Consider the following 284,982-nt stretch of genomic DNA (forward strand, 5'->3'; position numbering starts at 1 on the left):
ATGGAGTGCAATTTTACAGAACTCACACCAGACTGTTGTTTTTTATATGTATGCATTACATAAGGCATGCTGTTTCCTAGAAGAATTGGGAAGTTAGGCCCCAGTATTGATCCTAGTCTACGAACAGGTATGAAATCCTCCTAGGCAGCAATGGTGAGTTTTCAGGAGACTGCAGACTTGTGTCATCTTTCTTGTTCAACCACAAGGGTTCCTTGGAACTCAGTCACTACCCAGAAATGAAACATCGCTTCGCTAGACTTGCGTGTAACGTTTCAACCCATGCTGTAGCTCTTCTTCTGCAAGACCACCAGAAAGGGGTATATGTAGGGGCGTACTGCACAACAGCTCATTTTTCTCCATTTCTGTTCCATGATACAGCGTGACCTTTAGCAAATTCTCTATCGGACCTATGTATCAAATGCTACCTTTAAATTGTATTTTTACGGTAAACATTGGTTCTGGCATTGAACAAAATTGATAAGGAACTTCTGAGGATCCCTAGAACATTCTGCCTAAAAAAATGCTTAATATAGCATCAAACAGCAAAGAAGCAATTTGTTACCTGGAGGGTTTGTTGTGGTTTTTTTTTGGTTTGCTTTGCTTTTTCTTTTCTTAGAGACTAATAACCAGTACATTCCATTGAGAAATACAGTTCCTAAGTGTGTATCCAAGATTTTTTTTTCCACATAAACTGAATTTAAAATAATAAAAATTAAAATAAAATAAAATAAAATAAAATAAAATAAAATAAAATAAAATAAAATAAAATAAAATAAAATAAAATAATCTTTTTAGGATTTTGCAAAGAGCTCTAAAAATACGTCAGGATTAGGAAGACCTTTACTTAAGCCCTAATGCTACTGTAAACTAAAGCCAAAAGTCAGCACTGGTAAATGACTACAACAGCTTTCAAAAATGCCTAGTTGATGAAAATATTTGTCTTGTAGTTTCCCCACATCCCACTAGACCCCATGTCTCCAATCCTCAGTAGCTTCAACAACACAATTATGCATCACTAATAAACGCATATAATATTAAAAATGAAAGGGCAGAAGAAAATGAAATGCATTTCTTTTAAAACAGTGCTGTTGTACTGAGCGCATTGGTGCAAATTCTTTATCATTATTATTATTATTATTATTATTATTATTATTATATATTTAGCCTGGTGCAAACTACGCTGAATGGTGCCCTGAAGTCCTGAGGAAACCAGTTGCATTTGTTTTGGTGTTTGTGCCCGTTTTGCTGCTGATTACAGGGGTCTTGATTGCATCTGCAGAGGGCACGTTATGCCTGTGCTTTCTGTAATATCCATCCACAGACTAATTAGAGAGCACCTGAAGCAGACAATGTCAGTGAATAGTAACACATGACAATTAATTAGTTATCATTTATTGTAGCCATTTGTTTTCTGTTTAAATGTCTAATGACTACAAATATTTAGCAATTCTTATACAAGTAAATCCTGGTTATCATTTTTAATTTAGATAGTATGCTCAGTTGCTGCCTTTTGCTTTTGCTTGCGGAGTAGGAACTTTCGTGTTATGTGGCAAATTTCCTCGGAACACTTTGTATGAAATCGCTGAGACACAAAGTCAACTGTTAAATACTCTAAATGGGAAGGCACCATTCCTTCAACAACGAATATGGATACATGACCTACTTCTAAGAGGACCAGAGACACTCTTCCTATACATCCATTGTGTGTGCATTTATAACTGTATTTACTAAATGGGCAAGTAGGAGACAGATGCTTCATCGTGCCACACCCCTTTAATTAATCCTTAATCATTGACTTACATTTATCGAATGTCCCTCAAGTGTTATTTTTTCCACAACATTTGCCCTACAGTATATTTCACATGTGCTGTTCGTTTTATGACTTCAGAGAGGATGTGGTTATGGTTTGACAGAAAGGAAGCTTTGCTGTAGATGGGAAGATAAAGCTCAAAGTACCTACGCTGCCTTTTGAACACTTTTTTTTTTTTTTTTAAAAAAAAAAAAAAGAAACTTAACTGCCTTCCTTATTGTGTCTCTTTCTTGGACGGGTGCTCAGCTCATAGGGCAGGCATCCCATGTCCCAGGAGAGGATCATTCTTGGCCCAGCCATGAATAACTGTGTGCTCCTGGAGGAACAGCTAATAAAAAAATCCCAGCAGAAGAGAAGGACTTCACCCTCCAACTTTAAAGTGCGCTTCTTTGTCTTAACCAAATCTAAGCTGGCTTACTATGAACATCGCCATGGGGTATGTCAGCCATTTTCTTTGTCATAATAGAATAATGGAGGGAAGGATTAACTCTTTCTTAAACTTTATTAACTTTACATTTCTGGGTTTTATTTTAGCACCACTCACCGAAATTTTTAGAGTGGTCAAATGGGTCCTTACAAGCCTCTGGTCAGTGAGCATTTGGTGCATATGGGGGAATAAGACTAACTTGTTACCTTATAGAAAGTATATAATTTTGTCGTAGGAATTTAGCATGATCTGTTAAAATCGATTTGTTTGACAGCTGCATGAGCCTGTGCCTGGCTGCCTGCATGGGTACGGGAGTGACCTCCAGTGGGGCATTGCAGAGACTAAACGTGTATGTTAGCCACAACTAGCCACACATCTTTGCTCTCCTTCTTTTCTTTAGGGCAACAGACTGGTGGTTGGTAGACTAGTCTTACAATTCAGAACAAATTCAGCTGCCATTCAGGTCTACTCTTCCAAGTTAGCTTCAAAAGGGATGTGATGATAAGATCCATGCTCAGACTAGGCCTTGTTTCCCCAGACTTGCATTCCCTAATTTGCAAAATACAAAGAAAATTAAAAGTCAATCTGTGCCCCACATTGTGCTAAGTGTTCTAGTGAAGAGAGGATTATTTCCCTCTTCTGTTTAGCTGGATGTTTGCTGAGCCTCATCACGGTTGTAAATAATATTGCTTGTTTTCTTCTCAGTCACTTAACATGCTGTTAATACATTATGTTTACGCGCTATTATTGTACACAGACCAGTGCTGGGGATCTTGTTGTCTTGCTATCTAGTGTTGGCACCTTCAGATCATCTGATCTGATCTTGTTTAGAAAAAGAAAATTAAGTTAAAACTGAACCCAGCAAGAAAAGCAAGGTATAATGTGTCCTTGTATGGTGTCATTCCCCCGTTGAAATTGTATACCAGCTTCAAGGCTTAACAGTCATTTTTACTTGTAAGCTATTTCTCTGAAATGTGCTCAACAAAAAGTTTTCTTGCTTTTATTTTATAGCCAGTGTTATTCTTACCTTCATATTTAAATAGGAAAATATTTATTGCTGCCCAGTGTGTCTGTATTTAGTTTGAGAGTCTATTTGACTGCTATCCAAGCCATCTTTCAGATGTCATTATTTTAAGATTTTAAATTCTATTATAACTATTCAGTTGATTAATCTGGTTAAAATTTTCAAAAGTTTCATCCAAGTGATTCTGCTGTAGGCATTTACAGAAATTTTCAGACCTAGTTTTTTTTTGGTGCTTGCTGAGTCTTGATGGACTTGAGAGGGACTCAACGTACACTTTGCCTAGATAGCTTTGTGGAATCACGCTAGGTGTTTGCTTCTTTAGTCACTTAAATAGTTAGGAAAATCTGACTTGGTGACTTTCAGCAGGGCATATATTTCATATGCAACATGACTGTCTTTGGAAATTTTATCCCCTAGTCTTCCTAAAGGTCAATTCGAAAGGCCACTCGAGAACATCTTAAAATACCTCTGAAGTAACCATTTAAGAAGCTTTCAAAGGCACATTAGTACACTACACATGCAAAATCTGAATGAACACCAAGTGACAGCTGACAAATACCTTTGTACATATGTGTATACATATGCACACGTGAGGTATTTCTGAAAATTTGATCTCCAAAGTCAGACAATAGTGGGCCAAATCTTTAGGTGTGGTAAAATTCCAAAGTACAGTGACATCAAAATGAAGCTATGCAAAGTTGGACCAAATAAGGGTTTGGTATATTATGTACTTTACCTCATATATTATCTATTATAAACATGCACGTGTACATATGTGTAAATATATAAAAACAGACTTTTTTTTTCTGATATGAACTGTCAAAAGCAGGTCATTACATGAATAAGAGGACTTTGTATCAAATGAGGAGAAAAGACTTTGTCCTGTGACATACTCCCGGAACCAATCCTCAGCCTTTTCAGTAATACTGCCAAAAATTAGCCCATCCTGGTCAGGCTTCCTTGTGGTCGGATCATGGCTGTTCTGCAGGGAAAAACTTTGGGTAGGCTATGCAAACACCCTCTTGTTCCATGCTAAGAATGGAGTGAATGCCCAGAAGAGGAGTTCACAGCCCACGAAGGGGAAACTACAATACCTGCCTGACACATGGGCTAGGCCTGTCCCAGTGAGTCAACCAGGACCAGGGAGCATACGCTGAAATCGATGGTCTGTAGTGCTAATCCTCTAGCACAGGTTTGGCTTTGCTCCACGGTGACTCTCTCCGATAATTTGTGGGGCTGACAGGGGTTAGGAGAGGCTGGGGACCATTGCCAACATGCATTGCTCATGGTCCCCTTGCTCTGGGTGCTGGCTGCAGAGATGGGGAGTATCCTCAGGCACACGTGCTGCAAAGGATATATGGGCCCAGCATCTGCCTACACTTTTGATGTATTTTTCAAGGGAAATCTCTGTGGATGTTTGCTATGAGAGGTTTCAAAGAGTTTCGTTAGGAACCCCTTACCAACATGTCTAATGGCCTACTGTACTCGGAGTTCAATACTGTATACACAGTGTCCACTGCTCTAGTCCCCATTCAATCAGTGACAATGTAAATTCAGGTAGAACAATTAGCAAACTTCTAAACAATTTGAGAAGTCCCACTGATTTCAACAGAGCATGTTAAAGTAAAGTATAATCTTATGTATTTAATGCAGGCTTACATGTTTTGTCTGTATTTAACAGGGTTTTACAAACAGACCTTTTCCCTGGATTCGGACACTGTGGGTATAAAAAGATGATTAACAGTGTATTGTAGCAGTCCAAAGCAAGGAAATAACCAAGTTGAAGGGATATAGGAATGATTCTGTAAATGATACCAAAAGCTGTCAAGACAACCGACATCATAAAGGCGAATTTTTGCAATAACTAGGATGGCATTTTTCTGTCGTAACAGCACATAGCTAGACAGAAGGCACTGTTTTCCTCAGGGGCTAAGCATACAATCGCCGTTAATGTTAATGAAAGATATTTACACGTCTCATTAGGAGAATGAGCCCCCAATAACTGACAACAATAAGAAGCTGTGTTTTCTGGAATTCATTAACCAGTACACAATGCAGGGCTGTCTTAACATAAAGCTAAGCTCTGATAACAGGCACATGTATTCAGCCCCCGTCTACTAAAATAAATCAGAAGTGCCTTTATCATGACATGCAAATCAATTCCATGGGCAAAAATTCTTCATTTCCAGGGTCCGATTTTATAGCTACTGTGCAAGTGAGTAAATGAGCACATGGGAGCAATCATTTTATATATTTCAATGAGTTTGATCCTCACCGGAGTACCCAATAATGCAGGCACTTCTGTGGTACTCTCAGGATCCCAGTGCACTTGCATTACTGCAAAAGAAGCAGCCAAGTGAATCCCTTTTGCAGAGGTCTCTAGGACAGAGTTTCAAATGTTCTTACTTAGCCTTAGCAAAAACAAACTAGTGACTTACCCTTATCTCCTTGGCTTAACGGCTTGTGGTCTTTGGTAAATCCTTCAGTTTAGCAGACAGAAGAACAAAGAGAGATCGTGTCTGAAGTGCTAAGCTACTCAGACACCAAAATAGTTTAGCATTTCAGACACTGAGTAGAGGTTCATGAATAATCTTTGGCATATCACATTCCTACCTGGATAAGGACAGAAAGAAGCATGTATCTTTGCCTTTCAAGCTGGCTGTGGTCTAAAAGTGGCACAGATGTCTGAGGCTGGTGCCCCACTGACTGAACAGGCCACTGGCCTCTGGGGTGGTGCCACCCTGGTGCAGCTCCGCCGTTTCTGGGTCGGAGCTGCTCATCTTGGTGTGGCTCGGACCTGTGGGGAGTGCCAGAGCCTGTCTGTACCATGTATGTAACGTGTGTCCCTATGCCACAGTTTTACCTCTTCAAAAATATGGATCCTTGCCCTCTTTAGACATTCTGAGAATTATTTCGGGGCTGGGAAAGTTGCATCTAATACCTGGGAAGTTCAGGCATGTAGCTATTTTTAAACTTCAGATCTTCCCCCATGTGCTATTACTAGTGCAGCTTTTAAAGGCAGCAGTGAAAGGAGCACGTTCTCTCTTCATTTACAGCAGTACTATTCTTCCTATACTGGTCAGATGCTCAAGAGGTCACAGAGCATGAGTCAGCCTTGTCCTGGGCTTTTCCATTCAAATCTTTGATATTCAGACATAAAGGTGACACTTCAGTGTGTCTTGGAATTTGCTTTCAGTCTGTTGTTCCGGGAAAATAAAAGAATAAACTTGACTGAAAAGCCTTTTATCAGAATCCTAAAAAGCTTCAGCTGCTTCTGCTGCATTATCTACACATTGTGTTACTTGCAACAGTCCAGCTACCCATGGTAACAAAAGAAGCTCTTTGTTCCTCTTTCCAGCAGTCCATTTTACCTTGATTATTCTAGAAACCTGACTTGTCTATCTTGCCCTGGAAGGGCTTGTTTTTCTCACCAAGTCTCTAAAGTAAACAGACTAAGACTTTGCTTCTGAAGATCTTGGTTTTGGTGTTCCCGTTAATTACAGTGGCTGTCCATACCATCTCTCGTTGTTTAATATAAGACTTGCTTTGTGTATTCTGGATACCTTAACAGTCACAAAATTATAATCCTCATAGACACTGAATTTAAAGATGTTTCTAAAGTCAACCTCCCATATAAATATGTATCTGAGTAGATAGATCATTCTTCATAACTTGTCTTGTATTTATTAACAAGTCCTGTTTGCTTGCCAGAATTTGCAATACCATCTGTCTTCTGATGCATATCTCCAACTAATTTATTAATAATAAACATATCGCCCACAAAGAAGTCAGGCGTGGCATCTATCTACACCACAGCTGTTTCAACATTGTTGGTTTTTTACGTAAGAAAATCAACATAACCTTAAATAAGATGGAGACAAGGTACAAACCTGTGCCTAATGTTAAATGAATCCGTTAGTACACCTCTGTGAACTTATCATGGATTTTGTAATAGTCATATTATTGGTTGGAGGGCACATCTTAAATTCATTTAGTTGGACTTTGTGCTCGGGGCCAGGCAGTTGCCATCATTAGATCAACACTCGGAGCAGGACCGCTGCCAACACTAGAACAAGTCAGCTATGGCTTTAACTAGCCACTGCTTGAAAACCAGGGACAGAGATTCCACAACTTTGGGCAACCTGTTCCATTATATCTTACCAAATGTTTGTTGTTGTTGTTGTTGTTGTTGTTTTCTGAATATTTAGAAAGAACCAGTCTATTGCAGTTCTTTCATGACTTTCTTCTGCGGCATGATTGACAGTGATGATACTGTCTAGACAAGATCGCTTTAAACGAAATACAGTTTGTTTTACATCTGTTTTCTGTGGTCTTTCTAATTCCATAAATGTGAAGTAGAGTCTGGTAAGAAAAAATAGCTACTTTTTGCCAGAATAACTAATTCGATCTTCCGAAATTTGGATTATAATCATTTCTTCTTGCACTTGCCATGCATACCCGGTTCTGCTCCTACTAGGTCTTTGCCTAGGCATTTATTGGTCTTTAATCTTCCAAGATTTTTTTAAAATTACTTCTGACCAAATGTCAGATACTCCCATCTTCTTTAAATTATGAAGCTCTAATCTTTCTTCTATTGGAAAACATTAACGATGCAGCAAAAATGTTCAACCCTTGTTTTCTTTCATATCTTTAAGAAGGAAGGACTTCTTAATATGAATATACTACAATAGTAACAAGATTTCTTAATCTTTTATTAGATTTCTTTACTGTAGCCATATTTGTTTCCAGCGTCTGCCTTTGCTTTATACTGTAATCAATATTGTAACTGATATTGTTGCAATGCCTGCCTATTGCTTTGTACTCTTTCATCCTTTCCGGACCAATTTTTCATCCTTAAGACCTACACATTTTTAATGAAAAAAGTGGTGCCATTTAGTAGATTTAATTTAGGTTTCCTTCTATCACTGAATCTTTTATTCACTAATATCCACTCCTCCCATCTAGTCAAGCATAGTTTTCAAGAAACGAATGTAATATTCAGCAATTGTTCCATATGCTTTTTGTAACACAAGACTTAATTTCTTTATATTAGAAAGCTCATTTGAAAGCCAAGAATCTTTTTTTTTTTTTTAGTTTCCTTGACAGTGTCATTGATTTTCTTGTCAAACCACTTGTTCTGATAGCAGGGATGCACGCCTTGATAATCATCTGAGACAGGACTGTGATACGAACACTGGAAGTGGCTTTGCATGATATTGAAATAGGAGATCAATGAAAACGCTGGGGTATTGCAAATGTGTGAGGCCCTGTGATGGACACAGAGAAAAAATGATCTTACGTCCAAGCGTGCTTTTCTACCAGATCTTTGTACTTGAAACTTAAATTTACACAGCCCACGAAAATGTACTCTTTGTACCACAGAAGCCTTGCAGACAGGTTATAGTTTCAATTTTCCCCTGCATGCCTTCTGTTTTAGGCTCATGTAATTCTGAAAGCCAGGCACTTCAGGAAGCCTGGAGGAATGAACAGTGAAACAGCCAACTTCTGGCTGCGAGCAATGTCTGAGGTCCAGGTCCGTAGTGTAGCTCCATTGACTTTTCTGTCCATTTTAAATAATTTTTACACTTCTCTGGTTTTAACTGATTTTATTGGAAAAACAATAGTGGATCTGGCCTATAGGACTCTATAAGGATGGGAGGAGTCATTTCTTTACAGCAGTTATTCCCCAGGGACACCGAAAATTTAGCCGAGTAAATTGATAACAGACTGAGATTGTTTGCATGGAACAGGCTTTGGCACAAACAGCATCGGCCTCTGTAAACAAGATTAGAAGCTGAAATTAGTTATTGGGAATGACATCGCGTGGTGAGTGAGCTGATAGCCCACAAACAACGTGTACTGACAGCATGCAGCACAATTATTAAGCTGCACGGTGACATCTCCCTGGCAGATGAAATATTTGCTTTCTGATGTCGGAGCCTGCTGTGATTCGGCTTCTTTACCTGGGTTTGTCCCCACGTCCTGCACTCCAGGGGAGGGTGCAATCAAGGAGATCTTTGCAGGTTCCTGGAAATGCAGCATGGCAAAAAGAAGTTCCTGACTGCAAGTGCTGAAGTCAGCCATGACAGCAACCAAAGCCTGCAGGGGACTTTCCATGGATGAGTTAAAGCAGTGAAGCAAACGCAGCTCTCCAGTTGCCTGTCCCAGGCTCCTACGTGTGCTTCACCATCTCGACTGCTTAGATGCATGCAAGCATCTTAGGCACCGACTGCAGTTGATTTTGTCATTAACATAATTTTACGCACTCTGCATCCAGGTTATGCTCAACTCTAAAACACCTTTCTATTCTTTTGATGTGAAAACAGCTGTAAAACTATTTTTATGTTTTAATTTTAATTCAAGTGGGAGGACAGAATAGTCATAATAGACATATGAATCAAGCAGCTACACTTAGGAATTTAAATATCAAATATAAGAGGGTATCTTGGAGGTATTACAGCATAACACAACAGTCAGAACAGTACAGAAAATTCCCAGTATTACCAATTACCACCTCTTTGTGCTTTTCCTTTGAAACTCTTATTATTCACAGGCAATAAAAAAATCCCTTACAAATTTCTTTTAAAGTCCAATTTGCTTATATTAGGTTTCAAAATTAATTTTAAAATTGTTTAACTTATTTTATAAAACCTCAAACTACTGATGTTCTTTATAAGAGTGAGAACTCACAAAATACTGAACAATGTTAGGGTTCAGGCAAGATCTCTATCAACCAACAGTCAACAGTTCTTTATATCCTAATAATGATAACAAGAGCCCATGCCCCAATGTATAGATAAGGAGTATGAGAAGATAAGGGGTAGGAAGTAATTGCATTAGCAATTACATTAGTAATTACATTAGGACAGTTTTCAAGGAAGTTCAAGTTCAAGCATAATATTTTTGATCCGTGGAAAAATACTTCTCAGGAGAATCACCATTAAAAATAAGTCCATCTTATTGCAGTGATATCTTATGGGTTCCTGGTTACTATGTTCTGTGTTCTTCTCCATTGCTACCTTACAGCCAACACATGGTTATGAGACCCAAATTCTAACTAGTAGAATTTGGGTTTGTATGTTTATAAACGTATAAATGCCTGTTTATATGTGTTGAATGGTTTTAAACTAAGACAGGGGAGATTTAGGTTAGAAATTAGGAGAAAATTTTTCACTCAGAGGGTGGTGAGGCACTGGAACAGGTTGCTGAGAGAGGTTGTGGATGCCCCATCCCTGGAGGCATTCAAGGCCAGGCTAGATGGGGCTCTGGGCAGCCTGCTCGAGGGGTTGGCAACCCTGCCCAGAGCAGGGGGGTTGAAACTAGATGATCTTTAAGGTCCTTTTCAACCCAGGCCATTCTATGATTCTATGGTTTCACCACTACAATCCCACAGTGTAAGAAACCCTCAGATCAGCCTCTGCCTCCATCCAGGTTGTGCATTGAGCCCGGCCAGAGTAGAGGGACCAGGGTGAAGGTGACAAGGCCCAAGCGGGTCATGCCAAGGGCTGAGGCCAGACCCCCCATCTATTTTATCACAAAGATGATTAATTGAGAATGGCTCCTAATCAACACAACAATGAAAGCAGGGAACAAAATTCAGCTCATAGTCTTGCAGACAAAAACCTGGCACTGCTGGAACGGTCATTAAATGCTTTTATTGGCGGAAATGTTTCTGCGGTTTTGCTTACGGGGGACTGGAATTTCCTAGCTCTCTCCACCACAGCTATAAACTTGCCTTCCCCTTCCCACCTGCCGAGGGAAAGCTGCAGCTGGGCCTTTGGTGGGGAGCAGCGGACACGCACAGGGTCACGGGCAGAGCTCGGGGTGGAGGAAAGATGCCCCTATACAGGGGGACCTGCTCCTTTTGGCTGCGAGGGCCTGGCTGGGCAGGGAGGAAGGGATGGGGCAGGCAATGGGGATGGGGATGAAGAAGGGCGATACGGAGAGGGGAGAGCCAACACCAGAGATGTGTGGTGAGGAAAGTCCAGCTGCAGTATGGGCCCTGGGCAGTGACCACTGATCAGGAGTCTGGGGCCACATGAATCCTCATTGCATGCTTTTCCCTTCCTTTACATCCCAAAAGACACAAGTTCTTACACAACTTTTGAATGCAATCTGCTTTGTGAAACACAGCACGCTGCCTTTCTGCCTGCTAGAAGGTGCTGTCTGCTCTCTCCTTCTGTGCTCCTCGAGGTAAAGCTCTGCCCACTCCACCTCCCTGGCACTTGGCCTCCCTCCCTGCCCTCTGCTCCAGCACACGTGACTACTTTTTCTGCCATGGCTCTTTGATAAATACAGTGGGGTTTAGCTCAAATTTCAGCAGCCACCAAGGTTTGTGGCTCCACGGGACCTTAAGCCCCAATGGTTGTCGTAGCACATTTGATGAATTGAGACCACAAATAGCAACAGCGAAGTGTTAGCCAGAAAGTAGCAAATTCCCCAGACTGCATAGCCCCATATCTCACAAAATCTTAGACATTTGTGAAGCTTATGAGTGCAGAACCGCAGTCAGAAAGCATATTCGTGACGCTGCTCTGTGCTCGCTGGCGGCTCGTTGCCCTCCCGCACCCAGCTCCACGTCCCCGCTTCTGCCCGTGCTTGTCTGACCCAGGCTCAGCTCAAACCAGCAGACCAGGAACTGATGTGATTAGTTGTGTTGCCTGGCCAGGCTGCTGTGGCTGGGCAAAAACAGTGCTGGTGGTTGCGTAGGCTTAGCACGTGCTAAATGCCAGGTGGCTCATTCCCCGAGTAAGCACGGTGAGATGCCTGGTTTGTGCTGTGTATGTAAAAATCGCTATAGAATAGTTGTGATTTGAAAATTCCCCCCTTCTTCTATCCCATATTCAGTTGTTCTAAGTTGTATCTAAGACAAATAGGGATCATTGTGATCATTTAGGAGACACAAACTAAAGGTTTTATCAGGGAAAGACTGCTGGAGCTGTGTGGCAAGAGGAGGTGAGATACTGGAGATGAAGACCATGATGCATGGAGCTTGTGATGCACCAAGCTCCACTCAGTGCTGTTAGCTTCCCCTCCCCATTTTGCAGATAATGGCTCAGTAGAAATAAAACAGGACACAGTGATCTGCAGCACACTGTGCTTCTCCTCGTGGGACAGCAATGTACCTCGGTTCTCTCTCCATGCACATTACACAGTAAGACCACTGATGTTTTTTCTGACTGACCAGCTAAAACATCTATTTAATTATACTCCAGGCAGTCTGAAAGCAACAGAGGACTGTCAGCATGTTTTGTCTGGCCCTTTTAGGAACAAGTTTCTGAGGTTTTTGGAGACCATTTTTAAGAGGCTTTTCCTCTTCCCTCCCTTCCAAATAGCCTGGTTGCTTTTGTTAGATTAAAGGGCAGGCAGACATCACAAAAGCAGGGGTATGTTTAGTTTCCAGGCCCGCTTCTGGGTAATGCCTGGTTTGTGAATCATAATTCCTGCTGTTTTTGCTGCTACAAGGCTGTAATTGCTTTCTGTCGGCAAAGTCCCGTCTGTGGAGAGTCTTCCAGGCAATGCAGTGGCTGCGAGACACGGCCTGATGTTACACCTTGACTTGAGATTACGGGGGCTTCTGCTGTGGAAGTTACCCAATTAACAGGAGTTCAGCAGGTGAAGAGAGCTGCAGGACAGCTGTGTAAAGCTCCTTGTGAAGGCTGGACCCTGTCTTTCAGAGAAGAATGGAAATGTATCAACAAAAACCAGTCTGCAGCGAAAGAGCCGAGTCTGTGACCAGCACAGCATTGACTCCTAAAGCCTCAGAGAAGGAACATGTGTGGTTAAGCCCTGGGACTTCAAAGTAATAAGCCAAAAGAGAGTTCTCTGTTAGCAAAATTGAAGCTTTTTGTAGGAAATAAATGGCTTTGTGTCTCATGGCAGGGTAGAAGTCCCAGGGGGAGAACAAATGATAGACTAGGTTGTGCAGAAGAGAGAGAGGAAGCCAAGTCTCAAAGAAAGAAGTGAACAGACAAGAATGAAAGAAAATAGAAGGGAAAATGGGGTGCAGTGAGGCTTTCTAAGACTTGGCAATACTCTTGCTAGCTAATTGGTATTTACATTTAGGGCTGCCTTACAGTCTTGGGTTTATTGAATAAAAAAATCCCATTCCACCTCATAGAGCTACGTAGGCAGATGCCATTGACAAGAGACAGTCCTGGCAGAAAACCCAAAGGTGCTGGTTAAACTGTCGGCAACTACAAAAAAACATACACCAGCAAAGTCCAGCAGGAGCTATGTGCAACCACACCATAATAACTTCCCTCTCTTTCCTCAAGTCCAAGTGCACAACGAAAAAGTACCCAGCCAGTTGTACAAGAATAAAGTTTTAAAACTTTTTTTTTGAAACTTTAGGCCTCTCTGTTTTGAAGTTGGATGGCTCACAGCGGCAAACCTCCCTGCATCTCAGCAGGGCAGAGCTGTGGGGCCACGGCAGTGTGGGGAGCAAGGGGCAGAAGGGAGCCGGAGGGTGAAGGACACAAAGGTTTGGGATGGGACTCCAAGGCAGGGCAAGGAGGCCACCAAAGTACAAGGCAGTCTCTGAAGCTCATGCTCTCTCATGTTGACAGTAACCCGTGTTTGCAAAAACAGAAGGTTTTGCAGCATTCTTTGCGTTCATACATCTCACAGTCTTTCATCATGTTGTCACAAAGCTGGGCTGGGAGCGGATTAGTGTTTCATCCCTACTGAAAACGAATCAAAACAGGAAACCAGTTTGCTTCCGAAGAGCGAACGCGTTTGTAGCGAATCCTTCAGCAGCGTGCACCAGATAGCAAGCATCAGCTTAGCTCCGGCCTGCATCTTCCCCACCCATCTCTCCTGCAAGGGCCTAGTGCCACTTGCCTGGGAGCTACGGGGCGATGGCTCAGTTCGAGGGCAGTGGGGATATCAGGATCCTGTTCCCTTCTTATCCTCCCCTAACTGCCTGCTCTGTTATCTAGCTATCTGGTAGCTGATGAATAATCACGCAGCAGAGGCTGCCAGAAAAAGAGTTTTGTAGGCAATTTTTTGAGGATTTTATTTATTTCAAAATTTCCTGTTATTTTTGTTATCTGAAAACCCAGACAACCCAAAACCAGAGACATGATTTGTTTCTTGGAAAACAGAATCAGTGAAAATGTTATATTTTAGATAAAATGCTTAGTTTTGAAAATCAAAGTACCTAAATGTTTTTTTTGTGTGTGTGTTGTTTTTTTTTTAATACTTATTGTTTTATAGCTTTTCAGTATGAAACAAGTGTTGATAAGCTGAAAGTTTCATGAAAAGAGGTTGGGTTTTTTTGTTGTTGTTGTTAAAAAGGCATCTAATTTTGTTGGGGGGAAAAAATGAATTTCAACCAAAGATTTTGACTGGTTCTCTAAGAATCCATGCACTGACTTGAAATAAATGTATGTGCATATAAATATGTGTATGTGCAATCTATATAGAGGTGCCATATATGAGAATGATTCTTTATACTTTTAAATGTTGTACATTATTAGTTAATCTGCTTCTGCTCCACTGAAATCAGAAATCTCCTGTGGACATCTCAGTCTTGTCTAATTATTCACTTAATCCACAATCACTAGCTTTAACCAAGTGTTTTTATCTGTCTTTCAGAAAAAAAGGACTTTGAAGGGTTCTGTAGAGCTTTCAAGAATTAAATGTGTGGAAATTGTCAAAAGTGACATCATCATCCCCTGTCAATATAAATACCCTTTCCAGGTGAGTCTGTCCACTGACTACATTGATAAGTGATATCATTTCATTTTGAATTTCAATAAAATTCTCCTGCAAAATGCAGTCCCTAATGAACCCAACACTGTATGAATTTGTGTATACAGGGCAATCTGTTCACAGATTCCTTTAGACAATCAGAGTGCTACAACCTTGGTTTGGGGTCTTTAGGAGCAACAGAAGGTGCTGTCACACACTGCCAACAGCAGCCTGACAGGAAAGTTCTTAGCTGGAGCTGGTGGGAAAGCTTGATGGGGGAACCTTGACTGCTCCTTACTCCCTTCCCACACTATAACGCAGCTTCCTTCAGTGAGAATGGATGAGCAAAGGAACAAATGCTCAGACCTACTTGTTCTGGGTATGAATTTTTCAAGCTGTGTCTCCACTGCTTGTAGGAAGAACAAAATAAAGTGAAGGTTGTGGCCAGCACTGATAGCAGTGGACCAGACATGCTGGACAGTGCTGAGCTGAGGTCAGGGGACCTGCTTGTAGCCTGTCTGAATTTTGTCCCAGAGTCAGTTTTGTGGTACTTTGTAAAATGATATTGTCTATTTTCTTCTTAAGTATCTCAGCTGCACCCAACTGTAAATTTTCTGTGGAACTGACGAGTTTGGGGTTGTTTTGTTTTCTTTGTGTGGCTCATCTGGCAAGTGAGCCCCTTGCTGAGTGGCTGAAACTAGTGATTTTATCCAGTTGTGCGTGCTCGTGGCTACATCTTCTGGAGATCCACTTACTGCGGATTTCAAAATCCATCTCAGATTGTCAAAACATTAAACAGGCATATCACTAACATCATCAGGAGTGGCTTTAAACGAGCGGGAATTATTCCTCCTTTCTTTCTATTTTTTTGTAACAGAGGTTATAACTTATCTCTCTGTAGCATGCAAAGCAACTGAGTCACACAGCCGTCTGCGTGTGCCTGCAAGGGCATCAGGCCAAGAGATAGCAAATATTTCCTGTCCTTTAAACAATAATCAGCGTTGCCTCATCTATGCCGCTGGATAAACTTTAAAAAAGAAAAATAAAGCTGCTGTCATGTAGAAATCTCTGTTTAAAGACAGCGGTCAGAGTTTTTCAAAGCTTCTCTGGATCAAAGAGACCAGATCCCGTTTGGATTTAAATTGTTGAGATAAATAATGGAACAAAAATATAGATTATGTGTTATATCACATTTTCTGTTTAAATGTAGTCATCCGATTAAGTTTCTGAGTCATTTTTATTCATGTGATGATTTTACTCCCTGGTTTGAAATTTCACAAATGTTCTGTATTTCTCTTCCATCATTTGTTCATCATTAAGAACAAGCTTTAAAACCAGCATCCTGGCTGCTCATTGTTTGTCTGCTCTCGCTTCTTATTTCCGCGCTATAATCTTCGTGAAAGCTATTAAAAACTGAAGATTGATAGTAATCCAAAAAATCTCCAGGGAGTTGCTTGGGATTTGTACTTACACAAGAAAAGTTAAATTTGGCTCTTAGATTTTAAGTGAACATGCCTTGAAAGAAACTGCTGAGAAACAGATGGCATTTCCCCAGAGGTACTTTAGGAGAATAAACCATGGTCAGCGAGAAATGGGCTGGCTTCTGTGAAAATGAAAATTGCCACATCTCCATTGATTTCACTGGCATTTCTTATCAACATAAAATTGATCTAAAATATTACTCATCTGGAATTCTTCCTTGATCAGGTTTTCTACTCAGTTTTAGAGAAGCAAAAGGCACTGAGGTTATGAGATGTCACTGAACAGGGCTTGTGTACTCCACGTGCGAGCACGTGGAAAAAAACAAATTTTACAAATTTTTAAAAATTACAAATTTTGTAATTTGTTGGCTGCTACCTGTTTCTTTCAGTGATTCCATTGTACCCAGTGTATCTGGGATTGTTTCTAACGGCTGGCTCCCTTCTTTACTCCCCTCTCCAGATCATCCATGATAACTACATACTCTATGTGTTTGCACCCAATCGCGAGAGTCGGCAGAGATGGGTCTCTACACTGAAGGAAGGTAACAAAACCCCTGCACCCACCTAATTGTTGAAGTTACTTAACCCAGAGCAGTTTTCTCAAAAGCTGTAATGCCAAGAAAATGTGCAAGAGGAATTAAGTGTTGCATCTAAACATGCAAAGCAATAATTGGGAGTGCAGCTATGGAATCAAATGTATTTGCAATTTTTGTGCGGGTGTTTTCAGCAACAATAGAAAACTTGGACATGGAATGCTTTTTTAGCCTCTTTCAAGGATAAACTATTAATATGTTACTGTAATTTGAGTTTCTTATGTAGGAAGAGATGAGAAATTACATTAGGCTACTTTTAAAAAATAAATTAATATGTTCTGGGTACATTTCTCAGCTCTGATTAACAGAGTCGTTGTTTATGTGACAACCTTATTACAGAATCATGATTATTAAGAAACATTTTTGTGGGTAGCTTTCATTTCCTGTTCACCTCCTGAATTGCACTGTGGTTCATTAGAATGGTTCTGAAGTGAAGGTACAATACCTAACCACTGCATGCAGAAATGAAGCACAGTACTTGACATAGGGAAGGTGTTGTTTAGGTACATGAAAATTGCATCAGGCTTCCCTTGAAGCTTTCTCCTGCTTTATAAGACAAGCTGCTGTATTGTTCATTCTGAAAACATCGTGCCTGACTGAGATATTATTGAGTTCATGCATTTAGTCTTGCAACCAGTTATTCCCCTTCTGGGAAGAACCTGCTCCAAGTTTTTGATTTATCACCTCCTCTAATTCAACATTTTCAAATAGTCTCTTGAAACACGCCAGCAGATTTTTTTTTTTTTTGTCTTTTTAGGAAATTATTATTGTGGATAGAGATCATGAGCTTCAAACAGAAGGACCTTTAATTGCTCATACAGAGATTCAAGACTGGCATTTACATGCACAAAAAATATTTGGAGTTGGCAAATGCCAGCTTGTACAGCTCCTTCTGAACACCAAGCCAAAGCAGCAGAGTCTGTATCCTATGTATATACATACTGCAGAGCTGTAGTTTTTTATGAGAATCATCAGTACATGGTGTACCAGGTTTTCTTTCTTTTTTGAGACCTTCTTTCTGTGGTTTTGGTGTTTAACAGTTTAAAGAGATAGTCACGTTGGTAGGATTCTGCTCTCGCACAGTACAGAGGTATGAGCTCCATCACAGGTAGGAAGGCTATCCCTTCAGAGTGATGGTGGCATTCACTCCTTTCAGGAGAAAGGAAAATATTAACGGAGAAGGCTGATAATATTCACCCAAGCCTGGTTTGAAAGGAATAAGAAGCTTCTTTAGTGCAGATTATTTCCATTCAGTTTTACATGCCTTTCAGAGATGACATCAATACAAATAAACACAGTTTTTACTCCTCCTTTCTCTTTCTCTATCATTTTCCAGAGACCAGGAACAACAACAGTTTAGTCTCAAAGTATCATCCAGACTTTTGGATAGATGGCAAGTGGAGATGCTGTGCTCAGACAGAGAAGATGGCAGTTGGCTGTATAGAGTATGACCCCACCAGAAATGGTATGGGAATTTTTAAGACCATCCTGACCTTGAAAATATGTATTCCTAAGAAAAAGTAAAGGATTAAATCTACCTTGTACAGAACATCAAAGAATACCATGTTATATCTGCAGCAAGAGATCTTGCTGGCTTCCTGGGACATTCTTTATTCTGGCTTGTCTTTCACTATGTATGATACTCTTTGTTGTGAATTAACATTTTCCTCTGTGGGATGTTTCATGCTGTCTCAGGAATGAGATTGAAAACTAGGAACTTGATCAGCTGTGGTCTGTCAATAAGCTGTTAACAACTTTCTTAAGATATACAGATTCATCCCTGTGTGTCCTATTTTGTCCTAATCATATTTCCTCTGTACTTTCAATGACCAAGTGTAATCTTTACTTTGTCTACTAAAAAAGCCTGTAGGTACTGGCAGATAGGGATGTCAATCTTTCTTTACCCAGGACTTTTTCCCTTGTGTTGGCATGATTCCTTATGTAATATGTACATCAGTTTCAAACACACTGTGTGGCTGAGAGTCACTTGTGTAGGTGCAGGCTGCTGGTACATCTTACTCTAAAAGTCCAAGGCTATTCACTATTTCTGTATGGTTTTGTCCAGATCTGTTTCAAATTACCTTTCTTGATTTCATTTCAGCCTCAAAGAAGCCACTTCCTCCCACTCCTGAAGATAACTGGGTGAGTGCAGTGAGGCACGATAAGCTGTCCTTGGTGTCCTGTGTGCTTAAGTAGGTGAAAATATGTTCATTAATGTTCATCATGGTGCAGTGACCTAGAATATCACCCATGATAATATTCCCTGGGATTTTCTCTTGCCTTTTCCTTTTTTTCTCTCTTTTTCTTCCTGTAAGTTATAAATCAGCAGCATCCCACTGCAGCTAGATTCAGTCCTGCAAAGACAGCTTGGTTTTACAAATAGCTTTCCAATGGTGAGGGAAGCTTCAATGGTTGTTGGTTTTTTTTGTTTGTTTGTTTGTTTTTCAAACTATAGAAAGGGAAACTGGGAAAGGGGGTGGATATGAGAATAGTATTCATATCTGCAAAAGCTGCTGTGGAGAGGAACAGAGTAAATCATTTTGCAAACCCACTTGTGGATTTGGACAAAATCTCATAGGCTTACACAATAAGAAGTGAGAAGTAGGGTCAACCTAAGTCCATCTAGGGAGGTCCTGAAGATTTTATCACTGGAGGCTTTTGATTGGAGTTTAGGAAACATCTGTGACAAACAGATCAGACAGAGGTAATCCTGCCCTGAGCTTCAGAGAAGGAGTAGTTAACTATTTTCTGTGCAAGTGATTTTTTTTTTATGAACTTCACATTATAGAAAACCTCATATTGCTCATGTACCCCACCATGCAGCTGGGGTGCCTTCCTAGCTTTGAGGATTTTGAACCCAGCAGACCGTGTATAGCACACACCAGTGCTGCCAGGGCAATATCATTTTAGACAGCATGCCATTGATGTTTATGAATATGAATATGATGAGCCTTTTTCCTAATTTGTGCAGAAATTGTTGCTAGACACAAAGGAAGCCTTAGTCATGGCCATATACGACTATGAAGCCCAGAACCCGCAGGAGCTGACGTTACAATACAATGAGGAATATTATGTGATTGACAGCTCTGAGGAACATTGGTGGCTGATTCAAGATAAGAACGGGTAATTCCCTTTTCCACAGCCAATTTACAAATCCTTTCTAAATCCAAGTTTTTCATCCATTAACATACATGCTGGCCTCTAGTGTAACTTTCATGAAGTATCTTCTGATATGTAGAAGAAAGAGCAATGGAAGGCTTCTTGCCTTTAATGCTGCTTGTATCCAGGCAGCTGAAGAAAATGGATCCAAAAGTTAATTTTTTGAAGTGCAGTCTAGTTCAGACTGATACTTGCTGTCGAACGTGGAGAAAAAAAAATGTGAAAACTGGAATGCACAGAGCATATTTGTGTGTTCCCTTTGGGGATAACTAACACAAAAAAGAAATTATAGGATCCTGAATGTGAACAGTGATGGAGTCTGTGCATTACTTCTCTTTAATCTCCCCTTGTTTAACCAGTCTGGGGAGGATATCAGTTGTTTCCTTTTCCCAGTAACCCTGCTAAATACATAAAAAACAGCATTTATGTCATGCAAAGAGCAAGACTTCTGGCAGGCAAATCTTTCAGGGCTGACTCCCACAGATGTAGAGAAAATCCTGTCTGTCTAGCACGCTCATGCTGTGTCGCATTTTAACAGGCATGAAGGCTATGTGCCAAGTAGCTACCTGGCAGAAAAATCACCTGAGAATCTGCAAATATATGAGTAAGTTGTGCCTACGTTTGTCTTGTACCTCTAAGCACCCTGCATTTGTTATAGAAGCTACAAACCCCACGTCCCCACCCCGCAATCTGTGCTGGTGCTAGTGCTGGGGCTAGCACAGAGGCTTTTTGGCAAGAACTTTAATAGCCTAGAAGTGCTGACTCGGAGTCCTTTGATGTTTTCAGATGGTACAATAAGAACATCAGCAGAAGCAAAGCAGAAATGCTCCTCAAGGATGAGGTAAGCCCGTGTTACGTGCAGGTCAGATGGGCAGTAATAATTAATTAATGACAACTGAGGAGCGAGGTATGGGACCAGCAGGGATCCGCAGCAGCCGGGTGTGGGCAGCGACCTGTGTCACCCTCCTCCAGGGAAGGAGAGGGTGATGGAAAACACCGTTTCAGAACACCGTGTCAGCTGAAAACTGTGATTTTAGCTTATTGTTTCTGTCTCTGCAGGAGGCTGAAAATGCCAGTAATTCTCAGAAAATCTAACTGGTCTCGTGCTGAAGTATTTTGGGTGAAAGCCAAAAGTATAGGTTGGCGTTTTGTTTAGTTCTGTCTGTGTGTGCGTGCGTGTGAGCATGCATCTTTAATTTTTCAGTAGAGACAGAGTTTTCCACCGAAAATTGTCATGAAAATAAAAAGTATGACCTGCTTGTTCAAATTTTCCACACAAATTCAACCTCAGTTTTTAAATTAGCTCTTTCACTAACAGGAGACTCAAGTAAGATCCTGGATGATAGTATTTTATGAAAATAAAAGCTTTTCTATGCAGTTTAAAAAATCTTTTATCTCCTATATACTCCTATAGGACGTATCCACACATGGTTTAGTGAGCTCATTTTTCCTTTGGGTCCTACCAGAACAGCTTTTCTGTGGCAGCTCTCACCAAGAGAACCAGAAGACCTCTGATTCAAAGCCTCCCAACCCTCACAAGTCCCTCAAAAAATGCGGCCAAGCACACGAGTGATCATCGGCCAGCCTTGCTGTCAAGTGAGAGGGAAGGGCAAGAATGGAGCTTAAAGCATCTCAGGCAGGATGCTGCCTCCAGCACTTGTCTACCTGTGCAAGCAAGGAGGCTGAGGCAAGGCGCACTTGGTGGATCAGCTTTGCACCACATGTTGTGAGTGGTCTTTGTCTGATAAAGCTGATAAAGCTTCTCCCAGCTTTATCAGACAAAAGACATTCACGGCTTGCTGTGTGTCTTCTACCAATATTAGCACAGTGCTGAAATGAAGGAAGTCTGGTTTTAGGTAGATATTTTTATAGATACAGAAATAGATAGAGGGCACATACAAATGGAGGAACTCTACCAGGTAAAACAAAGCAAAACTAATCCAGCAGTTGGGATGCCAGACAAAAAGTATCTTTATGTGCAAACAGAAGAAAACCACGTTTTTTATTATCAGTGTATAGAGCACCACAGCACGTTACATCCAAAATGTTATGTTAAATCTTCTCCTCTGCCATCTGATCCATCACTGCTTGGCCCTGCCCAATCATGGCCTAGGACACATTTCAGCATTCAGATGAGTAGAAGACAATTACAGTGAAAAATTAAAATGGAAAATAGTTTTTTGAGTGCCAGAGTGGAGGAAGCTTGCTTTTCTAAGCATTTATATTTAGATACTGGATGACCAGGGTACCTGAGAAAGCACGGGATCTTGTCCAAGTTTTTCCCAGTTCTGGGAAATTGGTAAATTATCTTTCCTACACTCCCGTATGGATTCTCTGGTGTTGAATAAATCGCACCTTTGTTCTGTAGTTTCTCTCCCTGTGGATAGCACTCAGAGGGGTTTGTGTTTCCACTCGGCTGCCCATTTTCATTGAACTTGCATGAAATTAATATCGCCACTGTTCTGCTAGATAAGGTTGAAAGCCATCAATGGGTTCAAAATTTCTAGAGGAGAGGCTTGGAGGGACAGAGAGACATGCACTCACATGTATCCACCCCCACACATACTAAGCATGATCTGATCACACAATTCTCATTTCCTCAGGAAACTAAGCTAAAAATATGTAGCACCCAAGAAAGACCAACTGAGTGTACCTGCAGGCCCTGGGCAGACACCAGAGCAGTGCATGGAACAGCAACCTCCATCGGTTGGCTGATGGCTCATTTTTTTCCTACATATTTAGCACATCCTCATGTCTGAGCAGTAGAGAGGGCTGAAACAAGCAGAGCTTCCCCCCGGCCCACTTCTTTTTTCCATGATGTCTCTAACCAGTTTTCTCTCCTTTGCTCTTCTTACAGGGTAGGGAAGGTGCCTTCATGGTGAGAGACTCGAGGCAGCCTGGCATGTACACAGTCTCTGTTTTCACCAAAGCATTAAGGTACGGCTGAGCTAAGCAGCTTTTCACATCAATTACATCAATGAAATGGCTTCTGAGAGTGTAATCTCTGTAGTTGTTTTGGCATTATAAAGAGAGAGCAGAAGGCTCATGAAAATGATAGAGAAAAACGCTTCCAAAAAAGGCAGAAGAGTTAGCTGCCTTTTGCAAAACAAAGGGTATTAAAGGCTCCACTTCTCCCTGCATCTAAATAACTGCCTATAAATAGCCCCTTAAACATCACCAGGGTTGTAATTTTGTTGAATTGCCATCCCAACTGAACTGTCTGTAGGATCAAGATAGACTCATTTGAGGTGGAAAATACAAGACTAGTGAAAGGGTTTCTGTCATGGGGCAGAAAGTTTTGTTTCAGAAAGAAGAGGCAGAGAAACTTGGTACTCAACCTGCTCTTATCAGGAAACCTCAGCCTTTCTAGAGATGAGACCATCTACGAGTTACAGGGAGAACATACAAGCACACAGCTTTGTTAGCAATTGCAGCTCACTCCTTGCTCCTCTCCCATTCCTTCTTCGTAAGGAAGGTTCTTTTTACTTGCTCTCTCCTCTTCCATCTATACCCCAAATTCCTGTCTTTTTGTTGCGACCTGTTTTTTCTCAAAGAAAAACTGATCTTTTTCAGCACGGATAACAATCCTGTTATAAAACATTATCACATCAACGAAACAACAGACTTTCCCAAGCGATATTATTTGGCAGAAAAGCATGTGTTTGACTGCATCCCTGAACTCATCAACTATCACCAGCACAATGCAGGAGGTGAGTGAAGGCTGAGGCCAGCCAGGGAAGTTGTTCTACCATGCAGCCAGGTAACTGTTTTGAATGAAGGAAGTCTCTCAAGACCTCCATCCTTACAGTGAAATGTTATCTTGGCACTTGGATGTCAGTAAAAACATCACCTTGACTCAGCTTTCAGCATTACATCTTCATTTTGGTGGTCCTTCTAAGGCTGAGGATGACCAACACAGATGTTGTATGTTATACTGATATACCACAGAGAGCCCTTTCATTCTCTGGAGTCCATGGGAGTGTGTCAGCACTGCCAGAACAAGCTACCTGCTTGAGTTACACTGCAGCGCCTTCTTGCTCAGGAGGTGATAGAGCCCTGGGCCTTGACTTGACACAAAGTCAGGGACGTGGCCAGGATCCATAGCCAAACGTGGGAGGCATCAAAGACTCCTGCCCCTACAGCTCAGGTGTACCAAGGGAAACCCTGGCTTCAAATATACCTACAAATCAAAGGTATTCTTTAGAACTCCTTCAGAGTTAATACAAATTCATATTTGCTGACAGAGCAAAAATGGTAAGTAAATTGAAACTGCTCAGAACTGGCTTCCTTTGAGCAGGCAGGAAATCACACTCTGAATAGAGGTTCAGCTGCCCTCAAGTGGAGCTGAGAACTCAGTACAATAAATCTGCTTCCAGTGTACAGACTCCTTTCTGGGAGGGAGCCACACTTCCCATGACTGTGACAATAACTGGATCCTACCTTTTCCTCTGTTATACAGGCCTTGTCACTCGTTTGCGATATGCAGTCTCTTCTTGGAGGAAAAAGGCCCCAATCACCGCAGGTCTGAGCTATGGTATGGAGCTACTGTCTTGACCATTTGGGAATCCCATTCCTCCCTCATTAGCTGGGTGATCCTGAACATCCCCATTGATACTGATGAATACTTGTGTGACTATCACAACAACAAATAGCTTTCTTCAGATCTTTACATTGCCTATGTTTTCATCCTTGTCATTACCATTGGTGGCCAAATGATCTGATCCTGCAAAGTCAATGTCTTGAGGAAGGTGCTGAGGACCCCAGGGTCTCACTAAAGTCAACATTAGGTACTGAAATTAATGCTGAACAAAGGTGATGGGAGCAGGAGCATAGCATAACTTGACAAAAGCTGAGTCCCTCCCGAAAGATGCCTCCATCTGACTACAGAATTTTACTGGTATTGTTTTTATTGTAATTCCTGTAGACATCACAGAAACTCAAAAACATATTGTTCTTAGTAGTGCACGTATGCACAGTAGATACAATACTCCCTGAAGAACTGGATAGACAAGAAAAATAGGAGAAGAAAAGGAATGTTGTTATTCCTAGTCTTGAACATGAACTGCAACATGGACTAGTCAAATGAGATACCAAAGGGCAGACAGATAATTTGAGGGAGAGCTAGAAACTCTCACTCAGAGTCCTGTCTTAATGTTTAATCCACAAAAGCTTTTTCTTTGACATTTTAACATTAGATCCTTACTCTTTCTTCTTCACAATCAACAGGAAAATTGGTCATTAATCCCTCAGAGCTCACCCGTGTACAGGAAATTGGCAGTGGTCAGTTTGGGGTGGTTTACCTTGGCTACTGGCTGGAGAAAACAAAAGTAGCCATAAAGACCATTCGTGAAGGAGCAATGTCTGAAGAGGATTTTATTGAGGAAGCTAAAGTATTGATGTAAGTAGTAGTTTGACTGGATGATTTTCCATGCAGAAATGTCCTTTGTTAACCACTACCTTTGAAACTGGATTATATTTAATGCAAAACCAGCTTGAAGTTAGATTTGTACATATTTTCTCTTTTCTGCATTCATAGTTCATAGTTGGACTTTGCAGAGTGCAACAGAGTGACAAAAGCGGGTTGTTTATAACAATTTCCGTAAGGACAGATGGGACTGAGCATATTTCAGCCTCTTTTTCCACCTTCCCTCATTGTCCACAGGAAGCTGTCTCATTCCAAACTAGTCCAGCTTTATGGCGTGTGCTTTGAGAACACTCCCATATGCCTGGTGTTTGAGTTCATGGAGCACGGTTGCTTGTCTGACTACCTCAGGAGCCAGCGGGGCACTTTTTCTAAAGAAACCCTTCTGGGGATGTGCCAAGATGTGTGCGAAGGAATGGCTTATCTGGAAGAAAATTCTGTTATCCACAGAGACCTGGTATGTTGCTCCCTGACAGACATTTTCTCCACTCCAGCTGGCCTTGTTCCCTTCCTTAATTTCAGCTTTCATTTTATTTTATTTTCAATAGCTTCAATTACATAGTGGACAATCGAGCTGCCTCATTCACTGCTGCCATTTTGCTAGGGAGCAGGGACTGTGGGTGGCTGTGGATAATCAGAGTCTGTCTCTGCCCCTTCTGGGCAGCAAAGGCAAGCTGGTCAGACTGATGGCTGACCGTGGTCCTGGCAACAGGAGCATGCAGGCTGTAAAACGTGCAGAAAGCATTAGGACTTCAAGTTCTCACCTTTTTTGTATGGTAGGATGTCACTTTGATTCTCCTATTTTTAAGCACTGTCTGCTGTACTGGGCTAAAAGCAGCTAAGTGTCTGTGACAGCCTTTCAGCGCTGACCTTCTGCCTTTGCACCTTCTTTTCTTGCAGGCTGCTCGGAACTGTCTGGTGGGGGAATCCCAAGTGGTCAAAGTGTCTGACTTTGGGATGTCGAGGTAACGCCACCAGGGCTGCACATGGGGGGCTGGCAGGGGGCAGGGGGGTTGCTCAGCATGCTCCCTTCTTTTTCTTTTCCAGGATTGTCCTTGATGATCAGTACACCAGCTCCACGGGCACCAAGTTTCCAGTCAAATGGTCTGCCCCGGAGGTTTTCTCCTACAGCAACTACAGCACCAAATCAGACGTTTGGTCATTTGGTAAGAACCTCTCATCAGAATGGAAATGCACTGAATAAACACCAGCTCAGAAAAAAACAGGGGCTCAGTGCTCAAGTAAAATGCCCTAAACAGTGCATCTTCTGAGTCCCAATGGTGTTTTGCCTGAAAAGCAGCTTAGAAAAGCAAGCCCAAATCAGTGAAGTGAAAGGAAAGAATAGTAAACTGCCTAGACACTTTGACACACCTCAGATACTTCCAATTTTATGTATTATACCTGTACAATGTGATACAATACCAAACAACAATCTCTATTTCATGATGCCATAGAATAAGTGACCAAGAAAATGTTGGAGAGTCACTGACAAGGTTTATAAGGAAGAGAAAGGAAAGAGATTTAGGGACTCCACCTCTCTGCATGTCAGTCCTGGGCACTCAAGCTTCACTCAAACCCTCCGCTTTACAAAGTTTGCTTTGCTGACTCCGTTTGCTTTATGCTGATCTGAAAATATTATTTCAGTGCTGACATTTTCTCACCTAATGTCCTGCTCCCTGATGCATTGTTTTACGATTTGCATCTGTTCTTTGGTCTCCCTTCTGGACTCTGATAGATAAGAAAGCTGTTGTATATTTTTTCCTCAAAATCATTGGCACTGGAGATAACAAAGGCTATTCCCTGGCCTGTTGATCTGGCACTCTGATGTATCTGGCCCATCTCCAGCTAACATGCAAATAATGGCAGTGCGGAATGAAGTGGTGCAGTGTGCGGCGCACAGCACACAGTCAATGGGGTGCCACTCAGCTCTGGGCCTCGCAGTAAATAATGCAGGATTATAACCTTTGCTAGTCTGTGCTCGTGAATTCTGTGCTTCCCTCTCCCTTTACTGGGCTCTGCTGTGCAGTTCGTGCTGGGTGAGGCCGTGCCTTCCCGGGGGGGGGCTGTGAGCAGTGTGGTGAGAGCTGGGTGCTCAGACCCACGCAGCTCCTTCGAGAACCCAACCCAGAGATGCTTCCATTCCTCTTTGGTGTCCCCTGGCATGTGGAGGAGGCTGTCAGCACTTTCCACATAATAACAAGGGGCAAGACTGCCAGCGGAGCTAGCTCTGACACCTCACAGCAAAGTGGCAGTGACGTGGGAAGAGATGCTGCCTCGGTAAGGACGTTCTTCTGCTTCACAAATCAGAAACTGCTGAGCGGTAATTTACATTTAGGGCCCCTGTAAGAGCCAGATGCCTCCAAAAAGTGTGTTCAGCTTGATTTACAGTCCAGCCAAGCTGGGTGAAGATGGCTCACGCCAGTTTCAGGGCTGAATGAAATAGTTGTGAGCTTTGTTTGCACCGGTCAGTCCTCCTTAGTGAGATCTGCAGGCGCCAGTGCTACACATTGCTGGCATTTTTACCTGCCCCTCCAGTGGCATTGCACAAGAGGATTCCTGTTTCATCTCATGGTCTCATGACTGTGAGATGCTTTCTGCTCCATTGCAGTGTGTTCACCTCTTCTGCCAGGCCTGAAGTCCTGCTGTGCTCAGGAGAACAAAATGGGTGTGAGGAATTCCCAGTGCCCAGAATCTGCACCCTGGGGGAGTACAGCTGCTTGGCTTAGTGTTCAGCAGAGCCAGTGTCACTGGTGGGGAGCTGCAATCTCATTGCATCTTCGTATTTGAATAATTAGAAGCTGGAAAGCGGGCATTCCCTAGCAAAGTTGACTGGGGAGCTACACAACTATATTTCAGACCTGTCTATCTGTCTGTTTTCTTACACAGCGTGATCATGGCTTACCAAGACAGTCATATTAGGTGAATGAAGGAATTAAACCTAATAATAACACAAGTAACTTGCATTCATTCCATCTGCCGACCCTCTCTCATCTGATGGGCAACTGCAATGCATTCCACCACCATTTTGTCAGTCTGTCTGTCTTCCACTACACTAGAAAAACATGAGTTTCTGCACTGCTCTGAACAGTAATCATAGGAAATTATTTCAGTGTTTAGGGAAAGGGAAAATATGTGCTGCAATCCTTTGACATTCCACCATGATTGCACATCCACAGCTGCGTTAGGGCGTGATTTTTCAGATGCATGCTCAGAATCTGGGTGAGAATGCTTTTTCAAGTAACAGACACCAACACTGACCTGCAAAGAGCAGGTGGAAGGGTGCTGTGGGTCTGCTGAAGATGTTACCTGCTTCTTTGTGATTGTTCTCATTTGTTTGGTTTAGGAGTGCTGATGTGGGAGGTCTTCAGTGAAGGTAAAATGCCCTACGAGAACCGCACCAATGGAGAAGTGGTGGAAGAAATCAATGCAGGATTTCGGCTCTACAAACCCAAGCTGGCCTCCAAGGCTATTTATGAGGTCATGAGCCACTGCTGGAGCATGGTTAGTATTTCACTGGGAGAGCCCGAGTTCTCACCAGCAAGAGCTCTCTCCCCGTTAGTGTTTAGGAGATGCTCACATGCTAACACAGGATCAAATCCTGGACGTGAGGTACTTTGTATCTTTCATCTGTGTTAGCAATCTGAGTTAAACCCTGGACTCTTTGGTTTTTATTTAAGCTGCTATCTCTATAGAATGTGTTGACTCAACTGAGAAGTCTATGTAGCACACTTCAGTTAATTCAGCAGTTTGCTTCCTAAGAAAGCTACGTATCAGTGAAGCTCAGTTTTAATACGGATGGTAAAAATGACAGCCAACCCATTACAAGGTCTTAGTGTCCTCTAGGGAAAATTCACTGCTAGTAGAAAAGAAACATTGCACAGAAGGAACCTCATTCTTCCATTGGCATTTTCTCTGTAAGAATGGATTTTATTTCTGTAAAAGCTCAGTTTTGTCACAAAGTTTTCCTTTCTAACCTCACCATTCCTCTCAAGCTGACATTAATGTTCTCCCTCTCTCTCCCCTGCTCAGAGGAAAGAAGACCGCCCATCCTTTTCTCTTCTGCTCTATCAGCTGAGTGAAATCTCTGAGTGTGATCTGTAATCATGGCACTGGCCGCTAAGTGAAGCTGAGAGTCCTGAGAGGGCAGATGGCTGGATTTTCCCCACACGAGCATTAACAGGAATCCTCTCACCATAGACACTTGTCGTATGCCTGGGGAGAAGGAGAGGGCAGAGGCCAGTACTTCCAGACAGACAAGATATCCTCAGGTCTTCCAGAGCACAGGCACAGGCTATGGACCGGCCAGGAAAGTGGTTTGCATCTTACAAGCAGAACCAGCAATTGAGCACAGATTCCTGCGCCACACAATCCAGCAAGTGTATTTCTCATGAAGATACAGCCTCAAAAGTAAGAGATCTGGCATTGCTATTCCAGTTCTGTGAACTCCCAAATTAAGGTCTTCCCTGAGGAAGAAGAAAAATCAAAACAAAACAAAACAAAAAACAACCATCTTTGGCTGAGGAGGAACATTTAGACATTTCCATGGCTCTCTAATTCAGAGTGGGCTGGACCTGAAAGCTGTGAACAGGAATAAACCTGGGACACAAGGGAACAAGCTGGATTTAGTGTCTGCATTTTTGATGCTGATATTTCAAGGTGGTTTTGTTCTCCCTTTACATGATCTTCTCTGAAACTGTGGCTTAACAAAAACAGGACTGTGGTATCCCATAAGCTGAAGAGGTGTCTGCATGTTCACCCAAGTTTGTAAGGGAGGAAGAAAAAAAAAGCAGTGTGCTGAAGAGTCTTGAAATTCTCTCAAATTTGTGTAGTGAGTGGGAAAATGGGACTCTCAGATGGGGAAAAAAAGTCAAAGCTGAAAGTTTGTATCCATTTTTTCTTCAGTCTTTCTACATCAGAAAAGAGACCACCAATTTCTTTGAACCACATATGGAGGACTCAGCAGGGCAGAGTGCTGGGTGTCTCTAGCCCAGGAGAAGACAGGATCCCACGATCTGACTGCCTGTGAGAGGCACAGGAACCTACTCCAGAACCAGTGTGTTCGGAGGGAAGGAGCCGGAGGGCGCTGGAAGGGTAGCCCTGAGGAGGAAACATGCAGAGTGTGTGATCAGTGCACCAACGATAATGAGAAGTTTTCGCTTACTTCAAAGAGCAACTGAATCATCACAAGTAGAGAGTTTTCCATCTCTTCTCTGAACAAACCGGTGAATCCTCTAGGGACTGATCAAAGAAAGAAAGGCTTATGCAAACGGACTGCCTGGGTACTTCTCGATGAGTTCCACATTATGTGGTGACAGCGCGGGTACTTCAATTAAAATCTACCTTTTCTCTGCAAGACAGACACTGATTTGACATAACCAACCTCCAAAACAGAAGCATGCGTGTTAGTGTCCTGTAGAATTTGTAAGATCAGGATTTCTGCTAAGCATTAACAATAACTAGGGAAGCCAAGAGGCCTCACAGATGCTATGTGCATATATTCAATATGTATTTTGGATGTTCCTGTGTTTGGGCAAGCTAGGACATGGGTAAACCTTATGTGACAACAGTTTACAAAAAGTCTGAGGTGCAAACTTCCAGCAGCAATTTCTCATGTCGTTACAGAAGTCAAGATCAAAGATGTTTGCCAACAAAAATGGAACAAGGAAATACTGTAATCCTATGATCTCACATATCCTGTGTCAAACTATTTCTTCATAGAAGGAGGTTAAATTTTTGGTACTTTTAGGACCTATGGTTCTAGGGTAGCTTTTAGGAGCCAGAATCTTTTCAGGTTTATGGATACAAGCAAGATATGATTCCTGCCCTATGCATCTTCCCCCTTTGCTTTGTTTCCATGTTATTTTCCTTCTACAAGTATAACCCAGAGTGACTCTCCCAAGCAAGGAGAATCCTAACATTCAGACCAGAGGTTGTCAATCCAAACCAGGGTCAGAGTGCTACCTTCAGGTCAGGACTGCTGCCAAAATCCCTCAGCAGTCTACATGTGGAATATGAACATATACAAAACAGATTTTGATTTCTTGCCTATAGTGAATTTAAGCTAAATTTCTCATTGTCCCTCTCACCCTTTTAGTCTGAATTAGCCTGTTGTCACGTTCCCATGGTGCTAACTTTGGTGTTTAAACGATTAAATTCTCAGTAGCCCTACGCATGTTGAAGTGTACATCTACAGCTAAGTTTGAGGCCAGCTGGCCATAACCCCACTCTCTCCCCCACCCCACTTAGAGGAGCCATACAACCGCAGGATGCTCTGAAACGGTTCTTCCCTGGACACAAACACCCAGCCCATGGCAGGGGTATCCACAGGCTCACAAAGCCCAGCTTCTGGCTTGCTGCCCTTTCCATCCAGGGAGCAACCAGGGATCTGTCAAGACTGAGGAAGTTGCTATTATGTAGCAGCAGTATTGCTCTTCTAAGAAATGCTTTGGAGGCCATATTTATGTTTGATGAAATAAATGTAATATTTATTAGCTAGGGAGCATTGCACAAAATAATATTGTAATGTCTTACGTTTGGTCTTCTTTAGCAGAAATTTCTATGTACACAATATATATTTTTACAAATAATAAAAATACTTTGTCCCAACTGTGGCTTTCACTATATGTCAGCAAAAATGCAAAAAAACACCCTTATGCTTTCATAATCACACACCCTGCCCTTTCATGAAATCCTCCCCACCAAGAAACAAACAGGCTTCTTCTGGCTTTCTGCAATGTCTTCTGTTCCCGGAGCTACGGCCGTGTTCTGGGGTTACGTTACGTGCTGGCTTGGAAAGTATTAGGAAGCCGTGTCCTGGTCCCACTGCTCTGTCCCAGCACGTTCCCAGCCTGCTGCTATGGTGAGCACTGGCACAAGGCTGGTGGGCCTGCCCCCACTGCCAGTCCTCCCATCCTGCAGTGATCTGCACGATAAACGCAAAGCTCGTTCCCTTATTCTGTAATCTAAGACAGCACAGAGCAGAAAATTAAAATAGTGTCACAACATTTGTCGAATTCCCATCACCCTGAGCCTGGCTGATAACAGGAGCAGGTTAAACTGTACAAAAACAAAAAAGAAAGAGTCTACAGCAGTTTTTACTGCCACAGGTTTCTTGAACTGACCTTGTTTCACCCACGGCCTCAGAGCAATATTAGCTGTGAAATCTCCCAGATCTGCAATAATAATGTCCACTTACTGATTTTTTCTGACAAGCAATAAATTGTCAAAAGAGGAATGATGGCTACAAAATGTTCCAGTTAAAGGTGAGATAGAAGAAATGCCACAGAGGAGAATGAGAAGAGCCTACACAGAGAGATGCAGATTTGTTCAGGTATACTCCTGTCTGCTAAAACAAAGACTGATTCTAAGACTGCCGTACTGCTTTGTGGTTTGCAGACCCCAGTGCCTTCACCCATTGCATTCTTTCAACTGATAGCAGCAGATTTAAGGCGTACACCTGGCATCCAAGCTTCCCCGTGGAGCCAACATGTCCCCGTGGGGAGCCTGAGCTCCACGGCAAGCTCAGCCCCAAGCTAGCCTGGACTACAGAGCCACAGCCTCTAAGGAATCGGTAGCGGTCACCCTAACGCAGGAAGGGCCAGATGGCAACCTGCTTGTAGCACAGGCTGATGCTTAGGGAAGGGACACTGCCAAGGCCGCCAAGGAAATGTATCTAGACATAAACCTGGACTTCCAGCAGTCTTGCTTATCCACCAATGTCCTTCAACCAGCAGCAGCAGCAGAAGCTGAGAGGGCTGACAAAAAATGAATGAAGGCCCCATCCAGGGTTTGCATCAGTTACGGCGAGGAGCTGCTGCTCTGCAGGTTGTAAGAGGTCCAGTTTGGATTTCACGCTGCATCTGAAGAGCCGTATCGAAGCCTTACAAAGCAGCGTGGGCAGAAGGACTGGAAACTTGTCCCCGAAGAAACGCCAGATGCCAAAAACGCCAAAAGGAAGCTCTTTGGCATGCAGTGCTGGCTCAGAAAAAGCTCGCAGCTCGGAGCAAAGGCATCGCCTCCTGCCTTCCACCCCTTGCACGCCCAGCCACCCAAGGCTCTGCGTGCATTTTAAGCACAAACCTTTCACCACCACCCCGGCTCAAACCTCCGGGCGGTACCTCGGGGCGGCGGCACCCCCGGCACCCAGCCAGGGGGCCCTGCCTCCCCGGGACCCCCGGCAGCCCCTTCCCCTCCCTACCGCTGCCCCCCCCCAGCGGAGGGGCGCGCAGCCCCCGGGTACCCCCCGGGCACCCCCGCGCACCCCCCGGGCTCCCCCCGCGCACCCCCCTTGCAGCCCGGGGGGGGAGGAGCCGCTCTCCCCGCTCCAGCCCCTTCCCTCGCCGGGGGCCGGGGCTCCCCCCGCCGCCGTGCGGAGGGGCCGGCGGAGAGCCGCGGAAGTGCACTTGCTGCAGCCATTTCCTGCTCTTTGTGCGGGCGGCACGGAGCATCCCGGCGAGCTGCGCCCCCCCCCCTCCCCACCCCTCACCTTGCCCCTTACCCTTCCCTAATCCCCCAGGACCCCCCCTTTGGTCCTTCCCCCCCCCCCCCCCCTCCGAGCGCCAGGTGAGCGGGGCGGGGGTGGGAGCGCTGCGCTGCGCGGGGGCTGCGCGGGGGTTGCGCCGCCGCATCCCTGCAGCTCCGCGGCCCCCGGTCGGGATGGGTTTGGGGATTTTCTTTTTTTGGGGGGGTGTCGCGATGGGGGTGCCAGCCGGCGGGGCAGGTGCTGCCCTCCCCCCCCCCCCCTTTAGGGTGGGAGGCCCTGGCGGGCCGGGATGTGCGAGGATGTATCCCATAATGCTCCGTGCTACCTGCGGCAGGCAGCCCCCCCGCCGTCCTGACGGGCAAGGCGCCGGAGGTGGGGGGGGGGGGGGAGGGGATGACAAAAATCCCCTTCGCCCCTTCTAGGATGGGGGGGGGGAAAGCGCCGAGCCCCCGGCCCGGTGGGCGCTGCAGGCCCCGCGGTGATGGCAGCGCTCCCCGCAGCCCGGTGGCGGCGATGCTGCCCCCACCCCGGGCGGGGGGGGAGGGAAAGGGGGGGAAAAAGGCGATGGAGGGGGGCTGCGGGGCCGGGGGCGGGAGCTGGCCCTAGGGGGGGTCGGGGGGGGGTCCCCAGAGGGTCCCCGGGGGGTCCCCAGTCAGCACCCGCCGGGAGAAGATGGTGCCCAGGGCGAGGAGGGGAGCGGGGGGATGCTGAGCCGGGGGGGCTGCGGTGGGCAGGGGGCCTTGACGGTTATCCAGGGTCGTGTTTTGGGGTCGGTGGGAGCTGGGGGAACGTCCCCCGTCCCCAAAATTCCCCTCCGCCCGGGCGGAGGCCGTGAGCAGGGAGCGTTCCTTTGTAGGCAACTTTCCAGGCGAGGAGGCTGGAAACGCATCCCGCTGGGAGGAAGGGATGGCTCCTGGGGGGGGCAGGGGGGGCTGGATAGGGATGGGGGGAACAAGAGGCACACGCTGGACCCCCCCTCTCTCACCACCACCCCCGTGCTTACTGGGCCTTATTCTGCCGGCTGGGCTGGGGAAGGAAGAGGGTGCCGCTTGGGCGCCCTACGAGGAGGCCGCCAGCGGCACAGCTTGTCCCCCTTCGCCATCTGCCGCTTTCCCCGGGGGGGTTCAGGCCGCCAGGCTCAGACCACAAAGGTTTTGGGGAATTAGGCCGGGCTGCAGCACCCCCAGCACCCCCCCTGCCCCGCACGGGTAGCCAGAGGAGAGCGCGCTCGTGTTTGGCGCGGTGACAGTTGTCAGAGGTTGGGCACCGCGATGGGTGGCCAGCCCGCTATTTTGGTGTCTGTCACAGCCCTGTAATTCTAGGGTAATTCCCTACAAAGGATAATTCCTTTCTCCTTTTCTCTGTACAGCTAATTGCTATTAATGAAGCCCGAGGAATATGGAAAATCTTCCATTTTCTGACCCGGGTCTCTTTAGCAAAGCAGACTATCCTATCATGATACGAACTTTATTAACAAACAGTTATCGTATTTGCATGAAAAGAGGATGATCATATCTGGAAGATCAGTAATTGTCCAACTATTAACAGTGCATTTCTGTATGGTTTAAATTCTCAGTAAGTGCTTTGACTGTCAGCAAAGGAGCTTGCCTGGAAACTGCTCTAAATTTCTCAACTATATTGGAAATGTAGCTTCCTATACCAGCCTTCTGCCCTGACCCTCTTTCTTTGGCAGCAGAAAAATTTGATCAATTTATTCTATAAGAAATAAATTCCAAATGAAATGTTGCTGAGAGACAGAGACGGCATGGATGGCTGGAACTCAGCCGTAATGGGATGGCTGAAAACGTAGAGTGGAGATGCAGACCAACAGCTTCAGGAGTTGGGCACTTTGGCTTCCTTTTTGGATGGGAAGGGTAATTTCACGGTCATTAACGCCTGTGTCTGTGCAGGGCAGGAGCCCAGCTCTGCCAGCCTTGCTCACCCCGGTTGTGTTTATCTGCTTATGCAAAGAAGCTCCTGACTGGCATGGTGTTGAAATTACAAGTGATTCTTAGAGCATGCAAGGAGGGTTTGATGACATGCATCCTAAACCACAGGGGATGTTAATCTTGTGAATTTTAGGCAAGGGTAAAACTAACCTTTTACACCCCAAAGTTACTCTACTTGACTGAAAGTACGTTGTCGGCCAGCAGCGTTTACCTCCTCTTGCTGTGAGGCAACGGGTACCAGAAATGTCCTGCTGTGTGCCTGAGACATCAGTCAGCTGGGCACTTGTAGGGCCAGGATGCTTCCTGACCATGGGTTAAAGGCTTTTTTGGAGTAAGGGGGGAAGCATTATCACAGGGGCAAAAATGAATTACGTGACGTTCCCAGGTTACCCAGGGGCTGGGCATCAGAGCTGGAGACAAATCCCAAATCCCCTGGAGGTGACCAGAAGTTTGCCCTTTTCCTCCATATCACCATCTCCCCATCAAAAGTCGTTTTGCTGCTCCTCTCACCAGAGGCTTGCAGGACGCAGAGTTACTGCCAATCTCCAGTATTCCTGTTGTTTCTTTCCTCCTTTCCTGCCCTTGGTCGCTCCTGCAGCCCCAGCGTGGATGCCTGCTGTAGGAGCAGGTGAGCTGCAAACCCGAAGCAGCCCGTGCCACTTCCCCAGCGCTCTCAGCTGCGCAGCTTCGAAGCCAAGCGCACATGCATGCAACATATTCATTGTGGCCCTGCTTTCAGAAGTCTTCCTTTGTTCGCCCAAGCTGCTCTAACAATAAAGGCTTCTTTGTTCCTCTCGCTGTGAAGAGGATGATACTGCACAGACACTTCTGGGTGAGCATTTCAGCGGGGAAGGTAGGACCTGCCCTGCGACTGTGAGCTCAGGCATCAGGGATGTCCACCCTCACTCCTTCTCAAAGCCTTTCTACGCTCTGTAGGCTGCTCTCACGACAGATTTACCTTAATTTCAGCTACAGAGTGGTGGGGCTGTGCCTGTGGATGCTGTGTGGCTGGCGTGCCTGGGGTTGGCACTTTGGGCAGGTGGGACGGGGAGCACCGAGCATCGCCTGCCCCAGGGGAACCACAGCAACGGGAGGAAGAAGTTTCTGCAGCGGATGGGCAGGAAGTATGGGCAGCTCTCGTTAGCACCGCTGCTCATCAGCAGAAGCTGTAATTAGCCCTTTGGCCATGTCTCTGCTCCCCAGGGTTTCACCAGGGCGGGGCTGGCTCCTGCCAGGCTCACGTTCGGTTCTACCTAAACTCATGTTGCCGGAGGAGCATCAGCCTCTGATCAGTGGCAGGATACGCAGAAGAAAATAGTTTCGAGAGGCAGCTTGTAGCAGCCCAAGAATCCACGCAGGCAGGATATGTTTCCTGTGCGAGAAGGAAAGCCTTACCCCGCAGCCCATGCGTTATGGTAACAGAAAAGCCCCGTTTGGGGCACGCCGCCGTGCTCCACCCCGGGCGGCGCGGCCGCAGCCCCACGTGTGCTGGCACAGGAAGGAAGCGCTGCCGGTGAGCCGCAGGCACAGCTGGCACGGCTCTGCTGGGGTTGGGGGGTAAGGCTTAACGAGGACTTTTTGGTGGGTGCCCCCAGGACCTCCGTAGTCCCCTGGGCTGGAGTCTTGGTCGCTGAATGGAGGGGGTGAGGTTGGATGCAGCAGGGCAGCGCCTGCGCCATGGGGAATTGCTTGAGGCTGCTCCTCTGGGGATGCTCTGGGGTGGGGATCCTGCTCTGCCGGCCCTGGGCCAGTGTCCCCTCCATCGTGTGCTGCCAGCTGCAGGGCTGCCCTCTGCCACGGCTTGCCAAGGGCCTGAGACCCAGAGGAAGTCCCGACTGACCTCACTGTTCCCCTTCGTCTCCTTTGCTTCTGCCACTGCGCTGAAGAAAACATAGAATTGAAACTGGGAGTGCCCGTCACTCCCGGCGATGTTGCAGTGAGGACTCATCTGGTAAACCCACAAAGTTTGGGCAGTTTTTCCACCTGGATCCTGGTTCTTGCACTCTGCTCAGCCGTGGCAAAGCACGGGGTGGGCTGTGGCCAGGGATGATAGCTTGCCAGTGCTCGAGGCTTCCTCTTCTGTTCGTTATTTCTACGTGGTACCTCCCTTCCTGCAGCTGAGTGCCAGACGCGTGGGGCAGGGGCTGTTGGCTTCTTGCAGGTTCGTGCCGTGGCCAGCACCACAGGTCTGCAACGCCGAATTGGGACCCGGATCTCCTGCTCAGAACAGGACAGAGCGGCTGCTTTGGGCAGTTACTGCACCTTGTTACAGGCAGCAACTGGGGCCAAACGGGGTGAAGGGGGGAAAAAAGAAATTTGAGCGAGTAGGGAAGGGGCTGCTTGAGAATTCTTTTCTCCAGATACTTCTTTCGTGGTTCTTCAAGCTCCAAATACAACCAAGCCGGTTCCTCGGCTGCCTGGTGCCCTGGGGAGGCGTTTGGGGAGGTGACGTGGGTTTTACCAGGCTCAGAGATGTTGTTGCAGCTCCTGCGTGCAGGCAGCAGGCCCTCTCCTCACCAACACGAAGCCACCCCAGGGCTGCAGGCTGCCCGCGTCCCCCTTGGCCGTGCTTCTCGCTGCGTGCATGTGTGTCTGTCTGTGGCCATCCCGCAGCCATTGTCCTTCCGTGCTCCCAGTGCTGGAAACGAAAAGCAAACTTGTATTCGGGGAAACAGTGACTCAATTGAAAACAACAACACGAAAAAAGGACCTAGGGGAATTGTAGCAGATTATCAGCTGAACGGGAGCGCCTGCGGAGCTGCTGTTGTGACCAAGGATATGGTGGTGAGCAGGAAGGGACATGGTGTTACTTTTCTATCTGGCACTTGCGCAGGCGTTGCTGGAGCCCTGTGTCCTGCTACGGTGTCTGTGCTTCGGCAAAAAAAGCTGCAGAATTAGATCAAGCTTAGAGAAAAGCCGAGGAGATGATGAACGGATTGGAAAATATACTCAATAACAAGGCAGTCGAGGAGCTTGGCCCGCTTGCCTGAGCAGAAGTGAAGGTTGCAGGGTGTCTGTATGGAAATCGGCGAGTATCTTGATGGGAACTTTGAGCTCTATTGAGCTCTACTGTCTTGCAGATTAAAGTGATAAAACCCGATGGCTCGCATTAGGAACTAGACAGGCTCCAACTGGTAAAAAAAGCGCTCCTCGAAAGAGGGGCGATCTGCTAATCAAACAACACGTCAGTTCTCAAAGCCAGTTCTCTCTACAAATATCTAAATGCAGCTGCGTGTTTTCCGAGAGGACAGGCTCCAGGTCAGCCACGGCTCCTGCACATGGATTAGGCATTAACTGGGGGAGCCCGGTGGCAGTGGTTATACAAGTGCTCAGCCTGGATGACAGCAGCGTCCCTCCGTGCTTGCGCATGCCAAGGTGAAGACCAAAAGAGATCAGGGACAGAGAGGTTGATCCTGCGTTTCAGCTTGTCTGCGTCGGTGCTCGGCACAGGGGTAATCACCAGTGAGCTCTTTCAGAACCGTTTCCCTTTGCTTTTTATTTGTGTGCAGCTGGCACCGTCTCAGGACACCGCCGGTGGCAGCTGCAGGGCAGGCTGGGGCTGGGCAGGGGCCACTGCGTGTCTGGTTAAAGCAAGGAAATTTTTGTTTTTAGCAGCAACTTCTTTTTTATTGCTGCTTGAGCTGCCACAGCCTGGCTGTGCAGAAGCCTGTTCTTTCCAGTTCACCTGTGAAAATGCGCTTCGGAGTTTACAGTTTCCAGCTCTGCTCATGTATGTGGGAAGGTGATCATGTGAGTGTCAGCGCTGGTCATGCTTTTCTAATCACGCTGCTTCAAGAGAGATTTTGGAAAGCACCACTTTGCATTTGGGAGTACAAGCTTTCACTTGAGGCTGCTTAAGCTGCACTGCAGCCCCCAGCTCTTTTGTGTCTCCAGCAGTTTTGCATAGAGTTAAGTAAAGGAGGACATGGGTGGGTGGCTGTGTTCCTCTTATTCTGCATTCCTGCTGTGTTATTGTGTCATGGAAGGAGAGATGACACAGAGATATAGGTTAAATACACAAGAAAAGGAAAACAAGATGAACCAGGATCGTATCCTCTGCGGTGCAAGCTAGTCCTGGTTCCAGTTTTATCCTTTGGTGCTTTCCCACTGAGTCTTCTGCCTGCTGACTGTCTATCACCCTCTCTTTTCCTTTGGATCTAGCGTGGAAACTGAAGAGCCAGAACCATGACCACCCACGTCACGCTAGAGGACGCCCTGTCCAACGTGGACTTGCTGGAGGAGCTGCCCCTGCCCGACCAGCAGCCATGCATCGAGCCGCCCCCTTCCTCCATCATGTACCAGGTACCTCCAGCCCCGGCCGCGGCAGGGCATGCAAAGCGCAGGGGTGCATGCAAAGCACGGGGGCGCGTGGTGCTGTGAGAACGAGCAAAAATTGTTCCTGGTTCGGTGTGTTTAAGGAAATATTCACAACAGATCTAGCCACAAATCTGCTCCCAGAGAGGTTGGTGAAAGGGATCTTTCAGTCTGAGAAAAGATGTAGGGAAGTTGACAATGAGGACAAGAGGGCATGAACCAGTGAGAAGCCAGAGACAAGGTTTGTGATAACAGCAGAGAGTTCTCAGTGATGTTTTATTGTGCATGTATTTTTGTGCTTCCTTTTCATGGTACTGCAAGTGTCCAAGTAGGCCAAAATCAAAGTTCTGCCTGAATTTGGCTGGCCTGTGCTGCCAGCACAGCTGGAGCTGCTGGTGGGGGAGCAGAGGGCATGCAGGGGAGGGCAGTGACCACAATCACTGCTCTGCCTCGAACACCCACAGATTTAGCTGCAGCTGCACCGACCAAGCTTGGCGTGAGCCCAGGGCAAGGCTCAGACCCCTGCTTTTGCATCCACAGCGGGATGCCTCAACTGCTTGGCCACCACACCCTGTCCTACAGCACATACCCGGGGTTAAATTTAATGCGGGGTTACTTTCTCTGTCCTGCCACTCCTATCTTCATGGTTTACCCGTGACCGTGCATAAACGCACCCATACAGGGATTGCCGTGCCATGTAGGCAGGGCTCTGGAATTACAGTATCTCTTTCAGCAGGTCAAGCTGCGGGCTTGTTCAGTAGCATTAGTATCTCTATGGGTTATCAAACCCAAAAGCATTTCTGGGCTGTTCAAATGTCAGCTAACCCTGGAAAATCTTGGTATCAACTTAGCATCTCTCTTCACAAGATAATTTTTATTCTTTGCTGGCTTGTGTCCTGCGAGGGACTGAAGGTCCCGTCTTATGGCACAGCCTCACTCGTGTCTCGTATCACAAGTGTGCATTCAGCTGGGCCTAAAAACCTTGTCTTAACCGGATCTGGAAGTGTTTGCTCAGCTTGGTTCCTCATCACAGACACGTTGGGGTTAGCCCCGTCCCTGCCGCCCAGAGATGCACACGCAGCCCCAGCTTTTGCTTTCACCTCGGTCACATGCGCTGTCCTAGAGGCACTTTGAAAAGCGGCCCTGCGGCCACAGGTCCGTGCTCCCAGCTTTGCCGCTCAGGAAATGGGTTATTGAGGTGAACACGGCTGCTGCAATGCTGATGACATTGCAAGGAGCAGCTCTGGGCGTCTGGGACTCGCGTGCGCTCTGCCCTGCAGCAGATACCATCAGCGCGCCTTGGCGGAGGAAATTGCCCAAGCACAATGCGTGTGAATGGGCGCTCGGTGCCGCGAGGCCAAGGAGCTGCTGTTTCACCCCCCACCTTGCTCTGCACTCTCTCGCTCCCATATCCAGACCCAAAGCAGTAGCTCAGCTTCCCAAACAACTGTTCCTCCCAAAGCATCTGCTTGCAAGAGCAACACTAGCACTGATAATGGCATCTGAACGAGTGCTGATTTTTGTATTTATGTTTTCCAGACATCTCTTTCCCTGCCCTTTCTGCGTGTTTATCCTTTGCTATTCCTGCTGACAGGATGTGGTCTTCCCCTAGCAGTCAGGGGCACCAATGGAAGTTAATGAGGTTGCGTTTGTCTTTGAGTTAACAGACTAAAGTCTTTAGTATAACCGCTAGAGGTTTGCTCACTGGTGTGGCTGCAGTTCCTTATAACTGATCCCCGCTTGGCTTTGCTTGATTTTACAAGGCTTTGTCAGTCTTGATTGCCACATCTTCACACATATAAGCTGCAGGGTCTCTTATAATGAACCCGCGTGGTTCAGATGCATTGCAAGCTGCCTGTACAAATCTACTCCAGCCCTAGAGACGCAGTCATTTCTAGCACCTCAAATTTTTCATAGGCTGACCCTGTGCCCTAGGTGCCCTCGAGCCTGTGCCTGCATAGGGTTCCCTGGATATACTCCCAAAACAATTGGCCAGCGCATGGCATCAGGTGAGAGAACAACCAGCGTGTATGTATTTTAATCCCAATCCCTGTTTCACCCACAGGCTAATTTTGACACAAACTTTGAAGACAGAAACGCCTTTGTGACCGGCATAGCCAGGTACATCGAGCAGGCGACGGTGCACTCCAGCATGGTGAGTCCCCTGGGCACTGCCCCGGCGATGCTGAGCCATGGCGTGTGCCCTGCCCCTACAACACCTCTCTGTATTTCAGAACGAAATGCTGGAGGAAGGCCATGAGTACGCCGTGATGCTTTACACGTGGAGGAGCTGCTCACGAGCCATCCCCCAGGTACCGGGGCCCTTTCCGTACAGGGCTCTGCTCGGAGCACCTGTGTGGTTTTGTCTTGTATGGGTTAGTTTGGGCTGAAGACTGAAGCAGATAGAAAGGTTGAAAAGAGAGGCCACTGAGGGTTCAAATTATCCTCCTCACCCCACCTAAGTCTCAATCACTGACCTCAGCAGCAGGTAGCTACTCCAGAAAAAGCAGGTCCCTGCTGCTGCTCTAGCAGAGGACATCTGCTCTGCACCCTTGTGTATGACAGGGGCAGCTCCATCCCTGACCCTTTTAGCAGTACCTCTCAGCTAAGTCACACTAGCCACAAATGAAGCAACTGTTTGTGGCTGACGCGTTACATATATATATATATATATATATATATATATATATATATATACATTTCCTGGTTTCAGGACCGTTTCCCCAGCTCCCCAAAGCAGCATATTTGAAGTCACTTCACAACCACAGGACCAGCTTGTGTGTCCCATAGCTGCGCAAGGATGCAGCTGAGCACAGCTCTGGTCCCACTCAGTGCTTGGCATAGTGCTGTGTTTTGCTGCTTGGATCCCTATCCACTTCTCTGTCCGAAGATTGGGTAGCCTTTGCTTTAATTAAAGCAGTGCTCTTATTTCCTTTCCAGTGCACCACTGGAATATTTTTCCCTCTCGTGTTGTGGGAAGATGCAGTTTGCTTCAGGCAAAGGCAGTTAGTTTTTGGAAGCTGACAGTAAAAGTATCAGATCTGGTTTATATCACACTTCCTGACACCACTGCATGGTGTGTCTCAACTTCAGTTAAAAATTGCTCCAGTGCCGAGTGGGACTCTTGTGTTGCGTGAAGAAGCAAGATGGCTAGCTGTGATGACAACAGCCGGTGATCTTGAGATGTGGCAGATTTGGGCTCTCCCTGACTTGCATGGAGCACAGTGGGCAGCTGGGGCAGCTTTCTGCATCCCAAACTGGTGCTGGGGCGCTGTCTCTGCTCTCATGGGAGACCTGGCAGGGTCAATGTTGAGCCGGGATGTATGAAGGAGCCCTTCACTACGTCAGAAACATTTCTGGAGTGAATATCCGCCTCCCAGCCAGGTCTCCTCTAAACGCCCTTTTTTACTGCTGCTGTACCCGAAGGTCCTGGATTTAATCATTCTCCTCTACTGCTGGTTCTGTTTCAAATGTTTTTCAGTCCTCTCTTCAACCAGAATCCTGCAGACACCTACAGACATGAGTAAGGTTGCCCATGAGGCCCACGGAGCCATGATTCAGACTCTGGCGCAAAGCTTGTCATCTGCAACATGAGCAGTGCTGGATCGCTGCAAAAGCGCAGGCTGACAATGCAGCCGGCAGATGTAGTGCACATCCATTAACCCTACTGATAAAAGGGTTTGCAGCACTTCCGTGGAGCCGGGAAGAAATATTTCCACATGGCTGACAATGCCCATGTTAGTGGTTCCCCGGGAAAGGTCAAACCTCAGTTCCCCTGGGTTATACTCTGCTGATGGTCTGACGAGATCCAGCCACGGGGAGATTGCCGATGCTGATTAGATTTTTGCTTATCTCCCATTTACATCTGATGCTGCACTGCTGTTGCCTGTGCTGGCCATGCTAGCAGAAGGCAGGCCATGGCTGAGCTGGTGGCAAGACAGAGTTACTTAAATTTAGCTTCCTAGGACTCCGATAAAGGTGACTCACTTCATTGCTGCTGGTCACATCCAAGCCCAGGGATTTTTAATGGGTCTGCAACAGAACCAGAGTTATCCCAGCAGGACTAGAGCAGAGCCATAGCATGGTGCCCTGTGTCCGTGGGACTTTGCAACACAAAATCTAAGATAACTTTATGGTACAACATTCCCACATTGTATAGCAAGTACAGACTTCATTTTTTATGTATTCTACTCCAGACAAGTGCATTGGAAGATTTCATTTCTCAGAGTCAGGATTGTGTCCATTTATTACACATGGAGAGAATTCACATCTGAGAAAAAGCCCTTCCTGCCATCATCTCTTGCCTTGAAAACAAGCTCCCTCTGGAGTCCCTCTGTTGTCCTCAAATGGGGACAGGATTCACTGTGAAACAAGTAGAAGTTGGTGGCTGGTGCAAGTCCACAGCTGTGTTAGAAATGATGCTGATGAAGATGGTTTCTCTTTGCACTGCAGGTGAAATGTAATGAGCAGCCAAACCGAGTGGAGATTTATGAGAAGACAGTGGAAGTCCTGGAGCCAGAAGTCACCAAGCTTATGAAGTTCATGTATTTTCAGGTAAGCAGTCAAGGGGAGTGGTTAAAAATAATTTCATACTTTGGTCTGAGGTTCCTCAGCAGGGCTGGGCTGTGCTGTGCCTGCCCTGATCTCCTGGTGGGTTTCTAACTTGAAGTTATCTGTCCAGAGCCAAATCTGTGCTCTATCCCTTGCTCAGCCCCAAAATCTCATATACAAGCTGGGAATGAACACGCCTCAGTCCTTGAAGTTCATGGAGAACCAGAACTGTGGAGCTGGTGGATGCCACAGGCTCCTGTTTTTTGGGGTGCTAGCTGGTGGATGCAAGGGACGTTCCTGTGCTGACAGCCTGGTGCCAGCATAATTCGCTCTTCGGCTCTTCTCTCTGAAGGAAAGCCATGAGGAGCAGAGGGCTGATGGTGCAGCCAATGTGTTCATCCTGGCCACAGTACCCATCCGATGTCAGAGCACAGAAGCTTGCATTTAGTGGTTGCTGCATTTGAGGCACTTGCGAAGATAACACGCTCAGATCCCTGCAGAGCAGTGACCACGTAGCCAGCAGAGCTGCTCTTTGCTTAAGGGAGCTCTCTACATCACCACCTGCATTTCTAACTGGCTGCAACTGGGCTTCACTGGCACGCTTGGGTCTTATGTCCTATATATTGTAATGCCCCACCTAAAGAACCAAAGCATGACTTGGCAGAACACGCTGCACTCAGGGCAGGCACAGAGGATTCAAGCCCCGCTCCTCCCCTCCAGCACTGAGGACATTTGTCTATAGTGGTCTGAAATGCTGCTTCATTGCATGGTGACAATGGAGGGAGACCCTGGAGCCTCCATCCCCATCAGGACAAGGAAGGAGAGGTGGGTGGAGGTGGTGCTATACGTGTGCAAGCCTCTGCTGTGGTGACCGTGTCCCGCTGCCTTCCAGCGCAAGGCAATCGAGCGGTTCTGCAGCGAGGTGAAGCGCCTGTGCCACGCTGAGCGGAGGAAGGACTTCGTCTCTGAGGCCTATCTCCTCACGCTGGGCAAGTTCATTAACATGTTCGCTGTCCTGGATGAGCTGAAGAACATGAAGTGCAGCGTCAAAAATGACCACTCTGCCTACAAAAGGTGAGGGGTGAGAAGCAGCCGGCGCGGGGACTGGGCTGGGCCGGGTCTGGCAGGGGGAATTGCCTGGCAGAGAGATTGGGCAGATGTAAGGGGGCTGGAGGCTGGGTTTCTGTGCTGTTGTAGGCCCTCTTTGTGAGTTTAGGCAAATGCCTGAGCTCTGTGTTTTGGTTCCTGATTGGTAAAATGGGGAAAGAGCTAAGCTGTGTTGCAGGGGGGCTCTGAGGCTGCAGCCCTGCAGCTGCACGTGAGGTAAGGAAGGTGGGTGGTGAGGGCCTGCGTTGGGTGAGCGCGCCTTGGTGACACTGGATTTCTCCCTTCCAGAGCTGCCCAGTTTCTGCGGAAGATGGCAGACCCCCAGTCCATCCAGGAGTCCCAGAACCTCTCCATGTTCCTGGCAAACCACAACCGCATCACGCAGGCAGGTCCCATTCCTCCGAGCCAGTTAACCTTCCCACGTGTAGGCAGAGGCAATGGTCTCGCCAAGGCTGAGGGCTCTTCAGTCTGGACTGCAGCAATATCTGTATCATTTGTTGGGTCATTTCCACCGACTGTTGTTCTTTGGGTCAGGCTGTATAATTCCTGCAATATTTCTTTCCAGTGGATGGATCATCCTGGGTAGCTTTGGTGGTCTGTTTATGTCAAGACAAGGATAAAGGTCTAAAAGGTGCAAGAAGAGCTCTCGGGGCTTTCTCATAGAAACCCTACCCTTGTTTTGCCCAGGAAATCCATCTAGTCTGTCTCTCCAACTGCATGGGGACTGCAGATCAGACACCAGGGGCCTCCACACCACCGGCTCTATAGCTTCTGCTAATTAGATAAAATATTGTACAGAGACAGCAGACAATCATAAAGTCTGCTTCTGAGGCAGACCCTTTCTTTTCATCTCATTGTGATGCTTGGCTGCTGTGATCAGTCTGAAGGGGAGAGCTGCCCTACAGAAGGAAGGTTGCTCTTTACGGGTGGTACCACGAGGTCGATCTTCTATCTGTGACTTAAGCACACAGGGTGTTTTTTTTTTAAGAAACCTCTTACCATTATGCTCTTCCACTTCTGGAAACATATTCCTGCTTATATTCTTCTGTCCATGTATATTCTTCTGTCCATGTGGATAATGTGGCCCCTATTGCTGTTCCAGTGTCTGCACCAACAACTAGAGGTCATCCCTGGCTACGAGGAACTGCTTGCTGATATTGTCAACATCTGTGTGGATTACTATGAAAACAAGATGTATCTCACGCCCAGTGAAAAACACATGCTTTTAAAGGTGAGAGTTGGTCATATTTATGGGTCTGAGTGTTTGGGCAGTTCCACTTCTGTTTTAGTAAAATGAAATTCCCTTCCAGGACAATGTTTCTCTTCGTTTTCTTTATTTTTAACTCCTTTGGGTTTACATGCATCTCTTCTCTGTTGGCTGAGCCAACATCTTCTGGACACAATGCTTGCTATGAAGTGGGAAAGTTTTCTGCATGCAGCACCAAAGCTGCTTTCCACCTCTGCCTGTTTCCTTTCTGATCTTAGTTACCTTTTGTCTTCTGCTGGGATACCTCCATTCCCCCATTTTCTCCCCATTTATCCCTTCTTTGTAGCTGAACAGACTGAGCATGGATGAGGGTCAGAGATGTCCCACCTTGGTGCTCTGAAGTGGCACCTCTGCTGGGCAGTGCCATGGCTGCCTCCATTCCCACTGTAACTTGGACCTTCTCCTGTCATTTCTTTTCTGGCCTTTCTGGCCTTCTTCCATGTTCCCATATAAAAATCTTCTTTCCTTTCTCCCCTTCCTGTGCTCTTCCCCATCTCCATCTCTGTCTTTTCTGCCAGTTCTTCCCAAGGTTGCCAGCAGCTCTGCCTGCTTGGCACTAAGGTGGTGCCAGCTGGTGGACGAGAGCACCTGGGGTACTCCGCACTCTCCAGAGCTGGAAGGGCTTTTTCTATTGTACATGGCGTGCAGGATCATAATTTTGACCTGGGTAACCTTATAGGATATGCTAAAATCACCACCAACTTTGCAACCCTGAATTTTCTTCTTGGTACCCATTTCCAAGAATAATCAGAAGACAGATCACCATACAGGTTTGGTTTCCTGACTCTAAAGAGCCCCAAATATGAACACGCCAAAGTATCTGCTTATTTTTAGTGTTTGTCCTTACTGTAAGTCAGTTATTACAGTGATTACAGTCACTATTACCCTAAAAACTTCATTACCACGGTATGAGTCAACTGAGGTTCTTTGAAGGACAAAGTTGGTACGTTTAATATCTATAATGATCTGTACCAAAATAAAGGGAAAAAATCAACCCAGGAGAATATTTAAAATGTTTTCAGTTCTCTGGGAGCAAATGTTTGCCTTTTTAGTACAGGTGAAGAAGACTTTTGGGTTGTTGTTATGTGTGAGAGAGGAGGAACAACTGAGAGTCATACATTTTTGCAGAAACATTCCATCATGGGTCCCCTGTCTGCCACACACGTCCTTGCAGATATGTGCACGTTTTATACAGTTTTCTCATGAGTGTCAGTTGGCACAGAAGCCTGAAATGGTCTTTCCTCACGCTAAGCAAGTGAGAACTGTCAGACTTGTACTGCTGACTTCAGGCTATTGAAACCTAGCCTTTCTGTCTCCTCCAGGTGATGGGGTTTGGCCTGTATCTCATGGATGGGAACGTCAGCAACATTTACAAACTGGACGCCAAGAAGAGAATCAACCTTAGCAAAATAGACAAATTCTTCAAGGTCAGTGACCTGTCTGGGTGAGGCTGGAATTTACTACAAACCAATGAATTACGGACCACTATCATTGCACACGCTGCCAACAAAAAAACAAACCACAGGAATCACAGTTCCAAAAAAAAAAACACCCAAAGGGTCAAGAAATTACCTAGACTGAAGGATGAGAAATGGGATTGCTGTGAACATGCATAGGTGGGTGTAGCGTGGGTGAGATGAGCGATGACAGCCCTCCTGCTGAGGGGTGAAGGACGGGGATGGCGCATGGGAAGCCCGTGTTTGTGGATGAGGGAAGGGTGTGCCAGACTGACGCACACTTCTAGCTCTGGGCACATTTTTGAGGCTGGCTTGCAGTCTTCTGAAGACTGCCATGATTTCAGGCCACCAGCAAACCTAGATAGGTTTGCTGAGGTCTGTGTGGGGGATGTTTGCGTGCTCCTTTCCCTCAGTTCACTGCTGAGCTGACATGCTGAGGAACAGGGAACAAAACTGGCCAGCCAACATGTCATTGGCAGCCTTACTTGGTGTGTAACCTGTGCTCCCTGTAGGGCAGAAAAAGCTTCTTGAGGAGATTGTGTTGGCTGCAATTTGCAGGTGCTCATTGAGTTCCTCAAGGGGCTCGTCTGGTGGTTTTGGTGAATCCCTTTGTCTTTTGAGATCTTTTTTTTTGAGGAAAGGTCTGCAGGAGCTGGGTGCTCCCAGTGACACGGTGGGAAGCAGCTGTGCAGCCTCCTTCTGCCCCATTTCCATGTGCAGCTGGGATCAGCCCTGGGCTGGTCCACAGCTGGAGGTCAGGCTGTAGGGAGGATTTGGGATAACACTGTCTGCTTCCTCCCCAAATGCGCTGTGTGTGCAAGCTGTTAGTGGCATATGGAGGGGAGGGCTGAGAGCCCTGATGTCTCCGCTCGATTGCATGGCTCGCATGAGCTCAGCACAGTGCAAGCACCTCCTGCAGCGTTGCAGGGTGAAGTCATTCTTCTCGTCTATTGCTTCTGTGCACAAGGCTGGGTCTAGGAGGCTTTTTGGGTTTGGAGAAGATTAGTTCATGGTGGGATATGGCAAGGGACAAACGTGTTGGTGAGCCTGGATGGCTGATTTCAGGAAAGGCTGATGTACCTGCTGCTGCATCCTCAGCCCGAGTGAGTGGGGACTTGTTTACCTATCTTTGCACCATCTCCTGGAGACAGCTCTGAGAGCAGGGCTCTGACACCTGCGTAGGGAGCTACAGACCGACACCGTAACCTCACAGATGGGCAGATAATGAGATGGTGGAATGCTTCCCAGTCACTGGGGAGATTGCTGAGGACTGCAGCTCTGCAAAGGAGATTTATTTTGCCATTCCTCGGAGTCTTCTGGGTTTTTCCTGGTTCAGCTTTGCTAGTTTTACTGAATCTTTGCCTCAGTTTAAATCCAGCCCTCAGCATTCTGTGTAGAGTTTGGTCATCTTGGTGCGTTCAAACAGATCTGTTGTTCGTTGCAAAGTGTTGTGGGCCATCAGAGAATCGGACTGGTAAAATATCTTCCACTGCATGGAATAACTTCCTCCTTTCCAGCTTTTTTTTCCACTTGCACTTCCAACATCTGCTGTGGTTTCACCTAATCAGTTAAGTACCACTCCAGACTATCAGATCTCAATAAGAAAAGGCCAACTACTCCTTTTACTACATCTGCTTACTGCCTTCTGATTAAATTTCTAGTGGATTGACCAGGAATTTGAGTAGTGAAAATGAACTACCCCTTCATTTAAACCGTTTATGAAAGTGCCACTGGGAATCTCTGATGACAGCATTGCACATCCTCCACACAAGCCAGCCTGAGAAGTTTGATAATAGGACAGTGAATTTACCACCATCTTCCCTGTATTTTGGGGCTAGGCTTTTGTAGCTGGGTGACATTGAAGCTTCTCTTTTTTTGAAGAATTGTAGGTAGCTCTTGGCTGAATGTAATTTGCAGCTGAAAGCTTAGTCCAGCAGGGACCTGTCTGAGCTTGAGGCACATTCACTGCACTTAGAATTTATTTCCCTTCAAAATCCTCCTGAGACGTAAAGGGAGAACAAAGCCGTGTTATATTGCAGACAGACATTGACTGTGTTTTTGTTTTCATGGTGAAATTGTAAGACACATCACTAACAACCACAGTGCCAAAGTAAAATCTGAGTCCCAGGGGAAAGATGCCACATCTCCGGCAGTCCAGGCAGCAGAGCAGCCGGCAGCTCCCCTCCCCAGCATGCTGCCAAAATACCAATGTGCTAGTTTTTGTCCCTCAGTTCTGTTGAAGATTATGGCAGGAGGCAGTAAGTGCTGTTCAAGAATACAATTCTCTCTTTTTGGTATAAAAAGACCTTTTTCTCTCTCAGCCAATGCTGGTTACAGCACTGAACCTTTCGGTATTAACCAAGCCAGTATCAGCAAGCCCAGGGCTCCAGAGCACTCGCAGGGAGTGATCTTACTTGCACACAAAAAAAAAGTGATAGTTTTCAGTTGCTTCCTAGGTGTGAAAAGACCCTGCATCCAGGTTTGCACCTTGCTTTGAACAGTCTGACACTTCCTGTAGCTTCGGAGATGCAGGATGCCACTTCGTAGTCCCTTGTGTCGCCCTAGGGACTCTCCGCCGCGTTTCAACCATCTTTTGTTTTCTTTTCCAGCAGCTGCAGGTGGTTCCTTTATTCGGCGATATGCAGATAGAACTGGCCAGATACATTAAGACCAGTGCTCACTATGAGGAGAACAAATCCAAGTGAGTGCCTGCCATAATGTCTCTTGGCTTTGTGTGTGTCCCGAAAGCCGTGGGAGCTGCCACTCCTCCTCCCCGGCATGCGTGAGGTCTGTGCACGGGTACCTGCGTGTGTCCCCAGGGGGTGCACACCCCAGCGTGCCTGATTCTGCGGTCACCTGTGTGTGCACGTGTGTACCTGTGTGTCCCTGCATGGGGGGACGTCCTCGCCGGCTCCGTGGAACCGTTCCCGTGCGCGCAGGCAGGCGAGCGGGCATGGTGCGCGGTCTGGGGCGGCTGCTGAGTGCTTGGGACGTGTGAGTGTGAGCAGCGTGTTCCTGCTCTGGAGAGATTTTAATCCACAGTTTTCACCCCGAGGACAAAATCCTCCAGAGCGTGAACACAGCGCCAGATCTATCTATGTGGTAGGCAGGGCGTCTCTTCTAGCTCAGGCACTTTCCTGTGTAGAAAGGCAGCGGGAATGAGAATTGAACAGGGTGGGTCAGATGCACTGAAAAGGAATAAATATTGTGGGAAAAAGGCAGAACTGGAGTCTTTCCAGGTGTACTCAGTCGTTGTGGCATGGGGTACGCAGCATGGCTTCACGGTGTGAGTTGGAAGCCAGTTTGTTGCTCCCATCAAGAGAATTTGCAGGTGTCACTTCAGATCACACCACTCGTGTGCGAAGGCCCAGTTGTCTCTGTAGCTTTGTGTGGTGCTCAGTTAGTGTTAGAAGCATCGCTGGTAGGTTTGGACATCCTCAGAATAGCGTTTGCATCTGCACGTAAGCAAAGCCCATCCAAGCTGCGTTGGCTGTAATCACTGATTGCAGCCTGGCTTTCACCAGCGAGTGACCATTCACCTGTGGGACCAGGCTGCGTGGAAGTCAGATTTCTCCATCACCTGCGAGAAGCAGTCTAGCTGAACAGCCACCAGGACAGGAACTAACCAACAGCCTCATCGCTGCGCCTGTTTGCTTTTCCCTTCCCCACGGCGGGTCCTGCTTTCTGCCGCTGTGTGGCTCGCCCGGGAACGCCCTCCCCTGCCCTCCTGAGGGCTGGTTGAAAAGTGCCAATTCATTTTTCACAAGAAATTTGAAACTAGCTTCACAGAATTTCCCAAGCAAAAGGTTTTTGATTATGATTGAAAATTAAAAAAATAAACTAAAATTCTACAAAATGTAAATTTTAAAAATATTTCCAAAAAAAAAAATTGAAAGGGAAGATTATCTAAGAATTGACACCTTTTTATCCCAAACTGTTCAGAAAGCACATTTCAACGAAACATATGTCAGCTGCATTCATTTTCTCATCTCAAAACCAAGGTAGCTCGCAGGCTGTTTACCTGTGCACAATTTAATGTCTGTCTCAAAATCTGTCCACCAGGTCTTTGTGCTGCACCTTACTAACCGATGGTTCTTCCTCACTCACTTGCTTTCCCAGAAAATTGCATGGGGCTTCCAACACTAACTCTGCCAGGGTGGTTCCATATGTTCCCCGTTTCTTACTAATATTGTTTTTGTCACTTTCTTTCCCTCCTTGTCTCCATGAAAATGGAATTAATTGGTGTTTTTCCTGCATGGCGTTTTGTTTCTGCACTGTGGACTAGATTGTATGTGGCAGGGAGGGCTGGGGCAGCCCTGGCCACTCCTGCCAGCCTGCCGATTGTCTGGTGGGGAGCACGGGACATTCAAACGGGTAAGAGTCGAGCGATGGGACTCGATGGTGGGAGGCTGGATTTCACAAGGGATGACATGGTCCAGCACTTCCAGGACTTTCCATCTCCACAAGTATTGGCAACAGGAGCCTCACAGTTAACTGTGGGAATACATTTTCCTGTGTATGTCCATGTCGGCAGCAGGTTTCTCACCTCCCTTTTGTACAGCCAGTCTAGATTGGAGAAGAAGCCTATCTATCTTAAGATGGTCAGTTATTTAGGGGAGAAAAAAGAAGGATCTGAACATCTAAAACCATTGTGATGACGGAGACAGATGTGAGAGTCTCGCTGACAGACGTTTGTTTGCACAAAGCATTTTGATGGAGCCGTTCTGGTTCTATGTCAGTGGGTAATAAAGGTCTGGGAAATGTGAGATGTTAAAATAGAAAGACCTGGTTCTTGCTTATTCTGACCACTTCTTCATATGACTGTGCCACTGGAAGGGGAGAGCTGCCTTCCCTTTAAGACCCCTTTGCACTGTTACAGAGTACGTGTGGCTCAATGCAAATGAAAATCTAGTTCTTTTAATCATCTGCTGCTCACTGTTCACTCCCAGGGTTGCTCAGTAAGCTAATAATGTGAGCCAGAACCAAAAAGAGCAGAAGGGCTGTTTCCATGATGGCCCCTTGCAGGATCTTTCCTTGCAGCAGAAGGGCACGTGACCAGCCCTATGGGACCCAGAAGGATGACCTCTAAGGGGATGATTATCCCTAAGTTTAGCAGAAGGGATGCAGATGGTGATGGGGCTCTGCAGTTTGTCTTTCCCTGAAAGCTTGCCAAACAGCGGCCAGGGAAATAACCACCTCTGCCCGTGGGGGTAGGTGGACCCAACATGGAGAGCAGCCTTCAGGGGAGATGGAGCAGAGGTGTTCTAGCAGAAAGGTGAGGCAAAAATCCCTGCCGTGCTGTTGAGACCATCTCTGGAAGACATCACACACCCCAGGGGTGAGAGAGAAGACAGGCTGCCTTGTAGGTGGCATGTCTAGGGCACGTTGAGGTGAAGAGAGCAGCTGAGCAAAAGGCTTTGTCCCTGGGGGTGTCTGAGAGGAGCCCCATGTCCTCTTCTTGAAGCCGTTGCTTTTTTGCCCAGGTGGACATGCACTCAGAGCAGCATAAGTCCCCAGTACAACATCTGCGAGCAGATGGTGCAGATCCGGGACGACCACATCCGCTTCATCTCGGAGCTCGCTCGCTACAGCAACAGCGAGGTAAGCTCAGGGTGGTCGCTGTAATCCTTAGACAGGCGAGGCTGGGAGGGGACAAGTGTAGCAGTGGTATGGACCTGCTGTGCCAAGGCCATACAACGAGGAGGGGAGAAGGATAGACGTGAAACAAACCACTGTTAAGCAATAAAAAAGCAAGTTATGAAAGGTCCCTGCCCGTGCAATATCATGTGCTCTGCTCCTTGGCTGCAGCTCAGTCAAAATAAGAAGGAGAAATATTTTTACAGCTAATTGTTTATCATCGGCCGTGGGTGGCAGAACGCCCATGTCTTGCAGATGGGTCTTTTCTGTTACACAGAGCTATCGGTCAGGGCTTTGAGGAAAGTTCTCCACAGCAGCTCTGTTGATCGCTGAATGTCAGAGCCCTTTCTGATGCGATTGAGACTGGTTTTTTTTGCAAATGTGGGATCTTCACTTTTAATTTAATGATTTGTTAGTGTTCTTAGCCTTTTTGTTTTGGCATTTTTATGTGCTATTTTGAACTTTGAATCAGTAAAGGCCTCTAGAGGAGTTCAGTGGTATTAGACCATCACAAAGCAACGGGAAGATGGAATGAGAAGGTCAGTTATTTGCTCTGAGGTTACAGGTCAGACTCATTTTTCTGTAGGAAATAAATGGACCACCTGGGTAATAAGAGTCCTGCCAAGTTATACCTCTTTTCCCACGGGATTGTATATGCACAGCACAGTTTTAGCTTGATCATAAGGTCATGGGGAATTCTTTTCAGCTGGGATTTGAGAGAGAGATCTGCTGCTGCTGTTTGGCTGAGCCAAGGCACCGCAGCGAGCTGCTGACTCTAGCCCTGATGTGATGTGATCTTCTCCAGGTTGTCACCGGCTCAGGGCTGGACAGCCAGAAGTCAGATGAAGAGTACAGGGAGCTCTTTGATCTCGCGTTACGGGGGCTGCAGCTGCTGTCCAAGTGGAGTGCCCATGTCATGGAAGTGGTGAGTGCATCAAAGTGTGTAATTTCCTCTTTCTGGGCTAACGTGAATGTTTCAACACAGCACACAGTACTGACTGTGGAAAGGTGAGATTGCTTGCATGCCACCTAACTTTAAGCCTTTGACAAACATGCTAAAATCAGGCAGCTAATCACCCCGAAGTCTCTCTGTACCAAACAGAGAAGCAGAGCTCGTTCATCTCTCCTTAGAGCTGAACTGCCCTTTGCAGGTGCAGGGTGCCCCCAGTGACGTTAGAGGAGGCTGGTGACTTCTCACCTGAACACCTCTGTTAAGTACCGAAAGAAGGGTGATAAGTCTGGGTCTTTAACAAGTAAAACTGTAATTCGAATAATTATGGAAATTCTTAATTTGGAAAGTTTTGACCACACCTTAACACAAGTCCATGGATGTTAAAAGCCCGATATGACTGGCACCTCCCAAATACACAAAACCAATATTCAGTACAGTGATAACACAGCCAGGAAAAAGCATACATTCAGTTCCCAAAGGAGTGTCAAACAACTGTAGTAAAGTCCGGGGAGTGTTTTTCTGGCAGAGCCCTCTTCAATCCCTCCAGCCCTTCTTCTTACTCATTGCAATGTTTACAGTGCATGTTTCCATCTTCCAGTACTCTTGGAAGCTGGTTCATCCCACAGATAAGTTTTGCAACAAGGATTGCCCAGGAACAGCAGAAGAGTATGAAAGAGCCACCCGGTACAACTACACCAGTGAAGAGAAGTTTGCCTTTGTGGAGGTAGGTGCCAACTGCTGCCTCGTTCTGTAGTGCCATAGCAGATAGAGTGGCCTGGCTATCAAGTTTTGTGCACTTTGCCCCAAATTATCTAGGTCACTTGGATAAGTCACAAAGTGCCAGATTTTTAAAAGTATTTCAGAGTATTTGGACTGCAGTTTTCAAAGGTCATCTCTTAGCTGCATCTCGCAGGTGTCCACCAGCAGTGTGGAAGTCTGCTTTTGAAAATCACAGGTTAAATTCTCCCCAGCATTCTAAAATGGAAATAGCAGTCCTTCCTTCATCCAGGTAGTTTGCTTATCAGCCAACAACTGCTGTTACGGATGAGCAGTGAGCAGCATGAGGAGGGGGCAGTGAGCAGAGTGGCTCCCCAATGAATTGTACCTTTTTCTTAACGTTTTCTCTATGCATAAAATATAATTAAGAGTGAGTAAGAACCAGCAAAGACTGTTTTCTCATCCATATTCTGTTCTCATCGGGTCTGTCCAAGGCACACAGCTGGACCCATGTGTGGGGCATGTGCAGTTTCCCAGGACTGGGTATTATTAAAGATATCAAGAGATCAGGAGTGGAAACAGGGTCTGCCAAGGGATGGGGGCCATTTCAAAGAAAGTGGTACTAGAAATGTTCCCCCAGTTTGTGGTGATTCTTAAAGCAAATAACATTAAAAAAAAAAAAAAAAAAACACCTATTCGTTGTACCTAAGTTACTTGAATAGAATTAATTTAGTACCAAGTTATCATAACGGTGGATTTATGGACCTCTCCATAAAAAGGAAAAATGGAAAGTACATCTGTTTTTAATTTTTGCTTCAGGTAATTGCCATGATCAAAGGTCTGCAAGTGTTGATGGGCCGGATGGAGAGTGTCTTTAACCAAGCCATCCGCAACACCATCTATGCGGCCCTGCAGGACTTTGCCCAGGTGACCCTGCGAGAGCCGCTCAGGCAGGCAGTCAGGAAGAAGAAGAACGTCCTGATCAGGTTGGTCTCTCTTGAATGTAATGCAAAGCCAGTGTATGTATTTGTGTAATGCATTTGTACTATATGCATAGGGGCCCTGCAGACATCTTAATATTATACAACCAGCCAACATACCTTGGCCAGCAACTCGTTTCATGGTCAGTTTTGAACATGACTCCCCCCAACACAACTTTGTGTCTCCCCACCTCATATACTCCCCACCCCATATGTGCACAGCAGTCAATATTTTCACCTTGCAGTAAAATCAAGTTTAAGCACTAATTTCCATCTCCCTGCCTATTTCAGTGTTCTGCAAGCAATTCGGAAGACGATTTGTGACTGGGAGGGAGGTCGAGAGCCACCAAATGATCCTTGCCTGAGAGGTGAGAAGGATCCTAAAGGTGGATTTGATATTAAAGTCCCACGAAGAGCAGTAGGACCATCAAGTACGCAGGTATGTAAATCTGTATCTCCTGAGTAAGGAATTAATGGCCTTACAGCCATGTAGGAGTCTCCCATCCCGTGGGTTGGCAGCTGTTTCTGTGGGCTTTTTTAGTAATGTCTTAGAATATTGTAACTCAGTAACATCATAACTTGTAACATCAATAACTCACATGCTATGTGTTAAATGTTGCCTTGATGCCTAGTTTGTTCCCAAAGCCTCCTTTTTTTAGGTTTATGATTATTTCTAGTTCAGAATGATGGTGGCCTATAGGGCTGAGAGAGTAGAGTAGAAGCCAGCCGGGAGAAGTGTTATTTTTTGCTGCAGAGCACCATGGCGGTGTGTGGTGGTATCTCACAGGAGAGCAGTAACTACATGTTAACTTCCTTCCAAAGCTCTACATGGTGCGGACCATGCTGGAGTCCCTCATAGCAGACAAGAGTGGCTCAAAGAAGACTCTGAGGAGCAGCTTGGATGGACCGATAGTCTTGGCCATTGAGGAGTTCCACAAGCAGTCCTTCTTCTTCACCCACCTTCTCAACATCAGTGGTGAGGCTACGGCATGGGGAGGCTTGAAACCAAGTTTTGCACACTTAGACAAGCAAAGTATCTTTGCTCTGTATTCACCTATGCAGAAGATTTTCCTTGATTTTTTCCCAAATGTTCTACTTCTGCCTGGTACAGGCTTGCTTCTAGGTGGTAATCATTATGTGAACGGGAATGAGTCAGCAATAGCAAAAGAGACTTAAATTGTAGTTTAGTTTCTAGGAGTGGAGTTTTCTTTCCATCCTAGCCAAGCTTCTGAGCCACTGGGCGCAGAAGAAATCTTCCAAAGTGATTTTGAGACATTGAAATTTTCTTCCTGGAGCTCTAGAGCAAAAGGAACGATGCCTTCTTTCCTCTTCCATTACAGAGTGCTTGGACAGCACAGACAGAGTCTTTGTTTAAAAGCAGAGGCATCTCAGAAAGCAGTTTCATGCCCCAAACCAGTCCAATATGATGCCACTGGAACCGCCTCTTGTGCTTTTCCCTCTCTGCCATCCCTAGGGAGTAACTTTGGTGCCCTCCCACCGGGGGGATCTCCTCTGTGTTTCAGAAGCGCTGCAGCAGTGCTGCGACCTATCCCAGCTGTGGTTCCGGGAGTTCTTCCTGGAGCTGACCATGGGCCGCCGCATCCAGTTCCCCATCGAAATGTCCATGCCTTGGATCCTCACGGACCATATTCTGGAAACCAAAGAGCCCTCCATGATGGAGTAAGAGATGATGGGCTGTGGTGGGTCTGTGCATTCACTCAGGCTTGCGATTTTGTTTTGGAGAAGGATAGGCTGGTGGTGAGCAGTCTCTTTGACAAGGAAGGAAAAAACCAAACTATTTCTTGCCTTGCTGTCACGTGAGTGTGTACTGTGTGAATAACTCATTAGCAAATGCACACTGGCTGCTTCCTGACACTGGCACTTGCTTATGCATCATAAACCAGCAATTGGCAACTGCTGTATTAGGATCAGCACACAACTCGGTGATAGTCATCTGCATGCAGCAGCCAGACAGCATGTGCAACCAAATGGATGTGGGCCCTGGCTGAAGCACTTAAGCACTTTTTTTTTTTACAAGTGATAAATGATCAGAAGTATTGCTGTTATGCAAGTACAATTATGTTCATAATAATATTCCTCATTAGGAAAGCTTTGTTTACCATTTCATAACCACCATGAGGGCACTCTGTAGAGTGAGCACAGGACAACATTTTTTAACGGCAGAAAGGGAGCAAGTGTTAATTGAACAAGTCACAGTTAGGACACATCCAGGTCTGTTCTTGCTGCTTCCAACAACTCGGACAGAGAGAGTGAGGTGGGGAGATTTGAGGGACTGGAGTGAGTGGAGGTGAAAGGAGTGATGTCAGAAAAAAGCCAGTTCTTGCATCGAGTCGCTGCTGTTTTTGCTGATATTCTCCAAGGCAGGATCTGTCTTCTTGCCCTCAGGTATGTACTGTACCCCTTGGACCTCTATAATGACAGCGCATACTATGCCTTGACCAAGTTCAAAAAGCAGTTCCTGTATGATGAAATTGAAGCTGAAGTAAGTCATTTTCATCTTTATTGTATAGAAGGAACTCACTGGGGTCACATTGCCCTGTTTGACAGCCCAGCCCAGCAGTGCAGTGAAATAGTTGTAGGCATCTCCTGAAAAATATATCCCATGAGAATGAGAAGTTTTCAAAAGATCAGAATATTCTGAGAGCTGACATGCTCTGCTGATTAAGGGCTTCAGCTCAGCAGTGCCCATGGGGACCAGTGGAAGCCAAATGCTGTTAAATACTGGGAGCCTGGAAGAGTCTGTCTGATGGGCAGAAGGTTATGAGGCATCAAAGGAAAATGAGAACCCAGAGGTCCCTGCAAGAGAAGGGTGACTGGGGATGGGGGACTGGGCCCTCTAGGAACATTTAGAAACTATAGGACAGAAACATAACTGCAAATTTCTGCTTATGTTTAGCATGTGAGATCTGCAGTGTGGTTTTTAGATAGTCTGACATACATGAGTGTATTAAATTAGAGCTCTGTATTGCGTTGTATCGATCTTGCACGAGTAGGAAGGAGCTATTCTGTGTTAGTGACACCCTCACGATGTCTTGTTTTTTCTCCCTCAGGTGAATTTGTGCTTTGATCAATTTGTGTACAAGCTGGCAGATCAGATCTTTGCCTATTATAAAGCAATGGCTGGCAGGTAGGAGAACCTGACTGCTGCTGATGAGTGGTGATAGTGCTGCATCCAAGTCACTGTTAACCAAAAGGTTCCCCTCAGGGAGTAGCCGCTGTGGGTAGACATAACAAAACAGATCATCCTTTCCTCACAGAGCGTGCTATCCGTGTCACACCAGTGTAGATGGGAAAAATGAATTAATGGTGGCAAGGCAGACGTGGTTAAAAGTGAAATAAAAATAATTCGTATCGTATGTATCTATTTGAGTACAATTTGTGAGAGCAGCAGCAAAGTAAACCAAGCCTATTGAAGACATGTCCTTGCTTGACACTTGTAGCAGACAGATGAGTGGAAACCTCCCATCTCTAAGAAACAGGGATATGCACTTGTCCTCACCCTAGCAGAGCAGCAGGACTTGTAACAGCCAGAAGGATTCTCACTGTCTTAGGTCACACTTCAGACAGCTGCCTGCCTCCAGCTGGGGAGATAGGCCCTTCGTGACTTTTCCTTCTAACCACTGAAAGAACATGGATGAACTCTAATGAGAGTCCTCCTCTCATGTCCCCAAAGGTGAACCAAGTCTTCAATCTAACTCTGCCAGGAGTTTTGTCTCTAATCACATTTGGCCTTAGAGGAGAGCAATCACCGTCACCAGCAAACTGTTCCTACAGCAGACCTTCAAGGAGGGAGCATACCTGTGGGATAACCCCACTTCCTGGCACTAGTGATATCTTTCAGCACAATCTTTTATCTTTTTGGATGTTTAGCCATAAAAGCCAAGAACGATAGAGGCACGGCAGTCCCCAGGTAACAACTTCTGCTCTGCGATTTAGTTAGTAGTGTGTGGAAATTTTCTTGGCATTCAGAGCAAGTTGAAAAGAAGGGTGAAAACAACTCTGGAAAAGATCCACAGAGTAGCCAATTGTGCAAGTTTCCTTTTTCCTGACACTGTTTTCCTTTTTCAGTGTTTTATTGGACAAACGTTTCCGGGCCGAGTGTAAGAATTACGGGGTGATCATTCCATACCCACCATCCAACCGCTACGAGACACTGCTCAAGCAGAGGCACGTCCAGGTACACTGCAAGCAGTAGATTCTGGTATTCACAGCTCTTGGTCTATCATCCTTTTGTTGGCAGCTGGCATCCTAGTGCTGGGCTCAGTCGAGACCAGTGCTCTAATGTGAATGGTTGAACCTGCTTCTGACACACCACACTCAGGACATGGGGCCGGAGGGGGCAATTAATTAATTAAGTTATTATAATTAAGTTAAACTTCATGTTTCCATCCTTACTTTCCTAAGTAATAGTAAACCCAACAGAGTATTGTACTGTATGTATTGTATGTATTACCATTTTCACATTTAAGCAGCATTGGATATTTGGCTTTAACTTTTGTCTATTAAAAAACAATCAAAACACCAAAACAACTTTTCCCCATCTGTATATAACACACAAATATTTTCTCGTCTTTTCCCAGTTGCTGGGTAGGTCAATCGACCTGAACAGGCTCATAACCCAGCGTATCTCAGCAGCGATGTACAAATCATTAGACCAGGCCATTAGCCGCTTCGAGAGTGAGGACCTGACATCCATAGTGGTAAGAACTGTTCCTGACAGAGAATAAGTATTGAGAATAATACACTGCTATGAATACAGAGTCAGCTGTCTTCTGCCAGAAGTCCCACCTACAGTAGGTTTCAGCCAGACGTGCATTCTCCTTTATGGTGTTGAGTCTCTACTATTTCTACTTATGAAGCCTTAATTGCGTTATTGTTGGACCGTATCTGTGTAAGTCATAAGGTAACAGTCAGCAGTTAAATTTTGCAGACGTTGTAGAATAGAGTCCTGTGATCTGGGAGCGGGAAATCTTGACTGTAATTCCCTCTGTTGGATGCAGGTAACTGAGATCGCTTACGTGTGTACAGGATTTGCTGCCTTTGATACTTTACAGGAACATCACAGTCAAGTAGTGTAAAATTACCAGTTTCCACCTCCGAAGGATTCTGATGTGAAAGCCAGCCAGCACTCAGCGGGGAACAAATTATTTTTTCTGCCTGCAAGTTTAGGAGATACTGGACCAGGAGCCCCTTGAGTAGAAGTGCAATTGGCCTCGGCCACTGAGTTAAATTGATGTCTTTTGCATTTGCTACATCCTCACCTGGGAAGTTGTGTGCAGGGTGTGGATATAGAATCATCCCCTTGGCAATTAAATCAGCTGTTTCTGTTGTCATCTTGGTAACACTTTTGCATCTGCCACTGCTGTATGTGCTGCAGGAGCTGGAGTGGCTGTTGGAAATAAATCGCCTGACTCACAGGTTGCTGTGCAAGCACATGACTTTGGACAGCTTTGATGCCATGTTCCGGGAGGCCAACCACAACGTCTCCGCACCCTACGGGCGCATCACCCTGCATGTCTTCTGGGAGCTCAACTTTGACTTTCTACCCAACTACTGCTACAATGGATCTACCAACAGGTGAGGAGGAAAAGCAGGGCAGGGGGCACCTGGAGACCCTGTGTTTCTTTCCAAAAAGTCACACCTGCCACATAAAATTCACGTGCATTGCAGTGAGGTTTTCATTCCAAATGAAATGCAGCAGCAATAGAAAAAGTTAAAGCCCACCAGCTCCTGCTGGCCTTGAAAGCTCTAGTAACAAATTTGAGCAACAAAGTTGTACAGAGACTGCAAGCAACTGAGGTAGTTTGGTTTAGAGGGCTGTGACTCCACAGCAGAACTGTGGCAGCTTCTCAAAAAAAAAAAAAAAAAGGGCAACACCATCTTTGTAGTGTGTTAAACCAATGTGTTTTACATCCGTGATAGATTGGAGCTCATTCATGTAGCTCAGGTACTGCAGTTCATCCCGGACTGCGCAGTGTCTGCACTGACCGTGGTTAACCAGGCACTGACCGCTTTCCTCCCCGTCTCCCGTGCCCACCACAGGTTTGTGAGGACGGCAATCCCCTTCACACAGGAACCCCAGCGGGACAAACCAGCCAACGTTCAACCCTATTACCTCTATGGATCCAAGGTCAGTAAATGAGCCACAGCAGCCAGCAGGGGTGGATGTTGGAATCCTTTATTTAGGAAGAAAGCAATGCAAGAACTAGTTCATTAACAGTGTGGTGGATGCAAATGTACTGGGTCACATTGCCGTGTGAAACCAAAAAGCCATGCAAGAAGCAGCTTCACTGTGCTTTTTGCTATTGCTTTCCCATATTTTTCTCTGTAACATGCCTGTGTTAGGGGGAACTGACACTGCTCTGTGCTCATTGGTGCCAAGACCAAGTCACATCCATCTAAATGCAGAGAGAGGAGAGCGAGTTGGAGCTCCAGAGCAGTGCTGCTCCCTGAGGAAGGTGTTACTTCAGGAATCCTGTTAGTAGTTCAAAAAGGGAATTACTAAAATACTTCTGTGCAAATGTAGACTACTTAATACTGACAAAAAGCTCTTTTGTCAGGCCATGATTACTGTTTATACAAGCATTATGAGGGCTTGGGGGGTGATGCTAATGGAGAATCACTCAAGCATGAAACTACTGGAGTGGGGTTTATTTCTTGTGTACATTGGTTGATGATTTTGAAGTGAATCTACAGTACTGATGCAGATTAGATAATGACACTACAGTCAGCCTAGCCTGGCTGTTTCCAGAAAGCTGACTTGGTTTCCTTTTAAAAACTGCTTTGTAAATGAGAATATTTTTGTCACTTGACAAAAACCTTTCTCCCTGCGGCTAATATATCCCACTTCATGTTCTGCCCTGGGACAAACAGCCCCTGTGGACACACAGATGCTCGTGTTGGCAAGAGCTGGGGAAGAGCAGCACGAACCAAACTTCTAAGCAGAGCCTCCCTTTTGCTCTCACTGAAGGCCGTGTTGCGGCAAGATGGCCCTCCTGTCATCGCTGTTCTTGTAGGGGAAGAAGCAGCGGGGGGAACTATATGGGCTCTCCCTCATGAAACTGGAGCTCCTCATTAGCACAGTGGTCATGGGCACTTCCAGAAGCTCTTCTTTCAGTCCGTCGCTCGAGGGACCATCCAGCGAGCTGCTGCCTTCGCCCACTTCTTCTGAGCTGCCATCAGGCTCCTTCAGCCTGGAAGCCCCGCGGCACCGTGCCGACCAGAACTGCAGGCAGCCGTAGGCCAAGAGGGCTATGAAGCAGAGCAGCAGCAGGCTGCTCACCATCCACATGGAGGTGGTGGGCTCGTGCTTCGAGCCGCCGAAAAGCAGGGGGGGTTGGTCCAGGGTGTGGAACGTGGTGCAGTGGTTGCTGGAGGGGTAGGAGTTCTTGCACGTGATGCAGAGGACGTAGATGGTAGAGGGCGTGAGTCGGTGGAGGACGAGGGAGCTGAGGGAGTGGGGAACTCGCTCCTCACGGTGGAAGTTTTGGCGTAAATAGCCGGCGAAGACGCTGTTCCAGTTGGGGCGGTACATGACGTGGTAGTAATTCTCCGGACAAGGGTTGTTTGTGGCCCAGGAGACTGTGGCACTGGTGTAAGTGATGTTGTGCACTTCGATGTTCATTGTGCCCCTGAAACCAGAAGCAGGGAGAGGCTGAGTTCCCCAACGCGTGTACGGGCTTAAAGGCCACTGACATCAGTGAAGTTTTTCCGCCAGCTTTATTGGCCCTTGTATTGGACTCATATGGGCTTCAGGAGAATTACCCTTGCTTTTTGTAAATGACTAGAATGTACAGCCTATCAGATAAGTCATGAATGTCTCTGCACTATTTTTTGTTTGCTTTGCAAATATTTGTCACTAAAAAAAAATGCGTTTTGAGAACTGTTAAGCGCCCTAGGTGTTCTCTGATAGACAGAAAGCTTCCTCACAACTGTCTTTAGACTTTTCAGCAAACTTTTAGAAATTGAGTAACTCAGGTGACTGCTTTGAAACCTCCCCATTTTGCTGTAGACTCCTATGCTCACAGGGAGGTTGTGGAAATTAAACTCAACGTGTTGAGGCACCTGCCACACTCAATATTTTCGCTTCTAATCCTGCTGCTTCCATGACTTCCATGCTCATGGCTGTTACTGCCTTTTCTCTCAGTCACCACAACCTCTCTTCCTTGAATGTAGAAAATGTCACATCCCCCTTTGCGGCTGCAAAGAGAAAGCGACTGTAGGAACTGAGCTGCCCAGAATGTAGGAGGGAGCTCTCTCTACTGACAGGAGAGAATTCCTGACAAGCTTAGATTAGATGCTAGATTTTAGGTGGCTAAAATTACCAAATTTGAATTCTGCCAGTGCCCAGACTACTCTATCATCCTGCTGCTTCTTGGAGAAAAAAAAAATTAAAAAAAACCACCTGGGACATAGGGCATACTTTATGCTCTAGTTAGATTTTGTACAAATCTCTTCTTTGCGACTGGTTATCTATATAGAAAGCTTTTTTGCTTCCATTGCCATGGAATAGAAAGGATACTGCAAGTGTGATTAGCATAAACTGATTACTAGGCTAGCTCCAGTTTGCCTTGTGGAGTTTCCAATAGAAATCTTGATTTTTACACCTAAACGTCACATGGAAAAGCTGCATGATTAAATAACCGTTTTAAGCTGTTGCTGCACTTTGCATACCTAACTTGTTGCTTAATAAAGTCTTTCTGTTCCTACAGCATCTCACACTGTGTAATATCAGGATCTGAAGTGTGAGATCTAGAGTCTGGTGAAATATAATATCAGTGTCTTTAAGGAAGCACAAATGTATGAATAGCAATTAAATAGCTCTCCCCCGGATAAAAGACTTCAACCACTAACAAATTACTGTTTAACAGCAGCCACAAAGCGGTACATTGCTCCTTCAGGTCACCGAAGTGCCCTCTGAGCCTTGTCGCAGGGTTCTCTCTCCCAGCCAGCCGAGCACCCCAAGCAGGAGCTGCATGCAATAGAGCTGATTTCTTTTTTCTTTCTTTTCTTCCTCTCCCCCTTAATAGAACTAACTTTCCCTTAATTCACTCCAGAAGCAGCTCATCTTAATGACTGTTTTAAGCATTCTTAGGAGCAGAGCAGGAAAGCACAGCACCTGTCCCTGGGCACTCCCGGCGCCACGGGCAGCAGCTTACCTCCCCTGGCGGGTCCGCAGCGGCCCCTCGGTGCTGGTGAGCAGCGTGGCACCTTCCCCTCTTCCCACCTTCCCCTCTTCCCACCGCCGGGTCCCTCCTGCCTCCTCTAAATCCCTTCCCCGCGTGCTGCCTCGTATTATACCCATCTCGGGCTCCGTCACCTCTCACCATAGCAACCAATAGGAAAGGATGGGCAGGCGTCTTCCAATGATTTGGGAACGTTATCCCTAAAAGCTTTTGCCTGAGAAAAGTGTGTCTCTGAGGCAGAAAAACAAGACAAGTAGTTTTGTTTTCTGTTTGGTTTTGTGTTTTTTTTTTTCTTTCCTCTCCACCTGCAGCCCCGCAGTGAGAACGCTGCAGCCCTGCTCCAGAGCCACTGCCCCCCAGCAGGGCCTGGGGTCAGAGCCACAGTGACACGGGGCATGAAATCCAGCTCCTCGCCTTCTGGTAGGTTATTATTACCTACTGATAGTTTGTCACCGAGGGGCTTTGTTTTTAATGCTATTTCTTGCACATTTGAACTGCTGTTTTAAGCCAAAGCTAGTGAGCAGTAGGTTTTCCGCCCTGATGCTGCAGCAGTACAAGTTCACTTCTTAATTTTAATCCAAGCTGTGTGGTAGGAGCAGCAACTGGATTTTCCAAGACCTTGATCCCTGCTGAACTCCTGTGGGATTAAGACAGGCTCTTCTTCAAATGCCCCTGCCTTACAGGAGACTCGGGGATGTCCCATCAGCGAAGTGAGAGGGCAGGAGGGAGAGAGAAAGTCAGAGCCAGCAGGGTTTGGGGGAGCAGCCTGAGCCTGTGGCCAGGAGGGGACAGGCTGGGGACAGATGTGGCAGCAGGGCTAGTAAGGAGGGGCTCTCAAGAAGTGACGCACTGCTCTCTGAAGCCAAAATGTATTGCAGAGGGAAACTTTTCCAAAAGAAATGTTGATTCTGGGTCTGGAGTAATTAGTTCCACATCCTTACTAAGGTGTTTGCAGTGTTTCAAAGATCTTCCAAAATGGATTAATGAGGAAATGATGCGGACTGGATCAGGAGGGGCTGTTAGAAGCCTGGGCAGTATGTGTGACCCTTGCTTTTCATTGATGCTTTGCAGTTCTGGGTGTTTTGTCCTCCAGACCCTGACATATTTTCTTCTGTCTCTGAGTGAGTTGCAGCTGCCAGAGAGCTGAAAACTGGAATTAAAGATGAAAATAATTATGGGTAGGGATGGAAATGGAAGTGCTCCCAGGTGGCTTCCTGCCTTTTATGTCACTTGGTCCTCCTTGCAGAATCAGGGGGAGACTTCTTAGCTGCTCCCATGCTGTAAGTAAAGTACATCCTTGCCTGCAGGGAGAGAGCTGAGGATGCAAACCCTTGCTTGAAAAGGTGGCATACACCATGTGACGGTATTTTCATAGGAGAAGTGCTTCCCTACTGCAGCTGGGCTGTTGAGCTTATTGATGTTCACAGTCGCTTCAAAATTAAATTTCAGTTGTTCACAAATCACATGTTAACAGGAAGAAAGGAAACCAAGGAAAACAGGAATAGTTGGATTAGGTCAGCAAAGGGTCCTGCTAATCTTTCTCCATGCAGCGATTCACCGCTACCTCAAAGGGAACCACACCAAAGCTTTCAGTGGTGTTGGCATTGCCTGCTCCCAAAGTCAAGCTGGCACCAGTTTACATTGGTGATGAGCTTGAAATTCTCATTTCCCAGGACAAAAACCCACCAAAACCATGCCAGTGCTTTAGCACTGGTGTTCCCTACTACCCAAATAACACCTGCTGGTGTCCCCGGCTGTCCCTGCCTGCCAGCACTCCCTGCAGGATGCAAACCACGGGTGTGCTCAAGTGACCGACAGAAAGTGAGCCATCCTCTGTCATTCAGCCACTTAGAAAATGCAGCAGCTGTTCAAGTGTCCTACAAAGAAGCTGTAAAATCACCAGCAACCCACTTCTTACTGCTCATTAACCACTTAGCTCTGTAAATGCTCTAGATTGGGCTTAATTCATGTATTTTGATGAACGCTTCTGTTTTGGCACTTCTGGGCCCAGGGTCACACCAGAGTCACTGAAGATCACTGCTCCCCCCCGGGGCTGAATTTGCCCCTGCATTTTTAGGAACATGCAGGCAGATGTAACCTGCAGGGCAGTGCGTGCTGCTGGCACTTGTACAAATAGCCACGGCGTGCGAGTGGGATGGAGTGGCTCTATTTTCTGCTGCCAGGGCTGCAGCAGTGGCACAAAGGCGTTACGGGGCTGTGCTTGCTGCAGGTGGTGTTGGCGGCAGGGGCTGCTGAGCCCCTCCAACAGACTGCACGTGCTGTGCTGCCTGTCCTGCCATGGCCAGCAGCTCAATGTAAATCATAGCTCTGTGTGTGTGTGTGAGTAGCAATCGGCAGCCAGCGTAGCAAGGCATTATACTGAGGCACAGAAAATGCGCACAGTTCATACTCCTTCTTTTGTCTCTAAATCTATTTCTCTTTGGCTAGTTCTTTATTTTTTTCCGAGGAGCTTCTGGCACAAGCACTATCATCTGTTCTCTCTCTGTCCAATCTGTTTTATCAGATAAAATTCTCCCTGCCTTCCCTCAGGTGAGCTCAGACAGTTCTGGGTGATAGCCAACAATGAGCTCGAAGATGTGGAAATGACACTGAGTTCTTGTTTCCCTTCGTTTGCTGCTGGCTCTGGTGTTCAGAGCTCTGGGGCATTCCTAACAGCCTCACTAGCTCCCAAAGCAATGTGGGACCTTTCCTACATGCTCCCATGCTTTCCTCTCATGTCCCAAGAGACCTGGGACACCGGGAGCTTTGCCCAATGCTGCAAATCCCAACCTGCCTGCACGCCCAGCCTCCCGGCCCCCAAACCTGCCCGTTTGGCCCCAAACCAAAGGTGGGGCAAACCTCTTTGGTGTCCTCAGTGGCTGTTGTTCCTGTGGACAGCAAAACCTCCCAACAGTCTGTGAGATTGGGGCTTTGCTCCTGCTCTCTGAGGGGGTGGCAGCAGCCACCCAGCACGGGGGAGTGAGCCGTGCTGCACAACCACCTTGTATGTTCAGCTGGTTTGTCTTAAAATACACCCTGGTGTCATTTTTTGCATCCTACAGTCTTTTACCCAAGCTGTGTATCTCACCCTTAAATGGAGTTATATTTTAATTGTTCACAGGGTATTATTATTAGATGCAAGCTTGCTGCTGATGCACTGTGTGGCTCTGCGGAGAGCTCAACAAACCTACCTCATCTCACAGACAGGCGGGGATGAATCATCCTGCTCGTCTGCAGCCAGTGCACATCCCAAAATGATCCTCTCCTCATCAAGCCTATTGCTGGGACCCCCACTTGAAGGAAAATTCAGCTTCAAAGCTGCTCTCCAGCCCCATTATCCCGCTGCTAGGCAGGAGGCTGCATGGCAGCACCAGGCGCTCCCTGCCCGTGCAGCAAAATGTCAGCCCCATTACAGGGAAAATGTGACCGGTTCCTCCACGACCGCGTACCGGTCACATCCCAGCTCAGGGAACATTGCACGTGCGGAGCACCATCTGTGGAGCAGAAAAGGGGCTTCCAGAAGTGCGCATGGATTCACGAGCCCACTGCAATGGGGATATTTATCTCCCCATAGTCTGTGTGTGTTACCTGCAGGGGCTGTGCTGGGGCCGTAGCCGTGACCCTGCGTGGGGGTGCCAGGCCTTGGGCACTTGTTCCGGGCTGGGCGTCACCTGGTGGTTAAACAAGCATGCTTCTCAAAACATATTGCTGTTTTCCACTCGTACCAGCGTGTGTATCTTGTGGCTTCGGATCAAGCTCTAACAGACAGATTTTTACAGTCTTGGTTATCTAAGGATGCGGGTAGAAGCCTAAGCAGGACATTCAAGAGCAGTTCTCTTAACAGGAGTTGGCACTGAAGGAGCTCTGAAAGTAGGCTTCTATCTGCCTAAATCTATTTTAAACTCTGGCCCTTAGTTATTCATGAGACGGGAGAGAAAGTTCATTCACGTTGTGAACGAATGCAAAGCAGAGCCTACAAGGTAGCCTTTCTGTACCTAAAAGTATTGATGCACAGGATAGAGTTAAAGGGTTTTGGTTTTTATCTACCAGGGCCAGGAGGTGAAGTTCTGTTTCACAAAAGGTAGGAAACTCTCTAACTTTGTCTTCTTTCTGCTAGCTATTTCAAAGACTGCCTGTGAATCATAGCAGGTGATACATCCCTGGACCAAAGCAACAGGGCTGTAGCAAAATGAGGAACAATTAATTAATTGATTAAAGCAACTGCCAAGTCTATGAAAGTGCCATCAGTGCATCAGTCAGCAGAAATTCTGTATCTGCAAGCAAAAGAAAACACTTTTCTGGTGCTTAGCAAATGACTCCCGTTTGTAACTCGTTAGGCGTGCGAAGTGTAAGTCCCGAGGAAGTGAGCAAGAAGTGGAGGACGAGCTGGGTCTGCGATGGCTGTGGGATGCCAGCTCCCTGCTGCGTGAGGATGCAGCGCGCCTCCAGCATGCCGTGCTCATGCGAGAAGCACAATCAGCCTTGCACAGCACGCTTGGGATACAATTTAGTTTGTTTCCTTATTTTTGTTTAAGACCTTTCAGTGTACGTGAGCTGGGGGTATCCGTGTTTTGCTGGAAGGGGCACTGCACGCCTGAGTCTTTTCAACCTCATGCTTGGTGCTGTTTACTGAAGCCGTGGTTGTTCCAGATAGCGTGGGGGAGGCTGCAGCCCTTCTCTGCTAGGGCTGAGTCACGGTGCCAACACTTCTCTTGCAGAGCCGGAGCTGAGCATGCAGTGCTTCAGCTAAAACTCATTTTCTTTTTTTTCCTTCTGATCACACGAGTGAATTAATTCCCACTTCTCTTTTCCTTACCCCAAATGGATCCAAAAAATGTTCTAATGACTAAAAATTGCAGTAATTCCCTGCTGCTATCATTCCAACATGGTACTGATAAATTACGCTCCTGGAAATCACCTCCTGTTTTCTGCTGCTGAAGATTTTCTGGGGGCCAGAGCCCCAAGGATGCTCCCTAGACAAGAATCAGATTCTTCCCCATTTGCTCAGTCACACGTGGATGTTTTAAGTACATGTAGGGCTCCACAGGATGCAGAAAGGATCATTTCTGTGTCTCTTCCAACTGCCCTTAGGCTCGGATGCCGGAGTTCCTACTTTTCTTAATATTTTTTATTTGAAGCAAGTGCCAATAGGAGGAAAAAAAAATCTATCTTGTTACCTGTGTATAATGCCTTCAGTTTTAGTACAGAAGAATTTGAGTTTGAAGAGGCAAAGGGCCAGTGAACTGAAATCTTTGACTGGGAATATATGGGAGAGTAAATTACCTGGGAAGTGAAAGCGGTGTTTGTTACACAGCAGGATAATAAACCTTGTGATGTGACAATTTGTTCAGACTCAAATATATTTGACTGCATGGAAAGAAAAGCAATCTCTGCATGCCACAAGAAGTCTTATGATAAATTTCTTACAGGGATTTTTATTTCTCCTGCTTTTCTTAAAAATTATTTCAAGTGTTGGAGCCTAATACTAAGACAAGAGAATTACTTACAGGTCCTGTAAACGCTGTCTAACTGTCATTGTGCTTCTAACTTCTCAGCCTCTCAACATTGCCTACAGTCACATCTACAGCTCCTACCGCAATTTCGTGGGGCCACCTCATTTCAAGACGATCTGCAGGCTTCTTGGCTATCAAGGGATCGCGGTGGTCATGGAGGAGCTGTTGAAGATCGTCAAGAGCCTGGTAATTGTGACCCTAACCCTGGCGATGGAGAAACCCCGATGCCTTGAGAGGGGCAGGTTGGGCAGTCAGCCTGGGCTTTGGGCCTTGGTTCAGGGTGTTCAAATCTGGGTGCCCCTGTGCCCCTTCATCTGCACAGCGACGCTCACGTTAAGGGTGTGATTCCGCTGCTGCAAAGGCATCCCCCTGATTCCCGTGGGATGGTGGAGTCTTCCCACCATCCTGAAATGCTGACTGTGACCAGCCACCCAGATCTGGGGGTACTGGCGCTTGCATTTTGCTCTGCTAAAAGCCACCGAGAGGTGATCAAGGGGATGTGGTGCTCGTCCGCACTGCCCCTCAGCACCACCTGTGTTGCAGCCTAGGAGACCTCCAAGATACACGCTTGTGCTCAGCAGTGGCACAAGAGCCTCTCACAGCTTTTTGATACCCCTGGGGACCTGCAGGGAGGTAGAGAGCAGGACACAAAACTGATGAAAAAGACTTTTAGAAATTTCCCGCTGTAGGTGAGTTCTTATGAATTCAAGCCATATGGCCGTTTCCATCAGACACTCAGGTGGCCAGGAGCTCCATCTGCTTTGTGGTTCCCTCAGAAGAGAGATGTGATCTCCACAGGGAAACGCTCCCTAAGGGTGCTAGCAATACAGAGCATGAACAAGGCAGGATGGAGTATGCAAAAATGTACAATTTTTCAGGTCACGCTTTTCTACCAAAAAAACTGCTTTACTGAAGAGAAGACTTTAACTCATAAATATTTAAATTCTGTTTTGGCTGCAATAATGTCATTTTGAATGTGTCTAGCAAAGCAATGTAGGACTGAAAAATCTCAAGCATATATCCAGTTTCTCTATGGTAAAGTACCGTAGCTATTGACGATGTAATTTGTGTCACTTAGTTGAAAATGCTGTAGCTGGTGTGCGAGATCAGACAGCATTCAGTGCCAAGACAGAGATCTTGCGTTTGGCTAAATTGTGTTTATCACATAATCCTATATAATGTATCTACAGGATGCAGGTATATAATTCCAAATGACAGCAAGCTTTTCTAACTAAGAAATATATTTCACTCTTGTCCAGGTTAGTTCAAAACATCCAATCCGCAGAAACTTGCTCTACGTGCATGTAATTTATTTATTTATTTATTTAAACTCTCAGTATCTAGTGATCATTCATCAGGTGAAAGAGCGTTTCCTGTGCTGTGGAGTTACTCCTCTGGCAGCTCTGGTCAAATGCTCTGTGGGTTAGGAGCATAAGCCCAGCCGGATCCAAGACTGAGCCTTGTTTGGATTTCAGCTGCAAACAATGCAAACACAGCAAGCTGTATTTTGAAGTAGAAAATCCTTGCAACCATGATTTATTCTTTGGGAGGAAGCTGTAAAATCTCCGTGCACTTGGGCTGGATTTTCTATCTGGGTGAAATCCAAACGAAGCAAGTTCTTCTTAGACCCCAGTTTCACCGTTTGTTGTCAGACGTGGCCCTAGCCACAAGCTGCTCTCTTTAAAACCCGTGCCAGGAGAAGCCATCCTTAGAGTTTAATCTCCCTTTGTCTCTGACAGCTGCAAGGCACCATCCTGCAGTACGTGAAGACTCTGATAGAAGTAATGCCCAAGATATGCCGCTTGCCAAGACATGAATACGGCTCTCCAGGTGGGTGCTACAGAGAGATGCATAATCCTTTGAGCAAGAGCTCGCCCACGTGTTTGTGCAGCATTAACTCAGGCACCAACCAGTAATTAAACAAGGATTGGCACCTGGCATGCTGGTGCAGCTTCCAGCCCGGTTTCCCTGGGACAAACCTCCAGCTGTTTTGCTGCTGACGCTGGAACACGTATGGAAAACTTTTCCAGGAAATTTCCTGTTAGAAATTTCTCTTCAAACACACAGGTGATTGATAAGGGAACATCTGCTGGTAGTTTAGCTTTTGTTTTCAGGACTTTTTTTAAAGCTTTTGTTACTGTGGGGTCACTTTTACTTTTTTTTTTCAAAAGCTCTACTTAGTTGATGTGAAGATTTTTTTGCAGCATGGCTGCAGTCTGCAGCTGATCTGGATGGGGAACTGTTATACATGAACCAGCACAAGGACAGCCATTACAGCCTGGAATCTCTTTTTTTTCCTCTGATTAGGAAATCCAAGGCCTTCATGTAAATTACTCCTTATTTCCCAAGGGTTAGTGGAAGCAGGATGAGACCCTGCATGCTAGTTCTCCCCAGCACTGATCTGTCTTATCCATTTAGCAGTCACGGCTTGCAGTTCATGATGTAGGAAACACCAGGCACTGACTGTCCTGTAATCCAAGTCACTGGAGGGGCCTTTGGCTCTCACTTTTCTCACTGTCCTTCCTTGTCTTTTAAGGAATCCTGGAGTTTTTCCACCACCAGCTGAAGGACATCATTGAGTACGCAGAGCTGAAGACTGATGTGTTCCAGAGCCTCAGAGAAGTGGGCAATGCCATTCTCTTCTGCCTCCTTATTGAGCAGGCTTTGGTAAGGCAAATCCCCCTGCACCAACAGACTGTACTTGAATTTGCCAGCTCAAGAGTGTTGGTTCTCTAACAGAAGAGTTTGGGAAAATCACCAGCCTTTTATGTGCTCAGGGTCTCTCTAGGGCTGTGTTGCTGGGGTCCATGGGGATGATTTGCATTGGTGCTGTGTCACTGACATCTGGGATTGCTCAAGGAGAATCTGAATACTGGAAGATTTAATTCTTGGACCCAAAGCTACCCCATGTTTGTCCTTCTGAGAAATAAAAACAACTGGGGCTTATTTCTAGATTGTAAGCTCTTTGGGGCAGGGATTGTTACTATATATATTTATATATATATATACATACTCATACAGAGAGGAGTAGATTTGAGCCCTTTGCTTTTTTTTTTTTAATGATGTTAAGGATAAAGCAATCCAACAGGAAGGAAATCTCAGAGCAGATGATCCTGTGATGTTTCCCATGACTTAGTCTTCACCAAAACTTAGCTAGAGCGATGACCTGATATTTCCCCTTGCACAAGTGTCTTACACCTGCAAAAGACTCTCAGCCTCATAGCTCCTTTTGGACTTGATTGAGCTGGTGTGGGACAAAGGCTGTGGCTGAATGCATGTCAGAGCCAACTGAGGAGTGTTAAACAGGTTTGCATTATCATGCATATTTCATGTCAGAATGGTATTGACAGAGTTTTATCAGGTCTTAGGGATTTTTTTCAGAAGGGTTCTCTAGCACAAAATGGCATTTCCAAGCAAAGCCATACATTTCTGTTCAGAGCAAAACCAGAAGAAAGTTCAAAGATTCCAAGTTTATTCAACCACAGAACACCAGGAAAACTGAAAATCTCTGCATATCCTCAAAAAGGATATGTCTGCCCTTGCCCTCGCATTTTAAGCCCAGCTATAGAGCCTTCTAGTTCCTAATATGGTGCATCACACACATTCAGAGAGCAGCAGTTGTGTAAGATTAAGAAAACCAGAGAGAGAGAGATATCACCTAGCAGCTTGGCTTTATTTAATAGAATGACCAGAGTTGCCAACAGTATCCTGGCAGTTTCTATTCCTTTTGTGGCTTTGTCATTGCTCTTGGCTGTTCTGTGTTGAATTTTATGCTAGATGTACTACATTTGCCTTTTACATCCCATCTTCCAAATTGATATTTAAGGGACACATGGTGGTTTCTTCTAGCAATGTTTCATTTGAGTGCAGAAACATTCCTCCTGTTTTTGCCAGTTCCAGGAGCTGTACGTTGGCAATATAATGGCATTTTAGAATAGCATAAAATAAGGGACACAGTGAGAATTTGGGGGTCCTTTTAGGAAGGCTGCCTATCAAATTCCACATCTGCCTACCTTCCATGCCAGCAAAGTCCTCACCCTCTCTGGTCCTCGTTTTTTCAGCACAGAAATTGATTCAAAATATAAAGCAGTTTTGCATGCAGCAGGCACTGGTTCTTGCTTGCTGGAGGGTTGTCAGATGCTTGGAGCCACTGCGCAACGAGATCTTCCCTCTAATGGAGCCCCTGTGCAGAAGGCACAATTGCTTTTACGGTGCAGTTATCTTCATAGCTGTCAGCCTAATCTAAGGCTGGTGGTATTTGCTGGCAGAGACTGCTCTAGGGAAGATTAGCAGTCTGCTCCATTCTATACCCTTTTTATTGTTTAAATTTGAGGGATGAGGTGTTGCTTGGGACTAAATTTCTAAGAGGAATTCTTACTCTCAGGTAATGGGCCTTAGGGAGAAAATCTCCCATGACTAATTTTAGGACAGATACCAGGTGAATGCAGGCTGCAAAAACAGAAAATACTCTATTTATCAGAGGGAAAGAGCAGTGAAAGAACATTCATCTAGGAAGGAAGAGTGCTTTGCAAACAGAATAACAAAGGTGATGCGCACGCTCTAGTAGCATCAACACCTCTATGCCCAAGGAGGGACCCCGTGCTGTTCCTCTCCCTCCAGCACTGTGTCACAAACTGCACTCGCACAAACACGCTCCCATGCCAGCATCCATGACGCCAGTACAGCCTCCTGCGGCTCCATGCCACTCTGTCCTCTCCCTCTGGGCTGGAAGATGGGGTACCCACCCGCGCATCCCAAGCAGACCCAGCTGAGTCATTCCATCTGGCCCCGAAAATCTTTGCTGCTCTGTCATGACCTCCTCTCGAGTGTGTCTAAATCTCTATGGTAAGCTCAGAACTGAAAGCATGTCCTAGAACTAGAGTTTCACAGGAGCAAACTAATGCCGTGTCATGACGCAACGCCTCTGTGTTGAACAGCTTTGGTTTTCCTTGCTGCTGTTTCCCATTGCAGACTCGTATATGATGTATTGTCAGCCATCGCTCCTCAGTCTCCACCCTCCTACTTCCAGGTTTCTCCTCCTTGTGCATCTATGTTTGGGATTATTTTTTCTCTAGTGCATTGGCATGCATCCTCTCAGGTGGCATCTCATGATGTTATTACTCTCTGGACTTCTGTACTATTCTCCCCAGTGCCTGCACCACTGGGATTTTGGTTGGATAGCACTGGCTGTGAACACCATACAAACAAATAAATAATTTCAGCCAATATATTACGTATCTATTTACAATGGAGCCATGCATCAGTGTATTTTACACGTACACCTCCTAGAATAACTAAGCCAAAGGGTAATTTCCACCTGGGCACACTCAGTAAAAACAAACAGCAGGAAGTCATCAGGGTAAGATAAAACTGAGATCTCTATGGCCTTTATCCCCTCTTACTTCCAGTATTAGTAAGTGGACCAGAAAAAAAAAATGAAGCTCTGGCCTTGCATAGGCATAAGGTGAATTGAGTTATAAAAAGTTCCTAGCTTAATCTGAGAGCTGTTTCTTCCAGTTTTAGTTCATTTAGATTCAAACTGTTGGATTTATTAGTGAGCTGGGTTGGATTTGACTAGGTGCTGTAGATGTGATTGGGTTGTTGTAGTGTTGCCCAGACCCCTGAGCCACACAATCACCCCCTATAGGTATTTTTTTAACTTACTTTATCTTTCTTTCTTCCTGCCTCAGTCCCAGGAAGAAGTTTGTGATTTGCTGCATGCTGCTCCCTTCCAAAATATTTTGCCCAGGGTCTACATCAAAGGTAAGAAGCTCAGAGGGCAGCAGTGGACAGACTCAGAGGTCTCTGTCAAGAGCCCTTTCTCTCCCATTTCTGCCGAGGATCAGTTCTGGCCCTGCTTCCCCCTCTAAGCATATCTACTTAAATAGTGGATACAGCCAAAAGTCAGGTGGAAACAAATGCCAACAGTGCATTTTCTGTAGCCTAGTTACAGGCTGAAACCTTTCTCAGTTTGGGGGTTCCTTTCAGTTTCTAAAGCCATTTTGCAGCCTCTTTGGAGAATGACAGCATGAAATGTCCATCTCAACAGGAGTGATCAGTAACAGGGACATGCTTTTGGACATGTGTGATTAAGCTGCTGCTGAGACTGCGATCGCACATCCTGCCCTTCTCTGCATCACTGGTCCCCTCATTTGCTGTTGGTTTGGCTCATTGATCCAAAGTCTCGTTGGATGGTTGCTGGGGGGCAGCTCTGAGCAAACTCGGCGGAAATTGCGGGTCTCCACTTCCTCCTCTCATTTCACTGTTTGCTGCTCGCTTGACAGAAGGAGAACGCTTGGAGGTGCGCATGAAGCGTCTCGAAGCCAAGTATGCCCCACTTCACCTGGTTCCCTTAATAGAGAGGCTGGGCACTCCGCAGGTAAGGATTTCATTGAAAGGGATGGCTGTTGAAAATTCATAGCAGTCCCCACGTGGCCTGTTTGGCCTTGGGAAAGTGATCCTTTATTTATTTATTTATTCCAAAACGCCAATCGGACAAGAAAATCAGAATCCTTGCCCTAGCGGACACATCAAAGGGAAATTTGTGAGCGGGTCCAGAGATGGTGTGTTGCTGCCTCCGGTCTGGAGAGCTGGCAGGGAGCTGTAACGCAAGTGCCTGAGAAGCCAGCTCTGAATACGGACAGCTTTGAAACCCTCTTTCCTCTCCGTTTTTAAAAAGATGGAGAATTGTTGGGATGGTTCATGGGGAAACATTGCACGACTGTCCCTGGCTTAATCAATTGCCGTCACTTTTGGGGATCCCATTTTAGGACTGCCTTGTGGTATATTTTTAAGCTCATCCCTGTCAAGGAATACATCTGAGAATGGTTTCCCTCCTAGCACGTGCTTAGAGCTTTGGCACATGCTTAAAATTACAGCTCCATTTAAGTGTTGTCTTGAGGTGGGGTCTTAGCTTGGAAAAAAAAAAAATCTACGTTGTGCAGAAATTGAGTACTGCTAAAATTATCGCAGTGGATTGATCAATGTACTGGGCAGGATTTGAGTCGCACTGATACCAGTAGCCAAAATTCCACTGCCTAGTTAGTGGAGTTAATAGGATAAAAGTCATTGTGTTAAATAAATCAACACCCTTTTTCTGTAATCTTCTGCTGAAGGAATGGAACAAATGTTCAGTTGTATGAGGTGATAGATCGAAGGCAGGCAGAAAGTTACTAATTTTTTCTTGTTTTTATGATGGATCAAGGATATTTAGAACTTTGCTTCATTGGAAATCATATGAAACAAAGAAACTGGATGGATAACTGAGAGCTTTGTCTTACTTTGTAGACAGTTCTCTCACTTCCCCATTGGCTTCCTTTCAAAGGAGACACTCGAGAAAAAGAATTCACCTCTGTGTTTTTGTGTCTTTGTGTTGGTCTTTCTCTCTCTCCTTCTTTCCATGCAAAACCATCACTGAACTCTGCTATTAGAGTCCACTTGTTGCTTATCCTTGCCATAGTTATGATGATGAAAACAAAAGGTATTTCATGTCCTGCTAAGAATTAATTTTTCCGTAAACCATTCCCACATTCACCACACAGGTACAGTTGAGTACCAAAACTTTTTGAGCTCAGATGTAAATGAACACAAGAATGACTTTCTATAGGTGCCTCCATAGCTCCTAGCTTGCTCCTGGAAATGCAGTTTTGGACACAGGCCGTATGGGATTTTTCCTGCAGAACGCATAAGTGCCTTATAGCAATTGTCCAGAATCTGAGCAGAAGCTGGCTGCTGCCAAAGGTGTCCCTCTGCACATAATTACTTGCTGTGAAGGGTCTGAGCCAAACGCTGCTGAAGTTAGTGGGGATCTTTCCCAGCAGTCTTTGTAGCTTTGGGTATGGCTCTGGCAAGTTCGCAATTAACAAGCTGTAGAAGAGGTATGGCATAACCGAGTCTGTGCAGCAGCAGGAAAACTGTCAGCAAGTGTGTGGTAAATACTCTGCACTGGAAATCCATAACTGTTTGATGGGTGATTCATAAAGAACCAGGGGGGTCACGGTGGTTTGTTGAAGGAATCATCTCCCTTTTAATGCTGAGTAGATATTTAGCAAGGGATTTTCAAAAGTGCTTCGTCAAATATTTTTTTCATTGGAAGTAATGGGAGTCTTTTTCTTTTGAAAACAGAGGGAATAGTTGAGCCAGCACAGTGGCATCCCTTGACAGTTTATCCTCAGATCACCCTTCCTCTCTTGATCGTAGAAGTCAGTGAAACCCCAGACTGTAAGGCAGATTTGGCAAAAGACTAATAGCTGTCCAGCTGCCTTCTCCACGTTAAATATCTACCAAAATGATAGTAGTGCTGTGTCAAAGATTGGTCTTAGGGAGGTGAATTTTAGAACCAAATTCTGCCTGCAAGTGTGAGTGGTATCACGTTTTTTTTGAAAACTAGATACATCCTTTTCTAGATTGTCATTTCTGAAGAAAGCTTACTAAGATCATTGGACTAGTTCTCTCAAAAATACCTGTTTTATCACTGCATCTTAGCAAACAGCAATGATAAGGTTTAATTTACATGTGAACTGACTTTACTTCTTCTGTGTCCCCATTTTGCCATCACAGACTACTGTGTGCAGACACTAATCTTTATCTGTTATTAGAGTTTGGAGCAGGTAAGGAGAAAGAAAGTATACATACAGCCTTTAGCTATAAAAACACGTTGGATGAAATAAATCCTTACTTGCTGAGAAAATACGTGCCATGAAACCGGGGTGACAATTATTCCTGCGTTTAACAAATCTAGAGATCCCAGACTCAATCTGTCCTCTGCAGAGCAATAGAGCATTCCCCTGATATTTGCAAGTAGTTAAACATTAATTGCTCCAAGGTTTCCAGAACGTCCTTGGAATTGTGGCAAAAGCACGAATGGTAACACTTTCATTTCAATAGCTACCAAACTAAAAATGCTTTAGGTTAATACCAGCATAAACCAATAATCAGGAAAAAGAGTATATGCACATTCAGATTGTATTTTTTTAGTGCAGAAGAAAGAATACCCACATAAACAGAGCAAAAGTAATGCTCGTAATGTGTAGCTGGAACATATACCTGTGCTTTGTACCAGAGGCTCTGAGCCTCCATTGTGATTCTGGTCAGGATAACTGATTTTTTTTATAGGCATTAGGGGGATTGCTGAAAATGGAGCAAATGCTTAAAAGCTACCTGAAGCTCCAGGAAGTGCTCTAGGATAGGCAGGGGGTCAGTAAGTGTCACGCTTGCTCTGCATGCTGCCGCCAAAGCAGTGAGGTAGGTAAAAGGCTCTGCCTGCAGAGACAGAGCCCCGTGGCTGTCACCCATCCAATGGGGTGAGCTGGAGCCTCCACAGCCACCAGCACGACTCTGACAGCACTTGGCTGTCCTATTTCCCATGGTATTTTTGGCCGCACTGCAAGAAGTCAGTAATGGCATGTGGGGCAGCAAAGAGGACATCAGGGCAGTCAGCGAACTCCACACTCCATCCAGTGGAGCCATTCTGGATATGTTCATGTAAATCTGAGTGGGGACGTCACAGAAATTCTATGCACATGGATGCTTCACAGCTGGAAAAAAAAAATTTGACTTTCTTATAAACCACAGGTTTTCCAGTATTAAGGTTCCAGTGGCTCCTCATCTTCCTCAGACCTTTTTAACCCTAACTGCGTAGGAACTCAAGGAAGTTGTAGCTTATCTGTGTTTTAGAGATGATGTGTTTTAGAGATGAACCCTGGGAAGCAAAATGTCTGTGTTCTCTCCTGTTTCATTTTCATAATCTGCAAAAATCATGAAATTAAGCCTGGCAACATTGAGCAGTGCTCATGTAACAGAACAGCATGCTAGCAGAATTAAGGACCGGTATTTCTGATCAGAGTTTGGCCTTCAGGTTTTGTTTTCTGACACACAGTTATTCTAAAAGATACTCAGCTTGCTGAAATATAATTGAGCACAATAGTAAGTCATCTTCTGTTTGACGGTTGAGCTGCTTCTGGTGGGGAGTGCCAGAGGAGCAGCCATCAGAGGTAAGGGTGGATCTTGCACGGGATATGCCAGGGAGACCAGGAATCGTTAAGTCCAGCAGGAGGGTTCATCTGTATTACATTGTCACTTCTGTTTCTTTGGTTCGCCTCCTCCTCAGCAAATAGCTATCGCCCGGGAAGGTGACTTGCTGACCAAGGAGCGGCTGTGCTGCGGGTTGTCCATGTTCGAGGTGATCCTGACGCGAATTAGGAGCTACCTGCAGGACCCGATCTGGCGCGGACCCCCCCCGACAAACGGGGTCATGCACGTGGACGAATGCGTGGAGTTTCACCGCCTCTGGAGCGCGATGCAGTTTGTGTACTGCATCCCCGTGGGCACGAATGAGTTCACTGCAGAGTGAGTGTCCATCGGGCGGCTCTGCCATTAGCACCGCTCATGAGGTAGCGGGGTGAGACAGCCCCGGGGATGCCCTCAGCTGCAGCAGTGGCCTCAGCCAGCAGAGAGGTAGAGGGAGAACATGGGGACCTGAGGACAGGACTTTGTTGTGCATAGACATAAACAGATGCCCAAAAAGCTTCCCATCTGAACAGCTGGGGAGAAGAGCAATACAAAGTGACATGCCCAAGGTAACACGGAGAAGGAAATGGGTAGATGGGTACAACCCAAGTCAGAGGCAAGGTCCTCATCCATCGTACCATGTGATGCACCATGCGCTGGTCCTGATGTAATTCCGCAGGTCTCCTGAGTTCGTTTTCTCTAGGTGTATACCCACTTTCCAGGAATAGGACTGAATCTGATTTTCCCCCACCAAGGAAAGTTCCTGGTATCGTGGTAGGAGAGATCTTACCTAACTCTGTCCTGTCCTCCCCCCCAGGCAGTGCTTTGGAGATGGTCTGAACTGGGCAGGTTGCTCTATCATTGTTCTCCTTGGACAACAACGGCGCTTTGACCTCTTTGACTTCTGCTACCACCTGCTGAAGGTGCAGAGGCAGGATGGGAAGGATGAAATCATAAAAAACGTGGTAAGTTGAAGGGTAGGGTCCCAAAAGACCTGAACCAGCACACATCTCCCTCTCTTTCTCTGTTTTCTGCCTTGCCTTGCTCAAACTCAAAAGTCACAAACTTGCCTGGTGTTAACCTTATTGAAACTGGATACACTTGCCGTCAGATTTCCATCTGCAGTCTCAGCAGAGAGGCCAAGGTTTTAATTGGCTTGATAATCAAATCTTTTTTCTCCCAAAGCTTTTACCTTCTTCCTGGGGTTGGGAAGCTGGAGCAGAGAAGCTGGTATTTCCAGCAACCAGCCTTTGATCTCAGTGGCTTTATCAATAAGCAGTTGGGAGTCCTAACTCTAGGTCGGTTAACATAGGACCACTCACCGACCTTGTTAATTCTCTCTTGAGTCATCGAACCCTATAATGAAGTGAGTCACCGGTCCCTGGGAGGTGCTAAGTGGAACTGTAACGTGTTATAGCTGCTTTGCTTTAGCAGAGGTTTCTCAGCAGCAGAGCAGAGGTACCAATACTTCTAGCTGGTCAGATGACATAGAATTCTCCTCACTGATTGTTTTTCTCCCTCACCATCCCTCCAGCCCTTGAAAAAGATGGCCGACAGGATCAGGAAGTATCAGATCCTGAACAATGAGATTTTTGCCATCCTGAACAAGTACATGAAGTCAGTGGAGACAGACAGTTCCACGGTGGAGCACGTGCGCTGCTTCCAGCCCCCCATCCACCAGTCGCTGGCCACCACCTGCTAGTGTGGACACTACCCCCGTGCACGTTGGGAAGGGAGAAGAGACCGAGCCCAGAACAACTGGGAGGATAAACTTGATGGCATGCGACCTGGCAACAAAGCAAGACCGGGTATGCCTACTACACAAGGACGCATCTTCCCATCTGGCCCTGTTGAGTGCATGTTCTTCTGTACCATCCCTGTGACCAGTTTTACTTGTAGCTTTCAGACTTGGGGGCGGGTGGGAACGGGCGGGCAAAATGTGCTTTTCTTCCATGAAGTGGTCTGTTTTTCCCTGTGATTCGTCCAGTCTAACACAAAACTCTGAAGCCATATTGCAGCCCCAGAGGTGGGGCTCCTGTCAGAACAGCTGCGTGTTTCCGCAGTGCTGGGAGCACGCTCCCGCCGCAGAAGCAATAGGGCAAATCAACCCCACCTGTGATGTGTGCCACCAGCCACGGGGCAGGAAGGTCTGAAGACACACCCTGACTTGCTCTTTTGGGGGAAGAGGGGATGAAGGCAGGATTTTACCTGTGGCAGCACCCTGAGGACCAAGGATCGGCCAGGCCAGGCTGGTCTGCATGCCCCAGGCTGGGGCTAGCTGAGTGCTCTCTGTCGAGTTGTTGGCCTGTCTAGCATCTGCTGAAGGGAGCTTTGGCAGTCAGGATTCAGAACATCAGTGATGATGTAGCTGTCAAATAACTCCTCAGCACTTCAGAAAGCTGGAGGAAATTGAAAACGACCTGGCTTTTTCACTGCTATGGGACATCCACTTATTTTAATTCAAAGGGTTCTCCCCTGAAGACGCATCTTCCATGAAGTAAACGAGGACTATGGAAGAGATTGCATTCATGTGAATATGCTCTTGTCCATGCTAATTTGGGTTAAAAGTGTCACTGATTCTGACAGGAGACAGCTGTAGTTACCTCAAACATACGTGATCTTTGATCTTCAGCTGAGGATGAGAGCTGGAATGTGTATCACAGAATGGCTTGGGTTGGAAGGGACCTTGAAGATCATCTAATTCCAACTCCCCCGCCATGGGCAGGGACACCTCCCACCAGACCAGGTTGCTCCATGCCCCATCCAAGCTGGCCTTGAACACCTGCAGGGATGGGGCATCCACAGCTTCTCTGGGCAATCTGTTCCAGTGCCTCACCACCCTCTGAGTGAAGAATTTCCTCCTAACATCTAATCTAAATCTCCCCTCTTTTAGTTTAAAACCGTTCCCCCTTGTTCTGTCATTATTTGCCCAAGTAAAATTTGTGTATGCTCTGGAATCCTATTTCCCCCTGTTTTAGACAAATTCCTAGTCATTAAATATCTTTCTTGAGAGAATGGTGTATATCAGCAAGGCTTAGTAAACTTTCCATCACTCAGAAATGACAGAAATGGTATTTTTCAGGCTCAAAAGCATTCTGAGGGAGCACTGCAGTCTGTTCCCTTTTCCCACTCAGCTCGTCTAACAGCCCTGAAGTTGTCAAATATTGAGAAAAAATTCAGTAGGAACTTCAAGGAAGAATTTCATAACTCATGGTTTTCCCTGCTCCCTCCCCCAAGTAGCGTCACAGAAGTGATACAAAACCTTGTGCTTGAAGCTAACAGAGATCAGACCACATGCTCCAAGAGAAGATAATGATAGTATCACCACTGGCAATATTTTTTCTCAGCTTTAACCAGATCACAGCAGATAATTGCTGTTACAATATACAGATGTGATAATATATTCTTTTCATGCATCTCATCACGCCATGCAAACTGAATGCTACTACAGATGTTAAAAAGGCAGGGTCTGGGCATGTATTCTCTCAGAGGAAACATACTATTAATTAGTAGAAATGTCCCACATGGAATATTTTGTCTTAGGAAACAACAGCCAGCACTGTATTATTAGCAAGAAGAGACCTTGCTGCGTGGGATGAATTTGTTCTCCCAGACACTCTCCTATTTCCTTGCTAATCAACAAATAACCCACACATGCGAAGCGCTGAACATTTTTACACCTTGAGTCTCCTTTAACTGTTGAGACAAACACTTAAACTGCTGGGAGGAAATAGTGCAGCACAGTAATCTGAAAGTAAAATGAAATCTCAGGAAGTCTGGCTGAATCCTTTAAGTGGCAGGGAAGGACCCAGCCTCAGAAGGTGAGTTGCTTCCCTCGTGTTGTGAGGAGGAGCAGCAGAGCACCCAGGACCTGATAACACTGAGGGACTCTTGCTCCCTATTTACTTTCTCTACTAAGGATGTCAGTTCTGGTTTTCCATTGTGTTCCTACATTTCTACACTGCTGAAACTACTGGAGTGTGTCTACAGATATATATATATTTTTAAAAGGAGGAAGAGAATCAAGCACTTTATTTTTTTGTGGAGAACAAGATACAAGCAAGACAGATTCAACCAAGATCCTATTTTTTGTGACCTAAGTAGCAAGTGCTTGTTATTTTGGTATGAAAGTGTTGCTGAAAAGGTGGCGCAGGTCTCTGGCTCTCAGAGCCATCTCTGAGCACAGCACAAATTGAATATCTTACTACGTCTGACATGTTATGGGACATTGGAGCCTTGGTAGAAACCAGCATGAGCAAGAATACGGAAGGATGAACTGTACCACACGGCCCAGTCTCAACTAGCTAGACAAAATAGGATATCGTAAGTTGAATGTAAGTGTCTGCTTTCATCTGTTCAGGTTTGGAGTGAGTCATGAGATTTTTACCTAAACATCTCTCTTTGTATTCTTCTGCTGTAGCTTTGGCTTGATAATTCTCTGAAAACCTGTAAAACACAGTTGTGTTCTTGAACAAACAGGTAGATGAAATCTATTTTTTGCCCTCATATTCGCTGGCAAAAAGGAACCCCTTCAGATTCTGAGGGATGAAACGTTTTGAGCAAAACATCCAAAGTGCATGAACAAAATGTGAGGTACTTTTGGCCGTAGAGTGGATGCAGATGTTTTTGCCTTGTTGTTCAAGTAGTATGAGATCAGCTAGGAATAATTTTACGGTCTTCATTTCTGAGATTGAACGTTATTGTCCTTTTGTTATCTGAAGGATTCAAATAGTCTTTAGTTTCAGTTTTCTAATCCTCCTTGATTGTATATGAGAGGTTCAGGCTTAGGTCTTCAAAAAACTCAGTGAAGTGTAATTTTTCCCTATTTTTTTTTTTAACGGCATAATTGTTGGTGGAAATAGGGAGCAAATTTGTGACAGTAGGGCTAAATAACAACAGGTTGCCAAAAGATCAGGCATATTCTCCACACCTGAGTCTTTTTTGCCACATTTGGATGTCTTCCTGGCAGATGTACTCTAATCCTCTAGTTTGCAGCCTTTCACAACCTGCAGAACTCTTATTTTTTCCTAGGGAAATGTGGACCCCTCTTTGGATATTTTAAGTCAACTGACTACGGGCTCACTTTTGTTAACCTACATTCTCCTGATTACTCTGAAGTAGTTGCAAACTCCTCGGGGTTTACCAACCACCAGTTAGAGCGTCTACTTCAAAGACAAGTTGTTGACTCGATACAGAAATTGGGGGGGGTAAAGATGTTTTGTGTAATGAATGAAGTCAGACTCGATTGTAACGTTCCCTCCAGCTTTACCATTAGGAAATGTGACTGACTGTTGGCAGTGCAGATGCCTTTCTTGGATGATGTTACACTTGACTTTCAATGATACAACAGAAAGGGGAAGCAAACTAGTTCAAACCCAGCACTTCGGTGGTTTTCCTTTTAAACTGTGACAGCACTTATTAGCATTGAACAAAATGTTAGTCTTTTTTTCCTCCAGCATTACTCCAGTGAGTAGGTTCATGTGTGTTTGAGAATTAAAGGAAAAAGAATTGAAGGTGTAAAAAAAAAAGAATATTCTCAAAATCTCTTGTCAAATGTACCATATTTGTATGAAAAGCTGCTTGAGTTATTTTGTACAATGAGTTTTATTTATGGTGAGGTATATTTACGCTCGTGATCTGATAGTGTTAAATTTTTGATCCATATTTGCTATGCAGCTGAAGATGATATTTTGTTTTTGTATTACTTTTTGCTGTTGTTCTAAAATTCAGCTAACAGGAGCTTCCATCTCCATTAGAAATGCTTCTGCAAGAGTAAAGCATCTGGTACGTAGTGATATGTCCCGTAACACAGCAACCAACAGTGTGTACAACAAATGTGGGATGACTTTTGTGATGAAGAGAAATAAAAATTGGGCTCATTCATGAAATGGGCAAACTTTACCTCGTGGTGTCACTGCCATTTACGATAACTTATTTGAGGAAAGCCTCTGATTGCGCCTAGCAAAAAGAAAGCTAAGAGGGATGATGGTAGCATTTCGTTGCTAAAAATGTCAAGTTTCCTATCAGAAAGTTGATGATTTGAGGAAAACATACTTCTACCATAAAATTTCATTTGAAAACTTTTTTTTTTTGGTGGGGGGATGTATATAATTAATAGCTTTGTTTTGAGTAGGTCCTCTCAAATTCTAAACTGAGGAGCTCAATTCCTCTCACTTCTACAGCCCTACCATCTCAACAGGGGACTTTATATCCCAGGAGGCAATCCTCACTATTTTTTTTTCCACATTTCCATTTGAAAACATTCTTCGGATTGTATTAGAAGCATCCAAGGAGTGGCTGTGGTTCTGTAGTGCAGAAGGAGCAGTGGGGACAGAGGGGAAGAGACCTTTTGGGAGCTGAGGAGGCAGGGTGAAACAACTGATGGGGCTCTGTGGCAGCAGGAATGCCTACGCTTCATCAGCTCCAGGCAAAACGCTGTAACTGATGTTCCCTTTCATAGCTTCTTCCCAAGGTTTCCTTGGGGGAACTGCTTCCTAGCTTAACAGAACTGAAAATGCAATGATTCTTCATGAAAAACTGGAAGTGAACTTCACACCGTGACCAGGCAGCTCTGTTGATCTTTCTGATGTGTTTAAGGGGCACACGATGTGCCTGAAGCTGTGTGTGACATGCTGCCGTGGAGATTATTTGCCTGCTGGTTGAAAGTTGCCCAACGTTTACTAATTTCAAAGTGGTTCTGCAGTGGAGAATGGCAGAAAGCAGGACAGGACGTTCCTCCTGACAGCTTCTGATACTAGGCAAGTTCTTTCTTCCATCAGATTTTTGTTTTGTTTAAACTCAGTAGCTGCTGTCTCATGGGCACCCCAGTGCTAACTCCAGCTCTAAGAGGCGCTGAGCACTCACAGGCTGCACAGCCTCACCTGGAGCCAGACGCACCCCTTGCATTGAGCATCAAGCTCCAAAAGCCTGAATTTTGGACAACAAACCCTAGGGGACCAGTATCAAGAACATATGCCCATATTTTTCTCCTTCCTCATATTTCTAAATATACGTATGTACTCAGATTAACAGCGCTCTGCCACTGAGAAGAATAGTTCATTAATGATTGTTTCACGATTTCAGAAGTGTAACAAAATGACCCTTTCTGTAACCCCTTCTGCAAGCCAGCAGTGCACTTCACATCTAGTTTTGCTCCATTGAGAGTTTTGATGCAAACTGGCAGATTAGAGGTCTGCAAACACGTTCTGCTGACTGCACACCACAGCACCTCACAGCACCCACAGCTGGGATGCCTGCATTGCCCACGGAACATCCACCTCTCCATCTCCAACCCTCCACTCCTGTTCTGCCAGCGTATGTGGCTTATGGGGCCTCAGAGACCTGTATCACTGAACTGATCTGGATAAAAAATAACCCCGCAAGTGAGGCAGGCTGTGTTTTCTGGCATTACAAACCCACATCACTCAGCTTTTGTACAGCGCAGAGCCACAGGTACTTGCGCTGGCACAAGGAGGGCGGCACAAAAAGGGTGCAGACCCATCGTGGGTGGGACAGGCTTGGGAACTCTCCAAGCTGGCATTGTCATTTAAAGTCCTGCGGCATGAAATGACAGCCTCAGCCACTGCAGACACTGTTACCTTGAGATAACCTGAATTAAAAGCTGTCTGCTCAACAAAGTCCAGTCTTTCAAGCCTTGAGCATCCTTTCATGTTGCTGCACTGCAATCATCTGAACACCAGGCAATTCCCTTAGCCCCTACACAATCAGGTCACTGTCAGAAAGAGAAGGATTTACCCTCTCTTTGAAGCAGCAAACTGTTCCTTGGGGCCCTCAAACTACACAAAGCCAGAATATTGCAGCCCTGTTCTGAAAGTTTCCACAGGAACTTGGCCTAGCAGATAACCAAGGGCAAAAGTTTCCATCACCTGTTAGCAGGATACTTCCACCATAATATGTAACACGAGGGAATCGATACCCAGTATTTTTCCATCTTTTTTTTTTTTTTCCAAGCCAGAAGAGATGAGCAGAGAAGAGCAGGGGAAAGAAAAGCCTTTTGATGTTGCTAAAGATATTATTTGCATGCAAAGTTCTCTTGCTCTATCCCCTGGATTCCAGTCAAGTTTTTTAGCCTGGAAACCAGTATTTCAGGAGGAACTGCATTGCTAACAGATGAACCACTATGGAAGACTCCCTGATTTCTGATGAGTTGGGCCTTATTTTTAAGGAAACATCTGATGCGAGTATCAACCAGTGAGGTCATAGCTTGGAGCTGAATTCCCTTAATTACAGCCTTGCCATTAAAATGAGGATGTGAACCAATAACAGAGGCACTGGTTGCACCCCTGCTTTATTACTATCAGTCTGAACTTGCCCTTGACTAAGTGTAGCAGGCAATTCCATGCCAGTCCTGCCTGGCTTTTAAATCCCATATTGCCATATACAGCCTTGCTAAATCCATCAAATGCAACTCCTGTGACTTAGTGAATTTATATACCACACCCCCGCAGCCCCTGCTCCAGAGAGAAAGATGTGACACTCACATCCCACGGCTGATCGCAGCATGGAGTGAAACTTCTCCCACGGTGGGGACAGCTACACACGTTCCTTCCCTGTCTAATAGCATAAGCTCGAGCTGTGGCATCCCCTCCTTTTGCAACTTCTTGGCTGTCACATCTTCTCTTTCCCCAGAGCTCAGAAAAGCTTCTCCTGGAGTTCTTGCCCCTTATCAAATATTTTTGGGGTCAAAGACACACGTATGTGGTCACATTAGCCCAGTTCCCTTAGGAAACCAGGCTACCGAAGGAAGGTAAAGCTATGACCCAAAGCGCCTTTTGCTTTCCGCTGTGCTGCAGTCATTTATGAGGTCACACCATCACCAAAAAGATTTTAAGCCCAGAGCCCTGCCATAAAAATATGCTCCCTCCCTAACTCGTCTAAAGCTCTATGCATAGTGAGGAGCTCTCCTCTGCACAGGTATCAACAACACTCACCCACAAAGGCTTGGGAATGATTTTGGCCACACCTTAACTGGCATAACTAAAGCACCGTGAGGACTCCCAAGCCCTGGGGACACTGGGCAAGGTCCAGCCAAGGGGAGAGACCCACAGTGCAGAGCCAACGGGTGGAGCAGCACGCAGGGGAACACAGGACATGGACGGTGCTCGACCCACTCAGCCATTGCCTCCATTTCTGCCATCAGCTTCACGTTCACACATTGCATGAGTGGCTCATAACCAGCATCAGCAGGTAAAATTATAAATAAAGGCCAAACCCTGCCTTCCCTGTCTAGCTCAGGGTGCCTTTCACACCTGCATAATAAATAACAGCAGCAGAAGTTGCTTTCAAATCACTGATAAATCAACATACATTCAATTTCCAACATAGAAATCACTGCCATGCTGTTTGGATTGATTATCAGGTGCTCCTGTGATGAAGGGCAGGACATGGGATTTGGCCAGTACAATCTTCCTCAGTCACCCTCAGGTTTGTGGCTGATGAACCGACCCAATTAAAACCAAATGACTCACAAAATGCTGCAACATTTGCTGGGGAAAACAGTTGTACAGAGATACGATCAGGTGCTGAGTGAAGGATCCACGTGGTGCCAACAACGCTGCAGCTTGATGGTCTGAGAGCAATTTCTTAGTAACGTGCAGATAATGCATTTTATGGTGAAAAAAAGCAATTTTTCAATCATTAAATACTGCAGATCTTACATTTGATTGCCTCATGAAATATACAGTTTCTACCTAAAAATGCAGGCTTGCTGAAGGAAAACTAAGCAGCTTCTATTGGTTTTACTTATCACTACTGACCTACAGCAAAATCTGGCGATTGGATCCTGCTGCAGTGAAAGGGCTTTCGTATCAGCAGTAGGTTTGTGTACACACGGTCACTGCGCACAAATACGGGAAGGGAGGACGTCAGCAGAGGAGGGTGAGGATGAAGGTAAAGCACATCGGAGTGCAACAGCCTCTGAAATGTTCGCACATCAATATTATCAGCAGGAACAGGGACAGGAAGTTAATGGAGAAGTTAAACTGCCAATCGAATAGCCACAAAGCGATGTAAAATGAGTCCAAGTGATGGAGGAGCCCACACGTGCAGATGGACAACCCCAGGAGTACAGCAGGAGAGCCCCTACCCATCCCAGCGGGGCTGAAGCTGACTCTCTCAGGGCTGGGATTCAGCACAGAGACAGCAAAATCCTAAATCGCAACCACTGCTGGTAAAACTGTGTCCTGCCCTCGTGGCGCTCAGCACCTCACAGCACGACAGTGCCCTTGCCACTGCACGCTCGTCTTTTGTTGGTGTTTGTTTTTCAGATGTGCCTTTGCCGGCAGCCTTTTCTTTGACTCGAAGGTCAGATGAGGGAAAATCTGCCCTGACCTCCAGCAGAGAGCATGGCTTTGCCCAGCGAGCACACGATGCGGGGAACCCTGCACCTGCCACAGAACCTCTGTTAGGATATACCCATCCTCCTTACACCGCAACATGTTTCTCAGCCCCCCAACCTTGCCCTTCAGTCCTAAAAACTGCTGCGCACAGCCATAGGACCAAGTAGGGAACAATCAACACCGAAGCTTGAAGCAGCAGGACGCTTTCTGAAAAGTTCCCTTGCTACCCCAAGACCTCCTGCGACAGCCTTAGTAAGAGCAGCTGTGTTCAACACGGACACCACTCAGGATTTAATTTCTCCTGCCTGCTTGTAATTTGTTCCCCGCTCTCAGCACGCAGAGCACCCACGCCCCGCAGCACCCCAAGACGGGGTCCCCCCACCCCGCATCCCATTCCCCCTCCAACTCCTCCCCATCCCGACCACCCGAGGGGACGACCACGCTCCGGGGGAGAGCCGGCTCCCTCCCGAGCCGCAGCGGGCTGGGGTGCGAGGCTTTTAGGGGCGGTGGCTTGCATGGGAAGAGGCTCCCGGAGCTGCAAGCCGGCCCCGTGCCGGAGGAGGAGCCGGCTCGGGGATGCCAAGAGCCCTGCGGAGGGCAGGACGGAGGAGATGGAGCGGCTGGGGGCGAACGGCAGCTGCAGCAACGGTGGGTGCACCCCGGGGCGGGGGGGGGGGGGGGGGAGCGGGGCGAGACCCGGGGGCTGAGCCCGCTGCGGGCTCACCCCGGCTCTGGGGTTCACTTTTGGGGTTGGGTATTTTTATGGGGCAGGGGGAGCCCGCATAGGACAGAGGAAAGTCCCTTTCTTTACAAGGAGCACAGAGCCCGGGCTGCGAGCACCACGCAGCACCCTGCCAGCCTCCCAGCAGCTGCAGAGAAACCGCGTTCGAGTCTTTTCCCTTCGAGGGTGCCTAACCCGGGAGGTAACGAACCCCGTCCCACCACCCTGTGCCCTGTAGCACGCTGGAGACTTCCACCCAGCTGAGGCAGAATTGGCCCCCGTGTTTCCCTAGGAAACTGTTCCACAATGAAGGATGTTTTTTTCCATTAGAAAAGTGAATCTGTTAGGGAAACTAATTCTAACTAATTCTTTAGAAACTAATTTCTAACTTCCCCTTAGAAAAAAAAAGTTTTTGGATCCAAATCCTGAGCTCTGTGTGCAGGGGACGGGGCTGGAGGCTGCAGAAGATCTGAGGCACTTTGTTGGGTCAAGGAAGAGGTGGGACCCCTACTCAGGGAGCACTGTCAGCAGTTTAGCCATGGCACACCTCCATCTGATGAGAGAGATCCTTGCTCTGTAATCCCAGCGTGTGTTGAGGCAGAAAATCAGTCTTTTAGTAGAAAGAAGCTTTTTATGACACTACGTGGCTGCTTTACTCCAGAAGACCACGGTCACACCGCCTTTACTACACTCAGTTAAGACTGCAGGAGGGAGATGTGCTGGGTGTGGTAGGAACATGAGGGTAGGAGGAAACTCAACAATTTTCCCACCCACACAGCCACACACCTCAGCTGGGGACAGGCTCGGTGCCTTCAGCACGGACAGCAGAGAACTGTGCCTGCTTTCAGCCCTTCCACACCAGCAGGACTTGGTGTGCTTCATGAGCATGCAGCTACCCTGCGAGTAAGTGGAATAAACCCATTGCACAGTAAAGCAATACAGAGAAGAAACTTCGGTCCAGGATGAGCCTGTTGTCCTCATACGAGCAATCACGTGGCTCTGCTCAGTACACAGAACCAGGACAAATTTGCAGTTACAAAATGCTGGCAGTGCTCCATGTTAAACTCAAAGCACTAAGCTGCAGGCAAGCTGGCAGATGCAGGGTTAGGTGACCAGGAAGCACCAAAGCCTTTGGATCAACAAGGTTGAGTGCTGGTAAGGTATAGTTCAAACTCATAATTGTAGAGAAGCTCTGGTATGGATATTCAGAAATTCACATTACATTATTAGAGTGGTCCTCGTGGTCTCCCAGTTCATGGTGTGGGGCTGGCAGGCACATCCAGTGTCAACAAGCTGCTTGAACTGTGCTCCATAAATCTGCCACCAAAAATCCTGCCATTTCCTTGAGAGATTGTAGAGGCATCCTAAGTTTGAGCTGGAGGTGTCAAGAAGCTGGGTATGTGCAGTTATGGTGACAGCATGACAGTCCCAGTGCTAACAGAGGCACACTTGATGGTCACATCAATAACTGTTTTATCTCCATGGTCTCACAGGGTCTCTGCTCACCCTTTCGTGCCTTTCCCACCAAGTTGTGTGCCGGGTGATCAGTGGTGCTGATCCCGCTGGCTCAGTCCATGACAATGGGACTTCGGATACCTCCTGGGTAGCTCGGCTGGAAAGCAATTATGGATTCTACATCGGCTTGGGCCTGGCTATCTTCTCCAGCTTCCTCATTGGAAGCAGCGTCATCCTCAAGAAGAAGGGGCTGCTACGGCTGGTGGAGAAGGGAGGCACCAGGGCAGGTAAGGCTCTTGTGGGGCCAGGAAGGGAAGGTCTGGCTGCTCCCAGAACTGCACGCGTTGTCCAAAGCCCAGCACTCCAAAGGCAACACCTCTTTATCAGCCTTTTATTAGCATTGTAAATAAGACCTTTTGTGAATATATTTTTGTGCATGGGACCCAGAGACTGGTGGTGTGCTGCAGCTGAGGAGCCGCTTTATAAAGCCTTGTGTTGGAAGGGCTCAGCTATAAGCAATATTCCCTGCCTTGCACCACAGACAGCACGATGCACATGCTGTGCACCCCTCAGAAGAACAATACATGCCCACTGCTGCTCTTACATGGAAAAGTGTGGGTCCAGGACAAAGCAGACGGTTGAAAGCTCTTTGAAATGGGCTCTTTTTGCAAAATGCTGCAAATCGTCACCATGCCACAGTCTGGAGCAAAACAGCACAGCTTCATGACCCCACTTTTGCTATAAGAGCAAAATGCATTATAATGATGCATTAGGAGGCTTCGCCACCAAGACACTGAGACAAGAATGCATCCCCATGTGCTTTAATTGTATTAGCAGGAGCCATTTATTCATGCAGGACTACACGCCTGCAATTTGTATAAGCCTTGCTTGTGGTTTTCAGAAGCGATACATCAGAGGTATGTTGCTCAGCATGTTGACTGATAACTTTCTTCTAGCACCAAGGTCTTGGGGTGAGGTGTGTGTTCGTATACATATGTATGGATGGGGAATGGTGGAGCAGCACTGCCTACAGCTGAATTGCACCATGGAGTTGGACACAACCCATCAGCATTGCAAACATTTGCTCTAGCAGCAGCTTAAGTCCTACCTGGCAGGTGACCTACTTACATAACTACAAAATAATGATAACTAAAATACTACTGCTTCCCAGTTCTGGTCCAGAAACAGCTCTTAAGTCATTTTACAGAGGAAGCCGGTATCACTGTCGCCACACGGGGACACAAATACATGAAAATGTAAATGACCATACATTCAACCCATAGGCAAGCAAAGCCACCAGTAGCACCTAAGCCATAGTCCAGTTCCAAGTCTGCTCCCATCCCCATCCCACACGTTAAGCCATCCACATGTAAATGCCAAACTCACATGGGTTTGATTTTCAACATTGTATTCGCACAATGAAATATCAGTGTTGTTTCAGTTCTGCCAAGTTTTCCTCTCCTCCCTCCCCACATCCTCCCTCCCCACATCAGCTTCTCCCACAACAGAGCTAAGCTAGAAAAATGAGAGCAAACCTCTCCCCTTATTTTTCAGCATGTTTTACCAGGATTTTTTTTTTTTACCAGTAATTGATGACAAAAGTCACAGCCAACAAAGAATTCTTCAGAAAAAATAACAGCAATTTCTAAGGAATACCAAAACAATGTTTGAACTTCAGCATCAGTGAACTTGTTGAGAAAACAGAGGATGAATTCTAGCAAAAAAATATTTGTCTCAAACTCTTCTTGTCCACACCTTAATCCTCCCTTTCCCTTTCTTTCCCCTTATCTCAGGGCCAGTATTTCACAGCCACACTATCTGAGCGCATCCCATTTCTCCAATGCAGGTCAAACGGTGCTGTTACTGATGCTCCTGTAAGGCTGGACTTAGCAAACACACAGGCTCTCTGACCCAGTAAAACCAGAGTTCACAATGTTAACAGGCTCAGGCTCCTACCATATCAAACAACAACTTGTAGCTTAAGACCAAAGCTGGGTTAGTTCCAACACAATACGACCATTTTTTCTCGTTTATATGCACATTTTCCTTCATTGAGCTTCAATGCCAGGAATCAGTTGTCATCAGAAACAGTCACAAAGCAACAACTCCACATAAAGACAACCCTGGAATTTCTGACAACTCAGACTGAATCCCTACGACACAACACAACACGCCAAAGGAGCAGAGCACTTTTGGGACAGGATGCCCAGAGCCCTCACCACAATAATGCAGCTACATGAACTACCACAACCTCAGACAAAGCAACCAGCCAGCTTTCTCCTTTCATCTTTCACATAGCCATAACCTCGACTCGAGCTTGATTTAGAAAAACTCATTGCCTTACCTTAGTGCCCATATGCAGGAATCCACAGCAACCAGTGGAGTGCGAGGTGCAGCACAGCAGCTTCCCTGGAGAGCAGCCTTTGGGTGGGGGGCATCCAGTGTGCAGCAGCCCCCTCTGTCCTTCACCCCTCTGCTCCAGAATCCCCTCTCCCAGGGAATGGGGTGGGCAGGTCAGTGGGACATCCAAGGTGAAGCACGACCAGCCTGCAGGACCTCAGCTGGGGTGTTCATTGCTGGACCTGGGGGGCAGAGTCACCATGATGAACCAGTAAGGCTGACCACTGCTGCCAGGACTGAAGGGCAGTGACTGCACCCCAAACTAATAACCTCTGTTGGTTTGGGGCAGTGGATAACCCTCCCTTTGCCATGTAGGATTAAACGGCTGCTTTTATTGTATTGGCATTGTCCTGCCCCAAGTGTCACTTTCTGCTCATCCCTTGACCCAGCGTAACTTCCATGCGGGATAGCATATCTGTAGCTTCTGTCCTTCCAGGACATGTTTTTAGTCACACTTCTTGTAACCTATCCTCTCCAGAGGGCCATTTGTCACCTCTTGCTCTGAAGAATGTTATTGTTAACTTCTGCGTACCTTTGTGCTTTGCTTTCCCAGGAGATGGAGGCCATGGCTACCTGAAGGACTGGCTCTGGTGGGCTGGCTTGTTAACCAGTAAGTAGAAGCTGTTTTCCTGGGTTTGCAGCTTTTCCAGGGTGTCCCTGTGCATCAGGTGTGGAAGGAGTCCAGCATCTGGTGGCACGAGGCCTTATTGCTGGTATTCCCCTGGGCCTCTCAAGACGAGCAGAGGCAGCAGACATCTCAGTATCTCCCTCACCATCCACCAGCCTTGCAGAAGGGCTGCAGTAGGATTTTTTAGCTCAGTTTTACCTCATCAAAAGCATGAAAAGCCAGGTTTTAATAATGCAGCTGGCTGGCACATCTGTGTACCATGCACAGGGCAAACATCTCCTGTTGGTGCCTCAGGTCACCAGAAAAGGTTGTTGCTGCAGCACAGGGGAGGTAAAAAGGTGTTGGTAGCAGCTCCCTTCACAAAGGAAAGTTGTTTTCCCTTAGAACAAGCCTCAAAGCCCTCTTCACACACTGTAACATTAGAGTATTCCTTCAAACCTGAGTCAGAGCTGTGCAGAGAGCAACGGTCTCCCAAGAAGGTTCTTCAGAGCAGTCTTCCTTAGCTCTCACCCCAACAGCAGCTCAAGGGGCCCCACAGGCCGCAGCTCCCAATGTCCTCATCCTCCTTGACAAGGATAGCTCTGCCAAAGGGTGCCTGTGCCCCCGAGGGAACACTTATAGGTGGAGCAGCCTGTGCCCTCCCAGCTCCCAGAGCTGCCCACCCACTCGCTAAAGCCCCTGATGGGCTCTAGCTGTGTGGCTGGGTTTGGGGCCTTAATGAGCTGACAGGGGTTAGCTGTGACTTGGCCCAGCCCTGGCACCACCACCCCAGCCCCTCTGCTTGCATCACTTGCACCAGGGATGTTTTCACCACCATCTGGCCCTGTTTAGAAGCTGCACGAAGCACCCTCGTAAAACCCACTCTCTAGTAGACCTCTTGCTAGTTTGCAAGCCCACAAGAGAAAACACAAAAAGTATATTGTAATTCACTGGTGTTTGTTTTTCTTGTGTTTGTTTTTCTTGTGTTTGTTTAGTGGGTGGAGGGGAAGCTGCCAACTTTGCTGCCTATGCCTTTGCTCCTGCGACTATTGTCACGCCTCTGGGAGCCCTGAGCGTGCTCATAAGGTGATTTACGTGTCCGTGGCCTGCGGTTGGACATCTTTTATTTGCCTGCTTGTCTTTTAAGACAATGACTTGAAATATGCTAATATGGCTTATTCTGCCTAAAGGAAAGATTGTCTTGGTGTTTTCAAAAAAATACAGTAACAGTTGCTGTCTTTTTGGGGATCATTCAGAAAACAATGAATTAAGTAGCATGCCCTTGAGATATTGCATGTGGCTGTGATTAGCAGCTGCACACAATTCCAAGTTAAATTGTTGTAACTATCAGTGTTACTTCTTTCATTATCCTAGCTTTTTAACCATTAAAAGGATATATATAATATATATTTTTTCTTGTAATGAACAGGTCTAAAAATCTGAAAGCGTCAAAAATATTAAGCTTGGTTTTAGCTGTATTTTTTTTTTTTGCCTTCTATTTATTGGGCTTTTAAGGTGCTCTGATACTGTGTTTTCATACTTTTGCCTATTGTCAAAATGGCTCCAAGTACTGAAGGTCTTATAGAAGGACAGTTACTGTAAAATGCATAAGCAAATTGAGAGTTAGGACTGCTGTGGTGTCTTGTCCCGGAGTGTTTCACTTTTATAGAAAACAGCTAGATATTTTTTGCAGACATATTGAGAGTCCCATAATGTTCATGTTTCTCTGGGCTTAATATTTCTGATATCAAGTTAAAATTAACATAGCTCTTTTGTGGTTATTTTTTTTTCTCTCTATTGCAATAGTCCTTGAATTCACTTCTTTGGGCACTAAAATCTTCACAGTGCCCAACAGCTCACAAGTGAATGTGGAAACCCTGAAAATGTCTCTGAGGATATGCTAACACATTCAGTATTTCTTCACCTTGCTGATACGTGAGCCACGATCTGCAGAGCTGCATCTCTGCAAGTTCAGATGCAGTGTGAATGTGTGTTAATATATTGCAATCCAACAAAATTATTACAAATCCGTGTCCTTGTATCATGTCTTTTACATTATTTTAGCTCTAAGGACCTTAAAGCACCAGCAGACCTTGTTTTTCTGTCCTGTGCAGTGCCATCCTGTCTTCGTATTTGCTTGGAGAGCGGCTCAACCTGCTGGGAAAGCTGGGCTGCATGCTGAGCCTTGTGGGCAGCACCATGATGGTGATACATGCCCCAGAGGACGAGGAGGTCACCACTCTGGATGAAATGTTGTCTAAGCTGAAAGAGCCAGGTACACAGGAGGTTGTATTTTCTTTCTCAGGGTTTGGCAGTAGCTACTGCTCAGGGCCCCATGCCTACTACCCAGATTTGAGTTGTTGTTTCTTTCCCCCATTCAGGTTTCCTTGCTTATGCTGCAATCCTCTTGGCTGTGTGCTTCCTCCTGATCTTCTACCTTGCACCCCGCTATGGCCAGAGCAACATCCTCATCTACCTCACCATCTGCTCCGTGATCGGTGCCTTCTCCGTGTCCTCAGTCAAGGGCCTGGGTATTGCCATCAAGGGCTTCTTTGCTGACCAGCCTGTGCTGCAGCACCCACTGACATGGATCTTGGTCATCACGCTGGTAGCGTCCATCACTACCCAAATTAACTACCTCAATAAGTCTCTAGACATTTTTAACACCTCGCTGGTGTTTCCCATCTACTATGTGCTGTTCACCACCATCGTCATCACAACTTCCATTATCCTCTTTAAGGAATGGGTCACCATGACCGTAGTGGACATCATTGGGACAGTTTGTGGCTTCCTCACCATCATTTTGGGAGTTTTTTTACTCCATGCCTTCAAAGACATGGATGTCAGTTTGGGGAATCTGCCACAGATCCTCCAGAACGAGCAGCAGGCACCAGTCACTCGAGATGACAAGAACATCCTGATAGAGGTGGACAACTCCAGCATCGCTCCAGAGGATAAACCTAAAGTATTCATGATTTATACCTAGCACTTTGTATTCAAGGGTTTGAAGGTTGGGTGAAAACTACTCTGAATGGGTTGATGTCAGTATTCCAGAGGCTGTTGAACAATTTAAAAAAGGAACAGCAAAGGCTAAAACCAGCAGTGTCTTATCCACAGTTTGGCAGGGTCAAGCCAAGTCTTTCACTGGGTTTTAGACTGCATCTTTGTCATGGGGTATGCTTAATTGTCACCAGGCTTTAATATGCACAGCCATTGAAAATGAAAATCTTCTTGAAATGAGATGCTCCTGGGACAAAGACCCTCTTCGATGCCCCTTCCCATCTCTTATCGTCGTCAGGGCTAATGCTTGCTCTGCACTCCTTCCCCTGGGTGGCGATACCATTGATGTGTTTATTTCTAGACCCTGATTAATTCATTGATTAGTGTTTTTCTGTTTTTTTTTTTTTTTCCTTTCTAGACACTTGCATGAACTCCAAAATACACAACAGTATCTCAAACGGAGGTGAAGGAAAAGGACGGAAGGATGTACTCCTGCTATTCAGATTCTGCTCATCCATGTTTAATTACTTACTCTGCAAATATGAACTCAGACTATTGGTGAATATTGGCAAAATATGGTGAATTTTGGAATACGTGTTCACCAGCAGGACCCAAGCCATAAAGTGTTTATACAGGCATATGGAAGAGAAATATTTTTACACTTTCGTTTTTGGTGAGGTGCAGGAGTTTCCCTGCAGCACAGTGTTAATTAGTTTTATGTGTTGTGGTTTGCTCTGATTTTTTTTTCCCTTAGGAACCGTAGTGCCTAGGCTGTGTTGATGCTGTTGGTGAAGCTACAGGGCCTGATCCAGACCTCACCTGAGTGAGAGGCAGCCCCTGCTCAGGCTGGAGAGCTCTGGCAGATAAAACGCATATCAGGAGAACACCTTCTGCAGGATTTTTTGGGGGGTCAATGAAAAAATCTTTTCAGCCTGAAAGATCCAACAGGTGTAAATTTTAAGGTTGTTTTTCTTAATAAATATCTTAACCTTGGAGAACCCCCCCCCCCAGCTCTTTGAGAGGTGGTATTTACTGTTGCTTTTCAGCTTTCCTGTGACCTGTCCTGCTATCATTTAAGCTGAAAAGTTGTTTTTGTTTAGAGTGAGGTCTGAGCTGCACCTTAAAAGCCAAACAAGCCTAGGTGGGTGATGTTCTGCAGAGCTGTCGAGCTGCAGTTTATGCTAGAGTGGTCCCATCCACCCCCTCCATCTCTGTGAATCTGATTTAAGTGTTATGTGAACTCCTGCTCTCCGCTCACTTCCAACTTCCCCTCCCCCTCTTGTATTTGTACTAGTTGTGGGGATGAAGGGATGGGAGAAATAACATTTTGAGCTTGGAAGCGGAAAAGAAAAAAAAATATATTGCATTTGAAAGTTTCTCCCATTTTGCTGCTAGGTCCCATAGAACTGGGAGACCATTTTCTCACAGCAGATCCCAAAACAGGAGCAGAAAAACCTAATCCAAGTGTGCCGGGTTTACACAGTCTGGAGGATGCTGCTGACCTGGTTTTAGCTGGTCTGGATGTCACTGAAGAAATGTGACTTGTGGTTAGGGTGGGGAGAAAGATACAAGCTCATTTTAATAACATTTCAGTACTTTTTTTTTTTTTTTTGAAGGTGTAAAGGGAAATAAAGACTTTTTCAAAAACCCTTGAAGGTGGATCTGAGAGATGTTAATGATTTCGCTGATCTTACTGGTATAGCCCCGAAGGATGAACAGGCTAAAGGAAAACTGAGCAAAGCAGATAGAGCATCTTGGGCAGAGTAAACCAGCAGCGCCCTCCTTTGGTCGCAGAAAATAATCTAAGTAATTCACTCTAGCTTTAATTTTAGCATCTTAATTGGTGTAATGCTTTATGCATTTTATTTTAGAAATAGACTGCAGATAGGACTCATTGCTCGCGGTGCCTAGAAATACATTTTAGGAATACTATTCTTCAAGAAATCCTGCCATCTCTGGACAAAAGCCACATTTAAAATGAAGGACTGAAGCGGTGTTAAAAAACATCACAGTGACAGAACATTTGTTAATGACAACTGACAAATTTATTAAAAACTAGGCAAAAGGCACAATGAGTTGCATTCTTCAAGTATTTGCATAGATGCACAGAGAGCATTATTGTAAACCTTTGCTGTGTGGATACAGGAGAAAGTGAGATGTATTTTTGTACGTGTTCTTCCAAGTAACATTGCCTTTAAAAAAATAATCATATTTTTGCATCTTTTACTCCTCCTGCAGTTCCCCTGTTATTATTCATTCATCTGGAACACATGAAAATTTGAAAGGACTTTAAAAATACCTTTTAGTGACTTCAGGATATTCCAGTAACAAAGGTTTCCATCAGGGTTTGGTCATCTCTAGTTGTTCTCTGAGTTGTGTGTGTATGGGGACATTTCTTAGAAGCTTGACCCCATGCTCACATGGAATGCAGTAAAAATATTCTTACTGATTTTTGGTGGTCATTTGATAAAGATCAGGGGCTGTAGCAGAAATATACCGTTGTCTGCAGTTAAAAAAATCCAGTTCTGGTTGAATCTGTACTACAGCAGACACTGTATGCACCCAGCTTAGATAAGATGGCTGGGTCTCCACCTGTGAGCAGTAAACAACAAATCTGGGGGTTTGAATATAGGTTGTTTACATGTAGAATACCCCAACTATAGAAAAAGACATAATATAAAGGTTAGAAAGGTAAAGTCTTTCACCTGACAGCCATTATTTCAGAGAGGAGTAATTTAGGTTGCTTTGTTTTGCAGGCATACAGAAGGTAAGAAAAAGTCCAAAACGATCAAGATAAGGAATAGTCAACTAGAAATTCAAGATACACCCTGTATACTGTTTCCTTGTGAAGAAAGAGGTAGTAAAGTTGCAAAAAATGGTGTGGTTTCAGTCATCCTACAGATATACTGCCACAAATAACTTAATGAGTGCTCAGGCTTTGTCTGTTGCTGTTGGTTCTTCTCCGCTTTCCCTCCCCCCCATCAGTAGAGCTTTGGTAAACAGAACCACCAGAACAACATTTCTTTTTCTTTAAGCCAATAATACAATTTCTCACATGTGCAGCAGCAAGCACACTGTTTGAAGAGTTGTCCATAACAAACTCACACACAACACAATATTATTGCAACCATAGGTCCAGAACTCATTGTGTTCTCCTAGGAAATAAAGGAAAAAAGAGAAAAAAGAAAAAAAAAAAAGGAAAAAATGGCATAACAAAAGGTCTTAATTTAAAATCCTGAAGAAAAAAATGTACAAAAGCCCAAACAATTAGGAGAAAAAATCAAATTCAGAAGGGAGGGTCCTCAGAGTCAGAACCATCAGCTGCTTAAAGTGCACATGGACAGCTCTCTCCATCTGAGTCCTTGAGAAAAATCCTTGGAGTAAATAAGCTGTGCTAAAAAAGCACCATGTGTCATATTAATATTTCTGCTGTCTTACCACCTGGGCAACATTAAGGTAGATTTCTCACTGATATGGGAGCAGACAGCCTGTGCTGAATTACTGCTCAGCACAGACCAAAATCCTGAAAAGACGCATGCAAAAGTGTCTACTGATTATCTGTGGTACCGCATGGTGGAGAGGAGGTTTCAGCACTGCTTTTGCTGTGCTTCCTTCTGGCCATTTGCTCCATGTCTTGGCTGGAGTGTGTCCCTGTCGTACCTTGTTGTGTCCCAATGACACGGATGAGAGTGCATGAGCCACGCTGCTGATGCTGTCAGGTCCTACAGCACCGAGACAAGATGAGCAAGTGCTGGAGGACAGACAGGCTGCGAAGCCCATGCTGAAGATGGTTTTACGGGGAAATAATTAATCCACTCTATTAAAGCTAACCAGAATCCACAGTGACTCAAATGATTTTAACCAGGAATATTCCCATGGTTTGCTCTCTGTTGCGGCCCAGTTTGCCAGCCACTGTAAACTGTGAATAAATTGAAGAAAGTTATCAACAGCTGCCTCCTGGTCTCCCAAGAGGCAATGGTTTCTCTATAGCACCAACATATGCTTCTGCAGCTGCTTGGATGGGCTGAGAAAGCGAACAGGGCTTGTTCCTACATTAAAGCCCATCAAGGCCATCACCTGCAGTGCCTGAAAACACTTAAATAACTGCTAAAACCACCTGAAGCCCGCATTGCCCCATCCCTGCATTGGATATTGCACAATAATATATAAATACTGTATAAACAAGTCATCCCTATATGGAAAAGGCTATTAGCAGATAGGGAGGGGTTCAGCTTGGCGTGTACCGGCTCAGTTCCTGGGCACACTCCTGCCAAGCCTGACTGCAGCTTGTTGAGTCACATAGGAAACAAATGAAACCAAGGGAGAGGAACTGAGAAATCATCTGCGGCCCTTGACTGTGGTTTTTTTTGTTGTTTTTTTTTTTGGGTGACGAAGGCCATCCAGTCCCTTGTGAAGGCTAGAGTCAGCTGGGAACAGACTGGTTCATGGGTGCACACGGAAGCCCGACTGTCCCACTCTCAAGAAGTTTGCTGCTCCAGCTGTCCCAACACTGGTATTCTGGATGAGACAGAAAATAGGGAAAAGAGAGGGGTGAGCACTGATGAAACAGAAAATGCTTTCCTGAGCTGCTGCTACAGCAGGCTGGGGAAGGCTGTCCCCATTCAACACTGCACATTCACCCTAATGGGTCATGTAGGAAACTTTGCTGCTCTCTGCCCATAGCACGATGATGTTCGCGCAGGATTTGTCACTTTAACAGCCGGCCTCAATTATGGTTCAGGCTGGAGGCTGAACCTGTGGTGTGTGGAGTGGAGGTGTTTCGCCTTAAGGGGTCCAGATTGCTGGAGCTGAACTCAGCAGTACAAAGTCCCTTATTAATTGTTCTTATTAAAGACAATTTTGGTAAACATTCCTCAGAGAAAGCATATCAGAGTGGCTGGAGAGTGTCCTGACCCTTAGATGGGTCCTCAAGCCTTGTCTGGACCTTCCTGTGTTGCTGCTCTTCACTAACCATTTTGCATCACACACCTTGACTCCCTCAGTGCTCAGCCCTGCTCACATGAAAACTTTATCTGAGGAAGTGCCCAGGGATGTGGAGAACCGAATCAGTTGTTCCAGAACGTGGCATGGCTGCTTATACTGCCTGCACCGAGCAGTTCTTGCAACCTGATCCCTTTTAGGATCAGTCAATTTTGCTGCAGGATTTAGGATCAGGCATATTGTTTGACACAATAAATGCTCCATAAGTACTAGGTGAAAACAGAGGCCCCTGCAACAAAGCCAAGCGACCCAACAGCCTTTCCACCACCATCCACCGGGGCTGTGCACAGAGGTGTTTTACAGCATGAACGGTGTTACTCCCCCAACAGTCAGACCGCGTCCTGTCAGTGAGGGGCCACGGCCTTGTCGCCACGCTCAGTGCCCACCTGCCCCGCAGGCTGCAGCTGTCCCGGGGTCCTGGGGCGGGCAGGAGGCAGCGGGAGGGCAGGGCCATCCCCGGGCCTTGCTCTGGTTCTGTTCGGGACTGGGTTGGCTGGCAAAGCTCTTTGGGGTGGCTGCGGCCTAGAAACGTCCTACACAAGAAAGAAAGAGTTTTAAGTTGTCAGCCTGGAGAGATACCCAACCTGAAAGCAGAAAGAATGCTTGTATTCACTTCACGGGGCCTGAGCTTCTGAGCATGGCCACAGGTCCTTTGGACCTCTTGGGTTTTTAATTTTTGAGAAGTCAGAGACAGCAGACTGGATATGCAGCTGTCCAGCTTGAGGTCTCTGCTTTGGAGTTAGCACAGTGATAGTACAATCTAATGGCTGCGTGATGCAGAGCAGGAGAAACCTTATAGACCTGGCAGGAGGCCCCACCACACCTCAGCCCGCAGCATCCCTGCCTGAGACAAAGGACTGATGGCAAAACCACGACTACCTCCTGGTGTGCAAAGACCTCTCCCTCTCCGACACAGGGAGGATGTGCAGGGGCTGCTGCTATTGCTTATAATATTTGTGCAGGGGATTAGTGGTTTTCAAGCTGTAGCTTTTCAACTATCAAGTTTCAATGAAGACCAGATGGCCTTAGGCTGCCAGGCAGCTGGCTTCTAACCAAGCACAACCAAACAGGATGACAGGGTTACCTTGCTCTGCCCCTTAAATGAAGCTGTGGGCTGAAAGCACATTATGTTACAGCTACTAAGGGATCCAAAAGTTTTGACCCTTGAATTTTCCAAGCAATTGGGAGAACTATATTCTAGAGCCTTTAAATTAGACACATTGTTGATGCATCTGAAGTTGGAAGTGAGTTTCACATGCATACATTCACTACATGAAGTGAACCTCACATAGAATGTATGGGCATGGCCATACAATGACTGTAAACCCTGCGTACGTACGTTTGCCCATACACAAACACACTCGCAGACCTCCTACATTCAGTTATTTTGTTTGTGCACACAGCTGTCCCTAATAGGATACTCAGAGCATTGTATTTTCCATTTGTCTAATGAATTTCAGCATAAAGCATGCCCCTGGGGAGAAGTTACCCACACAAGAGCTAACTGACTGTTGTTGCTTAGTTTCTGTGCTAAGTCACTGGCTTACAGGTGTTGATTTAATAAACACAGCTGCGTTCACAACTTGGAGGGCACCCAAAAACCCTGCAATCTCCTTAGACTATGTATAAATGCAATGCTTGGTGGCTGCATCGGCTGATGTCTGGGGATTAACTGCTCTCCAAGAACCTTGCCCTGTGACTGCAGGAGGGACAAACCAGGCTAAACACCACCAAGAGCTGGGTCCAAAGAGCTCTTATTAGGACAGCAAGTAAGCGAATCTGGCAGATGATGCAAATGTCTAGGAAGGACACTGACACTAGCAAACAGTGAAATTGATGACTTCCTCTCTATCTTCTAGATCTTGTGGCTCTTCTCCAACCCAGAAATGGCAAGGTTGCTTTTGGAAATCCTAGGACAAATGTCCCGTCTAGTAGGTCTGACATATAAAGAGACTAGGTGCGTTGGAGAGGGAACACAATGGAGACTGTGGGGAACTTGTCAACAAGCAGCTGGGAAGGATACCTATTCCTTATTGATTAGAGTCAGCTTCCTGCTTTTGTTTTAGTTTTCTTTCCTGCCGAAGTGCCGGCTGTTCATAGGAACAATGGAGCTAGAAACAAATCCCATTCAGTAAAATATTTTGGTTTTGTTTTCCTCTATATCCTTTGGAGAGACTGCCTGAGCCAGCCTCCTGCTTTCCCCTGCAACTGAGGCCTTTCTTTCTCTTCTGGGCCTAACGAAATAAAGCTAGTTGGGGAATATTTTGGTAAAATGGGTTTAAGTCAGTCTGAGTGATTTGCAATTTGTTCACAAGAATGTGGGCTCTTTATTAAGCTTAGAACAAAACCACCAGCAAGAGAAGTAAATAAGTACCCCATAGCCTTATAACCCTCAAAGTAACCTTGTGGTTAGGATGCTCCCATAAGACAGGGTCAGTCTGGGTTAAGTCTTACATTTCCTATGCAACATACTAATGGTCCCATTTTTGTTCCTCATCTGAATAAAAATTAATTTGCTCCATGTATTCTTTGTGAAACAAAAAATGTTTCACAATGCTGATACTGACAAAAGGGCTTTCAAAGAATTGTAAACACTTTAAAAGCCAGAGTTTATGGTAACTTAAGTCAAAGAAACATCTTCCAACTGCCCAAGGCTCCAAATATGCATTTGATCTGCAGATTAAAAAATGTTTAGATGACTTTGGTAAAGGAAATACCACCTTGGATCCAGGCTACCTGACTTCTGCTCCAGGTCAGAGGTATCTGGGGACCTGAACTAGTAATTGTCTGTGCTAACAGCCAGCACAGTCGTGGTCAGCTACACAACAAAGCAAGAAGGACCCCCGATTACTGTGTCCCACCCACAACATCAGGGTTAAAGGGGCTTTACTCGGAACAAACCTCCCCATCCAACCACATCTGCAGGATGGCAGCATGACCTCGTACCTGAGAGACGGGTGGCTTGGGGGCAGGAGGTGCTGGCCTGCTCGGGGGTGTCCGCCGGGCGACGTCCTTTGCTGGTGTCGGCTGTGCCACCCCAGCAGGTTTCCCCATGCTGTGGTTGTAGCCGTTGGAGAAGGCAGATGGCTGCTGCATGTTTGTTTGGAGGCAGGGAGGTGGCTGGGGAGGAGGTTTTGATGGGATTTCAGGGAAATCAATCACCTGTGCAGAAGACCCACAAATCTCAGGAGTTAGGTATGTCCACCTCAAATGACCTCTTTACTCTCTGCTATTCTTTTGAGGATCTACTTGAGGTCTTTCAGTCACATAGCAGGAAATATCAGCTGCAACACCTGGGTGTTATATGTGTCTAGTAGGTGTTGATTAGATAGATTAGGACAATTTGGGATATTGTGAGGCAGAAACAGGAAATGAGAGAACAGACTATCTCGGGCATTAGCACTGTAAATAGCTCTTGCAAATCAATCCAGGTTTGTGATTGCTGCAGTTTTGAAAGGGGGGATGTGACAGGAGAGGATCCATCAGGACAGACAAGCGGCCACAGGCCTGGCCAGGTCCCATCTCTGTCCTTGTAAGAAACAGCTGAAGGTAGATGCTATGCTCAGCTCCCACTGACTTTCAGCCATGAGACACATCTGTCTATTTTCCTCATCCTTTGAAAAATCCACCCCTTAACTACAGTACGAAAGGGAACCAAATCCCGCTTTGTAGGGCAGCTGCATGTCCCCTGGGAAGTGGAAGGTGACGTTGCCTCTACCTTTCTCTGCGTCTGAGGGGTTTTCAGCTTGAAGGCAGGGTTCGCATGGCCATTTCCAGAGGCGTCGCTGACAGTCAGAGAAAGAAAAGAATAAGAGTTATTTCCTGGATTTTTCTCCTTTTTCTTTGATGTATTTTGTTATAATTTAACCAGTCGACGAATGAGAAGCAAATACTGACTATACCAACAAATCGATAGTTATACTCCTCACAACCACTGCAATTTCTTTTTTGTACTGACACTGAAAGGGAGCGGATGGAAGCAGACAAGCACCAATCATTTACCTGAACTGCGGGGCCTTCTTTAGAGAACAGATGACAAATTTATTCCAGCATTTCAGATAATACAGCAAAAGCATGATTCCAATGAGAAGGAGAATGGGAGCCAGGATCACCAGAGTTATCACTGCTGCTGAAGAGCCTGGGGGCAAGAAAATACAGTTTGTTAAATGGGAAATCCTCTGCTCCTAATTTAAAACAAGTCTTTCTGAAGTGGCATCACAGTGAGTTGGTCCCACTCACCTTCTGGCATGGGTGGGCCACTGTCCATGCTTCCTCCCCTCCCCTGCTTGTTGCAAAATGGGGGAGCCCATCCCGGGTTGCAGTGGCAGTTCTTGTTGTTGTTGCAGACCTGGGGAGGGAAGACTCAGAGACTCAGTGCAGTGTTTAATTTCATTCTGTGGAACAGCTGCCATTTGCTCCCTGTAACCTTAAGGGCCATATGAGAGGGAGCAGACTGAGAATGAAAGAGTGGGATGGGCCCTGCTCTCTGTCAGGCACATCCTGGGGCCTCCCAAGCTGCCCAAAGGCACACACTGCTGCACACCGCAGTATTTACTGCTCCTCTTCATTGCCTAACTAGACCATGGCGATGGAGAGATGCTGATGTTAAATGTTTTCTGCTAGAAACATTAGCAAAAGCTCTAAAATATTCCCACCACCCTTTTCTTTCCATCCCCTGGGGGAACAACAGAGCAGAGCTTCGGATAAACTGTTCTAAACATGAGTTTTTACTTTTTCCCTTAGTAAGCCTGATCTTTTTGGATTTAGCCTAAACTGGGCCCAGACGATTAAAGCAGAAAGTACATCAAACATGGCATGAAGGTGCAAACTAATAATTAGGAAGCAGAAGTCCAGAGCGAACCTAAGTGTGGTATCAGAACTGAGCCAAACAACAACGCACAGATGAATGGCAGCCCATCCTGCTTCAGCCTGAAACGGAGACAAAAAGGAAGATACCTACTCCATTGCCGTGGCACTTCTTGCTACAGCTTTCAGACTCAAAGATGGTGGATGTGTTCTGGCAGCGCCCCTCAAAGCAAACCTGCAGAGAAAGAATCCCAAAAGTTCAATGCAAGCCCTTCTGGTTGCATACCATATGACTGCCTCATGTTCGTTTGTGATTTGCAGGCTCCCAGACACCCTGGGACACAAATAATACCACAGGCAGAACAACAGGCCATGAAGTTAGCTTTCCCAAGCAAACATTTCATCACTGTCCTAAATCCCAGCTAGCACACATCGGAGAGAGGAGTGGGAGCTCAGAAGTAGATATGTTGGCCATATCCATGTGGCAACTCTGTGGAGGAGCTCTCGGGTGTCTCACCTCAGCAAATTAGTAACCCCCATATTTTGCATTGGCCCAGTCTTCATCTGGCAAAGACTTAAGGTATGGCCTTTGGTGTGCCTTCTTCCACTACTCAGAAACATCTAAGAAATTAATTTCTAACAAACATAATAATCCCCTAAAAAGACATTAGACATCAGAAATGAATGCCTTAAAACCACAAAGCCTTGAACCTCCCCACACCATTACAGGCAGGACTGTACCTACATGATGGCTCCCACATTTTGTTCCTGTCAACACCAAGCCAGGGTCCAGCATCTCCTTGTCTTCTTTCTCAGATCTGTACACGTAGGTCCCTCGACACTTCACCTGCATCCTCTGCAGGGAGATGGTTGTGTCTATGGCTACGGCATTGGACTGCAGGGGTTTGGAAGCATAGCTCTGGCACTGGATCTTCCCACATTTAGCATCTCTGATTTCAAAGGAAAGGCTAAATGATTATTTCTGGCTTTTTGAATGTTTCGCAGGCTTCAGCTCTACACGTAAGTTCAAGCAGCAGTGTTGAGGAATGGCTCAATGACAAAAGAGCAAGCACCAGTGTTTGATGGGTACTGATAGTATCACTTCACTGTCCCCATGGTAGGCCAGCCTCAGAAAAAATCACAGAGAAAACTGAGAAGCTTTTGTCTCGGTAATATGTTAGAAAACTACATTTCAGCTTACAGGATTGAAAATCCCCTGTTCCTGTGCTTCAAAAAAATACCAACTGGATGTTTTAAATGCAAAAGACGGAAAATGGTAAACTTAATGCTTCAGTCATAAGGACTCTAAGCCCTACGAGGAAGCAACCGGTTTCCCAGGGATGTGAGAGGGACTGAAACCAAAGCATGGCTCAATTTAGTCTACTGGCCCATAATTTTGTAATATATGAAAAGATCTTCTCCAGCCAGTAACTGTTCTCTACCTTCTCTCGCACTTCCTGTAGTTGCCGTAGATGTCCTTCCCACAGTTCCCGTAGACGTCTCCGGCAGCATTAACGTTCTCAAAACAAGCATCTGGTGCTGGCCTTGCTCCTGCATGGGAGAAACTCATGTGGCTGGTCTCTGTGGAGCCTGGCAGCCCACCTCACCCTATGCCAACCACCCAGTTGTCCTTTTTCTGTCATGGTTTGAGCATGGGAAATTTTTGCCGCCTCCTCCAAGCAAGCAAGGCAGGAGAGAAGGTTCCTCAGGCTTTGTCACTGATAACATATACGCAAGGTACTACTGCCTTACACAGGGTGAATAACAGCAGGATACTACATAATATTGCCAGCTCAAAGGAAAACATGTTTCACTGCAAGTAGTGTCCTTACCAGGCCCCCACAGCTGCAAGCACTGGTCTTCATACGTGAGGCACATGCCACTGTAGCAATACGCCCTTCCTCCTTCGCAAGAAGCCCCATCAATTTGGTAAGAGTTGGGGGGACAAAATGGTGACTGGCCAGTGCAGTATTCTGGGAGGTCACACAGTCCTGACCGTTCCCTGCAGAGAGTTCCCGGAGACATCAGCTAAAGAGGTACAAAGAGAAAAAATGGAATTATGGTTTGGCTCCTTGCTGGTTTCGTGTTTGCACAATGTCTCTAATGCAGGTAAGAAAAGAAAAAACCTTCATCCTTTCATCCACCTTGTGCTAGGTTTTCTGAGGTCAGCAGTGATCCAAATGACTCTGTAACTTCATTAGCTGTGTAGAATCAAATTGGTGACTGGATCTCTTCCCTCCGCAAGGATGAGATCACGCACAGAAAATAAGGCTGCCAGATCTCAAGGGAATGCTGCTCCATCTCTCTGTACCCAAGGGTGGGATCTGATACACCTAAATGATTTCTGACAGATGCTTGTGTAATCTGTTCTCCAACCCCCCGGTTTGGGAAGTCTGTTTCAGTATTTGCCTGTCATTTCTGCTGGTGACATTTTCCTCATGTGTAACTTACATCTCCCTCGCTCTGAGTTTACCATGGATGCAGAGGAAGGACATACACAATTACACCTAGGAGGTTTATTTAAGTTTCTTTTGAAGGGAGTGAGAGTCCAGACGGATTCCTGGAAAATTATTTTTCCCATGTTCAGGATAGGTCACTACAAGCGTGGAGTTCACATGCAAGCATAAAAATGAGCCGAAGAGAAAAGTTTGCCTGTGTTCATTTTGGAGAGGATTTGGAGACGGACTCTATATTTGGCTGTGTTTGCTCCCATTTCCCCTCTGTTTCACCTTCATGTACCTACCACTGTTATTCTCTCTCCTCTTTTAGAAAAACCCAGAAAGCTCACCTTGCACTGATGACAGCAGCTGCCGTGGGCACATTCGGCACCCAGCTTCAGGGAGCAGTTGTTGGCATTGCAGCAGGGGTTATCGCATTCCTGGAAGATGGCAAGATGCAGCACAGTTTACAAGGCAGATGTTCAAGACAAGAATGGTGTCAGAGCATTGAAGTGTGAGGGTGAGAAGATGAATTATATTCAGTGTCAGCCTTTCTTCCGCAACATGCTCGTGAAACCCAGCATTTGCTGGTTTACACTACTGCATAATCATATCCTCTGTTGAACGGACTGCGTATGATAGGCTATGCTCATTACCTCTGGTGAGTCTGGGCTGCTAGCTTCAGCTCCCTTTTGGCTTACTAGTCAAAGTCTGGGTTTGGAGAAGCAAGATGCAATTCTAAGAGAAGCCTCATCCTTATCAAAAATGGAGCTGTAGTTAAAGTGCACTTAAAGATGCATGAAAATGCGATGTGTAGGAAGATTTATTTATTTTTTTTTAATGAAGCTTTCATCGGCTCTGTTTTATCATGGATTGCACCATCCCTGAGTTCTGGGATGCATCGTACTGCGCACTGTAAATTTAGTTAGATACTTTGATATCTATATGATATGATACTTTTCAACCTTGATAACATTGCATACACATTTACATATAGGACAGGTATGCATATCTCCTGCACAAAGAAATGCTGCTAACATATCACGTAACTGTATTTACCAAGCATGTAATAAAATCATTGTGTCCCAGCTAAGCCCCAAATGGTTGGATCTGAACAACCGTTACCTCCACCTCTCCGCAGTCACACTCCTCCCCCTCTTCCAAGTAGCCGTTTCCACATTTCTTCCCTCCATACATATTTTTGGTGTCTGGCATGTTGGAGAGGCACATCCCTCCACCAGACTGCAGATACTTCTCCAGCTCTTTCCTGTTGCACTGGTTGAATACCCTGGGGAATGGGTGCCTGAATGTAGAAAAACATCATGACAGATCAAAGCAACTGTTCAGAGCACCAAAAACAAGCACATGCCAATGTCTACCTGCATGTGTTCACTGCTCATCTGAACATTTTCCATATTTGGAGGAAATATGTCACATAAAAGAAGGTATTCAGTGGAGACAATTCTGCTAAAAACTGCTGAACCCCAAAGGGGAAGTGCTTGAGGAAACAGGGAATGTGGCTTTAGGTGAATGTGTTCCACTGTCGTTTTTACGTGACTGAAATATGAAAGCTGTTGTCGTTCCTCATCCAAAATGAGCTTTAGAATCCTGGTGGTTTCCAGAGTCATTCTCACTTCCCTTTTCTCTAGAAGCCAGTTATTCTTTCCCTTTCAAACACTGGTTTTCAGCGGCTCACCAAACCCAAGCCATATTCCGGAGACAGCAAGCAACAGATCTGTTTTCATATCTCCTTAGTTGGACACATAATGCAATCACTGTGCCTTTTAATAAAATCAGTTATCAGTTCTTTCCTGAAGTAACACTTTTTCCTCTCTTCACCACATTATAACACTTTATCTTTTCTGGGAGATGCTTTAGAAACCCTGTCAACTCTTTATGCATTTCATGTGCAACACAGCAATGAAACCACCATAAAAGTCTACGTGCCAAGGTGACACACCATGACATGTTCTGGTCACCCCTCATTTCTTTGTGCTTGCTGTCAATAGCCACACAGTTCAGGTTTTGGAGAAGGATGCATGTGTGTGCACTGAACTTGCTTTGGAGTGATGGATCTCTTGGCAGGACACAGGGGGAAGCACAAACTCAGAGATGAAGGCCTGAGACAGTCTCTCAGGACAAAATGTAGGAAAACTTGACTTTATAACGGTGAAGAACATCAAGCAACAGACCCAGCTTCATTCTGGATTTCTAGCTCTTCCTCCCCCCAGACCGCTGCATTTACCAGTGAGACCCTGTAAGCCGGACTCACCCAGTTGCAGAAGCCATGATGCAGCCTCCATCCTCCGCACGGGTAGTACAGCAGCCAGCTGAATCATGATTCATGCCAAAGTTGTGTCCCATCTCATGGGCAATGGTAGCAGCAACACCGATGGCATTATCAGAGTGGTCCTGTGCAAGGTCAAAGAGGCAAGTCAGCATTTCACCTGTGCCTGTCCCATGCACCTCGGGGTCATTTCTCAATGCTACTTGTAGAAAACATCTGCTGAAGGTATTCCTGCCTGTGAGCAGGTGAGCTAGAGGCCTTCAGAGGAAATATTTTATTCCTGGGCTTCAGGAGGCACCTGTTGCACGTATTCAATGCTAGCAAGAAACATCATGTTAGGCATTAACAATGACTTACCATGTTTACTCCTCCTGACTGGAAATCAGAGCACATGGACATCACGGGAGCCAAGCCTACTGTGGTACCTTGGAAGGGCACACCCCTAAAATCAACCCAGAAAGAGCGTGAAATGGCACTGAGGCATCCTGCAGTCCCAAGATTTGTACATGTACTGTGTCTGAATACATTTTCTTTAGTAATATCTTCAGGTACAAAACATTAGACCAGAGGTACAAAGCCTTAGGACCTAAATTTCTTGGACTGTTCCTTTATTTTATGGACCAGCCAATCTTATTTTTCATAATGGTCTAGTGCCAAAAAGTGTCCTCTGCTGAGCTTTGCAGCAAGTACAGAAAAGACTGTTTCTGGATCCTTAATTGGGTACTGATTGTGAATACTTCATTTACCCTAAGACTACTGTTTGCTGGTTTGGGATTCAGGGACATGACAGAGAGCTCAGTGACACCCCTGTGGTGCAGCCCCGCTAGGCTCCTGCCTGGCAAGATGGAAGTCTGCACAGGCCCTGCCAGTGTCTGACGCAGGAGCCCTGTTATTACCGTGCGGGATATCACCGCATCAAGAAGAAATACAGAAATGTTAAAGGAAAAAAAAAAAAAAAAGGAGGAGAGGTATTGTATCTCTGCATTTTGCTCTGCATCACAGCATCCTTCTTTGAATTTGCTGGTCAATGAATTACCATGGGAGAGGCAAGAAGGTCTAAGACTTCCTGCAGATTTTTCTTCTAATGACTTCTGCATTACTGGCCATAGTTACTGGCCCTAATGAGATCGGCAGGATGAGTCACAGATCATCAACTCCCAGCACCACGGCTGCTGTGTCTCAGCAGGGTGAGCTAGGAATGAATGCCTTCTGCAAAGGGTTTAGCTCCCCTTCACAGGTCTCGCTTATGGCTCAGATTTTCTTGAAACGGCACGTGTAGCTGTGACAGATCATGTGCAGCTGCTTGTGATATGCTCATAAAAAAGCTGATGCACACTTTGATGCATGTGCATTGAGATTGCTGCATAGCCGGAGACCTGCACCTTTCCTAAATTCACTGCTCTGGGTGCCATAGCTTAATGCTGGCGGAGCAGCCACTATATAAATCTGCCTCGCTGAATCTTAGAACAATATAATCTTAGGTATTGATTTCCCACCCACGCAACCCACTTTGTGAAACGGGTTATTTCAGAAGAAATAAACCTACGTGATTAGTTGGGCATTATCGTATTTTCTGTACACCCGCTCCTTGCTACTCCAGGCCAGAAAGGACTTCAGGGTGGAGTAGGGATTCTCAGTTACATCGCATTTGTTCCCATGAGTCCAGATCTCCAGCCCCACCAAGGCAATACGGATATTCAGGGACCTGTAAAACTGACAGATACAGGAGGGAAAAGAGAGGACAAAATGAGCACCACTAATTTATTTTATTTCCTTTTAAACCTTGTGTATAAACACTGATCAATGCTACTACAGAAACACATGATCAGAGATGATGTTCTCTCTGGAAATGCACTGTAACTCAGCACCATGTCTCTGCAAAATGAAATGTGTGCCACCCGCAAGGCTAAACTGGGTTGGACTAGAGATGCTAAACATTCATTTTCTTAATGAATGACAGAGATATCATCTAGGAAAAAAAAAAAAAAAAAAGAAAGAAACAAAGACTGAAGACTGACATCATGTTCATCTTTAAATATGTCAAAATTCCTCAAAAAGGAAGGAAATAATCTGCTGCCCACGTCAAGCACAAACAGGACAAGTCTTCCTGGGCAGGGGTGGGCAGGGAGCAGTGGAAGGAGTTTAAGGAGAGAAGGGGAGTACGAAGGCAGTAGATCTGAAAAGCTGTGATGTTAACTTCAACAGCACTGCGTACCACTGCAAAGATGACCTCTGAAGGCCAAGATTTTTGTCAAGATTTCTACAATCTGAAGTGAATACCTTAGTCCCTTGCCAAAAAGCAGTATTTAGGTGTTAATACAGAGATGTATTAAAATAGAGAGATGCTCCTGCTGGCTCCATGTTAAGGAAAGGAGACTCCCCCACCACATCCCCAGTGTCCAGAACCACATGGAAAACAGTCTCCACTCTCCAAGTCACTGGGGAGAACTAGCAAAACATTTCTCTCTCTCTCCCAAGAAGATAGCCTTCCTCTGCCACAATCAGTTCTCATAATTGGCAATCTGAGCTTTGTCTTCCTCAGTTCATGCACACCTGATCTCACCTTATCGACGTAATTAGCTGCCTCCACTAGTTTAAGCCTTGTTGCTTCGATGTTGAAGTGATGCTTCTGAAACTGAATAAAATGAACATGTCAGGCAGCATGAAGAGAACTAGAAAGTGATGAAACATGTTAAAACATGTCACATTATTTTGAGAATTGGAAGGTAACTACCAGATGATGCCCAAATCCTTCCTTCACTGTACATCTCCCATTAAACCCACCTGTACATGCAAATTCAGAATTCATCCCTGGCATCCCACTGCAGGGATGTTTTTCCAGTGGTGGCAGGAACTGAGTGGAGCAACCCGAAGTCATCAAAAATAATTAACATTTTTTTAGGTAGAATATATGGTAACATCCAGGAAGAACTAATTTGCCTATTTAAGCCACACGGTAATTAATGATTTAATTTTAGCGAACAGTGCTTGATTCAAGGAATTAATGTTGCAAAATATTTAGATTTTTATTAAGCAGACTGCAAAAGCTGGGACTTTTCTCCTATCAAGGGAAGCAATAGAGTAAGGGCAGTTCACAGCTACACTGCGAGGGTGCCTACCCCAGCTTGTCTAATGAAATGGTCAACAGCATGTGGCAGTTCCTGGGTATAACGTGTTTTCCCATACTTTCCCTGGCATCCTGCTGCCTTATAGAGGAGACTGAAATGGCTTCTGCCTCTCTGGTTTTGTTCAGAATAAATTATAGCCCAGAGCAGTACGTGGCTTTCACTACTGGAGTTTCATGTTGTAAATTATGAATAGGATCAGCCCGACTCCTGTCTGTGCTGGAGATTAAATGATCAACGAAACACTGCGCAGTTTGCACTGTCAGTAAGTACATCTGGCATGCAATCCAGGCTGGGCACAGGGGAGGGATTGCTGGCTTCAATGGGTCTCTTCCAGCCCTATTCTATCACCTGGAGCCTTTGAAACACCTATTTCTATCTCTGCCAAGAGCTCAAAGCAGAGGGTAATCTTAGTTATCTTCTCTAGAGATGAAATACAGATGCACATCATTGCTAGACACCCCCAGGTGACCCAAGGCTGAAGGCAGTCTCTCCCATCCTTAACCAGGGGCAGCAAAGGGGCTCCCAAATACCCATGAAGATATGGGAGCATTCAGCTCTGGATCACTGGTACCTCGGGAGGCAAAAATTGACCCCCAACCCTTGTCCCAGTCATAACCTGCTGGGCAACAGTGGCTGATGGTGGCAGCAGAGGGGACAGCAGTGACAGAGACTCAGTTCTCCCCAGCTGCAGGCTGCAGGATATTTGGGATGGCAAAGGGAAGCCTGTCTGCTCCAGCTGTGGAACCCGTCCGCAGCGATGCTGCAGGCGGGATGCTCGCCCCATGCCCAGTGCTCAGCTGGTGTAAAACCCATCCCTTTTCTCACCTCCGCGTAATCAGCCACAAGCAGCAGCTCCACGTACTTCATAGTCTGCAGAGTCTCCCGCCTCACCTACAGCAGTGGCAACAAAGGTTATTTCCCCAATATCCCCCAGGAAACCCTTTGCAAAACATATATATGGGCTATTTTTCACCATTAGTTTTTCACTGGCCATTCACCCCACCCCATCAGGGACCTCGAGATGTGATTGATTTAGAGCAACCAACATCACAGGTCAGTTATAGCACGCGTTGATATGTGCGTTCTCAGCCCATCCCAGTTTGTTCATACTGCCTGCACAAATCCACGCAGGAACAGCAACAGCCTGGATTTGTCACCGTGCTCCCAGCACTCACTGAGTTCCCTGCCGGAACCACTATTTGGCAACCAGCTTGCTACGAAGTTCAGATATTCTCTCCCATTTCCCTTTCCAAACTGTGCTCCTGCAGAGCAGCAGGCTCCGCAGGCTGGGAGCCAGGGGGAAATCTGGAGCATCACACAGGGACCCGGTCAGAGCCCTCCTCACCCTGAGGTGGGGTGTTTTCACCCCGGCTGTGAAGTCCCTGAGCCAGCCTTCAGCTGTGACCACGCTGTCCCGGTGGCCGCAGGCTCCTCTCTGCAGCCTCAGGTCACCCAACCTGTAGATAAAGTGCTGGTCTGGGCTGCCAGGGACAGGCTCCACGATGTAGCTGGAGTTGCTGCTCAACACGATGAGTCCTCTGTTGGAGCAGGAACCAGAGAGACAGAAAACCAGTTATTACGGCAGGAAACTGAGCCAAATCCTTCCTCTATTGCTGCGCTCCCAGCTGCCTTGGGGAGGCATTTATCCCTACCAGGCTGGGCAGCTCATTCAAAAGAAGGATGGGAATATTTTGAGTTCAGAAGGGGGAATTCCTGAGCTTGCATATATTAAAAGCTGTTAAAATGGGCTCTGACAATCAGTTGAGGGGCTATAGGAGCATGTGCTGCTGCAAAAAGAACTGATTTTATTTATGTATTTATTTAAAGTACAGCTTTTCCTTTAGTGGCAGTGGAAGTTTTTCAGCTGATCAGAGAAATCTGTCTGCAACAGAACTGGCCTAAAAAAAATGTGAAGGTTTTGTTTTGTTTTTTGTCAATGGGAAAAAACAGTTCATTTTTGCATCCTTTTTTTTTGCAGATTTTGTCTCCTTTCATTTCCCTATCTCACAGTCTCATTGTAGGGAAGAAAAAGAAAAAAAAAAAACAAACACCAATGTGGACAAGTAATGGGTGCCACCATAACCCAGATATTTTCCCATTTTGTTCCATCTCCTGAGAAGACCTATAACAATTTCTAATTAAGAATTTGTTTTTTACTTTTTTCTTCCTTTTTTTTTTTTTTCCCCTCTCACATCAAGTGCCATTTTGGCCACAACCAGGGTCTGTCCCCCAAAAGCCCCACGCCCCACCTCCTCAGGACCGCTCTTTCCAGCTTCCCGTCCCACCCAGTGCAGCATCCCTTTGAAAAGAAAACCTGCTTCACACTGAAGAGAGCAAGCGCCTGACAAAAGAGGTCATAAAAGGGGCAATAAATAATACATGTGACTGCAAAGTGCTTTCCTTGTGAACCAGGATCATATTCAAAGCACTTTCCTAGAGGCACATCTTATAAGCCTTTTTTTTCCATCCCATGACTACTTATGGGAGCAAGTGCAGCCACACAGCTTCAAGGAGAGCAGGGAGCTGTTGTTATGATTTGTCCCACTTTTCCTCCAGTTCTTCCCAAAAAGCCTAAGCCATGAATCAGCTCAGAGCTTCCCTGAGTTCCCAATAATACTCGTGGAGCCCAGCAGCGTCTTAAGCTGGGATGGTCACCTTCTCCTCCAGAGCCTCTGGTTACAGCTGCCTTCAGGTTCAGGGCCTTATCTTGCCTTCTCTCCTCTCCACAGGGCAGCCCCCAAGCAGAGGCTCCATGTGCATATGCAAAAAACCCTGCAATGGCCCAGTTGGCTTTCTGGTATGAAACACTCAGGGCATCAAACACCCTCAGAAGATGGACTGAGGGGTGCAGGAGCTGTTACGTGCGCCCCCAGACATCTGTCTCCTCCAGCTAGAAGGGGACGAGGCAGGCTGGCAGAAGCAGAGCACACCTGTGACTACTTTTGGATGGCTTACTGCAAACCACAGGTGGCCGCACCGCCCTGTTTATTTCCCTGGGCTCTTTGGCCTGCTGTACATCCACTTAAGATTTCTGGGGTTTGCTTTGGCAAGGGCTGCTTCCTGGCTGGGCCAGGTCCCATCAGCCCAGCTCCCAATTACTTCTTGAGAGCAGATGACCGCTAATATCAATAAAGCGCACATGGTATTTTGGAAACAAACTCAGAGCTGGTGTAAATGAACACATACAGACTGTCTTTTTCTGCCAGAGACTCCATTACTACCAAAGCCAAGGTATTAAAGGCGGAACACACAACCCCTGCACCACCCAGGGAGAAAGCAGGGAGCGAGGCGAGGAAGCAGAGCTGACAACACTGGGGGAAGTTTGGACCTGAAGTCTGCCCCAAAACACAAAAACTGGCTGGCTGGGGGAGACTGGGAGAAGGGGCTGGATTTGGTATTAGCACAAGAGCATTGGGCTGGGATGGGGTGAGTCCTGTCCCTGTCTCTGTGAGGGACACAGCCCTGGGTCACTACTGGGAGAGGCCTCTTGCTCCAGAGGACGCCTGAGCTAAAGACGTTTCCCCTGACGTGCTCCCTTTAATGCCCAGAACTCGCTGCTGGGTGGCATTTGATAACAGGCCCGCCTGCCCGGACAGACCCTGAGGCGCGCCGCATGGCGCCGACCCCTGGCACTTACCGCAGGCCCCTGCACGCGCTGAGCGCCACGCTGGAGTGCTCTCTGCCCTGCACTGTCCCATGGTAAAAGCAGTGCTCCTGCAAGGCAGAGGGCAGCAGGGTTGGCAATCCGCTTCGGGGATGGACACGCGCTATGTTTAGGTATCGCTGAGTCCCGTTTGAGTCCCAATACTCCACTAATTGCTCTATTTCCGCTGCATGTGGTGCCTGTCTCCATTACATCCCCAAGGATGCAACTCGGATGGCCTCAGCATGAAGCAGATGTGGAGCTGACTGTAAGGGAGCTGCCTGTCGATTGCAGCTGGCCCCGGGTCAGGCCCTGGAGGACGTGCCTGGGAGGGTGACGCCATGGGCAGCGGGGGAGTCCCCGCCTGGGGGCTCTGGGCGAGACAAAGGCAGCCTCTGGCAGGGACAAGGAGGCTTTGGGGTAGAAACGCCAACATACCCACCCCAGCCCTTCCCCTCGCCCCAGGGCAGCACCAGTAAAGATGATCTCATGGGGATTTTATCTCATATTTTTTACATCGCGACCAATGTGCATCTTTGTGTCTCTGCGGCGGTCAGCCAGCCAAGGGCAGTGTGAGAGCAGTAATTCATGGGGGGCTTAGCTGAAGAGCAGCCAGCTCACTTAGGCTGGTTTTCCCAAGGGCTGCGAACATCCCCAGCACGGGGTGGCAGAATTAAAAGCAAGAGGGTGAGCAGTGGGAGGAATGGACGATTCTCCAGCACTCAGAGGTTAGGGAGCAATGCTGCTGGCTGACCTCGGCAGATAACAGAGCTCAGGCAAAAACAGGAAGGTGTTTTTACCATTGTTCGGTGACGGAGATGCTTTCTCGCTGGAAAACCGCAGGCCAGAAAGCCAGACTGCCCTCCCCTTCAGCTTCCAGCTGTGGGGAGCCTGGCCTGGAAGAAAGGCTCTGGAGGATGATGCTCCCCTGCTGCCCCTGCACGCCGGAGTCTGCACTCACCGTGTGGCTCAGGGGCACGGTCTGAGCTTGTCCCGTCCGGTTGTAATGAGTCTCGGTGTAGCCTGGTGCAAAGAGGTTTCTGCAGATATTGGGGGAAAAAAAGGGGTAGGGGAGGAAGACAGTTAGAGATTTCTTTAGACCTGGATTTATTTTCCTACTTGTGCCAGAACATTTGCCTGACCTCACCACATCCAGCCACATGCAGCCCTCCCAGGAGTTCTGCACTTCTCATGTGGAGCACACCCACTTCCGAAGGGATGTGGCAAGCCATCTTCCTAAGTGCTCTTGCAAGCCATTTATTAAATTAAATTAAAACAATAAAGGAAAGGCTGTCCCTCGGTTCAATCAGGTGCTGAAATGCATTTCTAATAGCCTCAAGTGAGCAAGTTTTTATGCGAAGACTTAAAAAAAAATGAATAAAATTAAATAAAATATCATCCTCCTCCCTTAATGGGTGAAAGTCTCTGTGCAGAATCTCCTTTCTGCTGCAAAGTTCTGCCCCAGATATACTGGAAGGAGACTGAGCACACTGAAGGCCAGCTCAGGACATATCTTGGCACTGGAGCATGGGTGCGAGTTCATAGCTCAAATCCAGACTCTCCAGTGCTCAGATCTGAGTGCAATTATAAACCAATCTGCATCTGCATTTCAACCTCTGACCAGCAGTCGATTCACATCTTTGTTCTAGAAAACTGCTGATTCCCCAATTTGAATTTGATCATGCCATCCTCATATAAACAATATTCTCCCTGTCTTTAACCCAGGATCAGGCCAAAAGTCTATAAAAGGCGCTCCTGTGCACTGAATAGTAAGTGTTTTGACTTGGTTCCAGAGGAAACAGCCTTCCCCTTTTTTTTAAACATCTGCATTTACTAAACAGTGATGTAAAAAAGTACAGTAAGTCAAAATCTGGGCCAAACCAAGAAGGTCACATCCTGTGTCCATCTCAGCCACAGTATAACACAGCTTTAAAACTTTTTTTTTTTTTTTAAACAATGGTCTCATTTCCAAAAAATTGGATCCTAGAACGTGCCCGGTCAATCCAGCACACTCGCACAGCAGCCTCGTGCTGCTGTCCCCCCAGGAGGCACCACCCGTGCTGCAGCACGAGGATGCTGCGTGCCCCGGGCAGCGCGACACCTGCAGCACCCAGCTGCAGCTTGGCCCCTCTGCATCGCTGCTTCAGGCACCACATGAAGGAAAGGAGAAAAAGGTTTTATTTTTTTGTATGGTTTCTTCAGGCTGGGTAAACACGACCTGACAGATCAGTCTGTACGAGAAGCAAAATTGAAGATTTTTTTCCCTTCCTTTTTTTTTTTTTTTTATACGTGGCAATCAGGTCTAATGTGCCTTCAAAGCCTCTGTTTCAATAACGGACTGTGTGTTTGTGATATCAACTGATTAAATTAGTCCTGAGCCTCCGGAAAGAAGCGCCACCTCTTATCAGAGTGTATGAAAGTATGAAAGTGCTTCCCCATCCCGCATCCAAAGGGCAGGACACCTGAACAAGTAATGATGCCTTAGTGTCAACCAAACCCCTGTGCCACTGCTTTACTTGATAGCATTTGATGTCAGGAATACAACAGCTTTTATCTCCACTTTCAGAGTTCACTGTAGCCTAGAAAAGCTCATTTTGTTTCCTTCTGATGTGCTAATTCCCATCACTAGATCTTGTCAGTGATCCAGAAGGCTCAATTGCTGTTTTCTAGCTATCTCCAATCTGCAAGCCGAAGATAAGCCCAGAAGCGCCATCCCACAAAAAAATAACTCCCTTCAGCTCCCTGACTGCAGTAGCTTGCTCAGCATGAGGCTGCAAGAAACAAATGTTTAATCAACAGATTGCATTAACTGGCAGGAAATTGCCTTGAGCAATGTGCTCTGGCAGGTATCTGGTCTCTGTAAGAGACTGTCATCTCGAGAGGAGACATGAAACCGATGTGAATCTGCCTGGTGCTACTGCAGCTAGAATTAGACACCAGCCCATAGATTTCCAGTAGCTGAGGCTTGCACAGCCTACTTTTTCATTCCCAAACAAGCACGCCTGTGTTTTCCTCCTGCTCTCTTATTCTTGGAAAGCATGCACTATGAATAGCTAGTTTTTTCTCTCCTTCAGCGCCATAAAACCGCCCAGCGCTTTGACTCTTGGTGCCCACGACTCATCTGCCCCTCCAGCTCCCACCCAGCCCCACGGCTGAGCCCAGCACACCAGGTTTTTTGGGCAGAGGATGATGGCACCATGCACGCACTGTGTGCACTTCTCTTCCTACCACCAGACAGAGAGGTCGGGGGGGGGGGGAATGATGCTGCTGAGCGGTCTGCCTGCGTGGTTAGATATTTGTGCAGCTGCTGAGCAGTGCCATCTGATGACTTTCAATTCCCTCTCCACCAGCAGACTCCTGTGCTACATCGTAGGTTTCCCACGCAAGACCCAGCTTCTTATTCTGAGCTGAAACAGCCTTGTTTTGAAGGTCTTCCCCCGCTGTAGCACAGGGGAGCCCTGGGGATATTGCAGCACTGCTGAGCAGAGCTATCACAGAGCATTGCACGGTGTGCGGTGGGGAGGGCAGTGAGGAAAGAGGAAAAACAACAGGACATCTTGCAATACTCTCAAGGGGCTACAGCACTTCACAGCCTGTGAAAGTTCATTCCCAGCCCAGCTCACTTCCTCAGCTAGCATCAAGTTTACCACCAAAGTGTAAACAAATAGAAGAGAAACCTTCTTCACAGCTCCAAGTGCACCAGTCATCAGCCCATCAGTTCTTCTTCTCCACGTGTTGTTGGATAAACAGAAGAGACCAGCGAGACACCAGTACCCCCAAAGCCTTAGTAGTAGCCTTTGTCTGCCATCATTTCAGGACAGCGCCACTGCCAGGCTCCCAGGGAGCTCGGCCCTGCAAACACTGTGGGACCCGACTCACTGCTTCCGTAGGAGCACAATGCTTATGCCCTTGATGGAGGAGGAGAGCACAGAAAAATACAGCATGATTTGATCCTTTCTTTCCTGTTACATTATATAGCCCCACGGCCATCTCTGCAACAGCTTTAGATGAAGGTGCAAATGCTCGTAAGGTTTGGATGTGAAAATAACATCACGTAAAGGCTTCAGAGAGCCACACAGCTGACAGACTGCTAGCACAGCATCTTCATAAAAGGCAGCATGGGGCTGGTCATTAGAGGGGTTATCAGCAGAAAGAATGAAGTCAGAGTAAAAATGGTTTTTGGATGGGAGGGCTCTCCTTTGCTAAGCCCTGATCACAGCTGCAGCTGTGTGGGGCTGTTTGAGCACTCGGGGTGCCCTCGAGGAGCCCGCACACCTTCCCAACAGCAATCAGCTTTTGGCAAGATCCGTCGCTCCCCCAGATCCAGCTCGGGCTGCACCCACTGGGTGGAAGAGCCGGCCCTTGGCAGGCCCTGCACTGCAGAAAGCCTCGGGACCCGGCTTCAATGCAAGCAAGGAAGCCAAATGAAGCACGAGTGGCTCAGTGCCATAACGTACAGATGGCTTGAGCCTGTTTCTGCCGATGACCGGCGTGGAGCAGACTTGGCCCTGCTACAGGCTGTCAATGATATCATTGTTGGAAACAAAGCCCCGCTCTCCACGCTGCCGCACGGAGCTGGCAGGCCGGGGCAGCGCCTCTCCGCCTTGCCACATCGAGACGTGGTCACGCTCTTCGCACGCCAGTCGACGGCATTCGGTGGCAGAGGGCATGGGTGTGAACCCAGGTTTCTCAGCAGGCAGCTGCCCCCAGGGGGGACACCCCAGGGCTCCCCAAAACAGCAGGAGGAAAGCTGGGGCTGTTCTCCCACAGCCGTGATTGTGTGAGGGAGTGCGCGTTGCCCAGCTGCTCTGGAGAGCTTCACCCGTGCTGTCCTGGCAAAGGGGAGCAGTTGTGTCTGCCTGTGAAACATCATTTGCTAGCAGAAGCCTCGGAGGAGCTCAGAGCCCTCCCCATCACAAGGGGAGCCATGGGAGGCATGTGTTTTCCCCAGCCAGAAATCACCCACAGGCACTGGCAGCACCCCACCGGCACACTGCTGCACTCACCCATGGGAGCGAGAAGGGTGTTTTTTTTTTTTTTTTAATCATTCAGTCCCACCTGCAACTTTGTTTGGGTTTGTTTTACAGAGGGGCTGGTCTGCATGGACAGCTGCAACTTTTAAAATACCCGTATCTAGGAGACGAACATATTTTTTTGTCCCACCCCACCACCACCCCCCAAAAAAAAAAGTCCACAAGCCTCTTGTAAGAAACATCTACTCCTCATTTTTAAGTCTTGGGACCAAGAAAAGTGAAGCCTGCAGTCTCTGACATTTCTTTCCCTGTCCCTTTCCTCAAATTACAATAAATCTGTCCAGCCTGGCTGCCAGCATCTCGGGGTGGAGGGAACTGGTTCTCCCAAGAAAGTTTTGACATCAGATTTCCATCTACGATTTGTGGTCCCTCTCTGCTGCCTTTCAGCAGGATCCAAGTAGGGTAAGAAGGGGAATTTGACTCCTCACTTCCCAGACCCTTAAACATTCCCCAAAGTCAGAATTTATGATGAGAACCTGAGGTGACCCCATCCCAGACACCACTAAAATGGCACCCCTGACAATGCAAGCAGGCGGCCCTGCTCTCTGTATCCACCCCTAGTGGGAAATCAGGGATTTCACCTCTCTGCAAGTCTCCAGCCAAAACCAAGCACTTCATTAAATCACTGAAATCCAAAGTTTTTTTTCTCTTGGTGCCGATGAGTCTCATCCAGGCAAAGCTTAGAGCTCTTAAGCTCCCTCCCTCAAGAGCCTTTGCTGATGTATCTGAGTTTGTTGTGCAAACTGCAGCAGTTGGAAAGGAAGAAACAGTTTCCCAGCTCTTGAGGTGGGACTAAACTACCTATTTCTCAAGGTCTTGGAAAACATCACAGCCTAGGTATTCTCCATCCCCTTATAATCTACATCTGTGACACTCACCATGTAAATCACGTTACAGGACCCAAGCAAAATTTGTCACATAACCCTCCAGCTCACCAATGGGAACCATAAAACTTGCCTTGAGAGGAAAAAGGAAATAAAATAAATGGGAAATTAGCTGATAATGAGTCAGGGAGCAAAAGATTTAAAGGGTTCCATTTCCTCCTCTCTTCCTCCCTGCCCCACGCAGAAATCACCAAATGTCCCAGGGGAACCAGGAGGCTGAAAAGCAGTTATGGCTTTCCAGCTCCCACCCCTGTTTTTCTGATGACTCCGAGAGACAGCAGAGCAGGATAAACTTGATTTCCCTCCTTTATGTAACCCTTAACCCCCCATGCAGGAAGTCTATTAGACACTGATAGTGTGCAGCTCATCAGTGGAATAATCTCAGATATCCTTCCTGCTTGGGGGTGGGCAGCAACCTCCCCTCTTCCTCATTCAGCTGGGACAAGAGGCACTGGAAATGAGAAAAAGCAGGAAACTGTGACACACAAGTGACATACAGATCTGTTATTGGACTGCTGAGAGCATCAAATAGGGCTGGAGTGATTGTCAGCTACCTGGATGGGGCCAGAAGGGCTTGGACGTGATACTGCTCCTTATCAGATCCAGCTGACCCAAAATAACCATCTGGATCGCTCCCAAGCTCAGGTCAGATGGGCTTTGGACTTTTTGTGCTGTCCTCAGGCAACTGCTGCACATCTCTACCAGCCCTCACCCCCTGCCACCAGCATCCCCTGCGATCACGCTGTCGTGTGGGAGAGCAGCAGCAAGAACACAACTCAAGTACCCAGCCAAAACACACAGCCATGTCCCACAGCTCCCGTGGGATCCACCGCAGGCAGGGACACCCCTGGGGAAGGTGACTTCTCAGGGAACACCCACTGCCCTTCATAGCAAGTCATCCTTCCCCATGTCTGCTCTTCCCCACGGGAGATACGAAGAGGAGGAGGACAGGGAGGAAAGTCTTGTAGATATTTCTCCTGCATTCAGGTGAGAAAAATTCCAGATAGGTTTCTGCTGTGCAAATATCAACTTCCCCCTTCTCTAGAAAGAAAGAGCTCACACCAGGCAGCTCTGCCACATATTCAGACCATCCCAGCATCCCCTCCACACTTGGCTCAAAGCTGCTTTTTATTAAAAAATGTGAATGCCTTTAAAATAGTCTCTTCTGATCCAAGATTTTCAGCTCAGATTCTTCCGTTCCTAAGCCCCAGCCAAATTTAGAACTGTTTTATAGGCATCTCTCCATATATTTGTTGTTTGTGCAGCTTTGAGCTTTCCAATCCTGCAGCTGCACGACATGGTTTTGGGTCATTAAAACAAGCCTAAGTCATTTGGGGGATATACTTTTGTCCTTACTCAGAAATGTTACATGATGTTGTGACCTCTGCTTGGAACCGTGGTGTGGTTCCGCCTTTGTATTAAATGCCTGAACAGGAAATAATGCAATATCATGTTAACAACTAATGTAATAATTGTATTAGATATATGAAGCCCAAACTCAGATGATGCACTGAGTCTTTCAAAATACAGAATTGTGCGCAGTTCTGAAGAAATATATACAATAATGTTTCACCTCTGGTGAACACCATGTCCTTTTCATATAGGATATGAAATTACAGACTTCATGTGAACATTTCTTCCATATACTCAAAACGGCTTGTTTCATTCAAAGCTAGGTTATCCCTACCAAATCCATACAGATGATTGTTTTTCCCCCACCCTTTTCCAAAGCAAGCCCATATCTTCATCACCTTCATCTCTCTTTATGGGCTGGTGAGCAGATGGACATGTAACAAGGTTGCCTAACCCACCAGATTCCCAGAGCTTCTCTATACTGGATCAGTGAAATGACCCAGACCTCTAGGGCTCATTTGAATCCAAAAAGCCCCAAGCACCTTCCTTGCTGTTTTTACACCCACTGCCAAGGGAACTCAAAGCAGAGCAGCTAGCCCTTCAGGTGGCTCCAAAGGGACACTTCCAAATGGGGAACCAACACCTTCTCTCACATTGCCTGGGTGCCTGACAAACCCCCCAGAGAAGAAGCCCCAATCTGTCGCCACTCAGCACCCCAAGCCTCAGCTGTGTTGAGCTGCTGGACACTGGGAGCTACCCCAGGCTGGGCTCCGCACGCTGGAGCGAGGAGAAGCAGTTTTCCTCCCCTTCTTGTACAAGTGTTCTGTGGATGCTGTTGTTATCAGGGCTCCCATGCACTTCATGCTCTTCTGGCTGCCTCATCATTTCTCTCTCAGTCTGAGAGTCTTTAAACTACTTTTGCACCTCTGCAAGTCTGAGAAGCGGTGGCTCTCCAGAGCCTCTCCTAATCACATTCACAGACTTGCACTTTGGGATGGTGCCATCACCTCTCCTGCATGAGGACTTGAGGCCTGGCAAGTCTCCCATGTGAAGTGCTGTTATCAATAAATCACTTGCATTTTCCACAAAAAAAAAAAAAAAAAAAAAAAAAAAAAAAAAAAACTCCAAGCCACTCGCCGTATTTCAGCAGTCCTTGTAAGGGGATTTACCCTGCAGTGGAACTGTGTGCACACCAGCCTGTGTGTATACATCTCAATGAATGAAAATACATTTCAGGAAATAAGCACAATAGAAGCCCTCTATTATTATCATGGTGTTTACCAACACCAGCAACGTGTTTGCCTGCGCTGGAAATAGCACGGCTCCGCTCCCACGAGGCACCTGGAGTTAGGTCACCACACTCCACACAGACTGGTTCTGCAAGGCTCCTTGCTTCTGCCAGGAGTGAATTCGCTTCTGCATGGGTATTGCTGAATATTTTAGACCTGACTGCCCTTTCACTGGGAAGACCACCCCCAGCAGCTCCAGCACATCACCTCCAGGTCCAGCTCAGAGACCATCCCTGATGGAACTGCCATCAGCACCAGCTATTTTTCCTGCGTTAGACTGGACCAAGTTGGCAGAGCTCATGCTGCCTGGTCTCTTCTATCCCTTCTCTATTTTCCCAGCTGAGAGATGCCAAAACACAGAATTTATGGCTGGTTCTGTTTAGCTCCACACAGGTGCACGACTGACTGAGAGATGTGTCCAGGTTTTGCTGCTCCGAACCCCCCAGCAGTTTCTGTAGTCTATTACAGAAAGCACCTCGTAGGATGTATGCTCCTCTCATCAGCCATCAGGCTTCAGTCTCTACTGCGCACATTGCCAAAAAAAATCTGGTTTTCCTCCAAGTCACCCCGAATATTATTTAGATTTATGCACTGCCATCAGAACTAGTAAGATCTTCTGACATCTCGCCCTTTCAGGGGAGAAGCTGAGCCCTGAGCTCTGTGATTGGCATGTCCATACAATACGTTTGAAATACTGCCAGAGTTACTATTCCAAGGCTATTATTCCCTCTACTGGTTCTAGCCGACATACATTTGGTAGTGTTTCCATAGATAAATCTTCAGACCAATTTAAAAATAAAACACCAACAGTGCAAGTGTACTGCTTGGCAAAAGAATCTTATTGCAGCTAAATTTCCAGCTGCTTTTTTACCACTGGAAGCTAATCCACGCACTGGGCAAAGCCTGTGGAGCAAGCCTCAAGCCAAGAATCATTCTACCTCCCTCTGTCTCCTGCAGTTTCACCTGAATTCAATACACATCATGCCCTATGCTATCACACGGCATTGCTGGATCATGCCTGAGAAGAGGCTGCATTTCAGTTAATGCAAAAGCATTTTTTCAGTCTATTTTAGCATGAAGGTCACTAATGGAATAGAAACTGTCAGATCATTTCTCCTAGGAACCAGGGAGCAGCATCTCTTCTGATCACAGCAAATGAAATCCTCATTACTGTCACACTGACTCTAAAGCAGGGAGCCGTTTGGTAAATAGCGAGCTTTGTATCAGCAACATTTTCTGGTTAAAGTAAGAATTATGATGCAAAAACAGCTTTGCAGGCTGCAGGCCAGGTCACTACCTGCTTTTTGCTGACAAAGCTCTGTTGCAGTCAGGGCTGCCTGGCTGATTAACATCAGTGGGTCTCAGACCTGGAATAACCTTGAAATCCCGAAAAGGACTTCCTCATCCTGTCTTTATCAAAACCCTGTTAAGTCAGTGGAGGTTTTCCTGTTGACTTCACTGTAATCCTTATACATTATTTTAGTGAGCACACAGGTCAGAATGCAATGCTCAAGCACACTTACCCATTTTTCTCTAACTCCAAGACGAGCTCCTGGCCTTCTGCCTCTATCTTAACTTCGGCTCGGAATGGATGCTGCGTGCAAAAGAGACAGTGCCTGTTACTCAGAAATCATCATCACTGCAAACATATCCACACACAGCAGGTGCAGAGGTGCAGCTCCAGGGGTGCACTGAGCCCCTCTGTGTGTGCACCACAGTCAGGACCATGTGATGGGACACCCCAATTCACCCCAGAGGTTTACACGTCAAATAGAGGAGCTAGTTAACTAAAGCTTCCTTTGTTGTCACAGCAGAAAAAGGCGTTTTTAGAAGCCTATTTCAGCACAAGAGGAATCATGCCTCTTTCAGAGATTTTCACAAAATTCCTTTACTCCCAGAAAATGTCAGTAAGATGAAGGCTACAGGATCCCTTAGACATCTTCAGGCCCTCGCTGTTTCGGGGAAGGTATTTCACAGCTGCTCCCATATTAGTCCCAGGCTGCAGAGGGACTGGAAACCATGACAGCAGCTTTCTGGTGTGTTCAGGCACGCCAGCCACAGCCCTGGTTTGCAATCCGCATATAGCTCGGCTCCAAGTGAGGACACAGGACAGCTGGCTGTGTTAATGCTGCTATTAGTGTTAATGGAAAGGGTCCCAATTTCTTAGTACAATAGCCAATGTATGACAAAAATTACCATTGAAAAAAAATCATTCAAGGATAGAATACACTTTCGAGGGGCCCAACTAGATGGCCTCTGGAGATCTCTAGGGTTTTACCTCCCTCTCAAAGCAGAACCACTGGCTGAAGGCAGGTTTCTGGATCTGAGTGATTTCACATAAAGGAAATGGATGAATAAACTCCTCAGAAGAGAAATAACCCATCTGATAAAAGACTTCTCTATTCAGCTGAAACCACACCCCAAGAAGTCCTGAAAACTGGTGAGATATGATCAACGATATTATTTCCTTATTCAGTGGTAGTGGGGATTTTGCAGAAGAGACCAACTGAAAGCATGACTTATTTAATAGGATGCTCTGTTAAAAGGTTTGTCAGCCAGAGGCATGCTTGGGTGTCACTTCATGGATTCCAAATTCAATTACAAGCTCCTCTTAAATCAGCTCCCGCTTATATTTGGGGTTTTGTTCATCTGTCCTTTGTTTTTCAGGGCATTGTATCAGGCTCACACAGGTGATGCAGAAGAAGTAAATACATTCAATCCATACAACAATGGCTAATTCCAAGGGGCTGAGCTTTGGTTTACTGACTTACAGGTGCTCAGTATGACCCAGGGTGGGTCTGTTGTTTTGCTAATGTGTAAGCAAGAGAGGCTGCCTTGCCCGTAGCTAGGGCGTCTAAGGGTCTCTATTACTGTAATTACTCAAAGGTTGTGCAAACATTGTTATTACTATTAATGCTTTCCCTTCTCCTTCAATAAATACACTACTTCAGAGTGCATTGATTGCCGTGTAACTGAAACATCCCAGCTGTACATAAGCTTTGCTAACACTCATTTGGGAGCCAACAGGAATTTGCCTGAAACAAACCAAGTGAGACCCCTGAGACACAGCAAATTTATGTAAGGGCAAATGCTGTCCAGATGTATTCATATTGCTATCAATAACAGACAGAAACAAAACTTCCAAGGCTATGTTGCAAGAATATTTTTAAGAGAATTAAGAGCATGAGAAAGTCATTGTAGCTTTTTCTTATATAAAGTTTTGGAAATCTCCATTATATGGTGAGGACAAAGCCCAGAATAACAATGCTTATGGAGAGACACCATAATTTTTCTTTAGAATAATGCTGTAGCTTCCCTTTTCCTGGTTCACCATTTAAACATCACTTGGATTTTCCTTTCCCACTTCATTATGCAACTGATAACTTCTTGAGAGCAACAACACAGATGCTGGGAAATGGAACTGTGGTTTGCGGTTGATTTCAAATCTAGCATCCCAGCAGTTCCCAAAACGGCTGCAGACCACTGACATGCTGCTGAATTGTCATGTGTAAGAGGAGAGGAGCAAGCTCTGCACTGACACAAACGGTGCGCAAGGCACAGGCTGCCAGAGGAGCTGTGGATGCTCCATCCCTGGAGGTGCTCGAGGCCAGGTGGGATGAGGATGGGGATGGGGGCAACCTGGGCTGGAGGGAGGTGTCTCTGCTCGTTTCAGGGGGCTGGAACTGGGCGGGCATTAAGGTCCCTTCCTACCCAAGCCATCCTGTGATTCTCAGACCTGCACCTGAGCAGGGTGTGGGGCTTTGTGTTTGCAGCCACGCACCCCCCAACTGCTCTTCTGCTCCCCGCAGCCCCTCCACAGCTCAGCCGGCAGGACCAAAGCGGGGCTCGCCCTGCCCTCGGCGTTAGTCCCCCCCCCCCCTCGAAACCCCCGGGGGTGTCGGCAAAGCAGGCACAAGCCGGCTCTCAGCCACCCACCTTCTCGCCGCCGGGGCTCCTCGGCGCTTCCCAGCGCGGCACCACCACCACGGGCTGCGGCTCCGAGCCGGCGGCCACCTCTCCTCCTGGGGAAAAACGAGGCGAGTAGCTCACCAGCCCGGCCCCCGAGTCAAAAAACGAGAAATTGGGCCGGGGGGAGCCGGAGGAGACCCCTTCCATCCCATCCCACGCCATGCCATCCTCCCCATCCCATCCCATCCCACCCCACGCCATCCTCCCCATCCCACCCCACCCTCCCCAGGGCTCAGGCAGCAAGATGCACTTGTCCCCCCCCCCCCGGTCCCCCCCGCACTCACGGCGCGGTGGTCGCAGCAGCAGCGAGAGGGCGATGCCGCAGAGCAGCCCCCGGCCCCGCATGGCTCCGGGCAGGAGCGGCTCCGCCGCCGCCCCGCGTATAAAAGCTGCCGGCGCAGCTTTCCCCTCCCACCCCCGGCCCTACAGCCGGCCCTACAGCCCCCTGCCTTGGGAGTGGGGGTGGGGGTGCTGCCGGGTGTCTCCTCCTCCTCCTCTTCCTCCAGCCCGGCTCGGGGATGCGTCTCAGGTACCGGGGGGGGGAGCCCTGGGGTCCGCCGCCGCCAGGCGCTGTGCCAGCACAGAAAGCTGTCGGTCCTCAAAAGAGAGGAGACCCGCTGGGTTAAGCAGGCAAATAGGTTTTAAGCTCCTGGAGGAGCTGTGCTCTGGCACTGTTGGCGTATTTATTGTATTTAGCGGTAACCCAGCCAGCCCCTTCGCGGCTGAACCCGTGTCCCCAGAGGCATCCTAAATCCCTTCTACCCAGGGCAATGCATTGCCACTGGGCAGCTGAAGGGATGCAGGCTGTGATTTATGCTGGCCAGAAGCAAAATCAACTTCATTGCCTCCCTCCCCTTAAGGCAGATGGAGGGACTGGGGGTGAGGAAGGGCTTGGGAGCACCCACAGCTCCCGGGCCCTGTGCTGCCCTTCAGGGATAGCCACTGACTAGTGTGAGGCTCCCAAAGGGGGGTCCCTGTCTTCTCCTGCACCCTTCAGGGCTGCCCCATGGGCTGTGCGCTCCATGCACCATCTCTTTAGGATCTCAGCATTTCAGGGGCAGGAGCCCATTTCCAGGTGACATCAGCGCAGGCTGGGACACAGGGACAGGGACACTGGTGCGAAAGGTGCTGGCAGCCCCCAGCCCTGCCCCGAGGCAGAGTATGAGCAGGTTGACATCGCTTCTGCTGAGGGGAGCGTCTGTGTAGGTGAGCCACCAGGAAAGCGGCATAAGAAATGGGGAGAAATTGCACCTGGCTATATTTCCAAGTGAATTGGTAAATCAGGCCAATAGGAAATTAATAATCCATTTAGAATAAAGGCTGGCCAGATAGCAGTAATGCTTTTGTCTCTTGTCCAGGGGTTTTCATATGCTCTTGAAACCACTGAGCTCTCTTTTATTGAAGGTCTCTGCTTTTTTCTGCAACTGTGCCCACAGGAAATGTGCCTGTTTCTGTCTGCAGACCCCATTTTGGTTTATGGCCATCCTACTTGGCCCCTCTCTCCCCTAGCACTTCACACGCTGAGCTGAGAAACCTCCTCCATCTTGTGAAGGTCAGCATCCTCCCAGTATCGCCCTGGCAGAAGAAAGCTAGGACATCTTGGAGAGTCCTAGAGGGACTCACCAGGGTGCGTGGGCCATAAATGACCTTTTATCGGACCCACAGCCTGGTCACACATTGTCTTCACACAAATCAGGCCCTTTCTCAGAGCAAAAATCCAGGGACCAGATCAGCTCTTTCCTAAATATGTGGAGTATGTTGAACGTAATATTATGAATAAGTAAATACATAACCCAAATTTAGACAGCTATTCTGCTTTCAGCCATGAATTTTCTCTCTACCCTAAGAAGAAAAAAGAAAAAAAAAAAAAAGAAGAACCTTTGAAGAGGAACATCTTTGCTTGCACTGAAAAATTGTCACAAATCTTATCAGTACAACAACTCTTCACAGGAACTACTCCACTTATTTCTCAAAAAGATCAGATCAAAAAAAAAATGCATAGAATGAAATAAAAGGAGCACTATTTGCATTATTTTAAAATGTTACAATACTTGGACCAGTAACTAGCTGTTGGTGATTTCTGTCATCATTCAAGTATCATGAAAATAAAATACATGCAGTGTTTGCATTTGTTATATAGTGATATTTTTATCACTGGGCTTTAGTAATATGAGAATTGATATCTTAATTTATAATCACCAGAAACTCCCTCTATAAAAATATAACCACAGACTGTGCCGTTGCTATAAATAGTTTAATCTATATTTATATGATATATCACTTGCATTGCTCAGACATGGTTGCATGGAAAGATTCGGGATATTCTAGCCCTATTAACAGTGCTCAGAAGCTGTAACGCTACCTGCCTCTGGCACGGGATGACTCAGATCCTGCCCCAGACCATTTCTTCAAAAAGCTCCTGCTGAACTTAATGGGACATTTGCCTGATTCACAGAGCAAGATCAAGCTTTCGGTTATCTGGGAATTACAAAGGCTCAAGCTCATTTCCTCCAGAAACCTGATTTCCTGATTAAAAGTATCAGCTGGGAATTTGGAAGTCTGTTCCTTATCTCTGACATCCCTGTGATCAAGGCAAGGATATAGCTAATAGCTGCAGCCCCCATGCAGCACCCAGAGCAAGGGGCCGTGCGTGCAGTTGTTCAGTACCTTTGGAAATCGGGTGTTTCATTTTCCCCAGGTCAAAGCTGATGAGCATGCTTTTGCAGTGGGGTTTCTGCACTTACTCCACAGTTTAACACTATTATTGTTGGCTGGAAAGCAAAAGATGCTGATTCTCCCCTTATATCCATAGTAATTTAGGAGTAAATTAGGAGTTAACCACTTAGAAGGAAAGAGAGAGGTAGACCCACATTGGAGAGTGCCTGCTAAAGAAACAGATTTATGCAGAGAATGTCTTGGTCATGTATTAGACTGAAAGCTTAGTAATATTTCACTGGAACTCTCGATTCAGAAATGGGAAAAGCTGCTGAATGAACTGCAGTTGAAAGCCTTCTGCTGACACTGGAGGAAATGTTACCAAAAATCAAAGTCTCAGAAAGAGAAGATAGAAGACATTTTGTCCTGCCCAACATTTCAGACACTTGCACCAAAGAAAGAAATTTTATGACTTTGCCTGACTTGGGGGAAATGTGAAATCTTCTGTTTTTCAGAACATTTTTCCTCTTTCAGATCACTTGAAATGATCAAAGGAGAAAGACTGTGGATCTGTGACGGGAACTGGTGATTTAACAGCAAACGTCATTATTTCAGGCCTTAGCACTTGAGGACGTCTTTGGCAGCCCCGGAATCTTCTGTTTAGCTTTGCTTTTCCACCATGCCTGTAGGATAGCGGGAATACTTGGAAGAGCCTTAGAGCAGCTGCCCTGCCAAAGAGGGAGAAGTGCTGTAAGATGATCAGGTACCAGGCAAGGGCTTGTCCCAATGTGCTGTTAGTGAAATACTACCAAAATGCTCCCTACGCTTTTTTTAAAGGGTGGGCCACTGCTGCTACTTTTGCTTCATTCCTACAGCCAAGTGGACCTAATGGTACGAGGTTGTATGTGTTGACACGCTGCATCTCTTTGACTGTATTTGTATATGTAGAGCACTGTGGTCCTCTCCACACTGACTGCAAACTTCTCCAAGCTTGTGTTTTCTCTGAGACTGAATATACAGAAGCAGTTTACTCTCATAAGAAGAGGAACAGGTATAATAACATAAGGGCTTTTAATAACATCCAGTCCATAAAAATGTTCCATAACTTTGGAGCAGAAAGTCATCTCTGCAAAAGAATAGCCACAGGCAGTGGGCACACCAGGAAGCACTACAAAATGTCGAGACTTTGCCAAGGAGGAGGAAAACAAACTTTGGAATATCTGCATCTGATATATATATATATATATATATATATATATATATATCAATTTGAGAAGTGCACAAGGTGATTTTTAGTTTAGATTACGGTAAACAACACAGATGGCTGGGTCCAGTGCTGTAGTTCTACAGACACAGATCCCATGTAACCGATCTGGGACTTCAGCTCTACCTGGAAGGACAGGAAAGATCGGCCCTACATTTTGTTTCAAACTGACATACAGGATGTGTTAATCCTCAGCCTTCTCTTCATATGGATTTTGTGGTATTAAACAGAGCAGATTTCCATTGAGGGTATAATACTATGTTTTCCTAAATGAGCAGCAAAGGTCCCATTAGCAGATGGACCCAGCACAGCAAATGCTGAACCCCTCGACCCATTGAAGCTCATGTACCTCAGCACCAGCTTCACAATTAGCACTGGGTACAACTGAGCAGCTCGGAGGCACTTCCCTTTAAACAGCGCTGGACACCCCATATAGGACAAAGTAAATGTGAATTGTCTGTGGAAGGCAACCATTCTAGATTCTGCACTAGAATATGCACTGCAATATGTCTTACATCCTATTCCGTTGTGTATAAAAAGGAAAAAAGGGAAAGAAGAAAGTTAGATCTAGAGAATAATCCCACCAACAGCTGTTTTATACCCTGAAACATACTTGTTTAGGAATTAGTATATTTGCCCACATGCATTCCTGCAGGCCAGATCAGCTTTCATTGAGAAGATAATTTAGTAACAGACACTTTCTACTATTTATAAGACTTTCTTCTTAATGATTCATCTGCATTACAGATGCAGTAGGAGCTGGGGGCTGCTTACAAACACAGTTGCAATGTAGTGTACGCAGTATTTACCCATGCTTTTAAATGTGCTCTTTAACTACAAAACGCAGTGGTTCTCAAATGATCTTAAGCTTGGAAATGGAACTAAGAGCCCAGAGAAGCATTAAAATGTTGATATAAGACTAAAACGTTAAAACGCAAAGAACCCCAAGGATATCTACTCTGCCTTGATTTAGGCTTACCTTTTGAGGCATATGGAAACTTCATTGGTACCTGCCTTTATCAATAATGCTGTCTTAGTGGATGGATATGGGGGGCCTAAGCGTTAGGTTAGACAGGGCAATCAAGGTCCAGCAGGTCTGGTGTGACAGCCCACACAAGACAGGATGTGCTAGATGAGACATCAGTGTAGCTTCTTCTGAATCTTTGCTTAGAACGCTGCCAGCCCAGCATGAATGTACTTCTCCTGTGTTTTTTAGCTCTTCCCATATTTCTGTGGTATCTGGACTTACATAATTATAAATATAAATACACACACATATATGTATACACTACCGTTAGTTGCAAAAATTGTCTAGAAAATTGATTTGAGCTTGTCATTCTAGGCATGTGCAGTTTAGCTGCACTGTAAGTCTTTGGGTTAGATAAATCACGAATTACACGTCCCCACTCAGTTCATTGTTCATGGCTTAAAATGAAACACTATTGGTACGTTGTTCAGGTGAGTTTATTCAAATGAACAACAGTAAAATAACAGGATTCCCAGAAAGAAACGACCATCCCTTTCATAAAACAGAAAAATAAATGTTAGTAACATTAATTACATATTTTGGTCAAAAACTTTTGAATTTCTTTACTCTTTGAGTACAGTACAGATACTCTCTCTATTAAAAGCCTTTGATATTCTTCAGAGAATTTGGTATTCTATGGAGAATTCCTTACAGTAATAACTACACTCAGGGATCAAGTCACAATCCACTAATGTAAGTCACAGGGCTAGATCCCATCCACTTTCCACTCTCTGGGTGCTACCATACCTCCCCATACCTTCTGGACAATCCATTTTCATTAATGGAACTGGCTACAGACTAAGATATTACTGAAACCAATCTAAATTTTCAGTGCATTATATAACATTCATACCACAAATGCAGAGTAAAGTTAAAAATTAACCAAATTAAACTTAAAACTGTCTTATCAAAGCAAAAATATAAAGCATTGCAGAATCATTCTTGACTTCACTTTCCAGGCCTCATAGTCTTTTACTGTAGTAAGAATTACATTACAGTAATAAAACAGAATTATTTCTCTTGTTAAAACTCCTAAAAGTAATACCTACAAAATTACAGCAAATACCATTAAAATGTCTGTAAACAATAAAAGGCAGTATCCTGATTCAGAGGAGCATTAAAAGGATGTGCTTAAACATATCTCTCCTCAGAAAGTACATTGTCACATGCTTAAAGCTAAGTTCCTGCGTAAGCGATTTCCTGAGCTAGAGTCCAAACAATGCCCTGATGAACCAGGTGAAATTCAGAGGCTTTTACACATCCCCAGATCTTTATGTGACCTCTCAAAATACAAACAGATCATCAAAGTCCTCAAAATGACATGCACAGGTTGCTCAAGCTACATAGGTTTCCCATTGAACACACTCTCTGAAGATGGTACTGAGGAAAAGATTTATTTCCAGTTCTCTATTTCCTTGGCTTATCATTTGTTTTAAAAATTACAGCTCTCGCAACACCTTTTCTTCTTCTTCCTCCTCCTCACTGTCAGTCACATTGATTTGCTGGATGCTGGAAGGAGTAGGTGGGGTGGCTGACAAAACTTTCTCAATTGCTCCAATGTCCAGTTGTGGTATGGGGCTTACACACTCCTCCTCACCGCGGCTGCTGTGACAGGTCACTTCCTCAAGGCTCTCACAGTTGTGTGAGTCCTCATGTACGACTTCCTCTGGGTATTCCCTGAAAGGATAGTCTCTGTCCAGAACCGAAAACTTCATCTCCTGCTTCTGGTACCTGTTTTCATAAAAGCCAAGACATTCTGGCACTGAGCTGGAGAAATTCCCACAGCCAAATGGAGGCCGGCTGAATGGGCACGTGCTGCAATGAAAGAGATTGAAAGCGTCGTTCAGAAATGCAGATTCCCTAGATTTCCATTCAGCTAAGACAATCAGAATGGCACTAATTTTTCTAAGCTAGTCATCTTTTTTTTAATATTAATTAAATAATATACTGGATAAAATAGAATCAGGTAAGCCTGCAATATATTAATGTACATACTCAGAATAGTAAAATGAAGTATCCAAAATCAGTTTGTTACTTCTATGTACCAAAAATTGTGACAGAGCTGGGGTAAAACACTCTTATTTATTCTTTGAATGACCTCTTGTGTGTATTAAGTTGTTATTAAACAAGTGGACTGAGAGAAAATCCTTGTGCCCCGTATGTGGTTGTCAATGTATTTAAAGAAATTACAGTGATTCTACTAATAAATACATAAATAAATTGCAAGAAGTTCCTAAGCCAAACTATAACTGTCTTTGTTGTGTCCTCTTGGAATTTGTATTCTGATGCAAAATGACACACATATAATCTACACGGTGTTAGAGAAATTTAGTGTGAGGACACTGGTACTTTCTGTGCATACTTAGCTTAGGAAATACCCACGGGATATTGCATGTGTTAGCTTGTAAGTTCTTTGATTAAATTATCTTCTCTCATTTACTGCCCAGAGACTGCAAAGACAAACTAGTAAGGACTACTTACTTACGTAAGAATTCTGAAGACATTTCCCACTAGGCTGGATTTCAGAAATACTGGTAGTTATGACAGCTGCAATCCTAGTAGCTGGGAGACATCTCACACACCTACTTTAATTGTATCTGATCATTTTGAAAATATATTTACACTATCTATCTCTACCTAATACTTTTCTGTAGAAATCAGATGTCGTGCATCTTAGGTGCACAAAGTGGAGAGAGGATACTTCTGTTTACTGTGGGCTTGGGAATGCCAATTACTAAATTAGTACCACGGAGCCTTCAGTAACTGGGCATATATTACAAACAGCCCCAGGCCAGCAGGTCCAACCACAGAGGAGCTATAGGAAGGTAAGAGCAGCTCTCCTTCCTGGCACTGCATTCTTGCCTCAAGAACTGAAAGCTCCATCTACTTTCTAAAAGTCGAAGCCCTTTAGCACTTAATCTCGCTGGTATTGAAATGAAGGATTGCATTACCTTGAGGGGAAATAGTAAGGTCCAGGTACAAAGTAAGGGTGATGAAATGAAAATCGAGGAGGTGCTCCAAACAGATGAACTGGCTGCCCAATGGGAGGACTGTCATAGAGATGTGAGTGAGGAAGAGGAGTAGCTTGGGAAAGAGGTACTCCTCTAGGACAAGCAGAAAGCCCTGAGTACTCCTTTGGGAGCTCAATGGTAGAAACGGAAAATCTGCCATGAGCAGTGACTGTGTTACTTGGGTTTCTACTGGAGCTCTCAACAAAAACTGGTGTAAGTCTCTTCAGAGAGCAGGTGGATCCAGAAGATACATCACAAGCTTCTGTCTGAACAGATTCAGCAAAGTGCTGTGTTGCAATTACAGGGTGCAGGGGCAGGGTTGGAGCTGGAACTGCCAATGATGTGGTGCTCGCAAAAGTAGACTGGAAAAGAGTCATTGGACCTGGACGTTGAACAGAAGAAGCTGGCAGACGGATGGCAGAAAGAGCTTCACCTTTAGGAAACAGAGCTGTTATTTATCAGACATGAGTAAAGGAAGAGATGTCACAAACAGTGGCGTAACAAAACCAAAATCACTAGGGCCAAAATCACTTTCTCCAAAACACTTCCTAGCATCACTTCCCTGCAACTCTCAGTCACGCGTCACGGCCTATGTGTGTTCTGACAGGTGGTTTTGGAGTCCACACACTCAAGCTTCCTTCAACAAGAAGAAAAAGGTGAATGAATAACGGATTGGTTGGTGAGTGTTGAGGCTGTGAGGCTAGTGAGGACTGTATCGTGTTCTGGGATAGCCACAGAATGGGGCTGGAGTGTGTGCACTTAGTGCCTGAAGCTCTGAACACCTGCCACATTTACCATCTGAGACGGAATGAGCCAAATTCTTAATAAATCTGCATGGTGCCAAAGCAGCAGTGAGGAGCAGAAGCAGTAATTACAACACACAACTCTCCAATATATTTTCTTACTTGTTTCACCAATGAACGCACCCACCAGCCAATCTCACTGAAACATTTTGCAGATGTACACTTGAGATCATGTTGTATGTTAAAGGCTGCCTTTATACAACAAGATTTCAAAACACATTGCATTAGTGTTTTCAAAAACCACTACCTAGCCCAGGAGTCTAAATTCTGAGTCAACTGGACTTAAATGCTTCTAGATTTTACACTTTGTATTTAAGAGTGATTTGAACCACAATAGGAGAGTAAACTTCAGAATGAAACATAGTAGCATGTGAGGACACCATAATATCATGGAATCTTGGAATCATAGAATATCCGAGTCGGAAGGGACCCACAAGGATCATCAGGTTCAACTCTTGGTCCCCAAAGGACCACCCAAAGGACCACACTAGCATAAGGACACAAAAAATAGCTTATTCAGTCAAATTTACAGAATGATTTGGGAAAGGATCACATCCTAAGTCAGAACTTCACCTGAACAAAGTAAAGTGTTCTCTTTTACATCTCCAAATATCACCATCTAGCATAAACAGGCATTTAGTTTTCTTGTCTCATTAGACTCATTTGAGTCAGTATACTTAAAGAGAAAAGGTCCAGTGCTTGGACCAAAGCTATTTGTTGTGATCCGCTGTCCTTGCAATCAGACAGAGCTCTTTCACCACAAAATGTGAGGGGCTGCAGGTTAGCTATTATATTTGCCTGTGGGCTTTCACGGCACACCCTATTTCACTGCCAATATGGACTGATTATAAAAAGGATCTTTCTAGGTTAAATGCAACTTTAATAGGTAGATTCCTAATTTTAAAAATCATTCAGTATTGAAAACTCACAGACTGGATGTCCAATACTGTTCTGAACAGTGGGGATGACAACAGAGTACCTAGGTGATTGGAAGGGAAGAACGGCAGCTGGATTTGCAGTGATGATAGTCTGAGTGGTGCCGGAAAGTAGACCAGAGACATTCAGCGGAAAACGCTTCCTTTTGCCTGGTCGTGGCTGATAAACCCAACCTGTCAGAGATGAAAAAGATGCAGACACCCCGTTTATGGGATGGTCTCTTTTTTATGTAAAACTACTGTAGCCATAATTCTGAAATATGTAAAGAAAGAAAAAGTAAAAAAAAAAAAAAAAAAAAGAAAGAAAGAAGAGTCCCTAAACTGCTCCAATGGTCAATGGCAAAACTCCATTTGTGCCAGTGAGCTAGCAAATGGGGAATTTTAGCAGAGGTAGAAATAAAATGGACACATTTGGGCACTGTTTTTATGTTACTGAATCAAAAGAGCTTTGTGACACACATAAATACAGAACAGTGGGATGACATGGCACAACTAAGGAAAGCATGCGATGGAGAACACAACACTGCATGATGGGCTTTCAATCCAGAAGAAAACCATGACTGTATTCAAAATGTGGATCTTTCCTGATTTTTTTCCTTACCCCATAAATTTAACATATACCTGCAGGTTACAAGAGACAACTGAACATATGGCCCACCGGGAATCCTGTATAGATTTTGGCAATAAGGAGTACGTTGGCCTCTGACTTACAACACTGATCAAGCACTAGCAGACTTATAAACATACTGTTTTTTACTGAGCAGCTGTTTCTTACACAGGCTAGCAACTCAGGCTAACTCCTAATGCTACCTTAAAGCCCCTCCCCAAACACTTTTTTTTTTTTTTTTTTTTTTTGGAAGGGTGCAAGGAGGGAGTGCTACTCTTCATCTTCTGTGTATTTATGACACATTAATCATGTTTGTCTACCAGCGTTAGCCTTAACAGTGAACTAGCAGGATTATGACATCACAGGGATAAAGGATTATGACACCTGATGTCTCAACAGCTTTCACTGTGTTCAAAATACAAATACTTGTGCTTTGTTTTATTAGCGTCCTTTTAATTAACTGCAGTGCTATGAACAAATGGATTTGGTAAGGGTTCAAATTTTTAATCCTTTTGGCAAAAGGTTGAGGAACAACATATTCCACACTCTTACTTGTGAATCCCCAGTCTAAAAGTTGAAGAATCCCACAGAATGCAGTGCCACTTGTGCTTCCTGTGGCACTTTCCATTTATTGTTTTTAAGGAAGGATACATGTGTCACCACAGACCACCTGGGCAGCTCTTTTTGCATCCGTGTTCAGAATAAACTCTGTACAGAGCATGAGGCTTTTAACCCATGCAGGAGATGCTATAGTTGTGGTGGGCTAAGAATTTAGGAAACTTTAGAGGCTATAAAGGATGCCACATCATTTATGGATACTTTAAGAAAGGAATATACTTTCAGGTACTATAAAGCTGATAGAAGGACTGAGTGCTTGAAATTTTTGTCATGTTTTCCAACTCTACTATTTGCTCTAATAAAAGAAATCAATTTTTCCTCAAATCCTGCACTTCTAAACTATTGAGATAAATAAATAAATGTTTACCAGGAAATTCCTCTCTGTGCCTTTGTTTTATTTTCCGAGCTTCATCATAATAGGGCTGTTTCTGCTCTTCACTCAGTTTGCTCCACTCCAACCCGAGCTGAACACTGATTTCTGCATTATTGGCAGTCGGGTTAGCTTTGGCTAGAGCAGGCCGATGAATCCTAGCCCACACCATAAATGCATTCATTGGACGCTTTACGTGGCCACTTTTGTCCTTGCTAAATGGAGTATCTGGCATTCCTATGCAACAAAATGAGGAAAGAGGATCATCTTCCAGGCAATATATGTGATACAGGTTACACTTAATAATATATCAAGAGGGTATTTGGCAACAGTCAAAAGAATTACTAGAGCTTTGGAACACACAGAACTCAGTGCATGTTTGGAGAGCACTTCCTAGAAAAGTGCAAGGGAGTACCTCTATAACCTCCACTGAAGCACTGCATAAGGAATTATTTACATAGATTTTGTTCTTTAATCTATTTTTAAAAATCTGAAACGTGACTGTTAAAGACAGTTTGGTTTTCACTTGGCTAGACTGTTTTCTGTAACTTATGAATTTATAAATTAAGCACTGTATAGCACAGACATATCACTACAAATTTGTCATCACCACTAGAACTACGTATCCAAAAGCCCTAATGATGCTGGGATGAGATCTAACGGTGGTATGTCTCTGGTTTCTCAGCTGCTGCTGTTCTAGGTTTCTATTTATTTATTTATTTATTTATTCCTCTCTTCTCAGATATGGACACTCATTTGCTAGGTGAATCTGTTTTACCAAATGTTTTACATGACACCCAGATTTAGGTCTTTGTAAACAGGCTGCATTTGAAATGAGCTGGTGACATTACGAACATCCAGACCTTTCACAACTGATCCCTCAGCAAACAACTTCCTCTCTGAAAAAGCCTTAGAAATAGACTGTTGTTCCACATTATCAATGAAGGGCTGAAGTATTCTTATCCTCAGGATTTCACTTAAAGTCATTAATTTCAAAAGTGTCAGAAGTATAAATTTTAAAAGCCTTTTCTTTCCAAAAAGCTTTTAATCCAAATGGTACAAAGTTTGTCACTTAACACGTCCAAATTCTATCAGAGAAGCATATGAATGCTTCATTTTAAGGATCAACAGATGTCTAAACTTAAACTTGCCATCAAAATTCGATGTGATTCTGAAGTTATGAAGGGGTTTAATACAGTCAGGGAGCAAACAGACAAAGCTGTATTGATTCGAGCCAACTACTAGAGCTCTGTTCTCCTGTACATGCACACCCTACCCTGAATTAGGCAGTTTTACAAATAATATATTCAAAGAGGTGGTTCTCTATCTTTTTTTTTTTCACTCTAACGTTATTTTCCCGCTATTTTTTTGTGTTTTCCCATGTGACAACCTGCCAGCTGCGTGCCGCTCGCTGCAACCCTACAAACCTGTTTCTCAATACCTGAGTCGGAGGGCAGCACAGTGAGGGGCACGTTTTTGGTCTCGATTTTCACCGACGGCTCGAGCAACGCCTGCATTTTAAGCGGCACTTGCTCCAGGGGCACTTGGGGCAGGCGGAGCAGCTCGGCGGGCACCGGGCCCTGCAGCTGCAGGCGGCCGGCGGCGGGCAGCGGCCGCAGCACCAGGGGGACCCTCAGCGCCTGGGGCAGCACCCCCGGGGGCTCCCCGCGGGGCTGTGCCGCCGCGATACCGGCACCGGGACCGTGCGGGGAGCCGTGCGGGGAGCCCCCCACGCCCGCCCTCGCCCTGAGGGCTCCCCGCGGCTCCTCCGCGCTGCCCCGCCGCCCATCCCCGCCGCCCCTTCCCCGCCCCGCATCCGCCCGGGGGCCACCGAGAGCCTCCCCCGGGGCTCCCCCCGCGGCCGGGGGGCTCCCCGTCCCGCTCCCCGGCTCCCCGCCGCCCTCAGCAGGGGCCGCGGCTCCCCGCCGGGGCCGCTCGGCGCTGAGGGGGGGCTCCGGGAGCGGCTCCCCGCACTCCCCCCCCAGCCCCCGGGGGCCGGGGCCAAGCCCGGGCTCGCCACCGCCCCCGCCCCGCTCCATGACGCCACTGCCGTTGCCCGCCCGCGGTTGGCCGCCAACGCTCGCCGCGCCCTCGCGCCGCGGCCGCCGGCCAATGGGAGCGCGCCGCTGCCTCCTTCGCCCCGCCCACTCGCGGCTCGCCTCCCACCGCGGTCGCTATGGAGACCGCGTTAGGGGCATAGAGAGGTCCGCCCGGCTGGCTAGAAGGGCCGGGGGAGGGGTGACGGCGGTTCCGGTTCCGCCCCGGCCATGCGGGGGTGCTGGCGGGTGGCGGCGGCGGCCATCAGCGCGGGCAGCGGGCGGGCCGCGGGCCGCGGCTGCTCCCCCATGGCTAAGAGCAAGTTCGAGTACGTGCGGGACTTCGAGGCGGACGACACGTGCCTGCCCAACTGCTGGATAGTGGTCCGCCTCGACGGCCGCAACTTCCACAGGTGCGGGGCAGCCCAGGGCCGAGGCGCTTGTTGCGGGGCGGTTGCCATGGCGACGGGGCGGGGGGGGCTGGGGAGGGGACCCTTGGGTGCTGACACCCCCCCCCCCCCCCCAGGGCCACCCCAGGCTGCTGACAACCCCCCGGGGTGCCGATCCCCACCCCAAGGTGCTGACCCCCCAGGGGCCGGGCTGCCCCCCCCATATCTCATCAGGGTGAGAGGCTGATGGGACAGAGAACGCGTTATCCAGAAAGCATAACACTAGTTCTTGTTACTTCTTTCCTACCTGCAGGGAATTCACCGTTAGTGCTACCCGGATACTACAAATCAATATACATAGAAAATAAATATGGTGAAAATGAGTCGGTTAGCATTTTTGACTAACCTTTTAAAAGGTTCTTATTGTCCCGTTTTTGCTTTGAAGGTTCGCTGAGCAACACGAGTTCAAAAAGCCAAACGACGACCGCGCTCTTCACCTGATGACCAGGTGTGCCCAGACAGTGATGCAGGAGCTGGAGGATATCGCTATCGCTTATGGGCAGAGCGATGAGTACAGTTTTGTTTTCAAAAGGAAAAGTAAATGGTTTAAAAGAAGAGCAAGGTAACAGCTGCTTTGATAAGGAAGTGAAATTGTTTTTAACGTCTCTCTGTAAATCTGCAATTTGTTACCCATCTTTAGATCTGCCTTTATCTATACGCAGAGGCTAGGAGCTGAGTTGTATTTAGGTGTATATTTGGGTGTATGTGCCACAAGTGGTTCTTCGTGCAAACTCTTTGCATGCATTATTTCTGTAGTTTTTAGTGATATGGAGCTTTAAAAAGTTTTGATTAAAACAAGGCTTCTTTTAACAAAGTGTTTCCCTTTCTAAACTCGTTTTTCTTGGCTCCTAGTACTTCTTATTTTCCACAAGACTCTGCCATTGCTGCTCTGTTGTACCGTTATTTAAGAAGTGATGCTGTCCACACTAATTACTGCTATTGATGCTTCAGAAAGTCATGGGTATATATAATCATATTGGCGTATTCCTTTCTTTTTCCTTTGCTTTATGTTTGCAAGCAAGTTCATGACTCACGTGGTCTCGCAGTTTGCCTCCAGTTACGTTTTCTATTGGAAGGATTACTTTAAGGACCAGCAGCTTCTGTACCCGCCGGGATTTGATGGACGAATTGTGCTGTATCCCAGCACCCAAAACTTAAAGGACTACCTCAGCTGGAGACAAGCAGACTGTAAGCATTTCTAGAGAATGGAGATCTGTGCAGTTGAATTGTCTTCCTGAACAGAAACATCCTTATTGCCAGTGTGTCCGCGTATGCGCTTAACGGTTAAAGCACAGTTTGGCAGGGTAATAGTTACAAATAATACTGGGATCCCTGCGTTGGGATTTTGCAGAAATGTTGGGTAAAATCTTGAGTCTTTAGACTAGTACTGTATTGGTGCATGCTGGCAGTGAGTTCATCATAGGAAATAGTAATAGAATTAATTTTTTACACGTTTTTTAAATCAAGATGATCTTAAAGCAATCACAGAATTGAAGGGGCGGGAAGGGACCTCGAAAGATCATTGGGTCCAACCCCCCTGCCAAAGCAGGTTCCTTAGAGCAGGCAGGAGGAGATGTGAATGTTACAATTCAAACCACGTAGCAAAAGTGTTGCATATTTCGTGCTGGAACAGACTGTTGGGTTTCCTCTGTAGGCCTCCATGTATATGTAGTCCCCGTTGTTCAAGTTAATGTAACCTTTCTTATACAGAATTACCCTTCTCCCTCTGCTCTCCCTCTCCCTTTTCAGAAGCATCGTGAATCTGTCTTCCAGTCATTCGCAGAATCATAGAACGGTTTGGGTTGGGAGTATCGTCTAGTGCCATGGGCAGGGACACCTCTCACTAGATCAGGTTGCCCAGGGCCTCATCCAGCCTGGTCTTGAGCGATACCCAGCACATTAAAAATGGATCAGAAAAATCCTGTCTATTTATTCGGTTACAATTCTGGAAATGAAGTTGCTTTTTTTTTTTTTTTCCTCTGAGTATTTGGTAAACACTGTATCTCTTTCTATCTTTCTGTAGGCCATGTTAATAACCTTTATAATACGGTGTTTTGGATGCTCGTACAGCGAAGTGGTTTGACACCAGTGCAAGCACAGGATAGGCTCCAGGTAAAAATCTCTTGAGATCATGTTCTTCCAGGTACAGAGAAAATCATCCAGTTTGCTAAGTTGTCTTGCCTACTCAGCTCTGGCTTTTCTTAGGGTAACCATTTTGCGGATGTAAATTCAACAACTTTTTTAATTCATAAAGATGATAATATAATTAGCAAATAACGCATCTTAACTGGAGTTCTAACAAGACTTTAATTTTTTAATTAGTGAGTTCAGAAATCTTAAAAACCACGTGACCATCTAATATCTATAAGCAAGAAGTAAAACTGGAGGGTTCAGATACTATGGATTTCCAGACCCTCCTGTAGTACTGTCTTATTGTGCAGATTTCAGCAGATTGTTTCTGGTTTTCTCCTGAATTTTGTTGACTCCTTTCAATTCCTCTTGAAAATGTAAAACAGATTTTGGAAAAAAAAAAAAAGGCAACAACCTTTTTTTAATATTCCTGTTTGAAATAATTACTCGAGTTGGAAAGGAAACTGCACCTTGTAATTTAAAGATGAAAAACCTGTTTATCGGTTTGGTTGTTTGTTTGTGTCTTCAACAGTTTTTGTTCTTTTTTAATTTTCTCTCAGGGAACGCTGGCTGGAGATAAGAATGAAATTTTATTTTCTGAATTCAACATCAACTACAACAATGAGCCTTTGATGTATAGAAAAGGAACTGTCTTAATATGGCAGAAGGTAAAAACTGCATTACCACATGCTTCGTGTTCACGTTTTGGCTAGCTAAACTGTAGCCAACAAGCTACGCTGTACGATCACCAAATGGGAAGTAACGCTCTGTGGATGTGTATCTATAAATGTATTTTAAAATTAATCACGTTTTCCATATGATGTAGTGAAAGGTGCCTAATTGCTTTAGAGGTGTTTGACATAACTATAAGCGTAGTATCAAAACTAGCCTCTGAAGTCTGTCTCAGAAATAAGTTATCCCTGTAGAGATATATACGTTGTCATCTGTTCATTCATGTTTTACATACAATTTCACGGGACTGATATATTTGCTAGGTAAATCTCCTTTGTTGAATGAATCGTATGTGGTTAGTTTCTTAGTGTTAGCAGCTTTGAGAATTGAGGGAGTATATTCTGCTTCCTCAAAAATTATATTTTAATGACTGTTGTCCATTTAATATGGTAATCACTGGGGCCTGTGCCAGGCTCTTCACAGGATTGGTTCTCAAGTGTTTTCACTGCAGATGTACTAGAAACTTTCAGTCAAAAAAAAAAAAAAGTAGCTCAGCTCATAGTATCTTTAATACTCTTTTCCTCTTATGTAAAGGAACATAGTAAAGATTGCAGCTCTTATTATTTTTTCTTGGTAATCTGAGACATTTTTGAGGTTTCCCATTTGCTTTAAGTAGCTCCAACTTAAATGTTTTACTTTATTCAAGAATACTTGGAATGAGTTACGTGAACGTGTAGCTAATTTCTTCAAGCCACATGATGATGACGTGCAGTTCTAACTACTCGTGTTAGTCATCAAATTGAGAATAGATTATTTGAAAAGATTCATCATTCAAATGCTATAGCATGCTATAGGGTTGATGGTTATTTCTGCTGTAGCTTTTTTTCTCATCTGTTTGTGAATCCTCTCTGAAACCTTACATGTTTGCTAATGTGTCAACTCTATTTTCAGGTTAATGAAGTCACAACTAAGAAAATAAAACTGCCAAAGGAAACAGAAGAAAAGGAAATGAAAGTGACGCGGACTAGGACTAAAGTTGTTCCCCTGCACTGTGACATTATTGGGGACCAGTTCTGGGAGGAATATCCTGAGATTCTGGCTGAGGATAGTTGATATCTGGCTGAGTATGACTGGTAGTTAATGTTTTGCTCTGCTTGGGTTGTTGGCACCTGAGGAGCACGGACGGTGGCTGGCAGCGTTCGACTTACATTCCTCTTCAGCAACTTCAGCGGAAGCTTTACAGCAGCTTTTAGCACTGTAGTTGCATGAAAAAGAGGCACTGGAATGTTATCTGACATACAAGGATATATCCATTTGGAAAATCCAAAATCATATTATATTTTAAATGTTAAGAACTCGTCATAAATTGATTGTTCCTTGTAAATGCATATTTGTAGAAAAAGCGTATAGAAATGTCAGCTATTTCTATAGCATTTAAATCATGGGGAATTGTACTGAACTGCCAAATGATTAAAAACAAGCAAAATGAAAAAAATGTACATTTGAGCAGTTAAAAGCAGAAGAAAAAAATACTTTTTTCTTTCAGATAAGAGACAGTTGGCATTTAGTATTAAATAATACTTCAGTTGGCATTTAGTATTAAATTTCAAGGCCAGTGTGTTTGGTTGACCTTAGCAACAAATTGTTCAACTACATAATGTCTCATCCTTACAGAAGGGAAAGCCTAGCAGTTTCCCATGACTGATTTTAAAAGCTTTTGTCAAATGTACAGGGTTTTATATTTTTTAAAATATTAAAAACTAGTGATTTATTCTCTGCTGTGTTTATTATTTGACTTTCTCATTGTTTATTATTTGGACTTTCTCATTACTAATATTTTTAGTAGTAATTAGTGAAGGTTTCAAACAGTTAAGCTAATAATAAACCGTACAGACTTGAGTTTTGTTAGGGTATGGACAGACATTGTGCTCTCAGCTTCTGTGGCCTGGGAAGTAATCTGTCTCCTCCTGTGCAGTGGAGTGAAAGATAGCAGCACAGGGTAATTTCTTGGTGCCTTTAAGGAGGATGCCAGCAGTAATTTTTATTATTACTGTTCTCTGGTTTTCTTGGGGATGATACAGATGTAGCAGTCATGACAATACCTCTTAGTTAAAGAAAGGAGGGTGTGTGTTGCTTGCTCTCTGCACAGTTTAGTTCTAGTATAACTTGGTTAATCTCTGTCAAGACAGTTAAATCATACAACCTCTGGGAGCACAAATGCTTCTGCTAATGTAAAGGGACTTGTCCAAATGTAACTAGACTTTGAGGGAGATAACTTATTTCTGAAATAGGTGTTTATACTGAAATACAACTGTAATGATACAAGAATGGTAGTGCTTTAACCGTGCTGGTTTCAAAAACATGGCACTGACATAGCTACAGCTCGCCAGCCAGTTTACTAAGGGAGAGAGAACCAGCAGTTGGGACTGGCCATAAAAATGGAAGGAGAGCATTAAATGTGGCCAAATAAGGTCAGTACTGAGTTACTGTCATGAATCGACTCTCTGCTTTCACCCTTTTCTTACTATGGGAAGAACTTGTACATTTAAGGCAATGTACAAACTTCTTTGAAAAAAACACTATACAGATACTGAAGTAAAATATTACTTCGCAATTTCTTCCTTTTTCTGAGAATGAAGAATAAGTCTGTGGATTCGTGATAGCAGTTTCCTGTCCCCAATGTATACTAATGCTGAGCAATAAGAGAATGTATACCGTTTTTAGCTTGTCGAAGGGCCTGTTTAATTCCTCAGGAAGAGGATATGAGGGAGCGTGTGGTGGTGATTCTGAATGAATCATTGCACGGCAGTCATTTAGCACTGAGAACTTCCTATCTGTTTTTTTTTGTGTGTGCGTGTGTGTTTTGGTCTTACAGCACAACTGTGATTTGCTTGACTTTGATGTGCCATGTCGCTAGCTAGGGCTTGACTTTGGACATGACATACAGAGCAACCGCTCCAGAGGTGGTAGCGTTTGGATTTTGCATTCTGAGCAAAGATGAAAACAACTTTGGCAATAACGATCCTCCTTGAAAAAGCATCATGTAGGGGTTTTTAATCATGTATTATGACTACCTGATACATAAGGAGAGATGTGATAGTACGTGTGTATTAGGTCCTGCTGTCAAGTGTTTTCCATTTAACTCATACAACGATGTGTAGTAAGTAAACATCTAGTTACGTATGGATATAGAGTTTTGAACCAAGATATAGATTGTCTTTACAACTCTGGTCTGGCATTTTTATGACTTTAAATGCTATGGGGGGGAAGAACGTAATGGACTCAAGCACGTGGTATCCTCCTGCATGAAGTTTCTTTGGGGCTGTGAAGAAACAGACGCTTCCTGAGGTTGGGCAGCAAGCTGGGCCTGATGTTATACTGCTGTAACAGGAACCATTAAAGTTATGGGAAGCGGTTATGAAAGACAAAGGGTAGGTGGGGGAATCTGTTGCGGTAAAAACCCCGCAGCGTTAACGTGTCCTGTGGCAAACGGGTCTTGTGCTCTGTGCCACTCAGCGCATTCAAATGAGAATGACCCTGCTCGCTGCAGCGCCGGGACCGCCAGAGGCCTCTGGCGGCTGCAGAGGGCAGCAGCGGCGGCGAGGGAAACCGTTGCTCGCCGCCAGCACCGCTAATTTCTCATTAACTCACCGTTAATTCGCGCCTCCCCGCGCTCCGCCTCCGCGGGCGGTGCTGGGCGGTCTCCCCTCCCGGCGCGGCCCGGCCGGGGCCCTGCTTAGCTTGCGGGGCCGGCGGGCGGCGCTGCGGCGCCCCCTAGCGGCGGGCCGGGCGCCGCCCGCCATGGAGGAAGCCGAGGGGGCCGCGGAGCAGCAGCGGCGCCGCCGGGCGGGGGCCGAGCGCTCGCCGAGCCCCGGCCGCCTGGACGTGAGCTCCAGCCGCTTCGACCCGCTGCTGGCGCTGTACTCGGCCCGCACGCCGCTGCCCTTCCCCGGCGCCCCGTGCTTCAACAACCTCGCCGAGTACGAGAGCTTCCAGCGCGGCCTGCTCCGCCCGCGGGGCCGCCGCCCCGCCGCTGCCGCCGCCGCCGCCGCCCGCCGCGGCCCCTCCGCCCGCTCCGCCCGCCGCGGCCCCGCCGCCGCCGACCCCGAGCGCATCCAGCGGCTCCGCAGCCTCATGGTCAACGCCGGGCCCGAGCAGGAGGCGGCCGCGGGGGGAGCGGCGGCTCGGCGCAGGAGGGCACCGCGCAACGTCCTCACCAGGATGCCCCGTAAGGGCCGGAGGGGGGCTGAGGTGTGGGGGGGTGAGGTTTGGGGGGCTGGGAATGGGGGGGCTGAGGCGTGGGGGGCTGAGGCATGGGCTCCAGGCTGTGGAGGATCTGAGGTATGGGGGTGCCAGGAATGGGGGGCTTGAGGTATAGGGGGGCTGGAGCAAGGGCAGGGGGCCCGGGCTCGGCCACTGGGTGCCAGGGGGTGTGCTGGGGCATGGGGGTACGGAGTGAGGCGGGCGGTGGGGTGACAGCGGAGTGACAGGGTCAGGGAGAGGGACTGAGAGAGCTCGGGGGGAAATGGGGACTGCGGGCTTGGTAAAACGCTGAACGCAGAAACGCTCACTGGAGATGATGCTCGTTTTGTTGTGACATCCTCCTTGGTCATTTGGTTGGTCACATTCATCTTCTTAATGGAAAGGAAGGACGAGAAAGTGTTGTGCTTTCAGAAGTACTGTTCTTAAACCTGGAATCAGATTTCAGCCCACGGAGCTAGTAGTTAAGTGATAACCACAGCGTGAGCCCGCAACACACTGTGCTCTCTCGGCTACTAAATGTGCATCCTGGGGGCATAAATACAGCGCTGGTGTTTCTATTGATGTGATGATAGAGCAGCGGATTGAGGCAGGAGGGAACTGTGATGATAAATTCGTCATCTGTGGGGATGATACAAATTTCGTGTATAGACTTGCATACGCAGTCAGGGAAATAGCCCCTGAACATAAGGGGTGCAACTTGTGGGCCCACACCAAGAAGCAAATGAGATGCAAATTTAGTGCGCTTAATTAAAAATACTGCAGGTTTATTGGAGTCAAAATATCTCTTCCCATCGCCAACATCACCTTAATGCTCTTTATAAAAAGACAAAGCCAAAATGTTCAATTCTGAATGCCTAAAGCAGAACCTTTTTCTTGCTTAGACACCAAAACAACGTATTCCTTTCCAGAGGTGCTGTATGATCCGCAATCTCATCATGTCAGATGAGGGTTTTCCACAAATGCAGAGGCTCTGTTTAAGTAGGATTTTCAAAAGAATTGACCTTAGATATTGATTCAGGATCTTAATATAAAGAATCTGTATTTGGATTACTGTGATTGAAACTGAACAAATGCACTGTAAAAATTAACTGTAGCGGTGGTCTAGTGAGCAGGTTACATGTTTCCATTACGAGCACATATTTAACATCCACACATCTAAGACTAGACAGCGTGGACTTTGAAGAAGACTGGCTCAACTGGCATCTAAAGTGCTGTTCAGCAGTCTGAAGAGTTTATTTTTTTTCAAAACTGTGTGCTTTCCCTGCAACTAGGGGGCCTGTCTGCGTAGCAGGTTGGCTATGTTCGAAGCTTGGATCCTAAGGCAATAGCTGCCTCTGGAGACATGTACGATATGTGTGGTTCGTGCTTTACTGCATCCCAGGGTTGTGCTGCTGTGCTCCCAGGCAGCTGTGACAATGTGTGACTTGTTCCTTAAATTCCGTGTGTCAGAAATGTAAAATGGACTCAAAATTTTGCCCACTGTGAGGAGTTAGCAGTGCCTGTTTGGAGTCAGCTCAGGAGAAGCAATTTCAAATCATCTCGTATTTACCAAGGGGCAAAGAACTCATGCAAGCAGTTACCGCAGAGCAGCTAGAAAGGCCTTTAGTACTGCTCTGAGCTGCTTCAACTGTTCTCGCTTGCTTTGCTCCTGTTCTTTTAACTTTGTCTCTAAATAGAGTCTACCCTGTGGACAGCGACTTGAACTTCATCAGAATTTGGATCTGTATTTTGTCTCTCCTGAGGTACTTGCCCTCTGGTGCACAGCAGTTTTCCAGTAATTCTTCAAAATCCTGCATTAAGCACATACTTATTTCATGCAAGTAAGCATTGGATTTTGAGTATAGAACCAGCTAGGTAACTAATTTCCCTATGGATAGAAAAATTATTAGTTTGGTGAAACTGGAGGCTTCCACAGCAAGGAAGAGTAGAAAAAGGTTGGATTATGCAGGTAGAGCTGTATTACCCAGGTAGAGCTGCAAAGTAGTGTTTTCTGTGAGGTCTAATGGGGTGCTGACAAGCAAAGACATAGTTGTAAATAAAGGTTCTACTTGATTCTACTTTTTTATAAAAGTTGGAGATAAAGTTCTTGTATAAAAGAAACATAGCAATCTAAATCTGAACTCCAAAAATCCTAAATCTAAGTATTTCTACATAACTTTCTTTATGAATGTATTTTGTTGAAGACTGATGGTGTTCTCTTTCTGTTTTAGTCCACGAAGGCAGCCCGCTCGGGGAGCTCCATCGCTGTGTCCGAGATGGCGTAAAAATCAATGTTCATATCCGCACTTTCAAAGGGCTTCGTGGAGTCTGCACAGGGTTTTTGGTTGCATTTGACAAGTTCTGGAATATGGTAATTACTGTTCCAAGCCCTTGGTTTGTAACTGCTACACTGAACATTTGAAATTTGCAACAGGTTTAAACAAATTACATTTTGAGAAGATAAACATGATTTTGTGGTCCGTAAATGCTAGTTTACTCTTGCACTGAGTGCTGGGTTTCAGACTTTTGCTTGGTGTTGAATTGGTATGTCTGGGAGATACCTAGCTGTTTTATAGACTTCAGGAGAGGGTGAAGGAGAAACTTTGGAGTACACAGCAGCTTCAAAGGTTTTATATAAGAACCCAGGAAGGTGATATATGAAGAATATCAGAAGCTTCCAAAAATGTCTCTGCATATTCCAATCTTATAGTGGTAGCCACTTCTCTGATTTCTTTCACCAACAAGTTGCTTGTATGTCACCTTTGCCTGTGTTCTACCATATGAAGATCTTAAAGACAATGGCTGGAACAGCAGCTACTAAAAATTTGTGAGCCTAGGGCTGTGAAACGCTTGGAAATTGGTAGAAAAAATAGAAGGATTTTGCAGGCGAGGCTCGGATTTTCTAAATAACGCAGAATGGATGCTAGGCTTTGCTGTTGCTTTTATACCTCAGTACAACTTAGCTGATATGAAGCCAGCTCCAAATAACAGCTTGTTCCTAGGACAGATTTTCTCTCAGAGCATAATTTCATAATGCTATGGCACAAAGATAGCCTGAAGTCTCTTTGTGTCTTTTTATATTTTTGAACTTTCCATTTCTTTAATCTTCTAGGCCCTGACAGACGTGGATGAGACATACAGGAAACCAGTACTGGGCAAAGCTTTCTATGCAGAACCTCAGCTCACACTAACCCGGGTAGGTAACCATCTGCCGTTTTAATGTTTGGAATATCTCAGTTTTCAAAGTAAAAGGGGAGCATAGGCTGGAAAGCTATATTTATATTTGAAATGTTTTACTTCCTTTTAGTACAGAGGACTCTAAAATTACTTGAACTGAAAAAGAAGTATTCTGACCTTTTTGAAAGTACTTTGGCCATAGTTCACTGTTACAGAAGTTCCACTTTAGAATTCCTAATATGAGATCACAATTGCTGCCACTGCTTAGTACAGCACGCTGATCTTCTATAAGCTCAGCGTGTGGTTTTTGATTTGTCTGTTCTGTACTGTCTGGCTTTATGCTGGAACTATTTTCTGCCCTCTGATAGCCAACATAAGGCCATCCAGTATTTTGTGCCCTAAATAATTTGGTAGAATAGTTGGTTTTTTGTTTTAGTTTTTTTTTTTCACTTGTGATTGATACAGTTCTGCCAGGTGATTTGGCAGTGCATAACTCTGATAGTGACGTTCATGGAGTGACGGTCTTTGTCTCTAGCCAATGGTACTGAATGTCTTGTTTGCTCACTTGACCTTCTAGTCTTGCCACTGTGAAGCCCAAGATTCTTCATGCTGCTCCAAAGCAACACACTCTTTGGGTCCAGCTGCAAAAAAAAAATGTTTACCAAGTTGAAAACTGAAGATATGATAGATTAACTTCTGAACAATGAAGGAAAAAAATGTGGCAGGGCTGTGCCTGTTGCATGGCATAGCTTGGGGCCTTTTGAACATCAGGGAGGCATCACAAAAACTTTTTAACGGTTTCATTGCAAAGGATTTGCTTTTAGATTCCTGCCATTTAAATCTATTTTCTGATAGATCCCACTCTTCCTAAGTTAAAAATAATCCAGTTGTCATTGCTCATCTTAGCCCACTGTCACAGAGACTGGCTTTCCATCCTGTTGTTAGGAAGAGACAGCCTAACCAAGAATCCTTTTCATTTGTCAGCATTTCATAAAAGCTTGCCTGCTGCCAGAGTAAAAGCAGTTTCTCTTCCAGTTTCTGTACTATGTATTCTCAGATTAATGAGTTCATCCCGTGCTTTGGGCCTGCTGCTGCAGCTTTTATTATTTTCCTATTGTTTTTGGCCTGCTCACCTCCCAGAAGTGGCCTCCTTCAGTTTGTTTGGGGAGCATGAAGTGTCATTTTTTCAGCACGCACTCCTTGCTGTTTGAGGCCCCTTATCTTAGGGATTCGTGTCCTGCCTTAGGACACAAGGGTGGGGATCTCTGTACAAACAGTTTGAGAACAGTACAAGAGGTTGGGGGAAAGTGAGCTAACGGAGCAACTTGGTAGCTTTCTGTTGTTCTTGACCAAAGTTAAATGATACAGCATATCAGCATTGCTCCCCAAATTAAATTCCCTGATGTAAAAATGCTTATGCATATACAGGAGATCCATTCGCCTTACGTCATGGCTTGATTTAGCCAAGAAAACATGGTATTTATTCCTGGTAAAGACTCTTCACCAACTGGGTATTTTGAGAACTGATCTGGGATCATACACTCAAATGAAATGCAGAACAAGAGGCTTTTCTTGTTTTATGAATGTGGTCACATACACAAATGTTCCTTTACAGCTGTTTGACAGACTCAAACTGCAGGAGTCCTCAGTAAAGAAGGGAGCTGACTCAAAGACTGTCTCGGGGGAGCTGGCCCTGACAAATGACTCTCAGACGCTCGGATGGAAAGCTGGATCGGGACGAGGGAGAGCAGAAGATGAGCGTGAGAGGCAGAAGCGCTTGGGCAGAGCTGGAGAAAAGAAGACGCCAGGTGACAGTCTGCATCTGGCAGTCAGAGGTGAAGCTGATGTGGGGAGCGGGACTGCTCACACAGAGGGTGCCAGCGCTGGTGGTACCCGCGCAAGAAGCCAGTCACGGAGAAAAAGGAGGCCCAAAGTGGATTATCAACAGGTGTTCACGCGTCACATAAACCAGATTTTTATTCGAGGAGAGAATGTCTTGCTTGTCCATTTAGCACATTAACTTGGCTGAGCCTTCATCAGTGTATTTATTTGATAGCATGAATTGCCGCTGCAGCTCTCGTTACTATTTAGCATTCTTGTTAAGTATCATGGTACTGTGACTGGTTACCCGTTACTGTAACAAGGTAGGGGAAGTGTTTCTAACTGGAGCACCCTGAGCTTATTGCCAAAGCAGCCTCCTTCAATCTATGCTGGGGGTCTCAGGACAAGACCAGCAGCATGCTTTTTTTCTGTGAGATGAGGGAGGTAAACTCAGACCCCACTGCTCCTTAAAAAGTAAAATGAAGCAAAGTCAAGAGGATTGGTGGGGAGTTTTGGTGTACTCAGGTATAGGAGCTAATTGTGGCCTACATTTGAGGAGCTTAAGATTAGTTCTCCACCTGGAATGAACCACAGATGCTGCTTGCCACGTTCTGAGTAATCTCATGAGAAAATAGCTAACGAAACCAGCAGTTTATCTACCACCATTACGTGGATGTCTTCTCTTCCAGACATAATTCTGACAGGCATTTTGAAACGGTCTATAAAAAGGTGGAGTGACATACTACTGATGGCGATTAGCCTCTTCATAGTTAGCTCTGAAAAGCCCTGTGTGATAGAAGACCTCTTCCCTTAATTGGACTGCTCTTTTTCTGTGAACGAGTGTAGGATTTTAACTTGTTTCCAATATCAAAGCTTACGCTTCTATTTGTAATGCCGTGCTTTTGCTGTGCGTCACCAGCAAGCAGCTAACGTAGCTGATCCAGGGACCTCCTTTTATGGAGTTTATCTGTGAATGTTGTACTTTTATCTTTCACCCATTTGGTTCTTATTGTGATAGTGAAGTTTACAAAGACGTAGTTTTTCTTCTCAGATATAAGCGTTCGTGCTGAGCACAGTTGTACTGTATCTAAGCGCCTTTCGAGTTCCCTCTAATGAAACTAGAGGTGCTGTGTCTTCAGCTGTTCTCAGAAAGCAGAAATCTTCACTAGTCTTTCCTATCTGTATGAATGATGCATCACCGAATTCCAGCTGTACTGAGCTTTGGAGGTGTGCCTAAAACTGTTATGAAGTATAAAAGTCAAACTCGCCTCATCAGTGGTTTTATTTTAAGCATCGTTCTTAAGCTGCTGCAGATCAGGTCAGGCTTCTGCAGGCATAAACTGCCTTCCAAGAGCTACGTGGAAAAGTTTGAGGGTACACGAAGCTGTTACATTACCTAGTCTGTTCTCTTGGATGTCAGAGGACACTAGATTTCACACTGCTATTCCTGGATTCATCTCAACCACCTTAGGCTTTGCAGCAGCTCCTGTGTTTAAGATGAAGATGTGAAATTGCCAGGACAGTGGTTAGACAAGACAACTGGTAGAACTTTCTAGTGCTTTATAGCAGGTCTTTTATTGCGTTTTGAGGTTGTAAGTCCTCAAACTAAGTGATTGTATTCTTGAAAGTCGGTATTTCTGTTGCTTCAAGTGCAGCATATTGCTTGCTTCTCATTAGGAATATGTCTGGTGCTTGGGTGAATTACAGAAATCATTTAGCAGGAGTTCCTGGACATGCAGAGCAGCTGTATGCCTCTGGGGGAGCCTGAAACTGTTACGTCAATGTTTCAGATGACATGGGGCTTGGATGACTGATCAGCTCAGCCCCTGAGCTGCAAACCCAAGTTCAGACTGGGACAAAAGTGCCTCAGATTAAAAAGTACTGTAGAGGCAAAAAAAGAATGTTTATGATTTCTTATACATAGTTTCATCGCTGTAATCCCTTCCTACTATGAACTGAAACCAGGCACTGAAAAGATTCTTCCTTTGGATGTTTTTCCTTCCTCTCTTTTCGTGCTGTTCTTGTTTGTATGGTTGTGGTCCACTGTTGTCCCACCTCTCCCCTCCTCTCCCCGCCACCTTTTTCCCTTCTTCTTTCAGTATTTTGTCTCCTCGGGATGTTCCTTTCTAAACTCTGGTTTAGGAAGATTGTTCTTTTATTCACCCTTACTTGTCCTGGTTTTCTGAACCTTTCCTAGTTGGCTTTCTGTGCACTTGACAACTGACCGGAATCCTTCCAGTCCTTGGAAACAAGGACTTTATTTCTGTTCTCATCAGCTTTTATTGCAAATTAATGTTTTTCATCTTTTTTTTTGGTTGTATGTGTGTTGTTTTTTTTTTTTTCCCTGTGCTTTCTGACCGTTTTGGTTTTATTTCAGTTTCTTGGGATGACCATCTTTGCCTCTTCCATTCATGAATGCCAAAGGCTACTGGTTTTGACACCTCTCCTCTTTTGTACTTGACCAAAGGGTGTCATATCTCTCACTCAGGCCTATGTACTATGCCATCCCATTGAATTCTTGCTTTTCTTTACCTCAGATTTCTATTTATCTGTCTATTTTATCCTTCTTCGTGCATTAAATAAGATACAGCTACCTTGAATGTTCTTGCAGCTTTACTGCCCTCTTTCCTTGCCAGCTGATACTTTAGCAAGTTTGCAGTTTCTATAAGTCTCAGTGTTTCCTTTCATCAGAAGGTTTTCCTCTTAAATCTTGCAAGTGTTTGTTGTTTCACACCTACAAGTTAATTTTTTAATTTTTTTTGAAAAATGCTGGTGCTTAGACTTGTGTTTGTGCCTTGATTTTTATATCACAACTGACCGTTCTTCCAAAGTCATCACCTTAGACAACAAACCTGGTTAAGAACTAGACAGTATGTCTGTTGTTTTGTTTTTCCTCTACCTCATTATTAAAGTGTTCATCCTCTTTTCTCATTGTTTTCTTATCTGTGGACTTGGTTAAAATTCTCTCTTCTATTTTAGGTTCAATGGTTTGGTGGTTTTTCTTTTGTTTCCTACTTTCCTGTCCACCTCTCTCAGTATTTCCAAGCTGCTTCCCAAATACAGGCTCTTCTATAACTTCAGATCTTTCAAAGAGTCTTCCTGTACCCTACTTTTTCTGATACCATATCATTTTGAGGCCCATTATCAAAATGCTATTTTATGAACTTTGTCTCTTTGAAACATAGTATTTGATTGTGACTAAGCAAGTGATCCTGTATGTGTGTTGTCACTTGCATGTTTAATACTTCAGATAAAGTTGCTCTTTAAATAAAATTGAATGTGATGTTCTGAAGTGGTCTTCTACCTCACTTAAATATTCATGTAAATGTTTAAAAGAAAAAAAGAAAACAACTTTGTTATTTTTTGTTGTTTCTGGTTATTTCTTGCCATGTTTTCCTTTTCAAAACTCAGCATAAAATCCAGGTTCTTTGTTCAGAAAGCTGCCTGCCTTTGCCATTCCTCTGTTGCTGCAATGTCGCAAAGAAGGTGATGTGAGCAGGAGGCAGTCTTAAGAAACAAAGAGCTGTGTGAGTGAAAAAGCTTTGAGCCGAGCGTAAAGAATACCTCAAAGGATCATTGTGCTGGTTGTATTCTGCTCAGTTCTTATATGACATTTTCAGCCTGATGGTTAGCAGTGATTCCTAAAGCATATTTATTGTGAGGTACCAAATTGCAAGGAGCAAAGTTTTTTGAACTACTTTAGAAGTGTTGTGATAATTTGAGATTTTTTTTGGAATAATTTCTGACATAGCAGACGTGAAACTCGTGAAGTGTTACGATGCCAGCTGCAAAAACGACGTAATGAGATAGTCTTGGAATTAAACTGTGCTGTCAGAGGTATTTCTTGCAGTATCATCACATACCCTGTAATTGCTGACATAGTTCACTAGGGAGCAAAGTCTCATAGTTACTTAAAGAGGGGCTATGTTGTTTGTACAGCGATATAGTTCTAGAGACCTTTTCAGAAAGTCTGAATGGGATTTTCATGGACGGAACCATGGCATAAATACTTGCTATGCTGTGGGGAAGTGGGGAGAACAGTGAAAACCAGGCTGAGAGCTGCGGTGTTACCCTACAGTTACGGGTATCATGACTGGGATTATTTCTTGGGAAACTCTTCTGCACAGGCGTTTCATTTTTATCAAACAATTCTTAAAAGTGGCTGTGGTAAAAGAATAATGCTAAAGGAAGAAAGCTTGTAGAAAGCATGGGTTTTAGTTTCCTCTCTCAACTGACTAGTTCAGCTTGGTAATTGCCTAAAAATTTTCTGATCTAGAGGCAGATACTTAGCATGTTCTTACCACCTGATCACTGAAGTGGTCAAAAACAATTGTTTTCTATCTGCCTCTGGTTCTTCAGTTACTGGATTCATTGTTTCTGATGCAGCTTTCACTTCTGTATCATTTGGAAGCAGGGGCAGGTCCCAGCAGGAGAAGGCTTGGCTGCCCACTTTTTTTTTTACCCCCCCCCCCCGCAAGGAGAGTTACCCAGCCTCATTTTACATCCAGATAGCCTTAGACTATTCCTCATTTTCATACTATTCTCTGTGAGAACAGTGGCAGACTTTTGAAATTGCTTGGTCAGAAAAATTATCTATCTTGGATCTTTTGCAGTAAACTCATTATTCATTTATTTTCTATTCTTTTCCTTCCCAGAGTGCTAGGTTTTCCTAGTTTGCTGTTGCAATCACTCACTTGAGCCAATGAATTGCAATGGGTGAAGAGGTGTTCAGAAAAATAGAAGTAGAGAAAAAATGTCTAATTTTTCTTAATACGACATTCTGTCCAACATGCTGCCTGTGTGCTACCTCTTCTATTGCTCAGTGACTGACTTAAATGAGCCAGGTGGAAACACTGATTTCCTCTGGAGTCTCGAAAGAAAACGGGAAGGCAGGAGGGTCAGGAAACTGTGAAAACACAAGTTTCTGAAGTTATATATATCCAGGTAAACTTTCTGTCTTTGATTAAACAGATCAGAATTAAAACCACCAGCTTAAGCTGAAAGCTCTGCAACTGGATGAAGTTGCCAGGCTCAGTGCTACAGCCGGTCAGTCAGTGCAGCAGCATTGCTGCAGTAGCACTGATGCAGAGATTCCTTCAGCCAGGCAAGCTCTTTTCTGAGAATCTGTTGAGAAATACGTTTGTGTCTGCCTCAAAGCATAACTGCAAAATCCTGTGAATTAATATAAAGATGTTTTCTGTTCTGCCTGCATTGCAAAGTGTAAAATAGAAATGCTAGACTATGCGCCTTCTGCAGCCTGGAACTATTTCGGTTCACACTTTTGCTTCTTCACATTGGCTTAAAAATTGGAAGCTTGTGCTATAGCGATCCTAAGACTGCCTTTGCTGAGACATTACAAAAGGCTAACACGTTCTAGAAGCGATCCTTAAAAATGAAGGGATTACACAATTTGTGGAATTATGTGATACTGACTGATATGGTGACTAAAGGTCATGTTATTGTAATTAAGGTGTTGAATACCAAAATCTTTATTCTCAAGATATTAACAAGGTGCACAGATAGAAATGTATGAAGCTTCCACTGGAAGAAGAGAGGATAAAAAATACTTCCCTTCTAGTGAAGGAAGATGATCTCCCTAGAGTGAGGTAGTTCTTTCAAAGCTGTTTATCCCAGAGTTTCCAGGCTTGCTAGGAGGTGGGCCTAAACAGGCCAAAACCCAAAGTGAGTTAGGCACACACAAAGAACAGAGCTCAAAGAGACGTAGGTCAGTTTGCAAACTTAAGTATAGATGATCTAACTTTATAGTGAAAGCTTCCAGAGAAGCAATTCCAGTTTGTAGTAATCAGGTGTCCACAGCATTATCTCCATGCAAAGCTTTCTTGGTATTATCATCTTCATCCATAAGAAGATGGCAAATACAGTGGTTCATGATGTGTTGTCGTTTTATCTTGTTCCAGTCTTGTTCAAGAAGCTGCAGTGTACTTAGTGGAGAGATCTGAGTAGGTGGATTTTTCTGGATTTTTCATCACAGCTTTTTCTGTGATGTTGTTGACGTATCAGCAGGAAAAAGCATCGTTTGTTACGTGATAGAAATGTGCTGGTTAAAAAGCTTCCTTTTGAAAAGCGTCCTTTGCTGCCATTTATTACCTGTTAGTAGCCTGGGCAGAATTAAAATGAGGCCACTTGGGAAGAGAGATGCAAGGCAGACCGGTGCTCTTCCTCCATATGGGCACTGCAGGATTAATGCACTTGATGATGACTTTTTTTGATAGAATAAATTGTGTGTAGTCTACCATAAATATAATATGTACCTCTCTGTACATTTTCCCAACTACAGGCTTACACAGCATGCTGAAAGTGGGAAAGCAGGCCATGAAACAGGAGGGGAGAGGAATTACTTTACTTGGTGATAACTTCTCAAAATGGGAGGTAGCCTTTGCAATTCCTGTCTGTACGCTTTGGCGTAATTTGGCCAGCACTGGGCTGTTGTGCTCTACAAATAAAGCCGTGAGTATGCAGAGACAATTCTCTAGTGCAGCCGCCGTTCGTTGTGAACATTTCACAGCACATGAACTGTGCCCCAGGAGTCTCTGCCAGACTCCAGCCCTAATAACTGACGTGTTTGATCCTGCCTCTCAAATTTTGCAGAGGAAATCCAGTGGGAGAAAAAACAACTAAGCAAATTTCCTCTTTTGAGGCAGGGATGGTAGGAGGCTTGGTTATCCTTGTTAGCTTTCTGGGGGTGCAGGAGAAAGGACTACTTTAGTGGAGGAATATCAGAGATGGCTTGTCTCATGATGTTTACAAGTCCTTTTAGATGTCACTGTAAGTGCTCTTGCTCTTAGCTGGTAGAAGTGAAGGCCTGTCAGGAAAGGAAAATGGCTTCTGATGTTCCTGGATAACTGTTTTATTAGCTGCTACCTTCACAGTGTACACTTGGATGACTTAGCTGAAGAAAATTAGTACACCTGAGACTTTCAGTCAGTCTTGTATTCGTTTAGAATGAAAAGTAGTTTGATCAGTTTGTGTAAAAACATATCCATCCTTTTTTCCTCTCAAAAGATCAGTGCTCTCCCTCAGGAAAGAAATGAAAGCTGCTCCTGCTCCTTTAGCGATTGCTTCTGATTTCCACTGCTTTAGAGCAAAGTACAGCTGTGTCATTGTATCTTCCGCTTGACAGATCATCCTGAGATGAGAAAATGAAAGAAGCGTTCAAACCCAAATGGGCATTACGAGGGGAGCAGTTGTATTGACCTCTTTCCGAATGCTGCATGCATCCAGTATCGCTGCATGGGTTGAGACTTGCTAACCAATTAGTCATTTATAAAACTTCCTAAGTGAAACACAGAGGAACAGCGTGACCGACCAGACTGATACGAGATTGGAAGTCAGATGCTGACAAATTCCAGTCTCCCTACTGCCACTTGCTCACTCAATGGCCTTGGCAAGTCACTTTCCCTCCCTCTCCCTTACGCTCCAGAGCTGTAATACATCTGAGAGCAATCCTTGCCTGTCTCACGAGGATTTGGGGGAGCAGTGAGTGCTATACAAGTGCTACGTATTGTTATTAAAACTATAATATGTCAGGTAGTGCAGATACATACATCATCTGCCCTCTTCAGGCACTTGACTGTTAGCCTTATGTCGAGGCACACCAAAAATGTGCAGGATATCAGGTATAATGACGCATTTCAGTCTTGAAATTACTTGTGTCTTCAAGGTCAGATTTGGTGACTTTAATATCTGTTTCACAGCTGCAATACCATGTTTCCGTCTAATGGTAATAAATGAGAGTGTAACTCATTTGTAATTCCTTCTCTGTCTTCCTAAATATTTTGTTTCTTAGGAAGCTGATGCTGCTATGAACATATTGAATAATACTGAATTTGCAATATTCTGCTTTCTAGACATAAATGTTTATATTTAAAAGTGCTAAGACTGCATTGCAATAAATAATATCCATGTAACAGTTGGCTTCAGAGCATGTTTTCTAGTGTGTTCTGTCAATACGTTTGTGTCAGTGATGAAGCTGCTGCTGCAGCAGTTAGGACAGATGCCTGGATGCGGAGACCACAAGTCCTGAATGCGAGTGCTGCTATCTAGTCACGATTTGGAGCAAACTGGTTGTCTGTGTGTTCAAAACTGTACTAACGTACCAAATAAGAATATTATTATACCTGTATTTTAGCTATAAAATAAGAATGTCATACCTGTCTTTTAGAGATGCAGACAGGAATTGAACTTCATATTGAAGAAGATAAGACGTGCTGTCCTGATCACGCAAAGGGCTGTTATCCTAGTGTGTGGTCTTCCACCGTGCCATCAGGAGGTGGCTTGCCAGGAATCGGTGAGGTCCAGAGCCAGCATCCAGGCATCTGGTCCAGCGTGAGCATAGCCAGTGGGGAAACCGTCCTCCAGGAACCTGTTTAGTCCCAGGTAAATGTTGCTGATGTGTTTGGATCACAGGTGCTAATTATGTGGATGCAGATTGCCAGAGGTGGAAACATATCTGTGCTCCGGAGTTCAGATATTTTCTAAAAGGAGTAACCCCCAGCGCAACCTGTGAACCGTTTAAAGAAAACAAAATCTACAGTTTAAAGACATGAGTGGCAATACGAGGATGCATGTAATGAGAAGGATCAGACATGGGAGTCACAAAGGTCTGCCGCCCATTGACTTTCATTTGCATTTTAAAATGCTTTACGCTGGGAGTCTGCCCTTTCTTCCACGTGTCTGATAGTTCCCTGATGTCTTACAAGGTGATTTACAGTCAATTTACAGTAGACTCTTGTTCTTTTAGACTACAGTTCGGTCCATTTCATTTACAAGTGCAAAGGGCAGAGTTTTTGTTTGATAACCACGCAGGTGCTTAAGGGTAAGCATGTGTTTGGTACCCTCCTAATTAGAGTCAAAACACCTGATTTGACTACAACAGTTGTACTCCTAAGCTGCTGGTGAAACAAGTTCTGTACTGCCACAGAAATGGTATGTCTTTTTTGTTTGTTTTTGTTGTTTTTTTTGTTTGTTTGTTTTGTTTTGTTTTTGTTACTTGCAGGTGACATCTGAGAGGACTGAAGCAGGCATTTTTCTCATACCTGATGAGACCATTGCTCAAGTTAAGGAAAAATGATAGATGGAGTAGTAAGGCACAGTTAGAAATTCCCCTCCTGAATTTAGCTGCTATTCTGGAATTCCGTAAAGTATATTTACCTGCAGTTCTGATGTCAATTTGTCCCTGTTTTGAAAAAAAAATAAAAGGGGGGGCATTAGACATCCCCCCTAGCTATAAGAAGTTAGGTCTTTTCTGGTGCCACTGAGGCAATTATTTTCCTGATCAAATGTTACCTGAATTCTCTGAATGGTTCTTCTCAACTTCAAGCTGCATCTTTTTGCAGTGAATGATTTATTATCCCAAACAACTAGCTTATTCCCCACAGTTTCTTACCTGCCTTGGAGATCTCTCTCATCTTGGCGTTTATGAGTCTGTCCTGTCATCCTTCATAACATAGGCCACTTCTTAGTTTTGATTATTTGTTTTCCACAGCCTGGCAGTCCTTAAGTCCTTAAATGATCAGAGTGACAAAGGATATGTCAAGAATGAAGTTTTAATAATACAGATAAGTACATTGCTGTTTCACATGTTCAGTTAATGAGTCAGTCTGGGTGGTGCTCAGAGCCTGCTTGAAATCTGAATAAGTATTTGAATATTTAAAACAGATATCATTAGGATTCTGAGTTAATGGAGAGTGGATATAAATTGAAGAGTAAATCATGATACCAGCTGGGTTGGATGTTTTGATAATGCCAGTCTGCCTTGATTCTGCTGAACAGAGGTGTGTTTTTTGTGAAGATTTTGCAAATTCGTACCTTCTCATAAGACTCGTTTCCTTCATAAGCCTGGGCTGTGGCTGCAGCTTTCAGCAGGAGAAGGTAATTGGTGCTTCGATGGCTGCTTTGAGGGAGGGCCTTGCTCCACCTGCCTCTGCCAGTACCTCAACACTTCTCTCCCCTTCCTCACCTCACCTGCTTGACCAGCAGAAGCATTTGAGGTTGGGATCACTTTTAATTTGCTCGCCTCTTTTCCTGTTACCCAGTTTTGCCATTGTACCGTCCCACTTTGCTGCTGGTGTCCTTGCAAACTGCAGCCATGATGGTGCTGCCTTCGAGGCCGTGCAGCTCAGTGGCACTGCTGCCCGAAGCTAGGACATGTGGAGCCAGGGGGAAGGCTGGGCACAGGTACGTAGCCCATAACGGTCTCGTTTTACACTGCACAGGAAACTTACAGGTCTTGCTGCATAATGATTGCTCTGGTATGATACTATTTATGCAATTCCTTTTTAACGGGTAGTTTGGGTTGCTTTTTCTTGACCTGGGAGCTGGTCAGCCAGATCCTCCCTTTGTGATCAGGCAGTGCAGGTGGAGATGTCACAATGGCTCCCTAACAAGCAGAAGATCTGCCAATGTCCCCACCAGAAGGGATTATTAAATAAACCTGGGGCAGGGGGAAGCCTTGCTGTGGGTACAGCAGAGGGAAATGGTCTTTGCCAGCAGGGCTCTCACAGGTCCATCTGCTAAGGGCAGCAGCTGTGTGCCATTTCAGGTGGAGGGGCAGCAGGAGCCCTGTACAGTGTGGAGGATGACCCTGGCTGAAGGAAACGTGGGGAGCTGGAGCTGCGTGGTGGTAGCTGCACTAAGACAGAGCTGGAAACAGGGACCGTTGGGGCTGGGACCCAGGCAGGAGTTAGTGCTGCGTGAGTATCCATGTCGTGTTGTACAATTTATAGACTGAGATCGTGTGGTGTTCATGTGCAAGTGATGCCGTGGAGGAAATACTATAAAGTAATATTCTTTGAGACTATGGATGCTGTGGTGGTGTGCTCACAGACAGCTCTAGCCTAGCCTTGAAGATGAAAACCCACCCCTTTCTTTGTGGGACAATGCTCAAGCACAATAAGTTTTTCCCATCAGAGTACAGTCAATGGAACAATTGTGCAGGGTGTTGTTGATCAGGAAAAGAATGTGGGAGTTTGAGTGGAAAAACTGATGCTATCAGGCTAATGGCATATAGCAGCAGGAAGGATGGCAAACCGGACACCACTCTGCATTAGGTAGAAAGAGTATGAAACACGTGTGGCCACAGAGGCTCGAGTCAGCCACCGTCTGTACTGCAAGCATGGGAAAAGCTGAAACAAAGTAGAAAGTTACTGCTTTTACATTTCAGAGTGGGCTCCTGTTCACCTCCCTGTGCTGTCCGAGTGCTTGCCAGCAGCTGGCAAATGCCGGTGCCTGATATTGCAACGTCGGAGTGAAACCAGGCAGTAGAGCCACGGTGCACCTGACTTGCCCTAAAACCCCCCAAACAGTGCAAAATGGTATAAAGCCCAGTCTTTTCCAGCGTACCTTGTCACTCAGCATGGTGCTTGTACTGTTGTAATGCTTGCATGTTTACAAAACTGCCTTCCTCACGTGATGAGTTTTGTACCTGTAAGATAATGGGCAGTAATTATTTTAGAAGCAGCTGTGTTCTTGTCATTCCTTGTGGAATCAGGATGCTCTGAAGTCACCCCGTCCTTAGCTTGCTGTTTTAATTCAAAACACAGACCCTTGAAAGCAGATTGTACTGTCTCCAACTACTTGAGCCACAGCAAACCTTAGTGCAGCAGAGTGTGAATCACTTGCTGAGAACCATCCTCGAACCTGGCCTCACATCTATTACCGAGTGTAAACTAATGAACAAAGAGCTGCTATTTGTCAGGATATCCAGTGTAAGGGCTTTCAAAGAGTGCTGCAGGCTGACATGGAAATGATACAAGAGGTTGCAGCCCCTGACCTCAATAAAGGCTTCAAAGGAAGCTCCTGAAAAGTTTTGCAGCACAAAAATGAATTTCTCCTGGTACCGTAGCAGCCAGCGCGCTTTAATAGCTAAAACTACATCAAGGCTTCTGCTGACTCGGTGGGAATGACAGCTTTGTTTTGCAGGGAAGTGCTGTTCTGTGATATCTTTTTTGTTCCAAAGAAAAAGGACTTGTGACTTACACGGTGAACACATTAGCTTATGCAAGCAGCGCGACTGCAGCGACCGAGCAGGCAGCGGCAAGGGGAGGAGGAGCTGGGGAGCACAAACCCAGCGTTCCTGCGAGGGACCGGGACAGACTATAACACTGCGATAACACCGCACGCATCAAAGAGATGGGAAATTAGAAACTGATTCACTGAGAGTCTGTCCCTACAGCAGGCGCAGCAGCCAAGTCCTGGGGGCGCCAGATGGAGCCAGGGGGCTGTGCAGCACAGGGAAGAGGGCGCGATACACAGCAGCGCTGGTCAGGGAAGGGACAATGCTGCTGAGCTTATGCTAAAGCCATGCTCTTGCTTGGCTGTAGCTTTGTTTGCTCTCCCTCTCATCAGCTTTCAGCTGCTCCAGCCATTTAGCTGACGGATGGCAGGGTTGTGCTCCACTGCACACCAGGTCGGTTGCTTGTAGGCAGCTGATTTTGCCTGGAGCAGCAGCTCCCTGTCAGGCTGCACGTCCGTACGGTGGCAGAGCCGCTCTCTGCCTGGGCACTGGACCATGCCCCGCTGCAGCTCAGGAGCTGGACAGCAGGCCCGAGGCCAGGAACCGTCACTGCAGAACTACTGGCTCTTGGCAAGAGAGGCAAGCAGGGGCAGATCAGCTGGCCAAAGCAGTTTGTCTCTTAATTAAATTGAAAACAGGCATCATGGCTCACCTCCAGCCTGCAGCCAGCCCCAGAGTGCAGACACAGGCCACAGGCAGCTGACCCTCACTGCCCCAAGCACACAGGGAAGGGGCTGTGCCCAGTGAGGCCAGCAGGCAGCTCCCCATCCATGATGTTTCTGCAAACCATTCATTGTCTGCAGGCGCTTCAGGCACTTCCCATACAGCCAAAAGGTGACAAGCAGCTGGTTTGGCCCTTCCCTGCAGCCCAAAGACAGCATCCATGGGACAAAGCTCAAGTACCACTGCCTTGTGGCAGCTCGCCCTCTGCTTGGTGCTGTTAATGAGCTTGGAGTCCAGGTGACAGGGAAGAGAAGCACCGCCGTGACAGGCGTACATATTGGGAGAAGAATGCAGAATGACCCAGCACCACGTAGGAGAATTCCTGCACTTTGAACTGGGCTGGAGAAAAGACCCAAGGCTAGCCTAGGAAGCTCAAAGTGGAGACAGATGCTTCTTCCTCTCCTTTCAACACCTTGTTGGGACATGGGAGGTTGTGGTCCACTGGCCAGAAGGGCAAGGGACAATGGGTGACAGAGGCTAGTGCACAGCGACCTATGAAGGAACTTAATTTCCATGTTTTCAGGAATTTAACCCTTAGTGTTCTCTCATCCTGGGATTTGGTTGCAAGTCAAAACAGGAAAGATTTTGGTAATCTCATACTATCACCAACAGTTTGTTAGAAGACTAATTGCCAAGTAGCTTATGCATGTGGGACCATTAGTAATTCTGTAGCTATGCAAATTAAAACAGTGATGTATGATTTATAGCTTTAATAATGTTCTGAAGGCTCTTAAATTTTAATCACTTGCAACATCCTTTTTAATATTCAATTACTTTATTAACTAATTAGGTCACTTGCTGAAAAAGCACATAAGGCTCGTGCTATTTTAATATCAGCTGAACATCACAAAATACCTTTGAAATGGTGTAAATGGTTTATTTATTTTAAATAGATCATTAAGATGCTATAATTAATAAATCAATTACAGGAAAAGACAATAAATTGATAGATGCCAAACCACAATAGTGGCTTCTCTGCTTTCTTTCTAAATGGTCACAGGGATGCTGAACTTGATGAGCATACCTTCCTAGATAATTTGTATTCAGCTGAAGGGATAAGGTTCAAGATATGCTTGGTTCATTATAGATGCTTTTTGTATCAATTTAGCTTTCTGATTGATAAAAGCTCCACAAATGACCTTGAAAAGTAAAAGTATTTAAAAGGACAGCCCTCCATTACAGTTTGCTCTTTTGTCTGTCTCAAAAAAGATAAAGCTGTAACATCTTAGTCCTGCTAATTTGGGGGTGAAAGGTAGAGCTCTGGAGGGAGGGAAGTTGGGTTGCTAATCAGTGACCTACCTGCTGTGCTGCAAACGGTTGAGGAGTCCAATCCTCAGGAGAAACCAGAGTTTTGCTGGCTGGATTTGCTTCTTTGCCATGTCGAGAGCAGGGCAGGGAGTACGTTTTGACAAGGTGTTAGGGAAAAAAAGAAATCTTTCATCTGTAGACAATAGAAAAAAAACAGCCTAGCCTGCCCAGGGATGCTGTCAATCCAGCACAGGTTCTCAAAAACCTCCAAAGGCTCTTGTGTGCCTCAGCTGCCAGACTCCCCGCACTCCCATGGCAGAGGGGTGGTACAGGTGAGGGTCCCAAACAGGGAGGATGAATTGGAAAGTGGGACATGGGTGCCTCCAAATAATTAGCCTTACAATCTGCAACCACCCTGGGCAAAACCAGCCCAAGCTCCTTGGCTTCTCCATTTCTGCAGGCAGTGGAATTACGTCACCTCAACGTTTTTCTAAGGAAGGAAACTACCTCAGTCCCCCAACACCCCAAATAAAAAAGAGACTCACCTCTGTCCCAAGGAGCCTGCAGACTGGTAATTTAACAGCTGACAGTCACTCCTAGCAGTACCGTGGCTTAAGATGAAATTGTAACTTTTCTCTAAGGAGAACTCCACCTCATTAACATTTTGCATCAAAAATAATTATTGCTACTTCAAGAGGCTCCTATTCAGCGTGATTACCCTTTGAAAAGAAGACAATACTAGACCAACCGGGGCTGGATTGTGTCTGTGCAGAAAGGACACGGCTGCTTAAAGTAATGCTACATCGACCTCACGTATTATGGGAGCTCCCCCAGGAAATGAAGGCGCAGACTACTACAAAAATAAGATACCAAGTGTTGCTACAGTTTGGGACAACATCTCAGAACAAGTGCAGATACAATCCTTAAGGGTTCAGACATTTATGCAGTCAAGTGAGGTCACTGTCATTGTTTTTAAGAGTGTTTATTTCACCAGTCCTTTTGTACAACACAGCTCACGGGGTAGTCTAAGTTCCCTTACATGCCCCAGTTCTCTGTCAAATAGGTGCATTTTTATCACATTCATGTAACTTCTCCCGAGTCATTTGTTCACATGCTCGATTCCTGTGCCTATCAAATCATTTCTATACGAAAAAAAACCAACACATCCTCTTTTGTCAAACCAAAAAAGAGTAGATGGTAAATGGTCAACTGTGCCTCAGACTCAATTGGTACCAGGAGAAACAGGGGGAGAAATAGGGATGCAAAAGGCGGCAGAAAGCAGCCACAAGACTTTGGGATTTCAGCCCTCTCGCCACAAGGCTGCAGCCCTCGCCTCTGCCACGAACCCGCTGGTACCAAAGAGCAACTGTTAACCTCCCCGGCTCGATTCAACACGACAGTGACACTTCACAGCACATTGCATCCAATCTCATTTGAAGCTGACAAAGATTCTTTCTGTTTTATATCTATTGGTTTATTAATGGACTACAGCCTCTTAAGCAGATGCATATTCATTAGATAGCCAGCTGTTAGGAGGTTCCCAGATGTCGAAAGTAGCTCTGTCTTGGAATGCATTCTTTTTTTCCTTCTCATGAAACAAAGTAATTGCAGCTCTATTAAAGAACCAGTTAATTACTGAACCAGTACCTTATGGCTCATGATAAAAAAATCTGTAAATTTGTGACAAGATATTTTTGAAAGACAGAGATGAACTACACCATACACATGGAACACTTACATAAACAGAGAGACCTGGATTATGCCATGTAAATTTTGTGCCTTTTACATTTTCCACATTCAGCAGAATTTCATACTGCTTATCCTCCCTTATTTGACTACAGGACCTAGAATCACATCACAAAAGAGAGACATTTCAGTTTTTAAAGGCTGTTTTACCCAAAGAAGCAAACTCCTGCAGCATCTGGCTAGGTAAAATTGGAACCATATCGCTGAACAAGCTGTACAGATTGACTTCCAAATTCCACAGGCCACTCTTTTCAGTCTCACAACATTAACAGGGTTCACCTCGCTGTCTTTGCGACTTAGCGTTTCTATTTCTTCCCTTTAGCTCTAAACGCAGCTCCAAGAAGGCAGGTCTTAGAAGTGCAGCTAAAACAATATCCATCCTCCCCACCAAAACCTCCAGGAAGCCATTCTCCCACTGAGCTGTTTAAAATGTTAGGTCAGCTCCAAATTCAAGTGCTTTGGGGAAAAAGGTTCACAGAGATTCTGTGTTTCTGGCTGATGTGAAGGAGCTGCACAGCTGCTTGCTCCACCTCATCGGACAGCTACAGCCTCCAAGGAGCAGGCAGCACAGAGCTGCTTTGTCCCCACGAAGAAGCTGTGCTTCAGTTACCTCTAATAGGAAAAAAAAGAGGGCAACTCCCGTTCCTCTGCTCTGGGTAGAGCTCCTGGGTGGAATAATTGGAAGCAGACAGGTATTCACTATTTGGTTTCCAACTCTCTCATTCTTTTTGCCAGTCAAATCTGTCAGCAAGTACCCAGAGCTGTACAATAAGCCATTTTTCAGCGTGCTGACATTTCTGAGTACTAACTGAAAAAAAGTTTCCCTTCCAGTTAAATTAAATATTTTGCTTAAAACAAAGATTTTCAATGTGCAGTCAAACCCAATGGGTTTGCCTGAAACAATTCTGAATTTTAGTCAGTGATGGCTTTGAAGAATACTGGGTGGGTGGGGGAGAAAAAATTACATCTCCATTAAAAGCTTTAAGCAGAACCAAGAGAAGATACTATAAAACGTCACATGCTATAAAAGTGTTTACAGTTATGAACAAACGAACACAAAGGCAATTTTGTAGAGTGACTACTGGAGCAAAGGCCTCGGAGAATAAAAGTGTCTTTAGATATTTGTTATCCTGTTAGAGTTGGTATCACCTTGAGTATACAATGCCTGCCTGCATTATGTAAACACTTCATTGATAAATCCCTCCCCCACCTCCCTGAAGCAGTGTCAGACTGTTTCTTAGCTGACAGATATAGCTGAAACAGATGCTGCTATAAATACCCTTGTTTAGCTGTTTTGAATATAGTTTCTTTTGTAGAACATAGTGGATGCTCTAATCATCACTGAACCTGCACCTGTGCTGGAGTTTGTCACACCTTTCACATATCAGGATTGATTTTTTTTTTTTAAAAGGATTCCAAAAACGTACACAGGAGATGGATTCTGATGACCCTAACCACAGACATCTTTTACCAAGGATTTCCCTAATTTTAACTGAACTTTAAAAAAGTTTACCATCTCAGAAGCTACAGAATGCAGAAGTTCACCTCTTACTACCAAACACAGTCAGTCCCCTCCATTTACTCCCTGTAAGCACCAAGCTCCGATGACAGGTTGCTGCTTTGCAGCTTGGTGCGAGAAGGCCATGCAGCTATGCTGGCAGTGGTCACAGGACTTCCAAGGCTGCCTTCAATCTGTTCTTAAACCTTGAGCACTTTGGACTCTATCACAGCATCAGCACGCATATTTTAGAACATGTGGAGTTCAACTTCTGAATAGTCTGGGCGGGAGAGAGCAAGGAAGTTAGATTCTTGCCCAGCACCCCTGGGAGAAAGCCAAACGTCCATATGGAGCACACGACGCAGTCACGCGCTGCATACCACAGCCACACCTAGGCTGCTGCAAGGTTCCCAGTTACAGCTGGACCTGGCTTTAAAAAAAAATGATGAAAGGAGTTATACTAACTAACATAACAGCGTGATTTAGGTTATGTTGAAGTCATACTGGGGAGGAGTTGATGAATGGGTGATCTGTCACCATTCACACAGCAGCTCATTTGTACTTTCACCTGAAAAGATAACATTAAGAATTGAAATTATTTTGCTCATACCTGAAATATTGAGAGAAACATTTTATAATATCCATCTTAAACATGCTCAATATTGTTTGCTTAACGATCACAATCCATTTGAATCTAAGGACATAAACCATATCCTGCTAAGTGCTACTACCTATGCTCTATGTCCTTTACTGTAACTGGTGGAGAATGGAATGAAGCTCCCTTGCAAAAGGCTCTCCTCACTGCAGGTATAAATCACATGGGGATGCACCTGACCCATTTTCTCAAGGGATCTTTCCGCATTATCTTTTCTTATATCTATTTTGGTTTAAAGGGCTTCCTTCCCATCCACCTGAAGACAATCAAAATGGATGAGGAACTTTTTTCACATTGCTTTGATGATTAGGATACTGACCCATATGAAGAACAACGAATGGTTAGGGCAGGGAATCAGTTCAGTACTACAGTTGGTCTATAAGCCCATATTCCATTAACTAAGACATCTTTGACAGACACAAAAATCCACTCTGAACTGACCAACTGTTTTCCACTGGAGTTATTCTAATCCCTGACAAATGCTTCATTATAATTTATTGATTAGAAGAAAATCACTGGATCCTCTGAAGAGATCTGAGCAACCTAAACAGAGAATTTCTAAACTCAAAGCCAACTGTTTAACCAGTTAACTTAACTTCAAAGGACAGTATAATGAATGGGCTCACCCGGCTCATCTGAAAATCTGCTAAATACTACTCAAACATTGCACCCCTTAAGCAACACTAACTACAGGGTTAATTTTCCTTGCCACCCACCTACCCTCCAGAACTAGCTTTCTTCCCACCACAGTTTTGCATATATCGAACCAGTTTGAATCTTCCCATCTGTTAGAATGAGAGGTTTTGAAGATGGTTCTTCCAGAGAAGTTTAAGGTTTCAGCACAGGAACCAGAGCCATCTCTCCTACTCAGCTGTTAAAGCCTGCCTTGATTACTTTGATGTAACAACACTTGAAAGCTCCTATTCTTTGAAACTAATTTAAACACATTGAATTGTTGAAAGATTAAAAACCGCAGTCAGCTAATTACACTCACTCTCATCTCTTATTCAGCAAATGAATCACTTTTCATTACCACTTAGCTGAAGTACATGAATTTCTGCCTAATTAGAAATGTTGTAGATGGAGCATTAGCAAGGCTGGAGCGGGTCAGGATATCTTGCCTGCTTCATTTTTAATTCCTAACAGTAGAGCCAGATAGGAAAGGCTTCAGATAAGAAGTCATTAAACAATTTTAAATTATTTATAAAAATTACTTTGCCCAAATTATAATTATTTTTTTTCCCAAATGCTCTCATAAACGTCAAATGGAATGAAAGGCAAAGCAGCCCAACATTGATTTTAATGAACATTTTAATGTTATGTATAACAGAACATTATGAATACAATGAAAACAAAGTTTTATCAATTTAATAATAAAAAAAATCCAACATAAGAAAAGGGAGGCAATAAGTTTCATACCTATAGTATAGTGCTTATTCTTACCAATATTCCCAATTTGTGAATACAACAATGTCTTTGTATTCCAGATTCTAGAATCATGATTCATGTGGACTTAGATGCAGAATTACAGAAGGAAAAACAAAAACCCCCCAAAATCTTAATCCATTCTTTTGTTTTCACTAAGTCAGTAAAATCTTTGACTGCTACAGGTTTCCTTTATTAATATATATATTTTACTCCTCTATTGGATTCCACAGCTGCTAAATGCCATATTTACACAAAAGAATCACCAAGGGTTGTATGAAAGCTAAGATTCAATGCTGTTGGATTAGGTCGGGTTATAGATTTACATAACATGGTGTAATCTGCCTTGTTATTTTTGTAATGATGCAAAAAATAAACATTTTTGCTTTCTGACTGCTGCTGACACTGTAAACCAGTGGCTCCATAGCTGGTGGTAAAAAGGATGCTAGCTGCCACTGTAAAAACTGCAAGAAAGTGCATTTTCTGGAGTTGTATAAAAGGAAACCTTCCAGCAGTCTCAGATAAATCTTCTCCCAGACCTGCACTGGATATCAGTTATAACAGAGGCATGTAAAGCCCCAAAAATCTATTGATCACCAAATTGCTGAGAGACGATGTTTACCATAAAAATTTGGGTAATATAGCAGTGCGACTGGAACATTAGCAAAAGTATATATACATTCCAGGTTCCTTTGAATTAGCCATAATCACATATGTAAGCCATTTTTTGGACAAAAATATATATTCTTATAAAAAACTGATTATAGTACTTGAGTGACTTCAATTGTGGACTCAGAGTGGTAGTAAAAGGAATGATCCAATTATGACAAAGCGATCAGGGAGAGGGGGAAAAGAAAGTCAAGCTCTTCAAGAAAAAAGAAAAGTATAAAATTAGATTCAAACATTTTTACCCAACCCCCATTCCAGTCTTCCATCAAGTCCCGAAGTTAAAATTGGTTCTTCTACCTAGGAAAGGCTTTGATGGTCTCAATACAAATTATTTTGCAAAATCTAATACATTCCTTAGAAGAACCTTTCATCTCTCCAGAATTTGAACACTAGTTATTTCAACATTTAGAAAATAGCTTTTGGTTCTTTATGTAGATACTTTAACTGCTAAAGAAAAAAAAAAGTAGTATTGATCAGTGTTTTCCATCCCTTCCCCAGCTATATTTGTGCAGCTAAAAATCCTTCATTCAGTCTGCCCATTTATTTTTAATTTATTTATTTTTACAATCTTTATTTGCTAAAATTGGCAAAGTTTGCAAAGGCATCTTGCTTGGGTTGAACAGTCCCAGTAGTCATAGAGGTCATAGAGATATTGGGTACTCCCATTCCTATTGTGCCCGTCAAACCCATTCCTGTAGCTGGCAATCCCATGTTCATGTTTATCCCCATCATTCCCTGGTTCATCATAGGCGTGGGTCCCATGGAGGTCATCCCCATCGTACCTGACATCACACTCTGCATTCCCATCCCCACAGGAACAGACCCTCCCATCAGTGGGCTTGTCTGGGGTCGTACAGGCATCATGTTAGGTTGAGGACTAAGGTTCACAGCTGCAAAGTTTTGAGTCATGACATTCATAGGTTGTTGCATATCTGCAAAAGGAGAATAAGAATTCAAAAACAGTAAAGCAGATTCTGTTTGAAGGCCCTATTTATTTTAATTAACTTATGCAATCACTGCCGTGAATATATGATGGCCCAGAATGTAGCTATTTCGTTCGTTTCCGTATTTTCTATGTGAGGACTCAGAAAACATTTAAAAACAATTTTTAAATAGCGTTTGGTAGCAATACATGCTGCTATGCATATTCTAGAGAACTTCTAGAGATAAGGAAGCCTGAAATCAAGATACGCCAACAGTGTAAACTCTGCAGTAAAGGCATGCAGTTACTAGCCTCCTAGCTTGTCAGGCTCTGTTTAGAGAATACCATTTTGTGTCAGAAGCATCACAGTAGTTTAAGAAACAATTATGACAACGTATGAAAATAATTAGCAGAATACTTCATCTCAAGGACAGCTTACTAAATCCCTAGAGAGCTCAGTGTGCAAAGCAAAACGGTGCACCAACAGTAACTCACTTTGTTGCTGCATCATGGTATTAAGCGATGGCTGCTGGGGTTTGGAAGGCTGCATCCCAGGTACTAAATTGTCCAAACTGATATTTACACTGGGATCTGACCAAGTTGAAGGTAGAGTTTTGCTTGCGTTCTTCTGGACCATCTCTGTGCTTGCATTATAAAGAGGGTTAGGCTTCGGCATCAAAGTGTTCACGCTCTGCAGAGGCTAGAAAAGAAGTTGTTGGGATACACTGAAACAATTTACTAATAGGCTTCAGGACTAAACAACAGGTATTTATTTTTCCACAGAAGACAAGAAGGAGACACTGAAATTGCTTTGTTTCTAGACGTGAATTTCAGCTCTTCCAAAGCAGTGCTCCCATTTGCTGTTACACCATTAGAATGGGTTGAAGTAGTATCAAGATGCCCTAATCCCTATTTAGTATGACAGTGATAACCTGTAGTCAAGTTCTCAACTCAGACATACTGATTTTTAACTCCTAATACCAAATCAACCTGCTATGGTTTCCAAAAAATCAGTGACTCTCCATGTAAGCAGTCAACTCCAGATTTTGAGAATACAGGCTAGTCCTCACCTCCATCCCCTTGAGACTGGAAACCTGTAGCATTCGGTGGATGATGGCTTTAAGGTTTAAAACATCAACCTTCTTCCCCAGAAAAACTGCAACACTTAATACAGCAATGAAGACCATCTCAGAGAGGACTGGCATATAAAAAGAGGCTTTTCAAGAACTTTTCTAGAACTTCTAATATATTTTCTTTTCAGGAGACCAGTCTATCATTTTCAGACACAACATTAAGGAGAAAGCAAAAGATTAGGAAATCGTACAAACAGCTGCATACCTGTGACCTTGACATGGGTAAACCGATGCCTACAGCATTGGAGCTCATCATAGAGAAATTCATACTTTGTGAAGAGGTCATAGTTGTCTGAGAGGGGCCCATCAAATCAAAAAGATCTGCAGAATTTGAAGCAGTTGGAGCCTGGCCAGAAGCTGGCTGCGAGCTACTGAAGAGCTCTATAGCTGGCTGCTGTGCCACGTTGCTGAAGAGCTCTCCAGATGAAGCACTAGGACAAGGAGAAGCTTGGTTGAAGGCACTCCAGTCACCAAAGTCTCCATTTCCACTTGTTGCTGTACCTGAAGGGAACAGTGCAAGAGGAAGGAAGACGGAAGAAAAGGTAGAAGGCTTAGAGAAAGGCACTAAACAAGTCCCATATTCCATGAACTGAAACAAATGAGAGCTGATCTGTGTCTGTCCAGATTAACATCTGCAGGTAGAACCTCCATCTGGACATCACTCCCTCTCATGAATATTCCAACAATTTTAACAAGGTAGCAAAGGAAATATGAAAACACCCCTACACAGAAAGAATGATATTTGATAACATGTCACCTGTAGATACGAAACAAGTAGGGACAGGTTTTCTTTAGACAAAATTTGAAAGAAAGATAACTTCAGAGTAGAATGTAGGCAACAAGCAAAACCAAACGTAGAACTTGATGAAATTTATCACCTTCTTAGCTCGGAGCCCTGGTCCTTGCTGAGAGAACTGCTGTCAGGAACGAGCCACTTGATGAAGCAAATTCCATCATGATAAAATACAAAACCAACTATTTCTAAATTTGCTATATACAATCAGTAACTCTTCATATAAAAAATGTTGAGGGGAATAAAAGCTTTGAAAGCAAGTTACCAGGGAATTCTTATTTGAGGTGATAGTCCCATCCCATGAAGTGCTCATGCAAAACACATCAAGTTTTCAAGATGTCCCTTGATTTAAAACAGAAATTGAATTCAATTTTGGATCTAATACATCTCTCAGGAAAAGTTTTGTTGAACTCGTAGGTCGTCACTAACACTGTTTCATTTCAACATGCCAGGGTTTTTGCAGACAAGTGTTTTAATAAAAAGCAATTCACAGTAAGATGCAGAGAGAGATATGAAGTGTCTAACAGTATAGCTTGTTTATACACAACCACAAGGGTACCGATTTCAGGATCACACATGTCCATACACAAACCAGTGAACTGAGAATATTTCATAACCTTTGAGTCAAATGGAAGTAGATGTTATCTCCCTTAAAAAATGCTTTTTTAACTTAAAAAGAAAAGAATTACTTCAGAGCAGCGATAGGGGAATAAGAGATTAAAACAGCATCCACAGGAGATGCTAAAAATAAAGCAATGCCATTTAAGCTGCTCTCATTCCTACATCATGAATCTTGTTCCAAGTTTGGGCCATTGTACAGGTCAGCTTTTTGATTATGTCACTGATATTCTTGTGATACTTGAGCTAAGTCACAAGCAATGTCATTGCCATATGAAGTGAACGAGTTCTAATGAACAGTAAATCATCCTCTGAATTTCTTTAGATGAGCTAATAAAAATTCGAGCACGTAAAGCTGGAGCAGATGAATCCAGTGTCAGCTTCCACTTCCTAACCCATACGATGCCCAGCTCTTTAACGGCCACCCATAGCAATTGTCTGCAACTACATTCTACCTACTCAAAACATAATAGCAATAAATTACATGGAATGTGAAAGACCATCAATATACACGTTCAGCCCTTAATCATCTTTATCTTCATCAATGCATTAGAATTTAAAGAATGGTAGGAGAGTGAATCTGTTCACAAAATCTAAGTATTGCCAACAATATCATTGCACAAGTGGACCCATATTCATTAGCTTAGGGCCTTGCTAGAACATTTGCTTTGATCTCCCTCACAAACATGGGCTATATTAGAATATTTCAATTAGTATTGCATATTAAAAATTAAAACCTACTTTAAATATTCCTCCTAGAAGAAGCACACTCAGCATTTACTTATCTACGTTCAGACCTGTGCAATGAGCACCAATAATGGAAGTGGGGATAAAACGTATACGGCTTTGCCCCTTCAGTAGAACTTCAAAGATGATTAATCAAGAAGAAAAAGATTTCTACAGGGGCTTAGGCTGTTCAGGAATGATTAATCATTTTACAGGACTACTTGTCCCTTGCATAATGGTGATTGGAATAGATTAATCATGTTAATGCAGATAAAGGATTGTATCAATTTAGGCTGTATTAACACACAAATTATTTGCATAGTAGGCGGCTTTGTGTTTGCAAAACAGCTTGGTTTTGAGTGAGAAAGCCTGTGAAAAAATTACAGCAGTTCTTTCCTGCTAAGTAAATTAAAGGTATATTATTAATACACGTCCAGTACATTTTCTTAACATAGCACATGTGAAAAAAGTGACAAACTATAAATATGCTGACTAAAAGCTGTCTCACAGGTAGATCTGCTGATCTTTCCACACTCTAGATGTATTCCTGCATTCTCACTGAGATCACCCAGCTACAAAAACACCAACACTGTCCAAGTTAACTTCACAAAAAATAGCCAACTTCCCTCCCTCTGTGTTCATTTGCAGCACTGTTCTGCCTGGGTAGCACTGGAGGCTCCAAAAACACTTGACCAAAAAGAAGTTGATTGCTTTAGGTGGCTTCCTAGCATTTATTTTTTCCACAGTCCAGCTTTAAGAGAAATTCTGTGCATGTTGTTTTTCAAACAGTGGCTGTGTGTACCTAGTAACTTGTCTGTTTGCATGCAAAATGACTGCACCGAGCCAGCTGCCTGGGCACAGGAAAACTCTAAAGTGCGGGGCATACAGCCAGGCAAGGGCAAAACTGAGTGCTGTCCTAATGAGCATTACTAAAAACCTTGCTCTTCTGATTGGCACGGACTTGTTCACCTCGGACTTCAGCAAGATCCACACTTTTTTTTTTTAAAATAGGTTTCTCTTAAAAGGGAAATGAAAATAAACTGTTACTTCGCCATGATAAAAGTGTTAGTCAGCTTCATCCCACAAATGCATATAGGCATCAGTCAATGACATTATACTGTGTACACGGGGCACACACCTTGACAGAATTCCCCTCCAATGTATTAGGTTTTCCAGTAGTAACCCAGACAGCATTGAAGACTGGAAGTAGCTTGTCACAGCCTTCCCTCATTACGCAATCTGACAAGGCCAACATAATTAAGCTTGTAATTGTTTAGAGATGCACACTTTCTTTTTTTAAATCTTAGGAGACAGATGGAAGCTGAGGGTATCTCATTTTTCTAGCACAAGTGAGCTCCTATTTTCCATTGAACATGATTGTCTTTTGTTTTTGTTCAACTTACCCATTTAATTTACTGTTCTGCCTGTCTTGAAAGTTCTTAAGACCAATATGAACTCTGTACATATTTAGAAACTATAAAAAACAGCGTTAAGACCTTCTGTGTACTTTTCAGTTCACAGTCAGCATTACCACAATCAAGCAAAGCAGACTATCAAGCACCTCATCCAAGTCCTTCCCCCCAGGCCCAAGCAGCTAGTAGGTTCTTTCCTTAATTATCTACCCGTGTCTGAAAAGCTTGCAAACTGTTAGTTGAAGTATTAGAAAAATGACTAGTTTTTACTGCAAATAGTTGAATAATCTCACACAAAGCACTGGGAAGACTATGATGATTAATAATCCGAATAGTCCTATCACTACAGCCAATTTTCCAGTCATTTTGGAAACACAGATACCATCATATTGAAACATTCATCACTGTAGAAGGCCAGTTAAGACAGCTCTGCCCACTATTAGAGAAGTGGGGTGTGCTGGGCTCTACGATGCTTAGTGAGCACTTCAGCCAGCATTTAGACCCACACTTGTTTCAGGTTTTACTTAGTCACATTTTGTTTCAGTTAGTTCCAAAATTAGATTTGGAGCTTTGCTCTAAGTTTTATTATGTGCTTTTAAATAAACAGGGGTGTATTTGGAACCCCTAACACATTTTTCTGAAACAGAGTTGACAAAGAGTTTTAGGCCCATGAGACAAGTGCTAAGTGCTGTGCTAGACAACGGATCTCTTCCTTACTCAATATCAACACTTGTATCCAGTTAAACAAACAGGGTTTGCCTTGGAAAGAGAAATGACTTTCAATAACGCCACGTGGCATCTCTTCCCCTCTCTCTGCCCTTAAACAGCATTTCAATCTGTAAATTAATCCTACCTTGCGATGATGGGAAACTTGCTGTAGCAGCAGCTGAACTAAAATCAGCAAATCCTCCAAATGGGTCAGTTGATCCACCTAGAAACAGAAGGAAGCCGAATACTGTTAAAGGACTCTACAAAGAACCATTGCAATAAATGTATGCAGAATTTATGAAGAAAAGCTGTCCTGTATTTAGCAGGATGGATTTATTGATTCTGCTCCATAAGTCCACAATGGTTTTCCTGTTCATCACCATACTATATTTATACAAGCCTGAGCAACAATAAACTGGATTATTTCCAGCTACACTGCAGATTTTGCAGTTTTGTTTTCTTAAGATCCGAGTTCTTGATATCTCTAAAAATAAATTTAAAAAGAATAAAAAGGTTAGAAAGGGTTCTCCTAACGAGGGATGCTGCTAGTCTGACAGTTTGTGAAAATAAAACTTTGGAAGTTTTTATATATAAAGCCAAACATTCTCACCACAAAAAGAGTTAATTTATTATGCTTACTATGAAAAATTAAATATCATCTTATATTTATTTTTATGTTACTTAAAGCATGAATGATTTTGCAGTAATCTTGAATTGGAATCTCAAGGACGTGGCTTGTGTTTGTGATTGCTTTTTTTTTTTTTTTTTTTTTTAAGATCTTTGTGTCCTTTCTACAGCAGGAACATTAAGTTTTCCTACCAGACATCTGTATACAGCAAATAAGTTATCAACTTCTGAATGTAGCATGTTTTTTCACAAAAAAACCACAGCCAAGATATAGAAACAGAAGATTTAAGAATCATATACTAGAAAGCTTTTTTCCTTTAAATAAACGAGAAATATTTTACAACAAATCTGTCAATTATCCTCACTATTGCTTTTAACTAGCTACTCCACAGACCCCAGAAAGCTAAGAAATTGACCTTATTTGTTTGTCCTCAAAGATTTCACCTCCAAACAGTCCTACCCTTAGAAGAAGCTGCAGCAGTTCAATTATTTTGCTTTTAGTGTTATGCGTACATTATATAGGTTACATCACAGCTGCTTAGCCTGCAGTGCTTAGAAACTAGCCAGGTGGGACTGGAACATCTGTGCTGCACTCAAACACCACCAGGGACAGCTTCCAACATCTGGTGCCATTTCTGAATTGTCTTATCGCTGCAAGACATTCTGCCCCATCTGCTACTCTCAACTGGGTTAATTAAACTAGAACCATCTCCTTTTTAATAAATGGCTAGCAGTAATAAAAGGAGCCATCCACTTTCTAATACATGCATACTTGTATTTCTTTTTAATGTTATTTTACTGTAGACATTGCTAGGAAGGCGACTGTTCTTCCAAGGGGAAGTATCTCTTCCTGCAGCATATGGTATAGAACAAGAGAAGGGAATGCAAGGACAGTCTTTAAATTTTCAGAAATATAGCACTACTAAAACCATTTCACCACCTTTTCAAAAGGGAGAAGATTACAAAGTTAAAAAATTTCTTCAACACAAATTCTGAAGTGATGTAATAAGCACCTTTCATCCATTAATACAGAAGTTTTATACTGAATGCAAATTATGAATGAAAAGGGGAGGATAAGCCAGTGAAATATCAGGCTAAAAACGTGCTCTGATGAACCCACAGTTTTGTCTACTGCAATGAACGTTTTCAAGTAATTTTTCCACCACACGTTCTGAACTCTGAGATGGACACAGTAATGGTTTGAAGGTTTATAAGCAGAGATACCACACTCAAATTCTATCGGACCACATCCTAAAACAGAAACAAGCTCTCATGCGACACTTACTATCCCCCCCCCTTGGTTATTTGTCAAAGCATCTAGTGATAATTTCATTTTAAAAACAACTAGGTTCAAACCCAAAATAACACCTTAACTTTCTCAGTCAAGTCAATTTTTTCTCCACCTCTGTTGCATGTTTTCAAATGAAACTGACTTCCAGAGGAAGATAGCAAAGCTTAAGCTGAATGCATCAACTCTGGACAAAAAAAAAGGTATCGCCGGCTAAAATTAAAGAACCTAGTCTCCAGTAACACCAAAAAAAATACTTCCAGCAGGTCTATTCATACATTCTACAACTCCCCGGATTGCTCCTTCATGACATCTCCCCTTATGTACAAATTGTGTTGCTTCAGTAACGTGTAAACCCCCAAGCTTCACCAACTTTCTTCCAGATCTCTGCACCTAAAAATACAAAGATAAGCAAATTCTGAGTTCCCTGAATTCACATGACTTCCCTGCCAACTCCTTCACAGGCTAGATCAAAGGCTGTGTGTGACCTCTTCCCTGTGTCTTGCTTGACACCGGGAATGTTCCCACACCCTGTGCTGCAAGGAACAGTGGTCATAACAAGTGACCTGCACGTGAAGGACAGTGCTAATCTTCTCAACATGAGCTATCCTCAAAGATTCCCATGTGAGAGCTGTCACTATGAATGAACCCATTCCATCTGCCTTCCCAGGTCAGAAGAGAGGTTATTTAGCAGGACCAGCTGGTAATACGCCTCTTCTCAACACCATTTGTAAATGCTGCTTTGGGAAAAAAAGAAAAAAAAATCAAAAAGGCAAAAAAAGGGCTTGCTACAGAGAACCAAACTGATGAAAGATTCAAATGTGCTGTAATGTCAAAGCACTTTACCTATGGTTTGAAACATGGAAAGGCTCAATTCGAACTGAAAATGTCTGTTCTTAACACAATTTTTTTTATATATAAAAAGATACAGACTTATGTATATAAACAAAGTAAAACCAAAACAGCTCCCTTCTCTTTTTCCAGTCAAGAGGACAAAGGCCTTAAAATCTGGGTAATGAAATTTCAAGTATTGATTAGGCGTAGTGGTTGTGATCCAGGATCTTAAAATTCCACTGAATTGTTGTAAATCCTAAGTACATGAACACCTCTGTATATAAAGTTACACACAATTTTACATTTTCTTTAAAATGAAGGTGAAGCTGACTATCTGTGGTGCCCAAGACATATACAGACTTCTACAAATAATATGATTATGATGCAATTTCCAATAACAGAATTTGTTTCTTTGCAATGGAGAACAGTTATATGAAAGGTTTCTACATATATATAAAAACACGTGAACATTTAATTCTCTATTCAAATTGATCTTTAAACAAAAATTCTGTTCACTGTTTACTCTAAATGTTAGGCCATAAATGCATGGAAGTCCCTTTTCTCTTCCATGCTAGTCGTAATCAAAACTTAGTATTAGAAGAACCTGTAAGCACAATAAAAACCTAAAACTTTGCAGACTTGTAATAAGCAAAACAACCGAACTCCCGAATCCCCGTTTCAATCCTGTATACAATGCACTGATATTTAACATACTCTGAAAAAGAAACTGCAATTTGAGAGCGTAAGAGTAAGTCCATATGAGCATTAATGGACTTGAATTCAACTGCACATTTAGAGTCTGAAGGGACATGTTTCACAACGAACAGGTTTACTTTTAGGTAGCTATTTCATCCATTTCTAGCTGTCCAGCCTTTGAATTGCACTATGAGAAATGCTTAAATGTGAATTGATTGCACTTGCCTTTAGAGTTAATTATAATTAATTGCATTACAAACAGCTTCTGACTGATCTGGTAGTTAATCTTTGTCCTGCTAACTTTTATTAATCCCATGCAATAACATTTACAATACCTTGCTGCAAAAGGTTCTAGGCAGCTCTAAATTTTTGAGTATTACTTTCCCAGCTTATCTATTCCTCTTCATCTGTGGAACATCAAACAAGTTTATCCTCAAAACTGGTCCATCAGAATATACATTAAGACAACAAAAAAAATGCACTAACCTGTTGAGGCTGGCTGGCTTACTCCATCAAACAACAGATCAACCAGGTCATTAGAAGACTTGCTGCCAGAGGGTACAGAAGCCTGAAGAAGAAATCACACAGTTAATCTTTTGTACCCCCAATTCTTTTTGAACAAAAAGCTAGTTGATGCTTCCTTTAGAGGTTCCTGCTGTTTGAACTGCAAATTCATTTCTGTCATGTGAAGAATCAAAAAACAGAACTGGACAGAACCATCATTTGTTCAAAAATAAGACTTCTGCCTTTAAAGAACAGCAGCAGAGTGAAATATTGATGTTTGCAGAACTCCTTTTACATCGACTGACATTAAAAGCAAGTCAGAGGAAGAAGAGTTGCACTTTATCTGTTCCACTATGATTAAGAATCAATCCCTCCTCATAAAGAGCAAGGAAATTAAAAGTAGGACAAAATACTCCATGTGACCATGGGTTCCCTTAAACTCCACTATGGTATCTATACAGATGCATGAGGAAAACCAGGGCCCTGTTTGATGAATGTAAGCGTAACACAGCAGAACTTCCTGTGAAAGTTACTGAGTCAGATCTGACATTAAGTCATGCTGAACAGACAGCTCAAGTTCACACCAGTTCAGAAAGTAAGACAACTGTGCTCTCACAAGCAATTTGGTATGACCCTGTTAAAGTGTTAGCTGTATTACCTACAACAACTTAGAGAAGAACCTAAAAGATATGTAATTTTAAAATATTGCAAGTGAAATACACAGTTCAAAGTGCAGCTGTTTGTGATGATGTTGGTTGATTTTGAAATAGACTAAAAACCAAAACACAAAATCATTTCAGATGAGTGCTTTGTAGAGATGGAAGGTTTGTCTCTGAAGCTAGTCACTGAAACCTAGCTAAATTACAGATCAAATACTAAACAGCTGGTTTCACCGCCTTTGAAAACCGCACGTGCCTATTTTTGATAGAATGGTTCCCTTGAATGCTGTGTAACAAAAATTCGATTTCTAAACTAAGTTGTTTCAGTGTTTAGAAGAACACAGTTTCCAAAGTCATATTTTATTTCACTCTCCTGTCATCTCACCTTTGCCGTAGGCTGTGCAGTATGAGATGCAACATTCTGTTCTGGACTTGCTTTATCCCCTGTATAATGCGCTGCCGCTCCCAGGTCAATGGTTTTCGAAGGATTTGCTGTACGTTTGTGTATGGTGGTGGTAGCCTGTGTAATATGAATATGTTTGGTTGTCACAGTCTCCTCTTCATCTTTAAATTCAGCTTTGGGAGATTTACCTCTTCGTGATTTTTCCTCATCACTGTCACTAGAAGAACAGAAGTGATAAAATACCATTCACAATGGATTTCCCAGTTACTTAAGCAGACAGTTGACTTAAGCCACAGGAGTTTTGATTACTGCAATTCCTTGTAGTGATGCTTCATAATGAACAAAATAAAATACTTCCTACGTTTGAGAAAGCTAATGTTTTATCCTTACGTTACACATCTTAAAGAGCGTATAGCACTGCACCTATAGTACATAAGAGAAGCAGATATTTTGTTACATCTTAACTGCAAGGCCACAGCAGAGGTTAAGAGGAAATCACGGTTTAAATCCAGCACGCTTAATTACCTTCTGACAGGAACTCCCACACACATTATGTAACACTTCAGCAACAAAAAGTTTAGTTGGCAAGTCTGCTCATTACTTACCCCAACAGCCAGAAAGCAGTGCACAAGATACAGGTATTATCTTTCAGATTTCAAGAACACCATTCCTATTTAAACTTATTTCCCTTTCCAGATAAATGGGCTTTTATTTTCTTCAGAATGTTTATGGAAAAAAATGTTCACAGAATTATGCACTAAAATGATACTATTCATTTTCCATAGAACACATTTATTCTCAAAATGTAAAAGAATAAGAGTATCACCATTTCAGGTGAAAACTTTTTAGATGTCACTGTGCAATATCTGTTTAATCTGTTATGTTTTCTACTCTTACAATTCAAGCCTTTCACAAGCAAACCAATTGCTCCTTCAACAAGTCATGTTGCTTGTAATCATCAGGATAAGATTTGTACACAAAGGTGAAAATTGCTGTAGAGAAAGCTTAAATATATTGAAAAGTATTTTGAAATAGTAATTCCCTTAGCAACACAGTTGAAAGTAGAAGGTTTTTATATTTTAATAATGCATTAGAATACAAAAACTGCAAAATTTAAGAAAGGCTGTCCCTTTGTCAGTGGGAATATGACAGTAACTGCAATATACTCTGGAGGGTAGCCTTTGTTCTCCGTTAACAATAGTGTGCTTTTCGGAATACACTGTAGGCATCTTACTTCCTTTATGCGTACTTCCTTTTCACCGCTGGGGATGGCTCAATTCATTACCATTAGGCAAAGTAAATGCTCAGCATTTTTAAAATCATATCTTCAGGCCAACCGAGTAACTACTGGAATTTGCTTGAACCAGCCTTATACAGACAAGTGAACTCAAACAGCATCACCTAAGCTCACATTTCCAAGGCACTTCAACCTCGGCTTGCAACAGCAGGCTACTGCTCTTCCAGTTCTGGATTTCTGCACATATGCTATGTGCAAAATAAATAAGATGGGACACTAACCTCATTTTTCAATTATGACATCAGGATTTAATACAAGCCTCCAAACAAGGCTGGTTTTAATGTTAGTACACATCACCTATACTCCTCCAAGGCGTTCAGAATCAACGTTGCCTTTGAAACGTGTTGAACACATCTAAGATCAGGACATCACAACTGAGTCTATTACAGCCTGCTGCAATGTAATTCTCGTCATCACTACAGAGTCTGCCTAGTCCACACACACATTCTGTAGGTTGACAAGTGATTGATAACTAAAGTCTGATCAACGTAAGAATGGAAAGGGGAGAGTCTTTAGTGATCTTATTTTGTGTCTGCTAAGACACACTAAGCGTCTAAAAGCTTTGGAGAAAAGAAATTAAATATATATATGCCAGAATGCAGGCCAAACATTACAATACTCAGTTTTCTACAACAACTTGTACCACTAAAAAACAGATCTTGTGAGACAGTTTTGAAGTGTTCCTTAACCTTCACATTAACAGCAAGCAAACATTACAGATTAATGTTCCCTTGAAGTGTTTACCATGCTCAGAATAGTAAAATTACAGTGCTTTAACTGAGAATTGCAGAATTAAGTCAAAAATAAAAGTTATAGCTTGCACTGTACCAAGTAATTAAGAGAGCTACAAACAAAGTACATCGTTGCAACTTCCAGAAACCAAAGAAATACACAGACTAGTTTACTCCATTTAGCTACGCGAACAGCACTTTCACCAAAATCTTCTATAAACTCAAGCCAGCTATATCACAAGTTAAGTTCTTAGCTAGTTCAAGCACTTTTTTTCTTCTTCCATGGAAACTGCCAGCTTTGCAAGCAGTCAGAAAGCCAGAAGTTAGGCCAAGTATTTCTAGTGAGTATGTTGGAGGTAAAGGTTGTGCCATCTGAATTCCAGTAACCATCCTGAAGATGTGCAAGTCAGATTCATTTTCTGTGCTTCAAGACCTTTATTGGTTTTACAGTGCTAAAGAAAATGATTTATAAAGCTATTAAGCTAGAAACAACAGAACATAAAAACAGCACATTTGCCAGATGAACAAGTCCCACCATTCAGTCACCCTTCCTAGGGAAAAGACTGCAAAAAGGACCGTCTGAAACGCTGGAAGGTGCAAGGCTTTTATCTCCACAAGTCATTCAGAAATAAAGCAAAAGTAGCAAGATTAAAAAGTTTACTGCACATTGTCTACATGAACTGTGGACAGTAAGCTGTACAGGCATTACGGCACATTTCAAAGGTAGGTACAGAAAAGTACACAGCGATACATCATGGTTAAGTCTGAAATTGTGTACTTCTGATCCCTTCTTCTTTGTAGTCTATTGATAGTAAAATCTAAGAGGGAACCCAGATGCGTGCAAAGAATACCAGTTTCATTAGTTATTAATATCCCAGTAAAAAGGCCATACTGCCTTTTTCTTGGAAATGCTACCACTGTCGTTATTTTTATTTTCCTACAAAATTGCTGAAGTTTTGTAACATATACGTATGTACGTCTGCGTATATAAATGCACAAAAATTTGAACATATTCCTGTTAAAAATACCTCTAAATTCTCAGCGTAAATTTGAATTAAGATGTCTCCCAAAAGGGGATTATTTCAATATACTTAAGCACTTCCTCTGCAGCAATTTCAGACTCTTAAGCACAAATTTGAACTCCAGATAATAAAATTCAATGCACCTGTTGAAGAGTGATGCTTTTAAAGCTCTTTCTGCAGGCAAACCAGGGTAGGTTTTTCTTCTTACTTCAAAACCTTTAGTGGCCATACGTAAAATACAAGTTTCTTAAGAAGGTTCAATTTTTTATTTATTTTTTTTAATGTATTTCAGTAAGTCACCTGCAGTCTGTTCTTCCTGAGATGGGCTCAGGGAAGATGTATGATGTCAAGACAGATCTAAGGAAATTATTATTTATTTTTTATCTCCTCCTTTAGCACTTGAGCATTCAGGGTAACTGTAGCATTAAATGACAGCTTCAGGTACACTGGCTCAAGGAAGACCACTGAAATGCTGAGACAAGCAAAGATTAAGAAACTTCAGCCAAATTCCCTGCTTTGCCAGCAGGCATCTAAGCTAGGGGCTATAACGGAAGGCAGCCAACAGCAGTTAACTATCAACAGAGCTATGTGATTCCCAGAGGCCAGCAAGAGCTTCGTAAGAGAAGCAAGTATTGACCCCACACACGTTTCCACATGAAGAATGGCAGCAGATTGTAACTAATAATCAGCGGTGTCAAGGAGCTTTATAACAACAATTTCACAGAATAAATCCATGTTAAAATGACTCTAATACCTGCACCTTTCTGGAGAGTCCTCTCTATCTTTCCTTCGGAACTTGCTGATGGTATCATCGATCGTGCTTCCAATTTTGTCGCTTAGCTCACCTAACTTATCACTGAACGGAAACGCAGGTTTTTTATCCCATTCTTCATCCCACTTTGACTTGGGCTCAGGATCATATCTTTCACCTGTGTAAGGCATTAAGATAAAAAATACTAAAGGTAACAGCAAATAAATGCCCATAGTGTTTTCTGAATCACTCCCAAGCCTCCCTCCCCTGCAAACACAAAGCTCACAGGTTTTCAAAGGAAACTGAAAGCTCCCATAGTGCTGAATCAACACTATTACAGCAAGGCACAGCATGTAATGCCAATCATTAAGTGGCAGGAATGCAGAATCAAAGACTTTTGTTTATGACAGCCACACAACCTTAATGCACTACACAGCACATCAGAATACTGTAGGATTCTGCCAGAAAGGCACAAGAAGTACAATCAACGCCGGCTACAAATAAGCAGCTCATCAGAAATGGGGCATGCCAGCTTTGTAACAGTCATTTAACACATGATATTTCATTCTCGGCTAACCTGTGTGTTCAGAGGTAAAACAAACATTTATACATTGAGACTCATGAACAGATAAAAGCATAGTACCAAAATATTGAAAGACAAGCATGAAATGCGTGATAGCTTTGCTCTTTCTTTTCCATGCTCAGTGTACAAATAAAAGCTTCTTTTAAAAGGAAGAAGCAGTAAAGCAACCCACCTTTTCAGCCACTGAATATCCTGAACATCTTTACTGAACACTTACAGACATCATTCATTCTTTTTCTATTCCAGTAATCAAGACCTCCACACTGAGAGCTTGCAAACAGCTGATGGTTTTACTTAGAATCAGTACATTTGCTGTACAATCAAATTAAGGTTTTTTTTTTGTAAAGACTAAAGCTTGGGCTTAAACATACTCAAACAACCTAAGTTTAATTTAAAAGAAAAAACAGCACTTAATTCTAACAAAGACTTAACTATCAGAACCACATCATGCTTTAATAACTAGCATTGTGATCTTACATTAGACCTTCAGCTGAGAATATAGGTATACAAAACTGTATAGCTCAGTTTCTAGACAACACTAAGATGTAAGCATTTTTATATTTTGGACCATCGCACCCATGCAACAAGGGTGTTTTTTTTGTTGTTGTTTTTACTATTGAAAAATGTAAAAACACTAATAAGATTTTATTACTTAAGCTGGGTAAAACTGAACAGTAGAAAGAAAGGTGAGAAATTTAATACTTCAAATTACATAAAAATTATATTGCATCTCAGGTTATGTTCAAAATGTATTCAATTAAGCCATTTGAAACAAAAAGAAAATGATGATTCCAGCACTACAAGGTGCAGAATTTGAGATGTACTAGGATGTATTTTCTTATCAAAGAGATAAATGCAGATCTCCAATGATATCTTGTTTAGATCCATAACAGACTGACAAACTTTTTCTACGTTGAGTGCTTGTTAAAAAACAGCCGGATACTCAGTGGGATCTCTATCATTGGAGAAGGAGAAATAGTTAGAAATATACTACTGTTAAATTTTGCAGGAGAGTGAAATGGCCTTATTTCAGGTATGTCAGGTTCTTCAGCATTTTAATGGAGATTCCACTAAAAGGTTCTTGTGTGATATGAATTTTAAAATGAGGACTTAAAACTAAGAACTCCATATTTTCATCAGGACAAAAAGAATTAAGGAGAACTGTGGAAATACAAGCATTTTCTATTTAAGTAACTATAATTTTTTAGCTTAGAAGTCTGACCTGGGAAAGGAAGTTTGTTTTGTGCTGCTGGGAAGATTTTTAAGAACTTCACTCAACAAATGAGGGAAAAATTAAAAATCCTTTACCACAAAAGTGAAATATACAACAAAGGACAGAGAGCCCTTTGAATTCAGAAACTTGAATGATAACTTAAGAACATATGGAGAAAAATCTACCCTGCATATGGGGATGGATCACGACTCTGTAAAGAGTAAGTCAAAAGAAAAGCTCAGAGAAAGAACAGAGGGGCACGTACTAAAAAGTACAGATGAAGTGACTCATAAGAATTTCCTAAAGAGAGAGAATCGGTAGAGTTCGAAGCAAGTAGGCAAAAACCTGTAACAATATAATAAAGACGTATCCTGCCATGGAGATGGAGATTTCTATCTACTCTGCATACGAGGAAAAGGGAGAATAGAGGAACATGGGGAAGTAACCTGCCAAAAGCAGGAGAGAGTAAGCCTTTAATTTTCTAAGGCTCAAAGTGAAGAAGAGGGAAAAACATGCACAGAACTGAAGAGTTGCAGGTGAAGTCTAAGTCATACACAGTTCCTACTCAGATCTCATCCTACAGCCTTCTCTCAAAGCAGTTACTGATTCTAGCAAACCAGAGCTTTGTGCCATTGAGACCTGGGGAAACATCCCTTATTAAGAGAACCCAAGGATCCACTTGGGCCAAAGAAAACGCAAACATTTCGGGACTGATAGCTGGATCATGGATGACATACTGGGATATATCAACATAAAAGCAGGTTCAAGCTCAGATCCCTGCTACAAATAATTAAAAATGTTTGTAAGTATTTGTTTTACAGGTAAGTTTAGAAATAGCTTTCTGGTGTTAACTATGACCCCTTCACCAGCAGCTATAGTTCTCTAGGATTTAGGGGTGAGCACTATGCACCAAGTTTCCAGCCTGCATACAGGTTTGCTGTACAACATCTAGCCACGAGCTTAGGAGGGCTATATAAAGTAAATTCAGTATTACCTCTGGGAACCCTCCTCTGAAAAGCACATGGGACCTACACTGCTATTCAAAAAAGGTTTTAAAAACACAAGCCAAGACAGTGACAACTGTATTGATAAACTGCTGATATATAAGCTCCACCACATATTTAAAGTCAGACATGACAGACATCAGAATCCACAGATACCTTTCAAATACTCAAACAGTATGACATGGGAAACCAGAAAGTCTAATGGGACATAGTATTTACACTGTTTCACCCAAACAGTATTACTGCCCCCCAAAGCCCTAACCCAAATTAAGCAGTGATTCTAAAGGAGGTTGGCAGGCATAGGTGGATCAATATTCTTGTGCTGTGGGAGGTGGAAAGATAACTTTTTTTTTTAATTACAGAAAGACTAAGAAACCCTGACTTACAAGGGCATCTATTTATCTAGTTCTGCTACAGCAGCATGCATTTCTCAGGGAGGCTCTGCCTAAGGGTAAAAACAGAATAGCTAACTTCTGGCTAAACCAGTGCATCAATGTCACTTGTGTTTTTAGTTAATTCACCTGAAAGCCCACCCACATACTGAGAAGTCTGCCAAAGGAAAAAAGATTTTTGAAGTACTTCATTTACATATATATGGGGGGAGGGAAAGAAATACAAGCTTTATTTGATAATAATATCAACACTGACAGTTAAAGAAATATAAAGAAGAAACATCTAAAGGAGCATCTTAGAAATTTGTTAGTAGTTATCTGGTTTTCTGCATATCTAAGCTACACTGAGAGTCTAGGTTGTCAATTCTTGACCAACAAAGCCCAGTTAGTACTCACTGTATCTGAACCCTCCGACACTGTCTGAAGAAACACCAATGTATTTGTCTTTGTTCTTCTTTGCTTTCTTCCTTTCTTCCCGAAGTCGATCGTCATCTTGAGCAAATTCAACCATTTCTTTAACCTTCTGGCGTATATTTATACCCTGGTCTTTGCCATTTTCATCTGTATAGATAATGCAGGATAAAGAGTATGAGGGGGGACAGGAGCAGAAACAGGAGAAGAAAATAAATCAGAGGCAGCAATACCGAGCATCACAAACTGGTAAGAAAACTTCAGTTAGGAACAGAGCAATCAAAGTGAAAGACCTTATAGGGGTACCAAGGTCCACTGTTTCTGTTTTAAAGGGGCCAAATATTTTGTTTTAACACCAATTTTTACCCCTAGACAAGTGACAGTTTTCAATGAATGGTGTATTTAGAAAACATCTAACTGCTGTTGAAGCATTGAAAAGCTCAAAGACTGAGATAGAGATTATATCCTCCACTGAATATTTTAACCCTCCCGAACATAAGCCTTTTTGGTACAGCTTTTACAACTTTAATTGCATGAACTCACTCTTACTGCAAAACTGAATTTTTGAAAAAGTGCTTTCAGTTGGGATGTACTACAAGCTAAGCGTGCTCCTTTCCCAGCCTTTTTCACATTCAAAACACACACTGGCCTTGCTGCCTTTGCACTGTAAATATTATTTGGTGGGAGGAAAAAAACTCAGCTTCAAACAGATGTGTGTGTTTTGGAGCTCTAACCTTTTCTTCCCATATGATTAAAGCTATTCCTTTACGAACACCACAGGGGACCAGTCTCTAGTGCATATTTTAATATAAACCCGAACACTCATGTTGTGTTGGTTCTGTTGTTATTAGCCAGTCTTTTCTGCAAGTTCTTGTCTTCACTAATTAATACTCTAGGGTCCCACGTCTTGGATTCTGCACTCTTCACACAACTGGCAACAGTCACATTCCAATTAGACTGGGGAAGCTTCTAAGCTGGTTCAGGTGACTGACAACTCCAACTACTGTTTTAATTTGCTTATAAGATTTTTCTATTGCTCACCTACAAAGTGGTAATTTTCCAGGGATCGCAAATCATAAATGTGTTCTCTGGCACTTGTAACAACACGCTCTGATCCATTCCTTATGAGGTAAGCTAGGAGCAGCAAAGACTATAAAAATACAAAGCACCTTATGATTGCATGAACAAAAGCTCTACCTTTTTTTAAAAAAGCAATAGAAAACCAAACCCGCCCCCACACCCCCAAATTAAGTAATAAGACTCTCCCCTCTTAAATAAATGCTTATTATATGGGTTCACCTATGAAAAATCCCGCCCCCCCCCCAATGCTCTTCAGGATATCAGAACTGCATTTTGTAAACTACAATTTGTTGTTACCAAATGACAAGTAGTTGCCTTCATCAGCTACTAATTGTTTTAAAACACAGCAGCAGAAGCTTAAGAGAACAAATTAACCCTGTGAAATGACACATTTTCTTTTGCCTCTCTTGTTCACAATTTCCATCAGTTTTCACCAAAAAGCAACTCCTATGAAAGCAAGAAGTCTTATGCAGGTTGCAATGGATATATAAGACTGCATTTCAGGACAAATATAAGCAAGTTACAAGATAAATGAAGTTTAAATAGTACTTTAATTGCGGTTTTTTAAATTTAGGATTTCTATCTGGAAAAAAAAAAATGCACTTTATCCAAAGTAGTGCCTTTTTACAGCTAAAACTATCATTATATTTCAACCTATCACAACCTGATAAGCAATTCCACACAGTCTTTATAACATTAAGTAGTTATGTGCGATAGCATTAAATATTAATTTATATTGTACTTCAGGGAAAACAATTACTATGAATACAAAACATCAAGCACCTGTGAAAAGCACAAGCCATGCCTTAGAATTAATTCTGTCTTGTTACAACTTTGGCATCAACAAAATAAGCTATTCTAATACATCAATTCTAAAAAATGAGGTTATATTTGCATAATTCAGTGAGCATTGAACACCACTTTAAGTGCAGCGTGATTATCTTAAGCAAAAAGTTTCCATACCATGCTAATTAACCAAAGACAAGAAAAATGCAAATGATTTTCAGTTTTACTTCCAAAATGCAAGCAGGACATAACACGCTCATATGATAAGATCTGCAAGAAAATTTGGTCCACTCAAAGCAAAACCACAATTTTTAGAATCAGTATTTGTCATAAAATTAAGATTAGTTTCTGATCTTATTTCAGCTATTCTTAAGCTCCTTCAAAAACTGTCATCTACTTCTCTTGGAGCACTATAACAGCACATTTGGGTAGATTAAAAACGCAAATGCTACTCCAGTATGAAAATATCAACAAAATATAATTGCTCTATTAAGCAGCATCTGAGAACGTTTCTAAAATCAGATATGTTTTTCCTTATACACTACTTGAAAGACATCTTTGATTTCAGTAACATCATTAAGGAAGGAGTCAGGAAAGAAATTATAGGTTGCTAGTGGAATAGGTGATACAGCAGTATCTAAACAAGACACTGTATCAGAACATTACGCTAGCATCAAGCGTTACATCCTTTGTAGACCAATACAAAGTCCTGCACACTTCTAAGTTCACGTAAATACACACCTTATAAACTCTCCTCCAGTTCTTTTTATTGTCTTTCAGCATTCGAGTCCAAAGCATGTTCATAAGTTCTGGAAACTGTTCGTACATAAATGTAGCCCTACAAAAATTAAACAAAAGGAGTAAAGAAATTTTATTCTCAGTGGCTTGCCATAATAGCTTGTTAAGACCAGGGGCTGACAGTAGATGGCAGGCTTGATCTAAACCCATTCAAGTTTGACAGCATTACAAGCAAAAAAACCATCCCTGTTTGTTACTCATATAGAAGTAATTTACGTACCATCACTACAAAAGAAAAATACTCTGAAGAGAGTCTGAAGCAATTTTCTAAAGAAAAATACCTTAACAACCACAGCAACTGGTCAAACATGACTTCCAAACTCATTTTGGCAGAAAAAAATACAAAAAAGGAGAATGACCTGTTATTTAGAACATCACAAAAAAAAAGCAGCATGAAAATAAACACCCTAAAAAAGTCAGATATGTTGAATGAATTACGAGGCTACATACATAGATAAAGAATTTCAAAAATACTTCGATTACATTTTCTGCTTGACAGTTTCCAATATATTATGAGGTATTTAAAAAAAGGATTTTTTTTTAAAAAGACTTTATTTACAGCAACTTTTCCAGCATTATCAGTCAGCATAACGCAGAGCTGATTTAGCAGCAAATTTCACATTCCTCTATAAAACGTACCTTTCTTTCTTTATCACTGACTCAATTTATGACTTACTTGGCAATCTCTCCCATGAGTTGCCCCGAAGGTCCCCACGGATCATCATTGGTTGCTTCTCGAACCTTAGACTCTATTTCTGAATAATTCATAACCACATTGGTGCTGCAAAGGAAGAAAAAAATTAACACACACAAAGATTAGCATCAAAACTGAGAAATACATGAAAACTTAATAATGACACTAGTGGGTACCTTAATGAGATACCTCTACAGGGTGGGAAAGAAAACATCTTTAGTGCAGAAGTTACCCTGAGGACACTATACAACACATTTATGTTATCTTTAAGGTTTTTAATATTCCATTAGTCTTCAAGAATACAGATGAGAAACTATGGATTACATTACAGCTAGATTCAGTCCCGTAAAAATGGCTTTTGGTCAAATTAAAATCGAAACGGAACTACCATAGTCAAAGCTGAGAGCTTCCCTGACTAGAGACGGTTCACTTGCAGCTTTGTACGATGTGTTTATTTGCAAGAAGCTTTCTAACTCAGCCAACAGAAGGCTTTTTGAATGATGAACACTACGAGACACTCAAAAATATCAGTACCAAACAGGTGTTATTAAAAATACTACCGCTAAAGAAACCAACAACACAGCACCCCACGCTTCAGAAGACTACAGTAAGGAAAATAAAATTCACTATAAAGTCTGTTTTCTAGCTTAAAGTTATTCCAGGGAAAATAAAGGAAGAAGGTCTGCAGAGCACCGTGTTATGACTAAAGCAATGCAAATACTACAAGGAGTTCAAGCAACCCCTATGAGTTCACAAAAATATATTTTTAAAAACTGCTTCCTGTTTCTAAATGTAAGTTATATTACAATTTTGAATTACAATTGTGTTATTCTTTTTTTTTAATGAATCTAAGATTTTAAGTGGTAACATTCAGCTATGATCCCAGCGACATCCCCTGTGCCCCTAAAAGTGTCCAAATATATTCAATAACACAGTGACTTTCCCTATATGTTGAAATGAGCAAGCAGGCCCCATGCATTTGCCTAAAATGTCACTCATACAGAGAATATTTGAGAAACAGCATTCTAACTATGGGATAATCTATCATCATAAGTGAATCCTTATTCACACGTATTTAGCACTGCGAAACAACATGATAGTAATGAAGCTTCCAAAAGGAAACCTAGTAGCTTCTGTTTTTCTTGCATCCTTTGCAGTGTATCTGAAGTAAGCTACGAATTACATTTACACCTATTGAATCAAAATTTTAAGATTTAGTTCATTGTTTAAGCATATCATGCAACTGGTTTCAGAAGCTAAAAATGCTGCAAGATGACTGCTCAATATGCAGACTATCCTCTAAAGTCAAATTGATTAACCATAGCAGGAATAAAATGATTTTAAAATATTATGTTGAGAAGGTGTTCATTACTTAAGAACTCCTGCGAACCTGAAGGGACTAGAAGAAAAAAAATGAAGATGCTTAACAGTCATCCCTCTGTCCTTGGAGGAGTTGGCCCATTGAATTTTATTTGGCATAAAGATAACCAAGGTTTGGAACATTTGGAACAGGGAGCAGAAACAAGAATGAGATCCCCTAAGTCCAAAAGGGGACACAGAAGGTAATTGTTAAAACAGAATAAAATTCCTGGACTCAATCTTGGATTCTCAGCATGAGAATTCCTGCTGTCAGATTCTGATGTATGATTTTATTCAACTTCGTGTCTAAAGAGAATGTAAGCTACATGACTGAATAAATAATCAGCAAGCTAACAGAACCCATCTATACTTAAAAAAGCATGCAGGAAAACAGCAGTAGGTATGGACAGCAACAATTAGGGGTTTTACAAATTTATTTATGGTAAACATGCCTCAAGCTTCTGGTTTTGACATTTTCTTTACCATCCACACAAACGTGAACTAATATCACCTTTATTTCCCATACGCATGGGACTTTAAACAGATTTAAAAAAAAACAAAGCAACACAACACAAAGCCACAGGCTTCAGAGCTGCGTGGCTTTCAGCACACTGGTTCCCTTGTCCAAAGCGAGGAAAGGCAGCGAGCTGAATGGAAAGGTTCTGTTTGTTTTTATAACCCCTCCTCAAGCGCTTGTTTGAGACTTGATGGGGAGCTGGGGGTGGGTGGGAGAGCATAAAGTTAAGCATTTCCTTCATTTTGTAGAGTAAAGCATTAAGACTGGAAAAACGCATGAAAGATGCAAACTTACTGTAAAAATCAAAAGCCAGTATTAGCTATGGAAGTGCTCGGTGTCGCACGGCTAAAGCGGCATCAGGGTTTAGAGGGGGAATGGAAGGGGAAATTAAGTAATGCCAAAAAAAGAAAAAAGTGCAGTTAAAACCGACTAAATAGGGAAATAAACTCCTAAAACCATTCTGCAGTGAAGTTATTGTTCTCAGCAACTAGGAGAAAGCTTTTTTATAAATGTCACGATGAGATGTAAGAGGCACAAAGCATTCCAAAACAAAGCATCTTTAAGCCGCGTTTAATTCAGCAACAAATGTAAACTTCAAGAAGAAAAAAAAAAGTTGTATAGTTTGGCATCGTTCCAGGTCACTTAAAAATAACCACTTCTAAAAAGGTGGAAATATAGTTTTATTCTTCCTTTCCCATGTTTTCTATGGCCCTCATTCCATGCCCTACCCATGATTCCTGTGACCTCTGCAACAAAAAAATAATTTATGTCCAGATGTGAAGGGAAAAAGTGACTAGCTTGATTGCCAAGACTTCCTGTGATTGATATAAATTTAATATCCGAGGACACTTTCAGACACCAGGGGGGGCTCGCTGATTAGTTTATACTGGGCAGCTTCCAGGGAATCGTGCCGGATTGCATGGACCCAGCCTGCTTCACAACCAGATGGATGGATACACAACAGGCAGAAGCGACAGGAGCATCCTGGCAGTCAGTGTTTCAAACACGGCTACACTCGGATTTACCCCAAAGTGTTAATTGAGACACAAGTGGGCTCTTGTACCAAGCACATTTACAAAACTTTTCATGTGGACAAAGATATTGACTGCATGAAGTGGATTTTGGAAGTTACATCCAAAATAAAGACCACCAAATAAGCAAGTGGGTTGACTTTAACTTTACAAGCTGTTGTACGTTCTTTTCTGCTGGTATGCTATATTTAAGTCTAAACTATGTATTTAATTATTATGCTCGTGTGTTATATTTAAATCTAAGCCACAGAGTGGTGTCAGATAATTTTTACTCTTTATTATACCACTTTTATTTCAGTGCTGTTTCTTACAAAAAGAGTTCAAAAAAACCAGGAGTACTGTCACATCTCTATGAAACAGTAAGTGTGGTGATGGCAAGCAAAGCGTTAGTTGTAAAATTTCTTACATGAGAATGATCAACTTTAAAGGTTTACATCTACAAATGATTACAACAGTGAATAGGTAGCACAAGTCTGAGACTGAAGGCCTCCACAGGAATAAACGCACAATGCCAGGGAAAAGCCAGTGGTAAGAGCTATAAATTTTTGATCATCTGACTGCATCAGAGAGTAAGACACACACTTCTTCAAAGAAACAGACAAATATAGTTGGAAGTTTTGCATGTGTTTTATACACTTTTAACATACTTTAAAACTGAATAGACATACCATAGATAAAACATTAAAAAAAGATACTTTGCACGAGTTTTGCCTGCATTTTCCAAAGGAAAGAAAACTCTCAAAGGATTCAAAAGCTTGCTAAATGACTCCAAATTTTGTTTTAAGTTACACTGTGAGATTTGTAAATAGAGATAAAGCTGTCATCTCCTGATCCAGGTCTACCCTATAGTACGCTAAAAACAGGGAAAAAAAGCAAGGAGAGAAGAAAGGGATGTGAGGTTCGAGACAAAGTTTTGCACATACTTCGAATGTATAATTTGAGATAAAAATAATGCTTAGTTGATGGTAAGCTGACAAGCAAGAAGAACAAGAAATTCTGTACCAAACCTCATAAAACTGAGGAGAATGGAGAAACTAATGAAGTCCATCAAAAATAACTATTAAGTATCTGCCACTTCAACCTTTACACTCGCAAGGGTCTGAAAAGCACTTCAGCTTTTAGTCCTAAGACAATAAATATACTACAGGCCTGAGATTATCCTCTGAGCAATAGTTGTTGACATGTGTAAATGAAATATAGCTTGGGGACGCCCTGCTCGAACATAAAGAGCAGAGGGACACTGCCCAGGATGACGGACAAAAGGCATAGTGTAAGGGGGTCTCCCCCTCCTGTATCAGTGAATAAGGAACATAACCCATGATATGGCCACAAACTCCGGTAAGTGTTTAAGTGTATCCGCAGAAAACTTTATTTATGCTTGATTTCAACATACTCCAGTATAAAGCTCCAGTAGCTGTATTTGGTACTCTGTGAAGGCTTCCCACGTCACATAGTAATACAGGAAACAAATCGACGAATGCTCAGAAGGACAGTATTGCAAGGAGGACATGCACTCTACCCTTAGTAAGGTATCAGCACTTCTTCAGTGTTTTTCCATGAAATGCCACAAAATAAATGCTAAAAGAACCCAACGTTTTCTTTTTCCACACTAAGAGAAAAAAATCTCTCTATCACCAGGAAAGCAAAATCATTATTTTTAAGACAGAAATACAAATCAAAACATTATGAATTAAAGATTTGTTCCAAAGTAGAGTTCTTTCCTTGTTCAGATCCGCAAGGTGTTTGTTCTCTACAGATGCATGTGCTGTAACTGAAGACAGCTCAGTTAGGTGAGACTGTATCTGTACAGTATTTTGTAAGTGATGCTAACTATGCTGTTCCTAGTAACAGCTTCTGATTGGAAATTTTGTTGTGCCTGAAATTGTTATTCCATATCCATACTTGCTGGTTCCACACCAAAAAGACTGTCTCTCTCTGTTTCATACCCCTTGAATGACGAATACTTTGTAAACATATATGTGGAAACATGAGGCTCTGAACACAGTCAGTAATAAGAAGTAGAGGAAGCCTCAGGAGTGGGGACGAATTCAAGCCTGAGAAATTAGATGCAGAGAAACAAAACTGTTTTCTCATCTAAACTACACTTTAAAATCAACCACGAAACCATAACGCTAACCCTCAAGATAACAAATATTTTATAACAATGCTGTATATACACTTCCAGCAAATCTTGCTAAAGAAAAAAGGCACTACGATTTTGGTCTTCATTCACTTGATTCAACATCTCAGTTAGGTGGTTACATGCAAAAAGCTCAGTACCCACAGACTTCCCAAAAGGGCTCCATACAGTTAGATATTTCCATCCCCAGCATTTCCCGTATCTTCCAGACTTTTTTTTTTCCATGGTCGGTGTCATTCTGTTCCCTCATCACCCTGCCAATACATTCAAGTGCACGAAATCACAGCTCATAAAGGAAGCTTACAGTTCCCTGCTAGATTCTGGAAGTTACGTTCTTTTGAACAAGCTAATCGCGTTCCTCAGGATAGGAGTAGATAGCTATATCTTGCAAAATTTCAGAGCTCCAAATGACACGTAAATTAAAGTTTAACATTCCATGCTCAAGGAGCATCAGCCTTAAACACGCAGGAATCTTTAAATAGCATTTGCATAGGAAACCTGTAATAGAGAAAACAAGGAGCACCATGAGAAAAGCAGCTATTTATATATCACATGTAATGAAGGAACAGTATATCCATCCATTTAGAGTGGAACTTACTTTAATACATATTAAGGAATCAGAAAGCCTAACAGATCTTAGTCAATGTTTCTGTCTCAAACTTAAAAGCCTTGAATATGCCCTGAGGCGAGAGTCAGACCACTCCATTAAGAGCTCCATTAGGATTACAGTTGCTATTGATGTGGGTGGTGTCACTGAGGACAAGTACAATTCTGGACATCAGATCCACAGAAGATTTGTGAAATGCCATGTCTAATCTCATGAAAACTAAGATAAACAGAAGTCACAGAAAGGGTATATTACAACAGTTTCTTTATAGTGATGATAAAGGTATTGGATTGGACAGGGTAAGGCTAATTAGAAACACTTCTCAAACCTCTGGGAAGCTGCCCACTGTGCTGAGGGACCGAGCAGCAGGAACAAGAAACCTGGTTACACAGTTAAATTTTTTTTTCAATGTATATTTCAAACCAATTACAATATCATGTATACATGGGACTCCTATGTGCATAATATTATGCCTTTAACTATTACTCCAAGGACATCACTGGATTATGCACCTTCTGTTTTCCTTTTTTTTAATTTTACAACTGGGAACACTAAAATACTAAAAGCTGAGATGAGAAACTTTCTCCATTTTACCACCATTAACAGTTTCCAGTGAGACACCATTCTGCAAATATGTGTTTAAAGCCCAAACATGGAAGAAAAAGATTCCTGCATTACACACAGATATGCCTATCATACATACAGTTTGAACACTAATGCTATTCAAATAAACAGCAACACTAAAGAACCTACATCTTTTAAAGAAAAATTTGTCTCTTCGATGGGGGAAAGGGTCTGGACGAACACAGGGCAACAGAAGCTGTTGCTGTACAGCACTGCCTAGCGTGGTAACAAAGTCTTGCAAGAAACAAGTTTTAACCTTGAATTATTCCAGTGCCAAACCAAACACCACATAATTTGTTCTTTAAATAACCGTGTGTTTAGCAGGATTATCCTTTTAATAGGCAGTCTCACGCAGTAACTCAGTATTTCTGTAATTTTGTTAGCAGCTTCTTTATTTTTAAGAAGTCTTCTGCAGGTCTCCTGTAACTTCTCTAGTGAGTAAAGCACAGTGAACTTCAAGTTCGGTCCACAACAGAACAGCTAGGCTACGGACTCTGACTACAATTTCCTCACCTCACTTGGTGACATAGCAAAGGAGAATATTACAGTAACAGTTTCTGAAATCTACATTCCCAAACCCAGTAAGAATACATTTGAACAGCTCTATGCTATCCTTCTTGGATAGAAAAAGAAGGAGACTGCACTACCTAATCAAAAAGGATGTCATCTGAAAATTAAATAGTTAAGAAATCCTTAAATTACAGTAAGAAAGTTTGCTTTGAATCTGATTCATTGTGTACATGTTTGTTCTTAATAAATGACCCAGCTGTGTTATTTCCATCTAAATATTGCTACGATTTTTATGGTGTGGTACATAAGAACAGGAGTACTTTCTCATCCGGATGGTTTATTACAAGCACGGTGGCGATTTCAACTTAAGCCTCTGAACAAAGCCAGCAGTAACTCATGTCTGGAGACCGAGCTGATGCTCTGCTCCTGCAGTTGAAGTGCTGCCTTTGTCTTCAGCAGCTTATTTCCTTCTAACCTGTTGGGCTGTCCGTTCCACGTTCAGCTGAAAGACTAGCGGTCTTCCACTATAAGACCAGACAAGGACCCACTGGTTACTGTTCATCTAATTTAAGATACTTATTTTGGCAACACTACCCAAACAGAAGAGCAATTTATTTTCAGATTTCCCATGGAACTGTACAGGGGCTGAAAACTTAAGGCAAATATATATGTTTAAATACTATTATATATGTTTATAACATTGCTTAGCTTTTAGGTGCTTCAGACAGCAGCATCCATATTTGATTTTTTTTTAAAAAAAGGATGCACTATAAAAGTAATATGAGCAAAGTGAGCATTAAATTAAGCATTTGGAGAAGAGATGAGGCAGATCCCTAGTAATATTTTCACAATACTCGGTTACCTTGTAGAGCCCCATCCACAGGCACAGAGGTATTTAAGAGGCAGCCTTTGGAGGGAAGGGAACATACCATCTTATCCCCATCCAGTCTTCATCTGTGAGTCATGCATCTAAACTATTTTTAGCATCTAGATTAAAAGGTTCCTGTACAGTAAAAGTAGAAATACATGAAAAGCTTTTTGATAACGTTAAAAAATTATTTTGGTATTAAGTGATCCATTCTTGAAGTGTGTTCTGAAGTTAACTTCAACTACTGAGAATACACAGCAAAATAAAAATGCTACACATCTCATCTGAGTCTAGGATAAGTCTTCCCCACACCCAGATGTTAGAACCTTGGCATTTATTAAATTGTGAATTAGTTTCCAGAAGCATTTTTATTTGTCAATTAAAAAATATTATTGAATACTTATCCATCTGGGCACGAAACATTTTTTTTTAGTATTACCAATTCAGATGTTCTACTAAGTGATCCTCACAGCACTGCCTCCCAAACCACTAGGGGCCAGCACACCATGCAGCAAACACCCCGTAAAAGGGCAGATCACATCAACTACATTTCTACTAGCATCTCTTCCACCAAACTCTGACGAATTAAAGTTGATTGCTGATCCAAACTTGGGTTTCAAGAAACTTGAAGCAGTTACGGCCAACTCAAGCAGAAAGATGCATTTCAGCACCAGAGTTCATGTGCTTTGACCTGTTCACTATGTCCCTGCTTCAGAAAGCTCAATATGCACAGGCAGAGGACAAAGCTAAGACATTTCCACCTCTTTTCCAACACAGCATAATGGACATCCGGGAATTTATGTACCTAGTGCTACTAGCAATTATTCAGAGAAAAAGATACTAAACACCCTCAAAATAAAGATGGCACTGCCCTTCCCCTCAGTGAATCTGGATAGTAGATCTCAGCCAGCATCTGTCTCTGCTTGGTGAAGAAGAACTAAAAAACATGCAATGAACTCAACGCATTTTCATTTTGCTCCTGTCAGTAATGTCACTTTTGTTATAAAACACGCAGCTTAGATTTAGAGTCTTACAGATGAAACATATGGATAACAAATATGAAGGCAGCAGTCCACATTCAAAGAAGAAACAGATGGGCACCCATCTGCTAAAATGCCTGGTGAAATACCTCAGGTTACACAGAGGTAACAGCTCGACATTAGATGATACTTGACCATTTAAGTTACTTTTTAAGCCACCCCTCTGAAGCATTCCAAATACGACACCAGACAATTCAGTACATGAATACTGGATATTATTACAGACCTTCAATGCTCTTTCTGACCAATGATACCATCTTCATTACACTACAGTAGGATCTAAAATAGATTTCCAGCTTTTCAAGTTAAGTTTCATAATTTATGTGGCAGATGTGCAAGGCAAACTGCACAGAAAGAGATAAGCCAAGAAAAACATCCTGATGGCCACAAGTGAATTACGACTTGTGGGAGGAAGGAACTATAAAGCTATTTCCTGTGCCTTACAACTTCTAATCACAAAAGCCTACCAAGTAAACAAGATAACCCAAAATCCACCACACATACACACTTCCAAAAAAAAGACAGTGACTTTAAGAATTAAATTGAATCCTGTTAGAGAACTCGGAAGCGACCATCACACATTGCTGAAGCGCCCTGCAGAAGGTACCCAATTACAGCTTGCTGTATTCTTAATGTTTCGGGGTTTGGTTTTTTTTTTTTTAAACAGATGTTGGGAACATGAGGCAACCAAGTACGTGGTAGTTTTAAAGCGTACTTGTAAAGTCTCCCCAGAGCCTTTTCTTCTCCAGGCTGAACAGCCCCAGCTCCCTCAGCCTGTCTCCACAGGAGAGGTGCTCCAGCCCCTGAGCATCCTTGTGGCCCTCCTCTGGACTCACTCTAATAAATCCAGAAGCTCTCCAAGGATTATCAAGTTGTAGTTACATTCAAAAAGCAGCAACAGTAAGCCTTGTAACTTCAACCCACTCGTGTACCTCAGACTTCCTCTGCTTGACCCTAACAAACTTGAGTGATCTTCGGATGGAGGAGAAAGAAGGGAAAAAGAGTAAAACCAAAACTCTGCCAATAACTTCTTATGACACCCCCGCAATGTCTTTAAGTAGAGGTCATTACACAACCATTTGCCTCCTACTTCCAAAAAAATTCTTAATTTTCAGTGTCAAAAGAGCTGTGTGCCATTACTGTTTTAATATGACCCCCAAAAGATAAAACTTTTGATAAGCCCAACTTCACCTCTAAAGCTTCTGCAATTCTGAGCTATTCACAACTGCTCACGTGAAACGTGTTCAAAGAATTCGTATTAGGGTCCTCTGACACCATAAAGAATGCGTGGCAGTTGTTAGCTTACAGTAACCAAAGTGGTCAAGGAAAACTCTTGCATCTAGACGTACTTGAGATATATTAGCTTAAGAGTTAGAGTCAAAAGTTTTCACTCTGAAAAGCAGGAAATACTGCCTGGTAATTACTACACCTCTGAACGGTGCAGAGCTATTTAGTGTTGCCAATCACACTGACTTCTAAATAATCCAAGCCCTCCTTATTCAAATAACTAAATTTGGTTTGAGTATCTGTCAACTTACAGAATATTTGGTGTGGACAGAAGAATACACATGCAATAATGCAGACTTGAATATTGCCAAAAGACAGCCCCACTCCCCCCACAGGACCATGCTTAACGAACCTCGTAGTTTCAGATATTCCCTTCGTTGCAGGCTGAGTACCATTAAAATACTGCCCTAATTCCAAAATTTATTGCAAATTAAGCATTACTCCAAACACAAGCTAGGCGTTCCACTAGGGAGGGCCAATTAAAATTTAAACAGTGCCATTAAAGCTTCTAACACAGACTGATCATTCTCTGCTGCTATATATAATCACTTTAGCACTGCAACACCACATGCACCCCTGTATTTTTGCCATACGAACCTAAGCCAAAGCAAGCACCTGTTGAATGCTCTTCTCAGCTCAGCTCCCCTGGCAAGGAGCAGGTGAGCTTGCCAGACCTGAGCCCAGCTCTGAGAGCACTCCCCTTGCTGCCTCCAGCCTGCCCCAGAGCCCTAACTGCTACCAACTCCTCTCCCTGCCCTTTAGGCAATCAGAGAAAGGAGTCAGGATCTGACAAGAGCATCCCAACTGCACATAAACCACACATTGCCAACTCACTCCGCTTTTACAACGCTGGTTACACTGTCCCTAACACCCAGACTAGATCTGAAGGGCTTGCAGTTCCCTTCTGCCATCATCTATAGAGCTATGATGCCGTATAGCTTTCTACTTCACCTGTGATGCAGCAAAGTATTAGTGTCATATTAGAAAGCCTGAGACACGCATCTCACAACCTGGAAGCATGGTCTGAGCAGGTGGTAAAGCAACTGAACAAGAACACCTGCAACTAGTGTTTTAACACAGCCTTGTGTCCTGGAAGATGTCTTAAGACAGGCAGAAGCTGCACTGCACTTTCTGGACTGGAAGACAGGGAAGGAGGCGGCAACAGTTTATACAAAGTTATCAAATTACAGGCTAATAAGCAGTTTTCCTTCAATTATTCATGTCTTTCAGTGAAATTTGCTATGCAGGACATATTCAGTAGCACAGGAAGACATTAGTCTCAACTGTCTCGATCTTTGTTTCTCTAAAATGACTCACATTATCATTTACTGATCTTATTTCTAAAACAGTCCTGAATTACTTCTATAGTTGCTGGTGTTTGCAGAAAAAACAACAATAAACAAACCTCAACATCCAATTCCAGACCTTTTTTGATGAAAATAAAACCAGGAACTGAATGCGTATGTCACTACAAAATTGCTTATCAGCTTCTCTTCTCAAAACCGGTTCCTTACAGTCTGTTGCTTACTCACCACTTGAGGCTGAAAGCAAGAATTGTGCCGTGAAGTGGAGCGCTACAGGAACTGCCACACTCAATAGCTCAATGTAGCTGCAGCATTTCCTTTCACATCCAATACTGAAATCCAATCCCAAACAGACCATTACATTTGTCAGAGAATTTAAGGATGATGCCGACCTGAAGTAAGACTACATGGAGTACATCCGGATCCAAGAACTTTTTTTCTTGACTCCACTACAGGCAGAGGAACACAATCAAGGCCATTTACACTCGCATTTCAGTGTCTCCAAGAGCACCTCCGTTTTCCTACGAAGGAAGCTGTTAAAAACCTAAGCCTTTCCCCTGCACCTCATCTTGCTAATATGTAAGAACAAGAAATTCAACATCTTAAAAACTACAGTGGAATTAAGACTTCAGCGTCTCCCAGTGAGTACTTCACACTTCTTTAACCTAAGCAGGGCTGTGCAAGGGCAACCTGGTCAGTATCCTAATCCCCGAGACTGTCAAAAGATGCCCATTATAAACGTGTAAAAATGTAGAGCAAATACGCAGTAATAGTTCCGCAGAATACACTGCCTGCCTCCAACAGTTTATAGCTAGCAGGAAAACCCCATTAATTTTTGCCCCTATGCTTTCTTCTTCTTCCAGTCCTCCTTCTGCACCTAACAGCCCTAAAGGCTTTCTCAGACTTGCGTCCAATTTGCTTTGAATTCAGTTGAATGCCTCTTTGCAAACTTGCTCACGTGCCTCCAGTTGTGGTTTTACATGGGAACGATCAGCAGCTCTGCACTTCGTTTTTCCTCAAGTGGACAACGTTTCAGCTTCCTGAAGCACATTTTTGCTATTCATTATTTCCTTGATCCTTCTCTTTAGCAATGCTGTTTCTTTTGCAGCATCTTTGAGAAGCGGTAACCATTCCTCTTTGAGCCACCTACGCAATTTTTGTTATCTCCATATCAGCTGCAAGGACTCCATTCTTAGGAACGCCCTTGAAAGCTGTGTTGTTTTTTTTTTTGAAACAGAATAAAAGTTGGTAGAAACTACTCTTCCATTAAGAAAAATACACAAAATTTATGTTTTAATTATTCTTTTGCTCATGAAGAGACTTAAGTAAATTATAATCATTATTGCAGAGTGGCTCTGTTAGTAATATCATGAGCCAGAACTAACGTGTCTCAGGATCGAGTCCAGGGTTAGTGCTTTTGTCTTTCCAACTAGCTGATTGATAAGCCAGCCGCCAATCACCTAAATATGCACCATTCTCAATATAAGACATCCTTGCTCTGCACTCACACCTTTAGTACCAAAATTTCAGTTTCACAGGAGCTCTGACTGGCTGACACAGCTTGTTAATTTGATCTGGAAAAGTTTTCTTCAGCATGTTGTTCATTCACTGAATATTTTGTGCTTGGCCTGGAACAGAGTCCTGCTAACCCACACAGTTTTAAGATGGGACACAGACAAAATGACTTATCCAAAAATTTCTGAAAGGCAAACAGTCGAGGTTCACCACCTTATTCTTCAGTCTCCTGAACTCTATTAGGAGACAAATACCCTTCGCATCAGATGTCCACCTCTTACCTTACATTCATAAGAACGAATTTTTCCCTTCACCAGCTTGAGGCCCCCCTCTTACGGAATTAAGCCAGTTGGCATCTCCTGATCAGGTTAATTTAGCATAATTATAACAAGTCTTGCTGACAACCAGAGCTGGCAATCAGCAGTTTCCCCAGAATTTCCCCTCTAATATCTTATTACATGGAGCAAGCACGTCACATATAGCCAAAAGCACATCAGAATAGTTCAACTGACACGAGAATTATAGGTGAGGCTCACAGCACACAAAACACTAACAAGATACTAGAGAAGGGCTGCACAACGCACCTGTCACTCATGCTTCTTCCACTGGCAGAAACGCTGAAATGATTTTTTCCAAAACCTGAGTGTTGGGACATACTGGGCTGTCGTATCTCAAGTAAAAGGGAACTGAGAAGATATTCTAACTGATCTCCGTTTCAGTGCTCCATAAAGACAGCTCTTACCACTCCAGGGAGCCAAGTCAGGCTCTGAGAACGGCTGAGGCTGGATGGGAGCTCACAACCCCGCAGGCCAGCCATCCCACCCAGGCAGGGCCAGCAGGAGCGGGTTTCCCAGGGCCTTCTCCTCTCAGGTTCTGAAATCCACCAAGGATGGAGACTCCATACTCTCTTTATGACACCTGCTCCATCCAGGATTTGGCAACCCTCACAGTAAAAAAAAAAAATTAAAAAAAAAGCATTTTCTTGCACATAGGAATTTCACTTGTTTTAGTTTGTGCCCACTGCCTCTTATCCTGTCAGGTTTTATGATTATTTTCTGTGTCTTGCAGGATTCTATAGCTTGGCACCTACTTTATTTTGCCATTCCATTTTCCTGTGAAGGTAGGTTACAAAGTAGAAAACCTTCTGCTATTGCCTTAAGCAGCTGGACAAAGGAACTTAACCCATAAGGAAACAGTGGCTAATAGTTAACCGCTGAGTGCCCTTCTACAGCTATTCCCAGCGGGATATCCAAAATGAAATGGGCAGCGGCCGTGAGAACACACCGCTCAGAATAAGTGAAATATTACGAAGTCAGTGTTCTAGTATTAACATTCAGTATTTCATTAAAATTTTCAAATTAGCATCTCGCATTACATAAAAAGGGAAGCTTGGCAAACTAAAATCCCACAAATTGACAAACACGCATTTTTACCCAAAACAAATGTTCTTTTGTGGAATGAGTCTGGCAAATTACAGAAAAATTAACTTTCAAAATGCCAAGCCATGCCTATTTGTGGAGGATAATAGTGTTTCCTCTCCTTTCATAGGTATCATTTGTTAAACTGATTCCTCCAGGAGATCAAATAACTCTTACATCCTAAAAAGGTAACAAGAGCCGTTTCATTTGTCTCGAAGCCCCAGTTTCTATTTCCTGTCCACATCCAGATGATAACTTCAAATTAAACAAACTACTTGCAACAAACCAATTTCACTATGGTTCAATACAGGAACAATTTATTTAACTCACTAATAGTAAAACTACTACAATTTTATGATCTTGTATCTGCAGTTACACACTTAAGTTACAGTTACTTTAATTAACAAAAACCCGACACTGGCAGTTTAAAGGCTAAGAGAACCCACTTTCTAATTAGAAATCTATTAGCACTAAGTTTTCAAGCTGTCTCAAGGAACACAAACATCAGTTTGGTAGCAAGGAGATAGAAGTTATATCACAGCAGTCACCTCATTTAGGCAATAAACACCTTTGAAGGGAGGGCATTTCCCCACCTCTCTTTGCATGACCATATGGACGAACAGTTAAAATAATTAAATAATCACCAAAGAGGAATAATTAGAGTTGATACCTTAATGACCGCTGTCACTTTTACTGATGGATGTATATTAACAAGCATGACGTTTATTTTTCAGAAGCAAGCAACTATGCAGAGCAACTCCTATAAAGCCATCTAGGACTACCAAAAGCCTTTTTCTTCTCTTTACATTCAAAATAGACTTAAAGAAACCTTCAAGAGAATTGTCTCATAGAACACACAACATACTCCTCCCAGGGATCACAAAGGGACGTATTGATGTATTTCTTCACTTAACACAAAGTTATGGCTTGAGAAGAAACAGATTAGGCTGTATGTACATAGAATGCTTCTGAACAGCTGGAACGTGGGGACAGCAACCAACAAGAAAGACATTTATTGTTGTGAGTGCGGACCAAGCAAACAAGAGCCACGCTCCCCAACTCCCAGTGGGTCTCATTATTACTACAACAGATTTTTAAAATGCAGGTCAGTCTCATTAAACAAGTTGAATAGACACTAATATTTCTAATTGTATCCCAAATGAGCCAGGTAATATCTATTAAGTGTGCAGGCAATATTTAACCGGTTCGGATAGGACACCAAGTGGAAGAGAGGAGGGGAGTGTACAACAGCTTTGAGGTAGTTCCCTCAGAACACACAAATACACACTAAAGTTGCTGATGTTGTCACTTTAGTTTAATTTTAAAAGGCAAATCAAACATCCAAAAAGATGCGATTTAAACTAACAGTCTACAAATAACACCACTCTTACCACTCTGTAGTAACAAATATATTAGAAATACCAGTGGCATATAATTAGCTACACTTTAAACTCATAATGAAAGCATCTCTCTTGCATGAAGATCTTCCAGCTGGAATGATCCGAAGCAGGACCATACAAGACATCTGTCTACTTCAGTTCATATCCTCTCTCACAAACTGGGGCCTGAGAGCAAAGCCAAACCACGACGCACATCCCCCAGCACAGCAGCAACGCAAACTTGGGAAGGTTAGGTCAGGAGCTTGAAGTAGTGATACACAACATAGATCAGCAACCCTAGGAAATTTCAACCTAGAACTTAAGTGTCATCTTTTGGAGCAGTTTTGTGGGTAACAAACCACTAATAGCTCAGTTTCCAACATTTTTTGAATAAAGTTACCTGAAAGTGCATTACCACCAAAAAAGGTCCCAGCCTATCTTCCTGTCCTTTCCCCTATCAACACGAGCACTTGTAGTGCCACAGGCAGCTGCTTATGCAGCACCCTGCCAAACCAGTTACTAACCATAAAAGGTGGTGGTTTTGTGTCTGTGGGTTTTTTAGCTCTATCAGCAAGTTAATATAAGCAAATGCTGAACTACGACAGCAGCGTACAGAACGCAAGGACTAGAAACGGCCAGGTCTAAAAGTGGGACACACTTTTAGTGGAAGAAAAACCCCACCTGCCTGGGGAATTGCATCCTAAGGGTGTAGCTCAAGCACTAAGCCTGTACCTTGTCCTCCTTCACCTCTAGCCACGCATTCTTACCCAAATACCATTCCTTCCTTTACACCAGTACAAATATTTGTGTGACCATGGAGTTAGCTATACCAGGGAACCGATCCAGTGGAGAATTAAGTCGGCAAAACCAACTGGTTAGCCTGGAAAATATATTCTCTGATCAAGCAGAAAGCGTGCTAGTGCCAGCAGCCCGCGGCAGACAGAAGGCTGTGAAACCTCTTTTACCATCAGCCTACGCTTACACTGTGAAACTACAACCTAAGATTTCATGGCTTATACCGCGTTTTCATAATTTGCTGTAGTGCTGACAGTCTTGGAGACATCAGGGCAAGCACAAGGGGAGTTGAACACACTCAGCCACGTGTTCCTATGCCCTCTGCTTACACTGCTTTTAACTGTTTTGTCTTCCCTCCCACCTCAATACTGCTTCTTCAGATGTGCCACACAAACATTTGTATGGCAAACGAGTCTAGGGAACTCATCTAACTTCGAAACAACCTACACAGTCCTTCTGGGAGAGAGAAAGTTTCTAATCAGATCCGTTTCTCTAACCAGTTCACTGCACAGCAACCCAAACTACTATACTTACATGGCACAAGATGCAGAAGTAAATAAGTAATGAATATTTTTTCCTAACACCTACAAAAATAAAAAGTATTCAGGAAACCACAGACTACACAGCTTTCTGGAAAGTGAACCACCAACCTGTAACAGCTTCATATAACCACAGCTGAACAACACATGTAGGTTAAGAAATAAACCACACCCAAGCTTGAATTGGGTCTTATTTTTCAGAGAGGCAGAACAAAGGGTCTGTTCTGTCAAGAACAAGTTAGGTTCCCCTACACCATTACTCTTTCTGAAGAGACTACAGAAGAAAGTCTTGGCTATATTCCAGCTGTCTATTCCAAATGGAACAGGTAAGAAAAAGGCTCATGCTCCAAACTGAGCATGCTACCAGTGCTTGTCTATAACTGGACCTATGTCAGGAAGACCAGGCACACTGTAAGAGCTGGAAAAGAGACTAATTAAAGGGAGTAACTGTGCTCCTTTTTCCCAAAGTCAACGAGCCTCAGTTTAGGCTCTCTACCTTCCTCTCTCCACCTTTTTCTTTTAAAATGCTTTCTTAACATTAGTTCAGAACACACAGCGGTAATTTGGAAGTTGAAGTTCCACATCAAGTGCATGTAAATACTTGAAACATACTGAAAGCAACAGGTCACGTTAGAGATGAGTTTTCCAGTTTCAAATGGGACATCTTGTACCATGACTTGTGGACAAGCTGTATCCCAAACTTAAGAATGAACCATTGAGGGAAATCCCAAGAATTCCACAAAGAAGCATGCGTTCAGTCCTTAAGAACACCACACTGCCTTGCAGGCTGGTAGTTCAGGACACAACGTTTCACTCCTTCTCCAGCATCTCGTCTTTCTGTTTTTACTGAACCATACCATTCTCACATAAATACAGAAATTTATTTAAAACTTGAAATAAAGGGACACATATGTGAGATACAAGAATCAGATCAAAATTTCAAGATTGCCTTTTAGGCCCGCTGCAATGCTGACCTTACACCCTCTGATAGGCAAGCCTGATGAAAGAAGGCTGTGGTGTGTTCCACATTTACACCGTGCTTTGGAAGTATCCTGGATAAAAATAAATACGCAAATCAAAAACATTTTATAATATACTAACTGGCAACATGACCGAGAGATGTTAGCACAGAACTGAGCTGAGCACCTCGATCCTTTTGACTGTAATTGCACAGTGAGGTAGGTAGGGCTTTACCTTTGACTAGCTTAACTTGCTTACCAAGCAGAAGCTTAGTTTTATTTCTGGAAAGACGATGCAAAATTATGTTTTAAAAATACTGAAAGTACACAGAAGTTCTCAAGCACGTACACACCATTTAGATTCCCTAAAAGCACGGAAGACCAACCCCTCACCGAGCATCAGGTAACACAACACTAAGGGCTGTTACCTTCTACAGGGTGTGGAAGGGCAAGGCGACATTTGAACAACGGCCTCGCTTTAAGGAGCAGGTTGACGAAACCCATATATTCGATCACAGTTACCTTCCGCTAACTCTCAGTATACACTTCAGCTTGTAATACTTGCTTACTTTTGATTACTCCACTAATTGAATATTCAAGCAGAATGACATACCTATGTACATGAGATAACGGAGCACGCCACTTGCAGAGATGCTTATCACCAATGCTAAATTACATGGCCCAAAGACTACAACTATTTTTATTCCTTGTTTGTAAAAAGCAGTAACGGTTTTTGTAAATTTTTAAAGGAAGGAGGAAAGCCCTAAGAACGAAGTGCTATGACAACCACTTGGCAGGCACTGATGCAGAGCCAGAAGATATTAAACACGATCTTCCTTTGCATTCCCAAGACTTCTCTCTCTGGTAACCGGGCAGAGGACAAGTCCTTATGGGGCTGGAGATAATAATCATCACCTTGCTTGCAATAATGACACTAAATGCTGTTCTTAAAGCAGTTATCAGCAGGACATCTCTTAAGCAGCAATAGGAGGATAACTCATGCAGGGAGGGTTAACTGTCCCTTACATAAAACAAGGGAAGCGTTCACTGCTCTCAAGACCTTGCTTATGCAAACCAAAATAATTCTCAAGTATAAAGAAAACTAAATGATCCTGGAACTGGAGCAAGGGAGTTTACAGGAAGGTCAGCCAGCAATGGACTAGTGTTAGACAATTATTTACCCTTGCACTGGCTATATCATATGACAGATCATTTACCATAATACCTGCTATTACTAAACCAGCCAACGGTACTTGATTACAGGAGAGCTCAATAGTCTGTGTGGACAAATCCACGGACCATAAGAAAATTACCTGTAAACAAGAACAATTACAGGCACATTGGAAAAAAAAAGGAATGTAGTTAGGCAAGAGGATTTAACCCTCCCCAAACTGAAAACAAGTAGGATCCTACTTACGTATTGGTCAAACACGATCATACTACAAATTTGACTGTAGGGTAACTTACCGCTATTTATTCACCTACCAAACTAATAAAGTATAATGCAGACATAACATGAGCCAGCAGACAGCAGCATGAGACTGGGACTCAACAAATCAAGAGTTTATACCATTATCAACTCACTGTTAGTTTGGCACAACTACCCTTTTAGTTTTCCTTATCTGTGAAGCAGGAGTAATCCAGAAACCTCTACTCCTCAGCTGAAGCACAATGCCTAATTTATTTGCACTACTTTAGGTTACAACAGCTAAGAACTGCAATGAATACCAAAGCAGTAATTCACTCTATTTTACCAAGATTTTGCCCTTGTTTTTACTACTTGTACAATTAACAGCACTAAGGAAAACACTCTGTTCGTTAACTAGCAGAACTTTTCCCCTAGTCTGCTGTTTTGGAGCTGATGACAGCAGCTCCTTCAGCCCTTCCTTTTCCACTTGCGTTAAAGATCCTTGCATAGATGTAACATCAGAACAAGTAGCAGAGGTCCCTAGTGCCTACCTCTACAAATTCAAGGGTTATAAATGCTTCAAGTATTTAGTATCTGTACAAACATTACAATTAGTCCTAAACAAGTTCTAAGCAAGACAATTTACCCCCCATTTAAAGACAGTTTACAATATTATACTTGGGCAATTTGTCAGGCTTGCAAAATGTATGAAAACATAGCTCTGTAACACTTCCACTCCCACTCCACAACAGGAGGGAGTGCCAACACCAACACGTTCCTGCTCTGCCACTAGCAAGGTGTGGCTAAGAGCAGTAACTGCAAAGCAGTTAGGACTCAACTATGGGGACAAACAACTGAACTAGAAGAGGGAGATGGAAAAAAATAAAATCAGAAGGATGGCAGCTATCATGTTCCTAACACTGGCAAGAAATTCACAGACTTTCCTTAAATATATATCCAAGAAGCTCAAAAACCTCAGTGACAACATTCTCACCTTCCTTAAATTCCAGTGAACATCTGGATTATACAGATCTATCACCTTCACCAAATTTTTATTTAGACTGTTTCTCACCTTTTGATGTGTGGAAGGTGCTTAAAATGAGCTCTCATTCTAGGGTCATGCATTTAACAAAAGCTTAGAACAGTAAAGAAATTTCAGAGAAAGTGGCTGTTGCTTGTGTCACGATGTGATTTTACAATCTAATCTCAAGGGACAAAAGGTTTTTCATCCTGCTTACTGCATGTCCTACCTGTCTGTGACAGAAACTAGTTAGAAAAAAATCTTAAGTTACAATCACATCTCTACTAATAGAGGTACATTATTTCTATGAGAAGTCCATTTCCCCAGGTCTTCCTTTCTAACCTCTTTAAAAGTGGGAGTGAAGTTTCCCTTTCTCCACTCACAGGGAAGAAAAAGGAATTCAAGGAAGTTAGAGACAAACACGGTGGCCTATCTTTCAAACCTGGCCCCACGGTGAAGCTAAGACCTTTCTGCTCCTGCCAAGCTAAAAAATTGTTTTGAAAGGGTTCCTTAATATTCCTTGATTTCTTAAAAAAATTCCACGGAGCTTTCTTTGTAAAACTCCCCTAGAAATTTTACCAGGACCACGAAACACAGCACATACTTGTCTAACAAGATTAAAAAAGGAAGTTGCCAAGTTGCATAATACTCAGTATTTCCATATCCAGGACTTCAGAATTAGATCTCAGTGACTGCAGCTCCCTTTGACAATACAGCTATTTACACACACTAGGGAGATACCTGGTCAGGCCTTTGCTGGTTGGATTACCAGAGCACTGATGTGCTTACACCAATCAAAACATAACTTTTCCAGTGTAAGCTGCTTCTACACAGTACCAGCCAGGCCACGGGTCCTAAGCCTCACACAGCTCACAAGCAGTTCCTATATAAGACTTACCCCAAGTTGCATCACAGCCACAGCGCTGTTTCAGAGCTGTTTCAGGAGGTAACCTGAACCCAGTGCCATAGGAGCAGCAGAACATCCAGGGGTAACGTTATCCATCAGAGATAGAGCTGCAAAACCCATCACGCAACAGAGCAGCAGGGTAGCTGGTGGCCAGCATACTTCCCACACGCAAAATATTCTTAGAGCTCACGCTCCTACCAGCTATGTGAAGTATGTGATGTGTGTTTCTGTGCTCTGCCATATTAAGATGTTGGTATGCAGCTTATTAGGTCAGAAAAAACTGGCTGCCTTCTGCATACAGCGTTCAGGCTACAATGGCTGCACATTTCTACCGCAAACAGCAAAAGTCTGTGACACCACAGAATCCATCAAACTCTACTACATGACCTCAGCAGTGACTCAGACTGCTACCTGACTCACTAATTTTACATCAAGCACCACCCTGGACTTTTATTGAGCCATCAGAAACCTGTCATTTTAATTGAGCTTACAGTTACAGAGGGAGCGAATTGGTCATGGACGGCTGCATTTGTGCAGTTTGCTTTCCAGTTCAGCTTTGATCTACTGGGGAGAAAACTCATACAAGTGAACACTTAAAAAAAAGTGAAAAATTGCCTTTAAAGTTAATTTATTCACATAATAACGTGTAACACAGCTTATTCTAGAGGAAGTAAAGTTTAGATCTGCACCATCTAAACTGCAAGCTAACCAGACAAACTCAATCTAACCCCACACGCTTGAAGAATTCCTGAAAAATTCCACATTATAATACCTGGGAAGAAACTGGAGAGTGGAAAAAGGCTGGCATTTATTTAGAATAAAACTTAGGACAAGCAAGTTTTACCAGGCACAGAGAAGCTTTATTAGTTATTTGGTTTAAGCCTCAAACTTCTTCACAACACCCAATTGGAAATGAAGCATTACTGCTTGATCATAGCTAATCAAGCCACATAAAACTGAAGAGGGTGGACTTATACTAGAAACTAAGAACCGTGACACTGCAAACAGGAGAACAAGACTCAAAGCATCTTGTCACATCTTAGAACGGTAAATCTAATGCTCTATCATAGTCTAACTTTCAAATAATAGGACCACCATTCAATATCAAAAATAACTGCCTTATGCACAAGAGGATGCAGATCCACACTTTTACGCTTTCAGGAAACACTACAAGGAAAGTAACGAAGGTAATTCTAGGTTCTAATTTTTAGGTTTAAAGCTATCAAGAAGTTTAATAGTTTATTTAACAAAAAAATACTTTCAAATGGTAAAGTAGGAAGCAGACATTGTCAATAATTAATAGTAGCTTAACTGTGCATCATGGCTTACTGAACTTTCAGACACTGAAAAATGTTTCATATGTGTCCTCCACCTTGAGATCTCTGATCTAAGCAAGCTCTCAGCCACCTAAAGACCAAGTAAAGCTAAGAGACAGACAAGCAAGTTGAAATACTAAGATGATACACATCAGCTGAATGTGGAATCAAGGTGTAGAGCTAACATGCCCCGCAAAGACAGTGGTTTGCGGCAGCAAAATTTCAGGCTATTTGCCCGTTTTTCAAAAAAAAAACCCATATAATCATATTCCTTTTTTAAGGAAAGAGACATTCTAGTTAAAGTTCAGTATGTTCCTGCCACAGCATCAGCAGTTATTTATGAGGCGGACAGCATTACTTAGCCTCTCTCTGTAAAGAATTTTGTAAGTTGTGGCCTTAAGACAGAAGACATTATGACAAATCTGCACTGCACACAATGGGACTATTGATTTTGATGTCTCTAAATACTGTTTACTCTCCAGGCACTGTACTTCCCTCCTCCCTCCCCCCCCTTTTAAATACACAATCTGTTTTATTTGAATAATGTTATTCCCTGAAATTGAAGTTTATTCAAAAAACATTTTATCTGAGATATTCACTTCCTACACTTGGTTTGAAAATTGAATGTCTTTTCCAGTACAGATTTTGATGCACAATTCGACTTAATAACTTACAAAATATGCTTAGAAGTAAATGTTTTAGTTACAGTGACAGTGTTACCAATGCCACACTGATCATTAATACTACACAAATAAAAGTACACAGTCAAAATTTAACGTTCCCTGGAAGCGTCCTTTTAAATCCTGGAACTCAAGATGGGCCTATTTGGGTTCTCCTATCTACACAATGTCACATTATTACAGTCACCATTCTACTTTAGCAACAGCTAACTTTTTTGGCAGGAAGCTGATAACAGGAGAAAAAAAAAAAAAGAAGTAAGCCACCTCCTCAAGAGAAGTCCTGGCCTGGAAAAGCCTCAGTCTGGTACACAGCATCCTAAGCTAAACACCTGATTATCACGAATAAGCTGCCATTTCTCTTCAGTTTGCTGCCTTTAAGGTTTTTATAGAAAGCAGGTCAGTTTAAGAACTCTTTGGAGAAACAGAAGTTTAAGAAGTTCAGAACAGAACCTCAATTTTGAAAGACTTACCCTTTGACCTCTAAGGCTAGACACAATTATTAGAGCACACAATCTCCTCCTATATACACTAATTTATGACCTTCAGCAAGTTATTCCTCTAAGAAGTTCACAATTCATGGAAAAGTGCTCCAAGTTTGACCCTAAAAACATATTACTTAAGTAGACAAAATCTAATCTTTATTAAATCCTCCACTATAGTATTTTTTTTCCTCATGCCAGAATTTAAGGAGTAGCAGAGAAACACAGCGGTAACGTCACGCTCTCTAACAGCAACGCCGTGATCACAGTAACCACCACAACAGCCAAGTCTGAAGGCGGCTCTAATCCAGGAAATAAACTTGCAAATACCCGAGCAATTTCAAAGTTTAAGGGCTGGGGCAGACCATTGCTCTCCTCTACCCCACTCCACCTCTAAAACCAGGGGTGGCGAATCAATGGCGACCGCAGTACGGACGTGTCCTTTGGAAGGAGGAAAGCGACTGGGAGAGACGTGGCAGCTCTGGGAGCACTCTGAAAACCTCCTGCTGCCGTACAGGTGGTTGGCTCCTTGCAGCCCTCCTTCCTCTGGACGTGACCCGTCCGTTTCTTGGAAGGGGCCCAGGCAGGAGCCCATCCACCCGAGCCAGCCCCCACGGGCTCCCCAACCCCCTGGCAGAGAAGGGGGCACCCCTAGATGCGACGCAGCCCGCAGGGAGCCTGCTGGGCCCTGCCGAGGGCCAGGCACAGCGGGAAGGCCCCCAGCTGCCCAGGGAGCGGCCCCCGCCCGGTTTGAGGGGCCGAGGCCGGGCCGGGGGGGGGGGGGGGCAGGCAGCGGGCTGCTACCCGGGGCCCCAGGCACGGGCCGAGGCGAGCAGGGGGCGGCCGGGAGGGCGCCACCTCAGCGGGGGAGGCGCCGCGGCCATGTTGGGAGGCGGCCGGGGGCAGCGCGGGCCCCGCTGAGGGGCCACGACCGAGCCTCCCCCCCCGCCCCCCGCTTTCCCCCCTCCCGGGCCCGCCGTACTCACGCCTTGTCCACCAGCTCCCGCACTTTCCACATGTTGAGCATGGCGCCCACCGCCCGGGCACCTCCTCGGCCTCGCTGCCCTCCTCCTCCGCCGCCGCCGCCGCCGGCCCCAGGAGGCTCCGCTCAGCCGCGCTCCGGGCAGCCCCCGCCGCCGAGCCAGGCCCGCTCCGGCTCGCAGCCGCCTCTGGAGCCCGGGGACGCGGCGCCGCTCCCGGAAATGGAGGGCCCGGCGGTGGCGCTGCCTGCCGGGAGCTGTAGTCTTCCCATCGGGGTGCGGTGTGAGAGGGAGGTCCGGCTGCTCCGCAAAGCCTGCTGGAGGTTTTAGTCTCTTTAGGAGCTTGGGCTTTGCGCGCAAGGGTTTTGGGGAGTTGTAGTCCCGCTGGTTGTCCCTCAGGAGGTTGTTGGTATCGCCTCAGGTCGCCTTCTCACCTCAGCTCGCCTCCAAGTGCCGTACGCTTTGTCACACGCTGTGGTGGAACCGAGGGTTTGTGCCCTCCTCGGCTTGTGGTGCAGCCACAGCCCTGTTCCGACCCAGCCTTAAAACCACCACAGCACCTAACCTGTGGTTAGCTCCTTGCCCCACCGCCTTCTCCCTCATAAGAGGGAGATTGCACTGTGCGGACAGCTGGCCGAACCATCAAACGCAGCCATGAGTCACGCCTGACTGGAATATGGCGCTGTTGTAAGGAGTTCGTTGAAGGGCAGCATTCCATCTTTACAACTGTTTGTTTACTGGTCATGGTTTACAGCCTGATGTGGATGTTGCCCAGACATCCAGGACGCCCCCTGAGGGGCGTCTGTAAGAGGTTCTGTAAGAGGTGTGACACAGCAAAGCGGGCAAAAGGGTGAGGTACAGGCACCGGCTGGGGCACAGCACCGCCAGGAACATTGTCCCCACTGCTCCAGCAAGACCAAGCCAATTGACAAAAAGCCAGGGGAAAGAATCATAGACATTAAAGCTGCCACAGGAGGATATTACCTGATTTAATATACTTCTCACTAAGCATTGCAAGATCATCTTCAAATATTGTCTGTGCACGGTGTTGAACAGGAATTGCAGCTCCTTGAGTGTCATCAAAACAGTGAATTCAGTCAAGTGATTTTATAATAATCAGGATTGACAGACAGTTTTGTTACATACATTTACTGTTGTTCCCTATCAGCTTGTTTTCAATGTGAGTTTTGAATGAGCAGTCATGAAGAAAGATTTTTTTCTCAGGAGAGGTGGAAGTCTGTTGGCTAGTTCTTTGCAAGTCACAAGACACAAAGAGAGTGCCTGGGTATCATGGTTAGTCCATAACATATTCTTGATGTATCTTTCTTGTTTGTGTGCTTGTGTTATAAATGAATGTGTTTTGCCTCAGGACAACGTATATTTGTAAACTTTTACCTAAAGGCAACATGTATCTGTAAACGTTTGCCTTTTGATTGTTTGGTTAGAGTGACCACAAAAGGCATGAGAAAGACCGGTTGCAATTTACTGGTCAAGTAACAGTCACCTCTTTTTATAGTTGGTATTTCTTTGAACTAATCAGGAAAGCTAAACAGCTGATCACCTGCCCATTTTCTGATATCCCACTATCTCTTTTTACCAAGGTACTTTCCCAGCTTCTGTCTTCTGAAAATCTCAGTGAAAGCTCAGGGAAATCTGTTTGAATAAACATCCCAAATCGATCATCAGATCCAGTCTGCACAATAACAGTGAGTGCTATATGTTTATGTAAATAATGTATGAACAGGTGAATGTCGGTGGATTAGTCCCCAGGTATATCTTTGCCATTTTCATCTTCTTGTGTCTATGGGACTTAGTTCTGGAGTATTCATCTTAAAACTTTCATTTAGGAGCACTGGATGTACTTTGCTTTTATGAATTTAACTGATTACTTTCTGAATCCTCTTAGATTAGTTTACCCAACACCTTGTAGCAATAACATTCCGTATTAAACTGTTTTGTGTTTTGTGTTGTATGAAAAAATACTTCCTCTTATGTGCTTTAAACCATCTGTTTTAAAGTATTACTAGTCCAAACATCATGGGAAATGGTGTATAATAATTTTGTGTTACTCCTTTCAATGTCAGTTGTGAATTTAGAAATCTTTAGATTTCTTACTACATTGTTTTCTTTACTATGCCTAAGACTTGTGGTATACTTATTTTCTCCTTGTTCAGAAGTTGTGCCATAGCTTTGGAATTCTACTCTATCTTTTTCAAACATGAAGGGAGGAACAAGCACTGCATACAGTATTGAAGACACGGAATGGCCTACTTATGTTTTATGTTTTTTTCTTGGTTCCCTTCATAAGAGTTCTTAACACTGTCTGCCTTTTTGAATGTCACTGAACACTGAACTGGTATTTTAATCTGCAGCACATCTATCATCTGTCTGTGGTTGTTGTTTAACTGAACTCAGCACCAGTTTTGCTGTCCGCACTGCTACGTGCCCTTCCATCATGGACTGGGAAGAGGGTGATCCTTAATTTCATATTGTAACACCTGGCAAAGCAAGCTAAGGGAGGACTCCTGTTCTTTGTTATCCGCCCTTCATTTTTTCTGTAATTAAACTGAGGATGTTGGTCTTGGGATTAGGAAAAAACATTTATGATTTCTGTTTAAAGAAGTAATATAAAGTATTGCAATTGGAGCTTGCAAAAGCACGGCCTTTCTGATTTGCTAGAAATGATGTTATTTTTAAATTTGGCTTCAGTCCATATTGGATCAAAACCAAATTTCTAAATACATTTCTGATGAACTGCAAGTTCCCCAGATTCTGCTGCGGTGCTCTGAAATTGATGTTCTTGTCAGTGCAGTGGTTTCCTTGAGCAGCTGCAAGCAGCTTCCAGAGTTCTACGTGCTGGAACAGGCCTGCCAACTCATGATGGGCTGCAAGAGGCAGCTTTCAGGGTCCAGACTCTAGCCACACCTGAAGGTGCACATTACCCAACATCAGACAACCTCTTCCTCCCTTTTTCTCATCAGGGTTGACATTTAGACTGAAACAGGAGTCAGAAGGCCATCGGGATTTGGTTGATTTATGTGTTTGTTTTTTATAAATCTTTGTTTCCGTGAGAAAAAAAAAATGCAACCTGGTCTAATCATACATTTTAGAAAAAGAGAAGAGTAAGGAGGAGGTATTTTAGATTCAGGCAAAGGAGAATAATAGTACATGCAGAAGAGAGAATGAAGCTGGAATTTAACGGCAGTTAAGATGAAGGTGCAGATCTTTTAAGCATTACTAGCTATGTCTGGATGCAGTAATGGGGCAAGGAGAGACGACTGGCATTTATTGTCAATTTTAGGGTATAGTAAAAAGCAGGTCTTTATGTAAGATTGAATACAACATGACTGACAGTAATTTTGCCATCCCCATTCTGTCAGCTACTGATAAAGTGCATGAGCATATGTATAATTTCTGAATGATGTGAAGACACTTTCTGATGCATAAGTAGTTTCTTTAAAAGAGAGATCTGATCGGTGTAGATCGAGGGTAATGCAGTTTCAAAGCAATGTAATATTCAGCATAACAGGTAGTAGTTGTAGCATATATCATGTAGAGGAAATGTACTTTATTATAATTTGAGCCATCAATTACAGGAGAAGCAGTTAGAGAAATTGAACTAATTTGAACACTGCAATAGAGTTTGCACCTGGCTATTCCAGAAGTTAATATGGGCCATTTGGTGCACAAAAAGTCGTGCACATTCTAAATGCCTGGAGAGCAATATTGGTTTTAATTTCAACCATATTAATGCACAGCAGAGATATGTCCAAGTCAGTGATTAATTTACAATTAAACCGAGGAAAAAAAAAAAAATAAATAAAGAAAAAAGAAGAAGGAATGTCAAGAAAAAACACATTGGGGCTGGGAAAGGAGGCAGTGGCAGAGACCAACTTTTCATTTGAAGCAGTATTTGTTTTCATGATTTCATAAAGATCCACTTTTTACCCACTTATACATCTGAAGTCTGAATTTCATAAAGTATATTTGTTTTAAGTATTAGTCAGTAGGGCAGAAGTAACACTGAACTAACATTCCCTGTTTGTAGTCTGGTTAGTGTACCAGACATTTCTGAACAATTGCAGCCTCTCCAAATCCAGATTTCTGCCTTTCTGTAACACATCCCATACACACAAACATGTCATGTTACAAACAGAAGATCACTACACGGGCTGTTACAGAGTAGTTCTGCCTCTGGTAAAAAGTGTCAAAATCCTCCAGTCACTGCTGTGGTCTGAAAATTGCCTGTAAAGCTTCTACCACTCAGTACCTGAGCTCATATCACATTCAAGGACAAGGGGAGAGTCTTGGGGTGCAGGCAGAAACAGGGGATATTGGCAGTGAATTCTCCCTGTGGAAAGCATGGGGAGGGTAATAAGGAGAATCGGGTAGCGATGTATGCTGTTCCAACCATATCCCTCCTGACATTGCCCTCTTTCTGCCTACCGGTGGTACATCCATTTACCAACAGCACTTGCATGCCCAGGACCTATCTGATTCACCATAAAGGAATATAATCACAGAATCACAGAATCACAGAATCGTCTAGGTTGGAAGAGACCTCCAAGATCATCTAGTCCAACCTCTGCCCTAACACTAACAAGTCCTCCACTAAACCATATCACTAAGGGCTACATCTAAACGTCTTTTAAAGACCTCCAGGGATGGCGACTCAAACACTTCCCTGGGCAGCCCATTCCAATGCCTAACAACCCTTTCGGTAAAGAAGTTCTTCCTAATATCCAACCTAAACCTCCCCTGGCACAACTTTAGCCCATTCCCCCTCGTCCTGTCACCAGGCACGTGGGAGAATAGACCAACCCCCACCTCTCTACAGCCTCCTTTAAGGTACCTATAGAGAGCGATGAGGTCTCCCCTGAGCCTCCTCTTCTCCAGGCTAAACAACCCCAGCTCCCTCAGCCGCTCCTCGTAAGACTTGTTCTCCAGACCCCTCACCAGCTTCGTTGCCCTTCTCTGGACACTCTCGAGCACCTCCATGTCCTTCTCGTAGCGAGGGGCACAAAACTGAACACAGTACTCAAGGTGCGGCCTCACCAGAGCCGAGTACAGGGGGACAATCACCAAATAATGGAGGTAGCAAACTTCAGTTTTCAAGAAGTGAAAAAAATCCTATTTTAAGGTTTAGAGCTGTCTACAACTGCTCATGTTGTGCTTGTGGAATAGTGAGAGTGCAAGGCAGAGGTAGTGACTTGTCTCAGAAGCTGGGAGGACAACTCTGCCACTCTGACAGTTTCTTCTGCCAAGATAACACTGGCATTTTTTTGCAGAAAGTCCCTGCAGGGAGGCTGTATCGAATGTTAGCATCAGTCGGAGTTCATCCTAGTCCTGCCTTATTTCCTAGCCTGCAGAAATGAAGGTTGATGCCATACTGTGGCCACATGGATTTCACCCAGTTTCCTCACAGTCTTTTGAAAGAGTTGAACCGTTTCGCTTAGATGAGGCAGAGGTGGTTAGTTCTGAAAGGCAATTACATAGTTATGCAAAATTCTTACAAGTTTCCTGAAAGCAGGTGGCAGAATGAGGGACACCTTATTATTACTGCTCCTGGAACAGGAATGCAAGCTGAGCTCAGCCCTTGATAGAAAGCATTTAAGGTCACGGTTCTCTTCTCAGTGTTCTCCATTGCCCAGCAAGCACCAAATTCTTGCTTTTCCTGTACCCATGGCATTCGTGATGTTACTGTCTGTTGTGGATTCTCTGATGTCTAGAAAGAGGTGAATTCCTGTTGCCAAAATATTACCATTTAATTGTTAAACAAACCAACAGAGAGAGAAATGTCCCCAGGGAAGCAGTCATCATCAGTTCCACTTGTTTACAGAGCTACTTGGGACTTTTTGGTTTCCTATTTTCTCCCACATTAGCAGCGTGGGCATGGCTCAGAATTAGGAAGAAAATGTGGAGCTTGAGGATTTCCAACTGATGGCTGATAATAGATGTTCTGAGCTTTCCCTCATGACAGTGATATGACATTACTCAACACTTTTCCTGGGGAGGCTTTGGAGCTGTATTTTGAATATATGTTCCCACTGTAGGAAGTGTGAAATATGGGGGAAAATGCTCTGACTGATGTCCTGATGTTATGATGTCACAGCTATTTCTGTCATGCCCCTAAAAACTTCCTTTAAGTGACTGTGGTACTTTCCAAGGACGATTTAGGAGTTTGTTTTTGAGAGCTGGTCCTGATAATATAATTCTCTTCCATCATATGAATCACACATTATCTTAATTCTTCTTACAGAAACTCATCTCCAGATTCCTCAGTCTTTTGTTTTAGCTCCAGTTTATGCTGAGAATCTTCATCCTGCTAGTATTTGTTACGCAGCTGTTCCAGTAAGTTCTTTTTGTTCACTGACAACAATCCAGCTCACTCTGGAATTTAAACTGCACAGGAGGAGGAGAAAAAGACAGGCAACTGTCTGCTTTTTGTAACAGTCAGCCCTTGACAGGTTTGTCTTGGTTAGCAGCCTGCATTTCATGTTCCAAAATTCCTGTGACAGTGGCCAGAGTTAGAAAACTGGTAGCAGAACAGGGCTGAACCAGAAGCACATGCCAGACTGGTGAGGTCAGAATTCTTGGGTATGGCTGCAGCCAGTAAATGTTCCCGTTTGTTACGTTGTCAGTTTGACCCTAATTCAAGTCACTCAGCTCTGTGCCAGATCCCAAGCCAGAATGGTCTTGTTTGCCTGATTTCCTAAGGATACAAAGCTTATGAGATCTTGCTATGTATTTGTGTCCCTCAGTCCCCTTGCAATTACTGTTGGGCGTAACAGCCAACCTGAAACAAATGAGATAGATGGGTGGCAGGCTTAAGGATATGAAGTTATGTTTTGTGAAAATGAACAGATGTATAGAGAGATACCATATGAATGCCCCTCTTCAGGGAAAGGCTGTAGTAGGAGTTCAGTTAGATAGCTAGGAATCCCCTTGGAGAGCACTGTGACCAGTGTTCCTGCTTCTGAGCGAGTCTGTTAATTCTTGGAGAATCCAATCACAGGACACAAAACTGTAGGAAGACAAAGTTCCTGCATTGCTTGCTGAAAGCCTTGTTTCTCCTTGGTCTGGCTACTCTCATATGTAATGCCCAATATCATAAATGTTTTACACGTCTTATCAGATGAAGCCCTACTATGGCTTTTCATGAGATGTGAACTATGAGGGGACAAAGTTGTCATTTTTCCCTCTTGACACTAGCAAACAGCCCTTAAACAGGTAAAAGGAATGTCGTATCAAAATGATCTTCAACTCAGGGTCCAGGGCAACTGCTGTTTGATAAGCTGGTAAGACACAGTCAATTAAATCATTGCAACTTTTTCTCTTAAAGGTCATACATTTTCATGGGTTGAAATTAACAAACAATAGGAAGATACAAAAATGATGTTTTAAGAGCCAAAATTAGTCATATTTTTATTTGGCTGGAAATGAAAACTGCCATGGCAACACTTTACAAGACAGTCCTCGAATTACTTTTTCAGAATTAGCTGGACTTGGATCGAAACACAGTAGATGGAGACATTTTCACAGGCTGGCAGACTGGGACTCTCCAGCCTGGAATTATCCAGCCAGTTTTAGACAGAGAAACTGGCTTTCTATCTCAAAGTCGGAGACAATGCTTTAATTTTTAAAAAATTTTTTTTTTCCTTTTGCCTCCACTTTTTTTTTTTTTTTAATTAGATCATGTTTCAAAGAAAAGAATGAAGGGAAGTGCTGCTGGTTTTTCTGTTAAAAACAAACAAACAACAACAACAACAAAAAACAAGTTGTCTAATGAGCTTCTTTTCTCTTAGTTAACATATTTATATGCATAACCATTTATATGCATCATTTATATGCATCACCAGGAAAATAATGCAAATGCAAGTCCTGTAACAAAGAATTCCCACCTGAGTAACTTTTATAATGGGGTGGAAATGGTGTGTTAGCAACTTTTTCTTCCATGCTTCCTCATCCTTCTTTTCTATATCAGTTGCTTGCTTGGAATGCAGTTGTTTTGGTTTGTGGTGTTTTACAGAAATAAAGCTTTAAAATCTGCTGTTAACTCTTGGTATTTTACAAAAGCAAACCACAAGCACCATCACCAGCAAAAAAGCTACTGAGATTTTAATGAGTTAAAAGGTAAGCTGAAAGAGCAAAATCAATCTCAGATGTGAAACTGATGAGTTTTGGTGCCTAGGTTGAGAGGAATGTCAGAGGAAAAAAATACTATAAATTAACAGCAGGTATTTCATGTGACATCTACAAGAAGCAGACCTCATCCTCTGGGATTTAAGTGGACATATTCTTGCAGCATTGAGTAACCTTATCCCACAGTCATTTACAACAGCTTCTTTCTCAGAACTATTTGGTCCTGGATGTCATTAGGTAAAAGACTGTGAATTAAACGGATTGATCATCTCCAGTTCCAAAGTTCTTCAGTGCAGTTCTTGACAATCCATTCAATATTGAATTTACCAGGACTGGGTCCTCCAGTTCTTAGATCCTGAAAAAGAAACCGAGAGCTACCATCTAGTCTTTCTCTGATCTCAAAGACAGCTTTGGGAACAGAGTGATGCTCATTTCCAACTGCCTGTCTCCTTCTGGAATAATTGCCAGATGGATCTAAAATTTTGCCTTGTGTGCAGTACTGCCCAGTAAACCAAGTGTATTGCACAAGACCGTAATGCAGAGGCCTCGTTAATTTTGTACCAGTTGTTATACTGCTTTCTTCATTTTCAATAGTTTCAATTCCTGTCTTGTTCCCATTGGTGTGGCTTTATTTACTGGCTCCCCCTGTGTCATGAACTTAATCCCTAACTTCAGATGAAGGCTGAAGGCTGAGTTCAGAGAGAAAATATTAGTAGCCCTTCAGCTTTGAGGTGCTTGTTTGTTAGAGTTCATCAGTTTGGGGACTGTTTGCTGTTTAGGAAGACAGAAACAGAGAAAAAGAATACAAATGCTGCTAGCCTGAACAAAAGGTTCTGCTATTGGGAAGGGAAGAGAAAAACAAACTAACAAAAAACCCCACCACACAACAAAGACAGAGGTAAGAGCTCTGCAGAGGCAGGGGTTGTCAAAAAGCCTTCCCCATCAAACAGACTTCAGAGAACCATAGCAGACGGATTTTCAGTTCCAGTCAAATGCAAGAGTGTAGGAAGTTGACATGCTGTCCCTTGGAGAGCTGAGGTATTGACAAAAGACATGCAAACTTGAAAAATGTACATTTGTGGAAAAATCCATCCTGACAAGTGACTGCACTTAAGTCGCCAAATGGACTTCACCCCTGGGATGAAACTCAATTATTGTTACACATCCAATGAATCCAACCATGGAGAAAGCACATGGCCAATAAAAGGGAACTGTTCAGTAATCAGATCTTTCAAAAACTATTTAGCTTTTTGCCATTGAGTACCTTCTATAAGCGACGTGTACTTCCCTGAAAACCTGCTTGGCTCCTTGACTAGCTGGTTAGAAATGCTGAGCCTTTCAGAGCTGTTCTGGAGCACAAACGCATCCCACAAAAAACATTCAAAAGAATTTATGAGACCTTTCTGAGGAGATATCCGGCTTGGCCTTTCAGATGCAGTTTGTATTTAGTACATTGAAGAATGCTTTTGTGTTTGGGGATATCTTTATGATACTGGCTGTAGGGGCTATTTCATGCTAAAAGAATTGTGTTATGTGGTTTAGTCCAGGGAGTCCCGGTAAAGGCTCCATTAAGCAAGAAGCTTGCAAACCCTAAGTCATTAAGACAGTCTTCCATTTTGAATGAGGAAGTATCCAGTGTGCAGCTCCTGCTCAGAGTTTATCTTTCCATGTGAATATTTGCCAGGTGCCATTTCTCTCCTTTTGAGATTACGTTATCGTTTGCACAATTTGTGTACTTTTTATTTGCCGTCTTCCTGATTTCAGCACAGCCGCAGTTATGATCATGAATAAATCCTTCTTACTGAAAGATCTGGTTTGGGTCATTTTTATTTTCTGCTTCATAAATGAAAGTCAGATGCCCACTAATGGCATCTAAGCCACTTGTTTTAGGATGCACCTGCACACATATTTTTTTTACATCAAAAACCATCTCTATGAAACTGAAACACTGCAACTGTTCTTTGCTAAAAACAGACAACAGTAGCTGGCAGATGCTTTTAAGAACATGGGTATTAGGTGCTAGTGTTTCATAAATCCACTTAGTTTTCTATGGTCAAATTTGAAACCTTTGCTTCTTTTACCAGCCATCTAGTTCTCTGCTGCCCTGTTTGTTTCCTTAGCTTTGCCATGGTGCTTTTTAGGTGTCTTTTTCTAGAATAAATGGACTATATTCATGACAATTCAGAATGCAGCTTCCCTCAGTTATGTGAAAATCCAGTTCCAGCAATGTGTACACACATATATGTGAACATGCACGCAGAGACATCTGCACTTTCACCCATCAATAGCAGGACAAGCATCTGGGGACTGGGGACTAAGCTATTGCTTTTTTTTTTTTTTTTTTTCTTTTTCCTTCTTCTTCCTTCCTTTTTTATTCCCATTGTTTCAACCAACATATTTTTTTTTCCCCACAATCCGTCTGCTTTTCTCTTTCTCCTTGCAAGCTAGTAATTTGGACTTGGAAGATTCTCTGGGCTGCCAAGCAACTAGCTACTCCTTATTCAAATTTTCAGGGAAAAATGTAGCACATCCATTTATACTGTCACCCTGACAAGTTTGAGCCCACTCTTAAAATGGGAGTTATCAGGCACTATCAAGTCAAGCAACAGCCATCAAGGATCAAGCATCAACAATCAAGTCTGCACCATCCCAGCCTCAGAACAGTGAGCTGGAGAAAACTGTTCAGCGCAGTTTTATTCATATATCATGAGTGGTTTTGAAGAGGGTACTGCATTTAGCACTTGTTCAGCAGCAGGTATTCAGAACTTGGCTGTTCTGAAGCACTATGTGGGCGCTTTGATCTCAATCCATGGTAGGAACGCACATGGAAAACTCAGGGAGCCACAGGGCCTGGCAAGATTAAGGCCGTTCTCAAGACTACTCTTCACTTCTTGATGTAATCAGAGCCAAAGACCATTTAACATTTGTAGCAATTATGTGAGCAATATTATCTCAACCAAACAAAAAGTCCACAGTCTCCTTTCAGCTGCCCAAGAATCTCCTTGGGGAGCTGAAAAACCTGCCTTTGACCCCTGTAAGACATTTTCATAAAAATACTCCATTATTGCTTCATATTTATGATGAATCTTCATCACACTCTTAAGTCTGTCTAGCTAAGTTGTTTCTCTAACACTCTCCTTAGCATTTGCCTTCAGAGATAGAATGATTCAGCACAACAAGAACATAGTGTGCAAGTCTGCCATTAAGCAAATATTTTTCATTGTTTGCAGAATCCCTAGAATTCAGCAGAGGAATAGACTGCTATTTGAGCCAAGAAACATCTGAATGTCATGTAAAGTTCAGTTAATTATTTTCTAAATAGTCATGAGCACTACTCTAGCTTACAGTAGAGCTCAGATGGTATTGTTGTGATCACACTGTAGCCGTTCAGCTGAGGGGAATGTTTGCTTTCACTTTGGTCTGCTTAGTTTCACATTGTGACAAAGCCGTCTCAGTAAAGGATGCATTCTCAAAGCCTTACAGAAACTGTGGCTGCGGTCTTCTAAAAATTGCACCATTGTGCTTCTGGGGAATCAGCTTAGTCTGATTAGAACTCTGCACAAACCCCATGTACACTTCATCCAGAAGCACACATACCAGCTGTGGCCACAGCAAAATTCACATCAGCTGCATCTTCATCCTAATCTCTATCTATGTTTATGGCAGCATAAATAAAGAGGAAGTGCTTTTGAGTGTTTAGGTTCAGTGCCACAAGGATTGAGCTTTCTGGCTCTGCTCTGGGCTCTCTGCCCTGTTCCAGCAGTGCTGAGGGCAGCTGATTATAAAAGAGTTGCTCCAGCAGGAATGAGTCAACACTAGCGAGCAACCTCTGAGCACACCTCATCATGTCTACTGCTCTAACTTCACAAGTTCCACAGGTAGCTAAGGATCACCGGGTTTGTAGTTCCTACTCCACGTCTTGAGATCTGCAAAATAAGCCAGAAGGTCTGACTTCATTCTGTTACCTGAGTTGCCATACCAAACCCCTGAAACACAACCTAAGGAGCACAGGAGCACATCCTTGCCCAGGTTTACAAAGGTATTTAAGCATACCAAGATGCAGACAGACACCTAATAGGATTTATAGAAGTGCCTAAGGGAGTTTGGGACCTAATTCCCATTGGCTGTCAGTGGGAATTAGATGTGTAATCTACTTAGGCAATTTGAAAATCCCACTGGCTGCATCTTTTCATGGCTAAGTACCATTACAAGCCTTAGCCCTAATGAATAGAATTATTATTGTACTTGGTTTCGTTTCATAAAACTGTGATCTTGGTAGGAAGGCTCAGAGGAAGCTTCACTGGGAAAAACTGCGCGGCTCCAAGCACAGATGGGTACTGGGGAAGTGTCAGGAAGGAATAACTGAGCTGCTGCAACAGTCTTCATTATCACCATTGTATCTGCAGCTAGCCCAGAGAGCTCCCAGGGTGGTTGTGTGTTGGTCACTTTGGCTTTAATGTGTGTCACACAAAAAATGCAAGTAACTTGGTGAAGGAAACTTTGGCTCACTCACAGCAAAGTAATAAAGAAAACAAAACCAGAAGTGTGCAGAGGCTGTGACTAGACAGTTGAAAGCATTTCATTTTTCTTGCAAAGAACAGCGTTGGAATCGTCTCAGCCCTCCATGGACCGAATTAAGTCCCATCTGGTACTGGAGAGGATTCACAGCTCTGGGCAGTGTGAGGACTCTTTGGTTCCTCTTTTTTCTCAGGCAGCCCAGACATGGGCCACAGTGCAGAGTTTAACTAAACAACAATCTATTCCTTTCCCTTTTTCTCATCAGGCATGGACTCAAAAAATAAGCAAACTTCCCATATTCATACAACTGTTCAAAAGCTGTGAAAAGCCTGGTTTCCCTGGATTTCTACAGGACGTAGTTTTCATTAAACCAAACTCAACCCATTGCTAATTGTTTATCCACTTAACTTTACATGCCTAGAGTTGTGTGGTGAGAGTCGGTTCAGCACACAAAAGGGTCTGAATGGGTAATTCAGGTGGGAAATAGCTGGGAAAGGTTTCTACCTTGTCTAGAGCTGCAAGAAGATACTAATTATTTATAGGGTTTCCATGAAAAAATAAGGCGATTACAATGCTTTTTGAACTTAGTGGAGTTTTAAAATACTCTTTGCAGATATAAACATTGTGTTTATTAAAAATATTTTGACACTGAAAATTATAACAATCAAAAACAATTTTAAAATATTAAGTGTATTTCTGGGTGAGAACCTTGCTTTGAATCAGTGTAATCCTTGACCAGATAGCATGCCATATACGTGTAGGTAGTGGATGCTCCATACAATGACTTAAAGTGACCAAAAATCTGTCTGAAGTCTTTAAGCACACGATTATGAACTTTTTGTCACGTCTCACCAAGTGTGTAGAGTGGATAGAGAAGAAACCTGAGGGCTGCAAGGAGATGTGGTATGATCTTGTGTGGCAGAGTGAGCTGCACTTCAGAGCGTGTAACAATAATTTTGCAAATGCTGCTTTTTACGATGTCACTGTTTGCATTTCCTATAGCGAGCGGTAAGAACAAGCTAGGACATGATTGCATGCCAGCCTGGCACTTAAAATGTAGCAGTTTTCCTGAGTGTCATGCCAGAGAACATGTCCCAAAGCAGGATTTCTTAATCTCCTGACCAGAACCCTTGTTTACCATTTCAGCAGCTATACATGCCCAGAGCTAAACACAGCCGCCTGCAGGCTGGTACCACTTGAAGTTCAGTGTAGTTGTTTGTCGAATCAGAAAGAGAAGGGCACCCACTGAACGTGATTGCAGTGCCTGCTGACACACATCAAAGCAAAGAACTAGCTGAATGTCCTGTGAAAATGGGCAAGTGGCTAGGTGCAGTCGGCGCTGGGGACCGGGATTGTTTCAGCGGTCACCAGGAGCCCACACGAGGCTTGGCTGTAGCCAACTGAATTCAGTTTCAGTGCAGAGTGCAACTGCCTGATGAAATCTTGCCACAGCTAGAATTTCTTCCCAGCACACCCATTGCTGAGCAACAATGTGTGTCCTTTTCCAGAGAATGGGATCGGCCCAGTCTGGCTCTTGAGAAACACACCAGCTGCACTTGAGAGGATGACGGGATGAATGTTAAAGGAGCTCTGCAGACACAGCAGAATGCTGGGTTTTCATAGCTAAAGGCAACTCAGCAGCAGGATCCCTTTTGTGGCAGAGACACCCTTGCCAGAGGCGATGGCATTTAGGTGCAAAGGGGAAAAGGGGATACACCATTACAGGCAGGAGAGGGGAGGTGGATGTACAGAAGCCAACTGATCTGTAGGAAGGTCAGCCAGCTGCTGCTTTTTTTTTTTTTTTTTTTTCCCCCTAAGTCTATTTGATGCTAAAGAACTGGAGGGGTGTTAGGACTAACTGCTTCCTGGCACAGAATCCACAGTCATTGTGCAACATTCCTTTCAGCTCAGCTTTGCTGACATGCTTCATTCTGACCTCAAATATCTCAAGTTTTTCCAGTCCTGAGTTCCTCTGCAAGTGAAAAGGCCTGTGTCAGTGATACTGTGCCAAGATACCTGGGGAGCTGGGCCAGACTGGAAAGACTGGGCTGGTCTTCTATGATCTCAGGCAGGGGGTCGAGCTGCGCTGCAGCTCTGGGAGGCCAGTCTCCAGCAGAGAGGAACAGGCATCAGGTGGGCTGTGGAGGGTTAGTTTGAGTGGATGAGTGAACAGCACCGACCGCTAGCAGGCAAATGGCTCAGTTCCTTTTTTTTCCAGTGGAAAATATTACAATAACAATTTTTTTTTCGTCTTTTCATCAACATTTTTCTTAGATCCCTTTTCATTCTCTGAATAAAAGGAAATCATCCTTGACAAAATAATGGATGAATACTGCCGTGAAAAAGCCAGCTCCCACTGAATGTCCCCTGCTCTTTTAGTAGACATTTTCCAACAAAGTGTAATAAAGGCTCTGGAATTTCATCTGTCCTTGAGTGTGCTCCAGATGAGTTTTACTTGGAGTGGTTCATGTTCCTTCCAGTCTCAGCATTTTTTTTTTCCGCTGTTAGTCTGATTCAGCATCCTTTGAAAAGAATGGACATCTTTCGGGTGACTCCATCAGGACTAACTGAGCTGTATGCACAACACAGAGGAGGCACAGGTTCTCGTTTCTCCTCACCTCTTCACCTCCTGGTAGTGATCACAATAATCCTCACTTTACCTGGTTTTCGTCTGTGTTAGTTGGCAGGCTATAGAAGTAACTCCCCTGCCTTGCAAAGGGTTTATAACCCTTCATAAGAATATACCTCATAAATATCAGACTTGGGATATTTCATAAATTCGTTTCCTTTCTTTTCATCCACTTCCCCCTTTAATTAGTGAGGAGAACTTAGCTGACATCTGGGAAAACCTGCCCAGGTCATTTTATTTCCCTGTGTTTTCTCTGTTTTGACTTTTTCTTCATTATTTTATTCGGAAAATGCCCTCAAAAAAGAGCTCATTTGCCCTCCCAGTCCCAGAGCAGAGTCTGTGTTGGTGTATGTGAATGTGGGCACATACATGTATGCGTAGCTGGTGGTATCTCCGTGAAATATCTCTCTTTCTCGTCTTTCCTGTTTGAACTGCGTATCACAGCACATTGACTGACAACCGCAAACAGATGAATTACTATATATGGGGGAAAAACTCTAGCATTCAATTGACATGATCATTATTTGACAAAATTGCTTACCTGTAGCTGTAAAGAGGAGTTCATTTCTCCAGAGGTCTTAAAGGAGCCATGCTGGAGATGCTGGGAAGGGTTTGATAACATTACTTGTTTATGCTGTTTGAGAGTTCTGCTTTGTCTTTGATCTGTGTGTGGGCATCTGTATTTACCACCTTTACTCACCATTTCTTGATCATGTTAGCTCTTTTAAGGCTCTGCAACAGTTCTAATGCTTTTTACTCAAATTGCCCTGTGAGAAGTGTTAGTTCTGGTTTGGAAAAGGGAATACTGAGACATGACGCTCTACAAGGTCTAATACCTCCTCCTGCCTTGTTGCCTGTTCAATAGTTTTTGATTGCTGGAGCTCTTCCCAGCAGCCGATGCTGTGTGAAATAGAGGAGACTTCACTCAACTTTAGCTCAAGGGGCCTGGGATTCATTTGAAAGTCTATTTTTGATTAGCTGGATTTCGCTAGTCAAAGTTTACACAGCTGTGGACAGATGCAGCTGTGCTGGTGGCAGATGCTGCTGTTCCCAGGAGACCATCCTTATCTACCTTGTCAGGGGTTACCACCCCAGCCATTCTGCCAATGAAACACCCCACGAGTGGTCCTGGATTCAAGCAATACCAGGTGGGTGAATGGATGAATGCGTAGATGGAAGGATGAACTGATCCAGATGATTTTGCAGGGAGCAATCTAAAGCCCACTCACATAAGCCTGCTCCATCAGCAGCTCTAAAGAGGGAAAGTGGTATAGGTAGGTCAGAGTAGTACAGCTGGGGTCTCACACTTGTACAACTACACGAAGAAGAGGACACCTCTTGCTGTTGTAAGTCATGAAATAACTTTTCTCAGTTTCTGCTTCACTCTCCTCCCTGCTTTGCCAGGGCTGGTTAGAGCAGAACTGTGAAGGTGTCTCTCGCTGCATACGTATGTTGGGCAGACAAAGTGCCTGGCCCTCCTCCTGCCCTATGGAGCACTGTGGAACTGCAAAGCCTAGAGAGAAGGAAAATTTACATCATGAGGGAAAGTGGTAAAGTCTGACCAAAGGTCAGGGAGTGACATGGAAACCATCCAGAATTAGAATTGATTATTTTTAGCAGGCAGCTCTATTCTTGAGCATTGCTCTGTCTGATTTGCCCTAGCACTGGGGCCACTCCTCCTAAATGCATAAAGTGAAGGTTGCTCTTTGAAGAATCAGGGTGGTAAAGGATTAATCAGTACTTCCAGCAAACATTCACGGTGCAGAAGAGAAAAAAGATTTGTCCATGCTTTAAAGTAGCTAAAAATTGGCAGCAGTAACAAAAAAGGCTTAAACTGATGGGCAAATATGGAAAGCAAACATATTTGCTCTGCTGAGCAGGGACAGATATATCTAGATAAACTAAGAGAAAGATTTCACTTTTGCCTAATCTTAATGGCATTTCAAGCCCACAGATTTCTGGAAATCTAGTGGAGGCCAAATCATATGACATTTCTGGAGAGATTTGCTGAGCAAGGCCTTTGGGATCATCTCTGAACTTTGGACGATTAGTCAAAACGAAACGCTTTGGGTTTAGTTATTAACAGAGCGTCTGGAGCGCTGCGCCATGCGATTTGAGCGCCAATCAGCTAAGAGCAAAGCCAGTAGGGCTGACTGATTTCTGTGGGCCTTGCCTTCATCCCTGGTGCACTCAGCCCAGACAATCAGACCCAAAGCATAATGTCTGCCCTGGGCTTTACCTAGTTCTCCTAGGGGAAAGGGTGTTTAGTGGAAGAAGCCACCAAATATGTGCTATTCCGAAACTGCGCTACAGAGACACCTGTTGGCACCTGCTCCTCACCCCTGGATTTACCAACTTCTGCCTACTTTTTTCTTCCACCCCACCCACAGGTTTGCTCCTTGTTCCCTTCTTCCCCCGCTTCCAGTCCTGGGAAACGAAGGGTGCTGCTTCATTTTGTCTTCTTCCAGATTCGGGACTGCAGCTATGGCCTCCAGATCCAGGGCCACCGCTGAGCCTGGGCCTGGGCCTGGGCCTTGTCCATGCTGCTGGTACCCAGAGCCACGCCACTGCTCCTGCGTTAGGCTTCCCAGCACCACAGGCTGCAGTCGCACAGCACAGAGCCGCCCTGCTCGGACCTGCAGGAGCTGGCTCATGGCTGGCAGGACTTCTTCATTCAGGCTCAAATGCAGCTGCAGCACTGGAGGTCAGCTGTCCAGGGAAGTGCTGTGGCCACATGAAAGCAGCGCTGCATTTTATCAAACTTCTGGGGCTCAGGTAGTGTGCAGTAATGTTCCTTGGACATCTCAGAGTCAACTCTACTTCTCTGAGCTCCTGTCACAGATACGTAGAAGGCCTCTTGGTGGGTGTTGCTGAACAAGTATGATTCAGGCGTGCAACCTTCAGTAGGCCCAAGTATTCCTGGCATGAGGTCAAGGCGCTCAAAGCAGCTGTGCCCCTTTGCTAATGGTTTGACAAATAGGAGTATTTCTGCGTTTGTCACAGAATCCCCAGGCCTGTTGCTTTCATGTTTCCCAGGGCTTTAAATCCATGCCAGTATATTGGGCTGGCAGGGGAGAGAGGGAGAAGCAATGCTCCACAGATGGTCCAGGCTGGAATATCCTGGGAAGCATTAATCCTCTGAAGACAAATATTCCTTGAAGAGAGAGATATTAAATATGTGCTGCATTTCTACAAACGCTTTTAGCTGGCACAAGCCAGCCCTGCAACAACCTCTTTCAGAGGGAGGTCCACCATTCCCCTTCCTCTGCCTCCCCCCTCGTGGCCCAGGGCTGTTCCTTTCCCCGTGCTGGCACTAGCACACACATGGCTGTGCAGTGAACCAAGCCAGGGAACTCTGCCAGGTTAAAACTAAGCAATTTCCTTTTCCCCAGGTTAGTTTTAACCTGGATGAGTTCCCCGATCTGGTTCACTGCAGGGCCACAAGAACACTTGTGTTGGCGCGAGGCAGAGGGAGAGTAGCAGAGGGAGCAAAGAGGAATGTGGGCTGGGGGTGTGGGAAGGAAGGGCCATTTCCTTCAGCAGCCGTGCAGGTTTATGCTGGCTTAGAGACTTGGTGTATCTGTGGTGTTAATTGCTGAAAATGATGTGCTCCAAGCGATGTGTCACTGCTGAGAGGTTTTCAGGAATAAAAGCTTCTCTCCCCTTTAACACAGGAGCTTACTTAGGTAAATAGATTACAGTTTGGAGAGTTGGAGACAAAACTGAGTTCCCCAGGCTTATTATGACAAATAATCAACAGTCTACCTAGGCATTATAAAAGGGGAGATGGAGGCAGTGGGAAGGGAAAATCTGTTTCTAAATTTATACAGCAGATTAGGACCGGAGCCACAATGACCTGGGATGTCTCCTTGCAGCTTGGTTCCCACCAATGGCTTCCCTGTCCCTGTATGGCAAGTAGAAGAGGTCAGTTGTCTGCTGAACTGCCCTCAGTTCCCACTTGTGCTGAGGGTCAGACTTATTATGCATTTATTTAAATGTGAAGGAGAATAAGTCTTCTGAGTGGCAACTTGGTGGATGATTTGTCAGAAGTTAACTCATTTACCCTAATAAAATGGGAATTAATTCATAGAACCGTAGAATCGTAGAATGGATTGGGCTGGAAGAGACCTTAAAGATCACCTCATTCCATGCTCCCTGACATGGGCCAGGACATCTTCCCCTAGATCAGGTTGCTCAATTCCTCATATCTGAGTGGAGCTTTCTTTGGATGTACAGTGATGTAACTGAAGGCAGTTCCTGAAAGCCTATAACAGGATCAGGTCTGTTGTAATACCCAACAGCAGTATATGCAGGTATTCGGCCTTCCAAATCATACTACTGGTGTTCTACTACATTCATCTGAGGAGCCCATTAAGTTCTGGGGAACAAACTCTGCCTTTAATTTATAGCTGCAGCCTACAGGAAGATATCAGAATCTGACCTGTTAATGGAGAAATGAACATCAGCAAAGATTTCCAGCGAAATATTTGCTCCTCCACAGTGCGCAGTTCTGGGGTCAGTGGGGCTGTTCTGCATCGACTTGGTTTTCTCCAGCATGAAGATGTGTCCTGTTCATTATGTTTGATGTGTGTGTAATTCACACTGAATCAGCCCCTCTGTTGCATTTTGAAGGTGATGTCCTTGTGCACAGATTGTGATCAAAGGCATACGAATTTCCCCCTTTTTAAGAAAAAAGGTTAATTTTAGTTACTTTCTTTCTCTTTTCTTTGGTTCCTTAGAGAATTATTGTCTTCCACTGAGAAGATAATTTAAAGTGATACTTGACCATATTCCCATACCTTTTCCCACCTGAGGAGAGATGTACTTGAACTGATTTACATATTTATTGAATATATGTTCCTAGGATGGCCACACTGCGACGTCGTATCTCATTTACAGCATGTTCCTGCTGGCTCAGTAGCTTGTTAAAAGAAAGACACCGTAAAAAGAAAAAAAAAATATGCAATGCATTATATGTGAACTGCAAACATAAAAGTGACTGAAGTATGGAGAGAAAGAGATAGATTGGCAGCCTGGAGACATAATAAGCTATTAAGCCATTTAAGGGAGGCCTGCCGAGTTTGTTGTTCAATTACTGTTACTGATGAAGAATGTCAATAATTATGATTTTCAACCCTGTATGACATTTACATTTGTAAAAGTTTCAGAGACTGGCTTTACCAAAACCCAGTGAAGCTACTATAAGGAGCTAGGATGAGGCTCACAATAAATATATATTTTTTAAAGTATTATCTGTATATATGTGCCTAGGCTATTTGAAACCCACAGTCTTTAGTCAACTGTGGGGAGCTGGAGCCAACCAAAGCAATAGGACGGTCTGATCTCACGTCTGCGTGAATTGAAGAAATGGGAATGTTTACTCTTCCCTGAGTCAGACACATGGTGAAGTACTTCTTTGTAGTACAACTTCATGAAAACATGGCCTAGGAATGATAGAAAAGTGCCAATTTCATCTATCCATCATCAACACTCTGACCATATCTTGAATACTTTGAAGAGAACCTTATGGATGTTTTCTGCTTTAGGAATGACTGTTACCTGAATCTCTGGTGCTGTAAAAGCTAGATACAACACCATTCCTTGATTTTAGATTGGAATCGTAGCTCTGTCTGTAATAAAATGTCTGCATTGGACTTTTGCTAGTGGCTAAATTTCAGTCTCTGAGAGGTGGATCAGGTCAATTCTGCGTTTGCAAATTGCTAACAATATGGCACTGTTTTGTTTGCTTCTCTCCCTCCACATTCTTATCTATCTATCTTTCTATCTATCTAACCCTTATCTGTTTTTTTTTTCTTCTAGATTTAGAAATTTGATTTGTTAGAGAAAAAAAGAATTGGATTAACTCTTTAAATAGTGGTTATGGGGAAGTCACATTGGCATCTCTTGTTTTACACATACATAGTTAATGAAAATTAAAGTGCCCTAGATGTTTGGAGTGACAAATGTACTATGATAAGAAAGGGTTAAAGGATTAAGAAACTCTGGGTTTGTAGAGGTTTTCTGGGCCAAGGTCATGTAATCCCACAAACCAACTTTTCTATAGCCCCTGCTACCCAGTGGAGATGACAAAACAATTAAGATGATCCAAAAAAGAGAAATGAAGGTAATTTTAAAATGCCATGTGATAATTTATCTGAAGGGTCTCATCACTCCAGATTCATTTCCTATGCACCGTAATAGTGTTGGTCCTTATAACTGTCTTTGGTAGTCAGACAGATATTGCAGCTGAAATATGTAAGCATTGTGTTAAATTTTAGCATAAGTTATTGGAAGCTATAAATAAGGTCTCACTCTGACTATTATCCCTCAATGATATATAAAATAATCATCTGAAAAAAATCACAGATTCATTATAATATGAAATAACATTCATTTCCAACAACCGTGGGACTTATACCATTGGTTTAATGTGTGTACTTCATGAAAGGATGATGGCCAGGTGGTTTTCCATACGTAACAGTGTAGCTTAGTAATTATTCCTTATTTATGCTGGTACAGGTGAGATTAGAACCTGATCCCAAATTCTCAAGGGCTTACTGTTTATATTATGTCATCTTATATAAACACTTTGTGAAAAAATATACCTTCTGAAAACCTTCACTTGGAAGAATTTGAAAGGATTCTTTTTGTGTCTTACACATCCCCACAGTTATTCTTTTTCAAATTTTTAATCAGCATGCTAATGAAGACATTATCATTATTCTTATTTACTCAATGCCCAGATAATAAATACTGTTGTAGGTAAAAGGAGAAAGCCCTTTTTCACCAAAAAATATTAATATAAATTGTTTTAAAGACATAAGATGTCTAGTGTTGAATATTGCCAATGCTGAAAGATGCTGAAGGTTTCATTTGAACGGTTTGGTGCAAGGGTCTCTCTTTCAGCAAGCCTGGGTCTCAAACCCTGTTGTGTAATGGCTCTAGCTGCCAACTATTTTGAAAAATAAACTGCCTAAGTTGGATTCCAGTTAAGCAATCAGCTTTAATAGTCTGGAGAAAGGGTGAGCAGCTTTGTTCCTCTTCTTTGAAGTCTGGGTTAACCTCCTTCATTTCTTTGTCTGTAATCAGTTTGGCTCATAGAGAAAGCCTTCCTTGTGCTAACCACGCTGCTTGGACACAGGATGCTGCCCAGCTCCCAGTGTGGTTGGGTTGTGAGTGTGTCTGGCTCTTGAGCCAACCAACCCTGATCTTTATGGAGGGTTCTGGATTCCACGGAAAAGTAGTTACACCTGGGGAGTGGTTTCACAGTCATCTGGAACTGATCTACATCTGCATGACGCCAAGAGGGCAGGTCTTCCGCTCCTATCAGTGTCTGGAGACAGCTCTGCCAGCAATGTAAGGATCTCCTGGAGCATGGTTTCACTATAGCCTGAGCTGGGCTGTGCTGGGATGTGCACAGCTTCTGGCTGTGCGTTCCTTCCGCTCTCGGTGGTGGTTCAGAGTTCGACTTAGCAGAAACTAATGACTCTTCTCGTTGTAGGGTTACTTTTCTGCCATCTTAGTGAGCTGAACGGGCTTGGGAAGGAGGGAGCCTGATGGGCACCTCTTCCTGTGCCAATGTACAAATGGGAATACGCATAAGAGTTCAATATTAGCATAGATCTTGACAAAGAGGACGTCCGACCTCGAGCACAACAGATATGTATGACTCAGATTCACCTTAGGACTTTCCTATTTTGGTTATCCAGTACATTTGTAAACACACTGGTATTTACTTTCTTGTTTAAACACCTATCTTTTTGTTGTCTGGGACACTTCTGCTCCCTGGTCTGGCAGCTGCCAATGCATTTCCTTCTGCTGAGAGTCATCACAGCCTCCCCAGGGTTGCCAGAACAGAGAAGAGGGTTGCTAGAGGCTCTTTCACACCTACTAAGGAAAAAATCATCAAAACTGGTCACAGGGGGAAATGATTCTTTCTTGGAGTGAAAAGAATTGAATCATGGTGGGTGCTTCCTGGCATAAAATGCAGTCCATGAGAAATGACTGCTGCAGAGACAGGGGTGACTCTTGTTAGGAGTATAGCCACTTTCTAATCACCACATCTCTGCTTGCTTCTGTCTTACAAGAGTATACAAAAGATGACAAGTATCTTTTGCAAGAACTGCATCTGTTTACTGCACGACTTGCAGAGGAAAGTAATGTAGCCTCCCTGTTTTCCCTCTGAAACTGGGATTGTGAAGCTATTGCCTCACCGAAAGAACTTGCTCCCTTGCACAGGAGTTACAGCCAGGGCTTGGGTAAAGGGCTGATACCCATCAACACATTTTTGATGTCACTGTGCTGTTCCCCTCTATTTGAGCTGACAGCTGATGCCAGGACTTGGCTGCGTCTCTTCGGCACCGAGAAGAGTTTGGATGTCAGATGCAGGGGAGATGGAGCGAGCTTGGGCAGCCAGGCGTGAGCGAGAGAAACAGTTGAGGAATGGCTCTTTGCTCCGGGGTGTGAGGTGCTGGTGCTAGTCTGACCTTTTGAATACAAAGCATTTGTCAGAAATCCAGAGAAAAGCAAGCCTAACCAGTCAGGGTGGCTCTGCCTCTCTTTTAGAGAGAAGCTCGTGTATTCGGGCAGACACACCTACCCCCAGGCCCGACCCAGCCATTGTAGGCGAGTGTCTCTGACGAAATGATGAATGGGGCTCATTCCTCATCTGGGGATCTGATACACGACACATCTCTTCCAGTGTGTGACAGGTCACAGGCTGCTCTGTGTGGCAGAGCAAAGAGGCTGAACAATCTTTACCTCCATCGTGCCAAGTATGCTTTTTCCTGGAGCCTTTTCTCCCACCTTCGTTAGATCTGGTTTGAGCTGCACCCTCCGGAACCTCCCAGGGATCCTTGGGAACATTTGCAGCCACATGGGCGTGCATTGCACACAGTATATGGGCACATTCCAGTCTCACTTTTAACTCTGCTTTCCTCCACTAAGCCAATCAAGCACGCAAATCTCTACAGATTAAGAAGGGCAGGACACCAGCCGGGACAGGCCGCCGTCTGTTTCCTGAGCCTCTCTCCAGCAGCATGCAGAACAATTTGCCATCCTTGCAGACCCTCAAGGCCACACAGAGTTGCCTGTAAGTGCTGTGGTGATGAAGAATAGCAGTCGTTTTACAAGACCAGCTGAACAGGGAGCTGGGTCTCGTCTGATCGCTCTATGCTCGGCCCTGACATCTAGTGGAACAACCGCACTACAGCATGTAAGAAGCTGAGGAGATTAGGGTTTGCCTCACTGCAGGGCTCAGCGGAGCAATCATTTCCTCTGAACGCTGGTTTATTTTATTGCACTTAATACTGCCAAAGAATTTGCTGTGGAAGAAAGGAGGAGGCCCCGGCGTGAACAAAGGGCAAACCCTACGGGTAGTCATTTTTTTCTCTTTTCCTCTAAATATGAACTTATTTTGCTGCCAGGTGAATGATCTTCTAGCTGCAGCGGTGACGAACATCAGTTTCACAGTTACTTCTTGATTAACATCATTAAATGAAAACCAACTGTGACACAATCCCAAGAGAGCACAGGGTAAAACTGTCAGAGAGCTCATAATAAACCCTGTGAAAAATGCAAAATTGCTATGGGCTAAATTTTCCACCCGGCTTCTCCGAACACAGCTGTGCTACTTGTAAGTACAACTGCTCGCACATGCGGCCGGTGCTCTGTTTTCACAGGTGAGAAAGGAGCTCTCAGTGCAAGGAAACATTCCGCATAAATAAAGTGGATTTTTCAATTACTCGGCTGGAAGTGATGCACGTAATTGTCTTTCATAAGGAAATGCATAAATACCTCTTTGCAGCTGAGAGGATGAACTCTTGGAAGGCTGTTTGTTGAATGTTTGCAATGCCCTTTGTGTAGGAGCTAAAAGCGTTGCGGTGACAGTGACAGCACAGGGGACCTGCTGTTGTTGAGGTACAATAGGAATGTCGGTTTGTAAAATTTAGAGACTGGGCGTTTGTTGTGCCTGATCGTCAGCACTGGCAAACAGATTCCCACCACCAGAGAGCCCTGCCAGGGGCTGGGCTGAGGGGTTGACGCCTGCTCAGCCCCAGCCTGGCGGTGGCCCTCCCGCAGGCAGCTCACGTTTTTACAAAAGCCAGAACTCATCCTTGTGGCTCCTGCTTTACCTGCGTGTGCAGCTGGGAGCGTTCCTCACGTTCCCTGCACGGGGGCAGAGGCTTCCAACAGGGGCACGGAACAAGGGGCAGGAATCCCTTAATCTGCCCCAGGAATTCCCAGTCCGAGCCTGGAGGACTCCTCAGAGACATCAAGTGCCAGTGGTGACAAGGTTTACTGCCTGTCCCCTGACTCTGCTTGTGGGGCACTTCTTACTTCGTCACCGATGCCAGCAGAGTTGGTTCCTGTGCTTGTGCTGGTGGCTGGTGACTTGCTAAACTGCTTTCGGCAGTGTGTCTAGACCCTACAAATATGATCTGAGACAGCTGAAGTGGAATCAGAGCCAGAGCTTTTGTAGCCTTTGAGTCTTTGCTGCTTTTTGCTGCTTGATTCTCCATCAGATGAGGCCGTGACACTGAGTGCCGGGGGACATGCCCGATGGCTCGTTGTGTAGGGGAAAAGGCAGCGGCAGAGAGCTCCCGCGGCACGGTGGCATCTCTGCTGCTAATGTGCGGGGCAGTGCTGCTGTCTCAGGGCCATGGCTTCTCCTAGTGGGTTTATTTAGGATTTGCACAGTTTGATCACTGCACAAGTCTTAAACAAGCAATTAATTGAGATTTTAATAAATGGTCGCTGCATGCTAATTGAATACCCACTTGATTATTTAAAAATATTATGTGAAGTTTGTGTAATTGGTTACATTGGTATTAAATTAGCATATAAAATCTCCTGCAACTCTCATATGATTTAATGAGGCTGTTATCGTGCGTGAATAAAACGGTGATTGATGAGTGAAAACCTCTTTTCCGAGCACGGAGATTCTTTAATAAGGTCAGGAATATTTCTGACACATACTGAGTTACTCATGTTATGCAGGTCACTTTTTGACGACAGACTGACCCATGTGTATAATGAGGACTTTGGGACTGAAACGGATTCCTAAGTAACCCAGCATGTGACTGGATTTGGACCTGCAGTCACACAGCAGCTCGTGAAAAAAGCGAGGTCACTGCTCTGTCCTGGCCGAACTCCTCTCCTTTTAATTGTCAGGCACTGAAAGGGCCAGAGCTGTACTTCAGAGTGCAAAAGAAGAGAAAATATAAAAGGCAAATCAGTAATCTGGAAGAGGAGGATTTGAAGCTCTTCCTCGCATTGCTCTAATCCTGATGCCACTTCTGTGTGGCAGGTCAGAGCTGCCTCATGTGTGGTCTGCCTTGGGCGTGCTGGAAACCCACTGCCAGCCCAGGGACAGCCCAGCCAAACCTCCTTTCCTCTGGCTGCAGCTCCTCTCTCCTACTGTTCTGGCAGGAGAAAGGTGGAGTGGCTTAAGAGACTCTCTGACGGCCATCACGGGAATTGGCGTTGTGGTGTGTTGAGCTGATTTGGGGCCACTGTGTGTGGATGGAATGGAAGAAGTAGATGGGACCTCAGCTGCTCTTGCTCTGTATGGGGGACAAGGGACATTGGTGTGCAAAGGACCACCGTGCTAGAAGGGGTTAGGGTTCACTGGTGCTTGGCATGAGGAAGAACAGTCACATGGTTAAGAACCGAGGGATGTTTGAGGGGTTGTAAAGTCACTTCTACTCCATTCCTTGTGAGCTGTCCTGACTGCGGTGTAGTCAGCCACATAAGGTTAAAATATGGATGGTAGGATTTGAAGCAACTTAGCTCTGCTCTCCCTGTGTGGAAAGCAGATGTTCTCAGGTTTCCAGGTGCTGAGAAATGCTGTGTCAAGCTCGCAGAAGAGCTTGCCAGGTAGTTTGAAGATAGCCAGTTTTCTCAACTCCTGGGCATGCTCCCAAGCCAGTGTGCAGTGCCTGATACAAGGCAGACAAACATCTGTGAAGATTGATGTAGGTATTGCTGCTCCTGCCTTGGGGCAGGCAGAAAGACTAGGTGATCTCCTGAGGTCCCTTCCAGCCCTTGTCTACGACTGATTTCCTGGGGAAATGGTGCTTGTACAGCCATTCTGCTTGTCTATCCTCCCCTCCCCGGCAGCATTTGAGCCAGTTGGCCAATTTCAAGCACATTTGAACTCAGAGATACTAAATTCCTAGAGCTTCCTGGAAACCAGCAGCTGGGCAGAGAAGAAAGACCCAAATTAGTGCCCCCACTGAGCGATGCAGTTATAGCTCATCTTATTCATTCAGGATCGCAGCAGCCAGCTGGCCAGGCAGCGCATGGAATGGCCAACCTCGGGGCACAAGCCGAGCCACGAAACACCCACAGCTCCTGCCGCCTCTCGCTCAGCTAATGGGGGATGGAGGAGGCAACTGCACAGGTTACTGCGTGGGATGGGAGGGCACGGGGGGACTAGAGGTCATGGCAAGGGCTTAGGGGATGTGGAACATAACGCTGGAGGGAACTGAGCATCGCTAGCTGCTCTGCTCCTCTAACAAGTTGTTTATGACTTCGTGGTTGTCCTGCCCACCCTCTGTGCTGTCTGTTAATGATCCCGTTCTTTAGATGCTTGGCAGAAGGTCTAACTTAAGAGAGATCAAGCAGCAGCAACACATTGTCCAAAGCTGCCCGACTTCTCCATCTGGCGATTCCTAGTCTAGCACTGTGCTCACTCTGAATTAGGAAACGTTGCTGGGAAGGCGTCTGGGAGTATGTGGGCATGTAGGGGGAATAGCTGCTAGCCGGGAGGGTAGGAGTGAAGGAGATTATGTACCTAAAGAGGTGAGGCTGTGCATGTCCATGATTCCTGGGAATATACTGTTTGTGCTCACTGTGGGAAGGAAGCAGAAAATGTACCCAGGTTGATATTTTTGTCGCCACACATCTCCATCCCTCTGGTCTGGGCACAGCAGCAGAACAAATATGCGGGTTCCTGGTACCTTGTGTCAACGGACTGCCCAGGCCTGCCACTGCTCTACACATCTGGGGACAAATTTTAAAAGCACAGTTTCATTGCGTTCCTTCTAGAAGTCTGATTCCTTATCTCTTTCCCTTCTGCCCACTGGCTTGACTTTGCATGCTTATCTGTTACATCCTTTTCCTGCCCAATAAAAATCCATTTTTGGAGCCGGATGTGTATGTGCCTGACTGCTGGCCTCTACAAGGCTTTCTAAATACCCCTAGCTTTAAGCACACATTTAACTGACTGCTCTTTGAGTTAGTATTCTTATCTATTTGCAGTTATGGCAGAACCCTGCCACTTGGCAGACCTAATGATCTTGGATATCGCAAGTAATGGGGTCACCAGTTTGTTTCTGATTGCATGAGAGTGTGGGGTACAGCCAGCTCATACTGCCCTGTGTCACAGAGCAGGCTCTTGTCTGTGACTTGTACCCGTGTCTGCTCGAACATGAAGGGCTCAAAATGCAAGCTGTGCTTTTGATCTTGCCTGAGCTTACTCCAGGGAGGAGCAGACAAACTCATTTGTGTGTTGATTCTTCCTGAAAACCTTTCCTTCGGTTTGCCGCCATAGCTCTCCTGCCGTTGTCAGAGAAGGAATCCCAAAATGTCTCAGCCCAGGGAACCACAGGGAACGCGAGGCCCCAGAGACTACTGAAAAAGCGACGACCCCGAGCCCTGCGAGAGGGACCAGGTTTCCCCAGGCTCACACGCTCCAAGCTGGGGGTAGTTCTTGCTGCAAAGAGTGAAAACAGAGAAGGGAAGAAATAAGGCAGAGCTCGTCAAAGTGATGAAGTGGCTCGCTCTGGGTCACACAACAGGATAGTGACAGAAGTAGAACCGAGCTTTCTTGATGCCTAGTTTAGCGCTATTTCAGCTCAGCTGCCTGGCTTCCAGGATGTTGTGACTGCAGAGCCTACAGTCACTTACGCCTATTATTATTTGTACTTCTGTTGAAGTAGGTTTCTGGATTTCACCCATGCTGGTCTATCCTCCTGGGAAGTCAAATGGAAATGCTGTCGTCTATAACGATCTCATTCCCCCGGCAATGCACTGGAATCACAAGCGTTTACGTTAGCTAAATATAGCAAAGAGGGACCTGTGGTTGATCAGTATTTCTCCCATTAGTGCTGTAGGTGGAACTGCACTTAATAGGAATTACACTAAATGGATATAGGAGACATGGGGATAATTGACCAAACTTGTCTTAAATGTGTTTGTGGAGAGAAAGAAGCCGCAAAATGACAGGCATTTTCCCCATTAGCCTCTATAGAGAAGTTAGCAGGCACCGGGGGCCAGATTCTCAGCCAGAGGGACTCGCCGTTGCCTTTTTGTTTTCACTGGAATCCAGATGATTTACCCTCGGTGCAAACAGAAAATTGGTGTCGCTTCACGTATTAAATGTCTTAGGCTCACGGAAAAGCGAGGAAAAGACGTAACTACCACAAGCACAGGTTTATTGTCACGAGTTTGAGCTTTTTAAATAGGAATAACTGAGCCTGCTGAATAGCAGAATGGAGGCTAATATGCCCACAGGTGTAAAAGAGCACGCCACTGCACGGCCAGCAGTACAATTCTGCATATTATGCCCAGAAGTCATTTAACACTGAATATATTATTTGCTTAATACACAACGTATGTAAGCTGACAGGATCATTTCCCAGAAGGTATTTTCTAGTACCGCTATACCTGCAACTGCAAAATAGATGTGTCTTTTCAGTCTGCCCTCTCTACAAATTCAAAGCTGTTCATTTAAATGAAAGGGGACTTAATGCACCATTTATAGCTCTGCATTTTGCACTGGTATTTGCATTCAACATTGATTCCCTTTTATTTCAAAGGAGGTACTGACAGGATTTGTAAATTATTCCCAGCCACTATCTGCATCAGTCTAAACATGAGAGGTTTTATTTTTTATTTTTTCACTATCACCACTGGGGATTGTGCTAGACAGTAACCTCCATGTAATGGGTCTGGACTCTGACCCCACCTCCAGTGAAGTCTTCTACAAACATCTCTCTATACCACAGCGTTCATCTTCTGCTACGACGTGTATTTCTCAGGTCTCGGGACGATCTTCCTTTGAGAGGAGATTATACTGCAGTGAATTGACACAGTGCTTCAAACCTTTAATCCAAAAAATAAAAAAATCTCGAAGTTAAACACGCTCTTAGGATTGAAAGAAGGAGCTTTGTTTTTAAGAAACTTTCTAGCCACTGTAATGACAGGGAAAAATAACATCCAGTTATGCTTTTTTTTTTTTTTTTTTTTTTTTTTCCCCAAATGTCATGCCAGTCTAATGATTCTAGGACCTGAGTCATGATTTTGGAATGCTCCATTGACTCCACTGGAAATTAAGCACTTCAGGTTGAAGTGCTTGTATAAGTCTTGTCTTGAGTAAGATTAGATTTATGCTTGTGCTTAAGTGCTTTGCTGATCTAGGGCCCAATTAAGTTAAATATGATTATTTTGTTTCCAGAGACAATCTCCTTTCACAAGTCTGCACCAAGCAGCTTCTGCAAAAGCATTCATCCTTAGGAATGAACACAAATGCCTTTACCAAAACCCAAATAAAAACTGAGCAATTTATTTTAAAGAGAAGCTGGATTTTCATCTTTTCTAATAAAAAAGGAAACCTGATTAAACTCTTTACACTTATAAGTGCCCTACTTTCAAATCAGACCTGACACTAAGTAGGTTAGTGGGAGGGGAGCTTTAACAAATTTCCTGTAACAGAACTTGATGTGATCCTGTGACCTGAATTTTCAGACTTAATCTGCTTTAAAGAACAAGCTCGAGCCTAAACGACAGTAAAACTCACAAAAGAGCTAAGCTAATTTAAAACAACAACACGACAATAAGCCCCCATCCCAAACAAGCAGAAGAACACAGCCTAGACCATACGGCCAGCCTGTTGTGATAGTATTTGTGCACGTGTGTGCATGCCTTTTTTTTTTTTTCTTTTTCTTTTATTTTTTTTTAAAGGAAGAAAATTTGCTATTGAAAGTGTTAAAGAAGCAAACCTGGGACTAAGCCCAATGCTACTGAAAGGGGCTTTTGATGATACATCCCCTGAAAAACTACAGTCCTCCCATAAGTCATCAGATATGGTATTGCAAAGGCATTTAAATGTGAGGTCCTGTCGAGTTATGCGAAAGCCCCATGATGTATGGCCCAAAGGAGTTTATCTTGCTCTGGGAAAAAAAGACCTTGGAACTGACACTTTATATTTCGAAGCCAATAAAAACATCTTAAAATAACGCCCCCTCCCTTCCTCAAAGAGTAACTGACAGTGAGAGAGAGAGCAGGGGTGGGAGAGCGGTGATCAGCAATGATTCAGTTTCTGGGTCTGAGAACTTTGTTGTGGGCAGTGCAACTCCAATGATTTATAATTAACTCCAACATGAAGAAGAAAATGCCAGGCTTTCATAACAGCACTACAAAAATAACCACATTCTCAGTGTTTTCACAATTGGAAACAAATGTCCCAAGGAAAACAAGAGCTCTTTACAGCCCTATCCATGCTTTAGAGCAAGGAAAATACTGGAATTCAATCATGACCACAGATGATGAGCCAATATCATTTGTCATGGGAAATTCATCTGGGTAAAACAGGATTGCTCCATTACCCTTCCATCACTCTAACAAATAACTGGATTGAAATCTCTTAAATTAAAAGCAGTTAAGACCTTTTCTTCTTTCTGGCAGAGAAATGTTGTCATCTTCTGTACCCCAAGGACCTGAAAGTGAAAAGCGATAGAATTAAGTATGTACATTTCTTGCACCCAGCCAGTGATAGAAGATTCCTGGGTGCTGGCTGATCATATGAGTGATCTTAGGTAACAGTTCCGTAAAGACACCTGGTGGTTTGGGGGTCTGCACCCAGCAGATTCTGGTCTGTGTGACTGTAAGTAGGGCATGTTATTTCAATCTGGCAATATATTACTTTTAAATATGGGAGTAATCCCAGTACAGCTCGTGGGGCTACCAGGCAGAGATTTAAGCATCTTGCTGACTCAGGACCTGAATTAGACAAGTAGCAGTGGCGTAAAGGTCCCCAGAGAATAACAGTGAAAATCCTGAACTGGGTCATGAGGAAGTAGTAAAGATGAAAAGTTTCTCTAAGGAGGTTTCACGAGGGAAGCCCTGAACAGATCATTGCTGGCTTCCATTATGTTAGCAACAGTCTTGTGCTAATGGATGTATTTTCTTAAAAATTACTCTCTGGGGTCCTGGGATTTTAGAAACCTCTCTATCTCTGCCTCTGCCTCTTCCTCTACTTCTACCTCTACCTTTTTTCTTTCTCTGCTTCTCTCTGTCTCTGTCTCTGTTTCTATATCAGGTAGGATTTGACTAATTTTTCCCAAATTCCAGTGCCTGTCCGCGCTGCACGGAGACATTCAGAAAGGAACACACAGCAAAACATTCTTTTTGAATTCCTTTCTGAATCCTTATTTTGTGGATCCGGAGGTGAGATGTGTCAGGGACATGCTCAGCGCTGCACAGCTGTATCCTCTGGGGGCTTCACCGTTTTTATTGATATATTTCATGCTAAGTACTATACAGAATGTAGTCGTGCCAAGAAATGATGACAGCCCCTGACCAGGAGCGTTTACAGTATAAAAAACACAAATCAATAAAAGTCACGGCTACTACACAGCAGAGCAAATGCAACACTAACCTGACAAAGGAAGACAAAAGCAAATGTATAATGAAAACATCCTCTCAATGTGTTTTTTATACTCCAGTGACCCTATAGCTAGCATTTATATCTACAGCCACCTATAGAGCTGTCATACGATTTCTGATAGACGTAGCCCTGTTTAAGATGACAGTTTCTTTGGAGATACTTGAAAGGAAAGTGCTGTGATTCACAGTCATTATTATTTTGGTCCAGACCTAACATTTTTCTTTTTTTCTTTTACTTCTCTGCTCCAGTTGAACTCCTGTCAGATGCACCCATCGGAAACAATAAGATAAACCACCTCTGTCATTTACTTCCAATGTAGGAAGTCTTAACTGTGCTCTCTGTTCATTAGCACCCCTGGCTTTCAGAGCAGCCATCCGCAGAGCTGCTGCAGGATTCAGTGACTACAAGCCTGTGAAACCTAATTTTGATTCATGAGCTAAAATCTCTCTAGCACAGCCCGTGTGGAGCTTGAAATCTAGCTCTTTTACCTGGTCTTCTGCATGCGGAGTCAGTATTTGGCCACATTTGGAAGATTTTGCAGAAGAAACCTAGAAATCTCTTGGTGATGGGCACCCTCTTTGAAGTGGCTTTGCAATTATGGAGTTTGACCGATGATTTTTGCATGGCTGTTTGGAGATTGCTGTTAGATTTCTGCAAAAACTCATGACTTTTCTGTTTTGCTCTCTAGTGCAAATTTTGTTGTTCTGCTGAATATACTCATCTCTCAAATTAAGAATTATCAGCATCACTGAGTACTTTTTGCTCTTATAAAAGCAGAAGAATTTCAATTTTCCTTCTGTTCTACAATGCAAGATATTTCTGTGTGGAAAATACACTAGAAGTAATCCACTGGAAAATATCCATTTTACAAATCTGAAAAATTTTCACAAACATACTACTTTCATCAACATTATCATGGGAAGATATTTCAAAATTCACTTTGATAAGACTGAAATGCTTCACTTAAATAGGAGAAAGACCTTTAATTGCAAGAGGGTCAAAATGACTTATTTCAATTTCAATATAATTTCTTACAATGTATGAATGAAAAGAAAAGAAAACACAGTTTGAAAACATTTTGACCTTTCTAATGGAAAACATTTTTATACAGTTGAAATGAAGAACATTTCAACAGAAAGTTTGGAGATTTTTAGTTTTCTTCCAAATTCAGAATGAAACACAGCTTCAAAATATTGATTTACCTTGTCACCTTTTTATGTTTTGAACAAGTTTAATTTTCTCCAAGAGCTGCAAATGTTTATTATATTGACATTAAGTGGTCAACATTTTGCTACTTGATTTTTTCTTAGTGATTAGGTCCTCTGCAGTCTTTAGATTAATATTCCCATTGCATCTACTGGTCCATAAGGTCCATAACCATAAGTGGAAATACTTGAGAAAGCTCAGTAGCAACAAATGGGTTAGAACATTGAGCTGGGATAATGAAGATCTTTGTAAACAGAGGCTGATGAACAATCACAACATGTCTGTGAGGCAGGTAAGCGTTATTATATTCATTTAATGGATAGATAATGTGTGGTACAGCAACGCCTCATGTCAAGCCAGTACGTGTGCCAGTATTAAGAGTCCTGACTAGGTGAAATTAGAGCTGATACATCTCAGTGGAGGAACTGATAGTCGAATCTATCTAACCAGCCAGCTGGTCCTTCACCAGCGCCTTAGAATTTAGACATCAGCACTCAACAAATTCTTGTATCTTTCCCAAATTTTTCTCAAGTACAGTGTTGCACAACACGCTGACAGCTTCCAGTCCTTCTGTAACCACACACCAAAGCGAGAATTTTCCCCTGGGAGGAATTTGCTAGGTTGAAAGAAAAGTTAAGGAGAGTGTATCCCCTCTTCCTTTAGGATCTCTTGGCGCACAGTGTAATTCTGGTTGTGGCATGGAGGAAAGCCCATATAGCTGCAAAGTCCTCCCATGCACATGACTTCATGGATTTTCTGTGCTCCCTGGAGTTTACCCTGATTTCTGTGATCTTGTAGTCTGGTTAGGGCAGTGCCCTCGCCTGGTGTTCTCTGTGTGGAGCTCTGCTAAGGACGCCAGTCCTAAGGTGGCTCTTGGTGATGGAGAAACATGCCTCCTGGCACTTATGAATCACTTATGAGACCTACACAACTAGAGGTATTTGGCCATATAGTGCTAAGGTGAACTGTGCTATAAACAAATGTAACCTCCTCTACGTGTTTTCTATGATTTTTTTCCTGTTTTTCCTACATGAGAATTGGCCCATTTTTTATTTCCCTATGCAAAATGAGCTCTTCTATTTTAGACCTTAGAGATGCTTGTGTTGAAGCAAATAAGGAGGAGGTTGGCAGAGAAAGACTATCACGAATATGCCAAATAAAACTGGCCTTTGTTTTGTGCCATTTCCGGACTCTGCAGCATTATAATAACAAATCCTGGAACCATATGACAGTAATACAGAGCATCTTTTTATGATAAACATAAGTAATGATCCTTGTCAAGGAGACGCGGGAATGAGTAATACATAGCAATCTCCATTCAAAGAAAAAGAAAGAACAACTCTTGGAAAAAAAAAAAAAAAGTGGTATTTTCCTAAATCTCTGCATATAGGTGTCCATAAAGCAATAAAATTTCAGGACACTGTGAGCTTAGGCACACGAGGAGTAAATGGGAAAAAATGTTTGGGAAGACAATGTAACATTGTCTCATAATTTACAAACCCCTAATGATTTCCAAAGCTGGTATGCAAGATTTACCCTCCTTTTTTGGCATTCAGATTGACGCAGGGGCTTTTTCTTGCCAACTAGAACATTCTTTAGGTGTTTTTTTTTCTTCACATGAAGTTCGTTGTGATCCCATGCTTGCTATTATTCATAAATTAATTTCTGGCATCGCAATAAATTCTAGGAAAACCAATAAACCACAAATGTACAGCTAATTCTTTGTCATTTTTCTTTCTTTCTTTCTTCCTTTTTTTTTTTTTTTTTTTTTTTTAAATAATTCTGTGGGAAAGACAAAAAAAAAAAAGAAAGAAAGCAGTAAATGTTTGCCGAGGTGCTGGATCCACAGCATGAATTTATGTTTCCAATTGTTCTTCCTAACATGTCAAAGAAGTTTTATTGTAGTCGACAGTCTTTATTGGGCCTGTTGGGCAGGGCCAGCTTTAGAACGTATCATCGGGTGAGCCCGTATAATACATGGAAACACATTTCCAGTGTCTGGAAAACTGGGGCAGATCCCGAAACTCTGACTCCGTTTCTGCTCAGTCCTTACTATGAGATCAACAGGTTTTCTATGTGAAAAACCTTGCCTCTGAGAAAGTCATGGCGTCCTTAACTATTGCATGAAGTAAGTGTTCCCTTCTGTGCCTAACTGAAATCTCAGCCCACCCAACATCCTCGCTGCAGAAGTGGAAGGGGTTGGTCACCCAGGTGTGCATTCGTGCACGCACTGTTGCACGCCACATGCACAAACACGTGTGCACAAATGCTTTGGGGGGCAAAGTGGTACTTCTTATAGCAACCGTACCCAGCAGGCTGCCATGGGCCAGCCAATGGAAGAAAGCATCATTAACAACCAGGGGAGAGCCTGTCACTTACAGCTCATTCCCCAAGACAAAGGAAAATGTGTGTCTAGTCCATTAGGCAACTGAGATGTGAAAATAGCTCCATTTTTCTTGGTGCGATAATACAGATTTAGAGCCTCATTTCCATTAAAATTACTGGGTTGAAATGTCCACACCAGATCCTTATTATGATTAATCTATATACAGGCAGGTATGTACATATAGTAGCTCTAACTCATCTATCTGTCTCTTTTGGCACAGCTTGGTTCACATTCAAATTTGCTTTGGGAAACAGCGGGCTGGGATTGCAAAGTCCTTCTCTGCTTGGAGATTTTGCTCCAGAACTCAATGGTATTTAGGCATCAAATTCCCACTGAAATATTAGATGAAGAGTATCTAAGTGTCTCTGAGGAGCTGGGTATTTCAACTCCAGTTCTAATGCGGCTTCAAGTACTTTAGCTACTTAAAGAGTGCTACTTGACTGGAGATCACAGGAGTTTCCTGGCCATCTGGAAGCTGAGCTCATTTTCCTGCAAGTTTTTTCTCTTTTAGGTTTTTCTGCTACAGCTTGGGAAAGTTTGCATGAAGTGCCTTGTCCTGCCCTTGAAAACATGGATGCTCCTTCAGGCTCGGTGGGCACTAGTGGCAGAAAGAACAGATTTCCTGACAGAAGGGATGAATGAACTTTCAGTATCCTTCCTAATCAGGAATCGCGCTGCCTGAAGTTTTCTTATATAAGCTGACGAGTTTCAATTTGAGCATTACTGCAGTTAGCAAAATCCTGCTACTTGCCAACAGGGAAGGATTAGCAATTTAAAATTTTTTTTATTTCTTTCGGACTGAGCCCTGTCACGACTCAAGTGAGCAAGCAACAACTCTTAGAGCTACCTGTGTGCCAGGTGATAACGCTAATCCAGATAAAACTGCAAACTGTTTTTCTGGGAATGCCTCACCTTGGTCACAAAAGTCAAGTGCACACAGGCTGAGTGGATTATCCCCAGGTAGGACATTTGCACTGGTCTATAGATTCCTTCCAGGTGATGACCAGGACGGTATCTATTTGTCAGTGACAATCCACAGCCCTCTGGGGAGAACTGGGAAGAACTGCTGGGAAGAACAGATCAAGAAGAAGCTGCATTTTTTCCAGCCTCCTGGCCACGTGCTGCTGGTGGGTGTGCTTGGGCTTTGCTCTGATCTGAGTAGCTTTTCAATAGCTACTGCCTTCAACTGCAGAATCTGTGGATTCAGTGATGTGCCAGAGTTATGGTGACCTAACAAGGTATAACCCATCAGCTGAGCTCCAGTAACGCCCAGGCGTGCACTTCCAGCACGCTCCAGCAGCGCAGTGCAGTTTAGTTTCAGTGCCTTTCCCTAAGGTCAAGTGGAATCAAGTCACATCACAAAGGGTGTTGGCTGTGAGCTTGTGCTGGCTGAGCTTGTAATTCAGCAGAACAGAGTAATTTGTCGCATGAATGTGGATCTGCACCTCTGTCTGGCTTGCATTTTGGGGATAATGGTGACACCTGTCAGGAGGCCCCATCTCCAAATATCTCCCAGGATAGCATGGAAGAAATGGGCTGTGGGGGTGTGAATGTGATTCCAGGTAGACCCTGGGAAAAACCCCCAACTGTGGATGGAGGAGCCTGGGCAGCCATCTAGATCTGATTGCCAGGATGACGTGGACACATGCTCCTCACTCTGGAAAAGACTCCTTCCATTCCTCTGCTTCCTCCAGTCTGTTTCGTGTGCTCCTGAGTGTGAGCAGAACAAAACTTGATGGCATCCAGTGCACTACAGGACTGAGAGCAGTGGACAGTCAGCTGTGAGTTAGCAAGAAATGATTAATTTTTCCAGAACACTGCACTGCTCTTTTATAAAACATATTAGTGTTGTTATAAATCAATGAACATGGTTTATAATAGCAATGATGCCCTTGAAATCTGTTAATACTGCAGTCAGTGGTGGTTTGTCAGAGCATTTAGTGCCCTTGGTTTCACCTTGGGCTATTAACTAACAAATCGGTTATTAGCCAGTGGTAATGACCAATTTTCTAGGGATGATTGCTTAAATATTGCCCACCTTGAAAAGAGAATTATTGCTCAACTGAAAACTGAACCCTTATTTTCAACTCGACAGAGCTAATGATCTTATCTGATTTCTTTATCTTCCTCCACCTACTCGAAGGTGTTCCGAGATCGTATTACTGGAGAACTGCTTCGCCTTCTGCCTTCTGTGACTCGAATCCAGGAAAAGTTCCATATTTAATATTTATTCCCTAAGCATCGTTGGATGAAGACAGATGGTAATGAAACCAGCGTTGCTGAAAGTGACCACAATGATAATAGATTCTTTATGATGTCCAGGAATACTGGACTCTCAGTCTCGGCTTAAATGTAGCATGGCGCCAAGCCCGTCACCTTAAGCTTAGTATTCCTGTCATCTCCCTGACCTGTCTTTAGACCTGATGAGTGCAGGCTGCACTAAAGGCATCAATCTGTCTTTCTCTCCCTATAAATGTTTTAAACACCCAAAGCTGGTCATAAATGACACATTCTGCAAGAAAACCTTTGTGGGGCAGGGGCTGGGAAGCGGAATATCTTGGGTAAAGAAAAAGAGAGAATATTTACTCTGGACCTCATTGGTTGTATGCGTTTGTTAAAAATACTGTTATCTGCCTGTGGTTCGTGTTTTCTACTTCTTACATCCTTCTCCTTAAATCAGCAAACTTTAAATGTTTTTGGCATCACGAGCCTCTCAATTTTTTCAGCAGAGTTGCAAACAGCTATGTTTTGAATTTAGTATATGGACGGTGGAATTTGGGCTGTTAACTTTCAGAGATCCCTTAGGACTCATGCAGGTTTGAGGACCACAGGGTGAATGAAAGGGTTTTGACTAGGAGCTGAATTTCCCTCTCTTCTCAGGCTAACCCTGCTGCAGAATTAAAACTTTGAGTTTCAGGAAATCAGATTCAGTTTCTGGTTCTGCCAGTTAGTAGTCTGCACGTTAGTTTTGTGACTCTACTTTCCCCCTAACTTTGATTAATGAACCTTTACTCTAAAATCCCTTTTGTCCCTGATAACACCTAGCGATATGACTCTTTGAATATCAAATAGAACCTTTTGTCTGCACTGTAATTATAAAAGCATGTATGGTCAAAGGAGATGGAAGTGATCAGAAATCCCACGTCTTCTATGAAGTTGATTGTAAGTAGAGAGATGTGTTTGGCTGAGGACCACATTTCTGAGCCCTTCGCAGTACCTACTGGGGGAGCGGTGGCTCCACATGAGCTTGCAGCAGCACCTACGGGCCACAAGTCCTCTTGTGGTCTGCTTTCTGCCAGTGCTGATAACAGTGGTTGGGGCTGCACAGAAAAAACCCTAAGTGCGGTTGTGGCCAGCAGTAGTTGGGACCCTCCACAGCTGGGGTGGGCTTGGAACAAAGAATCAGAGGAATAATTTGGGCAGCGTGTCCAGTTTCTCAAGCTCCTGTGGCCAACAATGCAATTCTGCAACTCTGTGCAGTTTCAGCTGCAGTAGTGGAAGCTGTATGTGCAGCTGTACTCAGTAAAATTAATGGCAAAAGTCCCTGTGAGTCCTAGCAGGCAGAGATGTGTATGTCAGATATCTGAGGACAGGTGTTTCTGGGATGGAGATAATGTTTTATCTAAAAGGGGAAAGGCTCTTATGCCCGTGCAGGATATGGACATCTTTGTCCAAATTTTCACTTTTTGAAATAACAGCAATAATTCTCCACAAAAGGAGAGCAACATGGGTTAAAGAAAATATACCTTGCAGGTTAGCAATGGAAAATCAGGCCTACTGAGCAGCGAATGAATCTTCTAAGACGTTGCTGGATAAATAAATAAGTAGACTTACTTTTTTCTTGCTTTCCAAAGAAGAGCAACATGCGGTGCTCTTCATCTGGCTGAGACAGCAGGAACAGTCTGCTGGGGACATTGGGGAGCATCTTTCTTGCCTCCACTCTTTATGCTGCCAGTGTCAGGTCACTGGTGCTAGGTCTTGTTGAGATTCCCATTCCAACAAGAGTAAATAATGGATGTTGCACCAGCTGGCTGCTTGGCCTGTAAAATTCTGCTGCTAAACACAGGATAAAAGGAGAGAAAAAAATGCATGCTTCCCTGTCTGTATTCCTAGTACTGCTTCACTATAACGTATATAGAAAGCATATAGTATAACTTTAACCCAGAGATATTTTTAAAAGATTCTCAGTGCATTAGGCCAAAGGATTATGTCATTCTGTATGGTAGGGCTATGCAGTTATCTGTTTTCTGTAAAGTTAGGTATGCCACTGTTTTATGCAAGCTAAAGCACTCGCAGCCTGATAACCCTCAGTAGGGCTCTAAAAACCCAGAACTAACAAATGAGGAGACTTTGCTGGGCTGAGTGCAGCCAAAACATGAAGGTGACGAGGGCTGTGCAATTGTATTGCTGCTACTTTATCACAAGAGACAAGGTGTATGTTCAGGGCATTCACCTCTTCAAAATCAAACGGCCTTTATCCTGCCCTCGCTGTAAGCTCAGAACGATTCCTATGGAAGGCAGCTTGATGGCAATATGGAGCGAATTGGAAAACCTGCTCCTTGAACTAAACACCTTGAGGACGGGCACTTGGGGACTGACATCCCAAGTGACTCCTTTTTCCAGCTGGAAATACCTGAAAAATGCCTGCATTTCAGAAAGTGAGTGCTGGGCTCTACTAGAAAACTCGCTAAGTGATGTGATCCCTCAAAACAGAAGTCCTCATAGTCACTGGGCACCTTGGAAGACACGGTAATTGTAACCCAGGCAAACTTTGAAGTGTATGAAGCCGGTAAAACTCAACTCTCAGGGCAGAACATGAAGTCTCAAGAGAAGCACTAAAATTTGGCGTGATGAAGTGCAAAACAAATTAAATTCCGGGCATGCAGCTGAAGTTCCCTCCTTTCAGTAATCTACACTACACACAAGCGCACCTTAACTTGTAAAATTTATTGCTACAAGCACCATCGCCTCAAGGAACAGCGATTTTCTTCCTGCTTTCAGCCCCCCCTTTGCAAGACTTGTGACACTTGCTGTGTACCCCAAACCCAAAAGAAGAGATTAGCCAGCAGAGAGAGGGTTACTGTGGTTCCTTGGGGTAGAGCTCCGCGCACAGCTGAGGGCCCTGAGCGCTGGGGTGGGATGGGGCAGCTGCAGGGCATTACCTGCCCAATGCAGATGAGACCATTGTGAGAGAAACAGCTTTAAAAGAGACAGAAAGGTAGCTGTGGGTTTTGCAAGAGCTCTGTCACTGAGGGAAGGACTTTCTTTTTATGCTTTTACCTGGCTTTTGAGGGTGTCTCCAAGATGCAATTTATAGGTAAGATCATTTCTTTTTAGAAGCACTAAGGGCTAGGATATGGTAAACCTCTCTTCCCTTCCTTTCTTCTGAGTGTCTGATGCAAAGCAGAAAAAAAGAATGTATGCTTTTTTTTTTTTTTTGAACTATTTGGGCTGCATTTGTCTAGACCTTCTAGGTAGGTGGGAGCTCTCATCCAAAAGCAGATTCACCTCTCCAGAAGCATGGGCTGCAGTGACTCCTGCATGGGAGCAGCAGGCTTCAGGCTTTCTGAAAGCCTCTGAGTGGCTCTATGGAGTGGCTCTATGGGGGCAAAGCAGCCCCTGCGCAGTGAGGTTGTCCAAGAAATCCTGAACAAACCTATGGTAGTCCACTGCGGTGCGTTCTCCATTACTGGTAACTCTTCCATTACAGCTGGGTGCCTGTCTGAAAGATTAGTTGAATTCAGCTGCAGCTATGTGGAATTTAATTTAGAGAACTAGATGTATGTAGATTGGGTGATCTGTAGTACCTTCTGCCCTAAAATCACGAATACCTGAATCTATAGTCTATTTAGTCAAAAGCCAGGTTTGGCTTTTAATGTGGCCAGGTTGTCCCCAGCAGTGTGTATTTTCTTAACCTTCCTTTAGAAAAGGCTGCCAAAACCTTATGCTGCAAGGAGCACAGATAACCTCTCAAATGTGCAGTATGCTCTGTCTGCTCTGTATGCTTGTGGTGAGCAAAATATAAATCTCTCTACTAAAAGAACTCACAAGAAGTCTGTTTGCCAAGTTGCTTTCTTTCTTGGCTGGGAGTCTAAGGGAACACTTCTTTCTTTGTTGTTTAAGTGGGAAAACAATTGAATTAGGCCCTCCAGCTCTGACCCCGTTCTCTAAGGCACTTGTTCCCACCACCCTGCGTTTTGAAAATCAGGAGCAGAAAGTTCTGCTCTCAGGGCTTATCAGAGCAGGCACTTGGTGTAGAATGAGCCTGGGGGCATGTTTCAAGCATGGTGACTATTCTGTGTTAGCTTCCAGAGTGGATGTTCTCCTGTACTAAAGTGGTTTTTGTGTAACCTGGGTTGATCCACTTTGCGAGAGGATTAATTTAAACTACAGAAAAGGTACTTGTGGTTCAGGAGTTTGTGAGATAGTTACTGTTTTAAATACCTGTCCTCCTTTATTTTGTGCTCCTTTGCTAGATAGTCAAGTCCTTACTAGAACAGTACGCTTGCAAAAAAATCCTCATAACTTTGAACAAATAAATTTGGAATTGTTACTTTTAAATGCTGCGGACTTATCCCCATGGAGGGGTGACAATGTCTTTTGGAGAATCTGTGGCTGAAACATAGCGAGCTTAGCAGGTGGAAGTTCAGGGAGGATCCCTATGGTGCTGCTACATGGAGAAGCTTTGTCTACAGCATGGAAGGTGTAGGTGGAGTGACCCATTTGATGAAACTTTCTGCAAGTTGACCAAACTTTCTGGTACCTGATGTGGTGATTTGTTTGTATCAGAAAACCATTGAAAGCAGTGGCTGGGAATCCCCTTATGATGACTGAGGTGTGCATTGGAAATGGAACAGTACTTGAGCCTGTTGGGGAAATGGGGTGACACACCCCAGAGTTTCTTGCATGTGAAATAAATCTACTTGTGTAAACACTAACAAAAGTTCACCTCTCCTTACCTCTGCAGCAAGCTTTTATGTAGATAAGATTCCTGTGCTTTCCGCTGTGTGGTGTGAACTCTTGATGTGCACGAAATGCCATGGCAGAAACAGGAGATCTGAACTGAAAGAGCAAATGCAGAATTTCACAAAAACTAGAATGACAAACATCTGCAAACTCCATTAGGAGTGTGGTTTCCCAGATGGTGTTGAGAGAGGGGGAAACATTGGGCTGCAGACACCAGATGGTCTCACCTTGCCTTGGCAGCTTGGAGAGAAAGGAGGTGCAGGGGTCAGTAGCACCAGAAAAACAGTGAGGAAGATCTGCTGAAGCTTGTCTATTCTCTCATCTCTTTCCACGGCCTTCCACTGCCTTGGCCAAGTTGCTTGATGAATTTTCCTACTCCCAGCTCTTGGCTTTTTTTCTTTGAACTCATGCTGTGCTCTGTTCCCAGATGGCTTCTCCTGTGCCCCTGTGCTTCCCCTCTCTCAAGCACACCATTAAAACTCATTCGTTCCAAAAGTAACTTATATACTCATAGCACACCATATCAAATATCTGTGGGTTTTCAAAGGGGAACAATAGAAACAATTTCCAAATATGCTAAATTTGCTGCTGTCACTTCAAGTCTACCATTCTTCCTCCCCTACCCCAGTGTTTGTTGATGTGACTCAGATTCAAGGATACCAGCCCTGAGGTGACACTTGTTCCTTGAGAGCCTGTGAGACTGGAAATGAAAATCTTCCAGTGAATGATGCACTTGCAACAGCTAATGAACAGGTGAAACCACCAAGTAGGGTTTTGCCTCAACAGCCTGGCTTTAGAGTAATTTTGATCTCTGACTTCAATGCTGAAGGCTATTTTTTTCTATCAGTAGCCATGCTGGTACATCCTGCAAAAGGCAGCACATCCTATCCTTTGTATTAATGGGGAACCTACTGTTTCTCTAAAGAACTTCCTAAAAGACCAGGAAGAGGTAAATGTTGAGCCTGGCTTGCTCTCATATTAGTTTCTTCTCCATGTGTCTGTATAGCATCTGATGGTTACTTGTTTTATGTAGGTCATGAAAAACAAAGTATTCTGGCTGGAGCTAAACAAAGATAACAGGTAGAAGGGTAAAATTTGCTGTTTTCTTGCAGAATAGGTGTTTGCATTTTTTTCCAATGGAACAAGTGACCAACAAAAACATTAATACTCCTGCATGGCTTGTGTGGTGCCAAAGATCTTAGCTGGCATTTTATGTGAGCGGGCCATGTTATTAGAATAAAGTTTTCAGTGATGTCAAGGATGAAAAACTTCACGCTGCATGGTGGTTATCTTTATTATAAAATTGGTGATGATCTGAACGTTTGCCCTTTGCTTGAGCTTTTCCAAAGGCTAGGAAACCTCTGCTAATTTACTTAAAACTTTTCCCTCTAGTGTCTTTTTGTGGTGGTCTCAGCAAAGCCGTGGAGGTGAAGGTGAAATGCATCAAATAAAATATTTTTGTAGCAGTGCTGGTTCAACCAGGGTGATGAAAATAGCATGAAAACACCTGATTATGTTTCCAGCACTGTTTGGCAGGCCAAATGACTTTGGAGGAAATACAAAGACACCAAACACTGGTGAAGTTTGATAAAATTGATTTTAAATAATAAAGTATTAATTAGTCTTAAAAGTAATTAAGACTTTCAATAATGGCATCAAATAGCAAGTGGTTCCAAAGGGGGCAGATGTGGAGCTCTTGCTTTACTTAAAAGACAAACCAACAAACCTAATGTGTAACCAAGCAATAATATCCTATTTTATAGTCTCTGGCAATAAGTTAATAATGGCTCTGCAGTGCTAAAGGCTCAGGACAATTTTAAGGGAATTTGATATTTTGGTCATCCAGGGAACCATTTCTAAAGTGAGGCTGCTCTGATTCACATGACAGAGCCCTGAAATCATAGAAGTTGACCTGCAACAAAAGCAAACAAAAAGGCGGCTTTCTGATTCCACCATAAACATTTGGCTGCAAATCACCACCAACCCACTTAAAAAAAATAAAATTGACATTTTCTTAGCAGTCAGTTAGAAAACTTCAGCTTCCAGATCATGCAAATTTAGTTTAATATAGAAGTACAGTAAGTTACCCTGTGCCTTTCATGATTATATCAACGGCACTTTCTGTTGGCTGACACATCAGGCTTGTTTAAAATCACTAGACCAAAGCAGACATGCTTTCCTTTGCTTTTTTTCTTCTCTTGTAATTTCTGAATCAATTACAGGAGATTTTGAGGAAAAAAAAATTAGAAAGAGCAGAAGATGGACAGGTTAAGTGCCAACTGTTAAACCATCATCATTAACAACAAATGGTGTTTTATGACTTTGGAAGTAAACAGATTTACTAATCTGAAAATTGTCTGTCGTCTTGCTGTTTTCTTCATGACTGCAATTTATAAGAAGCTGTACAGCTGCATTTCAGGGACATAAGAGAGCTCCTGTGTGAAAATTAGAAATAGATTTCAATTTTCTTGCTGCTGTTGTAACTAAACAGCCTGTTAACCTATTTAAATAGGAGAATGTACTGTGTACTGCTGGTCTAGAATACATCAAAAGTAATGTGATTATGTCTGTTTTGATACAACCCTATCTCACTGCTACCTAGATGCTCTTACATGAAAGATACATGGAATTAGTTCCACATTTCTTCTCTTACAATTAGCATATTAATGTGCCAGACAGATAATGCTGAAAGTCTGGATGCTCGAGCACACACAGTGCCTTCTTCACAGAGCTCTAACACTCAGTCCCTGTGAGTCCTCAGGAATGCATCCGTACATGCTCTGCCTCCTGCTTGTCCTATGGGCAGCCCTGACCTGCGGACCACAGCTGAGATGCTTTAGGTGCTTATTTACCTTGGCCTCAGGAATCCCATTTAAAGAACTGGCTCAGTGTCAGGCTGCCCACAATGGGGCCTTTGCTTTCCCTGTGTGCGTGTGTTGAGGTGTGCGCTTATGTGTGTCACAGCCATGTGCATACCTCGCTGGATGTGGGGGCAGCCTAGGGGATTTCTGAGCACCCAGCTCAATGTTTTTGACGTGTATATTTACATTAACGTATAGCATGTATGCGCATACAGGCATGCGCATTTCTTTCTGTACATATACTGCAGAGGCTTGGCCAGTATCCCATGAATTTATATGTCAGGAATTCAGCATGGCTGGTGAAAGTCTCTAATCTTTAGTCTATCTTGGTGCAACACTAATGAACTTGTAAAAACAGGAAGCAGCGGAAAACAAATGAAATTCAGCTGGTGTTTGAAGAGCTGTCAGATCCCCTTGCTGAAATGTTTCAGAGGAACATCTTTCTGATAAAACCTCTGAGAAAAGTGGAGGAGTTTCAGAAGAGTGATTGGAAAAACAGGATGCCGACTGGCAGGCTTTGCTAATGCATTGCATCTGTAAAGACTCCAGCAACCGAACACAGCATTAGCTATGTGAGAGCCACGGAACTAGGGAAAGTTATTACATCTGAGCGTGATGGGAAGAAGGGGGAGGGGGAGAAGCAGGCTGTTCCCTTTATGCGTCTTGAAATTTGCAGTTTTTTGAGCCTTTGACATTTTTCATTCCATCTACTTTGCTGTCAGCATGCAGGCTTAATTCTACCAGTAATGAACAATGCTACTTCTGCTGTCCAATACCATTTTTCATCCCAGGATCTCAAAACAGTTCACAAATGTTAAGCAAGCTTTGCAATACCAGTGTGAGACAAAGCTAGGACTTCCTGGCTTCACACAAGATGCTGCAGTATCTGTACCTCGCTGGCAGATGTTATCCTCTTTTTACAATAGTTTAAATCATGGAATGGTGGGATCCTTGGTTTTCTACCAATTTCCCTTGTTTTCCATTCCAGAGTTTCTATGACTGTTAAATAACCTACTGGTGCTGGCCACGCTGCTTTTGGGGGTCTGCTCCTTCCACTGTCTGGGTCAGGAGGCTGTCGCTTTGTGTCTTAACTCCGGCTTGGCCCCTGCACTTGAAAATCAGGGCATGGGAGTGAGACTGGAGCCGGGCCCACACAGATAAGGGAGCTCAAGGATATTCGTGGTTCCTCCTGTCTAGACAGGCTTGCTTCAGAAAGCTATGGAGTGGGTCCCTAAGAACAGGGGTATTGAAGATGTGGAGCAAAGGGACTTTGCAATGATTGAGAAGCAAACTGCAGTGGAGGTATTGATTGCACAGAAGCCCTGGTTCTGCAGCTTTACCCACGTCCTTTCAGCTCTGTTTTCTCTAGGGCTGTCCCCCTGAGTGAGTGCCATCCAAGGGACTTGTGTGAGAGCAGGAGCCTGTCCTGAGGGGCTCGGGCACGTGTGGCTGTGATACAACACATCCTTACACCATAAAGCTTCGTATTTTCCCTCCTGTGCTCAGTTGGTTCTTGTTTCCTTGTGCCCAATCAACCTGTAGCTCGGCAAAATGATCGTGTGAGCTTTCCTTCCTCACAAGGCACTGAAACTCATCTGCAAATTACCTTGCATCTAGCCAGAATGACTGAGGACATGCATATGCCCCTTGGAAGCTGGTGTGCCCAGCGTGTCCTGGTGGGGCTGGGAACTGCCTTCGTGATGTCTTGATCTCTGTCACAGCCCTCTTCGGGGGAGTGCCTTCGGAGGCTGTAGGGGTTGTTTATGTCTGAGCAGTTTCTAACATCCGAGTCACAGCAGCAGAATGGCAATTCCAAACATCCTGGTCTCCATGAGAGGATCTAACAGTGGGCCCAGGAAAGCCAAGGACGAAGAAGCAACTGAAAATGTAAACAGGAATACAGCTTTAAAACAACATGATGCAGAAAAATATCTAACAAAGCTGGATCTCATTAAACCGTTTCTCAGCTGTCTCTTTCAGCTGTTCCCACTGTCACTTCAGTGCATCTCGGCTCCTTCTGCTCCGGCAGCCCTTCCCTGGAAGGCAGATGCTTTGCGGGTGAAGCCCCAGACTGGGAGCTGGGGGACGTGGCTTTGCTACTGAGTTGGGCAAATGCAGTGTCACGTTTTCCTTTTCAGCGCCTGGCCTGTGACTCTTACCACCCGTAGCTCCTGAATGCCTGGGCTCGTGCTTCGTTTTCTGTGTGTGAGCAGCAGTGGTTGTAGGCGGTGGGTTTCGGGGTGTGTGGAAGGTGCAAGGAGATGTGTGGGCAGGCTGAGGGCAGCTTCTCCAGCCAGGAGCTGCTCTGAGATGCTCAGGGCCCAGCTCAAAGTTGCTGCTTTCACTTGTGAACATCAGGCAGTGTTTACATAAATATAAACACACTTTTCATCACAGAAATACCTACTTCTTAATTTCTGTATGCTGTACTTCTTCTGTAACTAATTAATCATCATGATGTCCTGAGAAAAATGTAATTTTCTCAGCTGTTGTTGTCCCATTTCACAGGCAAGGAAAGCCCTGGGGACACCTTGCTGTATCGAACTGGTGTGGTGTTGATCGCAGTGAGCCTGCCTGCCTGCTCAGCACAAGGCAAGATCGGCAAAGTAAATCCCACCTTAATTTTGTAAAGAATTTTGTGAAATATAGGCTGTGCTTTTACATATAGGAAAATGACTTTTGTTTTTACCATAATGTTGACTTGTCTGTTGCTTTGATTTGATCTGCTTCATTGTTTTAAGGTTTTTGGGGCAAGGCCTGTCTTCAAGCTGAGTCTGCTCCCCATGCTAACATCCAATGTGATGCTGGCAGGTCCTTCACGTGGTGCAGTCATTTTTGACTGGATAAATCATTTTGTTTACTTTCTTGTAGTATTACTGAGCTGTCTGAAAGAGTTATAGTTATGTTTGTATTCGGATTGCTGGTATTTTGATAGGGAAGGATCTGCTTCTAAGTGATACTTTGTTCTGCCAAAAATAAAATGGGGTTCTGAGCCATGCCTTACAAAGGTGTTAGACGTGTCCAGTCACAGAGTTGGATAACACATGCTTCTAACAGTACTCAGTGCAAAAATCAAAGTTTGAAGCAGTGTGGAATTGTTTCTTGGTCTCAAGGCTCTGGACATTTGAGTTCAGGAAAAAAATTAAATTTTGAAGCTAGGTTATTCAGTGTCAGTCATACATCCATCTTCACACCATCACCTTAGTGTTGCCCAATGCTGGCCTTGACCGGGGTTCAGGTGTCGGGTGAGAAGGGCTTTGTTCAGTGGGGTGGCTCTGTGGTTCCTTCCCCTGATGTTGGCTTCAACCCCATCTTAGCTGCTGGACTCCAGTGAACTTGGACGCCTCGAAATGGCCGTGGGATGTGTGATGTTAAGGCTGCAAATCTGTTTTGCTGTGAAATCCTCTATTGTTCTAGGTTTGAGGCCTTGAGAATTCTCTCCATCAGAAAAAATAATTTGCCAGATGTCTTAATAAGCCCTGTGCATTGACGGCTCTATATAAGGAGGATTTTTAAAGCAGAGGATGTTTATTTTTGGCAGCTTCTGTCATTTAATGATTTTCCTGCTCCGGCTACCCTCCAGAAAACTGATAAGTGTATCCTCTTCCCATCTTTTAAATTAGAGATGAGTCCCAGCGCTGGGCCAAGTCCATGTATTTGGCCCAAGTCCAGGTGCTGGCTGAATACCGCAAATGTTGGGGGAAGTTGCAGCCCATGTGTAAAACTCCGCAGGTTACACAACCTTTGGGTCTGGTATTTTGCTTTTGTTCACTCTGGATTTAAAGGTTTAGTCCAGATTGGTAATATTTGAAAAGCATGCATGTGTATACATCTCTGGGAAGAGAAATAGAACATTGCCTTGAAAATCCTCCAGTTCTAATAAGGGAAACAGCTTTCTCATAGGTTCCCACATCATCAGTCAGCTCATCACATGTGTGCTGCTGCAAGACATTTTTCTTGTAATGAATTGAATAATCACATCTGTTTCTCAAGCTTGAGAAAAGTTTAAAGAGTCGTTAACATTCTCCTGTTTCCACCATTGGCAGAATCTACTTCTTTTTTTTTTAATCAGCATCTCGGCAGCGTAGACACGTGTGCATGTGAAAAATGTCAGTGCCTGCAGCTGAAAGGCTCCGTGCTGCTTCCACGCAGACAAATGGCACTCTTCGTGTGTGCACCGCTTGCAGCCACGGGCAAAGGATGGGCTCTGGGTACAACAAACATGCGCGCACACCTGCTCCTCTCTGCTGATTCTGCCTCTCTTCCCAGCCTAACCACACCGAACTTTGGGCGGCTGCCTCCTCCCCAGCACATGCAGGCAGGAGACGCGAGAGGGCAGGCGTTCCCTCCGCCCGGGCTCTCGGCTATTGTTATGTTTATGCAAACAGGCTTTGACATAATAGCTTTGAAACAGTTGAAAATTGGATTGTGCCTTTAGGCCAAACATTCAGACCACCACCTTGGCTATATTCATCTGCCACAGTAAATTGGGTTCAGCGTTGGCTCCGCACACTGTATTTCAGGGAAAGATTACAGCTTGGCAATAACTTTTGTACAGGAAAGACAAATGCAAACTCCTGGCAGAAACATTGGAGCTGTTTAGTTGTGCAACCCCCTATCTGGAGGAATACAGATTGTACTGAGAATTTCTTTGGACATCTGAGGAGCAAATAAAACAAACTCCCAGGCTGGAATCTCCATTCCTTTCTTTTTCAGCTTCCTAATGTGATCTAATTATGGTTTAACCTCCTGAAATAAATACCTAATAAAGGATGAACCTATTAGAAGAGTAAATTTACTGCCCGCTAGTTAACAAATTCTTGCTGTGCTCACTTTAAGCAATAATGTTATGGGGATTAAACATTGTTTCACTGGCTAATGGTCCCTCTACTGCAAGACAGATGATATGGAAAATAAGTCAAAACAAAGCCAGTCCCAGGATTAAAGCCCACAGTCAAAGGTGCCTTTTACATAAAAAAAAAAAGGCGTGAAAAGAAGTGAGAGGGTAACAGCCCCTCCAACTGGGGATCAGCAAGGGTCTAAGCTGTGGTCGGAAGGGGAGACAACATTCCCTGGGTTCACCATAGTCAGTGTCGCATTTTTCTATTGGGTGTTACAATTTTATTGCATATTTAGGAAAGCGAAGGTTTATTTGGGACTGATTTCAGAAGAACTGAGCTAGTTTCAGCCCTTTCCCTTTCATACCAGCAGCTGTGCATGTGGAATTTGGGGGCTGTGTTCTTCCTTCTGTTCCCAGGAAGGGTGGGCACCCAGGTGGAGGGGAGGTGATGGTGGGTGGCAAGAGTTCTGAGGGCCGGCAGGAGGGAGCTGAAGGTGAGGTTAGGGTGGGAGCAAGGTGAGGGCTGGGGAGAGGAGAAAAATGGCAATTCCTCTGGCAATCTTCCCTGCTGCATCTCTAGTTTCCATCGTGGTGCTGGCCCATCAGTGAATTAATGAGGCCATTGACTTTGCCAGGGGTGGAGAATATAAATAAAAGCAATTTCCTGGCCTAGCTCCTACTGAAATCTAACCCAGTGGGAAGAGAGAGCCTCTCGTCTTAAAAGCTTTTTTAGCTTAGGTGGTAGCTGAGCTGATGATAACTTGATTGCAAAAGTGAGATTATTTTTTTTGCAAAAACATACCTTGGCCTTTCTGAATGCATGCAGCTTGCACACTGGCTACTTCTGGTGTGCAAATGAGGTGACACACATTGTTAGCAGGAATTAATAATAGCGGGTGCAGTAGAAACACATTTCTTGCGTGAGTACCTAAATGTTTCCTGTGCTGGGATTTGCCCGGATCTCGTTACGTTCTACCCGCAGAGGTCTCCTGTTCAGACGGTCTTAACTCTGCTTTATTCATTGCCTATGCCGAGATCTTGTCCCCCTGCTTTTAAGGCTCCAGAACACAGCAAGAGACTGACAAAGAATGTTACCTGCCTCTCACACCTTGTTCATGCCTCTGAATGAAGCGCTCCTCTTTTGTTAGGGTTGGAAACTTAAAACAAGAGTGAGAAACCCTTCTCTGCTGCATTCCCCATCATCTGCGATGGACCAAATTCTGGAGGAAGAAAAAGTCCATGTTTTAAGTGACATCTGTCCACCTGCCCCGTGACAACTAGCCTGCAGTACCTTCCACGGTCAAGTAACAGCAGCTTGGGCTGGGACGGTGGAGACATCGCCTATGCTCTGTTCCAGGACACAAACTGTCAGTCAGTCCACCTGCCCTTTTCATTTCTCTAGTCTGCTCAGCCACACTTTGCTGTGTTAAGCAACTTTTGCCTGTGGGTAAACTATCTGGTGCTGGACTCTGCCAAAAACCAGAAGTCTCCAGATGAAAATGGATAGGAAGTAACACGTAATAGGGGAATCATATATTTCTGTAATACTGGGAGGAAGTTTTGCTGCTTGAAAAAGTGCTACTTTCATAAAAAAAAAAAAAAAAAAAAACTTTGTCTCCGGCTGTTTTCCCCCCAAAAGAAAAAATCTCAGTAGATGCCTTCAGTATGGTGCTTCCCCCCCCCCCCCCCCCCCCCCCCCGCCATTTATCAGGCCTCTCACTGAATAAGAGCAGTATTTTTACGGACAAAACTGAGTGAGCTGGCTGAATTCTGCTATAGCAAACTGATGTGGTAAGGCTCTTTGTCATATATCACAGTCAGAAGCCATTTATTATCCCGCTTTCCTTTGGGAAGAGACTGGGGCAAAAGATCCAGATTTTACCTTTCCTTTTCCTCAAGTGTGTGTTTTATAATCATCGCTTATTAGCAGGATTATGGTAGCATCTAGGTAATCTTGCCAGGATCGGGGCATTATGATGATGAACAATGACAGAAGTCTATTCATTAGAGTCCAGAGAAATTGTTTTGCTTGGCTGTAAAAGCACTTGGGCCAAGGAGGTCAGACAGCTTTATTCAAAGTCTTCTGCCCATGTTACCAACTTTCGTGATGTTATCAAAGTCTCCCACCATCCTGGGCTTTTCAGCGAGCAGCACCTCCTGCTGTCATGCGAGTCCGCAAGAAGCTCAGCCTTCATTAAATGGAAGAGAGGATTCAAGCCCTGTTGATTTCAGGTGAAAAGACTGAAAAACATGGGAAGCAGAAGGCAAAGAATTATCCCTTGAGATATATATAAACATATTAATTTTAAATTTTTAATTTGAAGGGTGACTTTCTACTTTCTTGGAGCCTGACTTGTAGGAGACAGGATGGGACCTTCAAAGCCACTCAGCCCCACGTTTCTCAGTCTGCAAGCCTGTGCTCCATGGTACTGGCACAGAGCAGCAAGGCAAGTGTGAAACTCCTCTTTGTGTGACTTGGCTCCCCTGCCAAAGCATGAAGTATTTCTCATCATGTGAAAGAGGCAGAAAGGAGGTAGGCTAAATACTCCATAGATATTTACTCCATAAAGTGAGGCTCCATTTCAATCTAGACCATCCATCCCAAAAGTATGGCTATTCCTTTTTCATTTAGAGTGGATAAGAAATTGGGAGCCAAGAATAAGTAGAGAGACAGAGGGGCTATGATAAAAATACATTTTTCTTTCTCAAGATTGCCTTCACCACAGCCAAACACACAAATGCCACTAACTGTGTCTCATTTATCCTTGGTTTCTCCTTTCCCCTGTCTAGCCCCTTTGTCTCCTGTCTCTATAGCTTGTCAGATATATTTACCCATCCAGGCTCCCAGGTTTTTGCCCAACTTGAGCAATGCTTAAAAGGCTGGTTTTCAGGAAAGCACCACTTATGGCAGACAGAAGAAGGATCTGAATTAGAATTAGCCCAATGAAAGCAATTCATTTCAGGGGAGTTTTTCTGATAGCCCCTTATGCAGTTTTGTTCTATTTTGGGAAACTCCAGATAATATCTTTTATTCCAACATGGAGCACAGAGGGAACCCTGAATTCCCTTTTTTTGTCACTTCAAGCCACAGATGCTGGAAGCCCTGGGGCACTAACTTGAGGGCAGAGCTTGCTGAAATGCAGAATGCCCTGCTCACTGGAAACTGCGTTGTTGGATTAAATGCTGGAACAAAACCCAGGAATGAGAAGGCTTTCCATGGATTGGAAATGTTAGTTCTCAGTTTGCTTTTTTTTTTTTTTTTTTTCTCAGAAGGCTTTGAAGCATTTGGGTTGATGTTTTTGGTTTTAGAAACAAAACAGCTGCCTGGTCTCCTGAGGCTGTGCCAGGAGTCCCGCACTCCCAGGAACCCTTTTGTGCTGTCTCCATGTTATTTTCCAATAGCAAACTATTTCACAGGAGAGTTTCCATCCAGTTCCGCAGGGAACCCATTCTCAGCTCTAACAAGCCTGGTACTACCAGGGGAACCCGGATCCCCTTTTGAGCTCTGCTCATTTCGTATTATTTCTAGCTTTGACCTTTGCCTTGCTGTCCCAAACCACATATGACGAAGGGCCTTGCTGTCTGAGTAAAAACTTCCAGGATCAGGGTTTTCCTTCCTATTCTGAGAGCATGCGAGAAGAACTTTTGGTCCTGTACTGTCAGGCAAAGACTTTTTTTTTCATCTTTCCTTTTCCTTTACAATTAATTAGCTAATAATTTTGCTACTGATCCATTCGTCATTAAAAAGCCGAATCCCTTTTGTTAGATCTGGATGGAACAAAGGTAGGAGAATTTATGTCTTAATTTTAGTTCATTATGGCAGAGAGCATCCCACCCCATCACTCTCCCTCTCCCCCTCCCCTTCCAAGCCCTCCCTCTTCCTTTAGAGGATCAGTTATCACTTTGCCCCTAAACTCCTCACATTCTGCAGAGGCATTGGAGGAGCCTTCACTGCCCTTTATCTTCCACTGCCTCATTAAGAGAAATGAACCTGAGTCTGAGAGAAATGACACAAGGGAAATAAAAATGTAATCCCTTGGTGCCACCTATAATGAATTGTTATGAAAACCATGAAAATATCTGTCTGCAGATATTGTTCTTTGATTTGAAGTCAGTGTTGTAAGCGGTAATTTTTGTCATTAAAGCTGTTAATCTGCACAGCGTTCCTCATAAGTTTTTATGAAGAAAAACAGCCCTGCTGCCTACATGTTCATGCAGGGAGCTTCTGAGCAGTGCTACATGAACAGGGTGCCTTTGAATAATTAGCTTTAATTATAGCCAAGGTGGTTGTCTCAGAGATGGGACTGTTTCGTGGCAGCCTGCTGGCCATGTTGGGATGGGATGGAGTGAACTGGTTCATCTGAACCTCACTGCCATGCTATTCCCCCACCGGGCTGAGGACAATGTAGGTATATCCCAAAACACTGAGCTGTGTGTGCACGTGCAATCAGCCTCAGGGATTGCCCCAGCTCTATGCCTTTGTGTTTGGGATGGGACCGTAAGGGATCATTGTGTCCTAAGCAAAGCTGAGCTGTGGTGAGCAGAGAAGTGCTGGGAGTATTATTTTTTGTCCTCTTCTAGCTAGCACAGAACTGACCTCTTTCTTAAAACCCATTTTCAGCTGTTCTTGAGACAGGGGTGCTCTTTTACCTCATCTTAGTGCTTCTCTGAGGTCTTAGGCAGCTGCCTTTCATGCTCTGTCCGTCAGGGCAAGGCTGGAGTCAAGACATGGTGGGGATGTTCCTACAGCCCCCTTCCCCAACACACCAGGATTGCTGTATGCATTTCCAGCACAAGTTCACCACACAAGTGCACTCTGTCATCCCAAGGAGTGAGCATTCTAGAAAGAAAACCCAGGTATTGGGGAAGGAAGAAAACATGGGGGTCTTATGGGACTGAATCTAAACACCAGAACTTCTTTCAGTTGGAGCAACATTTACCTGAGCTATAACTTCCAACTCTTACAAAAGTAGGAGGTTTTTTCTCTGGAGCAATTAGCTGCAACAAAAGGAGGTGGAAATGATTGTAGCTTAGCAGTGGAAAAGGACAGAGGTGGGGACCTGCAATGCTCTGCACAACCTTCCTTATGTGGCCCCAGCCCATCACAGTCTCCTCTGGCCTTCAGAAGTAAGGAGGTCACTTCTGTGTAGCACAGCCTGAAGGGCTCTTCAGGGAAAGCAGGCTGTAGGAGAGTGTAATGCAAACACAATTTGGATTAGCTGGAGGGAGCACTAAATCTAGGGCTGGTTCCTGTGTCTGTTAGACACTGAATCAGGAGAAAGGGGGCACTGACTGAAAAGAGGTCCCTCTGCCTGGGGACTGGCCCTGTTTTGCACCTGGGCTAAGGGCGATACCTGTGGGAGCTGTGCCCCACGTGTGTTTCCTTGCCTGCTGTGCTGGGAAGCCCATTTTGCTGGAGCCCTTGTTCATTGTAGCGAAAGGAAAGAAATCCGATTCAGATCATGAAGGTGTTAAGCCACAAACCATAGAATTCAAAGCAGCCTCTAAGCATTAAAGATTTAAGAAGTGGTATGGGAGGGAAATCAGCCTTTGGAAGGTTTCATCTACCTCCTTCAAACAATTAGCTCCCTGCTGAAAATGGGATGTATGAACCTGCAGTCTGGCCTTGCAAGGATTTCCTTGTTCCCTTCAGAAATTAGGTAAAGTCTCAGTGCTGGTTTGCACCAGACATGGATTTGGCTCAGTGGCTTGACTTCCAGGATCTTAGCAAAACCACAGACATTGCCATGCTCTGCAAGCATTTAGGCTTCCATTTGTGGGAGAGGCGAAGGCTGAGGCTGATTTTCAGTGACTTTGCAGGAAGGCCATTATGTAGTGTATGAGACTGGAGGCAACATTAAAAACTTAAAAATAAAAATTAAAAGACCCATAAAGAAAATGAGTTAATAAATCTTTCAAGACAATAAGTTGGTGGAATAATGACAACTAGCAGAATTTGCTATGGCCTCTGCACCTTAAAGGAAGCATCTTCTCCATTTGGTCTATACCTTAAAAGCAGAAGAGATGTACACAGCTCATGATTCAAGGCTTAAGATTCTTTCCTTTTCTCATGCAACTGTCCACTATGAAGTCCTGGAATTTTTCCCTGGAGCATCTGGAACTAGGCAGTGCCCAGTAAAGAATTCTGTGCGAAACAGATCAGACAATATTCCTGTATATAAAATGTCCACAATCTTTTTAGAGAATACCAATTATGTTTCCTGAAAATCTCAAGAGAATTACCAGAACCAGATAAGCTATACAGGCAGCTGGGGGCTGCATGGGTTCCTGAGAAGATATTTATCTGCTCTGCCTCAGGGTAGGGTACTCCAAAATCTGGCAAATTACCCTTTATACTCCAGGCAGAGTAGCAGCATGGGATAGACAATTTTCTCCTTTTTCCTGGCATCCTAGAGCACAGCAAGTGTTTTCTAGCATTTTGGGGGACATAAGAACAAGATCAGAGAAGAGGGCTCTGCAGACACCATTAACATGGTAGGCTGAACCTGCTGACAATAAGTCAATGATTCTTTCTGACATGACTCTAAGAGTAGCAGAAGGACATTTGTAGGATGACTCATGTTAAAGTATGTATGACTTGAGATTTAGGACAGATGTCAGGTTCAGAGAAGTGTGGTGTAAAGAAGATCATTTTTATTGGCATAGTAGCAGGAGACAACTTGTCAGAGTGATGTTGACTCCTTTTTTTTGTATTGTTTTGGAAGGTCCCTTGGGAAGATGGCAAATGGAAAGGGCAGAAGAAGACCTGGCAACATCCCCAGCCAAATGGAAAAGGTTGCTTTCCTACAGTCTGTTAGAACGTGAGGTGGTGGTGATTCCATTACCTTCAGTTTGCAAAGGAACAGCCTTGGAGAAGTTGGAAAGAGGGCCTCTGTCATCTCCAGTGTTGTCAGGGTGGTTCTTTCCTCTCAGACCTGCCTATGTGTTGAGTTTGCACCAGTTCCATGTGTTGGCTTAAATAAGGGATACATATAAAATATGTTAAACCCCTATGCAGACCTTCTTTCAAGGGTTAAGCAGTTCTCTTGCCTGCCTTG

At 44.1% G+C, this 284,982-nt stretch overlaps 9 protein-coding genes and 1 long non-coding RNA gene across 17 annotated transcripts; 5 read left to right on the forward strand and 5 right to left on the reverse strand.

Moving 5' to 3' along the window:
• The first annotated feature begins 1,916 nt into the window (after positions 1-1,916).
• On the forward strand, positions 1,917-32,664 carry ITK (IL2 inducible T cell kinase). Its single transcript, XM_040573290.1, has 17 exons — positions 1,917-2,246; positions 14,860-14,964; positions 16,897-16,978; positions 18,366-18,494; positions 19,131-19,171; positions 20,001-20,152; positions 20,727-20,792; positions 20,975-21,029; positions 23,046-23,125; positions 23,762-23,898; positions 24,648-24,722; positions 25,415-25,586; positions 25,851-26,067; positions 26,511-26,575; positions 26,658-26,776; positions 28,954-29,111; positions 29,640-32,664. Exons 1-17 carry the CDS (start codon positions 2,076-2,078, stop codon positions 29,709-29,711), a joined length of 1,896 nt encoding a protein of 631 aa, XP_040429224.1. The 5' UTR covers positions 1,917-2,075; the 3' UTR covers positions 29,712-32,664.
• A 1,311-nt stretch (positions 32,665-33,975) lies between these two features.
• CYFIP2 (cytoplasmic FMR1 interacting protein 2) lies at positions 33,976-87,249 on the forward strand. Of its 2 annotated transcripts, none has more exons than XM_040574022.1 (31): positions 33,976-34,172; positions 40,203-40,343; positions 42,421-42,510; positions 42,590-42,667; positions 44,808-44,909; positions 45,799-45,980; positions 46,302-46,398; positions 47,116-47,244; positions 48,603-48,707; positions 51,347-51,438; positions 54,221-54,338; positions 55,180-55,299; positions 55,925-56,050; positions 56,863-57,029; positions 57,315-57,462; positions 57,846-57,999; positions 58,547-58,703; positions 59,430-59,526; positions 60,095-60,171; positions 61,113-61,221; positions 61,625-61,744; positions 62,422-62,621; positions 63,087-63,174; positions 71,785-71,928; positions 73,482-73,572; positions 74,279-74,409; positions 77,433-77,505; positions 78,027-78,121; positions 81,851-82,089; positions 82,568-82,715; positions 83,285-87,249. In XM_040574022.1, the coding sequence occupies exons 2-31, from the start codon at positions 40,227-40,229 to the stop codon at positions 83,450-83,452; spliced, it is 3,762 nt and encodes a 1,253-aa protein (XP_040429956.1). In that variant the 5' UTR covers positions 33,976-34,172; positions 40,203-40,226; the 3' UTR covers positions 83,453-87,249. The 2 variants fall into 2 exon arrangements, with proteins under 2 accessions (XP_040429956.1, XP_040429957.1); XM_040574023.1 differs by having other exon boundaries at positions 34,028-34,172; positions 51,350-51,438.
• On the reverse strand, positions 63,183-96,752 carry FNDC9 (fibronectin type III domain containing 9). Of its 2 annotated transcripts, none has more exons than XM_040574029.1 (2): positions 66,203-71,620; positions 63,183-64,675 (listed from the first exon to the last, which is right to left on the reverse strand). In XM_040574029.1, exons 1-2 carry the CDS (start codon positions 66,346-66,348, stop codon positions 64,006-64,008), a joined length of 816 nt encoding a protein of 271 aa, XP_040429963.1. In that variant the 5' UTR covers positions 66,349-71,620; the 3' UTR covers positions 63,183-64,005. The 2 variants fall into 2 exon arrangements, with proteins under 2 accessions (XP_040429963.1, XP_040429964.1); XM_040574030.1 differs by lacking the exon at positions 66,203-71,620 and adding an exon at positions 96,629-96,752 and having other exon boundaries at positions 63,216-64,675.
• Positions 91,035-102,135, forward strand: NIPAL4 (NIPA like domain containing 4). Of its 3 annotated transcripts, XM_040574027.1 has the most exons (7): positions 91,035-92,756; positions 94,323-94,571; positions 97,238-97,294; positions 98,287-98,377; positions 99,406-99,566; positions 99,673-100,256; positions 100,710-102,135. In XM_040574027.1, exons 1-7 carry the CDS (start codon positions 92,624-92,626, stop codon positions 100,719-100,721), a joined length of 1,287 nt encoding a protein of 428 aa, XP_040429961.1. In that variant the 5' UTR covers positions 91,035-92,623; the 3' UTR covers positions 100,722-102,135. The 3 variants fall into 3 exon arrangements, with proteins under 3 accessions (XP_040429961.1, XP_040429960.1, XP_040429962.1); XM_040574026.1 differs by lacking the exon at positions 100,710-102,135 and having other exon boundaries at positions 99,673-100,292; XM_040574028.1 differs by lacking the exons at positions 91,035-92,756; positions 94,323-94,571 and having other exon boundaries at positions 97,084-97,294.
• Positions 102,136-102,322: 187 nt separating this feature from the next.
• On the reverse strand, positions 102,323-134,629 carry ADAM19 (ADAM metallopeptidase domain 19). Its single transcript, XM_040574024.1, has 23 exons — positions 134,407-134,629; positions 134,090-134,175; positions 131,677-131,747; positions 122,556-122,634; positions 121,589-121,665; positions 119,297-119,489; positions 118,777-118,842; positions 117,387-117,458; positions 116,370-116,536; positions 115,181-115,265; positions 114,809-114,948; positions 113,662-113,839; positions 112,887-112,976; positions 111,931-112,126; positions 111,541-111,649; positions 110,844-111,048; positions 110,253-110,333; positions 109,532-109,640; positions 109,295-109,430; positions 109,011-109,077; positions 108,239-108,454; positions 105,679-105,825; positions 102,323-104,809 (listed from the first exon to the last, which is right to left on the reverse strand). Exons 1-23 carry the CDS (start codon positions 134,465-134,467, stop codon positions 104,735-104,737), a joined length of 2,706 nt encoding a protein of 901 aa, XP_040429958.1. The 5' UTR covers positions 134,468-134,629; the 3' UTR covers positions 102,323-104,734.
• Positions 134,630-138,719: 4,090 nt separating this feature from the next.
• Positions 138,720-147,451, reverse strand: SOX30 (SRY-box transcription factor 30). The gene is made up of 5 exons (XM_040573944.1): positions 146,854-147,451; positions 145,410-145,649; positions 143,812-143,991; positions 142,020-142,512; positions 138,720-140,883 (listed from the first exon to the last, which is right to left on the reverse strand). Exons 1-5 carry the CDS (start codon positions 147,449-147,451, stop codon positions 140,508-140,510), a joined length of 1,887 nt encoding a protein of 628 aa, XP_040429878.1. The 3' UTR covers positions 138,720-140,507.
• Positions 147,452-147,652: 201 nt separating this feature from the next.
• THG1L (tRNA-histidine guanylyltransferase 1 like) lies at positions 147,653-152,473 on the forward strand. Of its 3 annotated transcripts, XM_040573656.1 has the most exons (6): positions 147,653-147,861; positions 148,283-148,459; positions 148,916-149,085; positions 149,921-150,009; positions 150,588-150,695; positions 151,651-152,473. In XM_040573656.1, exons 1-6 carry the CDS (start codon positions 147,680-147,682, stop codon positions 151,810-151,812), a joined length of 888 nt encoding a protein of 295 aa, XP_040429590.1. In that variant the 5' UTR covers positions 147,653-147,679; the 3' UTR covers positions 151,813-152,473. The 3 variants fall into 3 exon arrangements, with proteins under 3 accessions (XP_040429590.1, XP_040429591.1, XP_040429592.1); XM_040573657.1 differs by lacking the exon at positions 147,653-147,861 and having other exon boundaries at positions 148,320-148,459; positions 148,920-149,085; XM_040573658.1 differs by lacking the exon at positions 147,653-147,861 and having other exon boundaries at positions 148,393-148,454; positions 149,006-149,085.
• Positions 152,474-154,500: 2,027 nt separating this feature from the next.
• On the forward strand, positions 154,501-167,867 carry LSM11 (LSM11, U7 small nuclear RNA associated). Of its 2 annotated transcripts, XR_005824255.1 has the most exons (5): positions 154,501-154,927; positions 157,173-157,312; positions 158,054-158,137; positions 159,734-166,407; positions 167,081-167,867. XR_005824255.1 is itself a non-coding variant. In XM_040573073.1 (4 exons), exons 1-4 carry the CDS (start codon positions 154,501-154,503, stop codon positions 160,136-160,138), a joined length of 1,056 nt encoding a protein of 351 aa, XP_040429007.1. In that variant the 3' UTR covers positions 160,139-167,867. The 2 variants fall into 2 exon arrangements, 1 of the variants encoding a protein (XP_040429007.1); XM_040573073.1 differs by having other exon boundaries at positions 159,734-167,867.
• LOC121077677 lies at positions 166,970-177,517 on the reverse strand. The gene is made up of 3 exons (XR_005824256.1): positions 171,301-177,517; positions 169,346-169,462; positions 166,970-167,086 (listed from the first exon to the last, which is right to left on the reverse strand). It is a non-coding gene; the product is annotated as an uncharacterized LOC121077677 (long non-coding RNA).
• A 1,623-nt stretch (positions 177,518-179,140) lies between these two features.
• CLINT1 (clathrin interactor 1) lies at positions 179,141-226,925 on the reverse strand. Its single transcript, XM_040573072.1, has 12 exons — positions 226,712-226,925; positions 202,005-202,109; positions 201,272-201,368; positions 199,706-199,814; positions 198,650-198,814; positions 195,065-195,239; positions 191,243-191,477; positions 190,181-190,262; positions 186,395-186,472; positions 182,198-182,493; positions 181,355-181,559; positions 179,141-180,869 (listed from the first exon to the last, which is right to left on the reverse strand). The coding sequence occupies exons 1-12, from the start codon at positions 226,750-226,752 to the stop codon at positions 180,508-180,510; spliced, it is 1,950 nt and encodes a 649-aa protein (XP_040429006.1). The 5' UTR covers positions 226,753-226,925; the 3' UTR covers positions 179,141-180,507.
• Between the last annotated feature and the right edge of the window lie 58,057 nt (positions 226,926-284,982).

The sequence above is a fragment of the Cygnus olor genome, chromosome 14 (assembly GCF_009769625.2).
Source record: "Cygnus olor isolate bCygOlo1 chromosome 14, bCygOlo1.pri.v2, whole genome shotgun sequence".
In the NCBI taxonomy this organism is placed as follows: Eukaryota; Metazoa; Chordata; class Aves; order Anseriformes; family Anatidae; genus Cygnus; species Cygnus olor.

What these genes read in the sequence shown, in the direction of transcription:
- ITK (XM_040573290.1), top strand. Translation starts at nt 2,076, where the DNA reads ATGTCCCAGGAGAGGATCATTCTTGGCCCAGCCATGAATAACTGTGTG. An exon ending in GTTTTCACCAAAGCATTAAG is followed by an intron (nt 23,126 to 23,761) that starts GTACGGCTGAGC and finishes GATCTTTTTCAG; the next exon opens with CACGGATAACAATCCTGTTA. An exon ending in ATCAGACGTTTGGTCATTTG is followed by an intron (nt 26,777 to 28,953) that starts GTAAGAACCTCT and finishes TGTTTGGTTTAG; the next exon opens with GAGTGCTGATGTGGGAGGTC.
- LSM11 (XM_040573073.1), top strand. Translation starts at nt 154,501, where the DNA reads ATGGAGGAAGCCGAGGGGGCCGCGGAGCAGCAGCGGCGCCGCCGGGCG. An exon ending in CGTCCTCACCAGGATGCCCC is followed by an intron (nt 154,928 to 157,172) that starts GTAAGGGCCGGA and finishes TTTCTGTTTTAG; the next exon opens with TCCACGAAGGCAGCCCGCTC. An exon ending in CTCAGCTCACACTAACCCGG is followed by an intron (nt 158,138 to 159,733) that starts GTAGGTAACCAT and finishes GTTCCTTTACAG; the next exon opens with CTGTTTGACAGACTCAAACT.
- THG1L (XM_040573656.1), top strand. Translation starts at nt 147,680, where the DNA reads ATGCGGGGGTGCTGGCGGGTGGCGGCGGCGGCCATCAGCGCGGGCAGC. An exon ending in TGGTTTAAAAGAAGAGCAAG is followed by an intron (nt 148,460 to 148,915) that starts GTAACAGCTGCT and finishes TATGTTTGCAAG; the next exon opens with CAAGTTCATGACTCACGTGG. An exon ending in CTGTCTTAATATGGCAGAAG is followed by an intron (nt 150,696 to 151,650) that starts GTAAAAACTGCA and finishes CTCTATTTTCAG; the next exon opens with GTTAATGAAGTCACAACTAA.
- SOX30 (XM_040573944.1), bottom strand. Translation starts at nt 147,451, where the DNA reads ATGGAGCGGGGCGGGGGCGGTGGCGAGCCCGGGCTTGGCCCCGGCCCC. An exon ending in TGTGCTGCCCTCCGACTCAG is followed by an intron (nt 145,650 to 146,853) that starts GTATTGAGAAAC and finishes TTTGTTGCATAG; the next exon opens with GAATGCCAGATACTCCATTT. An exon ending in CCTTACTATTTCCCCTCAAG is followed by an intron (nt 140,884 to 142,019) that starts GTAATGCAATCC and finishes CTTTCATTGCAG; the next exon opens with CACGTGCCCATTCAGCCGGC.
- FNDC9 (XM_040574029.1), bottom strand. Translation starts at nt 66,348, where the DNA reads ATGGGTATAATACGAGGCAGCACGCGGGGAAGGGATTTAGAGGAGGCA. An exon ending in CTGCGGACCCGCCAGGGGAG is followed by an intron (nt 64,676 to 66,202) that starts GTAAGCTGCTGC and finishes TTCTGGTTTCAG; the next exon opens with GGGCACAATGAACATCGAAG.
- CLINT1 (XM_040573072.1), bottom strand. Translation starts at nt 226,752, where the DNA reads ATGCTCAACATGTGGAAAGTGCGGGAGCTGGTGGACAAGGC. An exon ending in TGTCGGAGGGTTCAGATACA is followed by an intron (nt 195,240 to 198,649) that starts GTGAGTACTAAC and finishes TGCCTTACACAG; the next exon opens with GTGAAAGATATGATCCTGAG. An exon ending in TACCATGATGCAGCAACAAA is followed by an intron (nt 180,870 to 181,354) that starts GTGAGTTACTGT and finishes CTCCTTTTGCAG; the next exon opens with ATATGCAACAACCTATGAAT.
- NIPAL4 (XM_040574026.1), top strand. Translation starts at nt 92,624, where the DNA reads ATGGGAAGAGGCTCCCGGAGCTGCAAGCCGGCCCCGTGCCGGAGGAGG. An exon ending in GAAGGGAGGCACCAGGGCAG is followed by an intron (nt 94,572 to 97,237) that starts GTAAGGCTCTTG and finishes TTGCTTTCCCAG; the next exon opens with GAGATGGAGGCCATGGCTAC. An exon ending in GCCCTGAGCGTGCTCATAAG is followed by an intron (nt 98,378 to 99,405) that starts GTGATTTACGTG and finishes TGTCCTGTGCAG; the next exon opens with TGCCATCCTGTCTTCGTATT.
- ADAM19 (XM_040574024.1), bottom strand. Translation starts at nt 134,467, where the DNA reads ATGCGGGGCCGGGGGCTGCTCTGCGGCATCGCCCTCTCGCTGCTGCTG. An exon ending in TTGGAGTTAGAGAAAAATGG is followed by an intron (nt 122,635 to 131,676) that starts GTAAGTGTGCTT and finishes CAATATCTGCAG; the next exon opens with AAACCTCTTTGCACCAGGCT. An exon ending in ATCATGGCTTCTGCAACTGG is followed by an intron (nt 113,840 to 114,808) that starts GTGAGTCCGGCT and finishes TTCTACATTCAG; the next exon opens with GCACCCATTCCCCAGGGTAT.
- CYFIP2 (XM_040574022.1), top strand. Translation starts at nt 40,227, where the DNA reads ATGACCACCCACGTCACGCTAGAGGACGCCCTGTCCAACGTGGACTTG. An exon ending in GCTCACGAGCCATCCCCCAG is followed by an intron (nt 42,668 to 44,807) that starts GTACCGGGGCCC and finishes TTTGCACTGCAG; the next exon opens with GTGAAATGTAATGAGCAGCC. An exon ending in TACAATGGATCTACCAACAG is followed by an intron (nt 62,622 to 63,086) that starts GTGAGGAGGAAA and finishes TGCCCACCACAG; the next exon opens with GTTTGTGAGGACGGCAATCC.